Here is a 288,358-nt window from a genome sequence, read left to right as displayed (position 1 = left end):
AAATGCTAAGGGGGGTGAAAACTTTCGCAACCCACTGTATTTATTATGGATTCCCATTAGCTGCTGCTCTTCCGGGGGTCCAAACACCATTAAGGCAAAAATCAAACAAACAAAACAGTATATACAGTGGGGCAAAAAAGTATTTAGTCAGCCACCAATTGTTCAAGTTCTCCCACTTAAAAAGATGAGAGAGGCCTGTAATTTTGATCATAGGTACACTTCAACTATGACAGACAAAATGAGAAGAAAAAAATTCCAGAAAATCACATTGTAGGATTTTTTATGAATTTATTTGCAAATTATGGTGGAAAATAAGTATTTGATCAATAACAAAAGTTTATCTCAATATTTTGTTATATACCCTTTCTTGTCCCACTGTATAACATCATTACACCATTATATATCTACAACACAAAGTGTATAATACCAACATAAAACAATATTAAAATGTACGTGTTTGTAGAGTATGTGTGCTAGAGTTTGTGTGAGTATGTGTACCTGTGTGTGTGTGTTCCTGGTCTGGACTTTGGGGACTGTGAAGAGACCCCTGGTGGCAGGTCTTGTGGGGTATGCATTGGTGTCTGAGTTATGTGCTATTTGTTTGAACAGACAGATCGGTGCTTTTAACATGTCAATACCTCTCACAAAGTAGTGATGCACTAAATCTCTGCACTACTTTGAGCCAGGAGAGATTGATATGCATGTCATTCATGTTAGCTCTCTGTGTAGATTTAAGGGCCAGTCATGCTGCTCATTTCTGGGCCAACTGTCATTTGCCTGTGTCCCTCTTTGTGGTACTTGAACATGTGACTGGGCAGTAATTCAGACGCAACAACGATAGGGCCTGTAGGACTTGTTTTGTTGATAGCAATGTCAAGAAAGCAGAACAACGCTTTATTACAGACAGACCTCTGCCCATCTTAGCTACTGTTGCATCAATATGTTTTGACCATGACAGTTTACAATCCATGGTTATTCCAAGCAGTTTCAGTTTAACTTCTCTAGAGTAGCGGGCAGCATTTTGAATTTTGGATGAAAGCATGCCCAAATTAAACTGCCTTCTACTCAGGCCCAGAGGATAGGATATGCATATAATTAGTAGAGTTGGATAGAAACACTCTAAAGTTTACAAAACTCTTAATATTATGTCTGTGAGTATAACACGACTGATTTGGCAGGCGAAAACCTGTGAAAAATCCATTCAGGAAGTAAGATTTTTTGTTGTTGTAGTTTTCTATTCAATGCCATTACAGTATCCATTGACTTAGGACTCAAATTGCAGTTCCTATGCCTTCCACTAGATGTCGACAGTCTTTAGCAGACAAATCATTACAAACAGTAACCAGCCAAATAGAAGAGTAAGTCAAGTCAGAAACAGAGATAAAATGAATTACTTACCTTTGATGATCTTCATATGTTTGCACTCAGAAGACATTCATTTATTCAATAAATGTTCCTTTTGTTCGATAAAGTCTCTCTTTATATCCGAAAACCTCAGTTTTGTTTGCACGTTTTCTTCAGTAATCCACAGGCTCAAACGCAGTCAAAACAGGCAGACAAAAAAATCTAAATTGTATCCGTAACGTTCATAGACACATGTCAAACGATGTTTATATTCAATCCTCAGGTTATTTTTAGCCTAAATGATCTATAATATTTCAACTGGACATTAACGTGGTCAATATAAAAGGTAAACAAGAAATGCACTCTCTCGGGATTGCACATGAAAAAGCTCTGCGACACAGTAGGGTCCACTCATTCAAACCATCATTTATAAGATTACAAGCCTGAAACAATTTCTAAAGACTGTTGACATCTAGTGGAAGGCATAGGAACAGTACATTTAGTCCTAAATCAATGGATACTGTAATGGCATTGAATAGAAAACTGCAAAACCAAAAAAAAACGACTTCCTGAATGGATATGTCTCAGGTTTTCACCTGCCAAATCAGTTCTGTTATACTCACAGACACTATTTTAACAGTCTTGGAAACTTTATAGTGTTTTCTAACCAAATCTACCAGTTATATGCATATCATATCTTCTGGGCCCGAGTAGCAGGCCATTTCATTTGGGCATACTTTTCATCCAAAATTCCAAATGCTCGCCCCCTACCCTAGAGAAGTTAATTTGTTTACTGTGGAATAGCATTGTATCTGGTCAAACACAATTTTTTTCCCCAAAAAAGTTTACAAAGGTTTGGTAGCAGGCTGATTGTTCAGGTGTTTGAACGAGTAAAGGGTGCTTTGCTATTCTTGGGGAGCGGAATGACATTTGCTTCCCTCCAGGCCTGACGGCACACACTTTCCTGTAGGCATTGATTGAAGAGATAGCAAATATGAGGGGAAATAATCCACTACCATCCAAGTTGTTTCGACTCAGGTTTAATTTTTGATAGACAACAATAATGTTTCACCTCTTCCACACTCACTTCAAGGAATTCAAAATTACAATGCTTGTCTTTCATAATTTGTTTAGATGAATGCATCTGTAGGTTCAGAGTTTGTTGTTGGCATGTCAGGCCTAAATTTGCTAATCTTTTCCAATCTTTTCCTACAGGCTCAGCTCATTACCATAACGCAAAATGCAAAACAATATTCTTAGAAATATTTAACCTCCACACCTATACAAGTCCAATAGCTCAAATGAAAGATAAACCCCTTGTTCATCTACCCACCAAAATGACTTCTGGTCTCGCACTCTTGCGCATCAAAACTTCAAAATTACATATTATATGTCGACTAAACTGGTCAAACTAAGTGCATAATCGAGCTTTAGGATGTTTTAATCATGTAAAACAAAGATCAGCGCGAACAGACAAACCGACATCAATTGGTGTTTCATAGAAAAAGAGGGTGCGCCAATGCAGAGCGCGCAATAGAGTGCATGTATTATCGCGTGATCCGAACGTTTTAGCCCGCCAAAGGACGAGGGCGCTCGAGATTCTCACAATGAACGCATCATTTGTAAGCAGACATCGTGCTGAACACATAGAAACTGTTCCTGGATCCGTAGCTGGTTGGGAAGGGTGGGGGCGATGACGTCAAAGTTGTCCCAACTTTTCTGTTGCCAAGAGGGTGTTTGGGAGAAAGGCTGCCCTGAGAGTTCTGCTTTACATACAGACATAATCTAAACGGTTTTAGAAACTTTAGAGTGTTTTCTATTCAATAATTATTATTATATGCATATATTAGACATTTTTGACAAAAAATATTTCTGTTTACTATGGGCACGCACTTCCTCCAAAGGGGGCAGTATTCAGCCCGATCTCCAAGAGTAGTTGACAATATCAGTGGGTTTTGTGCTGAATGAGCCATCCGATTCTTTTAAGGATGGCACTGATTTCGCCTTTTGCTCAAAATGTATTTTAAGGTGCTCCAAAACTTAATAATTTATCAGTTTCTTGTTCTTTTTGTTTAGTTTAGTCACATGATATCTCAATTTACAGTACATGTGACGATCATCTGTGCAGCCAGAGTTCTTTGACATTCCTTTTGCTTCGTCCCTCTCAACCATACAATTTTTACATTTCTCATCAATCCACACAGATTTAACAGCTTTCACAGTAATTTTGGTAATCGGCGCATGCTTATTAGTAACTGAAATAAGCAATTTCGTGAATGTGTCAAGCGCAGCGTCTGGTTGCTTCTCATTACACACAACAGAGTAGCAAATATTATTTACATCTTCAAAATAGAGTGCATTCGAAAACATTCTGTTAAGTTACAGCCTTATTCTAAAATATGTTAAATTATATATATATATATATATATTTTTTTTTTTGCAAAAAACTCCAGAAATAACTTATTTACATTCAGACCCTTTACTATGAGATTCGGAATTGAGCTCAGATGCATCCGTTTTCCATTGATCATTCTTGAGATGTTTCTACAACTTGATTGGAGTCCACCTGTGGTAAGTTCAATAAAAGCGTACATGATTTGGAAAGGCACACATCTGTCTATATAAGGTCCCACAGTTGACAATGCATCTCAAAGCAAAAACCAAGCCATGTGGTCGAAGGAATTATCCCTAGAGCTCCAAGACAGGATTGTGTCGAGGCACTAATTCTGGGGAAGGGTACCAAAAAATGTCTGCAGCACTGAATGTCCCCAAGAACAAAGCGGTCTCCATCATTCTTAAATGGAAGAAGTTTGGAACCACCAAGACTCTTCCTAGAGCTGGCCGCCTGGTCAAACTGAGCAATCGTGGAAGAAGGGCCTTGACCAAGAACCTGATTGGAGCTCTGTCAGAGTGACAGAGTTCCTCTGTGGAGATGGGAGAACCTTCCAGAAGGACAACCATCTCAGCAACACTCCAGCAATTAGGCCATTAAGTCGGAGACATTGGTAGCGGAGGTCTCCAGTGCTGCATTCGTTGTAGTGTACTACTCTGTTGTTGTTTTGAGTGATGTGATTGCTGGCACAGTCTCGTTCCGCAGGATGGTTAGATCTGCTTTTAAAGTATCAGAAACCTCCTGTATTCAGGCTTCAATCGTAGCAACCACCTCCATTTTCATTTCAACTATCTCAGAGCTTAGTAGTTTGATGGCCTCGACAATGTTCATTTCAGGGCCGCGAGGCCAAGCCGCACCTCCGGTTAAAGTGTGAGTCCTCAGACTCAGGAGAGGGCGGTGATGAGAGTGGGTCTTGTTGGCCGGGTTTTCTCAAAGTCATGCTTTTGGCCTTCTGTTTGGTCGACATGCTGACATTCGAAAGCAAAGTAGTCTTGGTTTTTACGGAAAGGGATCACCAAACTAATATTTGAAAATAAATACAGTTCTGATGCAAAATTCACATGAACTTTAAGAATACCACGGAAAAGCAAACGGATAACACGTCAGTCGCACCTGGCGTCCCATACCCTCCTGTAATATTAGGGTGAAACTCCTGTAATACTAGACTCCAGCGAAGGAGTTGGTAGATCGTGGACCATGTATTTTCAGGCAAATTAGAGGATTATGATCGATATAGACCACCGGAGGGGTAGATAACGATACATAAACCTCAAAGTGCTGAAGAGCCAGTACAAAAGTGAGCATTTCCTTCATGTGGGGGTCAAGTAGTGTTTTTGATATGAAGCCAATTTCTTTGAAAAGTACCCCACAGGGTGCTCAACAGTGTTATCATCGTACTTAGTACTGCCGACACAGTCCACACTATCGTCGACCCTGGGAAAGGGGTATGAGTCAGGCTTAGTTTTTTATTTAACTAGGCAAGTCAGTTAAAAACAAATTCTTATTTACAATGACAGCCTACCGGGGAACAATGGGTTAACTGCCTTGTTCAAGGGCAGAACAACAGATGTATACCTTGTCAGCCCTGGGATTCAATCCAGCAACCTTTCAGTTACTGGCCCAACACTCTAACCACTAGGCTACCTGCCGCCACTTAGTAATGGCATTGAGATTGCAAAAATTTGAAGAAACTGCAGAGACCTATTCACCTTAGGTACATATATACAGGGCGAACTCTACAGACTGTTGCCATGTTGTGCAATGCTGTGCTGAATCATGAACTCCTCTCTGAGGAGCTTAATATTCTTTTTAGGGTCCACTCTATAGGCATGTTGTTTGATCAGGCCGACTGCCCAATGTCAAAATCATGCTCTAGTATATTTGTCTGGGTTGGCACATCTCACAATAAATCCTGATATTCTAAAAGCAGTGCAACTATGTCGCCTTTTTCCTCCAAGTGTGCCAGAAATACATCAAGGTTTTCTAGAATTTCCATCAAAGCGGCACAGGGTGTATTGGACTTTCCTCATACTCTTGAGGAAGACTATAGTCAACGGTGACAGCAGTGACCACTGGCAGAACACAACTACCGGTTTCCACATGTTGACAGGACACTGCCAGGTTTTCCTGCGCTTTGGTGTAGTGATTAGGTAATCCAGATTACCACATTTTTCATTATGGGGTAAGGGCCTGATAAGCAAACCTGCAACGGTGACCCCAGAATGGGCAACAAAACCAGGACTTGGTCACCCACAGCGAAAGCATGGTTTCGGGCCCGATCGTTTTAGTTTGCGCCATCTCCAGATTCTCACTGGCAAACTCATAGGTGCAGTGCAATATGTATTGAAAAACGCTAATGTGCTCCAGCAGATATGTTTCTAAGGTGTCGCCCTGCAACAACGTCTCTCTCAGCAAACTCAAAGGATCTCTGATATAATGTCCAAACACGAGTTAATTTGGACTAAAACTGAGAGATCCCTGAACAACCTCCAGCGCTGCAAACAGCACAAGAGGGACCCTGTCATCGCAGTCTTTCTCAAACTCAAAGTAGTAATCTCTCAAAATAGACTTCAAAGTCTGAAATCTCTCAAGAGCACATTGATAATCTGGGTGGTAGGTACAAGAGGGAAAATGGGTTACACCCAACTACCTGTGGAAGTCCAAACTTAGAAAATAATTGCACCAGGCCCATAATAATACTGGGAGACGTGCATTTCGTCAGTGGAAGGGCCTCAGGGAAACAAGTGGCAGCACACACTATTGTTGAGAGAAACTGGTTACCACGCCTGGCTTTGGGCACAATACCAGCACAGTCCACCAGAACCCTGCTGAAAGATGAATCAAAAACAGGAATAGGCTGCAAAGGTCTAACCGGTACAGCTGTGTTCTGTTTACCCATCTGCTGGCAAATGCAACAGGATTTATAGTAAACCACAACATCCTGTTTCAGACCAGATCAGAAGAAGTTACACAATATACAGTCATACATCTTTTTTAGAATCGATAGAATAGAATAAAACATTGTCCACATCACCTTCATTAGTATGGCCTGTGATACTACCATCGTGAGCCAATCTCAGTATCTCTTGTCAAAGCATAACTGGAATTTGAGATATACTTATTGCCCAGGAGTGACGCAAGAACGACAGTTCCTCATTAGATCACCATGTCTGTCAAATGTAAAAAATATCTGTCATGTCCCACTCAGCAAAAAGAGGGGGAGGGAGACATCTTTCTTCTGTTCAGCAATCAACTGCTTCCTAGATATCTAAGTGTCAACTGTAGGGACCCTCTCTTCCTTCAGCGGTCCAAAAACTTGCTCACCTTTAGGGTTTTCAAAGAAGGTTTTCAAACTCAAGAGGTTTAGCAAAATCAGGATCATCTATAAATGCCTCAGAGAGATCAAGCATTGTGGTATTGCTTATCTCAACACTAGACTTGCTCCCTGCGACCTTCTTAGACATAGCACATGTAATGGCACACGCTGGGAACACTCTAGGGAACTTTTATGATAACCCATCAGGTTACTCTACTCTGGGTTCCTTTCAAATGACAGGATTTGGCACAACCTTCCCTCCAGCCAAATAGTTTCATCAGACCAGAGATTCTTGTTTCTCATGGTCTGAGTCATTTTTGGTGCTTTTTGGTAAACTCCAAGCGGGCTATTATGTGCCTTTTTCTGAGGAGTGGCTTCTGTCTGGCCCCTCTACTTTAACTACATCCCTGGAGGCTGACGTGAAATGCCTAGCTGCGGATTTAAAAAAGGTGAAGGAGAGCTGTGTGAGTTTAGAGGGATTCTCTCGGCGCAATAACCTGAGGCTTGTATCAGTCCCAGAGTCAGCGGAAATGCCTCGCGCCACGGATTTCGTTTCTGTGCTGCTGAAAGATGTTTTTTGCCTTCGATGCAAAGCCCCTGATTGATTGGGCCCACCGGTTGCTGTGCCAAAAGCCCCGGGATGGGGAAAGGTCCCGTGACATAATTCTTCGAATGCACTTTTTCCATGAGAAGATGCAGATTCTCCGACGAGCCAGCAATACCACTCTGAGCTTTCAAGGACAGAGCTTCTCCATCTACCAGGACTACTCCCCCACTGTTTCCAGGCAGCGTGCAGCTTTCGGACAGGCCAAACGACTACTACAGGACCATCCAGGTGTGAAGCATGGACTGCAATTCCCAGCCCAATTATGGCTATCTCATGATGGTAAAGAATACACATATGAGTCTCCGGATGAGGCTATGGCTCACATTCAACGTCACATCAAGAAGTCTTGAACTTGCTCACAGTTCAGCATCTGTTGCTTGCGAACTGTGGATAGTAAGTAACCCACCTGTGGTACAATTATGTTTAGTTATAACATGCTAGTCTTGTATAGTTGGGGAGTTGGCGAACCCATTAAGGCTTATTTGATGTCATCTAATGTTTTGATCATCTAATGTGCTTGCCTTACAAGCATTCAGTCATTTTAATTTAATTTAATTTAATTAAGGTTTCACTAAACTCCTGTGTTTCTAGGCTGTCTCGTTCACCTATTCAGTTTGTTTGCATAGTGTCAGTGACTCAAAATATTTTTGGTTATTTGTTTACTGCATCCGTTTGCATTGACCCAGTAAACAGTAAATGTTTCCCGAGGTTACACGTTTTTCTGGGTCTTCACTTCAATTTTAAAAGTTTTGAGCGTAATTTATGCCCAGCAAATGTTCAACGTTGCACACATACAGTTTTTTGGTCTTGGTTGTAAGTTGTCTCAGCGTCAACTAGACAATTATTATATTTAGATTTTTTTATTGTCTCACGACGATTTCCTTACTTCACATTAGGAGAGCCTTTATACATTTGATTTATTTTCTCTCTCAATGCCTGTTATAAGACTGGAAATATAATTATATACATCTACAAGTGGTGCTTTTGTAATTTCGTTTGCACAAGGGATTCACTTTTATTTTATTTAAAAAAAAATCTCTCTTTTTGCTGTTTGATCCACTAACAAAACGCGACTTTAAAGAGCGGGACTGTGGGTTTAGGTTTAAGACCGCACTCTCACAGACATACTGTGCGAAGAGAACATGTTCTATTTAGGCTTGTACCTTGTTTGGGGTCAAATGTAAAATGTCCCCAGTTCTTGACAAGTCCTCACGAAGAACTACAGGCCCATCTAAATGTGCCCTACTTATTCAATCCTTTCTTCAGAAATATGCTATGTTTGAGGCCTGGCGTTTCCTACATCCTACAGATAGACAGTATTCCTTTTATTCTCATGTTCATCAAACATACTCCCGGATTGATTACTTATTTTTGGACAAAAAACTTCTGCCTAACCTTCAGCAGTGTACTTACAAGAGTATTGTTATTTCGGACCATTCACCATTAGTGCTTGATCTAGAGTTTCCCCAGCGACCTCCTATGTGTAAGCAATGGCGTCTTGACCCCATTTTCCTCTCAGATAAGGAGTTTGTCAATTTAATTTCTTCTGAAATCACCTTATTCCTACAAACTAATTCAACACCAGGTATGTCCTGCTCTACCATATGCAAGTCTCACAAAGCATACCTACGTGGCCAAATTATTTCTTATACAGCCAACCAAAACATAGTTCGCTCTCAGCGACTTCGGGACCTGAGCGAATCCATAGCCACATTGGATGAGAAGTATGCTACGGAGCCTTCCTCTAATCTGCATTAAGATTGCCAATCTGAATTTGATGAGCTTTCTACCATGCAAGCTGAACAGTTACTCTTGCGAGCTCGGTACAGAGTGTATGAAAAATGCGACAAGGCCAGTAAACTCCTTGCACATCAGATCCATAAATCTGAGGCCTCACGTTTAATCCCACAAATAATGACCCCATCTGGTGCCACCACAGTTATACATAAAAAGATCAATGATCAATTCAAACAATTTTACTCTGCGCTATACACCTCTGAATCCACTCCAGACCCTTTTCTGATTCATTCCTTCTTTAATGGCTTGAATATGCCTTCAATTGATACAGACTCCCATGACTGTCTAGAAGAAGAATTTACACCTGAGGAGATTGCAACAGCGGTGTCCGCAATGAAAAGTGGTAAATCACCGGGTCCGGACGGTTTTCCAACCAAATTTTACAGGACGTTTTCTGGTCTGCTTTGCCCATTCTTGTCTCGTCTATTTTCAGAGTGCCTTAATACCTCAAAGCTACCGCCTAGTCTTTATCAGGCTTCAATTTCATTACTATTAAAGAAAAACAAAGACCCCCTGGAATGTGGATCCTATCGCCCAATCTCGCTTTTAAACTGTCATTACAAAATCCTAGCCAAGCTTTTAGCCATCCGTATGGAAGGCTCGCTGCAGCAAGTAATACACTCTCACCAGACTGGCTTTGTGAGAAATAGGTATTTGTTTTTCAATATTAGGCACCTTATGAATATACTGTACTCCCCAGCGTCGGGGGACCCGGAGGTGGTGGTCTCACTTGATGCGGAAAAAGCTTTTGACCGCGTTGAGTGAGATTACCTAACAGCTGCCCTTTATAGATTTGGCTTTGGCTCCAAATTCATTGCGTGGATAAAGATTATTTATTTTTCCCCCATGGCTTTGGTACGGACTAACAACTTGTCCTCTGACTATTTTCCCTGGCACCGCGGATCCAGACTGGGTTGTCCACTCTCCCCCTTGTTGTTTGCATTGGCAATCGAGCATCTCGTCATTGCACTACGCTCTAATGATGCCATTCAAGGAATAATCAGGACGAGCTTAGAGCAGAAAGTCTCGCTATATGCTGACGACCTCCTTCTGTTTATCTCTAACCCTGATACCTCATTGCCATGTGCCTTATCTGTTCTTAAAAAGTTTGGCTCAATCTCAGGCTACAAGCTGAATCTAGGCAAGAGTGAGCTTTTTCCTGTAAATAAGGCTGCTTTAAAGTGCTATTTTACAAATTCTCAGTTTAGGATTGTCCGGGATCAATTCACCGACGTGGGAGTTAAAGTGACAAGGAAATATTCAAATTTGTTTTAGCAGAAAAACTGTGTTGCTCTAGCAGACAGTTTGAAACAATATTTTACTTTTTGGAATTTGCTACCTCTTTCTCCTATCGGAAAGATTAATGTCATGAAAATGAGTGTGTTTCCCAAATGTTTATATTTATTTCAATGTTTACTCATTTTTATTCCAAAATCTTTTTTTATTTCACTGGATCAAACATTCATGCATTTTATTTGGGATGGCAAGGTACCACGGATTGGTGATTTTCTGGATTTTTGTTTTCGATTCCGTCTCTCACAGTTTAAGTGTACCTATAATAAAAATGACAGACCTCTACATGCTTTGTGTATCAAATACTTGTTCTCCCCACTGTATATGCAATCATTCATGACTTACAGAACCCTTCTTTGGAGCCTTCAATTCAAGGTGGTTCACCGTATCCACTGGTCTGGGGCCAAACTTGGAAGAATATTCTCTGATTTTGATCCTACCCGTGTCAGATGTCAAATGGAACCAGCCACACTGTTGCATATGTTTTGGGGCTGTCATAAACTGTCAGATTTCTGGGAATTAATAGTAAAATGTTTCTCTGATAAATATGACACTGTTGTAGATCCGTCTCCCCTTACAGCCCTTTTTGGAGTACTGCCCATAGGCCCTGTCAAGAATCCAGTCGGACACTGTTGCTTATACAACTCTTTTAGCTAGACAGCTGATACTACAGAACTGGAAGATGGCAGCTCCCCCATCTTATAAATATTGGGTGAGAAATGTGTGGTGCTCTCTGAAACTAGAAAAAATTCAATTCATGTGGGAAACCCAAACTGTTTAATGAGGCTTGGGCTCCATTCCGGTCTTACTTTAAGCAGTCCATCCTCTGAAAGCATTCCTATTAAAACCACAATAAAACCAAAATAAGTATGTATTTGACCCCCCTGTGACTTAAGGGTTGGATGAGCATTTCTTTGTGTTTTTTTCTGGGGGAGGCAGGGGCATTAAGGTTGATGTGCTTATTGATTGTGACCTGCGGATGCCTTGTTCATCTTGACCGGTCAAAGACTAAAATGTGAGCTTGTTTTTCCCCGTTATTTTTTTCATATTTTTTTTTTTCATGCCTATATAAAATGATGATTATTCATTTTTTTTTATTTTAAACTTTTTATTTTTGGTCCAGCCATCCGCTGAATGTCTGTGAGTGGTTGCATTTCACCATCCCTTGACTGTTTACAGGAACAATGTTGAGGTGATTGCCCTTTAACCTTTGTAGCCTTCTGCCTGGTGTGTTTAACTTGTCTAAAGTATTGTATCTTTAAAACTATTTTTTTATTTGTATTATTTGAATTTTTTCTAGTTGAGTAAATTATTTATATTGCTTTGTGTTGTCGTGTGTGTGTGTGTGTGTGTGTGTGTGTGTGTGTGTGTGTGTGTGTGTGTGTGTGTGTGTGTGTGTAAAATTTAATAAACAAAATATTACAGGAGTTTCACCTTAAAATCAGACATGTCTGTGGTAAGGACAACTTGGTTGCTGATTTTTTTTTTAAGGGTGGGCAGTCAATACATTTTGTGTTTTGTTTTTAGCCAGTGTGTTGCCCTGGCTCACAATTTATTTTGACTGAACGTTTCTCTGAATTTGAGATTAGTTTGGTATTGTTTGGGCTCGTTCCATGTGGACGAGAGTTTTTAAAGGCGTTTTTCAAAACCTGTGAGTTTTAGGCAACTATAGAAAGACAAAAATGAGAAAAAAAAGTAAAAAATTAATATTTATATTTAATTGTTGACAGGCTCATGCAATGTTGCCTGATGAAAATTGTGCACAGATCCTTGCAACATAGGGCCATGCATTATGTTGAAACGTGATTGCAGCAGATTAATTGCACGACAATGGGCCTCAGGATCTCGTCATGGTATCTCAGTGAATTAAAATGGCCATCGATAAAATGCAATTGTGTTTGTTGTCCATAGCTTATGCCTGGCTATACCATAACCCCACCATGGGGCACTCTGATCACAATGTTGACATCAGCAAACCGCTCGTCCACACGATGCCATACACACTCTCTGCCATGTACAGTTGAAACTGCAATTCATCCACTTCTCCAGCATGCCAGTGGCCAAGGTGAGCATTTGCCAACTGAAGTTGGTTACAACACCGAACTCCAATCAGGTCAAGATGCTGGTGAGGACAACAAGCATGCAGGTGAGCTTCCCTTAGACGGTTTCTGACAGTTTTTGAAGAAATTCTTCGGTTGTGAAACCCACAGTTTCATCAGCTGTCCGGATGGCTGGGATCAGATGATCCTGCATGTGAAGAAGCCGGATGGGGAGGACCTGTGCTGGTGTGGTTACATATGAGGTTGTGAGGCCAGTTGGATGTATTACCAAATTCTCTAAAAGGATATTGGAGGCAACTATAGTTGAGAAATTAACATTATATTATCTGGCACCAGCTCTGGTGGACATTCCTGCTTGAGACATCTGTGGTGTTGTGTAACAAATTTGCACAATTTAGACAGGCCTTTTCATTGCCACAAGGTGCACCTGTGTAATGATCATTATGTTTAATCAGCTTCTTGATATCCCACACCTCTCAGTTGGATGGGTTATCTTGGAGAGGAGAAATTCTCACACACACAATTCTGAGGCAAAAGCTTTTTGTGTGTATGGAAAAGTTCAGCTCATTACATGTTGCATTTTCTATTTGTATTCACTGTAGTTATATAATAATACACGTTTTTACACCAAGACCATTTCAATACAAATCAAACGGTTAAATTATGAGCCTAGTTGTTTTAGCCATGGAGAAAGGTAGGAACATTCCCACAAATAAAAGACAGGGACCTTTTTGTACATAATGTTGCTGCTACCATCTATTATGACGGAAAGAGCTTCTGGACAGTAGGAAAAAGACAGGATATGGGCTGGATATGCCAGGAGACGAGTTTGGATTGTTCTGCCATGTAGCATGTTTTTGTCTGTAACGTGAGATGTTCAGTATGTGTAGATACGCCTTTCTACCGCACCGTTTTTGAAAGATATAACGTTAGCCATCGAGAACTACAAAGGTTTTGTAACTTTTCTCAACAACATTGATGTCCTGAATTTATCTATAGACAGATCAGTTGGAAAAGTGATGGGCTACTTTCTGCACATGCCACCGTCAGTGTGAACCGGAGTCACATGCCAAACAAGATGTAGCTACAAACAACAGAGTTAAATGGTTCCAGTCTGCCGTGAAATGTTCATCCATGTATATGGGTAGGAGTCGGGCTACATTTTCAGATATAAGTAAAAAATTATCCTATCAACAAAAGATGTCTAACCTGGCAGCCTGGAGGATAGCCATCCCTGCCCCACAGTTCTCCATGGCATGGAACATGTCTACCTGACTAACCTTAGCAGCCTGGCTGATAGCCATCCCTGCCCCACAGTTCTCCATGGCATGGAACATGTCCAACTGACTAACCTTGGCAGCCTGGCTGATAGCCATCCCTGCCCCACAGTCCTCCATGGCATGGAACATGTCCACCTGACTAACCTTAGCAGCCTGGCTGATAGCCATCCATGCCCCACAGTTCTCCATGGCATGGAACATGTCCACCTGACTAACCTTAGCAGCCAGGTCAGGGCTTTGTGATGGCCACTCCAATACCTTGACTTTGTTGTCTTTAAGCCATTTTGCCACAATTTTGGAGGTTTGCTTGGGGTCATTGTCCATTTGGAAGACCAATTTGCAACTCAGCTTTAATTTCCTGACTGATGTCTTGAGATGTTGCTTCAATATATCCACATAATTTTCCACCCTTATGATGCTATCTATTTTGTGAAGTGCACCAGTCCCTCCTGCAGCAAAGTACCCCCACATCATGATGCTGCCACCCCTGTGCATCACAGTTGGGATGGTGTTCTTCGGCTTGCAAGCCTCCCCCCTTTTTCCTCCAAACATAACGATGGTCATTATGGCCAAACAGTTCTAATTTTGTTTCGTCAGACCAGAGGACATTTCTCCAAAAAGTACGATCTTTGTCTCCATGTGCAGTTGCAAACCGTAGTCTGGCTTTTTTATGGCGGTTTTGGAGCAGTGGCTTCTTCCTCGCTGAGCGGCCTTTCAGGTTATGTCAATATAGGACTTGTTTTACTGTGGATATAGATCATTTTGTACCTGTTTCTTCCAGCATCTTCACAAGGTCCTTTGCTGTTGTTCTGGGATTTGCATATTTGCACTAAAGTAAGTTCATCTCTAGGAGACAGAATGTGTCTCCTTCCTGAGCGGTATGACGGCTGCATGGTCCCATGGTGTTCTGAGTTTGAAGGTAGGCCTTGAAATTCATCCACAGGTACACCTGTGTTGTTCCGTGTTGATGGCATATGGTCCCCAGTTATTGGCCACCTTACATTTTTTACAAGATGTATCCGTTTAATTTTGTTAAAAAATGAGACACCAACCTTGTATAGAAATATTTACTAGATAGTTGACCAGTTGGCTAGCCTTCCAGTAAAACATTTAAATTACTTGACTCTTAAAAAATGGTTCTTCACCAACATATTCAGTGTTGTAATCAAATAATATCTCATAATTAGTTTTTAAGATTAATCTTGTGTTTTGAGAAAGTAGATAAGTTTAAAACTAAAATATCAATGAGTGTCAATAATTTACATTATATAAAACATTAATTTCAGTCATGTGCATTGACATAAACAATTGAAACACACTTGGAGTTTTTGTTGCAGAGTTGCACTTGGAAAGTAAAGGAAGACATACACAAGATGGGTTGAATAGTATTATAATTTTAGACATGTACTTTTTTTACAAAAAAATAATTTCACAAACAAAACAAACAATTTAATCTCAACATCCATCCCTATATTGTCACAAAAATCACAATAAAAATCAGGCTCCACCGCCACCTCTGGATCCCACAACACACATTCAGAGGAACCAGTGTTGATAGAACTCACAGCACACACCTTCAGTGGAATCAGTGCTGGCAGAAGTCCCAGTACACACCTTCAGTGGAACCAGTGCTGGCAGAAGTCCCAGAACACACCTTCAGTGGAATCAGTGCTGGCAGAAGTCCCAGAACACACCTTCAGTGGAACCAGTACTGGCACAAGTGTTGTGGCCGTCGAGAAAACACTTGGAGTAGATGATAAATGGGGGGACGTCTTCCCCAGTTGCGTTGAAGCAGGCCAGAACTGTGATGTGCTCCTTGGTCCCTGGAGCCTGCTGGTACACGTGTTTTACACCCCAGGGAGCCAGCACTGTGTGCCTGCACTGGTCACTATGAAACCCAGACTCATCGCAGTTATAGATTTGTCTGTGTTTCTCCCTCAAAACACTCTCCTAAAAGTGTTTCTCATAAGAAGTGAAGAAGATGTCCATATTCAGACGTGTGGCACACTCAGCTCTCCCCCTGTCCAGGGTGTCCGGCCTCCTCATGCTCAGGTTCTTGTGTCTCCTCCTAAACATTTCCCACCACCTCTTCCCCAGTGGTGGGACTGTTTCCCCTGGGTGCCGAAACCTACAATAGAATTGAATATAAAATTGTCCATCCAGGATGAAAATCTTTGTTTTGGCATCACCATACACATCCACATTTACATCACACACATTGAGAACAGTTAGCATTCTACATACATAAACCCATGGAAATACCTGCATATTTTGTTGGTATATTTCATCAGCCTCTGTCTGGTGAAGGGGAACCCATGGCTGGCTCAGTAGATACAGTACTGCAAACATTGTGGGTGGTCTACAGCGACAACCATGAAACACTCGGCCGCTCAGCCTGTCTGCCAGGGTCTGCGGAGGTACACCATGAACCTTGGTAAATAAGATGATAAAACTGTTACTAGCAGATCAAATTCACATACACATGGCACAAGTGTTGTGGCCGTCGAGAAAACACTTGGAGTAGATGATAAATCAACAAAAGATGTCTAACCTTGGCAGCCTGGAGGATAGCCATCCATGCCCCACAGTTCTCCATGGCATGGAACATGTCCACCTGACTAACCTTAGCAGCCAGGTCAGGGCTTTGTGATGGCCACTCCAATACCTTGACTTTGTTGTCTTTAAGCCATTTTGCCACAATTTTGGAGGTTTGCTTGGGGTCATTGTCCATTTGGAAGACCAATTTGCAACTCAGCTTTAATTTCCTGACTGATGTCTTGAGATGTTGCTTCAATATATCCACATAATTTTCCACCCTTATGATGCTATCTATTTTGTGAAGTGCACCAGTCCCTCCTGCAGCAAAGTACCCCCACATCATGATGCTGCCACCCCTGTGCATCACAGTTGGGATGGTGTTCTTCGGCTTGCAAGCCTCCCCCCTTTTTCCTCCAAACATAACGATGGTCATTATGGCCAAACAGTTCTAATTTTGTTTCGTCAGACCAGAGGACATTTCTCCAAAAAGTACGATCTTTGTCTCCATGTGCAGTTGCAAACCGTAGTCTGGCTTTTTTATGGCGGTTTTGGAGCAGTGGCTTCTTCCTCGCTGAGCGGCCTTTCAGGTTATGTCAATATAGGACTTGTTTTACTGTGGATATAGATCATTTTGTACCTGTTTCTTCCAGCATCTTCACAAGGTCCTTTGCTGTTGTTCTGGGATTTGCATATTTGCACTAAAGTAAGTTCATCTCTAGGAGACAGAATGTGTCTCCTTCCTGAGCGGTATGACGGCTGCATGGTCCCATGGTGTTCTGAGTTTGAAGGTAGGCCTTGAAATTCATCCACAGGTACACCTGTGTTGTTCCGTGTTGATGGCATATGGTCCCCAGTTATTGGCCACCTTACATTTTTTACAAGATGTATCCGTTTAATTTTGTTAAAAAATGAGACACCAACCTTGTATAGAAATATTTACTAGATAGTTGACCAGTTGGCTAGCCTTCCAGTAAAACATTTAAATTACTTGACTCTTAAAAAATGGTTCTTCACCAACATATTCAGTGTTGTAATCAAATAATATCTCATAATTAGTTTTTAAGATTAATCTTGTGTTTTGAGAAAGTAGATAAGTTTAAAACTAAAATATCAATGAGTGTCAATAATTTACATTATATAAAACATTAATTTCAGTCATGTGCATTGACATAAACAATTGAAACACACTTGGAGTTTTTGTTGCAGAGTTGCACTTGGAAAGTAAAGGAAGACATACACAAGATGGGTTGAATAGTATTATAATTTTAGACATGTACTTTTTTTACAAAAAAATAATTTCACAAACAAAACAAACAATTTAATCTCAACATCCATCCCTATATTGTCACAAAAATCACAATAAAAATCAGGCTCCACCGCCACCTCTGGATCCCACAACACACATTCAGAGGAACCAGTGTTGATAGAACTCACAGCACACACCTTCAGTGGAATCAGTGCTGGCAGAAGTCCCAGTACACACCTTCAGTGGAACCAGTGCTGGCAGAAGTCCCAGAACACACCTTCAGTGGAATCAGTGCTGGCAGAAGTCCCAGAACACACCTTCAGTGGAACCAGTACTGGCACAAGTGTTGTGGCCGTCGAGAAAACACTTGGAGTAGATGATAAATGGGGGGACGTCTTCCCCAGTTGCGTTGAAGCAGGCCAGAACTGTGATGTGCTCCTTGGTCCCTGGAGCCTGCTGGTACACGTGTTTTACACCCCAGGGAGCCAGCACTGTGTGCCTGCACTGGTCACTATGAAACCCAGACTCATCGCAGTTATAGATTTGTCTGTGTTTCTCCCTCAAAACACTCTCCTAAAAGTGTTTCTCATAAGAAGTGAAGAAGATGTCCATATTCAGACGTGTGGCACACTCAGCTCTCCCCCTGTCCAGGGTGTCCGGCCTCCTCATGCTCAGGTTCTTGTGTCTCCTCCTAAACATTTCCCACCACCTCTTCCCCAGTGGTGGGACTGTTTCCCCTGGGTGCCGAAACCTACAATAGAATTGAATATAAAATTGTCCATCCAGGATGAAAATCTTTGTTTTGGCATCACCATACACATCCACATTTACATCACACACATTGAGAACAGTTAGCATTCTACATACATAAACCCATGGAAATACCTGCATATTTTGTTGGTATATTTCATCAGCCTCTGTCTGGTGAAGGGGAACCCATGGCTGGCTCAGTAGATACAGTACTGCAAACATTGTGGGTGGTCTACAGCGACAACCATGAAACACTCGGCCGCTCAGCCTGTCTGCCAGGGTCTGCGGAGGTACACCATGAACCTTGGTAAATAAGATGATAAAACTGTTACTAGCAGATCAAATTCACATACACATGGTATTCTCCTATCAACAAAAGATGTCTAACCTTGGCAGCCTGGAGGATAGCCATCCCTGCCCCACAGTTCTCCATGGCATGGAACATGTCCACCTGACTAACCTTAGCAGCCTGGCTGATAGCCATCCCTGCCCTACAGTCATCCTTGGCATTGAACATGTCCACCTGACTAACCGTGGGAGCCTGGCTGATAGCCATCCCTGCCCCACAGTTCTCCGTGGCATGGAACATGTCCACCTGACTAACCTTAGCAGCCTGGCTGATAGCCTAGACCTGGCGCTCCTGTACCGCTTGTCATGCGGTAGCAGAGAAAGCTTTGGTGATTGGAGTCTCTCTGACAATTTTATGGGCTTACCGCTGACACCACATATTATATAGGTCCTGGATGGCAGGAAACTTGGCCCCAGTAATGTACTGGACCGTACACATGACTCTCTGTAGCACCTTACGGTCAGATGCCGAACAGTTGCCATACATGGCAGTGATGCAACCCATCAGGATGCTCTCGATGGTGCAGCTGTAAAACCTTTTCAGGATCTGAGGGCCGATGCCAAATCTTTTCAGTCTCCTGAGGGAGAATAGGTTTTGTTGTGCTCTCTTCACGACTGTCTTGGTGTGCTTGATATTGCTATTATGCAAGTAACCATTTCATTGTACCGTTTACAACCTTCTGTGTCGTCTGCATGTGACAAATAAGCAATAAGCATAGATATTATTTGATATAGCATATGTTTACCACATGGCCTCATGTGTGAATCCTTTAACTTCTTAAGGTATAGGGGGCAGCATTTTTACTTTTGGATAAATAATATTAGTAGATTTGGATAGGAAACACTCTGAAGTTTCCAAAACTGTTTGAATCATGTCTGTGAGTATAACATAACTTATGTAGCAGGCAAAACCCAGAGGACTAACCGTTAACCGTTTTTGAGGTCTCTGTCTGTTCATTGGTTTCTCATTGGCAAACTATATGTCTTAGGAACTTGTTTTCAGTTCCTACCGCTTCCACTGGATGTCACGAGTCTTTGGAATTTGATTGAGGTTATTCATTTGTGCAATGAAGAAGTCCGGCCATCTAGGAACTGCGTAACACTGTTGCGAGTTGCGGAAGACTTGAAAAGTAGCATGGTTTGTTGTGTTCCTGTATTAAACACAGATAGACCCGTCTTCAATTTGATTGATTATTAACGTTTAAAAATACCTACAGTTGTATTACAAAAGTAGTTTGAAATATTTTGGCAAAGTTTATAGGCAACTTTTGAAATATTTTGTAGTGACGCTGCACATTTTGGAAGCTGTTTTTTTCTGGATCAAATGCGCCAAATAAATGGACATTTTGGATATATATGGATGGAATTAATCGAACAAAAGGACCAATTGTGATGTTTATGGGACATATTGGAGTGCCAACAAAAGAAGCTCATCAAAGGTAAGGCATGTTTTATATTGTATTTCTGTGTTTTGTGTAGCGCCTGCAGGGTTGAAATATGCTGCCCTCTTTGTTTACTGTTGTGCTATCATCAGATAATAGCTTCTTATGCTTTTGCCGAAAAGCCTTTTTTAAATCTGACATGTTGGCTGGATTCACAACGAGTGTAGCTTTAATTCAGTATCTTACATGTGTGATTTAATGAAAGTTAGATTTTTAAATCTTTTTTATTTTATTTGCCAATTGTGCCCCGCGCCATGTGTCTCCTGGTCACGGCCAGCTGCGACAGAGCCTGGACTCGAACCAGGATCTCTAGTGGCACAGCTAGCACTGTGATGCAGTACCTTAGACCAATGTGCCAATCGGGAGGCCCACACATGTATATTTTTAAGTGTACATCATAGTCGAAAGACAGACGTGGCAAAAATGGCAGCAGAGATTCTATTTCAGGGAAACACTTGATTATTATCAATCAGCTGGTTGAGTCTCACAGCCTCATCAGCAGTCCAAATCATGGAGATGTGACTGGGCTGCTCCCTATGCTAACCATATGAGTAGGGAAGAGAGGGAGAAAGAGGAAAAGTAGATGGATGGATGAAGAGAGGCAGAGATGGATGGAGAGGGAGTGAGAATAGTGGAGAAAGATGGAGAGTTAGAGCAGTAGAGTCTGAGAGAGAGTTAGCGAGATGGAGAGGGTGAGGTAATGGGGCCAGTGACTGGCTTTACACCTCGTCTCTGTGGAAACTAATTGGGAGAGAGCTGCAGGGCACTAATCCGAGCACTCTATCAGGTAAATGTAGTGCAATCAACTATGAAGGGTAAATCAATGTACTACCTCTCACTCTCTACACCACTTTGTCTTTCGCTCCCTCCCTCTCTCTCTCTACTCCCCTTTCTATCTCTCCTCTCTCTTTCGCTACACCTCTCACTCTACACCCTTTACTCTCTCCCTCTCTCTGCCTGCTCTCCTTCCCTCTCTTTCTACACCTCTCTCTATTACTCTCTTGTTACCTCTCTCCTTTACTCATTCTTATTTTATAATGAGAAGTCAATAGTCTATGCATGACCATTAATGCCTCATTAAAGCTACTTGATCTCCCCAAGTAGTTATTTCATAAACATTTGACCATATGGATTCATGAATTACTGAAAATGTATGATTTGAAGTGATTCCATCATGGAAGAAAATATAAAATAAGTGATAAAAAAAATATAGACAACATTTTTAGGATAGACACAGAGAGGAGTTGGGTGTGAGTGTGATACATAGAATAGAATAAAATGAGAAGTGGTGAATCTGAAGATCAAACCAGTGCCTCTGGGTGTGATCTCGGTTACCCAGAAGTAAAATTGTCCCGCAAAAGTTTATCATATCCTTTTTTACTTCTGCAGGGAATGCCATTAACAATTGTGTAACCAATTTTTGTTTCCATAAATTTGTACAATATAGCCAATTTTGACTTTGTGGCTGCGGAATCTAGTGGAAACTGTTTATCATCAGCACACAGGCTTGAAAAATACACATCTTCACCCAATCCTGATTCGTCCAAATAATCAATGATGAAACCCCAAACCAGGAACTACAGCTACTCGTAATCACATAATTTACATGAGCCTTGACAGATTCTCATTGTTTCATCTGTCCATGAAAATATGTCCACAATAGATTACTCTGGCATTGGAGGCTCCTCAGAGGAGGATTTCATCCTCCTCAGTGAATTTCATAAAAATTTAAATTGTAAAACATTTTAAAAGTTATACATTTTAGATAAAACTAAACTAAATATAATTACGTCACCAAATGATTGAAACACACTATTTTTCAAAGAAGGTCTACAGTAGCCTCAACAGCACTCTGTAGGGTAGCACCATTGTTTAGCCGGAGGACAGCTTGTTTCCGTTCTACTCTGGGTACACTGACTTCATTACAAAACCTAGGAGGCTTGTGGTTCTCACCCCGTTTCATAGACTTACACAGTAATTTTGACAACTTTCGTTCCGTTTAATATGGAGACAACGAAGTATGCTGTGTGTAGCTGTTTGGCATGGAAAGGATGTTTCGGCTGGTCACATACAGCTGATGCGTCCACATACAGCTGATGCGTCCACATACAGCTGATGCATCCACAAGCGAAGTGAAGAGGTGAGAGGAGCAGAGCGCATAGATGCGAGAAGGAATACAACGTGGCTGAAAGCTAACTATGTTTACGAAGGATCAGGGCTGTATTCATTCCTCCGACTCTGTTGAAATAGGTACCTTATAAACGGAAGCAAATGAGGATAAACATATCTAAACATACCAAGAGTGTCTCTACCTGTGTGCACCTACGTTGTAAACTTTGATTCATAGACTAGGTTGTAGTAACCTCATGAAGGATATAGGGAAAATTTGAGTATCATGTAATAGCCTAAACCTATCGCTGTTTCATTGAAATGGGTGAATGGAATATGAATGAGAGTCATCCAATATGCTGTAATAGAAATAAGGCCATGCTCATGAAAAAATTCCCTCCCTCATCTTAAACGGCACTGTACTCTGGTTATGTGGTTTCCAATGGTGATTTTAAATCAAAATCTGAGCAACCACTGTGATCATGGCCTATGTGTTGGAAGAAGTGTGATGGCATGACGTAATCAACACCGACAGACATCAATTTTCTTTCTTCACCAGAGCAACTGGGATGAAGGCTATCTTTACTGGAAGAATCTATCGTTCCAGCTTTTTATTCATCTACTATTTTCCTCTAAGAGTGGCTGAAATGCATCTACATATGGAATAAACATGTCTCTTGTCCAGCACTGTGGCCCAATTTTTTTGTCCTTCACTGTATGGAAATTATTTGACAGATACAGTGGCTAGCAAAAGTATTCACCCCCTTGGCCCTTTTCCTATTTTGTTTCATTACAACCTGTAATTTAAATGGATTTTTAATTCGGATTTCATGTAATGGACACGCAAAATAGTCCAAAATGGTGAAGTGAAATGAAAAAAAGTTACTTGTTTCAAAAATGTCAAACCTGAAAAGTGGTGCATGCATATGTATTCACCCCCTTTGCTATTAAAGCCCCTAAGATTGGAGACTGGGGTATCTGTCCATAGGACCACTTTAAGCCATACATTCCACAGAACTGGGCTTTACGGAAGAGTGGCCAGAAAAAAGCCATTGCTCAACGAAAAAAATAAGCAAACACATTTGGTGTTCACCAAAAGGAATGTGGGAGACTCCCCAAAAATAAGGAAGAAGGTACTCTGGTCAGATGAGACTAAAATTGAGCTTTTTGGCCATCAAGGAAAACGCTATGTCTAGCGCAAACCCAACCTCTCTCATCACCCGAGAACATCATCCCCACAGTGAAGCATGGTGGTGTCAGCATCTTGTTGTGGGGATGTTTTTCAGAGGCAGGGACTGGGAAACTGGTCAGAATTTAAGGAATGTTGGATGGCTCTAAATACAGGGAAATTCTTGAGGGAAGCCTGTTTCAGTTATCCAGAGATTTGAGACTGGGACGGAGGTTCACCTTCCAGTAGGACAATGACCCTAAGCATACTGCTGAAACACTTGAGTGGTTTAAGGGGACACATTTACATCTCTTGGAATAGCCTAGTCAAAGCCCAGACCTCAGTCTAATTGAGAATCTGTAGTATGACTTAAAGATTGCTGTACACCAGTGGAACCAATTCCAACTTGAATGAACTGGAGCAGTTTTGCCTTGAAGAATGGGCAAAAGTCCCAGGGGCTAGATGTGCCAAGTTTATAGAGAATTACCCCAAGAGACTTGCAGCTGTAATTGCTGCAAAAGGTGTCTCTACAAAGTATTGCCTTTGGGGGGTGAATAGTTGTGCACGCTCAAGGTCTGTTTTTTTTGTCGTATTTCTTGTTTGTTTCACAATAAAACATATTTTGCATCTTCAAAGTGTGTAAATCAAAAGATACAAACCCCCTAAAAATCCATTTTAATTCCAGGTTGTAAGGCAACAAAATAGGAAAAATGCCAAGGGGGTGAATACTTTCACAAGCCACAATATAATACTCGGCTAATAATATTTATTTATTTTTAAGACACATTGATGCCATAAGCCTATGGTTCTATCTGTCAATGTTTTTAGAGGGCGGGATAATGTTGATGATTTAAATGGTTTCACTGTCCAGTTCCCACCTGTACAATATCCAGACAAATTTTGTCAGAAGTTCAGATCACAATCAGATGAAAATTCAAATTTTAATCATCTACACCTGTCTAAAAATATGATCAGGATAAAGGCCCCATATTAGCACCAGGTATGAAAGGGCTTTTGTGTCCCTGTGTGCATGTGTCTGCTCCCGTGTGCATCTTTCTATCCTTGTATCCCTGTGTTTGTGTGTGTGAGAGAGCTCTCTAACAGGGTGGCATGCTCTCCGATGGAGGAAAAGGAAGCGGCATGTATGGTTGGTAGGGTAGGGTGGTTGAGCGGGGGAGCCAGAGGAAGGGGTCTTAGGGGGAATTATCCCTCTCCTGGGCACAGAGATAGAGCAAGCTTTTCAGCCTTGCATGCTCTGAACTGGAGGGGGAGAACTTCAACAGTGCTGAATAACTATGGCACGACAAGACCACACACACCCACATCCTGCCTCACTGCTTGCCCGGTCCCTTGGGTAAATAGCTGTGGATAAGTTATTCAATTAGGAAGGCATTATTGGTCTTTCCTTTAGAGGACAGAGCTGATGATGCTGTGATTACCCTGCTCTGCATTCCTCTATGGCCGTGTGTGTGTGTGTGTGTGTGTGTGTGTGTGTGTGTGTGTGTGTGTGTGTGTGTGTGTGTGTGTGTGTGTGTGTGTGTGTGTGTGTGTGTGTGTGCGTGGCTGCAAATTATGGAAGGAGAAGGGGATGAAAATGCATAGGGGGTGAAAAATGGGGGTCTATCAGAAATGCCTGAGTGGTTTTAAATGAACCTCCTAAGCACTGCATGCTGCCCCAACCATGGACTCTCTCTCACACACACACACTCAGAGTGAGAGGCTGACCACACCGAAGTCTCACTTACAGAGAGGTAGTCTGACTAATCAGAGAGTAGATGGAGAGCTCTGTGACTCCCACCTCCTTTTAACTCAGCTCTTCATCTATCTGTTCATCTTGCTACTGAAGAGAAAGATAAAGACACTGGTGGCTTGCAAAGGTATTGTACAGTACATAATCAGCGTCATTTGTTCAATGAAAGTGAAGAATTCATGAATAGGCACAACCCTACCCCCTTCACAGACTTGCTCTCTGTGAGCTGTTGAGGTGGTGTGTGGATGAGCTTCACTGGAGGGTCTGGCCCTATCTGCCAAGTGTAGCCCCACAGATGTACTCCCGTGTGGAGAGAGGGGAGCAGGGCACGTCATCTGCTCTCCCCAGAATGGAAAAAAATAATAGGTCAATGTGGGGAAAAGGAGCAGTGGCACATGCAGGAGGAGACCCTGCCAGCTGAATGCCTGTGTCGGCCATAATGGGAAGGGCCATCTGGTGTCAATGTTTATTTGTTCAGAAAAAACATATGTGACTGACCACCTTGATTCTGTCTTATGTAGCAAAATTAGAAATTGTGTTTTTTCACATTGGATAAAAGCAGAGACACAGAGTTACAAAATAGTATATCATACACTGCATTTGAGGAATAATGGGAAATTCTGCTTTGAACGTTGATAAACGTGTAACTAAAATGTTGAGAAAATTCTCTTTGAATATTTTGGTACACCTACTGGAGATCTCTCCTTTGTCTACACTCATACAGCATTTTTGCACACCTTCTTAAGCCAGCCCCACCCATCTCTTTAAGAATTCACATGAGGTCATGTGCTAAACAGTGACTAGTGAAGTAAAGATTGAGACTAAAAGTGGTAAAAGTAGTAGCCTACAATAAGGACAAATTCAGGTAAACAAAATGTTCAGATAAAAAATATTTGATAAATATTTGATGACGATTACTCAGACTTGTCTAAATTCTTGGGTCATGTGAGAAGAAATGCTTTAGCCCCCAGCCACATCTTGCTAAGTGTCTTTACAGAAGGTGTAGTAGCAATATCAGAAATAGTCAATAAAATTAAAATATACAGAATGTACAAGAACAATATTTTTATTTATTTAACCAGCTAGTCCAGTTGGGAACAAGTTCTCATTTACAATTGCGACCTGGCCAAGATAAGCAAAGCAGTTGTACACACACAACAACAAATGATGTCATGGCTTTAGAAGCTTCTGATAGGCTAATTTACATCATTTGAGTCAATTGGAGGTGTACCTGTGGATGTGTTTCAAGGCCTACCTTCAAACTCAGTGCCGCTTTGCTTGACATCACGGGAAAATCAAAAGAAATCAGACAAGACCTCAGAAAAACAATTGTAGACCTCCACAAGTCTGGTTCATCCTTGGGAGCAATTTCCAAACGCCTGAAGGTACCACGTGCATCTGTACAAACAATAGTACGCAAGTATTAACACCATGGGACCACGCAGCCGTCATACCGCTCAGGCAGGAGACACGTTCCGTCTCTTAGAGATTTAAAAAAATATTTCACCTTTATTTAACCAGGTAGGCTAGTTGAGAACAAGTTCTCATTTGCAACTACGACCTGGCCAAGATAAAGAAAAGCAGTTTGACACATACAACAACACAGAGTTACACATGGAGTAAACAAACATACAGTCAATAATAGAGTAGAAAAATCTATATGCAGCATGTGCAAATGAGGTAGGATAAGAGAGATAAGGCAATAAATAGGCCATGGTGGCGAAGTAATTACAATATAGCAATTAAACACTGGAATGGTAGAATGTGCAGAAGATGAATGTGCAAGTACAGATACTGGGGTGCAAAGGAGCAAGATAAATAAATAAATACAGTATGGGGATGAGGTAGATTGGATGCGCTATTTACAGATGAGCTATGTACAGGTGTAGTGATGTGAGCTGCTCTGACAGCTGGTGCTTAAAGCTAGTGAGGGAGGTAAGAATCTCCAGCTTTAGTGATTTTTGCAGTTCGTTCCAGTCATTGGCAGCAGAGAACTGGAAGGAGAGGCGGCCAGAGGAAGAATTGGCTTTGGGGGTGACCAGTGAGATATACCTGCCTAGCAGATACTTGGAGATGACCTGGAGCCAGTGGGTTTGGCGACGTGTATGAAGCAAGTGCCAGTCAACGATAGCGTACAGGTCGCAGTGGTGGGTATTATATGGGGCTTTGGTGACAAAACGGATGGCACTGTGATAGACTGCATCCAGTTTGTTGAGTAGAGTGTTGGAGGCTATTTTGTAAATGTCATCGCCGAAGTCGAGGATATGTTTGGCAGCATGAGTGAAGGATGCTTTATTGCGAAATAGGAAGCCGATGTTGATTGAATTATCAATATCAATGATAGATGAGGTAGTTCTATGCATAAAATGGGGTGGCAGGTAGCCTAGTGGTTAGAGTGTTAGACTAGTAACCGGAAGGTTGCAAGATCAAATCCCAGAGCTGACAAGGTAAAAAATCTCTTGTTCTGCCCATGAACAAGGCAGTTAAACCACAGTTCCTAGGCTGTCTTTGAAAATAAGAATGTGTTCTTAACTGACTTGCCTAGTTGAATGAAAGGTTTTAAAAAAGGGGTAAAGTGGCTGAGCAGCGGGAGACTCTCTCCTAACACACATGCAATATGTTGCTGCTACAATTTATTTTTTATTACTGAATAGAGGCATTGCATACATGTGCTGATGACTGCTCTGTCCAAACCATGCATGATCAAGGGGATCAATATTTGGAGAGCCTGTTTCTGTCCTGCCCTTGACTTTGGTGCAGGGCATGTGAGGTCCATAGCCTCTTCGTCGCAAAACTCCCTGATCTTCTCAAAAATGTTTGTGCAGCTGTGTTCCGTCCAGGTGGTACTTGTACAGGCAGACCATCTATGGGAGGAAGGATGTCAGCATTGCATAGTAGCTGAAACCTGGTCCGTTCGACTGAGTCCGAACGCTCCTTGGTGACAACACCAGGCGCTAGAGCGTCGAAGCTGTAAAACAGGAAATAACAAAAAAAAAGTGAGACATTACAACCTTGCACCTCATCAATTCCCAATTCTAGATAAGAAGAAAAACCTCATACAATGAAAATGTATTTCACTTGAAGTGCTGGTACTGCTTGATCTATGGCAGTGTCAGATGTTGCCAGCCATAGCTTTATACCAGCACCATACCATCCTCCAGTCCAACCAGCTGTGGGATGTGGTCCCGTCCCGTCACATTGCTGGTGTTGTGAAGGACAGCAATCTCAGACAGTGTTCACGCTGCTTGATGAGGACGAAGCACCAGTCGGTGGCAAACTTGATGTGGCCTGTGATCAGGAAGTGAAGGTCCAGACTGTGGTGGAGCTTGTGCATGGTCCGACAGGCACAATACCAGAAAATAAACTTGTTCTTGTTTTGGCCACTGCATTTGTCACAATTCAGGTCCACACGTGTTTCCTCAACTCCGTAGTTGGTGAAGAAATGGTACATATAGTTCATGACTGCGCTGCAGCGTTTTTTGGGGTGACGCCTTCATCAATCAAGTAGTTGACTTGTTGTGGTATTCCAGCCTGCCTCATATATATAGACACTTTTTTTTGGGGGGGGGGTGTATATCCATCTATGTCCTTAATCGGGATAAAAGAGGAAAATGTTGCTTACTTGTTGAGCAAAATCAAAGCTGTAATGCATCCTGATGTCTTTGCTTGCTGGTTCAGTAGGGCCCCCAGATACAACTGCAGGTCTTGACAGGCGGTCTTGCAGGCAGCAACCATCTTCTGGTAGACAGACCGCTCACTCTGAACCAGCAGGAGATGCTGCTCTTGCTTCTTCAGCTTGGCTGACTTAACAGCTTCTGGCAGATTGGCAGATCTGAAGACTTGATAGTTGTTCCTATTGCACTGCCTTGAGATGTGGGGCAGCAATTTTCTCAACAGATTCCTGAAGGTAGACAGCCCGACTACACGTACCTCAGGAAAAAACACAGAAATATTGTGAGATCAATAAAAGTATTGTCAATCATGTTGGAAGTCAATTAAATGATCAAAATGTGTTCTTTATGTTTTACATACCAATTCCTTGCCAAACTGCAATTCCTTGCCAAACAAATATATGCACATTATACAATAATCAGGAAATGGGACGGAGAATCATTTCCACCTTAGACTTGAACCAGAATGCAATCACCTTGATGGGTCGTAAGCTAGCTAACAGTAAGCTTTAACTTGGGGTCTTTTGTTGAGACATGTAGCTAGCTAGCTAAACAATTAACCATAATCACAATCCATAGAGTAACAGCAATACAATCCGATTGTCATAACTAGCTAAAGTTAACCAAACAGGTTCAATGTTAGCTCACTAACATTAGGATATAGCTAGCAATACAAAATGGCATTCAGAGAACATTACTACACACAGATCATAAACACAATGTTAGCTAGTGAAGCAGCCATCTAATGTCAGCTAGCTAACTTTAATTTGCAATGAAAACAACTTTCTGATGAAATTAGAAATGTATAATATCTGAAACTGTAGCTAGACTCCTACCCGTATACAGTGGCATGCAAAAGAATTCACCCCCCTTGGCATTTTTTCCCATTTTGTTGCCTTACAACATGGAATTAAAACAGATTTTTTTGGTGGGTTTGTATCATTTGATTTACACAACCTGACTACCACTTTGAAAATGCAACATATTTCTGAAACAAACAAGAAATAAGACAGGTAATACAGGTAATGAGTGGAGACCAGGAGGGCTACTTAAAGAAAAACTAACATGTCTGTGAGAGTCGGAATTCTTACTGGTTGGTAGGTGATCAAATACTTATGTCATGCAATAAAATGCAAAAATGAATGACTTAAAAATCATACAATGTGATTTTCTGGATTTTTGTTTTAGATTCCGTCTCTCACAGTTGAAGTGTACCTATGATAAAAATTACAGACCTCTACATGCTTTGTCAGTAGGAAAACCTGCAAAATCGGCAGTGTGTCAAATACTTGTTCTCCCCACTGTACATGAATGTATAGTTAAAGTAACTATGCATAAATGATCAATAGAGAGTAGCAGCAGCGTAAAGAAGAGGGTTTGCGGGGTGCGGCACACAATGCAAATAGTCCGGGTAGCCATTTGATTACCTGTTCAGTAGTCTTATGGCTTGGGGGTAAAAACTGTTGAGAAGGCTTTTTGTCCTAGACGTGGAACTCCGGTACCACTTGCCATGCGGTAATAGAGAGAACAGTATGACTGGGGTGGCAGGGGTCTCTGAAAATTTGTAGGGCCTTCTTCTGACACCGCCTGGTGTAGAGGTCCTGTACACACTACCCTCTGTAGTGCCTTGCGGTCGGAGGCCGAGCAATTGCCGTGCCAGGAAGTGATGCACCCAGTTAGGATGCTCATGATGTTGCAGCTGTAGAACCTTTTGAGGATCTCATGACCCATGCCAAACCTTTTTAGTTTCCTGAGGGGAAATGGGCTATGTCATGCCCTCTTCACGACTGTCTTGGTGTGTTCGGCCCATTCTAGTTTGTTTTTGATGGGGACACCAAGGAACTTGAAGCTCTCAACCTGCCCCACTACAGCCCCGTCGATGCGAATTGGGGCTTGCTCCGTCCTCATTTACCTGTAGTCCACAGTCATCTCCTTAGTCTTGGTTACGTTGAGGGATAGGTTGTTATTCTGGCACCACCCGACCAGGTTTCTGACTTCCTCCATATAGGCTGTCTCGTCATTGTCAGTGATCAGGCCTATCACTGTTGTGTCTTCAGCAAACTTAATGATGGTGTTAGAGTCATGCCTGGCCATGTGGTCATGGGTGACAGGGAGTACAGGAGAGGTCTGAGCACGCACCCCTGGGGAGCTCCAGTGTTGAGGATCAGCATCTTTTTAGTCCCAGGATCCTTAGCTTAGTGATGAGCTTTGTGGGCACTATGGTGTTGAACGCTGAGCTGTAGTCAATGAATAGCATTCTCACATAGGTGTTCCTTTTGTCCAGGTGGTAAAGGGCAGTGTGGAGTGCAATAGAGATTGCATCATCTGTGGATGTTTGTGTGGGCGGTATGCAAATTGGAGTGGGTCTATGGTTTCTGGGATAATGGTGTTGATGTGAGCCATTACCAACCTTTCAAAGCACTTCATGTCTACGGACATGAGTGCTACGGGTCTATAGTCATTTGTGCAGGTTGCCTTTGTGTTCTTGGGCACAGGAACTATGGTGGTCTGCTTGAAACATGTTGGTATGACAGACTCAATCAGGGACATGTTGAAAATGTTGAAAAGACACCTGCCAGTTGGTCAGCACATGCCCGGAGCACACATCCTGGTAATCGGTCTGGCCCCGCAGCCTTGTGTATGTTAAGCCTGTTTAAAGGTCTTACTCACGTCAGCTACGGAGAGCGTGATCACACAGTCGTCCTGAACAGCTGATGCTTTTTGGCCATCAAGGAAAACGCTATGCCAAAAAGCAACATTTTAGTCTCATCTGACCCGAGAGTACCTTCTTCCATATTTTTGGGGAGTCTCCCACATTCCTTTTGGTGAACACCAAACATGTTTGCTTATTTTGTTCTTTAATGAATTGCTTTTTTCTGACCAATCTTCCATAAAGCCCAGCTCTGTGGAGTGTAAGGCTTAAAGTGGTCCTATAGACAGATACTCCAATGTGGAGCTTTGCAGTTCCTTCAGTGTTATCTTTGGTCTCTTTGTTGCCTCTCTGATTAATGCCCTCCTTGGCAGGTTTGTTGTCGTGTTATATTCTTTCCATTATTTAATAATGGATTTAAATGGTGCTCTGTGAGATGTTTAAAGTTTCAGATATTATTTTATAAACCAACCCTAATCTGTACTTCTCCACAACTTTGTCCCTGACCTGTTTGGAGAGCTTCTTGGTCTTCATGGTGTCACTTGCTTGGTGGTGTTGCAGACTCTGGGGCCTTTCAGAACAGGTGTATATATACTGAGATCATGTGACACTTAGCTTGCACACAGGTGGACGTTTCTTAAGTAATTATTTGACTTCTGAAGGTAATTGGTTGCACCAGATCTTATTTAGGGGCTTCATAGTTTCATAGTTTTTTTTTTTTTACTTCACCAATTTTGACTATTTTGTTCATGTCCATTACGTGAAATCCAAATAAAAATCTATTTAAATGACAGGTTATAAGCAACAAAATAGGAAAATCGGCAAGGGGGGATGAATCCTTTAGCACTGTACATGGATGAACGCTTCACGGCAGACTGCATCCCCTTTCCTTAAATAAGACAACCTGTGTCCGTTTTCTTGGTACAGCTTGCTTGGCCCGTTGTGTCAAGTCACTCTGGTTTACGCTGACCATGTGCAATGCCATCAGAACCATCTGAAGCTTTATAGCCCCCACCCAAACTCTGACCATTTTACTCATCCTAACAGAACTGGTTAGGCTGTTTTCGTGTTATCCAGAGCATTGGTGACTGTAACTTTGCACCTGGCAACAAAAAAAAATCCTACATTTACTGACACCGGCAGTATTCAACGGTTCTGCGCTCTGGCACACTCCTACGAGAGTGCACGGAAACAGTTTTTGCAGTGACAGTGAATTGAAATAGATACTTGCATAGTGGAGTATTTTTCTACATTGTCTTAAAGTAATTATGGACAGTCATTTCTCTTTGCTTATTTGAGCTGTTCTTGCCATAATATGGACTTGGTATTTTACCAAATAGGGCTATCTTCTGTATAACTCCCATACCTTGTCACAACACAACGTATTGGCTCAAACTCATTAAAAAGGAAAGAAATTCCACATATTAACTTTTAACAAACGTTAGCAGAGGGAGGACCCCTATAACAATTATGAATTATACATTTTTCCCCAGACAAAGGCTTAATAACCTCTACAGGATCGGTATCCCCCCAGCGGGAAGGTTGAGCTAATGTGATTAGCATGATGTTGTAAATAACAAGAACATTTCCCAGGATATAGACATGTCTTATATGGGCAGAAAGCTTCAATTATTGTTAATCTATCTGCACTGTCCAATTTACAGTAGCTATGGCAATGAAAGAATACCATGCTATTGAGTAGAGTGAACAGTTATGTATTTGATAAATGTATCAATAAACCAATTCGGCACATTTGGGCAGACTTGATACAACATTTTGAACAGTAATGCAATGGTTCATTGGATGAGTCTAAAACTTTGAACATGCACTGCTGCCATCTAGTGGCCAAAATCTAAATGGTGCCTAGACTTCTAAGTCATAAATGGCCCTTTTCTGACATTTCAAAGATGATGGAACAAAAACAGTTTTGAAAACGCAGGTTTTTCCTTTGTATTATCTTTTACCAGATCTAATATATGTTATTTTCTCCTTCATTAAACTGTTGCGACGAGCAATCCCGTATCCGGGAGCGTAATTATAGCCTCAAGCTCATTACCATAACGCAACATTAACTATTCATGAAAATCGCAAATGAAATGAAATAAATATATTGGCTCACAAGCTTAGCCTTTTGTTAACAACACTGTCATCTCAGATTTTCAAAAAATGCTTTTCAACCATAGCTACACAAGCATTTGTGTAAGAGTATTGATAGCTAGCATAGCATTAAGCCTAGCATTCAGCAGGCAACATTTTCACAAAAACAAGAAAAGCATTCAAATAAAATAATTTACCTTTGAAGAACTTCGGATGTTTTCAATGAGGAGACTCTCAGTTAGATAGCAAATGTTCAGTTTTTCCAAAAAGATTATTTGTGTAGGAGAAATCGCTCCGTTTTGTACATCACGTTTGGCTAAGTAAAAAACCTGTATCCGGGAGTGTAATTATAGCCTCAAGCTCATTACCATAACGCAACATTAACTATTCATGAAAATCGCAAATTAAATGAAATAAATATATTGGCTCACAAGCTTAGCCTTTTGTTAACAACAATGTCATCTCAGATTTTCAAAAAATGCTTTTCAACCATAGCTACACAAGCATTTGTGTAAGAGTATTGATAGCTAGCATAGCATTAAGCCTAGCATTCAGCAGGCAACATTTTCACAAAAACAAGAAAAGCATTCAAATAAAATAATTTACCTTTGAAGAACTTCGGATGTTTTCAATGAGGAGACTCAGTTAGATAGCAAATGTTCAGTTTTTCCAAAAATATTATTTGTGTAAGGAGAAATCGCTCCGTTTTGTTCATCACGTTTGGCTAAGAAAAACCCCCGAAAATTCTGTCATTACAACGCAAACTTTTTTCCAAATTAACTCCATAATATCGACAGAAACATGGCAAACGTTGTTTAGAATCAATCCTCAAGGTGTTTTTCACATATCTATTCGATGATAAATCGCTCGTTGCAGTTTGGTTTCTCCTCTGTTCAATATGGAAAAATGCACGCACCTGGAGATTACGCAATAGTTTCGACGGAGGACACCGAGCGGACACCTGGTAAATGTAGTCTCTTATGGTAAATTTTCCAATGATATGCCTACAAATACGTCACAATGCTGCAGACACCTTGGGGAAACGACAGAAAGTGTAGGCTCATTCCTTGCGCAATCACAGCCATATAAGGAGACATTGGAACACAGTGCCTCCAAAATCTGGCTCACTTCCTGTATGAAATTTCATCTTGGTTTCGCCTGTAGCATTAGTTCTGTGGCACTCACAGACAATATCTTTGCAGTTTTGGAAACGTCAGCTTTCTTTCCAAAGCTGTCAATTATATGCATAGTCGAGCATCTTTTCGTGACAAAATATCTTGTTTAAAACGGGAACATTTTTCATCCAAAAATGAAATACTGCCCCCAGAGGTTCAAGAGGTTAAGTTCACATTTCCACAAACTTCAAAGTGTTTCCTTTCAAATTGTATCAAGAATATGCATAACCTTCCTTCAGGTCCTGAGCTACAGGCAGTTAGATTTGGGTTTGTCATTTTAGGCGAATTTTCTTTTTAAATGGTCCAATCCTTAAGAGGTAGATAGTAGCTCAAATTTTTGGGCAAGATAAATGGATTTCAGTGAAGAGACAGGTAAATTATTGAAATAAGAATGGCCACTACACCACCACTAACCTGTCTGTCAGCTCTGAACACATTATAAACCTCAATGTTAATATGAGGTTAATATAATGTTAATAAAGTCCAACATGTCCCCATAGATCCCAAGTTTCAGTCAATACCAGAATGTCCAGATTCATCTGCATGTAATCCAGTTTAAAAAAGAAGTAAGCTCCTCAAGTCTCATGGAGTTTCCAACTCAAACAAGTTACTTTCAACAGCCGGTTGCAGGCCCTGTTGGATGGTTTGATATTCATATACAGTAGTTGTTATGGCTATAATATTGCATTGAACTGCATCATTTGGTCTGCCCCTATTTGTAGTATAGGAGAGAGTAGAAATTGGAATTACTTTTCCAAGGTTGGCCCGAGGCTGCAGCCAATGTCAGAATAAGGAACTCTCACACGGAACCCAAAAAATCTGCGCTCGTGCACCATCGTGCATAAATGTATTTTGTCCCCCGACACCAAACGTGATCATGACATGCAGGTTAAAATATCAAAACAAACTCTGAACGAATTATACTAATTTGGGCAGGTCAAAAAGCATTCATAGCAATTTATCTAGCTAGCTTACATTTGCTAGCTAATTTGTTCTATTTAGCTAGCTTGCTGTTGCTAGCTAATTTGTCATGGGATATAAACATTGAGTTGTTATTTTACCTGAAATGCACAAGGTCCTCTACTCCAATTAATCCACACATAAAACGGTCAACCGTATCGTTTCTTGTCATCTCTCCTCCTTCCAGGCCTTTTCTTCACTTGACTTTATATTGCGATTGGCAACTTTAATAAATTAGATGCATTACCGGCACAGACCTCATTCGTCTTTCAGTCACCCACGTGGGTGTAACCAATGAGGAGATGGCACGTGGGTAGCTGCTTCTATAAACCAATGAGGAGATGGGAGAGGCAGGACTTGCAGCGCGATCTGTGTCAGAAATTGAACTGACTTCTATTTTAGCCCTTGGCAACGCAGACGCCCGTTGGCTCGCGCAAGCAAGTGTGGGTGCTTATATAATAACATGTATGTCTAAATTTATTTTGCAATGTGAGCATTGTAGTCATCCTGTCAGAGTAACCAATGATGGAATTTTATAAACTGACTTACATGGGCTTTGGTTGCTATTGTGCAACAGCCCAAGCCCTCTGTGATTTGAAAGCAGAGAGGGTATTCAAGTTTATGGAATTCACATTTGAACTAATAGTACTGGATGAGCAGACCACAAGTGGGTTTCCCTTTTGAGCTAACAAAAGACTGGAGTTCAAATGAATGGGTACAGGATTACAATCGACAATACCCCCCTTCTGACACTACTAGTCTGTTTCCCTATCAGACGACGAGCAGGAGAACTATACATTGCTGCTGCGTGCTTTGAACGGTGAGATTTCTCGTCGTTTTGAGGATTTCACAGTGTTGGAAAATTACATGCTGTTGGTTTCCTCTCCTTTCATTTCCAATGTGGATAACGCTCCCACTGACCTGCAACTTGAGGTTATCGATCTTCAGTCTGATGCAGTGATTGGAGAACTAATTCAAAACAATGTCACTGACTAGGTTCTACGCATCTCTCGATCAACAAAACTTTCTAAAGATTAGGAGTAATGCTCAGAAAATGTTTGCACTGTTTGGGTCAACCTATGTATGTGAACAGACATTTTCAGTGATGAAATATAACAAGTCAAGGCACAGCTAATCTCTCCCTGACTCTTACCTCTCAGCAATCCTGTGCATAGCGACATCAGAATCTGTAAGGGGTGCGTAACTGGTGGCAGGGAAGTCAGACACAGGAGAGCAGAACTAGGTAATAGCCGGAGTAGTTTAATTTCAAAACCAACGGCATAAAGAAATAACCAACATGGGTACAAAACCCGACACGCACCAGCAAATATGTGCACAAGCACTTACAACAAACAATTCCGCACAAAGACATGGGGGGAACAGACGGTTAAATACACAACAATTAATGAGGCAAATGAAAACCAGGTGTGTAGGAAAACAAGACAAAACAAATGGAAAATTAAAAGTGGATCGAAAAGTAAAATAAGTAGCATATCTGGATGTGATTTACAGTAGATATATCTGTCAACATAGTACAGGATTATACATGATGTGTATGACTATGATTCTGGCTCGCTATGGCAAAAATATATTCTAACGTGGCCCTCCATGGAAAATAATTGCCCAGGCCTGACATAGATGGACAAAAATACACAATATTGAACAGTTTATTTGTATTTATTATGGATCCCCATTAGCTGCTGAGAAGGCATCAGCTACTCTTCCTGGGGTGCAGCAAAATTAAGGCAGTTTTACAATTTAAAAAACATTACAATACATTCACAACACACTGTGTGCCCTCAGGCCTCTACTTCACCACTACCGCATATCTACAATACAAAATGCATGTGTACTGTATAGATCGTATGTTATCGTGTGTATGTGTGCATGTGCCTGTGCCTATGTTTGTTGCTTCACAGTCCCTGCTGTTCCATAAGGTGTATTTTATCTGTTTTTTACATCTGATTCTACTGCTTGTGTCAGTTACTTGATGTGGAATAGAGTTCCATGTAGTCATGGCTCTATGTAGCTCTGTGCGCCTCCCATAATCTGTTCTGTACTTGGGGACTGTGAAGAGACCTCTTGTGACATGTCTTATGGGGTATGCATGGGTATCCGAGCTGTGCGCCAGTAGTTCAAACGGACAGTTCGGTGTATTCAACAAGTCAATCTGTCCTCCACTTTGAGCCAGGAGAGATTTACATGATTATTATTAATGTTAGCTCTCTGTGTACACCAAAGGGTCAGCCGTGCTGCCCTGTTCTGTGCCAATTGCAAACTCCCTCTTCATAGCACCTGACCAAACGACTGAACAGGGCCTGTTGGACCTGCCTTGATGATAGTGTTATGGTTCCTCCTGGCACCAGAGGGCGGCATAGACCACCCTAGAGACTTTTACTAGACTCAGGTGTGTCTTATTATTTCATGATTGTGTCACTGTTAAAAGAGGTGTGTTTTCTGCTGTCCTTTTCAGAAACTTGAATTGTTTACCTTGTGCGTTAATTTCCTGAGTGAGTTTGAGACCTTGTGTTTTTTTTCCAAGTGTACTGTGATCCTGAGGCTACTGTTTCTCAGTAAAGTATTATGTTTACCCTTAACCACTGATTCCTTGTCTGGTCTCTTCTCTGCACCTGGGTCCAACCTTACCATGTCACAGCAAGCTTCTGCCACAACATGGACCCAGCAGAGATCACCCCGATACGTAATGTGGTAGCCCACCAAGGAGCACTGTTAGGACGCAGCAAAAGCAGCTCTCCCAAATCTCCGGGACCCTTCGGGCACTTGCCGAGTCCCTCCAACCATGGCACGCCCCCAACCCAGGAGGCTCCAATTCCCAGGTCTCATCACCCAGTCTTACAGAAAAAAATGTGTTCAGCAGGCAGGGCACTCTGGTGTCACCCCAGGTGAGCTGTCACCATTCTCATCAAGAGCCCTCTGTTGCAAACGTTTTTGTATGTCACTTTTCCTGAATATGCCGATTTGGCTCTCGCCGAACCTGCACTGGGAACCAAAGATCCCAGCCCCCAAGCGGTATGATGGCTACCTGGGAGGATGCAAGGGGTTCCTAACTCAGTATTCTCTGGTGTTTGAGCTACAGTCCTCCTTGTTCCACACCGATTGGGCCATGATCACCAACATCATCTCTCTACTCTCACGCAACGCCCTGACGAAGGGAAAGGCAGTGTGGGAACAGCAGCTACCATCTTGCAGATCCATAGTAGCCTTCACTGCCGAGCTGCGACGAGACTTCAACCACCCAGTTGGAGGATGAGAAGCGGCCAGCCGACTGTTCAACCTCCGCCAAGGGGCCAGACCAGTGGCTGACTTTGAAATTGAGTTCCGCAACCTCGCCGGTGAAAGTGGGTGGAATTTTTTGGGGTGCAAAGGAGCAAAATAAATAAATAAATACAGTGGGGGAAGAGGTAGTTGTTGGGCTCAATTATAGAGATGGGCAATGTACAGATGCAGTAATCTGTGAGCTGTTTTGACAGCTGGTGGTTAAAGCTAGTGAGGGAGGTAAGTGTTTCCAGTTTCAGAGATTTTTGTAGTTTGTTCCAGTCATTGGCAGCAGAGAACTGGAAGGAGAGGCGGCCGAAGGAAGAATTGGTTTTGGGGGTGACCAGAGAGATATATCTGCTGGAACGTGTGCTACAGCTGAGTGCTGCTATGGTGACCAGCGAGCTGAGATAAGGGGGCACTTTACCTAGCAGGGTCTTGTAGATGACCTGGAGCTAGTGGGTTTGGCGATGAGTATGAAACGAGGGCCAGCCAACGAGAGCGTACAGGTCGCAGTGGTGGATAGTATATGGTGACAAAACGGAGGGCACTGTGATAGACTGCATCCAATTTATTGAGTAGGGTATTGGAGGCTATTTTGTAAATGACATCGCGGAAGTAGAGGAACGGTAGGATGGTCAGTTTTACGAGGGTATGTTTGGCAGCATCAGTGATGCTTGTTGCAAAATAGGAACCCAATTCTAGATTTAACTTTGGATTGGAGATGTTTGATGTGAGTCTGGAAGGAGAGTTTACAGTCTAACCAGACACCTAGGTATTTGTAGTTGTCCACATATTCTAAGTCAGAACCGTCCAGAGTAGTGATGCTAGACGGGCGGGCAGGTCCAGGCACCGATCAGTAGAAGAGCATGCATTTAGTTTTACTTCTATTTAAGAGCAGTTGGAGGCCACGGAAGGAGAGTTGTATGGCATTGAAGCTCATCTGGAGGGTTGTTAATTAACACAGTGTCCAAAGAAGGGCCAGAAGTATACAGAATGGTGTCGTTTGCGTAGAGGTGGATCAGAGACTCACCAGCAGCAAGAGTGACATCATTGATGTATACAGAGAAGAGAGTCGGCCCAAGAATTGAACACTGTGGCACCCCCATAGAGACTGCCAGAGGCCCGGACAACAGGCCCTCCGATTTGACACACTGAACTCTATCAGAGAAGTAGTTGGTGAACCAGGCGAGGCAATCATTTGAGAAACCAAGAAATACGGAGACACTGGTTACCACTTTTCACCAGGGTCTGTCTAACTCCATCAAAGATGAACTGGCTGCTCGGGAGAGGACCTCGAGTGCCTGATAACGCTGGATATCAGGTTTGAACAACCGCATCCGGGAACGATGAGACAGCGCCCTTTTGACACCACTCCAGCATTCTGGTTTCCTGAGCACTCTAAGCCCACCGAACCCAGCATGGAGGATCCCATGCAGCAAGGTCGCACACGTCTGAGCCCACAGGCGTGACAGGCGAATGCACGAAGCTGTTGCCTCTACGGCGTTCTCGGCCATCTCTGTGCTACCTGCCCGGAGCTGACGGGAAACGCCAGGGCTCGTCAGGACAGAGGGAGACCCTGATGAGCTGTGCAGTTACCTCCCGGCTACTCAGTCACCGTCTGTTACTATCCGCAACCCTACACTGGGACAACCGTGAGCACCAGATTCAAGCCTTTGTGGACTCCGGGGCTGCGGATAATTTCATTGATCAAGACGTCACCAGAGTTACAGATCCCCTGCTTGAAATGTCCCATCCCTCTGCAGATTCAAGCCCCCATTGGCTACGGTCAGGTGGAATATCAGACCAAACCCATTTTACTACAGTTTGGGGTGAACTACTCTGAGACTCTTAGTATTCTGTTGATCAATGCTCCCTAGAACCCCCTTATTCTATGGTATCTCTGGGTAGCGCTACATAAGCCACAAGTCTCCTGGTCCATGGGACAACTACTAGACTGGGATAAGGACTGCCAGACTAAATGTCTAAGACCCCCACCAAGAGCCTCGCCGTGTCCTCCTGCATCCCTTGAAGACCAAGACTTTTACGCTCTCCCTCCCGAATACTACAACCTACGGGAGGCCTTCAGTAAGAGGCAAGCTGCCACACTCAACCTCATCGTCCTTACGACTGTGCCATAGAACTCCTACCCAGCACCTCACCTCCCCGAGGTTGTCTGTACTCCCTCTAGACCCCTGAAGCAGCAGCCATGGACAATTACATCCAGGAGTCACTGGAGGCAGGTTTCATTCACCCCTCTACATCCCTTGATGGTGCATGCTTCTTCTTTATGGGTAAGAAGGATGGAGAGGGCTGAACCAGATTACTATCAAGAATCGTTACCCTCTACACCTGATGTCTTCCGCATTGGAGTTGGTCCAAGGGACCCAAATCTTCACCAAACTGGACCTCTGCAATGCTTACAATCTGGTGAGAATCAGGGAGGGAGGTAAGTAGAAGACTTCTTGCGTCGAGCCATCCCGGATCCGGGATCGTGACTACAGCCTCAAGCCCATTACCATAACGCAACGTTAACTATTCATGAAAATTGCAAATGAAATTAAATAAATATGCTAGCTCTCAAGCTTAGCCTTTTGTTAACAACACTGTCATCTCAGATTTTCAAAATATGCTTCTCAACCATAGCAAAACAAGCATTTGTGTAACAGTATTGATAGCTAGCGTAGCATTTAGCGTTAGCATTCAGCAGGCAACATTTTCACAAAAAACAGAAAAGCATTCAAATAAAATAATTTACCTTTGAAGAACTTCGGATGTTTTCAATGAGGAGACTCTCAGTTAGATAGCAAATGTTCAATTTTTCCTGAAAGATTATTTGTTTAGGAGAAATCGCTCCATTTGGTGCGTCACGTTTGGCTACCAAAAACCCCCGAAAATTCAGTCATCAAAATGCCGAACTTTTTTCCAAATTAACTCCATAATATCGACTGAAACATGGCAAATGTTGTTTAGAATCAATCCTCAAGGTGTTTTTCACATATCTCTTCGATGATATATCGTTCGTGGACGTGTGCTTTCTCCTCTGAATCCCATGGGAAAATGCCTGCAGCTGAAGATTACGCACCAATTTAGACAAAGGACACCGGGCGGACACCAGGTAAATGTAGTCTCTTATGGCCAATCTTCCAATGATATGCCTACAAATACGTCACAATGCTGCAGACACCTTGGGAAAACGGCAGAAAGCTTAGGCTCGTTCATGGCACATTCACAGCCATATAAGGAGACAATGGAAAACAGAGCCTCAAAAATTCTGCTCATTTCCTGTTTGAAGTTTCATCTTGGTTTCGCCTGTAGCATGAGTTCTGTGGCACTCACAGATAATATCTTTGCAGTTTTGGAAACGTCAGAGTGTGTTCTTTCCAAAGCTGTCAATTATATGCATAGTTGAGCATCTTTTCGTGACAAAATATTGCGCTTAAAACAGGCACGTTTTTTAATCCATAAATTAAAAGAGCGCCTCCTATATCCAAGAAGTTAATGGGTTCCCGAGTGGCGCAGCGGTCTAAGGCACTGCATTTCAGTGCTAGAGGCATCACTTCCGACACCCTGGTTTGAATCCAGGATGTAGCACAACTGGCCCTGATTGTGAGTTCCATAGGGTTGGCGCACAATTAGCCCAGCGTTGTCCGGGTTTGGCCGGTGTAGGCCATCATTGTAAATAAGAATTTGTTCTTAACTGACTTTCTTGGTTAAATGGAGAGAAAAAACGCCCCCAGTGGCCACTGTGTATTTAGTCATGCCCTTCGGATTATCGAACTCACCGGCAGTCTTTCAAGCATTGGTTAATGACACCCTGAGAGTTATTTTGAATTGATTAATCTTTTTCTACCTCAACGACATCTTGATCTTCTCCGAGACTCTTCCGGAACACATACAGCACGTCCACCTAGTACTGAGACGCTTCCTGCAGAGTCAACTATATGTCAAGAGAGAGAAGTGTGAGTTGCACGTATCCCATGTTTCCTTCCTGAGTCACAGTATCTCTGTAAAGATTGAGGAGGTCGCAGACTGGCCCCGTCCCACCTCAATCAAGCAGGCCCAGCGGTTCCTCGGGTTTGCCAATTTTTACAGGCATTTTATACGCAACTTTGGTGCCGTTTTTGCTAGACCCCCGAGGAGCTCGAGGCGTTTCACCTCTGAACCAATCCTCGTTCATCCTGATCTGACTCGTCCCTTTGTGGTGGAGGTGGACGCCTCGGACAACGGAGCAGGGGCAGTCCTTTCACAGCGGCATGAGGAGGACAAGAAACTGTACCCATGCACCTTTTTCTCCAACGCAACTACAATATAGGCAACAGGGGACTCTTGGCAATTAAGTGGTCTCTTGAGGCGTGGAGACACTGGTTGGAGGGGGCACCTCATCCTTTCATGATCTGGACGAACCATTAGAACTTGGTCTCCATTCAAGCCAAGAGGTTGAACACTTGCCAGGCAAGGTGGGCTCTGTTTTTTTAACAGGTTTGATTTCACAATAGCCTTTCACCCTGGATCCAAGAATTAGAAGGCAGACGCCCAGTTGCACCACCATGATGTCTCTAACGAGGAGAGGGTCCCAGAGCCCATCATCCCCAGCTCACGCATTGTGACTTCAGTGATATGGAGTATTGAGACCACGGTCCGACAAGCCCAGACCTGAGAACCTGACCCCGGTGGGGGATCCACTAAGACTTTATGTTCCGCGATCAGCCCAGTCCTGAGTATTACAATGGAGACACTCCTCTAAATTAACTGGGCATCCAGGGGTTAATCGGACACTGGAGGTGTAAATTCTGGTGGTCCAACATGGAGGATGTGAGATACTTTGTTGCGGCCTGTTCCATTTGTGCCCAAAGCAAGTCTTCACGTCAGCGACTTGCCGGGTTGTCCCAACTTCTGCCCATCCCCAACCGGCCCTGGTCTTATCTGTCTGTTGACTTTATCACAGGGTTACCTACATCTCAAAGGAGCGCATGCTACGGGTGGGTGTTGAAAAGCATGCATTTAGTTTTACTAGCGTTTAAGAGCAGTTGGAGGCCATCGAAGGAGTGTTGTATGGCATTGAATCTCATTTGGAGGTTAGTTAACACAGTGTCCAAAGAAGGGCCAGAGGTATACAGAATGGTGTCATCTACATAGAGGTGGATCAGGGAATCACCCGATGAAGACTGCTGCACAGTACTGTCTTTAATCGATGGCGGTTATGATATCATTTAGTACCTTGAGTGTGGCTAAGGTGCGGAAACTGGCTTGCACAGCGGCGAAGTTGCGGAGGGATTCGAAATGGTCAGTGATCTGTTTATTAACTTGGCTTTCGAAGACTTTAGAGAGGCAGGGCTTGATGAATATAGGTCTATAACAGTTTTGGTCTAGAGTGTCACACCCTTTAAAAAGGGTGGGATGACCACCGCATCTTTCGAATCTTTAGGGATCTCGGAAATTACAAAAGAGAGGTTGAACAGACTGGTAATAGGGGTTGCAACAATGGCGGCGGATAGTTTTAGAAAGATAGGGTCCAGATTTTCGAGCTGATTTGTACGGGTCCAGGTTTTGAAGCCCTTTCAGAACATCTCTCTCAGTAGACAAAATATTACAAACAGCTAGCAGCCAAGTAGATTGGTCACGAAAGTCAGAAAAGCTATAAATTAAATCGCTTACCTTTGATGATCTTCGATTGTTTGCACTCACGAGACTCCCAGTTACACAATAAATGTTATTTTTGTTCCATAAAGTTTATTTTTATATCCAAAATACTTCCATTTGTTTGGCACGTTATGTCCAGAAATCCACAGGCTCAAGTGGTCACGACATCGCAGACCAAATTTCCAAATACTGTCCGTAAAGTGCGTAGAAAGATGTCAAATGTTTTTTATAATCCATCCTCAGGTTGTTTTTACAATATATAATCGATAATATGTCAACCGGAATGTAGCTTCTTCCATAGGCGAGAGAAAGAAAATGGCTGATGCGCATGACAAACTCTGCTGGCATCCAGCCATCCACTGACACGATGGGTTCTTTCTCGCTCATTTGTCAAAATAAAAGCCTGAAACTATGTCTAAAGACTGTTCACAGCTTGAGGAAGCAGTAGGAAAAGGAATCTGGTTGATATCCCTGTAAATGGAGCGAAGGCAGGCTATGGAACATGGAGCTTTCAAAATAGAAGCCACTTCCTGGTTTGATTTTCCTCAGGTTTTCACCTGCAATATCAGTTCCGTTATACTCACAGACAATATTTTGACAGTTTTGGAAACGTTAGAGTGTTTTTTATCCTAATCTGACAATTATATGCATATTCTAGATTCTGGGCATGAGAAATAGGCAGTTTCATTTTGGGTTCGTTTTTCATCCAAAAATCTAAATACTGTCCATTAGTCTCAAGAGTTAAGCATATCCCAGTTTAGGTCACCTAACAGAACGAACTCTGAAGATAGATGAGGGGCAATCAATTCACATATAGTGTCCAGGGCACAGCTGGGAGCATTGAGGGTGAATGGGCAAGACAAAACATTTAAGTGCCTTTGAACGGGTTATGGTAGTAGGTGCCAGGCGCACAGGCTTGAGTGTGTCAAGAACTGCAAAGCTGCTGTGTTATTCGTGCATATCAAGAATGGTCCGCCAACTTTCAGCATGCTTATAGGGAAAGACATTCTACAAGCACGGCACTTACCCAAATGACTGACTGGCTGATAGAAATTGATGAGAAAAAGATTGTGGTAGCTCTTTGGTTAGACTTCAGTACGGCTTTCGGCATTGTCGATCGTAGTCTGCTGCTGGATTAATGTATGTGTTATGGCTTTACACCCCCTGTCATATTGTGGATAAAGAGTTAATTGTCTAACAGAACACAGAGGGTGTTATTTTAATGGAACCCTCTCCAACATAATCCAGGTAGAATCAGGAATCCCCAGGGTCGCTGTCTAGGCCCCTTACTTTTTTCAATCTTTACTAATTACATGCCACTGGCTTTGAGTAAAGTCAGTGTGTCTATGTTTGTGGATGACTCAACACTATACACGTCACCTACTATAGTGAGTGAAATCACTGCAACACTTAACAAAGAGCTGCAGTTAGTTTTAGAATGGCTGTAATGAATAATGTGGAAATTGAGCAGGTTGGGGTGGCTAAAATGCTTGGAGTAACCCTGGAATGTAAACTGTCATGGTCAAAACATATTGATACAACAGTAGCTAAGATGGAGAGAAGTCTGTCGTTAACCTCTTGGTGTTAGGGGGCAGTATTTTCATTTTTGGAAAAAAAACGTTTGTTTTAAACAGGATATTTTGTCAGGAAAAGATGCTAGAATATGCATATAATTGACAGCTTTGGATAGAAAACATTAACATTTCCAAAACTGTAAAGATATTGTCTGTGAGTATAACAGAACTGATGTTGCAGGCGAAAGCCTGAGAAAAATCCAATCCGGAAGTGCCCCAGGTTTTGAAAGCGATGCGTTCCAATGACTCCCTATTCAGCTGTGAATGTACAATCAACGAGCTTACGCTTTCTACGTATTCCCCAAGGTGTCTACAGCATTGTGATGTAGTTTTACGCATTTATGTTGAAGAATACCCATAAGCGGCTACATTGTGTAAGTGGTCACCTGATGGCTCTCAGAGTGATTCTCGCGTATAATACAGAGGTAGCCATTACTCCAATCGGTCCTAGTGAAAAACAAATTGTCCCGACGGATATATTATCGAATAGATATTAGAAAAACACCTTGAGGATGGATTCTAAACAACGTTTGCCATGTTTCTGTCGATATTATGGAGCTAATTTGGAATATTTCTCTGCGTTGTGGTGACTGCAATTTCCGGGCGATTTCTCAGCCAAACGTGAAGAACAAACGGAGCTATTTCGCCTACAAAAATAATATTTTGGGGAAAATGAACTTTGGCTGTCTACCTGGGAGTCTCGTGAGTGAAAACATCCGAAGTTCATCAAAGGTAAACGATTTCATTTGATTGCTTTTCTGATTTCTGTGACAAGGTTGCCTGCTGCTACCAAGGCATAATGCTATGCTAGGCTATGATAAACTTACACAAATGCTTCTCTAGCGTTGGCTGTAAAGCATATTTTGAAAATCTGAGATGACAGGGTGATTAACAAAAGGCTAAGCTGTGTTCCAATATATTTCACTTGTGATTTTCATGAATAGGAAGATTTTCTAGGAAGATTTATGTCCGTTGCGTTATGCTAATTGGTGTCAGATGATGACAACGGTCCAGTTCATGGGATGGGGTGTTACTACAGGTTAATAAAGCTGCTCTAGCTTCTTAACAACACTATCAACAAGGCAGGTCCTATAGGCCCTACATTTGTCACACCTGGACTACTGTTCAATTGTGTGGTCAGGTGCCAACAAGAGGGACAGGGCAGCACATCTGGCCCTTAAATGAACACAGAGAGCTAACATTAATAATATGTAGGTAAATCTCTCATGGCTCAAGGTGGAGGAGATATTGACTTTATCACTACTTGTTTTTGTAAGAGGTGTTGACATGCTGAATTTACCAAGGTGTCTGTATAAAGGATTAGGCTACACTGCCTAGGATGGTTGTACTCATCCTATATGTCTGTTGGGGCAGTATGCAAATTGGAGTGGTTATGGGGTGTCTGGGATGATGGAGTTAATATGTGCCATGGCTACCTTTTGAAAGCACTTCATGATTACAGATGTGAGTGCTACAGGGCGCTAGTCATAGTGTCAGGTAGCCTTAGAGTTATTGGGAACAGGAATGATGGTGGTCAGCTTGAAACATGTTGGGATTACAGTTGCTCTTTACGGAGATCCCCCTGTAATTATTGGGGTCTGTTTTGCCTCCACTTTCATGGATGTTGGAGATAACTGGTTCCAGACACCAGGAAAGAAGTTAGTACCACGTTAAAGAATTTAAGCACAGTGTTTTGCAACTCAGGTGTGCTGTTTTTCAGCATCTGGTTTCGGATGTTGTCAAGACCACAAACCTCCTTTGGTTTTATAGATTTGAGCTTTTCATTTAGTTCTTGTTGGGTTTAATCTAATGGATTTTAGTTGTTTTTAATGACCGATTTGTGGATGTAGATTCGTAGATTTTTTTGTATGGCTAGTTTTTGTGGCTTTGTCTTGCATAAATTGTTCCACACATCCCAGAAATGATTTTGGTCAATTGTGTTGTCAATTTCATCAAGTGTTGTATTGGTATAGTTCAATTAATTGCTGTCACGATCGTCATCAGGGTGGAAATGACCAGACCAAGGTGCAGCGTGGTGAACGTACATTTGATTTTATTTATGAATGTCGCCATCAAAACAAAGAATAAGGAAACGACCGTGACGCTTACTTCGGGTATACAGGCCACTAACAAAGACAAATACCCACAACTAAGGTGGCAAAACAGGCTGCCTAAGTATTATTCCCAATCAGAGACAACGATTGACAGCTGCCTCTGATTGGGAACCACACTCAGCCAAACACACAGAAATATAAAACATAGAATGCCCACCCCACATCACACCCTGACCTAACCAAATAGAGAAATAAAACAGATCTCTAAGGTCAGGGCGTGACAGTTTCAGGATATGTTTATACTGTTTCAGAGTTTCAAAGTACTCATAGAGTAGTTCTGGGTTGCCTTGCTGCTTGTGTTTTTAATTTGTAACTGGTGTTTTCTAATTGTTTGACATTCGTGAATGAACCATTTTTCAAAAGCTTGTAGTTTTTTTACTTCTGTTACATTTCGTTGGTATTCTCAGCACTGCCTTTGATGATTTGTTTTGGAATATGCAATTGATGTCTAGTAGCCAAATCGACACCTTCATTATTGTTTTGGTACTGCACATTATTGAAGGCATCAATAGAGTTCTTAATTTCATTTTACTTTAACGTTACAATTAATTTCTCTGCACTTCTCTCTCTCCCTTATACACTCTCTCTTACAAATTCACAAACCAAAATCGAGTTTGGATCACCCAGCAGTAGGGCTGACAAACTTCTCTCTATCCTCACTTTCTCTCGCTCTGCTCGTCTACCTCATTTCCCTCTGCATCACTGTGTACCTCTCTTCCCTGTCTCGCTTTCCCTTTCTCTCATTCCTCTCCCGTTCTCTCTCTGGTTAATAATATAGTTTGGCACTCTGTCTAATGTTGTGTGGTTGCCGTGGTACCAGAGAGTGTCTGTGTACCTGTCTGTGAGACACGGCCACTTAGGTTGCCTAGGAGTGCATTTCAGAGAGGGAGAGGGCCGGGACTGAGCATATGGAGAGATAGGTGGAGGGATGAAAAAGAAAGAGAGAGGGACACACTTAAAGAGAGAGATGGAAACAGAAAGGGAGAGATATAAAGAGAGTGAAAGAGACAGAGGGGGAGTGTGTGATAGAGAAAGGGACAGAGAGAGTGTGTGGCAGAGAGAGAGAGTCGGGAGGACAACCCTAGCACAGCACAATGCCACTTGATCCGGATAATACTGTACACACACACACACACACACACCACACACACACACACACACACACCACTGTACTGTTCAACAGCTTGTTCACGATTACGACAAAGCCACTGGAATGTTCCTGGAAGGCAGGTTCTATATTACAGTATCAGTAATAGGCTACCACTCAGGAATGTTAATGTAATTTGTTTAATGTTATGCCTGTGCTGTAAAGCAATATGTAGTGCTGTGGGCTGAGGTGGATACAGGTCATTTTCTGATATTTAATCAAATTTATGTTCAGATAAAATATTATGTGTAACACAAAAACAAGATCAACAGTGTATAATTTGGGGGAAGGGGGAGATGTACAGTAGGGAGAACAAGTATTTGATACACTGCCGATTTTGCAGGTTTTCTTACTTACAAAGCATGTAGAGGTCTGTAATTTTTATCATAGGTACACTTCAACTGTGAGAGACAGAATCTAAAACAAAAATCCAGAAAATCACATTGTATGATTTTTAAGTAATTCATTTGCATTTTATTGCATGACATAAGTATTTGATACATCAGAAAAGCAGAACTTAATATTTGGTACAGAAACCTTTGTTTGCAATTACAGGGATCATACTTTTCCTGTAGTTCTTGACCAGGTTTGCACACACTGCAGCAGGGATTTTGGCCCACTCCTCCATACAGACCATCTCCAGATCCTTCAGGTTTCGGGCTGTTGCTGGGCAATACAGACTTTCAGCTCCCTCCAAAGATGTTCTATTGGGTTCAGGTCTGGAGACTGGCAAGGCCACTCCAGGACCTTGAGATACTTCTTATGGAGCTACTCCTTAGTTGCCCTGGCTGTGTGTTGCGGGTCGTTGTCATGCTGGAAGACCCAGCCACGACCCATCTTCAATGCTCTTACTAAGGGAAGGAGGTTGTTGGCCAAGATCTCACGATACATGGCCCCATCCATCCTCCCCTCAATACTGTCCCCTTTGCAGAAACGTATCCCCAAAGAACGATGTTTCCACCTCCATGCTTCATGGTTGGGATGGTGTTCTTGGGGTTGTACTCATCCTTCTTCTTCCTCCAAACACGGCGAGTTGAGTTTAGAACAAAAACATCTATTTTTGTCACATCAGACCACATGACCTTCTCCCATTCCTCCTCTGGATCATCCAGATGGTCATTGGCAAACTTCAGACGGGCCTGGACATGTGCTGGCTTGAGGGGGACCTTGCGTGCGCTGCAGGATTTTAATCCATGATGGCGTAGTGTGGTACTAATGGTTTTCTTTGAGACTGTGGTCCCAGCTCTCTTCAGGTCATTGACCAGGTCCTGCCGTGTAGTTCTGGGCTGATCCCTCACCTTCCTCAAGATCATTGATGCCCCACGAGGTGAGATCTTGCATGGAGCCCCAGACCAAGGGTGATTGACCGTCATCTTGAACTTCTTCCATTTTCTAATAATTGCGCCAAGAGTTGTTGCCTTCTCACCAAGCTGCTTGCCTATTGTCCTGTAGCCCACCCCAGCCTTGTGCAGGTCTACAATTTCTTCCCTGATGTCCTTACACACCTCTCTGGTCTTGGCCATTGTGGAGAGGTTGGAGTCTGTTGGATTGAGTGTGTGGACAGGTGTCTTTTATACAGGTAACGAGTTCAAACAGGTGCAGTTAATACAGGTAATGAGTGGAGAACAGGATGGCTTCTTAAAGAAAAACGAACAGGTCTGTGAGAGCCGGAATTCTTACTGGTTGGTAGGTGATCAAATAAATCAAATCAAATTTATTTATATAGCCCTTCGTACATCAGCTGATATCTCAAAGTGCTGTACAGAGACCCAGCCTAAAACCCAAAACAGCAAGCAATGCAGGTGTAGAAGCACGGTGGCTAGGAAAAACTCCCTAGAAAGGCCAAAACCTAGGAAGAAACCTAGAGAGGAACCAGGCTATGTGGGGTGGCCAGTCCTCTTCTGGCTGTGCCGGGGGGAGATTATAACAGAACATGGCCAAGATGTTCAAATGTTCATAAATGACCAGCATGGTCGTATAATAATAAGGCAGAACAGTTGAAACTGGAGCAGCAGCACGGTCAGATGGACTGGGGACAGCAAGGAGTCATCATGTCAGGTAGTCCTGGGGCATGGTCCTAGGGCTCAGGTCCTCCGAGAGAGAGAAAAAAGAGAGAATTAGAGAGAGCATATGTGGGGTGGCCAGTCCTCTTCTGGCTGTGCCGGGTGGAGATTATAACAGAACATGGCCAAGATGTTCAAATGTTCATAAATGACCAGCATGTTCGAATAATAAGAAGGCAGAACAGTTGAAACTGGAGCAGCAGCACGGCCAAGTGGACTGGGGACAGCAAGGAGTCATCATGTCAGGTAATCCTGGGGCATGGTCCTGGGGCATGGTCCTAGGACTCAGGTCCTCCGAGAGAGAGAAAGAAAGAGAGAAGGAGAGAATTAGAGAACGCACACTTAGATTCACACAGGACACCGAATAGGACAGGAGAAGTACTCCAGATATAACAAACTGACCCTAGCCCCCCGACACATAAACTACTGCAGCATAAATACTGGAGGCTGAGACAGGAGGGGTCAGGAGACACTGTGGACCCATCCGAGGACACCCCCGGACAGGGCCAAACAGGAAGGATATAACCCCACCCACTTTGCCAAAGCACAGCCCCCACACCACTAGTGTGATGCATACTTATGTCATGCAATAAAATGCTAATGAATGACTTAAAAATCATACAATGTGATTTTCTGGATTTTTGTATTCCATCTCTCACAGTTGAAGTGTACCTATGATAAAAATTACAGACCTCTACATGATTTGTAAGTAGGAAAACCTGCAAAATCGGCAGTGTATCAAATACTTGTTCTCCCCATTGTATATGAAGTTGAATGATAAAGGTACACATTCTATACACATTTTGGAACAAGCAATATATGTGGCTTCCAAAACCAAAAGGTGTCACTGACTTTTTTTCGGTTGAAGGTACTTGAACAACAGAGAACTGTTTTAAGTCAGACAACTATTATTTTGACATTAAAAAGTAAGTTGTGAAAATAAGGATGTTTGAGAATAAACACACACACACACAGAATACTAGAAGAACCACTAAGCCATGTTTAGGTGTGAACACAAACATGAATAACATAGCTATGTTCAACACTACAGTAGTCAAGCCAACTCACACCCAATGCTAAGACCAAGGCTAAGACAGTAAACACACAGGCATTGCCGGAGATGTCTCAATCCTCTCTACAGCTAGCTAGCTCCAACATCAATGAGATTTGCCTTTATCAGACTGGGTGCAGCTTGGGCTTGTTTTGTGCCCTCTGTGTACTTGCGCTATGGTGTGGGAGGAGAGTGGTGGGCGAAGGTGCGTGGCATCCGGCCTAATTCACACCGCCTGGAGAGAAAAAACCAACACTCATGTTCTCACACACACGCGCACAAACACAGAGAGAGAGACTCAAACACACACAGACCCACATAAACAATACCACCGACACCACATAGGTTGGGAAAGCTTTTGTGGAATGTTTCCACTCCTTTGGTTAATCATTTTCTCAAATATTTAGCCTTTTGAAGCACAGAAGCATGTCTTTAAAAAGCTTGTTGTAGAAAACTACAGAACTGTGCCTGGTAAATAAGAACCTTGATTTCCGGCTTTCTCCGAGTGAAAACAAGACTGCCTCCAATCTTTAATAAGCGATGATGATGATGTCTACAATTAGTGTACCAAGTTTCACGGTTGTACCATAAAGGGTTTGTACCATTTTGTGGCTCCTATCCGCTGGAGTCTTGGAAGTGTGGCAATACGGGTCTAGGTACCTTAAGACAAAGTACAGTTGACACTTGTGTTAGCCATCAGTTAAATTACACATCTGAAATACTTCGCTCCTAAAGCTTCCCTCTTCCCTCCCCAAACTGCCTTGTCTTTGACTCAGGACTCAGGATATTCCCTGCTGTACCACATTCCAGTGTTGTTCCGTTATTCTGGCCGGTGTGCCCGGCTCTTGCAGCCAAAACGCTCCAATAAACACACGTCCAGCCCTGAAGTCCCAGCAGGGGGCATTCCAGAGGTGTAAGCTTTCCGAAAGTACACACACTCACACACACTGAAAAGCACACCCACACAGAAGTACATACACACACAAACACACGCAAAAAAACATCACAACAATTCTCCCTCAGTATCCCTTGCCCTGACATGATTTTTTTTTTTACTCACTGTGTAGTGCACTTTTTAACTCACTAAATGTCACATTGTACATGAAAGTAATACCCTAGATTAAACTGCTATTGTCCCTCTCTCGTTCATGTCAGGCCTTTAGCATCCTGTAAATTCCAGGAGACATGCACACGCGTGTATGAGCACACACACAACACCATTCAAACTCTAATGGTCACACAACGTCAGTCTATATGTGTGAGACAAAAAAATATACTATTTTATTATCTTTTACTTAAATTCTCTCTTTTATTGTACAGATATTAAGATAATTTGATTTCAGTATGTGCAGTGTGATTGATGTGAACAGTAGATTATCCTTACACATTAGTGAGCTGACTGCACGTTGAGAATGTTGGGAAGTGGAGAGTCATAGTGTCTAACATTTCCAGGCCTGACTTTTACTGCCTCGTGTTTCTTCCCACTAGGCACACCACATAATTTCAAAGTGGACAGTTGGGTAATTTTTTGTTGAGACGTTGATCAGATTTGAGCCTTTATTCACCCACTCAAAAAGACAGCCAGAAGTTACCGACGTGTTATCAATATGCTTTCAACCAACTAAAAGCACAAACGAATTCCTATCGAAACTATATCTGATTTCTGGTTTTGCAATTTGAAAATGTTTATTTAACCTTTTATTTAACTGTGTGTTATCTAAATGTGTTACCACTAACTTTAAGTTTAACCAGCAGGTAGCCTAGTGGTTAGAGTGTATGGCTAGTAACCAGCAGGTAGCCTAGTGGTTAGAGTGTATGGCTAGTAACCAGCAGGTAGCCTAGGGGTTAGAGCGTATGGCTAGTAACCAGCAGGTAGCCTAGTGGTTAGAGTGTATGGCTAGTAACCAGCAGGTAGTTAACACACTGTTCCCCGGTAGGCCATCATTGTAAATAAGAATTTGTTCTTAACTGACTTGCCAAGTTAAATAAAAGGTTATATTTAAAATAAAACAACGTGTTATATTTATACAACAACTTAATGTCTTATCAAATAAAATGTTACTGGTCACGTACACATATTTAGCAAATGTGCACATATTTAGTGAAATGCTTGTTTTCCTAGCTCCAACAGTGCAGTACTATCTAACAATTCACAGCAATACACACATCTCAAACTAAAATAATGGATTTTGTTTTTTTAATTTCACCTTTATTTAACCCGGTAGGCCAGTTGAGAACAAGTTCTCATTTACAGCTGCGACCTGGCCAAGATAAAGCAAAGCCGTGTGGAATAAACAAACGTACAGTCAAAAACACAATAGAAAAAGTCTATATACTGTACAGTGTGTGCAAATGGCTTGAGGAGGTAAGGCAATAAATAGGCCGGCCATAGGAGCGAAGTAATTACAATTCAGCAAAATACCACTGGAGTGATAGATGTGCAGATGATGATGTGCAAGTAGAAATACTGGTGTGCAAAAGAGCAAAAAAAGTACATAAAACAATATGGGGATAAGGTAGGTAGATAGGATGGGTTATTTACAGATGGGCTGTGAACAGCTGCAACAATCGGTTAGCTGCTCAGATAGCTGATGCTTAAAGTTATTGAGGGAGATATAAGTCTCCAACTTCAGCAACTTTTTGCAATTTGTTCCAGTCATTGGCAGCAGAGAACTGGAAGGAAGGAGGTGTTGGCTTTGGGGATGATACGTGCGATATACCTGCTGGAGCGCGTGCTACGGGTGGGTGTTGTTATGGTGACCAGTGAACTGAGATAAGGCAGAGCTTTACCTAGCAAATACTTATAGATGACCTGGAGCCAGTGGGTCTGGCGACGAATATGTAGCAAGGGCCAGCTGACGAGAGCATACAGGTCACAGTGGTGGGTGGTATATGGGGTTTTGGTGACAAAACAGATGGCACTGTGATAGACTGCATCCAGTTTGCAGAGTAGAGTGTTGGAGGCTATTTTGTAAATTATATCGCCAAAGTCGAGGTTCGGTTGGATAGTTAATCTTTACGAGGGTATGTTTGGCAACGTGAGTGAAGGAGGCTTTGTTGCGAGGCTTTTGGTTTTACTAGCGTTTAAGAGCATTTGGAGGCCATCGAAGGAGTGTTGTATGGCATTGAAGCTCATTTGGAGGTTAGTTAACACAGTGTCCAAAGAAGGGCCAGAGGTATACAGAATGGTGTCATCTACATAGAGGTGGATAAGGGAATCACCCGCAACAAGAGCGACTTCATTGATAATACATAGAAAAGAGTCAGCCCAAGAATTGAACCCTGTGGTACCCCAAAGAGACTTCCAGAGCTCTGGACAACAGGCCCTCCAATTTGACACACTGAACTCCGTCTGTGAAGAAGTTGGTGAACCAGGCAAGGCAGTAATTTGAGAAACCAAGGCTGTTGAGTCTGCCGATAAGAATATGGTGATTGACAGAGTCGAAAGCCTTGGCCAGGTCGATGAAGACGGCTGCACAGTACTGTCTTTTATTGATGGCGGTTATGATATCGTTTAGTACCTTGAGCGTGGCTGAGGTGAACTTTCATTAAATCACACATGTAAAATAGCAAATTTAAGCTAGGCTTTTCCGCGAAAGCAAACAATGCTATTATCTGAGGATAGCACCTCTGTAAACAAATAGAGAAACCATATTTCAATCCTGCAGGTGCAACACAAAACTCAGAAATGAAAATATGAGTCATGCCTTACCTTTGACGAGCTTCTTTTGTTGGCACTGCAATATGTCCCATAAACATCACAAATGGTCCTTTTGTTCAATTAATTCTGTCGATATACATCCAAAATGTCCATTTATTTGGTGCGTTTGATCCAGAAAAACACTGGTTCCAAATTGCTCAACGTGACTACAAAATATCTCAAAAGTTACCTGTAAACTTTGCCAAAACATTTCAAACTACTTTTGTAATACAACTTTAAGTATTTTTTAACGTAAATAATCAATACAATTTAAGACGGAATGATCTGTGTTTAATACAGGAAGAAAACAAACTAATCTGACAGTACACTTCAAGTGACCCTCGTTCAAGATGGCCGTACTTCTTCATTACACAAAGGAATAACCTCAACCAATTTCTAAAGACTGTTGACATCCAGTGGAAGCGATAGGAACTGCAAGAAGGTCCCTTAGAAATCTGGATTGCCAATGAAAATTCATTGAAAAGAGAATGACCTCAAAAAAGATCTGAATGGTTTGTCCTCGGGGTTTCGCCTGCTACATACGTTTTATTATACTCACAGACATGATTCAAACAGTTTTAGAAACTTCAGAGTGTGTTCTATCCAAATATTCTAATAATATGTATATCTTATCTTCTGGGGATGAGTAGCAGGCAGTTGAATTTGGGCATGCATTTCATCTGGATGTGAAAATACTGCCCCCTGTCACCAAGAAGTTAACTTGGCTTTTGAAGACTAGAGATGCAGGGCAGGATGGATATAGGTCTGTAACAGTTTGGGTCTAGCGTGTCACCCCCTTTGAAGAGGGGGATGACAGCGGCAGCTTTCCAATCTTTAGGGATCTCGGAAAATACGAAAGAGAGGTTGAACAGACTGGTAATAGGGGTTGCAAAAATGGCGGCGGAAAATTTTAGAATTCTAGATTGTCTAGCCCAGCTGATTTGTATGGGTCCAGGTTTTGCAGATCTTTAAGAACATCTGCTATCTGGATTTGGGTGAAGGAGAAGCTGGGGAGGCTTGGGCAAGTAGCTGTGGGGGGTGTGGAGCTGTTGGCCGGGGTTGGGGTAGCCAGGAAGAATGCATGGCCAGCCGTAGAGAAATGCATGTGGAAATTCTCGATTATCATGGATTTATCGGTGGTTACAGTGTTTCCTAGCCTCAGTGCAGTTGGCAGCTGGGAGGAGGTGCTCTTATTCTCCATGGGCTTTATAGTGTCCCAAAACCTTTTGGAGTTAGAGCTACAGGTTGCGAATTTCTGTTTGAAATAGATACCCTTTGCTTTCCTAACCGACTGCGTGTATTGGTTCCTGACTTCCCTGAAAAGTTGCATATAACGGGGATTATTCGATGCTAGTGCTGTCCAAAACAGGATGTTTTTGTGCTGGTCAACGGCAGTCAGGTCTGGAGTGAACCAAGGGCTATATCTGTTCTTAGTTCTACATTTATAGAAATATGGCATGCTTATTTAAGATGGTGAGGAAATTACTTTTAAAGAACGACCAGGCATCCTCGGCTGACAGGATGATGTCAATATCCTTCCAGGATACCTGGGCCAGGTCAATTAGAAAGTCCTGCTCGCAGAAGTGTTTTAGGGAGCATTTGACCGCTGACCCATAGCGGATGCAGGCAATGAGGCAGTGATTGAAAACATCAGAGGTGTATTTGGAGGACAAGTTGGTCAGTTTAATATCTATGAGGGTGCCCATGTTTACGGATTTAGGATTGCATCTGGTGCTTTCCTTGATAATTTGTGTGAGATTGAGGGCATCTAGCTTAGATTGTAGGTCTGCCGGGGTGTTAAGCATATCCCAGTTTAGGTCACCTAGCAGAACAAACTCTGAAGATAGATGTGGGCAATTAATTAACATATGGTGTCCAGGGCACATCTAGGATCTGAGGGGTTCTGTAACATGCGGCAACAGTGAGAGACTTATTTCTGGAGAGATTCATTTTTAAAATTAGAAGCCCTAACTGTTTGGGCATAGACTTGGAAAGTATGACAGATCTCTGCAGTAGATTGCAACTCCTCCCCCTTTGGCAGTTCTATCTTGACGGAAAATGATTTAGTTGGGGATGGAAATCTCCGAATTTTTGGTGGCCTTCCTAAGCCAGGATTCAGACACGGCAAGGACATCAGGGTTGGTGGAGTGTGCTAAAGCAGTGAGTGAAACAAACTTCAGGAGGCTTCTGATGTTAACATGCATGAAACCAAGGCTTTTACGGTTACAAAAGTCAACAAATGAGAGTACCTGTGGACACACAGGGCCTGGGTTAACCTCTACATCGAACGAGAAACAGAGGAGGAGTAGGATGAGGGTACGGCTAAAGGCTATCAAAACTGGTCATCTAGTGCGTTGTGGACAGAGTGGACAATAAAAGGAGCAGATTTCTGGGCATGGTAGGGTATGGTAGGGTGCGGGTACAGTGGAGGTAAACCTAGGCATTGAGTAACGATAAGAGAGATTGCATCTCTGAATGCACTAGTTATGCTGGGCGAGGTCACCGCATGTGTGGGAGGTGGGACAAAATATGTATCTGATGCATGTTGAGTGGGACAAACAATGATAACTATCCTAAACAACAGTATACAAGGCATATTGACATTAGAGAGAGGCATAAAGCAATCACAGGTGTTGATTGGGGTAGCTAGCTCAGACAACAGCGGCTAAGACAACAACAGCAGGTAATCTGGCGATGAATGGGCAGAGAGGGTCAGTTAACTAGAAACAGGTTCTGAGTTCGAGGCTGGGGCTGGGGCCGACAGATAAACAAAATGGAGTACCGTGATTAATGAACAGTCCAGCAGGCATCAGTTATGTAGCCAAGTGATCATAGGGTCCGGTCCAGTGAACAACAATAGATGAAACAGGGAAGCAGCTAAGTAGTCGTTACTACGTTAGCAAGCGGGAGATACGGCGTTAAAAAAAGGGCTAGTAGAAGCGTCTGCTCTGACGTATGGCAAAGGCCGGTTGAGGGCACAACAGATGGATTACGTCTGCAGACCAGTCGTGATGGAATGGCTGGGCTCCGTGTCGACAAAGGGTCCAGGCCAGTTGGCAAAAGGTGCATTGTAGCTGGAGTAATTTTGTTTGCTAGACGGGAGATGTGCCTGGCTCGTGGCTAACTGGTGCTAGCTTCGGGACAAGGGCGTTAGCCACTATAGCCACTCGATAGCAGCTAGCTAGCAGCGATGATCCATTGCAAAGGTCCAGAGCTTACGGTAAGAATCCGGTGGTGTAGTGGATTCTAATCGTGTTAGTGAAGAGTCCGGGAGGCATCAGCTGTGTAACCGAGTGATCGTAGGGTCCACTGAGCAGGCCGGGAGAAAGGTCACTCGGAAGACTAGCTTCGGGGCTGGGCCACTCGGTGGCAACTAGCTAACTACGATGATAAGGAGTAATGGTCCAGGGCTTTTGACAGGAATCTGGTGTTGTAGTGGAGAAAAGCAGTTTGATATGCTCAGGGTTGATCTTGATCTTTTTGGTCTTCCTATGACATTGGGTGCTGTAGGTGTCCTGGAGGGCAGGCACTGTGCCCCTGGGGATCTGTTGGACACCACCATCTGGAGAGCTCTGCGGTTGCGGGCAGTGCAGTTTCCGTGCCAGGCGGTGATACAGTCCAACAGAATGCTCTCAATTGTAGATCTGTAAAAGTTTGTGAGAGTCTTACGGGCCAAACCAAATTTCTTTAGCCTTCTGAGGTTGAAGAGGCCTTCACCACACTGTCTGTTTGGTGCACCATTTCAGATTGACAGTGATGTGTACGCCAAGGAACTTGAAGCTATTCACCTTCCACACTGTGGTCCTGTCAACGTGAATAGAAGAGTGCTCTCTCTGTTGTGTCCACAGTCCACAATCAGCTCCTTCGTTTTGTTGACGTTGAGGGAGAGGTTATTTTCCTGGCACCAACCACAAGAATCCTCACCTTCTCCCTGTAGGCTCTCTCGTCATTGTTGGTAATCAGGCCTACTACTGTTGTTGTCTTCAAACTTGATAATTGAGTTGGAGGAGTGCGTGGCCACGCAGTCAAGGGTGAATATGGAGAACAGGATGGGTAGAGATGTTTATCTTTCATTTGGCTGTATTGGACTTGTTAATGTGTGAAAGTTACATATTTCTAAAATTTGGCGCGCTGCCTTTTCAGCTGAACCCCTGCCCTAGAAAGGTTAATAACACCCTTAAATGTCTTACTCGCGTTGGCCATGGAGAACAACAGCCCACAGTCATTGGCAGCAGACCACGTGTGTGGCAATATGGTATCCTCAAAGTGGGCGAAGAAGGTTCTGTGAAACAGAGTATGTTACAGTCCCTGACCTGTGTTTCTTCAGGTCAAGTATGCAGACATTTGCACATCTTCAGTCAGAAAAAGCCTGCCTGAACGTTTTACCCCTGGCAAATTTTTCTCCGATGTTGTTGTCCTTACTAATAATTACTGTGTTCGTTCGTATCAAAGCACGTTCCTTATTACCTTATAATAGTAAAGTTTGTGTATACTGTGTTGTCATTTCTACTGTATTTATATATGAAGCATAATGTATTATGTGTGTATTCCTTTATAAACCACAGAAAAGCAAGTTACTGATTTCATAACCTTTATGGCGTTATACTCAATTGTGCTTATGAGGTTAAATGTTTCTATTAGTTCTGTAAAACAACACTAATGCTAATGGCGTCAAAGAAGTATTAGCTTGTGTTGTATCCTGAAGCTTCTCAGGCTAGCCTTGTCATGACCACTGCATTGGCCTGTATTTGGCCTACATAGCTCTGCCCTGCCCCCTTGTGGAGCACTTCAGTTATGGGACTTTGTCGGTTGGCAAGGGGATTACTTTCAAGTTTTAGAAAGTGTTATACTCTATTTTTTAGAGCTCACCAGTGATGTGATGAATTGTAAATAGTAAATGCTATTAGCTAATCATAATATGACCGCCTGTTTTAGCTCACTCTATACTCAGTGATAGGACTCATGTAGCCTACACTTTCCAATTTGGATGAAAATAGTGTTATGCTGCTGTTGTACTCCTGTGAATGTCGGAACATTGCATCCAAAAATAAACTGTTCACATTGAGGATATAACATTGTAAAGACTGTGTTTGTGCAAAAAGTTCTGTAAAAAAAATGGCTAGCTCAAACGCTGACTGTTGCATCAATCGTAACTAGACGTTCTAATGAAGTGTTCTGATCACACGGTTTGAGCGCACCCTGCAGGGACCACTGTAGAATGATTACACCCTTGTGTTCGTACATGTCAAAGGGTCAACATATAAACACTTAGACAGAGGAAATTCGTTTTTAATAAATATGGTTGCTTCTAAAAGAACCTTTGCTTTTGCTGAGCTTGCCTGCAATGCCTGCCATCAAAGGGGTGGACCTGTGAATATTTAAAAGTTATTCATTCACAGCAGACCGTAAAGACAATGGAGAGGCAGCTTATTTGTTCTGCCTTGCAGTAATATATACCATGTAATAACTAATCATTTCCAAACCCAGCAAATACTGATAGGTTTGATAAAATATATATATACAGTATATATGAAAATAATATTTAGTACTATATTTGTATTTATATTTGTATTTACTAACATAATAATATTATAATTAATAAAACAGCCTAGTGTTGTAGGCTAGGTTTACTGTCTGCACAGGGTTAGGATTAAGGCTAAAATAGGTTATACCTAGGGTTTAGGGTTAGGTTTTCTTTTGGCAAAAAACTGTATGAGATTATAGCGCACATGCACCTCATTGTGGCCATCTACAGGTACTACATATCTCATTCGCAACACTCACTGGGCTCATAATCTTAGGTAGCAACAGCGTCTGATCTACAAATCCATTTGGTTTGCAACTCTGAGAACATGCACAGTATACGCTCAATTCAATGACTACGAACGAACAAATTGACACATGATCAAATTACGCAATAGCCATTTAGAAATAACTAAAATTTGGTTTTATTTCTTCATTAAAAATAATTGTCTGGTGGTTTAAATTGGCCACATCTTTAAAAAGTGGAACACAGATTGTGTTAAGGTTTTACATCTTTTTCTGATAAAAATATGCTTAACCATGACCAGAAAACCTTTCATTTTGATGGGTAGGCACCAGCCATCTTTGACATTGTGGGTCACCAACATGTGTACCCAGGTGTAACCTTGTTGACTTCAAGTTACCTGAGGTAAGCCTACTACAAACACCGGGGCTCGTCGTGGGAAAGACTCATTGTTAAAAACTTTTTGTAAACAACTGGTTGCAATAAAGAGCCAACCTGGATACTAAGGAGATCCTGAGGGAAATCGACAACATACTCAATTATGGAAAGATCCGGCAACCTCACAAAATAACCCCCCCCCCCAAAAAAAAGATTAATCTACAGACACGGATAATGTACTTACCGTTGAATAAGTGGCTGGTGCTCTGGATGGAATCCATGCAACACTGGAAAAGTTGTGTGAGGAGTTAGGAGGGCATAGGGGGAGTTTGGGTTTAGCCAGAGTGAAATTCTCACTCTCCAAGGAGAGAACAAGGCACTTGTTCTATGATTCCAACATGAATTGTTTACTCAGGGAAAGCAGGGTGATAAGGGAGTCGCAACTAGACATACAAAGTTGTAGCATGCATGAAAATCTAATATTTTCTGTGATTCCTGAGGACGCATCGAATAATACAGAGGGCGAGATCATCGAAATCATGCAATCTGCCTTGAAACTTCCTCAAGAGACTGTAAAGAAGGTGGCTTTCCACCGAGGACACAGACTTGGAGCTCGGAGCGACAAGACCAAGGATCCCCGACCAATAATCTCAAAATTGGAATACTACCAACAAATGGAGCTGATCAAAAGCAGGGCAAGGGAGCTTAATTAAAGGGACCAAATTCGGTCTCAATGAGTAATTTCCACGGGAAATAACCGAACATCGCAAGAGGCTGTATCCTGTACAGAGGCAACAGAGGGAGGAAGGATTCAAGGCTGACGTTTGACAACTCGAACATTCAGCTCCCTCCACAGATTTTCTATGGGATTAAGGTCTGGAGACTTGCTAGGCCACTCCAGGACCTTAATGTGCTTCTTCTTGAGCCACTCCTTTGTTGCCTTGGCCGTGTAATTTCATTGTCATGCTGGAATACCAGTCCATGACACATTTTCAATGCCCTGGCTAAGGGAAGGAGTTTCTCACCCAATATTTGATGGTACATGGCCCCGTCCATCGTCGCTTTGATGCAGTGCAGTTGCCCTGTCCCCTTAGCAGAAAAACACCCCCAAAGCATAATATTCCACCTCCATGTTTGACAGTGGGGATGGTGTTCTTGGGGTCATAGGCAGCATTCCTCCTCCTCCAAACATGGCGAGTTGTGTTGATGCCAAAGAGCTCCCTTTTGGTCTCATCTGACCACAACACTTTCACCCAGTTGTCCTCTGAATCATTCAGATGATTCAGAGGACATTCAAACTTCAGATTGGCATGTATATGTGCTTTCTTGAGCAGGGGGACCTTGCGGGCACTGCAGGATTTCAGTCCTTCACGGCATAGTGTGTTACCAATTGTTTTCTTGGTGACTATGGTCCCAGCTGCCTTGAGATCATTGACAAGATGCTCCCGTGTAGTTTTGGGCTGATTCCTCACCATTCTCATGATCATTGCAACTCCACGAGGTGAGATCTTGAATGGAGCCCCAGGCTGAAGGAGAGTTCTTTTATGTTTCTTGCAATTATAGACTGATCATTTCTTTGTCCGTGGGCAAACGTACAAAATCAGCAGGGGATCAAATACTTTTTTCCCTCACTGTACATGCTCGCTTACACCTACTGACTTATACACACACTTGACCTCGCTCTCTTCTCTCACTCTCTATTTCTCTCTTCTCTTCTCTTCTCTCCCCTCTCTCTCTATTGTCAATAACTGTTCTATAATTTTATAAATTTCTTGTTTGTCTATCTTTTATATGTCTTTGTCTACATGCGTTTGTCTATATGTTTACAACAAGCAAGTGTAAGATATCAGAATAGGGGCATTGGGGAATAATAACATATTGTACGGGATACATTTATACTGTAGTGAAGCGGTCTCTATAGTAATGCAAGGTCTCTTTCATGATCATGTGAAACTTCAATTGTTAAGGAAATGCTGGTAAGTGTTTTTCTATGATGTTAAAAGGACACATCATTCAAGTGATCAATGCTGTTCAAGATTCTGAGCATATTATTACAGCAATTGTAAAGATCTCCATAGACCTGGGACCTTTGCATGCTACACAGAGTGTACAAAACATTATGAACACCTGCTCTTTCCATGACATAGACTGACCAGGTGAATCGAGGTGAAAGCTATGATCCCTTATGGATGTCACTTGTTAAATCCACTTAAATCAGTGTAGATGAAAGGGAGGAGACATTAAGCCTTGAGACATGGATTGTGTATGTGCACCATTCAGAGGGTGAATGGGCAAGCCAAAATATGTAAGTCCCTTTGAACGGGGTATGTTAGTAGGTGCCCGGCGCACTGGTTTGAGTGCATCAAGAACTGGAACGCTGTTGGGTCGATTAGAAAAGTCTGCTCGCTTCCCGTGTGTACCAAAGGACATCCAGCCAACTTGCCATAACTGTGGAAGCATTGGAGTCAACATGCGCCAGGGGACTTTAATGCAGGCAAACTTAAATTTATACCAGCATGTGCAACCAGGGGGAAAAAACTATACCACCTTTACTCCACACACAAAGACGCGTACAAACCTCTCCCTCACCTTCCATTTAGCAAATCAAACCATAATCATATCCTCCTAATTCCTGCTTACAAGAAAAAACTGATGCAGGAAGTACCAGTGACTCGCTCAATACGGAAGTGGTCAAATGCTACGCTACAGGACTGTTTTGCTAGCACGGACTGGAATATGTTCCGGAATTCATCCAATGGCATTGAGGAGTATATAACCTCAGTCACCGGCTAAATCAATAAGAGCATCAATGACTTTGTCCCAAAACTGACTGTACGTACATATCCCAACTAGAAACCATGGATTACAGGCAACATCCACACCGAGCTAAAGGCTAAAACTGCCACTTTCAAGGAGTGGAACACTAATACGGACGCTTAAAAGAAATCCCGCTATGACCTCAGACGAACTATCAAACAGGCAAAGCATCAATACAGGACTAAGATTTAATCCTACTACACTGGCACTCGTGGGATTTGGCAGGGCTTGCAAACGATTACGGACTACAAAGGGAAACCCAGCTACGAGCTGCCCAGTGACGCGAGCGTACCAGGTGGGCTAAATTCCTTTTATCTTCGAGGCAAGCAACACTAAAGCATGCATAAGAGCACCAGCTGTTCCAAGCGACTGTGTGATCACGCTTTCCATCGCCGATGTGAATTAGACCTTTACACAGGTCAACATTCATATGGCCGTGTGGACCAACTGGCAAGTTTCTTCACTAACATTTTCAAACTCTCTCTGACCAAGTCTGTAATATCCACATGTTTCAAGCAGACTACCATAGTCCCTGTGCCTAAGAAAGCGAAGGTAACCTGCCTAAATGACTATCGCCCAGTAGAACTCACAGCAGTACCCATAAAGTGCTTTGAAAGGCTGGTCATGACTCATATCAACCCGAGACACACTCCAATTTGTGTACTGCTCCAACAGGTCCACAGATGACACAATCTTAATTGCACTCCACACTGCCCTTTCCCACCTGGAAAAAAAAGAACACCTACAGTATGTGAGAATGTTGTTCGTTGACTGCAGCTCAGCGTTCAACAGCATAGTACCCACAAAGCTCATCACTAAGATAAGGACCATGGGACTAAACACCTCCCTCCTCAACTGGATCTTGGGCTTCCTGACGGGCCGCTCCCAGGTGGTAAAGGTAGGCAACAATACATATGCCACGCTTGTACTCAACACGGGGCCCCTCAGGGATGTGTGCTTAGTCCTCTCCTGTACTCCCTGTTCACCCACGACTGCGTGGCAAAGCACGACCCAAACACCATCATTAAGTTTGCTGATGAGTGTGGTATCAGAACAGCAACCTCTCCCTCAATGTGAGAAAGACAAAGGAGATGGTCGTGGGCTAAAGGAAAAGGAGGGCCAAACACACCTCTATTCACATTGATGGGGCTGTAGTGGAGAGGGTAGGGAGTTAAGACCCAAACAGCGTTCCAAATGCTTACTTACAAGCCCTTCACCAACAATGCAGTTAAGAAAAGTAATATGAAATAATACAAATGTACAAAAAAAATTATAATAATGAGGCAATATATAGGGCGTACCATGTCAATATGCGGGGCAGTGGTGGAAAAAGTACTCAATTGTCATACCTGTCATACTTGAGTAAAAGTAATGATACCTTCATAAAAAATAACTAAAGTCAAACAGTAAAATACTACTTGAGTAACAGTCTAAAAGTATTTGGTTTTAAATGTACTTTAATATCAAAAGTAAAAGTATAAATAATTTAAATTTCCTTAGATGAACATCTGAGGGATCGGTGTCCCTTCCACAGGACGGTTAAGCTAACATAGGCTAATGCGATTAGCATGAGGATGTAAGTAAAAGGAACATTTCCAAGGACATAGACATACAGTTGAAGTCGGAAGTTTACATACACCTTAGCTAAATACATTTAAACTCAGTTTCACAATTCCTGACATTCAACCCTAGTAAAAATTCCCTGTCTTAGGTCAGTTAGGATCACCACTTTATTTTAAGAATGTGAAATGTCAGAATAATAGTAGAGAGAATGACTTTTCAGCTTTAATTCTTTTATCACATTCCCAGTTGATCCGAAGTTTATATACACTCAATTAGTATTTGGTAGCATTGCCTTTTACATTGTTTAACTTGGGTCAAACGTTTCAGGCAGCCTTCCACAAGCTTCCCACAATAAGTTGAGTGAATTTTGACCAATTCCTCCTGACAGAGCAGGTGTAACTCAGTCAGGTTTGTAGGCCCACACATTTTCTGTAGGATTGAGGTCAGGGCTTGTGATGGCCTCTCCAATACCTTGACTTTGTTGTCCTTAAGCCATTTTGCCACCACTTTGGAAGTATGCTTGGGGTCATTGTCCATTTGGAAGTCCCATTTGGGACCAAGCTTTAACTTCCTGACTGATGTCTTGAGATGTTGCTTCAATATATCCACATACTTTTCCTCCCTCATGATGCCATCTATTTTGTGAAGTTCACCAGTCCCTCCTGCAGCAAAGCACCCCAAAACATGATGTGCTTCACGGTTGGGATGATGTTTTTCGGCTTGCAAGCGTCCCCCTTTTCCTCCAAACATAAAGATGGTCCTTATTGTGAAACCATTACATTTTTGTTTCATTAGACCAGAAAACATTTCTCCAAAAAGTACGATCTTTTTCCTCCTGTGCAGTTGCAAACCATAGTTTCGCTTTGTATGGTGGTTTTGGAGCAGTGGCTTCTTCCTTGCTGAGCGGTCCTTCAGGTAATGTTGATATAGGACTCGTTTTACTTTGGATATAGATACTTTTGTACCCGTTTCCTCCAGAATATTCACAAGGTCTTTTGCTGTTGTTCTGGGATTGATTTGTACTTTTCGCACCAAAGTACTTTCATCTCTAGGAGACAGAACGCGTTTCCTTCCTGAGCGGTATGACGGCTGTGTGGTCCCATGGTGTTTGTACTTGCATACTACTGTTTGTACAGATGAACATGGTACCTTCAGGCATTTTGAAATTGCTCCCAAGGATGAACCAGACTTGTGGAGGTCTGCAATGTTTTTTCTGAGGTCTTGGCTGATTTTTTTTGATTGTCTCATGATGTCAAGCAAAGAGGCACTGAGTTTGAAGGTAGACCTTGAAATAGATCCACAGGTACACCTCCAATTGACTCAAATGATGTCAATTAGCCTATCAGAAACTTCTAAAGCCATTACATAATTTTCTGGAATTTTCCAAGCTGTTTAAGAGGCACAGTCAACTTAGTGTATGTAAACTTCTGACCCACTGGAATTGTGATAAAGTGAAATAATCTGTAAACAATTGTTGGAAAAATTACTTTTGTCATGCAATAAATAGATGTTCTAACCGACTTGCCAAAACTATAGTTTGCCAACAAGAAATGTGTGGAGTGGTTGAAAAACTAGTTTTAATGACCTAACTGTATGTAAACCTCCGACTGTATCTGATATGGGCAGAAAGCTTAAATTCTTGTTAATCTAACTGCACTTTCCAATTAACAGTAGCTATTACATTGAATAAAACCCATGCTATTTGAGGAGAGTGCACAATTTTGAACATAAAAAGTAATTTAATAAACAAATTAGGCATATTTAGGGAGCCTTGATACAACATTTTGAACAGAAAAGCAATGTTTCATTAGATCAGTCTAAAACTTTGCACATACACTCCCACCATCTAGTGGCCAGAATGTATATTGCACCTGGGCTGAAATAATACATTATGGCCTTTCTCTTGCATTTTAAAGATGATGTAACAAAAAACATTCAAAAGAACACTTTGCTTTTTCTTTGTATTATCTTTTACCAGATCTATTGTGTTATTTTATTTTTATTTTACTAGGCAAGTCAGTTAAGAAAAAAATATTATTTTCAATGACAGCCTAGGAACAGTGGGTTAACTGCCTGTTCAGGGGCAGAATGACAGATTTTGTACCTTGTCAGCTTGGGGGTTTGAACGTGCAACCTTCCGGTTGCTAGTCCAACGCTCTAAGCACTAGGCTACACTGCCGCCCCGGTGATGTCACTTATTCTCCTACATTAGTTTCACAGTCCCACAAACTTCAACGTGTTTCCTTTCAAATGGTACCAAGGATATGCATATCCTTGCTTCAGGACCTGAGCTACAGGCAGAATGTCATTTCAGTTGAAAAAAAAGGGTTGGATCCTTATTATTTTTATTTGATTTATTTCCCCATTTCATTTTTATTGTTGTATCATCATCTTTAAAATGAACAAGACAAAACAAACATTCAGATAGGATGATGGGGAAAAACATAAGAGGTTAACAGTATTTGTGCAAAGTTTCAGAATGATAATTTTCAAAATGAGTGTGCTATACATGACATTTTTCATGAAGTCACCCAGGTGTCCCACACAAGTAGCCCAAATGTACCCAAGTGGCCAAATTGGTGAAGTTATACATTTTGAATGGAATAACTATACACAAAGTACCAAAATGGTATTCTAACACCCCCACCAAAAATGGAGAAAAACATGAAAAATATATATATACATTTACAAAATAACACTTTAAATATTTGGAAGACCCTCAGTCCTCTACACAATATTGTGCTGCTGATGCCAGGTGCCATAGCAGTCTCTTTCTGCTGTAAAGCAGAAGGTCACCAAGCATGTGGTGCAGGTGATGGGGGACCTCATTTTGCAAAGAACACAGCGACGCCTCCATGCTGTGTCCTTTTGGCCCTGAGGCACATCCATGCCTGCAGAAATACATTTGGGCAGATGAACACCACTTGTGGCAGGAGCTGGATGAACCAGCTTCAGTGGGGGATGGACACCTTGGCACTGGGGGCTCCCATTCGGAGTCAGTGTCACTGTGAAAGAAAATATTCAGTTAGAATAGTTTCATATATGAGCCCTGTATCAACAGGTATAATAAACAGATATATATATATATATTTATATATAGAGTACAGGGAACATATGGTTGAATATATTATTATAGACCTGCTAGATCTACTGTCTCATTTATATTATGACAGACCAGCTAGATTACTGTCTATTTTATATTATGACATTTCAGCTAGATCTACTGTACAGACCAGCTGTATCTACGGTCTCCATTTCATTTTGGCCATTGTTGTGGGCCTGCCCTCCCCTCAACAGCCTCAAATAGGCTATTTCATTTCACAAATAATATGTTATATTATTAATTTCAGAAAACGGCATTGGCATGAGGAAAACTTACCAGTCCAAAACGATGTCCTCTCCGTTCAAAAAATATTCCTCCATTTGGGAATCGCTAAATGATTCGTCCTCCAACAATCTCTGTCTCATTTTCCCGATCAATTTCTTCTAAAATTGTGTGTACATCTGTATATCTAGACTTAGATTTAGCTTTCCCTGACTTAGTCGCCATACTGATTGATATATAAACAGCTGAAGATGCGCTTTACCAAAACAATGCTGTGCGTAACATGCGTTGCTCCTTCCGGTATGAAACTTCAATGGCGAATGACCCTCTTTACGCCGGAGTTTACTACATGGGTTGGTCTTCCAACACATAAGCATTACATATTACCGCAGCTCATTGGCTATCTACCCAGCTAGATTTCAAGACTATCAGTGGTCATTGGGTTAAAATACAGTCAATCAACGAAACAGCGGTCATATCATTGGTGCACAATGATGTCATTACTTGTTGTCTTCAAATCGCTTTCTTTCAGTCAATACGTGCCACGAAATGACCCATCAGGTTTGGTTGTGTTACAAACAAACCAGTTGATTGCATTGAAACCAAACATGACTGGAAATGTCACGTTTTGTGTGTGTATTTACAGCGAATGTGTCGTCGAAAATTGAATGAGACGGAATTCACGACACAAGCGGTTCACAAAATGTTTCGTGTTATGCTATAAAAATGGATTTTATCAAACAAAAGACCATTCATTGTGTAACAATGAGCACTGGGATTGCAAACAGAGGAAGATCGTAAAAGGTAAACAATTTATTTTCTTGCAGTTTGTGATTTTGTTACGCCAGTGCTGGTTGAAATAGTTGTTATTTATGGGGCTCTATCCACAGATAATCGCATCGTATTATTTTGCAGTAATCCTTTTTTGAATCTGACAACGCTGTTGGATTAGCAAGATTCTAGGCTTTCGAAACATGTGAGACACTTGTATTTTCATGAATGTTTAATATGACTATTTATTTTGCGATCACCGTATGTTGTCGAATTTCATCCCGCTAACGGGTTCTGTGCGCAGAGAGGTTAGTATACCAATTTTACTAGCCAATTTCCCTAGCTCCTTCTGTCAACCAGATTTCAGAGTTTGAAGGAACTTCCTTTAACACTGCAAGCAAAAGCCCAGCTGAAAAAACATGTAAACTATAACAGCCACGGAAACACATTAGACTGTGTTAATACTATCAAGGCAAATTAACTTACATACTAGCAAGATTGTTGCTTGAATGCAGGGCCAGGCGTACATAGATTAGACAATGGAGATGCTCAAAATCCTGATCGTTCTCGATTCTTGGACTAACATTATTGTCTTTATTTTGCTTTATCATTGACTTAAGGAAGACAAGCTACCTACATGTGACTTATCAGCTAGTACTGAAGCAGGACATGTTTTTGAGTTACGTTTTTAGCCCAAAGCCTTGTATTTAAGCAAAACAACTTGAGGTAGGCAACTTCTTAACCATGACTGGCTTTCATTTAAATGCTAGCGTTAGCAGCGTTTGCTAGCGATTAGCATGAAGACACAGAAAAGCACACATAAAGCAAATTTGGCTAGTGACAACCTTGTAAACCCTTTGCTAACGTCTAACGTTACATGTCAACTTTCGAGCAGAGTAGACTTTAATGTGCATGTTCACTTTTTGAATATATTCCATCGAAGCTTATTAGGGTAAAATAACTTCAGGGATATACTCAGTACTGCTTCAAAGGTTCAAGGGTTCCCATTCCTTCAGCTTTAGTTTCACACAAAGGAAATATGAAGAGAAGCTTGGAGTGGGCAAGGGGGAGGCTGATAAAACAGCAGAGAAGACCTGATTCATCAAGTATCAATTCATTCTGGTGAGTCTCACCTGGTCGGCATGCACAACATGACAAGGTATGCAACATTACGCCCAATCAAATAGCCAATGTTATTAAAACATGTATCCCAATTTACAGTCGAGCAACGTTTGTCAGTTGTGTTAATGTTATGAACTACAAACAATGGTTCTTGGAGTCAATGAATAAATTGAAAGTGACATTTTAAAACTGTGTCAGTAAATATGACAAAAAAGTTATCTGCACTTGTGGTTCTGTTTACATTTTTTTCCAGACACTTCAATCTGACACTCTTGTTAATTATGGCAAGGCGATCCCCGAGGGGAACTCCACCCCCCCCATTCAGCTGAAAAGGTGGCGCAGGGAATTCAAAAATATTATTTCGAAATATTTAACTTTCACACATTAACAAGTCCAATACAGCAAATGAAGGATAAACATCTTGTTCATCTACCCATCATGTCCGATTTTTAAAATGTTTTACAGCGAAAACACAACATATATTTATGTTAGACCACCACCAAATCAAAGGAAAAACACAGCCATTTTTTCCAGCCAAAGATAGTCACAAAAGCAGGATTAGAGATCAAATGAATCACTAACCTTTTGAAAATCTTCATCAGATGACACTCATATAACAGGTTACACAATACATTTATGTTTTGTTCGATAATATGCATATTTATATCCACAATCTCGGTTTACATTGACGCCATGTTCAGAAATGCCTCCAAAATATCCGGAGGAATTATAGAAAGCTACGCCAGATAACAGAAATACTCATCATAAACTTTGACTAAATATACATGTTCTACATATAATTAAAGATACACTGGTTCTTAATGCAATCGCTGTGTCAGATTTTTTTTAAACGTTACGAAAAAAGCCTACCATGCAATAATCTGAGACAGCGCTCAGACGTAAAAGTATTTCTCCGCCATGTTGGAGTCAACAGAAATACGAAATTACATAATAAATATTCCCTTACCTTTAATGATCTTTCATCAGAATGCAGTGCAAGGAGTCCTAGTTCCACAATAAATCGTTGTTTAGTTCCATAATGTCCAATACTAGTGTCCAATTAGCTGCATTTGATAGCACTTTCAGCTCACGTGCCCAAAAGCTGACACTGGTCCAGGACAACTCACACGAAAACTTCAAAAAGATATATTCCAGGTCGAATAAACTGGTCAAACTAAGTAGAGAATCAATCTTCAGGATGTTATTTTCATATATATCCAATAACGTTCCAACCGGATTGTTTTCATCTGCAGCCAAATGGAACGACGGTGGCACCCACAGAGAAATGCGCCACAGGGAAATTGAATTCTGCCAAGACCGTGACTATTTCCCATCCCATTCGCTCAAAGTTCACACCAGAAGCTCCATTCCACGTTCTACTGAATGAGGACATCTAGTGGAAGGCGTAGGAAGTGCTACCAGATCCATATCTTGTTTGGAAAGGAAGGGGCGATGACGTCAAATTTGACCCACATTCAGAATTTCACTTATTGTTTGGAAGATTGCCTGCCCTATGAGTTCTGTTATACTCACAGACATAATTCAAACAGTTTTAGAAACTTCAGAGTGTTTTCTATCCAATAGTAATAATAATATGCATATATTAGCAATCTAGGACAGAGTAGGATGCAGTTCACTATGGGCACGCAATTAATCCAAAGTGAAAATACTGCCCCCTATCCCCAAATGTTTGACGTCAGGCAAAACATCTTCAGCCACCGTAAGACAGAGAGCCGCTGGTTGGCATCTGACTGCAGTGTCTGTGTGGGTGTACAAGGAAAGGATGTTAGAAGTTAGGTCCCCATGATATCGAAGCTTCTTACCATCTCCGCTGCAGCCCAGTCGATATCGTTTTTTTAAAACTGGAACAACAGATAGTGTAGCACAATGTACAACTCCAGTTTGCCTATTGTCCCAACAAATGTCAATTGTACATACGTCAGAGTGCATTTTCTTTTATAGCTCTGCTTTCAAAGCCATCCTGACCCACAAACTGGTTAGTGAGCTCTGGGAGTAAATCCTGTAATAACAAATTAGATTGTTTACATTATTGCAAGAATGTGTATCCCCAGAATGGACCCAACACTACCATGGTACACATAAGTACATGAAGGAGCTGTGGGACCTGACATAATGGTGATAGGACAACAGTCTCCGCATAAACAAAACAAAGTAGATGTGATACTTGACCATTCTCCCATCTACTGTACATTGACATGGAGATGATCAGCAGCTTCAAGTTCCTGGGCACCCTGATATCCTTTTCTGCCCTCAGTTACTTCACTCAAAGTCCCACCAGTGCTCCTCCACTTTCCTCATCAACCTGCTGCACTACGACCTATGTACCAACTACAGTGTTGTTTATTGCCATAACACATGTAAATAAAATGTTGTCCATATTTACTGTAATATTTATTTTTTATAACATTGCACATATTGTAACATAGTCCCTTGACATACATGACTTACCCACTCTACTAATAATTCATACATTTATTCAAATATTAAAGCTGAATGATTTATTACTGTGTCCAATTGATTTTGGTTGGTTGTAATGTTTTTGAAAACTTTCACTACAACTTTTTTTGGATGATGGCCGAACTTGTCAAACTTTCAGAATATATAAATCCTTTTGGGACTCATCACCAATTAACATTGCAGTATTCTCAACTTTACTAGGTAGTCATGCAATAAACATTTAGGATAATTCCCCTTAAATTCATTCCCTTTAAATGACACCAAATGTTGGTGACTGTAGAATTCCACTCTCCATTTTCTACCTGAAGGCTGCATAAGTTGGGTGTATTGGCAGCCTTAAATCAATGCTGCATGTATTTGCTTCCAGGAAGATCCTGTTGTTTGGGTAATGACTGTAGCTGTGGCTCCACTGGGAATCCCAGCCTAGGAATGGTCGAAGTGAAAATGAGAACCTTCTCCAGGGTTAAATGGTATGCATTCCCCTCTGAAAAAAAGAAGGTGGGAACATTACAATCCATAAGTAACCGTTCTTGGAGAACACGATACTCTAAGTGAAAGTAGTTTGGGATTTAATTTATATTTTACGTTCTTAGGGGGCCCATGGAAGAATAAGGCCATAAAATGCTGTTCCACAGTTGTGAGAGTGATTAGGTGATATATTACCGATGTGGGCCGTGTAACTTCAATGATCATGGTTTTGCATCTAACTTTCCACCTCCAGCAGCCAGTCCCTCCAGAAACAAACGACTCGGCTCTCTATTGCTCTTTGATTGGTACCAGGTGGGGAGAGCTCTGCTTTGAAGAAAGAAGCTATGTCTTTGGCCAAAAGAGGCTTCTCAGCATAGATGAAAACCTCTCTGAATAGGCTTGAGTGTCTATTCATGTAAGGCAGGAGACCAAGACACTCCAGACCCTCTTTGAATCTATATAGTAAAGAATGTCACATAATGAATTTGCCCTGAAGAATTTAAATCAGCTTATGGGATTCCTTAGATATATGGAAACTCACTGCTCAAGAGCATCCTGTAGCCTGCTTTCTAAGTATAACTTTGTGGCTGACTCCACCAGGGCATCCCTCTCCTCCAATGTACGAATGTATCGCACTGACCCCAACATGAGCAGTTGTCCAGAGGCCTCCATAACCACTTCCTGTGCCTCGTCAATAGTTTGTGCAAACTGGATCTTAGATAGTTCAATAACTGTCACGGGCGTCCTCCTCTTCATCTGAAGAGGAGAGGCGAGAGGGATCGGAGGACTAAAATGCAGCGTGGTATGTGTTCATGATGAATATTTAATAAAAGAAAGCACTGAACACTGAACACTGAATACAAACTATACAAAAACAATAAACAACCGTGACGCTATAAATGAGACCTGTGCTGACACAAGCAACTAACATAGACAATCACCCACAAACAAACAGTGAAACACAGGCTACCTAAGTATGATTCTCAATCAGAGACAACTAATGACACCTGCCTCTGATTGAGAACCATACTAGGCTGAAACATACAAATCCCAAAATCATAGAAAAACAAACATAGACTGCCCACCCCAACTCACGCCCTGACCATACTAAATAATGACAAAACAACGGAAATAAAGGTCAGAACGTGACAATAACATTGTTTTGGGACAAATTAGCAAAACACTAAACTGATTATCACTACCCTTAAAAAGATTGACTGCCAACAAAAGGAAACCAGAACCATGTGGAATAGTATTCATGAACAACTACAACCCTAATAAACTTAGTGCAAATTAACAGTAGCATAACATCCATCACAGTATAAAGTTACTTACCTTCTCCAACTTCTCTCTGAAGTCATATTCCACAATTTCTTTCAGTTCTGGCACAGGAGGTTGCAGGCCACACACTTGCCTGTATAGCCTCTCTGAAAAGAATTGTGGCTCTACAACCCCATGTACCAGACAGACAGCAATCATGCGGCCCACCTGCTTGTATACGTTATCATAGAGCGCTCTCACACAGAAGACAAACTGTAAATAAAGGACACATTACATAACATACAAAAATCACGTCCTGCTCAAGTCATACATATTGCCATAAAAAAACGTGTCTTTGTTGGGGTAAAACTGTAACTCACCTTGAGAGTTGCAAGAAAGACATTTTTGCCAGTCAGGTCCCTCAAATCTTGCAGAGGAATGGATGGCGCTCATTAGCAGCCAGAGAAATTCTCTTGAGGGACCACCCTCATCAGCTGCTCCTTCGCCAATTCCATCAGCATCCCTAAAAACCATGTCTATTTTTGCTTCCAGATTAAAGCGGGCTCTCTTAAAACCTCTCATTGCACAATCATAAACGTTGTCCCTCATCACGTTCATTTGGTTGGCATCAGGGGCAAAAGCAGAGTCAACCTTGCTGCTCATTAACATCAGCAGTGTTTGGAGGTCAACACTAAAAAAGAGGCATTGATAATAACAAAGCTCAGATACAATTCATCTGTAATAACAAGACATGGAATTATTTACATGGACGACAGCCTATAGGGAGGAAGCCAGAAACCTGGCCGGGTGGTGCCAGAATAACAACCTATCCCTCAACGTAACCAAGACTAAGGAGATGATTGTGGACTACAGGAAAAGGAGGACCCTAGCACACCCCCATTCTCATCGGCGGGGCTGTAGTGGAGCAGGTTGAGAGCTTCAAGTTCCTTGGTGTCCACATCAACAACAAACTAGAATGGTCCAAACACACCAAGACAGTCGTGAAGAGGGCACGACAAAGCCTATTCCCCTCAAGAAACTAAAAAGATTTGGCATGGGTCCTGAGATCCTCAAAAGGTTCTACAGTTGCAACATTGAGAGCATCCTGACCGGTTGCATCACTGCCTGGTACGGAAATTGCTCGGCCTCTGACCACAAGGCACTACAGAGGGTAGTGCGTACGGCCCAGTACATCACTGGGGCTAAGCTGTCTGCCATCCAGGACCTCTACACCAGGCGGTGTCAGAGGAAGGCCCTAAAAATTGTCAGAGACCCCAGCCACCCCAGTCAAAGCAAGCGGTACCGGAGTGCATGGCAAGCGGTACCAGAGTGCCAAGTCTAGGACAAAAAGGCTTCTCAACAGTTTTTACCCCCAAGCCATAAGACTCCTGAACAAGTGATCAAATGGATACCCAGACTATTTGCATCGTGTGCCCCTCCCAACCCCTCTTTTTACACTGCTGCTACTCTCTGTTCATCATATATGCATAGTCACTTTAACCATATCTACATGTACATACTATCTCAATCAGCCTGACTAACCGATGTCTGTGTGTAGCCTCTTTACTTTTATAGCCTCTCTACTGTATATAGCCTGTCTTTTTACTGTCATTTTATTTCTTTACCTACCTATTGTTCACCTAATACCTTTTTTTCCACTATTGGTTAGATTGTACTAAGCATAGATTACAGTAAGCATTTCACTGTAATGTCTACACCTGTTGTATTCGGCGCACGTGACAAATAAAGTTATTTGATTTGATTGACTCATTGTCATAATCACCAAAATCAATAGACGAGAGTGGGCTCCATGGATGGGAGGCCACATATTGTAGTGAAGGTGGCCGATAAGCCTCAGGGAATGGTATAGGTGGAGGGGGGGGCCACAGGAAGTGGTATATGTGGAGAGGGGGCCACAGGAAGTGGTATAGGTGGAGAGGGGGCCTCAGGAAGAGGTATAGGTGGAGGGGGGCCACAGGAAGTTGTACTGGTGGAGGGGGAGCCACAAGAAGTGGTGCAGAAGATGGGGGAGCCACAGGAATAGGTGCTGGTGGAGGGGGAGCCACAAGGAGAGGTGCAGAAGATGGGGGGCCACAGGAATAGGTGCTGGTGGAGTGGGAGCCACAAGTAGTGGTGCAGAAGATGGGGGGCCACAGGAAGTTGTGCTGGTGGAGGGGGGCCACAGGAAGTTGTGCAGAAGATGGGGGGCACAGGAAGTTGTGCTGGTGGTGGAGGAGCCACAAGAAGTGGTGCAGAAGATGGGGAGGCACAGGAATAGGTGCAGGAATAGGTGCTTCCACAGGTGTAACCTTGTTTGTAAAAGGTTATTTAAAGGCTTATACATTTTGAAAACATGGAGAAAGCAATAAAGCTGTCAAACATGAGGTGATTGCATTCTGAAAATGATTTAAGAAAAATAATGTAGCCAATGTAGCCATGCATCACTCACTATAGAATGTAATCAATGTGACGGTCAAGAAGACATGTTAAGGATGGATGTAGCTCTATTTTTAAAATAATATTTGCAATAAGTATTACATTCAACATGTTGAAATACCGGAACTATACAGTTATACCATGATACATAAAAAATATCAAGGAAAACACAATAGTCAGTCTTGGTTGTGATATTACCTTTTCCCGAATGTATAGTGCAGACCTTCCCAATTGCCCACTGGAAATGACTGCAGCAGGTGTTACTGCATGTAACTGTAAGGGGGTAACACACCTGTGTGAGTCCATCCGGCATAGGTGAAACAGGTTCCTGAGAGCATCTTTGAAGTCCCTTTCAGATTGTGCTCTTGGGACCACCAGTCTCTGAGCGGTAGTGACATCTAAAAGGCAAATGTTCATTTAAAAAAATGGTTTTGAATAAGGGCATATTGCTACGAATGTAACAGCAACAACAACAAAGGTGGAAAATGAATCGATTTTTTTCTTACTGCCTGCAGTAGTGAAGCGTTGAACTCCTGCCCTAAGAAGCCTAACCCTAAACGTAGCAGTTACATTTAGTCTTCATGTTGTCCTGGAATGAACAGGTCTACTCTGCAATTGCTCATTTTTGAAAATGTCAAACCTATCAGGAAAGTTAATATTATATTATGTGCTACATCAAGCACAATTTATTTTACAGCTTTTCAGAGTGAAAATAATATTTTGGGGAAAATGTAACTCTTCGGAATAGGCCTTTTGAATTTGGCAAACTATCAAGTACAATGGTTTGTTTATTATCATAAGGCCTGCTCACAGGCCCGGGTCGGGTCTGGGACATCATAACATCATAACAGTGAATGTGTAACGGCTGTCGTCTGTGGAAGAAGGAGAGGACCAAAGCGCAGCGTCGTTAGTGTTCATCTTTCTAATAAGAAATTGAACACTTCAAAAATACAAAACAACAAAGTGACAACCGAAACAGTTCTATCTGGTGCAGACACACAAAGACTGAAAATAACCACCCACAAAACACAAAGGAAAACAGGCTACCTAAATATGATTCTCAATCAGAGACAACTAACGACACCTGCCTCTGATTGAGAACCATACTAGGCTGAACACAAAAACCAACATAGAAAAACAAACATAGACTGCCCAGCCAAACTCACACCCTGACCATACTAAATAAAGACAAAACAAAGGAAATAAAGGTCAGAACGTGACAGTACCCCCCCCCCCACCCCCAAAGGTGCGGACTATGGCCACAAAACCTGAACCTATAGGGGAGGGCCTGGGTGGGCGTCTGCCCGCGGTGGCGGCTCTGGCGTGGGACGTGGACTCCACTTCACCATAGTTTTTGTGCGCCTCTTAGCCCGCCTCCGTGGCCTCTTTAGAGCGGCGACCCTCGCCGCCGACCTTGGACTGGGGACCCACGCCACGGGTCCCGAATGGACGGGAGACTCCGGCAGCGCCGGAAAGGTGGGAGAGTCCGGCAAAGCCGGACAGGCGGGAGACTCCGGCAGCTCCGGAGTGAAGGGCGATTCAGACATCGCTGACGTGACAGGCGGCTTTGGCAACTCCAGGCTGATTGACGGCTCAGGACCGTCAGTCAGGACAGACGGGAGACTCTGGCAGCTCAAGACAGACGGGTGACTCTGGCAGCTCAAGACTCTGGCAGCTCAGGACAGACGGGAGACTCTGGCAGCTCAGGACAGACGGGAGACTCTGGCAGCTCAGGACAGACGGGAGACTCTGGCAGCTATGGACAGACGGGAGACTCTGGCAGCTATGGACAGACGGGAGACTCTGGCAGCTCAGGACAGACGGGAGACTCTGGCAGCGCTGGAGAGGCGGGAGCACCTGTAGGCAGAAGACAGAGAGACAGCCTGGTGCGGGGGGCTGCCACTGGAGGGCTGGTACATGGAGATGGCACCGGACCGTACAGGCGCACTGGAGCTCTTGAGCACCGAGCCTGCCCAACCTTACCTGGTTGAATGCTCCCCGTAGCCAGGCCAGTGCGGCGAACCGGGGACACCATGCGTAAGGCTGGTGCCATGTACACCGGCCCGAGGAGACGCACTGGAGACCAGATGAGCTGAGCCGGCTTCATGGCACCTGGCTCGATGCCCACTCTAGCCCGGCCGATACGAGGAGCTGGGATGTACCGCACCGGGCTATGCACACGCACCGGGGACACTGTGCGCCTCACGCCATAACACGGTGCCTGCTCGGTCCCTCTCTCTCTCCGGTAAGCACGGGAAGTTGGCACAGGTCTCCTACCTGCCTTCGCCACACTCCCCGTGTGCCCCCCATACATTTTTGGGGCTGCCTCTCGGGCTTCCTTGATCGTCGTGCCAACTCCATTCGCCGGTATCCCTCCTCACACTGCTCCAGAGAATCCCAGGCGGGCTCCGGCACTCTCTCTGGGTCGACCGACCACCTGTCTATCTCCTCCCAAGTTGTGACATAGTCCAGATCTCGCTCCCATGTCCAGGAGTCCCGTGATCGCTGCTCCTGCTGCTGCTGCCTGTTACCACGCTGCTTGGTCCTTTTTTGGTGGGTGGTTCTGTAACGGCAGATTTCCTCTTCGTCTGAAGAGGAGTAAGGATCCGACCAAGATGCAGCATGGTAAGTGTTCATGACGATTTATTAAAAACGACCTGAACACTGAAATACAAAACAATAAATGAAAACGAAAACCGAAACCGTACCGTGTGGCGACAAACACTCACACGGAAACAAACACCCACAAACCAACAGTGAAACCCAGGCTACCTAAGTATGATTCTAAATACTCAATACTCAATCTGTAGGCCAATATCCAACCATACAAAAGTCTGCAACTTAATGCCACTGACAAGTGGATGACAGACCAAATACCATATGCCCATTTGGCTAACCCTATGAATAAAAAAAAGGTGATATATTAGACAATTACATAATTCTCTGATTGACGCAAAATTCAACTAAAAAGTTCAACATTACTTGGATAGATGTAGTCTACTCAGATTTTGCGGTAATGGGTTCACAGTCGTAGGCATTTTTTATGGATTTTTCTACAGGACGTATTTGTAACGTCAGTACTTTTGGATTGTTTAGGCATTAAATCCAAAAAGTCACCTGGAGAAATTTGATTTAGTAGCTCTAAACGATTAGGGTTTGATAAAATCAAAGCTGATGCATGTAAAAAAACTAAAAACAATTTAGGCCTTAATCTGCATGTCATGGTACATCTAATTCAGAAGTTTATAACCTTGCCTGTAAACAAGGCTACCTTCTCCCTGCTCTTGTGGTGTCTCCTCAAGCAAGCGATCAGATTGCGTATTTATTCGAACTCTCATTTGGCTTACAGGTCTCCGGAATCGATCAGCCATCATTAGTTGTCAGTTGCAATGTGGATAATTGTGGGAAACTATGGACCACTCTTGAGAAAATTGTACTTCAGGTATTGATTAACTTCTTGGTGACTGGGGGGCAGTATTGAGTAGCTTGGAGGAATAAGGTGCCTAGAGTAAACTGCCTGCTACTCAGTCATAAAAGCTAGAATATGCATATAATTCGTATATTTGGATAGAAAACACTCTGAAGTTTCTAAAACTGTTTGAATGATGTCTCTGAGTTTAACATAACTCATATGGCAGGCTAAAACCTGAGAAAAATCCAACCAAGAAGTGGGAAATCTGAGATTTGTAGTTTTTCAACTCATTGCCATTCCAATATACTGTGTTTATGAGGTCATATTGCACTTCGCAAGGCTTCCACTAGATGTCAACCGTCTTTAGAACTTTGTTTGATGCTTCTACTGTGAAAGCTGAATGAGAAGGGATTGAAGCAGGTGTCTGGCAGATTGCCATGAGCTCGTGATGCGCGGTCATGTGCAAGTTAGCTTGCGTTCCATTGCTTTTCTACAGACAAAGGAATTATCCGGTTGGAACATTATTGAAGAATTATGATAAAAACATCCTAAAGATTGATTCTATACTTCATTTAAAGTATGACATGTTTCTACGACCTGTAATATAACTTTATGGACTTTTCGTCCGACCTTTCGGCTGGACTTGCACGCGCATTTGGATTTGTTTACCAAACGCCCTAACAAAAATGAACTTTACCAAACAAATCAAACATTTATTGTGGAACTGGGATTCCTGGGAGTGCATTCTGATGAAGATCATCAAAGGTAAATGAATATTTATAATACTATTTCTTTTTGGCTGTTTTGGTCTCTGAGCGCCATACTCAGATTATTGCATGGTATGCTTTTTCCGTAAAGTTTTTTTTAAATCTGACATAGTGGTTGCATTAACTTCTTGAAACTAGGGGGCACTATTTTCATTTTTGGAAAAATAACGTTCCCAAAGAAAACAGGCTATTTCTCAGGACCAGATGCTAGAATATGCATATAATTGACAGCTTAGGATAGAAAACACTCTAAAGTTTCCAAAACTGTAAAAATATTGTCTGTGAGTATAACAGAACTGATATTGCAGGCGAAACCCTAAGGAAAATTGAATCAGGAAGTGCCTCTTATTTTGAGAGTGTTTTCTATCCTAATCTGTCAATTATATGCATATTCTAGCATCTGGTCCTGAAAAATAGGCTGTTTATTTTGGTAACGTTATTTTTCCAAATGTAAAAATAGTGCCCCCTAGCTTCAAGAGGTTAAACCACTCGAGTGTTGCTTTAGCGGTATGCTTAGGGTCATTGTCCTGCTGGAAGGTGAACCTCTGTCCCAGTCAAAATTTCTGGATGACTGAAACAGGTTGCCCTCAAGAATTTCCCTTTATTTAGTCCATCCATCATTCCTTCAATTCTGACCAGTTTCCCAGTCCCTGCCGATGAAAAATATCCCCACAGCACGATTCGTCCACCACCATGGTGTTCTCGGGGTAATGAGAGGTGTTGAGTTTTCACCAAACATTTTCCTTGATGGCCAAAAAGCTCAATTTTAGTCTCATCTGACCAAAGTACCTTCTTCCATAAGTTTGGGGAGTCTACCACATGCCTTTTGGTGAACACCAAATGTGTTTTTATATTTTAAGCAATGGCTTTTTTTCTGGCCACTCTTCCGGAAAGCCCAGCTCTGTGGAGTGTGCGGCTTACAGTGGTCCCTGGTCCGTGAGTTTTGGTGGGCAGCTCTCTATTGGCAGGCTCTCTATTCTTTCAATTTTTAAATAACGTGAACATTACTGGGTGTTTTCATCAGTAAGCATATATTCACAGAAGCTCAACATCATTTTCATTGATTACTACTGCTAACTCTAACCATATCTATAATTAGTTTTTCAGATTTCAAGTTATCACCTTGGACCTCAGTGCGAGAGCTGACAATGTATCGCTGTGCGAATACTAATCAAGGCTTGCTATAGCTTGCTGTCGCATTGGATTGGGTGGTAATGTTAGCTTTACCTAGTATGCTCCGGGCTTGCTAAACAACCATATTGTGATCAGCTGTTAGCAATCAAGCTTTCATTGCCTCTATGGGAATGTTTTGTTGGAGAGATTGCAGACACTTCTATGCAGGCTTATTCTGGTAATCCTCTGGGTCTATTTCTCTTATTATATTCTCTCATTGCTTTCCAGAATATACCATAAAATATAAGCTCCAGCTCAGGAAGACTATATTGTAGGTCTAGGTTTTTGATGATCATGTCACTCTCACCGGCACGCTATAGATGTTAGCAGTATTAGTAGACAGTTTAGGCTTTGGGTAGCATAAGTGGTTTTATATAGCTACTGTTTTAGTTATGATTTTGGGGGTTGTTAGTATGCCCTATGTGTTTATGCTATGTGATGGTATAGCTGGACAGCGTGCTTCAGCAGTCATTGTCTGCTCTTCTCTTTATAATATGTCTTCTGTTTATAACCATGTTGCATTTTCTATTCCACATTTCAGTTAGCCAAAGGCAGCCTTTCTTATCATGGTTAGATAGCAGCGATTGATTCGGTTCATCTCGGAGTCAGGACTCTTCGGCATGTGGTCCGCTCAGGAATCCATTTGTTCGCCTACGGAAAAGCAACCAACATTCATATCAAGAGTATCTCTTCGTTCTCAGAAATGCAAGATTGAGTTCACTTAAGGCGCTGGTGTCGGGTTTATATTAGCCTTTGCTAGAGGCAGTCTGTTTCATGGCTTTTATGGGTTCTTGAGGCTGTAATGCACTAAATGTTCCATCCCTTTAATGTTACACGATATCGCAATTCTATTGTATTATTGACACTTACATGTTAACAGTGCTTATACACTCAATGATGAAGAATTAGCAATGGAAACACCATTGTCATAACAAGAACTAACACTGCCTTGTCCTCTCTTTCATGTTACGCTACCTGCATGCTGAGAACAGGCGGCACAAGGCTAACCCCTGTTCAACACTGATGCTGGCAACCAATGACAAGATCCTGGGTATCCTCACGGCTCTGGTTCGTTCGTCAGTTCTGCCGGCCAGCTCTGAGCTGCCCACTACTGCATCGGCACTGCTTCTCAATCAGTCACGGCTTGGCCCTCAACATTATGGGCCATAATCCTCTATTTTCTATGATGTTACACTCTCATAGTTCGGCAGTATTGCTAGTATTGATAATGATTGTGTCAGCCAAATGGTCCAGTAAATATACTGAACAAAAATATATAATGCAACATGCAACTATTTCAAAGATTTGTTACAGTTCATATAAGAAAATCAGTCAATTGAAATAAATCCATTAGGCCCTGGACAAGGTGCAGCCATAGGCCCACCGACTTTGCTGTCAGGCCCACCCACTGGGGAGCCAGGTCCAGCCAATCAGAATTAGTTTTTCCCCACAAAAGGGCTTTATTAAAGACAGAAATACTCCTCAGCAGTTCAGAAGAGAAACTACAACACAATGCATCAGCTGATATCGCACCAATTGGATTCATACTTATTACATGCAGTCTATTAAGTTGACCAGTTTTACACTTCCTCAGTGGCGTATGTCACGTGCTCGCATGCGCTGCTGTTTCAGTGCATTACTGTCATTCCTATTCCATTCACTCAGCTCAATGTAACATCGATAGGTTAAGGCTACTACATGAAACTTAAATTTTCCCTATACCCATTATGAGGTTGTTACAACCTAGCCTACAAATTAAAGTTTACAACGTAGGTGCACAGGTCGAGAGAGAATTTAGAGTAATCAAGGTGATGGACAGTGACACTTGCCTTCATCTAGCTGATCTAAGGTGTAATCATTAGTCCTACAGTTGCAAACAAGAGTTTCTATTGGATAAATTCAGGTATGTTTATATCCGTTTCGTTTGCTTCCGCTTAAAAAAGAATTCTAACAGAATCATCAGAATGAATACACCCCTCATCACCTGAAATCACAGGTCACTTTGTTTGTTGTATAATTTAGTCTTGCATCTATGCATTCTCCTCCTCTCACATTTTCCCTTTGTTTGTGTGCACAACACAACAGCTGTCTGTAACCAGGCAAAAAACCTTTCCAAGCCAAACCTTCATACCATAACCTCTACACGCAGAATACATCATTGTCACTATATTAGCTAACGTCATAGTCAACATAGCTACAAGAACTAACGCGTTAGTAAACCCCCTACAATCATGCAGTACAGTGTACAGCAAGCAGTTTGGCAGTTACACCGGTGGGCCCCAGTGGCATACATTTTAAAAACTAAAAGCTTACCTTGACTTGGAAGAGTTCCAGTGTTGGTTAGCAATAGCCAGCTAGCTAACATAGCATCCCTCTCTGTTTGAGCTTGGTGTTTGAGTAGGATAAACTAGTTGGCTGCATTCGCTAGCTAAGTAAGTGTTAGAGGGTGTGTTATTTTATATATTTATATTGCATCTATTCCTTTGAAGTTGTCATGATGATTGATGTGTAGGGACCTGGTTAAACTGGGGGGATGTGTTTGAACATTTCAAAGAGAATGGACTCACACCCCACCTATTTTATTGCCCTTAGGGTTGTTGTCTATGAAGCAGGAATGTCCAGGTGGGGGGGGGGGGTGTTGGCGGCAGACGCATTATAAGTAAGACCCAGAACAACACATGCAGCCCCAGAACACTGAACACGATTTTTAAAATAAACCCAGAACATTATGTCTCCTAGATTATGTCTCCTAGGCCAAATCTGGGGGTACTGTGCGCCTCTTATCACGAACCCAATGATAAAAGCATTTGAGGACATTTTATACGAGGCCCCTGAATGTTTTAAAGGAGTTTTGGATACGAGTGATGGACATATGGCTTACATATTCCAACCTGAGGATTCAACTGTGAAGATTGCGGTCCCAACCCCTTTATCATGCAAAACCCGGGAGTTTTTCTCCTGCGCTGCATATGAGAGAATGGCTTAAGATAAGGCTGGTGCTCTGTCAAATTGAACAGGCCCTGAGTGGTACAACCCTGCCAGGCTATGCATTGGAAGAGCTTGTGTGCGGGCGCAGTGATTTGAAAGCCATAAGGATCTCTTCAATGGCGTATAGCCCCGACTCCAAAGTGACAATTTTAGCATGTGAACAATTTAATAGTACAAATGCGACAAAGTCTGTCAGTTCATATGTATTTCCCAAAGCCTGCAAGGATGTAAACTATTTTATGCCAGTGTTTAGCTTTAAATGGATTGATTACCCTATATTCAACACCCTGATGAATAAGATGGACAGTCTTTTCCAAAATCGTGAACAATGACGTCGCTGGCCGCTTCTATCCTTAAGACATACCCAGGGTCTACATGCCAGACGTTTGATCTATCCCTGGAGTGAAAACTTACGGAGCCTTGACGGGGCATGTGGGATATCCTGCGAGCAAGAGAGTCTGTCTTGACGATGGTGAATTGGAAATTGACAGGTGTATAAACCTATAGACGGACCCTTTATCTGTAATAAAGGAATAGTAAAAATGTTTCAATAATTACGCTAGCGGAACCCCTTGACAACATTCCGCTGAAAAGGCGTGTGTATTTTTCACACATTAACAAGTCCAATACAGCAAATTTAAGATAAACATCTTATTAATCTACCTATCGTGTCCTATTTCAAAAATGCTTTACAACATATGATTATGTTAGATCACCGCCAAGTCAAAAAAACACAGCCATTTTTCCAGCCAAAGATAGGAGTCACAAAAAGCAGAAATGTAGATGAAATGAATCACTAACCTTTGATGATCTTCATCAGATGACACTCATAGGACATCATGCATGCGTCATGAGACCGAGGCACTATGCCAGACCACTCAAACAGGTCTTTTAAAAGACAGTTGACATCTAGTGGAAGCCCTAGGAAGTACAACCTCATCCATATCTCAATGTGTACTCGGTAGGCAAAGCTTTGAAAAACTATAAACCTCAGATGTCCCAGTTCCTGGTGGATTTTTCTCAGGTTTTCGCCTTCCATGTGAGTTTTGTTATACTCACAGACATCATTCAAACAGTTTTAGAAACTTCAGAGTGTTTTCTATCCAATAGTAATAATAATATGCATATATTAACATCTGGGACAGAGTAGGAGGCAGTTCAGCCTGGGCATGCTATTCATCCAGAAGTGAAAATGCTGCCCCCTATCCCAAAAAGGTTCACATTTTTGCAAGAGACATACCCCAAGCGACTTACAGCTGTAATCGCAGCAAAAGGTGGCGCTACAAAGTATTAACTTAAGGGGGCCGAATAATTTTGCACGCCCAATTTTTCAGTTTTTGATTTGTTAAAAAAGTTTGAAATATCCAATAAATGTCGTTCCACTTCATGATTGTGTCCCACTGGTTGTTGATTCTTCACAAAAAAATACAGTTTTATATCTTCATGTTTGAAGCCTGAAATGTGGCAAAAGGTCACAAAGTTCAAGGGGGCTGAATACTTTCGCAAGGCACTGTATATATATCGGATAAATATATGTTAATATTATCTAACTATCAGTCCTTTACCCTGTTGCTCCAGGGAATAAATTATCTGGAACAGCCTTCGTTAGAAGGGGATTCAGCGGAGCAAAACGCGTGCAGCCAGTCCCCATCACACTATTGTCCACGTAAGTCCAATAATAAAATACATACGAATATTTATACATTTAAAAACAAAAAGTGTGCACCCTATATTAAAAGCTATTTTTGTGTTTACAGCTGACAGACCGCCAAGAAGGAATTGTCACGACTCCTACCGAAGGTAGCTCCCCTTCCTGTTCGGGTGGCGCTCGGCGGTCGTCGTCACCGGCCTACTAGCTGCCACTGATCCCTTTTCCCCTTTTCTGTTTATTGGTTTCACCTGTGTTTGTTTTAGGCTGATTGGTTGGGCTTGTTTGGTGTACATGTATACACGCCTGTGTGTCACGGTTTTCCCATTTTCTTGGGTTTTGCTGGACTGGTTAAGTCCCCCGTTTTTGGGGCATTTGTTTTGGTGTGCGCCCTGTGTTTCGTGGGGTTGGCGTTGGCATTTTTGTGCATTAAAAAGTATAGCACTACCCTGAACTCTCTTTTTCACAAAACTGGACCTCAGGAGCACGTATAGTCTGGTGCGTATTCGGGATGGAGACGAGTGGAAAACCGTGTTTAGTACCACATCGGGCCACTATGAGTACCTCATCATGTTAAAAAGAAACCTGCACCTCTTGAGAAGCCTAGTTGGGCCTACAGCTAAAGAACGGAAGGCCATCTTGGGTCACTGTTCTTCAGATCTGATATTATCCCTATGTGAGATTGCTTTGAATCTTGTCAAAGGACGTATTCCACTCACCCTGACCCAATTTAAAAAATTTAAGAGACAAAAGACCGCGATCAAACTCTTTGCCAATAAAAGGGCCTTTTCAAAAGAAAAGACATAGCATACAACATTCTGGGGGTTTTCGTATGCCTTTGCTAACTATAGCTGTGCCCTTCATTACCAGCCGTATTGCTGCCAGACGTGAGGGTTGAACACAGAGTGTGATGGTAAATCAAATGTACTTGGTGCCTCAACAAGAGTTGGATAGACTTTAAAAAAACAAATGCAGGGTCCTGAAAATATCAGACAAACAGCGGGAAATGATTTGGATACAGCAATGAAGGATATTTTGAACCGAAAAGGATTGAACCCCTATGATAAGGTCCAAAAATACAGAAACCTCTTGCAAAGGCATTTGGCCTTGGTAAAACAAGGTGAGAGAGAGACCAACCATTTAACGCTTTCCCTACCGTACCCTTTAAAAGATGAAGCGCCTAGCGAGAGCCAAGCCCCTGTAATGCCTGTACCTGCGATCTTACCGGCTGAAGATCAAATGCCTGTTGAAGATAAAGTTATGCATGACATGTTAACCCATGTTCCGGAACGTAACAGGAAAAATGTTAGATACATTATGAACAAGATAAAAGACTCAAAGGGGACCACTACTTGGAATGACAAAGGAGAGTTTATCCTTCAGGGCGTTATTGTCAAGGGTGTATGCTTGACTTGCTTAAAAGTACCACAGTAGCCCACAAGGTTGAGGATGACAGAAGACCTCCTGGGTGGCGTCAGTTTCTTAAGGCCCTGGCAATCCCCAACATTCCCCTCTCGGGTCTACCCAACTATAAGCCAACTATAAGCTTCGTCAACAGATTCAAGCTTTAAAACAAAAACCTTCAACAAGCTACAGCACTCATAAAGATGTCCCAACAACCCCGCCACCCTATGAAAGGGATGATGATAACTAATTTACGTGTCTGGATCTTTTCCTAATCCCGATCTCTCAGGGTGGTTAGACTTTTGAATGACTATGATTAAAATTCAATACATTTTATTAGAAAAATAAAGCAATTTAACATTTGTGGCATTCCTGAAACATTTGACGTGAGCATACGCCTTGATTACACATTCTTAAAGGACACATATTTGAACACTTTTGATATTTTCTAACAAAACAAGCTACAACGTTATCATTACTTCTTAAATCATCATTATAAAGAGACATAACATCTTCAAAATAAACTCCCCGGGCTCTTTGGCATAGGTAGAATACACAGTGTTGACCACATGTAGTGGAAAGGTTATCTTGCACTTGTTTGATGCTGTAGTATATCTTTGATCCGTTTTTGGTCAAAAAAAATGTAATAGATTTGGGGAAATGTGAAAAACCGGTGGGAAAGCCGTAGGAATAAAAAAAAGTTCCGATTTTTGTGTTTAGGATGGGTACTGACAATAAACATGGCCGGCCGCTTCTGCCATTTCTCAATAGGTAATTCATCACAAGCCCACACTCCACAAAATTGTTTTCCAATCAAGCGGGTCATGAGCCCTTCCATCATTTGTGTATTCATGTCTTTGCTCAACGATCCTTAATAATAATCCACTAAAACCTGTCTTCGGGCATTCACTTCCAAGATTGAATCAGAGCATGCATAAACAATCATGCTAACTGTACAGGTAAAGGTGTACGGAAACGCATTTCAAGCCTGAGGTTACCTTGGGACACCACCGACAGATTTCCTGAGGTGTCATCATCAGGTGATAAATTGAAAGCATACAATGTGTAACCCTCTGCAAAATCATTACTGTCAATAGGTAAAGAGAGATATTTTAGATGCCTCCCGGTAGCCAGGAATAGATTGTATAATTCTCGCACAGATATGTTGTTATTAAATTGCAGTTGGAAAACCTTAGCAGGGACCTGATGTCCATCCTGACAGAGAGCTACATACTCTGCAATGAAGTGTTGAAAATTAAATGGGTTTTTATGTAAACTGCCCATATTAGAGGCATGATCAAACAAATCTATAATGTATCGGGGTAAAGGGCCTAGAAAAAGGTTTTCTTGACTGCAGATTCTACTGCCCACAGGTATGCTAAAAGGTTTTCATGGTAATTCTTTGAATAGGGCAATGGGCATTTCCTTTCATCAAAGCCTGTGAGTGACCCAGACGAACTTCCGGAGATACAGACCCTTGCAGTCCGGGGCCCGCAGTGAGGGTGCCCAGTCCGGGGGCACGCGGCGAGGGTCCCCTGTCCGTGGCCCATGACGAGGGATCGCCGCACCAGAGGTGCCACCAAAGTGGGGTGAGCCAGTGGTGGAGCGTGGTCTGCGTCCCGCACCTGAGCTGCCACCGTGGATAGATGCCCACCCAGACCCTCCCCTATAGGTTCAGGTTTTGCGGCCGGAGTCCACACTTTTGGGGGGGGAGTACTGTCACACCCTGACCTTAGAGAGCCTTTTTATGTCTCTATTTGGTTTGGTCAGGGTGTGATTTGGGGTGGGCACTCTATGATTTTGTGTTGCTATGTTTTGGCCGGGAATGGTTCTCAATCAGGGACAGCTGTCTATTGTTGTCTCTGATTTTGAACCATACTTAGGTAGCCCTTTTTCCCTCCTTTCAAACTTTGTTTGTGGCACTAAGCTTCACGGTTGTTTTTTCGTTTGTTGTTATGTTGGCGACATTTTGAAATAAAAAAGGAAATGTACGCTCACCGCGCTGCACCTTGGTCTTCTTCCAGCAACGGCCATGACATTTATTGAGCCAGAAAATCACCACATCAGCCACCACAGCTTCCTTGTATTTGTTGTTGTCCACCAGGGTGTCGGATTTCTTTGAATTTCTATTGGATGTAGATCGTCTCCTTCAGTTCATGTAGGAAAGCCTTGCTTACCCCGTAAACTCTGGTAATAGACGGCACAAGACCCATAGACTCCAGGGCTCTGACCAGTAAAGGTATAAACCTGTAGGACCACAGTCTTTTCACCAGCTCCTCAAAATGGTTGAAGTAGTAGTATCTTTGGGGATCGTATAGGCACAGATGACGGCGCTGGCTGGGGTGATCTCACAACCAATGCATTTTTCTCTTATATACTCTCCAATCACCACGTCTAAAAGTGTGGTTACAGAGGCCTTGATGGTGTCCACAAAAATAGTACAGACCATCCCATCAAACACATCCTCAGGTTGTTGTCAGGTGTTAGTTGTGCAGAGGTGAGAACGGAGTCAGGCGCAGGACACAGAAATTAGTAAAATAACTAACTTTACTCGGGAAATAATCAGGAAAAATAAATCCACGCAGGGATCACAAACCCTAACACAAAAGACTAACACAAACCAGGAACAATCACGCACAAAACATAATGGGAACCAAAGGGTTACATAGGGAAATAATAATAACTTAATGGGAACCAGGTGTGTACACTCAAGACATAATGGAAAACAGAAACATGGACCGGTGGAAGCTAGAAAGCCGGCGAAGACGAGCGCCGAACGCCGCCCGAACAAGGAGAGGCACCAACTTCAGTGGAAGTTGTGACAGCTGTGTACATGTAGGATGTGTCGGGGGTCTTGCCTAGGGGGAGTAGAATGGTGGGCTGCGTGGCATAGAGTCCTTAGGGTCTGGCCTCCATGACGTATCGGAGTCCTGCTATTTTGGATGAATATCCATGGTATATAATGAAATGAAGAACCGGAGGCTTTATGGGCACTCCTTTTATTGTTGAACCAGTCCTTTGGGTATCAGGGCGTGGTTAATGCAGCCGCGTATTAGTTTTCTTCGGGGGCTGACCCTTCTGAGGATGTATCTTCTTGGGGTTCCTTTGAATCATAATCCTCAGGATTTGTATATATTATGCACTTCCTTAGCCGAACAATGCTCTGCCGCTGTTGGCCCTGTACAAAAGGAGCGTCCAACAACAAACATTTTCAATTCCATTAGATCCCAACTTTTAAAAGGAATTAGAATGCACAACCTAAAATCCCCAGCCAGGCCACCATCACGAATGTTTTGCTTGTGGGTTTCTTCGTTGCTGATATAGAACTCCAAGCATCCACATGGAAGTCCATTCTTTCTTTGTATTTTCACCCTGTGAAATACTTTTCCCGTGGAGTCAGGGGTACCTTTCCAACGGGTCTCATAACCCGTGAACACGCAATACCCCTTTGTGATAACTCTCCGTTCGGGAAACACAACCTTGCGAAAAAACGACCAGTCTTCAAGCCAGTAGTCCACTCCTAAATTATGGTCTGTATATTCTTCTCCTTCAGCTACGGTATAGAGTTTCACTCTACAGGCCTGGTAATCAAACTGATACCCCCATTGCTGTCCATTAGACATCATCACTTGATCTTTCAGTGCAGTTGTGGGCATTATTTGGGTTCTCTATGTTTCAGCCACGGTCCTGCTTCCATTGTTACAGTCATCACTGCTTTGCCACAGATCACAAAATTCATGTTTAAATGTAAAATCTTGTTTAGTGTTCTGGGGCCACATGTGTTGTTCTGGGTCTTATTTATAATGCGTCTTCCGCCAACACAATAACCCCCGCTCCCGGCAATTCCTGCTTCATAGACAACAGCCCTAAGGGCAATAAAATAGGTGGGGTGTGGGTCCTCTTTGAAATGTTCAAACACATCACCCCCAGTTCAACCAGGTCCCTACACATCAATCATCCTGACAACTTCAAAAGGAATAGATGCAATAGAAATATAAAATAACATACCCTCTAACACGTAACAACAGGAACAGGATGTACTTATATGGCCATAACCACGTGACACCTTCCCGCCAGGATGACCTGGCCGGATGCCCATATTTGGGGTCATAAATCAGACGTTTGACGCGCGCTGTCTACTTTCTCTCTCCTGTCTAAATGACGACAGACACGTAGCACTCACATCCGTAGTCATGAAGTGCTTTGAAAGGCTGATAATGACTAACATAAACAGCCTTATCCCAGAAACTCTAGACCCAATCCAATTTGCTTACCGCTCAAACAGATTGACAGGCGATGCAATCTCTATTGCACACCACACTTTCCCACCTTGACAAAGATATTCATTGACCACAGCTCAAAGTTCAACACCATAGTGCCCTCGAAGCTCATCGCTAAGCTAAGGATTATGGGACTAAACACTTCCCGCTGCAACTGGATCCTGGACTTCCTGATGGGCCACCCACAGGTGTCGAGGGTAGGTAGCAACACATCTGCAACGCCGATCCTCAACACTGGAGCCCCTCACGGGTGAGCGCTCAGTCCCCTCCTGTACTCCCTGTTCACCCACGACTGCATGGCGAGGTATGACTCCAACACCATCATTAAGTTTGCAGACGACACAACAGTGGTAGGCCTGATCACCGACAATGACGAGACAGCTTATAGGGAGGAGGTCAGAGACCTGGCCGAGTGTGCCCGAATAACAACCTATCCCTCAATGTAATCAAGACAAAAGGAGATGATTGTGGACTACAGGAAAAAGAGGACCAAGCATTCTCACCGACATGGCTGTAGTGGGGCAGGTTGAGAGCTTCAAGTTCCTTGGTGTCCACATCACCAACAAATTAGAATGGTCCAAACACACCAAGACAGTTGTGAAGAGGGCACGACACAACATATTCCCCCTCAGGAGACGGAAAAGATTTGGCATGGGTCCTCAGATCCTCTCAAGGTTCTACAGCTGCAACATCGAGAGGTTGCGTCACTGCCTGGTTTGGTACCTGCGAGGCCTCCAACTGTAAGGCACACAGAGTGTAGTCCGTACGGTCCAGTACATCACTGGGGCAAAGATGCCTGCTTACACCAGGCGGTGTCAGAGGAAGGCGGTAAAAATTGTCAAAGACCCCAGCCACCCCAGTCATAAACTGTTCTCTCTGCTATTGCATGGCAAGCAGTAACCTGAGCGCAATGTCTAGGACCAAAAGGTTTCTCAACAACCTTTACCCCCAAGCCATAAGACTCCTAAACAGGTAATCAAATGGCTACCCTGACTATTTGCATTGTGTCCTGCCACCCCCCTCTGCCAAACCCCCATTTTACGCTACTGCTACTCTCTGTTTATCATCTATTTACATACAGTGGGGCAAAAAATATTTAGTCAGGCACCAATTGTGCCAGTTCTCCCACTTAAAAAGATGAGAGAGGCCTGTAATTTTCATCATAGGTACACTTCAACTATGACAGACATAATTAGGAAATAAAATCCATAAAATTACATTTTTAATTTATTTTTAATTTATTTATTTGCAAATTATGGTGGAAAATAAGTATTTGATCACCTACAAACAAGCAAGATTTCTGGCTCTCACAGACCTGTAACTTCTTATTTAAACAGAAGGCGCTGTGAATTTTGGGCCTGCTCTGAAACATGTGATGGTTGGCTTCTAAATGAGTTGGAAAAATTGGGTGTGGTGTCAGTTTGTATCCGTTTGGTGTCAGAATGATATCTAATTGACTGATGGACGGTGACTTGCTGGCGTACTTTTGTCCATTTGCAATATGTTTAAACAGTGATGAACCATCACCAAATTGACATTCTGAAATCAAGCGATGGAGAGGAACCAGATTCACTGCCCGGCCATCCCAAGTTCGTAAGGCCAGTCAATTTCGCATTCCTGCAGTGTTTTTGAGCATGTCAAATTCGTGATTGTAAACGCCCATTGAAACCTATTGCAAATGGACAGCCGTGCGCCTGGTGATTGGAATGTGTTACCAGGAGTACATTTTTCAAATGTTTTTTAATGCCTTTAGGGGGTGCAAGGGATCCACGGTTGGGTAGGGAGCACCCCCCACCCATGTTCATCCAATAGGGGGTGCACCTAGTTATTTTGGATGTTTTCAAAAAAATCGCTAAAAAATGACAGAGTCCCACTTCTCTCATGTCACCATCGAGCGATAGTAGGGAGCACTCCCAACCCATGCCCATCCAATGGTCATTTTGGACGTTTTTCAAAAAAGTCCCAATTCTCAATCATCATACATGAAAAATAGACCATCTAGGTTGATTCATGGCTTAACCTCTAGCGTCGAGCAATCCCGTATCCGGGAGCATAATCATAGCCTCAAGCTCATTACCATAACGCAACGTTTCCTATTCATGAAAATCGCAAATGAAATGAAATAAATATATTGAAACACAAGCTTAGCCTTTTGTTAACAACACTGTCATCTCAGATTTTCAAAATATGCTTTAACCAAAGCTACACAAGCATTTGTGTAAGAGTATTGATAGCCTAGCATAGCATTAAGCCTTTTATTTATTTATTTTTATTTCACCTTTATTTAACCAGGTAGGCTAGTTGAGAACAAGTTCTCATTTGCAACTGCGACCTGGCCAAGATAAAGCATAGCAGTGTGAGCATACAACAAAGAGTTACACATGGAGTAAACAATTAACAAGTCAATAACACAGTAGAAAACGAAGGGGGGGTCTATATACAATGTGTGCAAAAGGCATGAGGAGGTAGGCAAATAATTACAATTTTGCAGATTAACACTGGAGTGATAAAAGATCAGATGGTCATGTACAGGTAGAGATATTGGTGTGCAGAAGAGCAGAAAAGTAAATAAATAGAAACAGTACGGGGATGAGGTAGGTGAAAAGGGTGGGCTATTTACCAATAGACTATGTACAGCTGCAGCGATCGGTTAGCTGCTCAGATAGCTGATGTTTGAAGTTGGTGAGGGAGATAAAAGTCTCCAACTTCAGCGATTTTTGCAATTCGTTCCAGTCACAGGCAGCAGAGTACTGGAACGAAAGGCGGCCAAATGAGGTGTTGGCTTTAGGGATGATCAGTGAGATACACCTGCTGGAGCGCGTGCTACGGATGGGTGTTGCCATCGTGACCAGTGAGCTGAGATAAGGCGGAGCTTTACCTAGCATAGACTTGTAGATGACCTGGAGCCAGTGGGTCTGGCGACGAATATGTAGCGAGGGCCAGCCGACTAGAGCATACAAGTCGCAGTGGTGGGTAGTATAAGGTGCTTTAGTGACAAAACGGATGGCACTGTGATAGACTGCATCCAGTTTGCTGAGTAGAGTGTTGGAAGCCATTTTGTAGATGACATCGCCGAAGTCGAGGATCGGTAGGATAGTCAGTTTTACTAGGGTAAGCTTGGCGGCTTGAGTGAAGGAGGCTTTGTTGCGGAATAGAAAGCCGACTCTTGATTTGATTTTCGATTGGAGATGTTTGATATGAGTCTGGAAGGAGAGTTTGCAGTCTAGCCAGACACCTAGGTACTTATAGACGTCCACATATTCTAGGTCGGAACCATCCAGGGTGGTGATGCTAGTCGGGCATGCAGGTGCAGGCAGCGACCGGTTGAAAAGCATGCATTTGGTCTTACTAGCGTTTAAGAGCAGTTGGAGGCCACGGAAGGAGTGTTGTATGGCATTGAAGCTTGTTTGGAGGTTAGATAGCACAGTGTCCAAAGACGGGCCGAAAGTATATAGAATGGTGTCGTCTGCGTAGAGGTGGATCAGGGAATCGCCCGCAGCAAGAGCAACATCATTGATATACACAGAGAAAAGAGTCGGCCCGAGAATTGAACCCTGTGGCACCCCCATAGAGACTGCCAGAGGACCGGACAGCATGCCCTCCGATTTGACACACTGAACTCTGTCTGCAAAGTAATTGGTGAACCAGGCAAGGCAGTCATCCGAAAAACCGAGGCTACTGAGTCTGCCGATAAGAATATGGTGATTGACAGAGTCGAAAGCCTTGGCGAGGTCGATGAAGACGGCTGCACAGTACTGTCTTTTATCGATGGCGGTTATGATGTCGTTTAGTACCTTGAGTGTGGCTGAGGTGCACCCATGACCGGCTCGGAAACCAGATTGCACAGCGGAGAAGGTACGGTGGGATTCGAGATGGTCAGTGACCTGTTTGTTGACTTGGCTTTCGAAGACCTTAGATAGGCAGGGCAGGATGGATATAGGTCTGTAACAGTTTGGGTCCAGGGTGTCTCCCCCTTTGAAGAGGGGGATGACTGCGGCAGCTTTCCAATCCTTGGGGATCTCAGACGAGATGAAAGAGAGGTTGAACAGGCTGGTAATAGGGGTTGCGACAATGGTGGCAGATAGTTTCAGAAATAGAGGGTCCAGATTGTCAAGCCCAGCTGATTTGTACGGGTCCAGGTTTTGCAGCTCTTTCAGAACATCTGCTATCTGGATTTGGGTAAAGGAGAACCTGGAGAGGCTTGGGCGAGGAGCTGCGGGGGGGGCGGAGCTGTTGGCCGAGGTTGAAGTAGCCAGGCGGAAGGCATGGCCAGCCGTTGAGAAATGCTTATTGAAGTTTTCGATAATCATGGATTTATCAGTGGTGACCGTGTTACCTAGCCTCAGTGCAGTGGGCAGCTGGGAGGAGGTGCTCTTGTTCTCCATGGACTTCACAGTGTCCCAGAACTTTTTGGAGTTGGAGCTACAGGATGCAAACTTCTGCCTGAAGAAGCTGGCCTTAGCTTAACTGACTGCGTGTATTGGTTCCGGACTTCCCTGAACAGTTGCATATCACGGGGACTATTCGATGCTATTGCAGTCCGCCACAGGATGTTTTTGTGCTGGTCGAGGGCAGTCAGGTCTGGGGTGAACCAAGGGCTGTATCTGTTCTTAGTTCTGCATTTTTTGAACGGAGCATGCTTATCTAAAATGGTGAGGAAGTTACTTTTAAAGAATGACCAGGCATCCTCAACTGACGGGATGAGGTCAATGTCCTTCCAGGATACCCGGGCCAGGTCGATTAGAAAGGCCTGCTCACAGAAGTGTTTTAGGGAGCGCTTGACAGTGATGAGGGGTGGTCGTTTGACTGCGGCTCCGTAGCGGATACAGGCAATGAGGCAGTGATCGCTGAGATCCTGGTTGAAGACAGCGGAGGTGTATTTGGAGGGCCAGTTGGTCAGGATGACGTCTATGAGGGTGCCCTTGTTTACAGAGTTAGGGTTGTACCTGGTGGGTTCCTTGATGATTTGTGTGAGATTGAGGGCATCTAGCTTAGATTGTAGGACTGGCGGGGTGTTAAGCATATCCCAGTTTAGGTCACCTAACAGAACAAACTCTGAAGCTAGATGGGGGGCGATCAATTCACAAATGGTGTCCAGGGCACAGCTGGGAGCTGAGGGGGGTCGGTAGCAGGCGGCAACCGTGAGAGACTTATTTCTGGAGAGAGTAATTTTCAAAATTAGTAGTTCGAACTGTTTGGGTATGGACCTGGAAAGTATGACATTACTTTGCAGGCCATCTCTGCAGTAAACTGCAACTCCTCCCCCTTTGGCAGTTCTATCTTGACGGAAGATGTTATAGTTGGGTATGGAAATCTCTGAATTTTTGGTGGCCTTCCTGAGCCAGGATTCAGACACAGCAAGGACATCAGGGTTAGCAGAGTGTGCTAAAGCAGTGAGTAAGACAAACTTAGGGAGGAGGCTTCTGATGTTGACATGCATGAAACCAAGGCTTTTTCGAACACAGAAGTCAACAAATGAGGGTGCCTGGGGACATGCAGGGCCTGGGTTTACCTCCACATCACCCGCGGAACAGAGAAGGAGTAGTATGAGGGTGCGGCTAAAGGCTATCAAAACTGGTCGCCTAGAGCGTTGGGGACAGAGAATAAGAGGAGCAGGTTTCTGGGCATGGTAGAATATATTCAGGGCATAATGCGCAGACAGGGGTATGGTGGGGTGCAGGTACAGCGGAGGTAAGCCCAGGCACTGGGTGATGATGAGAGAGGTTGTATCTCTGGACATGCTGGTAGTAATGGGTGAGGTCACCGCATGTGTGGGAGGTGGGACAAAGGAGTTATCAGGGGTATGAAGAGTGGAACTAGGGGCTCCATTGTGAACTAAAACAATGATAACTAACCTGAACAACAGTATACAAGGCATATTGACATTTGAGAGAGACATACAGCGAGGCATACAGTAATCACAGGTGTTGAATTGGGAAAGCTAGCTAAAACAGTAGGTGAGACAACAGCTAATCAGCTAGCACAACAACAGCAGGTAAAATGGCGTAGACTAGGCAACGGGGCCAACAGATAAAACAAACAAGCAGAATGGAGTACCGTGATTTATGGACAGTCCAGCGTGCATCAGCTATGTAGCCAAGAGATCAGTGTCCAGGGGGCAGCGGTGGATGGGGAAGGGAAGCTGGACTGGCGAGTGTTATCCAGGTTAAAAAAACGAACAATGACTAAATAGCTTGTAGCTAGTTAGCTGGTTAGCTTCTGGAGGTTCTTGAGTGTGTTCTAAAAATCAATAAAAAATTATAGCGATTCCGTATCACATTGGGTGAGGCAGGTTTCCGGAAGGTATAAACAAATTAAAAGTCAAAAGAGATAGAAAGTAAATATGGGTCCGGTGGGCGTTTGGGACGCGGCGATTCAGGCGGTTAGCAGGCCTGTGCTAACAAGCTAACAGTTTGTAGGCCCGGGCTAGACAAGGTAGCAGTTAGCGGACCGGAGCTGGACAAGCTAGCAGTTAGCAGGCCGAATTAGCAAGCAGGGAGATAGCGAGGGCTAGAGAGTTAGCCTTTGGGGGACGTCGCGATGGGGTGAGTCTGTTTATTCCTCTTCATGCGGTGACATCGATAGACCGGTCGTGGGCCCGGGTATTGTAGCTCAGGAGTATGCTACGGTGGTAGCGCAGGCCGGGCTAGCTTCAAGCTAAGTGGGTGGAAACGCTAGCCAGGGGTAATCGTCCAGGGTTGCGGTTTAGCTAGATAGCTAGTTGTGAAGATCCAGCGTATTTGGAAGCTTAGGTTTAGCAAAATGTTTTTAAAGGGATAGCTATGTAAAAAACTAAAAATATGTTTAAAAAAATAATAATAAAATTAAAAAAAAAAAAAAAAAAAAAAAAAAAAAAAAAACGAAAGCATTCAGCAGGCAACATTTTCACAAAAACAAGAAAATCATTCAAATAAAATCATTTACCTTTGAAGAACTTCGGATGTTTTCAATGATGAGACTCTCAGTTAGATAGCAAATGTTCATTTTTTCCCAAAAGATTATTTGTGTAAGAGAAATAGCTCCATTTTGTTCATCACGTTTGGCTAAGAAAAAAAAACGAAAATGCTTACGAAAATGCTTACAACGCCAAACTTTTTTCCAAATTAGCTCCATAATATCGAAAGAAACATGGCAAACGTTGTTTAGAATCAATCCTCAAGGTGTTTTTCACATATCTATTCGATAATCTATCAGTGGTGGCAGCTGGCTTCTCATCAGAAGAAAACGGAAAAATACTGCACCTATAATTGCGACGGAGGACACGAAGCGACCACCTGGTAAATGTAGTCTCTTATGGTCAATCTTCCAATGATATGCCTACAAATATGTCACAATGCTGCAGACACCTTGGGGAAAACGTGGAAAAGGTAAGCTGACTCCTAACTCCTCCACAGCCATATAAGGAGTCATTGCCATGAGGCGGTTTCAAAAAATGCGGCACTTCCTGATTGTATTTTTATCTGTTTTTTTTTCTGTAACATCAGTTCTGTGGCACTCACAGACAATATCTTTGCAGTTTTGGAAACGTCAGAGTGTTTTCTTTCCAAAGCTGTCAATTACATGCATAGTCAAGCATCTTTTCGTGACAAAATATCTTGTTTAAAACGGGAACGTTTTTCATCCAGAAATTAAAAGAGCGCCCCCTATATCGAAGAAGTTAACATAGGGCTATATATCATTTAGGCAGTATAAATGCCATTTGGACATGGTTCACTGACTTTGGGTTTCAGAAACCAACTTCCTATGATCGTACATGGCAAATGGACATAACATCCAGATTTGGCAATTTAAATACTTTCATATTAAATTTGGACATTTCTTATGGCATTTGGCAATGGCTCACTGATTTTTGACTTCAACGTTTGACTTCCTATGATATCATATTGCCATGGGCAAAACATCCTGATTTGGCACATTCAATACTTTTGATAATGCATTTGGTCATTTCGTATGGCATTTGGCAATGGCTCACTGATTTTTGACGTTCAACATTTGACTTACTACTGAATCATATTGCAAATGGACAAAACATATGACTTATGGAGAAGTAAAAAAAATATGACAATAGTATGTTCATATAGTTCTTATACATGTATAATTGACAAAAAAAATCTAATTTGACCCTTGGGTCTTGACTGGATGTACATTTGCAAAATGAAAATTTAATGTGGAGCGCACTTGCCATCTATTGGATTTTTGCTGTGTGACACTTGGCATTTGCCATATGACATTGCCATAAGCTTTGAATGAAATGCCGTCAAATTTGAGTGGTATTGTACATCGTGTATATGTTTCGTACGGTGCCAATATGTTCCCATTCATTTTTGTCCTTTTCAGAGGGTATTCCCTTACACACACTTAGGTTGGAGTCATTAAAACTTGTTTTTCAACCACTCCACTCCAATTTCTTGTAAAACTAAAGTTTTGGCAAGTAGGAAAATTCACTATATCACAATTCCAGTGGGTCAGAAGTTTACACACACTAAGTTGACTGTGCCTTTAAACAGCTGGGAATTTCCAGAAAATTATGTAATGGCTTTAGAAGCTTCTGATATGCTAATTGACATCATTTGAGTCAATTGGAGGTGTACCTGTGGATGTATTTCAAGGTCTACCTTCAAACTCAGTGCCTCTTTGCTTGACACCATGGGAAAATCAAAAGAAATCAGTCAAGAACTCAATAAAAAAATGTAGACCTCCACACGTCTGGTTCATCCTTGGGAGCAATTTCCAAACACCTGAAGGTACCATGTTCATCTGTACAGACAATAGTAGGCAAGTATAAACACCATGGGACCACGCAGCCGTCATGCCGCTCAGGAATGAGACACGTTCTGTCTCCTAGAGATTAACATACTTTGGTGCGAAAAGTGTAAATCAATCCCAGAACACCAGCAAAAGACCTTGTGAAGATGCTGGAGGAAACAGGTACAAAAGCATCTATATCCACAGTAAAATGAGTCCTATATCGACCTAACCTGAAAGGCCACTCAGCAAGGAAGAAGCAACTGCCCCAAAACCTCCATAAAAAAGCCAGACTATGGTTTGCAACTGCACATGGGAGCAAAGAACATAATTTTTGGAGAAATGTCCTCTGGTCTGATTAAACAAAAATAGAACTGTTTGGCCATAATGACCATCGTTATGTTTGGTGCCCCGAATTCCTAGTTAATTAATGTTTACATAGTTTAATCACGTAATAATTACACATAGAGAATTGATTTGATAATATAACAGTCTTCACATGAATGATAGTCCAAGACACCACATGAGATATTATGAAGCATCTGATTTCCTTGGGTATACCCAATTTTTTAAGACGTTAACCAGGCATTTGTAGCATAACGTGTCAGTTAGACGTTCCACAAGTGTCATGCAAGACATGCGTGTTCGAGTAATACGTTCACACTTTCAGACGTGTGGGTGTTAATGTATATGTGTGCTTACAGTATGTGGATCTGCTTGTGTGTCTTCTTGGCAGTGTTAATTTCATCAACAATAACTATGATGAAAAATACTCATCAACAATGTTCCCTCATATTTTTTTCGGCACGGAGCAAATTTTTGTGTTCAACTTTCAGCGTGTATTTGTTGTGAACACTGAGGCTGTACACGCTTTAAGTTTTAACAGTGGCCAAGTAGGCTACTATGGCTATTTTATCACGATGTAGGCCTACCAGAGTTGCTTACCATCAAAATCAATGGAGAAAATACATCCCATAGCACTTTAACATGGAAATAGCTGTTCTATCATTCAGTCTACAGTAGCAGCCTACTGTGTTCAATGTAGGCCTACATTCCATGAGAAAAAAAACATGTAGGGCTTGACATTTACCTGTTTATCCACTGAATTTGTTCGTGTGTTTGACGCAAGAAACCACTTGACAAAATAAAATGCATTATTATTCCCATAACATTATAACAGAGAATAACTCCTCAAATGGAAGCATCAGGAAGTGTTTTTTGTTTGTTTGTTTGTTAGTGTAGGTGACGTAAGGTCCGGCTGTCGCTACCGGAGCAACCCTTGATGCCTCAGCTGGCTCGTCAGTTTCCATGCCTCAGCCAGCACGTCAGGTTTACAAGACCCGGTTGGCCCGTCAAGCGTCGAGTCTACCGAGGATGTCTCAGCCAGCTCGTCATGCTCCCGCGCCTCAGCCGGCTCATCAGGCTCCCGCGCCTCAGCAGAAGCGACAGGCTCCCGCGCCTCAGCAGAAGCGACAGGTTCCCGCGCCTCAGCCAGCTCATCAGGTTCCCGCGCCTCAGCAGAAGCGACAGGTTCCCGCGCCTAAGCAGAAGCGACAGGTTCCTGCGCCTCAGCAGAAGCAACAGGTTCCCGCGCCTCAGCAGAAGCGACAGGTTCCTGAGCCTCAGCAGAAGCATCAGGTTCCCGCGCCTCAGCAGAAGCAACAGGTTCCCGCGCCTCAGCAGAAGTGACAGGTTCCTGAGCCTCAGCAGAAGCATCAGGTTCCCGCGCCTCAGCAGATGTCTAGAAATGTACACGTTTAGTACTCTTGTATGACGCAATCACTCCCCTATTGCTGACTACTCTGATGTGTTCTGCCTACAACAACATTTCTTGCATAGTTAGTTTTGTTTCAGTATGTTGCATTGAAAGTGGCTAATATTGTGTTGATTCGATCACAATAAAGGGAAACGTTGAAAGTAGTAACTAACAGGGAAAACTCCAGAAAGTAGTACTGTGCACACGCACATGTACACAGCTGAGAAGGAACATTGCTCATCAACTACCTATTTTTCGTGGCTAAAACTATGAAGACAATGAGACAAGGTGCCATGTAAAAAATATATATATAATACAAATTGCTTTTCATTTTAGTTGACAAATGTGAGTACAGTAATACTTCTTGTGACATGGTGAGGTTGGACCCAGGTGCAGAGAAGAGACCAGGTGAGGAATCAGCGGTTAAGGATTAACATAATGCTTTACTGAGAAATGGTAACAGAAGGATCACAGTAACACTGAGAAAACAACAAACACTGAGTCTCACACTCACTCAGGAGACAAACACACATGGAACACAATTAAAGCTTCAGCAAAGAACAACAGAAAACACACCACTTTTAACAGGGAAATCATAACGAGTAAATAGGACACACCGGAGTGTTGTTAATGTCTCTAGGACGGTCTCTGCCGCCCTCTGGTGACAGGTGGAACTATGACACTTCTGGTATTTCTGGAAAGCTCAATGTCTCCCCTTTTCAAGGAAACCACTTATTTACCCCTGAAGGTTATGATGGGGAGAAAATCAGAGCTGTAAATGGTTTAACCTGTAGCCAAGGCTTTATAGTATATGGTTAATTATGGCTGGCATTGGTTACAATCTGCCACAATAATAATTTTACAAGCTAAGGTATACGAGGGGATAGTTGACCAAGTTGGACAGTGCTATCTGAATGTGCACATGATGGAAGTTAAAATGAGACTAATACTAAAAGGTATTCTTGTCATTAAGACTAAGACTAAACCTACATCTAAAATAGGTGATGAAATTACTACTGCTTGGCTAGATGTGTTGGGCTCTCGCCCCACACACAAGGTCTCTAAAAGACCCATGAGCGGAACTGTGCTGAGGTTGACGCTGCTTGGCTGGGGCTGAGCAGTGAGGTGAAATTGAAGCTGTTTCTATGTGGTTAGAGAAATAGTTGGACAGTGAGAACATTGGGTGGCCTGCAGTCAAGGCTAAGACTGCCTGGGCCAGTGAGTGGAAACTGGAAGACCGTGAGGAGGGGGTGGAGAGAGAGAGAGAGAGAGAGAGAGAGAGAGAAGACAGGGAGAAACAGAGTCAATGTAATATAGTGTAGACATTGTTAATGTTGTAAATTACTATTGTAGCTGGAAACAGCTGATTTCTTATGGAATATCAACATAGGCGTACAGAGGCCCATTATCAGCAACCATCACTCCTGTGCTCCAAAGGCACATTGTGTTAGCGAATCCAAGTTATCATTTTAAAAGGCTAAATAGAAAACGAATTAGTATTTTCTAGTCTATTAGTTTATTCAATTTTGTTAGCTGAAAACTTTTGTTCTGATTAAAGAAGAAATAATTCTGGCCTTCTTTAGACTAGTTGAGTATCTGGAGCTGAATCAGCATTTGTGGGTTTGATTACAGGCTCAAAATGGCCAGAAACAAAGACCTTTCTTCTGAAACGTATCAGTCTATTCTTGTTCTGAGAAAGAAAGGCTATTCCATGTGAGAAATTGCCAAGAAACTGAAGATCTCGTACAATGCTGTGTACTACTCCCTTCACAGAACAGAGCAAACTGCCTCTAACCAGAATAGAAAGAGGCCACGGTGTACAACTGAGCAAGAGCACAAATACATTAGTGTGTCTAGTTTGAGAGACGCCACAAAAGTCCTCAACTGGCAGCTTCATTAAAAAGCACCCTCAAAACACCGGTCTCAACGTCAACAGTGAAGAGGCGACTCCGTTGCAAAGAAGAAGCCATATCTCAGACTGGCCAATAAAAATAAAATATTAGGATGGGCAAGAGAACACAGACACTGGACAGAAGAACTCCCGGAGTCGCCTCTTCACTGTTGATGTTGAGACTGGTGTTTTGAGGGTACTACTTAATGAAGCTGCCACCTCATGTACTCTAAATAAACTTTAAATAATACATTAAATAACATGTAATACACTGATACACTTATCCAGACACTATATGCACACACACACAGAATACAAAATAATGTGCACAAGTCAGTGTGTGTGTGTGCTGTATGTGTGCATGCCAACACACGCCAACACAACACACACCCAATAATACCATAGATGGTCTTATTGTATCTCATTGTGTCTATTCAATGTTGTTACACCTATCCACTGCATAATCTCATTGTACCGATATATACAGTATCTTCTTAAACGGATTAGCGGAAGCTCACTGTGATCTGGATTGAGTTTAGGGGTCTTTGGTGGAGATTGTAGACTCTTGTTGCTAGGGTTTGATGTGTAGTGATGATACTCTAGTCATATTTGTGTCAGAAAGCCACTCAGCAGTAGTAGTTGAGAATTGGAACCTTTAAACATTACATAAGATTATTCAACATACACAGACACCCCATTTTGCTTTGACGTAAATTTTTAAAGTTTGGACCTGTTTCCCAAAGCATCTTGAAGCTTGAAGTTGATCGTTAGAACCTTCGTAGGAGCATCAGCATCGTTAAATCTTTGAGCTGTTTCCCAAAATCATTGTTAATTACATTGCACTTAAAATGCTCCTAATGCCTGTCTTAGCACAGCTAAGTGTGGAGTTAGATGATGTTTTGCCCTCCCAAGTCACTTTATACACATAACTACAGAACAAGTTGACTACAACAAGTACAACAAGTACAAAGTTTCCAATGTCTTTGCAATCGATACAAATCAAATCAAATGTATTTATATAGCCCTTCGTACATCAGCTGATATCTCAAAGTTCTGTACAGAAACCCAGCCTAAAACCACAAACAGCAAGCAATGCAGGTGTAGAAGCACGGTGGATAGGAAAAACTCCCTAGAAAGGCCAAAACCTAGGAAGAAACCTAGAGATGAACCAGGCTATGAGGGGTGGCCAGTCCTCTTCTGGCTGTGTCGGGTGGAGACAGCAAGGCAGAGACAGCAAGAGCGGTTCGTTGCTCCAGAGCCTTTCCATTCACATTCACACTCCTGGGCCAGACTACACTCAATCATATGACCCACTAAAGAGATGAGTCTTCAGTAAAGACTTAAAGGTTGAGACCAAGTTTGCGTCTCTCACATGGGTAGGCAGACCATTCCATAAAAATTGAGCTCTATAGGAGAAAGCCCTGCCTCCAGCTGTTTGCTTAGAAATTCTAGGGACAATTAGGAGGCCTGCATCTTGTGACCATAGCGTACGTGTAGGTATGTACGGCAGGACCAAATCAGAGAGATAGGTAGGAGCAACCCCATGTAATGCTTTGTAGGTTAGCAGTAAAACCTTGAAATCAGCCCTTGCCTTGACAGGAAGCCAGTGTAGGGAGGCTAGGACTGGAGTAATATGATCACATTTTTTGGTTCTAGTCAGGATTCTAGCAGCCGTATTTAGCACTAACTGAAGTTTATTTAGTGCTTTATCCGGGTAGCTGGTAAGTAGAGCATTGCAGTAGTCTAACCTAGAAGTAACAAAAACATGGATGAATATTTCTGCATCAGAACGTTTCTGATTTTTGCAATGTTACGTAGATGGAAAAAAGCTGTCCTTGAAACAGTCTTGATATGTTCGTCAAAAGAGAGATCAGGGTCCAGAGTAACGCCAAGATCCTTCACAGTTTTATTTGAGACGACTGTACAACCATTAAGATTAATTGTCAGATTCAACAGAAGATCTCTTTGTTTCTCGGGACCTAGAACAAGCATCTCTGTTTTGTCCGAGTTTAAAAGTAGAACATTTGCAGCCATCCACTTCCTTATGTCTGAAACACAGGCTTCTAGCGAGGGCAATTTGGTGCTTCACCCTGTTTCATTGAAATGTACAGCTGTGTGTCATCCGCATAGCAGTAAAAGTTAACATTATGTTTTCGAATGACATCCCCAAGAGGTGAAATATATAGTGAAAACAATAGTGGTCCTAAAACGGAACCTTGAGGAACACCGACATTTACAGTTGTTTTGTCAGAGGACAAACCATTCGCAGAGACAAACTGATATCTTTTCGACAGATAAGATCTAAACCAGGCCAGAACTTGTCCGTGTAGACCAATGTGGGTTTTCAATCTCTCCAAAAGAATGTGGTGATCGATGGTATCAAAAGCAGCACTAAGGTCTAGGAGCACGAGGACAGATGCAAAGCCTCGGTCTGATGCCATTAAAAGGGAATTTACCACCTTCAGTGCAGTCTCAGTGCTATGATGGGGTCTAAACCCAGACTGAAGCATTTCGTATACATTGTTTGTCTTCAGGAAGGCAGTGAGTTGCTGTGCAACAGCCTTTCTAACATTTTTGAGAGGAATGGAAGATTCGATATAGGCCGATAGTTTTTTATATTTTCTGGGTCAAGGTCTGGCTTTTTCAAGAGAGGCTTTATTACTGGCACTTTTAGTGAGTTTGGTACACATCCGGTGGATAGTGAGCCGTTTATTAGGTTCAACAAAGGAGGGCCAAGCACAGGAAGCAGCTCTTTCAGTAGTTACAAACAAGCCATGTGTAAAAATAGGCTTCAAATTTAAACAGTGATTACTGCATTCAAATATAAATACAGTAGGCAATAGGTCTATTTCAATCATATTGAAATGCATTTCTTGTTCAATAAATGTAGTTCTATTTTGCAACTTGTAGGATACTATGTAATTTGTCTCAATATATTTCATGATGTGTAGCCTAATGTGCGCAATGATGTGTCAAATCGGTGATTCAGTGCATTTTTATTGGATAAGCGTTAGCCCAGAATAAACCGCCTGAATATTTGTAGCCATAGGTGGTATTATCTCTTTATGAGCTGATTTCAGTATTGTGAAATAATTATAATGTTAAGGTAAGATTTGAATGCTTAGCGACTGCTCTCTCTGCTTTTGGGAAAAGCATGTTCGGCCGTTGTAGGAGATATGCATTGTTAAAACACTTGTAAACCTAAGTTCCATTGCAATCAGGAAACCGGGCCCTGGACTTTTGTGGGGAAGGATATTTACTGGGGGATCTGTGATTCAACTCTACACGATCATTTGATTGATTGTGTTAATTTGCCAATCCGGAAGGGTTAACAGAGTGTCTGGAAAGACCATTGTTTGGATCATATTTACATTGGGATGTCTGGTTCCAGATGTGAAACCTCCTTGTCAACTACTAGCCTAACAGCACATGGACACATACAGATATAGATGGATGAACACATCCAACCCAAATGAATTAAAAAAATACAACCAAATATTGAGTTTGCTTGAATTTCTCAATCTGTAATACACTTATAATTGTCTGGTAATGATCCATATGAAAGCGATGAGTATGGTACGTCCTGTAAAGCCGGACCTCAGTAACAAAGTTGGTAGTATTTATTGAATGATACTGTCAGGGATCTGGTTTAATTAAGGAGCAAGAGGTGGGGCTCTACCATGGCTCTACCCTCAGGGATTCGCTGACCCTCGCCACAAAGCCCACCCACATCCTAAAGCCTCTGCTCATCCTCTTTCTAAGGGGGCTTGTGTTTTTCAGGCCTAGGTCTAGGAAAAGTATGTGTGTGTGTGTGTGTGTGTGTGTGTGTGTGTGTGTGTGTGTGTGTGTGTGTGTGTGTGTGTGTGCGCTCGCACGTGTACATGCGTATGCTTAAGGTGTCTTGTTCCTCATTCCAACATGAATAACAACCACTACAACACATTTCACTGGTGAATTTCCCTCAAAAATGATTTAATCTTTTGCCATTAGACTAAACTTTATCATGTGTTTTCTCCATCAGGCCAGTTATTTATATATTCAGCATTTTTGTAGTTAATATATTCTCAATACTGCCTTTGGTTTTGGAGTGCACAGAATTTGGAAGCTCTACAAGAGAAACACTGTCCCTCATTTTTCTAAGCTACAGCTGTCTGTACGTACACGCTGGGAATTGAGATTGTAGATTTTCATAGCCAAGCTTCTTAAAGTCCATGGGGGGGGGGCAAGGCAACAGCGGTGATACGTATTCCAGGAAAAACACGAGCCAAGACATCTGCACGGTTAGCGGGGAGAGATCCTCAATATGAAATGGAAGCCTGGATAGGAAAACCTGGAAAACCAAAATGGGGACAATCGATCGATAGATTTACTCAAACTGCATTTTCTTAAAATATGATTGGGTAACACTTCCAACAAATACCCTATACAGAGTCTTGAAGTTTGAAGCTCTGAAGTTGCTTTCACTGCATGAAAAGCAGAGTTTCTGGGTAAAATTGGATCTTCTAAATTCTCTAGAAATTTTAGGTACACGGTCATAGGTGGGAATTTCCCATGCGACACGCCACGCATCCCCAAACTCTTGCGTGATACTATTAACAAGTTTACAGTTATTTGGTGCCCAATCGCAGTGTTCGCCTGGGTACACATTGTGGTAACCCACAGTTATTGACTTCCTTGGTGCCTACCCATCGAAAGTAAAACATTTTCTGGTCATGGTTAACAATATTTTTTTCAGAAAAAGTTGTAAAATCTGATTAAAACCTGTGTCCCTGTCTTCTTCTTCTTCAAGATATGGCCATTTTTTTTAGTTTAGAAATAACCTTTTTTATACAATGTTGTTGCTTCTAAATGGCTGCTGGGTAATTTGATATCCGTCATCTGTTCATTCATTGGCATCGAACCACAGAAATGGGTCTAGCTCATTGCTATCATGATTGTCCTGTGAGGATCCAAATAGGTCAGATCAGCTTTGCAATAAATAACTTCAACCAGACCCCCTCTCACCCACAGAGGGGGAGAAGGGGAGAACTGGTGGGGGTTAACAACTCACACCCTGTTGTAAATCAAGGACAGGCGATTCAGCGTCTCCTTCTCCAAATTCACCCAAGGAATGTGCCTTTGTCTTAAGATGATTTTTCCTGCCAAAACTCTAACAAGTTCTAAAGAGGAACAATATTTCTAACATATAACATGGGGAATGGTCAGAGGCGATCTAAAAGTACACTGATGTCGGTTGTTATTTTGTGATGTCAGTAAAAATGTGATAAAGAAAATACTGTAACTTGGGAAGTATACCCACTATACAGTATGTGCGTTCATCCGTTGCATTGTGAATGAGATATGAAACATTAGGAAATTATTTTTGTTAAGAGAGGGATGTGATTTTAGAAACTATAAGAGGAAATTGTTTCTATAACTTTGTACAAGTAAGTAGTGAGGTCAGAAAGTGTGTCAGCCTGATGGAACCAGCCCTCTAGAACAAACTGTATAAAATGAGGGGTTAAGAATTAACTTCTTATGGTATAGGGGATGCTTGCGTCCCACTTGGCCAAAAGCCAGGGAAAATGCAGCACGGCAAATTCAAAAAATATATATAAAATCAAACTTTCATTAAATCACACATGTAAGATACTCAATTAAAGCTACACTCGTTGTGAATCCAGCCAACATGTCAGATTTTAAAAAGGCTTTTCGGCGAAAGCATAAGAAGCTATTATCTGATGATAGCACAACAGTAAACAAAGAGGGTAGCATATTTCAACCCTGCAGGCGCTACACAATACACAGAAATAAAATATAAAACATGCCTTACCTTTGACAAGCTTCTTTTGTCATGTCCCATAAACATCACAATTGGTCCTTTTGTCCGATTAATTCCGTCCATATATATGCAAAATGTCCATTTATTTGGCGCGTTTGATCCAGAAAAAAACAGCTTCCAAAATGCACAACGTCACTACAAAATATTTCAAAAGTTGCCTATAAACTTTGCCAAAATATTTAAAATTACTTTTGTAATACAAATTTTTAAACGTCAATAATCGATCAAATTGAAGACGGGTCTATCTGTGTTCAATACAGGAACACAACAAACCAAGCTACTTTTCAAGTCTTGCACAACTCTCAGTGTTACGCAGTTCCTAGATGGCCGTACTACTTCATTGCACAAATGAATAACCTCAACCAAATTCCAAAGACTGGTGACATCCAGTGGAAGCGTTGGACAATATTTCTTAGGAACTTGTTTTCAGTTCCTAAGAAATATCGTTTGCCAATGAGAACTCACTGAACAGACAGATACCTAAAAAAAATCTGAATGGTTAGTCCTCTGGGTTTTGCCTGCTACATACGTTCTGTTATAATCACAGACATGATTCAAACAGTTTCAGAAACTTCAAGACCAGTATACGTGCAGCGCGAGCTGAATACGTTTTGAAATGGTTTAAAGACTACAATACCAGAAAATGGTAAGACCCTCTGAAACTTTCTCTCTCTCGAAGAAGAAGAAGAAGAAGAAGAAGAAGACTTCACAGGAGCATTCAGTCTGCAGCTGTTTATGCACTGTTAGCCTAGGAAACTCAACCAAAGATGAGAGATAAAGAACAATTTCCTCTCACCACTATAGGTATCTCTAGGGTATCTATTCTAACTCTAACCCTAATTCTAGGGTAGAGTAGCCTACAACACTTTTAGAAACTATTTTAGTAAAAATGTTATGTTACTATATACCATTTTCATTGTTATTTATCAAAACCTATGTAAATATTTACTGGTTGTTACATTCAGTTTATTTTAGGGTATTTATTCATGCAAGCAGAACACTACTAATAAATGAGCCATATTGCTTTATAGACTAATCTCTCAAATTAATAAGAAAACATTTATTTCTTAGATGCCTCTCCAATGTCTTTATATTCTACTGTGAATTAATAACTTAAATATTCACAGGTCCACTACGCTGTTGGCAGGCAGGCAGCAAACAGCTCAGCAGAAGTAGTGTCTGTATGTTTATATGTTAAAGGTAGAATACTTTGTTGCTACATTCATTTTTGGACTTAAAAGTGAATGCTGAATACTCATTGACCACATTGATTCTTGAAGAATATAACTTGTACCCCATGAGAACCCCAAATACAAGATTGTTTTACTCCAAAGTATGTGAACAATGTAAATGTAAACAAGCTATCAAGGCTCTAGACTAAGACTCAGATGCAGACACAGGAGGCAGATAGTACATGTCTCAGAGTTTATTATAGTACAAGGGGCAGGCAAAAGGTAAATCAAGGCAGGCAAAGAATCGTGATCCAAATCAGAGTCAGGCAAATACAGGATGGAAACAGGAGACAAAGGGCTGTGAGACAGAGGTTTAATCCTAGACACATGAAAAGTGGGATGTATACGGGGGGTGCGGGGCAACAGAAGACGAACAGCAGAGGTGCTAAGGATTTTAGAGATGGGGAAAGTTTGTTTTAGAGTTTTAGAGATGGGGCTGATGAAGCGGGAGGGAAAGTTTATGGGACTCTATCCGGAGGCCAGATCCCGAGTGGAAGCGCATACCCTCTGCAGGAGCCAATAGCAGGGAGCAGGGGTCTGGTGGCGATACGCTTCAGATAATACCTGAATGAGGTATTCAGCAGAGCGGCCCGGGCTCTCTTCTAGGTACGGCGAGAGCAGCGGACAAACATCTGGGCAGAGGGTATTCTGACTTCTTCCTCTTGCTCTGGGAAGGGCAGGGGCTGATATACCAAGGAACACTCGAGGGGCGAGAGATCAGTGGCCGAGCAGGGAGGGGTGGTAGGGGCGTATTCCACCACATGAGTAGCTGGCTCCAGGTGGTGAGGTTGGCGGAGATGAAGCAATGAAGAGCCATCTCCAGGTCCTGATTGGCTCGCTCTGACTGGTACTTAGATTGGGGGTGAGAACCAGAGGACCGGCTGGCCGACCACCCAATGAGGGTACAGAACACCTTCCAGAACCGGGATGAGAACTGAGGACCATGGTCGGAGACCATGTCGACCAGGAGTCCATGGATCCGGAAGACGTGCAGCACCATTAGCTGAGCCGTCTCCTTGGCTGAGGGTAACTTGGGAAGGGGAATAAAATGGGTGGCTTTAGAAAAACCTATCCACCACCGTCAGGATCGTGGCGTTGCCATCTGACGGAGGAAGACTAGTATCAATGTATAGGGATATATGGGACCAGGGGCAGTGAAGAACAGGGAGTTGTTGAAGAAGGCCAGCTTGCCACTGAGTTTTTTTTTGTGCAGGCGGTGACGAATGCGGAGACATCAGGAACCATGGAAGGCCACCAAAAGCGCCATTGGATGAAAGCCAGGGTCTGATGGGAGCCTGGATGGCATATCAGTCGTGAGGAATGTGCCCATTCCAGGACCGGGGAACAGGCAGAGTTCTGGACAAACATCTCTCAGGGTAAGAAGATGGAAGAGAGAAGCGCAGGGGTGCAGCTTTTGGTCCTGGTCAGAATGTTGGAACAGGACGTCTCCCACTCCGACATCCGAGGCTTCGACCTCCACCACAAACTGACATGATGGGTCCAGATGGATTAAGCTGGGGCCGTAGTGAATTGATGTTTGAGGTCCGAGAACGCCCGGTCAGCTCCTGGTGACCACGTGAATGGAACCTTGGGAGAGGTGAGTGCTGAGAGGGGGGAAGCCAGGGTACTGTAACCCTGGATGAAGCAGTAGAAGTTAGCAAATCCCAGGAAACGTGGCTGCTGCACTCTGGATATGGGTTGAGGCCAATCCACCACCACTCTCACCTTGTCTGGATCCATCTGTACAAGTCCTGCAGCGATGAACTTCTCTGCTTTAACGAAAAGCTGGTTTTCCCGGAGACCCTGAAGGACCTGTCGAACGTGCTTGAACTGAACGGGGAAAGACAAAGATGTCGTTGAGGTAGACAAACACGAACCGGTTCAGCATGTCCCGTAGCACATGGTTGACCAGGACCTGGAACACGTCGGGAGCGTCGGTCAGTCCGAATGGCACAACCAAGTACTCATAATGCCCGCTAGCCGTGTTAAAGACTGTCTTCCACTCGTCTCCTTCCCGTATCCAAACTAGATGGTAGGCGTCCCGAATGTCCAACTTTGAGGAGATGGTCGTCCCTGGAGAGGTTAAAAAACCAAGGAGTTGAGTGGTAGAGGGTAATGTTTTTTAACCGTGATGTCATTAAGGCCCCGGTAGTCGATACACGGGGTCAAGGTTTTGTCCTTCTACTCCACAAAGAAAAACCCTGCGCTGGTGGGGGACGCAGATGGACGAATACTCCCTCCAGTGAGAGAATTCAATGTACTCCGCACGCGACCGGGAGTAAAGCCGTCCCCAAGGTGGCATAGTGCCCGGGTGTAGGTCAATGGCGCAGTCGTAAGGTCGATGCGGAGGGAGAGATGTAGCGCAGGCCTTGTTGAAGACGTCCCGGAATTCCAGGTACTCCGCAGGAATGCCGGAGAGATCCGAGGCTTCTCCCAAGCCTGCAGGAAGACGTTCCGGGGCAGGCTGTGCCGACTTAAAGGCAATGCGTATGGCAGAACGGACTCCAACCCACGATAGAACCAGTAGCCCAGTCGACCAGGGGATTGTGCTTCTGGAGCAATGAATACCCCAAAACCACAGGTACATGGAGAGATTCTATGAGCAGGAACTGCATGATACTTGTAGGTTGATAGGGAACGTATTGCGGGTGACTCTGCCAATAGAGCTGCCAATAGAGCACCCCTCCAGCGCCTTCTGACATCCATTGGAATGGAGAGGGGTTGTGTGGAGATTCCAAAGTAGCGTCAAACTCTTCCAGACTGAGGCAAACGGTGGATTGTTGCTCCCACACCGCTGTCCCCCAGGCGAGAACCCCAGAAATGCATTCAAAGTGTGGTTGTGGCATTCTGCGAAGTTCTGGAGTCCATAAGGTTTTGAATTTACTCCTTGTATCTTCCAATGGTGGCTCCTTGGGAGGAGACAGCGTTGTGGAGCTTGTCCGAGTCCGCTGGGTCAGTCTTGGCCAGTTTGTACTATCAAGGCTCAGGCTAAGACCCAGATGCGGACACAAGAGGCAGATGGATTCTCACTGCTGGGCTAATATAACCAATTTGAGAGTGGTTAAATTTCCCCAGGCCCATCCCTCAGCTTCTTACCAAAACACAGGTGGTGTGCCTGCTTTGTTATCGTTTCAATAACAGAATCCAGCTTTAAGGGGTTGTATCTTGGAAGATAATGTTACCTATGTAAAGACATAGTGTTTTCGGTTTACCCAAATGGCCAGTGTGGTCAGCTTGATTGTTCATTGTTATGCTATAAATTGTTATTTTATGGTTTTAAGTGATACAATTAATTACTACTATACACATATTCAGTGACCTTAGGTATAGAAACAGTTTGATGGTCTGATCAACACATTGTTTAAAAAGGTACTGCAATTGCTAAATATTTTCTATAGATGGCAGCATAAGATCAAGAAGCATAATAACAAATTCACAAGACTAATCAAATCAAAGTTTATTTGTCATGTGCACCAAATACAACAGGTGTAGACCTTACATTGAAATGCTTACTTACAGGCTCTAACCAATAGTGAAAAAAAGGTATTAGGTGAACAATAGGTAAGTGAAAAAAACAACAGTAAATAGACAGGCTATATACAGTAGCGAGGCTATAAAAGTAACGAGGTCAAATACAGACACCGGTTAGTCAGGCTGATTGAGGTAGTATGTACATGTAGATAGGGTTAAAGTGACCATGCATATATGATAAACGGAGAGTAGCAGTAGCGTAAAAGAGGGGTTGGCGGGTGATGGGTGGCGGGTGGCGGGTGGCGGAACACAATGCAGATAGCCCGGTTAGCCAATGTGCGGGAGCACTGGTTGGTCGGCCCAATTGAGGTAGTATGTACATGAATGTATAGTTAAAGTGACTATGCATATATGATAAACAGAGAGTAGCAGCAGCGTAAAAAGAGGGGACTAGCTTCCAGTTATAGGTTACGAGCAGCAATATGATTGACATAAAATAGCATGCAACCAAAGACTATAAATTCCATGAATTTCTAAAATGGTCACTCATTACTTTTTATTTATTTATATGTATTTACATACTGTACCAGTCATACGTTTGGAGACATCTACTCATTCCAGGGGTTCTTTATTTTCTACATTATAGAATAACAGTGCAGATGTCAAAACTATGAAATAACACATATAGAATAATGTAGTAACCAAAAAAAGTGTTAAGCAAATAAATATACACTACCATTAAAAAGTTTGGGGTCACTTAGACATGTCCTTGTCTTTGAAAGAACCCCTTTTTTGTCCATTAAAATAACATCAAATTGATCAGAAATACAGTGTAGGCATTGTTAATGTTATAAATGACTATTGTAGCTGGAAACGGCTGATTTGTTATGTAATATCTACATAGGCGCACAGAGGCCCGTTATCAGTGTCACGTTCTGACCATCGTTTTTGTGTGTTTTCCTTATTTTAGTGTTGGTCAGGACGTGAGCTGGGTGGGCATTCTATGTTGTGTGTCTGGTTTGTCTATTTCTATGTTTGGCCTGATATGGTTCTCAATCAGAGGCAGGTGTTAGTCATTGTCTCTGATTGGGAACCATATTTAGGTAGCCTGTTTTGTGTTGGGTTTTCTGGGTGATTGTTCCTGTCTTTATGTTTGTGGCACCAGATAGGACTAGTTTGTTTGTTCATGTTTTGTAGATTGTTGTCTTTTCATATTTATTAAAGATGTACAAAACTAACCACGCTGCATTTTGGTCTGCCTCTCTTTCACCAGAAGAAAACCATTACAATCAGCAACCATCACTCCTGCGTTCCAATGGCATGTTTTGTTGGCTAATCCAAGTTCATCATTTTAATTGGCTAATTGATCATTAGAAAACTATTTTTCAATTATGTTAGCACAGTTGAAAACTTGTTCTGATTAAGGAAGCAATAAAACTGGCCTTCTTTAGACTAGTTGAGTATCTGGAGCATCAGCTTCTATGGGTTCAATTACAGGCTCAAAATGGCCAGAAACAAAGACCTTTCTTCTGAAACACATCAGTCTCTTCTTCTTCTGAGAAAGGAAGGCTATTCCATGTGAGAAATTGCCAAGAAACTGAATATCTCGTGCAACACTGTGTACTACCCCCTTCACAGAACAGCGCAAACTGTTGCTAACCAGAATAGAAAGAGGAGTGGGAGGCCCCGTTGCACAACTGAGCAAGAGGACAAGTACATTAGGGTGTCTAGTTTGAGAAATAGATGCCTCACAAGTCCTCAACTGGCAGCTTAATTAAATAGTACCCGCAAAACACCAGTCTCAACGTCAACAGTGAAGAGGGGACTCTGGGATGCTGGGCTTCTAGTCAGAGTTGCAAAGATAAGCCATATCTCAGATTGGCCAATAAAAAGAAAAGATTAAGATGGGCAGAATTTCCTCCTTCAACAGGACAATGACCCAAAGCACAGCTCCAAACTATGCAAGAACATTTAATCCACATTTAACACATTGTTTGGGGCACTAAACTACTTACATATACCTTATACTTGCATAAATGTATTTAACTGGTACCGGGCTACCTTCAGACAAGCCTTGTGAGGCTTGCGTCCTAGAGCAAAACCACTGATATACTGTATACTGAACAAAGATATAAATGTAACATACAAGAATTTCAAAGATTTTACTGAGTTACAGTTCATATGAGGAAATCAGTCAATTGAAATCAATTCATTAGGCCCTCATCTATAGGTTTCACATGACTGTAAACACAGATGGGCATTTGTTGGTCACAGATACCTTAAAAAAAATGGGCCTCAGGACCTTGTCATGGTATCTCTGTGCATTCAAATTGCCATCGAAAAAATGCAGTTGTGTTTGTTGTCTGTAGCCTGTGCCTACCCATACCATAAACCCACCTCCACTATGGAGCACTCTGTTCACAACGTTGACATCAGCAAACCGCTCACCCACGCCATGCCACACACACTCTCTGCGTATGTGAGGCCGGTTGGAGGTATAAAGTGATGTTGGAGAAATGTACATTTAATTCTCTGGCAGCTCCGGTGGACATTCTTGCAGTCAGCATACCAATTGCACGAACCCTCAAAACTTGAGACATCTGTGGCATTGATACAACATTATCCATGGGAATATCAATGACCACAAGGGGACGTTTCATGATGCTAGCAAGGAAATGTTCTCTGGGGGATCTGTTCTCTGTATACATCAATGATGTCGCTCTTGCTGCTGGTGAGTCTCTGATCCACCTCTACGAAGACGACACCATTCTGTATACTTCTGGCCCTTCTTTGGACACTGTGTTAACAACCCTCCATATGAGCTTCAATGCTACAACTCTCCTTCCGTGGCCTCCAACTGCTCTTAAATACAAGTAAAACTAAATGCATGCTCTTCATCCGATCGCTGCCTGCACCTGCCCGCCCGTAAACTCTCCTTCCAGATTCACATCAAACATCTCCAATCCAAAGTTAAATCTAGAATTGGCTTCTTATTTTGCAACAAAGCATCCTTCACTCATGCTGCCAAACATACCCTCTTAAAACTGACCATCCTACTGATCCTCGACGTCGGTGATGTAATTTACAAAATAGCCTCCAATACCCTACTCAATAAATTGGATGAAGTCTATCACAGTGCCATCCGTTTTGTCACCAAAGCCCCATATACTACCCACCACTGTGACCTGTACGCTCTCGTTGGCTGGCCCTCGCTTCATACTCGTCATCAAACCCACTGGCTCCAGGTCATCTACAAGACTCTGCTAGGTAAAGTCCCCCCTTATCTCAGCTCGCTGGTCACCATAGCAACACCCACCTGTAGCACGCGCTCCAGCAGATATATCTCTCTGGTCACCCCCAAAACCAATTCTTCCTTTGGCCGCCTCTCCTTCCAGTTCTCTGCTGCCAATGGCTGGAACGAACTACAAAAATCTCTGAAACTGGAAACACTTATCTCCCTCACTAGCTTTAAGCACCAGCTGTCTGTAACGGCTGTTGGAAGGAGAGGATCAAGATGCAGCGTGGTAAGTGTCCATGTTAGATTTATTCGATAACAGAACACTGAAACACAAAGTAAACAAAAGAACAACCGAAACAGTCCTGTCTGGTAAAGACACAGAGACAGAAAACAACTACCCACAACTCAAGTGGGAAAAACAGGCTGCCTAAGTATGGTTCTCAATCAGAGACAACGATTGCCAGCTACCTCTGATTGGGAACCATACCAGGCTAAACACATAGAAATGGAAAACATAGAACACAAAACATAGAATGCCCACCCCAACTCACACCCTGACCAAACTAAAACAGAGACACAAAAAAGGAACTAAGGTCAGGACGTGACACTGTCAGAGCAGCTCACAGATTACTGCACCTGTACATAGCCCATCTATAATTTAGCCTAAACAACCACCTATTTATTTAGCTCCGTTGCACCCCATTATTTTTGCTCCGATGCCCATGGAGCTGGGAGGTGCTGCTCTTAGGGCGACCGGAGGAGGGGCCATTCCCTGCACCATCTGTAGCCACTAAGGGCACACTGCTGGTCGGTGCTGGGGTGGTTTCCTCAGGGAGTCGAGGCAGCAGGCAGGGCACTATCATGTCACCCCAGGTGAGTCGGCACCAGGCTCACCCAGAACCCCTGTTGCTCACATGTACGTGTTTATTTCATTTCCTGAGTTTTCCCCGCTTTCCCAGTATAAGGCGCTCGTAGATTGAGGCGCATCTGGGAATTTTATTGACTGTTCTTTTGCCCATAGTTTAGGGATCCCCCTTTTTCCTGTGGATATGCCTTTCCCTGTGCACGCCCTAGATGGTCAACCATTAGAGTCAGGGCTGATTAGGGAGGCCACCGCTCCACTTGACAGGGACACAAGGAGAGAATCAGTCTCTTCCTTATTGATTCCCTGTGTTTCCCATGGTGCTGGGCCTACCCTGGTTGGCCTGTCATAACCACACTATTTTGTGGCAACAGAGGGCTCTCAAGGGGTGGTCACGAGAGTGCTCAGGGAGGTGTGTGGGTTTCCATCAGTGCGACTACTGTGGAAAGTCCAGATCAGGTCTCCACCGTGTGCATCCCCTGAGAATATGTCGATCTGGCTTTCGCCTTCTGTAAGAAGAGGGTGATTAAATTACCACCCCATCGAGGGAGATTGTGCGATAAATCTCCTGGTAGACGCAGCACTTCCCAGGAGTCACGTGTATCCTCTGTCACAGTAGGAGACGGCGGTTATGGAAACATATGTCTCAGAATCTCTGGATCAGGGATACATTCGGCCCTCCACTTCACCTGCCTCCTCGAGGTTCTTTTTTGTGAAGAAGAAGGATGGGGGTCTGCACCCGTGTATTGACTATCGAGGGAACAATCAGATCAAAGTGAGGTATAGCTACCCACTGCCTCTCATTGCCGGTGTGATCGAGTCAATGCACGGGCCCGCTTCTTCACAAAATTGGATCTCAGGAGCGCTTACTACCTGGTGCATATCCGGGAGGGGGACGAGTGTAAGACGGCATTTAGTACCACCTCAAGGCACTATGAGTACCTTGTCATGCCATATTGGTTGATGAATGCTCCATCAGTCTTCCAGGCCTTTGTTGACTAGATTTTCTCAGATCTGCACGGGCAGGGTGTAGTGGTGTATATCTACGACATTCTGATATACTCCGCTACACGCGCCGAGCATGTGTCCCTGGTGCGCAGGGTGCTTGGTCGACTGTTGCAGCATGACCTGTACGTCAAGGCTGAGAAATGTCTGTTTGTCCAACAGTCCGTCTCCTTCCTAGGGTACCGCATTTCCACTTCAGGGATGGAGATGGAGAGTGACCTCATTTCAGCCGTGCGTAATTGGTCGACTCCCACCACGGTAAAGGAAGTGCAGCGGTTTCTAGGGTTTGCCAACTACTACTGGAGGTTTATCCGGGTTTTTTGTCAGGTAGCAGCTCCCATTACCTCACTGCTGAAGGGGGGATCGGTGCGGCTGTAGTGGTAGGCTGAGGCGGACAGGACTTTTGGCTCTGTTTACCTCAGCTCCCTTGCTAGCTCATCCGGATCCCTCTTTGGCGTTCACAGTGGAAGTGGACGCATCCGAGGCTGGGATAGGAGCCGTGCTCTCTCAGCGCTCGGGCATACCACCAAAGCTCCGCCCCTGTGCTTTAATTTCGAAGAAGCTCAGCCGGGCGGAGCGAAACTATGATGTGGGGGACTGGGAGCTGTTGGCTGTTGTCAAGGCTCTGAAGGCGTGGAGACATTGGCTTGAGGGGGCTAAACACCCTTTTCTCACCTGGACTGACCACCGCAATCTGAGTATATCCGGGCGGCGAGGAGAATGAACCCCGTGTTTCTTTACATGTTTTGTTTTCATTCTATCCTACAGACCAGGTTCCCAGAACGCTAAGGCAGATGCACTGTCCCGGATGTATGACACAGAGGAGCGGTCCATGGATCACACTCCCATACTTCCGGCCTCTTGCCTGGTGGCATCGGTGGTGTGGGAGCTGGACGCAGACATCGAGCAGGCATTACGCACAGAGCCCACTCCCCCCCTGTGTCCAGCTGGGTGCCTGTACGTTCTGTCTGCTGTCCGTGACCGGTTGATCTATTGGGCCCACACGTCACCCTCCTCTGGTCACCCCGGCATCGGTCGGACGGTGCGCTGCCTTAGTGGGAAGTACTGGTGGTCCACCGTGGCCAAGGATGTGAGGGTTTATGTTTCCTCCTGCTCGGTGTGCGCCCAGTGCAAGGCTCCCTCTCTCTTTGTTGTATTCCTTACTTTGCTGTGGCCGGGGTCGTGGAAGCTGTAATATATGTATTTATTAGGGATCCCCATTAGCTGCTGATACTCTTCCTGGGGTCCAAACATGTTAAAGTACTTACATTAATTTAATACCATCATACAGTACAACAATATCACAATGTATGTGTATGTGTATGTATGTGTCTGTACCTTTGTGTGTGTCTCTTCACAGTCCCCGTTGTTCGATAAGGTGTATTTGTACCTGTTTTTTAAATCTGATTCTACTGCTTGCATCAGTTACCTGATGTGGAATAGAGTTCCATGTAGTTATGGCTCTATGTAGTACTGTGCGCCTCCCATACTCTTTTCTGGACTTGGGGACTGTGAAGAAGACTCTGGTGGCATGTTTTGTGGGATATGCATGGGTCCCAGTGATTTGAGCTATCAGATTGGCCAAAACAGTAGGCACACTCGATTTAGCCACAGAGCTCCCGGTTCGCAGAGTAGGCATAGTTTGTATTTTCCTTAAGATGAGGGATGACGATATTTATTTTTATGAGCAAGGCATTATTTCTATTACAGCATATTGTATGACTTTATTTCATATTCCATTCACCCAGCTCAATGTTACATCGATAGGTTTAGGCTATTACATGATACTAAAATGTTCCCTATACCTATCATGAGGTTGCTACAACCTACCCTAGGAATGAAAGTTTACATTGCAGCTAGGTGGACAAGTTGAGAGAAATTATTGTAATTAAGTTAACAGACATTGACCTTTTCAATACCGCCTTGTCCACTCTTGCCTCCATCTAGCTGATCTAGGCTATAATAATTTGTACAACAGTTGCAAACGGGAGTTTCTATTGGACAAACTCAGGTATGTTTATCCCCATTTAGTTCTGTTGATTAAACGTTTTTCAACGGAATCGGCGGAATGAATACACCCCTGATCACATGCAAACACAGTTCACTTTCATAGCAGCCAGATACAAGCAGCATGATCCCTTTGATCATTGTATCATTCCTTTTTGCATCTACACACTCTCCTCCTCTCACCTTTTCCCTTTGCCTGTGGACTTCAGTGCACACCACATCAGCTGTCTGTAACCAGAAAAAAACCTTTCCATATCATAACCAGTAATCGCTACACATAGCCAACATTGTTGTCATCATATTGGCTAACGTCATTGTCAATATAGCTACTAAAACTAACACGTGGCAATAAATTAATGAATAAAACCAAAAGCTTACCTTGACTTGGAATATTTCCAGTGTTGGATAGAAATAGCCAGATAACTAATATAGCATCCCTATCTGTTTGAGGTGGGTGTTTGAGTAGGCTAAACTATCTAGCTGTAAGTTAAAAAAAATGAAAATATAGCTCTCTCTCTATCACTTGCTTCTCCTTCATTTTTGAACAAATTCATTTGTTCAAAACTATTCAACTATTGTCTTTCTCTTTCTTTGAGTCAACTACTCACCACATGTTATGCAGTGCTAGCTATCTGTAGCTTATAATTTCAGTACTAGATTAATTACATGTTAGTTCATGCTGCAAAAAGCTCTGATAGGTTGGAGGACGTCCTGCGGAAGTTGTCATAATTACTGTGTAAGTCATGGAAGGGGGTGAGAACCATGAGCCTCCTAGTATTGAAGTCATTGTACTCAAAGGAGGACGGAAACTGTTGGGTAGCACATGGTGCTACCCTACAGAATGCTGTTGAGGCTACTGTAGACCTTCATTGCAAAACAATGTGTTTTAATAAATGATTTGGTGACGTGAATATATAGTATTTATTATAGTTTTATCTAAAAAGGATTACTTTGAATGTTCACTATTTTTATTTTTATTAAATTCACTGAGGAGGATGGCCCTCCCCTTCCTCCTCTGAGGAGCCTCCACTAGTGTATGTGAAAGTGTGTAGGTTTGTGTGAGAGTGTCAGTGTAGTGTGTGTGAGTTTGCATATACAGTATAGTGGGTATACACTGAATGCACAAAACAATGAGCAAGACAAAATATTGAAGTGCCTTTGAACAGGGTTTGGTAGTAGGTGACAGGCTCACCGGTTTGTGTCAAGAACTGCAACGCTGCTGGGGCTTTCACACTCAACAGTTTCCTGTGTGTATCAAGAATGGTTCACCATCCAAAGGACATCCGTCTTGACACAACTGTGGGAAGCATTGGAGTCAACATGGGCCAGCATCCCTGTGTAATGCTTTGAACACCTTGTATGTCTTAACAAATTGTGCCTCAACAAATTGAGACTGTTCTAAGCGCAAAGGGGGGGGGGGTGCAACTCAATGTTTTGTACACTGTGTATACAAGTAACTGCCAAAATAATGGACACACTTGAGTAAATAAGGGATGCAAAGTATCTTGAAAGCAGATGCATCCACACAGGTGTGGTTCCTTCATTAAGCAATTAACAGCCCATCATGTTTAAGGTCATGTATATAAATGCTGGGCAGGCCATTATTTTGGCTACCATGGCTATGCCTCCATACACACAGCATGTGTGGTCACGGAATGGTTTGATATTCATGAAAACAATGTCAAACATAATGCAATGACCGTCTTAGTCACCAGATCTAAATTCAGTTGAACACTAATGTAAGATTCTGGAGCGGTGTTTCCCAACACTATTAACAAATCACCAAATGATGGAATTTCACATGGAAGAATGGTATCACATCCCTCCAATAGCATTCCAGACACTTGTAGAATCTATGTTAAGGTGCATTGACACTGTTCTGGCTCATGGTGGTTCAACACCCTATGAAGACTCTTTAGGTGGATGTTTCCTTTATTTTGGCAGTTACCTGTAGTCTTGTGAGTGTTTATAGAGGCAGTGCAAGATATGATCAATGCAGATAGTCCGGGTAACAATTTAGTTAACTATTTAGCAGTCTTATGGCTATTGAGCTGTCTCTTAGCCTGTTGGTCTGATAACTGATGCACCGGTACCATTTGCCAGACGGTAGCAAAGTGAACAGTCTATGGCTTGGGTGGCTAAAGTCTTTGGAAATTTTCAGGCCTTCCTCTGACACCGCCTGATATTTGTATTTTTACCTTTATTTAACTAGGCAAGTCAGCTCAGAACAAATTAATATTTTCAATGACGGCCTAGGAACAGTGGGTTAACTGTTAAGTCCAAAGCTCTAACCACTAGGCTACCCTGCCGCCCCTGCTGGCAGGGAGCTCAGCCAAAGTGATGTACTGGGCCCTCCACACCACCTTCTGTAGCGCTTTGCCATAACAAGTGGTGATGCAGCCAGTCAAGATGCTCCCTGGTCTTACTGACATTGAGTGAGAGGCTGCCAAGTCTCTGACCTCCTCCCTATGGGAACGGTGATCAGACTTACCATCGTCGTGTTGTCAGCAAACTTGATGATGGTCAAGTTTGAATGGACTATTTGCATTGTGTGCCCCCCCACCCCTCTTTTTACCCTGCTGCCACTCTCTGTTTATCATATATGCATAGTCACTTTAACTATACATTCATGTACATACTACCTCAATTGGGGCGACCAACCAGTGCTCCCGCACATTGGCTAACCGGGCTATCTGCATTAGGTCCCACCCTACCACCCGCCTACCCTCTTTTACGCTACTGCTACTCTCTGTTCATCATATATGCATAGTCACTTTAACCATATCTACATGTACATACTACCTCAATCAGCCTGACTAACCGGTGTCTGTATGTAGCCTCGCAACTTTTATAGCCTCGCTACTGTATATAGCCTGTCTTTTAATTCTTGTTTTATTTCTTTACCTACCGATTGTTCACCTAATACCTTTTTTTGCACTATTGGTTAGAGCCTGTAAGTAAGCATTTCACTGTAAGGTCTAAACCTTTTGTATTCAGCGCACGTGACAAATAAACTTTTTTTTAAATTTGATTTGGTGTTGGAGTCGTGTGTGGCCACTGTCCTGTGGTCCCATGGTTTTTATACTTGCGTACTATTGAATTTATAGACCTCCACAAGTATGGTTCATCCTTGGGAGCAATTCACAAACGCCTGAAAGTACCACGTTCATCTGTACAAACAATAGTATGCAAGTATAAAAACCATGGGACCACACAGCCGTCATACCGCTTGGTGCGAAAAGTGCAAATCAATCCCAGAACAACAGCAAAGGACACTGTGAAGATGCTGGAGGAAACAAGTACAAAGGTATCTATATCCCACAGTAAAAATGAGTCCTATATTGACATAACCTGAAAGGCCACTCAGCAAGGAAGAAGCCACTGCTCCAAAAACTGCCATAAAAAGCCAGACTACGGTTCGCAACTGCACATGGGGACAAAGATCATAATTTTTGGAGAAATGTCCTCTGGTCTGATGAAACAAAAATAGAACTGTTTGGCCATAATGACCATTGTTATGTTTGGAGGAGAAAGGGGGATGCTTGCAACCCGAAGAACACCATCACAACTGTGAAGCACAGGGGTGGCAGCATCATGCTGTGTGGGTGCTTAGCTGCAGGAGGGACTGGTGCACTTCACAAAATAGATGGAATGATGATGGAAAATTATGTGGATATATTGAAGCAACATCTCAAGACATCAGTCAGGTTTTTCTATTTTTTTATTTTTTTATTTTACCTTTATTTAACTAGGCAAGTCAGTTAAGAACAAATTCTTATTTTCAATGACGGCCTAGGAACAGTGGGTTAACTGCCTGTTCAGGGGCAGAACCTTCCGGTTACTAGTCCAACGCTCTAACCACTAGGCTACCCTGCTTGGTCGCAAGTGGATCTTCCAAATGGACAATGACCCCAAGCTTACTTCCAAAGTTGTGGCAAAATGGCTTAAAGACAACAAAGTCAAGGTATTGGAGTGGCCATCACAAAGTCCTGTAGAACATCTGTGGGCAGAACTGAAAAAGTGTGTGCGAGCAAGGAGGCCTACAAACCTGACTCAGGTACGCTAGCTCTGCCAGGAGGAATGGGCCAAAATTCACCCAACTTATTTTCTGAAGCTTGCGGAAGGCTACCTGAAACGTTTGACCCAAGTTAAGCAATTTAAAGGCAATGCTACCAAATACTAACTGAGTGTATGTAAAACTTGTTCGGGGATACAATAAAATGCAAATGAATAACTTAATCATACAATGTGATTTTCTGGATTTTTGTTTTAGATTCCGTCTCTCACAGTTGAAGTGTACCTATGATAAAAAAATGACAGACCTCTACATGCTTTGTAAGTAGGAAAACCTGCCAAATCGGCATTGTATCAAATACTTGTTCTCCCCATTGTATATCCACATTCATACATACACATAGATACATATACATATATATACAGTTGAAGTCTGGAGTTTACATACACCTTAGCCAAATACATTGAAACTCAGTTTCACAATTCCTGACATTTAATCCAAGTAGAAATTCCCTCTCTTAGGTCAGTTAGGATCACCACTTTATTTTAAGAACGTGAAATGTCAGAATAATAGTAGAGAAAATGATTTATTTCAGCTTTTATTTCTTTCATTACATTCCCAGTGGGTCAGAAGTTTACATACAGTGTCGAACGCCTTTGACAGGTCAATAAACAAGGCAGCACAGCTCTTTTTAGCATCCAAGGCATTGACAAGATCGTGAACAACTAGCGTGGTTGCTGAGGTAGTACTATGCCCAGGCCTAAACCCTGATTGGTTTATACTATTAAAAATACAATTATCAAAACAAAAGGAATGAAGTCGTACATTAAATAAGGATTCAATAATCTTAGCTGAAGAAGGTAGTCTTGAAATGGGGCGATAGTAAACTAAAAACTACTCTTTTCAAGAGCTGCCTTTGAAACACATTCAAATATAAAGCCTGCAGAGATAAAACTGTGAATAAATGTATTAATGATACCAATTTTATCAGCAATAGAGACAGAATCTAAATTAATTTATTGGGGGAGAAAAGAGGAGACACTTCAGTGATACAAATACACACACACTTTCGCTCTCATCATGTGCTGCTACTCTGTTCTTATTGTAATACAATTATCTATCCTGATGCTTAGTCACTTTACCCTGCCTTTATGTACATACAGTATCTACCTCAAATATCTCGTACCCCTGCACAGTGATATGGTATTCCCTGTATATACCATACTGTATTCATTCAGCTTCGTTCTTGTGCATTTAATTCCTCTTATTTATCTTCTTGATTTTTTGCTCTGCTTCAATGGGAAGGGCTTGTAAGCAAGCATTTCACAGTAAAGTCTACACCCGTTGTATTCGGCACATGTGACTAACCCTAACCCTAACCCTAACACTAACCCTAACCCTAACCCTAACCCTAACCCATTTCACGGTAAAGTCTACACTCGTTGTATTTGGCACATGTGACTAACCCTAACCCTAACCCTAACCCTAACCCTAACCCTAACCCTAACCCTAACCCTAACCCTAACCCATTTCACGGTAAAGTCTACACCCGTTGTATTCGGCACATGTGACTAACCCTAACCCTAACCCATTTCACGGCAAAGTCTACACCCGTTGTATTCGGCACATGTGACTAACCCTAACCCTAACCCTAACCCTAACCCTAACCCTAACCCATTTCACGGCAAAGTCTACACCCGTTGTATTCGGCACATGTGACTAACCCTAACCCTAACCCTAACCCTAACCCATTTCACGGCAAAGTCTACACCCGTTGTATTCGGCACATGTGACTAACCCTAACCCTAACCCTAACACTAACCCTAACCCTAACCCTAACCCTAACACTAACCCTAACACTAACCCTAACCAATTTCACGGCAAAGTCTACACCCGTTGTATTTGGCACATGTGACTAACCCTAACCCTAACCCTAACCCATTTCACGGTAAAGTCTACACCCGTTGTATTCGGCACATGTGACAAATACAATTGTATTTGATTTTATTTGATTTAATAGATCATGGTGAACAGATATCAAAACCGTCACGCAAATTGATGTTCAATGATTAGACCAGCCATTTCCACCATCAAACAATTCCATATGTTATTCCAACTCTCCCACAAGGCTTTTAGGGGTTAATGGCAGAGGCTAATGCAGCATCCTGCAATGCTTGCAGTTCTACCTGCAGTTACTGCTGATGGACTGAGCAATGTGCTCAACAATGCTTACCAGTGGGTTAAAATGGAATATTATCGAATATATTAAACAATGTAATGTGTTTGTTAAACACTAATATTTGTGGTTTACATAGTATTTGTTACATCAACTCATATTTAATCATATTATGAGTAAATCCAACACATTTTTATGGCTAATATTAATTCTTACTTTATTGTGTAAACTCAATGTATTTATTTTTTTAATCTCAAAAACATAGGGCATTACATGTACTCAATAATACCGTATGCAATTTTGTTAGATAGATTTTTTAAAGTAGATTCAACACTTAATTTGTTACAACTCTTTCCCCGTATTTCACAGATTTTCTCTCTACAATAATGCTGTAAAATGTAACATTATGGTATCATTATACCCCATTAAAGTGTGTTATATCTGTACTACTCCATTGTTGCCTGAATGTCTATGTATTTTTTCAGTGTTATGCATGTCCTTGACTGTACATACATGCCCCTTTTTTGGCATATCCTAATGTGACCATGTTACACGTTAATGCTGTATTCGGTAACACATTGTAGGGTCATTTGGATTGACATCGAAGCTAAACTTGGTCAAACGTGTTACTGGTGTTTCTGCCATTGTTTGGAGAAACAAATGTTCTGTTTAGAACTATCTGGGGGTTAGTGTACAGGGGGTGGTGCACTGTTTCACTGTAGTTTAGTAGGCACAAAATGTTTTGTAGGCACACAATGTATGTACAGTATGTCGGGAAATGTATACACTAGGTGGGTCTGTATTGGAGTATATGGGTGTATGGCCTGTCTGGGGATAAAATACAGTGTATGTGTGTGTGTGTCACTGCATGCGTGAATGTGTGCACACCCTAACTGACGCGTGTGCTTTCACATATGTGACCTCCCATGTCCCAGAATGCCTCCTCCACTCCACCACACCAGCGGCGCACACATGCACACACACACAAACACATACAGTAAGTATTCCGCCCTAGACAAGCCAGGTTGCCAGAGCTACACAACTCCCACCCATTAGTGGCAGAAATCCAACATAACCATGGCAACCAGTCTTTTACCCCCAGGGAGACGAGCAGTAGAAGTGAAAGGCTCCATTCAATTTCCATAACCACCACACACACACACACACGCACACACACACGCACAAACTTACACACGAATGCAGAAACCTCACAACACACATACATGAGCTCAGTAAGTGTAAGTGTGAGCTTGTTAGGGAGAGCAAACACAGGCCTCATATTACATGGACACACACACTGTTACGCATTGCACACACAGGAACATTGTATTGTACACATCTTGTATTACACACACCTCACATTACATACACACACAAAAACAACCATGCATACCTTGCTGATTAGACGTTAGATTGTTTCACTCTATTTAGTCACCTCATATGCACAGATTATTATTAATGTGGATATAGTAACTAATGTGCATCTAGTAACTAATTTAGCAATGTCAGAGTTCAGAATATAAATATATACAGTTTGTACAGTGTATTCACACCCCTTGACCTTTTCAACATTTTGCCTGAATTTAAAACGGATTATATTGAGATTTTGTGTCACTGATATGCACACAATACCCCATAATGTTCAATTTGATTTATGTTTTTAGAAATGTTTACAAATTAATAAAAAATGAGAAGCTGAAATTTCTTAAGTCAATAAGTATTCAACCCTTTTGTTGTGGCAAGCCTAAAGAAGTTCAGGAGTAAAAATGTGCTTAACAAGTCACATAATAAGTTGCATGGACTCACTTTGTGGGCAATAGTAGTGTTTAACATTATTTTTACATCCCCATCTCTGTACCCCACACATACAGTTATACTGTATGTACAGTCCCTCAGTTGAGCAGTGAATTTCAAGCACAGATTCAACCACAAAGACCATGGAGGTTTCCATTTGAGCATGGCACAACTATTAATTGCACTTTGGATGGTGTATCAATACACCCAGTCGCTACAAAGATGCAGGCCTCCTTCCTAACTCAGTTGCCGGAGAAGAAGGAAACTGTTCAGGGATTTCGTAATGAGGCCAATGGGAATTTTTAAAAGTTGGTTTTAATGGCTGTGATACGAGACAACTGAGGATGAACCACTCAAGTGTTTCACCATGAGGCCATTGGTGACTGACAGTTAGAGTTTAATGGCTGTGATGGGAGACAACTGAGGATGGATCAACAACATTGTAGTTACTCCACAATACTAACATAAATGACAGAGTAAGAAGAAGGAAGTCTGTACAGAATAAAAAATATTCCCAAACATGCATCCTGTTTGCAACAAGGTACTAAAGTAATACTGCAAAAAATGTGGCCTAGTTATAGTTTTGACTATTTTCCATTTTTTTCTTGAGTATGTTGTGTAGATCCTTGACAAAAAATAACAGTTAAATCCATTTCAATTCCACTTTGTAACACAACAATATGTGGAAAAAGTCAAGGGATGTGAATACTTTCTGAAGGCACTGTAGATGATGGTTGTCACGTGTGCTCCATCTACGGCCTCTAGGTCACCAGGCTGCTCGTTATGGCGCACACCTGTCACCATCATTACGAGCACCTGTGTATCATCAGACTCACCTGGACTCCATCACCTCCTTGATTACCTTCCCTATATATGTCACTCCCTTTGGTTCCTTCCCCAGGTGTCATTGTTTCTGTTCCTATGTCAGTTCTGTGCGTTGTTTGTGTTTCTTATTTTTGTATTATGTTGTGTTTATTTATTAAAACACTCACTCCCTGAACTTGCTTCCCGACTCTCAGTGTACATCGTTACAGAATGACGGCTCACCTAAGGGAAGCATCAGGGAGTGTTTTTTTTTGTTTTGGTGGGAATGACGTCAGGTCTGGGAGCCGCTACAGGCTATCATGCCTCAGACAGATCACCAGGCTCCTCTGCTTCCACCGGCTTGTCAGGCTCTCATGCCTCAGCCGGTCTGTCAGGTTCCCGCGCTCCAGCAGGCGACAGGTTTCTGTGCATCAGCAGGGGTGACCGGTCTGCTCCTGATCCCCGGGATCATCCCTTTGGTTCGCGTCCTGTGGCTGGAGACAAACGTGCCGGGGAGGGGGTACCGTTACGTATGCTCTCTCTGGCACTCTAGGTCACCATGCTCCCGCGTCTCAACCAGACTGACAGGTTTCCCGCACCTCAGCAGAGGTGACCGGTCCGCTTCGGATCCCCGGGAATGTCTTTTTGGTCAGTGCCCTGCGGCTGGAGCCATTCATCGGAGAGGCTCACACCTGCTCGTTATGGCGCACACCTGTCACCATCGTTACGCGCACCTGCGGATCATCAGACTCCCCTGGACTCCATCACTCCCCTGCTTACCTTCCCTATATATGTCGCTCCCCTTGGTTCCTTCCCCAGGCATCATTGTTTCTGTTCCTATGTCAGTTCTATGCGTTGTTTGTGTTTCTTGTTTTTGTATTATGTTGTTTATTTATTAACACTCAATCCCTGAACTTGCTTCCGGACTCTCAGCGCACATCGTTATAATGTATAGACATTATGAAAAGTATATGAATAAAAAAGGTGTACAGCAGTGGTTATATAGAATGAGCTATAATACAGTACATACTGTACATATGAAGTGGGTAAAACAAGATGTGACCAGTGTTCAATGACTTTGTACAGCAGTGTCGAAGGTGCAGGGTTGAGGACTTGGTGGTAGCCGGGTATTAACAGTGATGGAAGTCCAGGGAAGTCTACTGGCCTGGAGAAAGAAGCTGTTTTTCACTCCCAGCGTTGATGCACCTGTACTGTCGCCTCCTTCTAGATGGTAGTGGGGTGAACAGAGCAGTAGAAGTTTGTGAGGGTCTTAGGGGCCAAGACAAATTTCTTCAGCCTCCTGAGGTCGTGCGTCTGTGTGAATGGACCATTTCTGGTTGTCAGTGATGTACACACCGATGTGTTGGTATTTATTTATTATGGATCCCTGTTAGCTGCTGCCAGTGCAGCAGCTACTCTTCCTGGAGTCCAACAAAATTAAGGCAGTTATACATTTTTTTATTTTATTTACAATACATTACAAACAGATTTCACAACATAAGTGTGTGCCTTCAGGCCCTTACTCTACTATCGACAACACAGAATCCATGTGTACGCGTGAGTATGTTATTGTGTGTTTGTATGCATGTGTCTGTGCCTATGTTTGTGATGTATTTGTATCTGTTTTTTTAATCAGATTTTACTGCTTGCATGAGTTACTTGATGTGGAATATCAGTGGGTTTTGTGATGAATGAGCTATCGGATTCAATGAATGATGGAACGTAATTTGCCTTTTTGCCCAAAATTTCATTTAAGGCGCTCCAAAGCGTTTTACTGTCATTCTTTATGTCATTTGTCTTTCTTTCATTATGTAGTTTCTTCTTTTTATTCAGATTAGTCACATGATTTCTCAATTTGCAGTACATTTGCCAATCGTTTGTACAGCCAGACCTATTTGCCATTTGTTTACATCCCTGTCAGTGAGCATTTCTCCTTTGCCAAGATAATCCTTCCACCTGACAAGTGTGGCATATCAAGAAGCTAATTAAACATAATAATTGATAATTACACAGGTGCACCTTGTGCTGGGGACAATAAAAAGCCACTTTAAAATGTGCAGTTGTCTCAAGTTGTCTCAAATTTTGAGGGAGCATGCAAATGCTGACTGCAGGATTGTTCACCAGAGCTGTTGCAAGATAATTCAATGTTTATCTCTCTACCATAAGCTGTCGTTTTAGAGACCATACAATTTTTTAATTCCTCATCAATCCAAGGGCATTTAACAAATGTTACAATCATTTCCTCAATGGGTGCATGCTTATTAGTAACTGGGATAAGCAATTTCATAAATGTGTCAAGTGCAGAATCTGGTTGCTCCTCAATACACACCACAGACCAACAAATATTCTTTATTTCAACAACATAGTTAGTGTACAAGTGCAGACCTGTTGAATGTTGTCCCATTCCTCTTCAATGGCTGTGCGAAGTTGCTGTATATTGGTGGGAACTGGAACACACTGTCAAATACATCGATACAGAGCATCCCAAACATGCTCAATGGGTGACATTCTGGTGAGTATGCAGGCCATTGAAGAACTGGGACATTTTCATCTTCCAGGAATTGTGTACAGATCCTTGAGACATGGGGCCATTCATTATCCTGCTGAAACATGAGGTGATGGAGGAGAATGAATGGCACGATAATTGGACTCATGATTTTGTCACGATATCACTGTACATTCAAAATGCCATCAATAAAAAGCAATTGTGTTCATTGTCCGTACGTATGCCTGTCCATGCACCACCTCTGTGGTGTGGGGGATGTGCTTTGGCAAAGTGGGTGGGGTTATATCCTTCCTGTTTGGCCCTGTCCGGGGGTATCATCAGATGGGGCCACAGTGTCTCCTGACCCCTCCTGTCTCAGCCTCCAATATTTATGCTGCAGTAGTTTATGTGTCGGTGGCTAGGGTCAGTTTGTTATATCTGGAAGTTATAACTTCTCCTCTCTTATCCGGTGTCCTGTGTGAATTTAAGTATGCTCTCTCTAATTCTCTCTTTCTCTCTTTCTTTCTTTCTCTCGGAGGACCTGAGCCCTAGGACCATGCCTCAGGACTACCTGGCATGATGACTCCTTGCTGTCCCCAGTCTACCTGGCCATGCTGCTGCTCCAGTTTCAACTGTTCTGCCTGTGGCTATGGAATCTTGACCTGTTCACCGGACGTGATACCTGTCCCAGACCTGCTGTTTTCAACTCTCTAGAGACAGCAGGAGTGGTAGAGATACTCTTAATGATCGGCTATGAAAAGCCAACTGACATTTACTCCTGAGGTGCTGACTTGCTGCACCCTCAACAACTACTGTGATTATTATTATTTGACCATGCTGGTAATTTATGAACATTTGAATATTTTGGCCATGTTCTGTTATAATCTCCACCCGGCACAGCCAGAAGAGGACTGGCCACCCCTCATAGCCTGGTTCCTCTCTAGGTTTCTTCATAGGTTTTGGCCTTTCATGGGAGTTTTTCCTAGCCACCGTGCTTCTAAACCTGCATTGCTTGCTGTTTGGGGTTTTAGGCTGGGTTTCTGTACAGCACTTTGAGACATCAGCTGATGTACGAAGGGCTATATAAATACATTTGATTTGATTTTGATTTGAATAAGCCCACCGACACCATGTGCACACACATGCTAGCACACGCACTCTACACGCATACGTTGTAATATTGTTGTATGGTGGTATTATACATTCTGTATTGTAGATACGTAGTGCTGTAATAATGTTATATGATGTACTGTTTATCTTTTGTTGTATGTGTAATGTAAGTGCCTTAATGTGTTTGGACCCCAGGAAGAGTAGCTGCTGCCTTGGCAGCAATACATTCAATACCATGTGGCACTGTTCACAACATTGAAATAAGCTGACCCACACGATGCCATACACCCTGCCTGGCATCTGTATAGTTGAAACCTGGGATTCATCTGTGAAGAGCACACTTCTCCAGCGTGCCAGTGGTCACTGAAGTCAGTTACGACGCCAAACTGCAGACAGGTCAAGACCATGATGAGGATGATGAGCATGCAGATGAGCTTCCCTTTGACAGTTTCTGACAGTTTGTGCAGAAATTCTTTGTTTGTGCAAATCCATAGTTTCAATTGCTGTCCGGGTGGCTGGTCTCAGCTGAATGTAGAGGTCCTGGGCTGGCGTGGTTGCACATTGGCTGCGGTTGTGAGGCCGGTTGGACGTACTGCCAAATTCTCTAAAACAACATTGGAGGGGGCTTATGGTAGACAAATAAACATTAAATTATCTTGCAACAGCTCTGGTGGACATGAGTGCAGATTTTAGAGTGGCCTTTTATTGTCCCCAGCACAAGGTGCACCTATGTAATGATCATGCTGTTTAATCAGCTTCTTGATATACCACACTTATCAGGTGGATGGATTATCTTGGCAAAGGAGAAATGCTCACTAACAGGGATGTAAACAAATTTGTCAACAAAATTTGAGTTAAATAAGCTTTTTGTGCATATGGAACATTTGTGGGATCTTTTATTTCAGCTTATTAAACATGGGACCAATACTCTACATGTTGGGTTCATATTTTTACCACACCAATTGGTTTGATTATTTATTTACTAGCTAATTCAAATGCGAAAACAGGATAACATACACACATAATACATGAGAAGAAAGGTCCCTAGTGGACTGACAAAATATGGCAGCTTATACACAACAAATGAAGTGGGGTGGGGAAGAGCGAGAGAGAGACAGAGGACAGAGGATACATTGTAGGACTGTCCTCACATTGATCAGATACCTTGCACATGAACCACCGCTGGTTTGGAATCAGAAATCATTAATGTATTTATGTTAATTCCTTTTGCCATTTCACTGTCGGAACAAGCCCTCCTTCGGAAGAATGTTTGAACTTTCAGTGGCACGGTTGTAAGGTGTTCCCCCTTTTCTGTCTTCTTGCGTCTTTTCACTCTGGACGATGATGAGGAACTAAAGGCACATTTAAAAGTGTCCCATACAATGAGGGGATCTGCTGCATATACAGTGCAAAGCATTGAGACCCCTTTACTTTTTCCACATGTTGTTACATTACAACCTTATTCTGAAATTGATTAAATAAATATTTTACTCCTCAATCTACAGTCATGGCCAAAAGTTTTGAGAATGACACAAATATTAATTTCCACAAAGTTTGCTGCTTCAGTGTCTTTAGATATTTTTTGTCAGATGTTACTATGGAATGCTGAAGTATAATTACAAGCATTTCATAAGTGTCAAAGGCTTTTATTGACAATTACATGAAGTTAATGCAGAGTCAATATTTGCAGTGTTGACCCTTCTCAAGACCTCTGCAATCCGCCCTGACATGCCGTCAATTAGCTTCTGGCCACATCATGACTGATGGCAGTCCATTCTTGCATATTCAATGCTTGGAGTTTGTCAGAATATGTGGGTTTTAGTTTGTCCACCCGCCTCTTGAGAATTGAACACAAGTTCTCAATGGGATTAAGGTCTGGGGAGTTTCCGGCCATGGACCCAAAATATCAATGTTTTGTTCCCTGAGCCACTTTGTTATCACTTTTTTGCCTTATGACAAGGTGCTCCATCATGCTGGAAAATACATTGTTCGTCACCAAACTGTTCCTGGATGGTTGGGAGAAGTTGCTCTCGGGGATGTGTTGGTACCATTCTTTATTCATCCCTTGGCTGAGAAGCAACCCCACACATGAATGGCCTCATATTGTTGGCATGACACAGGACTGATGGTAGCGCTCACCTTGTCTTCTCCAGACAAGCTTTTTTTCCGGATGCCCCAAACAATCAGAAAGGGGATTCATCAGAGAAAATGACTTTACACCAGTTCTCAGCAGTCCAATCCCTGTACCTTTTGCAGAATATCAGTCCATCCTCCAAAAGTCTTTGCCTCACTGTGCGTGCAGATGCACACACACCTGCCTGCTGCCATTCCTGACCAAGCTCTGTACTGGTGGTGCCCAGATCCCGCAGCTGAATCAACTTTAGGAGACGGTCCTGGCGCTTGCTGGACTTTCTTGGGCGTCCTGAAGCCTTCTTCTCAACAATTGAACCGCTTTCCTTGAAGTTCTTGATGATCCGATAAATGGTTGATTTAGGTGCAACCTTACTGGCAGCAATATCCTTGCCTGTGAAGCCCTTTTTGTGCAAAGCAATGATAATGGCATGTGTTTCCTTGCAGGTAACCATGGTTGACAGAGGAAGAACAATGATTCCAAGCACCACCCTCCTTTTGAAGCTTCCAGTCTGTTATTCGAACTCAATCAGCATGACAGAGTGATCTCCAGCCTTGTCCTCGTCAACACTCACACCTGTGTAAATGAGAGAATCACTGACATGATGCCAGCTGGTCCTGTTGTGGCAGGGCTGAAATGCAGTGGAATATTTTTGGTAGGGGGATTCAGTTCATTTGCATGGAAAATAGGGACTTTGCAATTGATTGCAATTCATCTGATCACTCTTCATAACATTCTGGAGTATATGCAAATTGCCATCATACAAACGGAGGCAGCAGACTTTGTGAAAATTAATATTTCTGTCATTCTCAAAACTTTTGGCCATGACTGTACACACCACACCCCATAATGACAAAGCGAAAACAGGTTTTTAGAAATGAATGCAAATGTATACAAAATTAAAAACAGAAATACCATATTTACATAAGTATTCAGACCCTTTGCTACGAGACTCAAAAATGAGCTCAGTTACATCCTGTTTCCATTGATCATGCTTGAGATATTTCTACAACTTGATTAGTCCACCTGTGGTAAATTCAATTGTTTGAACATGATTTGGAAAGGCACACACCTGTCTATATAAGGTCTCACAGTTGACAGTGCGTGTCAGAGCAAAGGTTGAAGAAATTGTCCTTAGAGCTCTGAGACAGGATTGTGTTATTTTCCTAAAATTTCTAAAAACCTGTTTTTGTTTTTTCATTATGGTGTATCGTGTGTAGATTTATGAGGGGAAAAACTATCTCAGAATAAGGCTGAAATGTAACAACATGTGGAACAAGTCAAGGGGTTTGAATAATTTCCGAATGCACTGTATATTATGTCGGCGAAAGTCAGTTATAAATTCTTCTGTCCTGGTTAAAAACAAGTTGTTATCCAATAGGCTTTGATTAAATTTCCAATATCCTCACCCATGTGGAAATTCTGTCAGAGAAATGTACTGTATATGCCAATTATTTGATGGTCCGAACACTTTCTATCCCCTATCAACACTTTTGTGCCAGCGAGAATGACATAAGAAAGTAGTCAAGACGACTAGCTTGATTGAGCCTCCGTCATGTACAGTATATCTCACTAGGTCAGGATATTTAAGCCTCCATATATCCACTTGTTCCATTATTTCCATGCTATTCATGATTTCCTTAATAGTAATAGTTTGTAGTGTGATTTCCTTTACAGTACATTGAGGTATTTTTTGTGTTGCTCATAGGCTTGATAAATTATTATATATATTTTCAAAAAAGCGTAGTCATCATTATTTGGACTGAGTAAATGTTTTATTAGGCCTACAGTTGTAAAGGCCTACACGATGCAAACATACATAAAGCAAGCTCAGCCCTGTGAGTTCCATAGTATTGTCCATCAGTTGTTGTCTCTGTGTAGAGGAACCCCCCTCTGTTAGTCTAGTCTAAATGTAATTAATATGAGCAGATACAAGGTTGCTACAATTTGACAGGGTTTCCTTCCTCCCCATGGCCAGGAGTTTTTCCCCAATTTCTTTTAAAACCATGTGACCTGATTAGAAAACTGGTCCCATCAGAGCCTATTTAAAAGCTTTTTACAACTGATTAATCACTGCCATACCCTATAAGGTCCAGGGTTTTACTTGGTTAGATTACCAGATAAGGAAAAACTCTGGGCCCCGGGGGGAGAATTGCCCCACCACTCTGGGACCTGTGGTGCCACTCTGCTCACAATTCTCAGTTATCTTCAGGTATGTGGATGATCAGGGTTTAATTCAGGAACGTTTCTTGGGCGTTTCTTGTGGGTGAGATACGCAGTCTGTGTTTGACTTTGTGAATTCTGAAATGTAGTTTAACTTCATAGAGAAACTTGTTGCCCAAACCTATGATGGCGCTGCTGTAATGGAATGTATCTGCTATTTGTATTGCTCCCTGATTAAGAGGTGATGACCACTCCACTCCACTACCAGTGTCAACTCTCTCCTGACATTTAAAAAAAAAAATGTAACCTTTATTTAACTAGGCAAGTCAGTTAGGAACACATTCTTAAGTACAATGACAGCCTACACCAGCCAAACCCAGACAATTCTGTGCTGCCCTGTGGGACTCCCATTCACAGCTGGTTGTGATACAGCCTGGAATCAAACCAGGGTGTCTGTAGTGACGCCTCAAGCACTGAGATGCAGTGCCTTAGACCGTTGCGCCACTCAGGTGCCCAAACTGAACTGAAGCCATGTTTCATGTACCCTCTCATCCACAGTCACATTGAATGTTTCCTCTCCAAGCACTGTGAGTAGCCCAGTCAATTGTGTGTAGAGTCAATCACAAACACAAACACATTATTACATATTAGTGATATTACTCCTTGCTTAGACTAACTTTGGTGGCAGGTGGCCTAGTGGTTAGAGTGTTGGACTAGTAAATGAAAAGTTGCAAGGTCAAATCCCAAAGCTGACAAGGTAAAAATATGTTGTTCTGCCCCTGAACAAGACAGTTAACCTGCTGTTCCCTGGTAGGCTGTCATTGAAAATAAGAATTTGTTCTTAACTGGGTGCACCTCAGCCACGCTCAAGGTCCTAAACGATATCTTAACCGCCATCGATAAGAAACATTACTGTGCAGCCGTATTCATTGATCTGGCCAAGGCTTTCGACACTGTCAATCACCACATCCTCATCGGCAGACTCGACAGCCTTGGTTTCTCAAATGATTGCCTCGCCTGGTTCACCAACTACTTCTCTGATAGAGTTCAGTGTGTCAAATCGGAGGGTCTGCTGTCCGGACCTCTGGCAGTCTCTATGGGGGTGCCACAGGGTTCAATTCTTGGACCGACTCTCTTCTCTGTATACATCAATGAGGTCGCTCTTGCTGCTGGTGAGTCTCTGATCCACCTCTACGCAGACGACACCATTCTGTATACTTCCGGCCCTTCTCTGGACACTGTGTTAACAACCCTCCAGGCAAGCTTCAATGCCATACAACTCTCCTTCCGTGGCCTCCAATTGCTCTTAAATACAAGTAAAACTAAATGCATGCTCTTCAACCGATCGCTACCTGCACCTACCCGCCTGTCCAACATCACTACTCTGGACGGCTCTGACTTAGAATACGTGGACAACTACAAATACTTAGGTGTCTGGTTAGACTGTAAACTCTCCTTCCAGACCCATATCAAACATCTCCAATCCAAAGTTAAATCTAGAATTGGCTTCCTATTTCGCAACAAAGCATCCTTCACTCATGCTGCCAAACATACCCTTGTAAAACTGACCATCCTACCAATCCTCGACTTTGGCGATGTCATTTACAAAATAGCCTCCAATACCCTACTCAACAAATTGGATGCAGTCTAACACAGTGCAATCCGTTTTGTCACCAAAGCCCCATATACTACCCACCATTGCGACCTGTACGCTCTCGTTGGCTGGCCCTCGCTTCATACTCGTCGCCAAACCCACTGGCTCCATGTCATCTACAAGACCCTGCTAGGTAAAGTCCCCCCTTATCTCAGCTCGCTGGTCACCATAGCATCTCCCACCTGTAGCACACGCTCCAGCAGGTATATCTCTCTAGTCACCCCCAAAACCAATTCTTTCTTTGGCCGCCTCTCCTTCCAGTTCTCTGCTGCCAATGACTGGAAGGAACTACAAAAATCTCTGAAACTGGAAACACTTATCTCCCTCACTAGCTTTAAGCACCAACTGTCAGAGCAGCTCACAGATTACTGCACCTGTACATAGCCCACCTATAATTTAGCCCAAACAACTACCTCTTTCCCAACTGTATTTAATTTTGATTTATTTATTTATTTTGCTCCTTTGCACCCCATTATTTTTATTTCTACTTTGCACATTCTTCCATTGCAAAACTACCATTCCAGTGTTTTACTTGCTATATTGTATTTACTTTGCCACCATGGCCTTTTTTGCCTTTACCTCCCTTCTCACCTCATTTGCTCACATTGTATATAGACTTGTTTATACTGTATTATTGACTGTATGTTTGTTTTACTCCATGTGTAACTCTGTGTCGTTGTATCTGTCGAACTGCTTTGCTTTATCTTGGCCAGGTCGCAATTGTAAATGAGAACTTGTTCTCAACTTGCCTACCTGGTTAAATAAAGGTAAAATAAATAAATAAATAACTAACTTGCCTATTTAAATAAAGGTAAAAACTGTGTTGTTTTATTGTTGTCTTCCCAGTCAAATCCTGTCCTTCCCTCATGGAAGAGTTGCGCTCTTCTCCAACACCATCCATCCATGAGCCTGTCCTGCACTGAAACCTCTGAACACCTCAACTGAGGTCAAGCCTCTGAGTACCTCCTCATGCCTCATACCCTCATTCAACCAGTGCTGTTATCCCTTCCCAACACTGTAAGTAGCCTTCTCATTCCCATTCCCCATAACTTTGTACTATAAATGTCATTATTAAACGCTTTAGGTTAAAATAATGTCTGACGATATTTTAAACATTTTTTTGTCTCCGTGCGGTTCATGCCTATATCGATTTTTCAAGTCAACTGATAAGGATTTCTCTTTGCAACTCTGCAACTTCTCAACTGGTCTGGAGAAGGCTAGTTTTATTGCTTCTTTAATCAGAACATTTTTCAGCTGTGCTAACATAATTGCAAAAGGGTATTCTAATGATCAATTAGCCTTTTAAAATTATAAACTTGGATTGGCTAACACAACATGCAATTGGAACACAGATCTTATGGTTGCTCATAATGGGCCGCTGTACGCCTATGTACAGTTGAAGTCGGAATTTTACATACACTTAGGTTGGAGTAATTAAAACTCGTTTTTCAACAACTCCACAAATTTCTTCTTTACAAATGATAGTTTTGGCATGTCAGTTAGGACATCTACTTTGTGCATGACACAAGTAATTTTTCCAACAATTGTTTACAGACAGATTATTTCACTTTTAATTCACTGTATCACAATTCCAGTGGGTCAGAAGTTTACATACAGTAAGTTGAATGTGCCTTTAAACAGCTTGGAAAACATAATTTGAATAAATTCGAGGTGTACCTGTGGATGTATTTCAAGGCCTACCTTCAAAATCAGTGCCGCTTTGCTTGACATCATGGGAAAATCAAAAGAAAAGACCTCAGAAAAAAACTGTAGACCTCCACAAGTCTAGTTCATCCTTGGAAACAATTTCTAAATGCCTGAAGGTATCATGTTCATCTGTACAAACAATAGTACGCAAGTACAAACACCATGGGACCACGCAGCCATCATACCTCTCAGGAAGGAGACGTGATCTGTCTCCTAGAGATGAGCATACTTTGCTGCGAAAAGTGCAAATCAATCCCAGAACAACAGCAAAGGACCTTGTGAAGATGCAGGAGGAAACAGGTACAAAAGTATCTATATCCACAGTAAAATGAGTCCTATATCAACATAACCTAAAAGGCCGCTCAGCAGGTTTGCAACTGCACATGGGTTCAAAATCATACTTTTTGGAGAAATGTCCTCTGGTCTGATAAAACAAAAATGGAATTGTTTGGACATAATGACCATTGTCATGTTTGGAGGAAAAGGGGGAGGCTTGCAAGCCGAAGAACACTATCCCAACCGTGAAGCACAGGGGGTGGCAGCATCATGAAGTGGGGGTGCTTTGCTGCAGGAGGAACAGGTGCACTTCACAAATATGGCTTCATGAGGATGGAAAATTATGTGGATATATTGAAGCAACATCTCAAGACTTGATCGCAAATGGGTCTTCCAAATGGACAATGATCCCAAGCATTCTTCCAAAGTTGTGGCAAAATGGCTTAAGGTCAACAAAGGCAAGGTATTGGAGTGGCCATCACAAAGCCCTGACCGCAATCCTATAGAACATTTGTGGGCAGAACTGAACAAGCATGTGCGAGCAAGGAGGCCTACAAACCTGACTCAGTTACACCATCTCTGTCAGGAGGAATGGGCCAAAATTCACCCAACTTGTTGTGGGAATGTTGTGGAAAGCTACCCGAAACGCTTGACCTAAGTTAAACAATTTAAAGGCAATGCTACCAAATACTAATTGAGTGTATGTAAACTTCTGACCCACTGGGAATGTGATGAAATAAATAAAAGCTGAAATAAATAATTCTCTCTACTATTATTCTGACATTTCACATTCTTAAAATAAAGTGGTGATCCTAACTGACCTAAGACAGGTAATTTTTACTCGGATTAAATGTCAGGAATTGTGAAACTGAGTTTAAATGTTTTTGGCTAAGGTGTATGTAAACTTCTGTCTTCAACTGTATTATGGTTATGTTATTATAGCCTGTTTCTCTGTACAGTGTATGTGCACTTTCCCTAGCTTATGTGGCATGAGTCATGGCCGAATGCTGGCAGGTCCATAGTCTAGGTTTACTATTTTTTTGCGAGTTGAAACATATTGCCTTCAATGTTATATTATGATGGCACTCATTGCTATTATATAATTCCTCCACGAAGACGTAAGATGTGCAAACTGTTTAGCCTCCCGGCCTTTGTGTCACTATAATTAGCTAGGCTACTTAGCTAGCCATGCTGGGTGTCGATTGTGTGTATCAGTGTGTGTGTTTTTGACCTGGTCCCTTGACTGGCGAATATGTCGCTTATTTAGCAGCATTTAGCTGCGTCTGTGGCAAGGGCCTTTCTCTTTTTATTCTCTCCCTCTCTGCTCCACCGTTCCTTTTCTGACCATCCATTTTGCAGTGCGACTTGTCTAAAATGTTATCGGTAGAGAAGCAGGTAGACGGTTGCTATGTGCGTCACGGAGAGACCTGATGTCATTTTTGGCGTGCGCACCCTCGCGTGGGGACACTGCATTGAGAGAGTGAGAGTCGAGCTTGATGCATGGATTCTCCTTCAACTCATTCCTGCTTGCTATATTTTCGCTGCTCAAGATGACTATTCACGGCAGGCCAAAACAACCCTCAGGCCACCGGGAAATGTCTCGGTGCTCCCAACGGCCTGTCCGCCACTGAGAATGAGTGTGAGTTTTTGTCACAACCCAACAAGGTAAAAATCTGTCATTCTTCCCCTGAACAAGGCAGTTAACCCACTGTTCCCCAGTAGACATTCAAAGTAAATAAGAATTTGTTCTTAACTGACTTGCCTAGTTCAATAAAGGTTACATTTAATTACACAAAGTTCGGACACTACATTTTCACTGTAGTGTCCAAAATGTCTTTCAAGTTGTCAGGTATTCCCTTGGCAGCAAGAGCCTCTTGGTGGATGCTGCAGTGTACTCAAGTGGTGTCCGGGGCAACTGCTTGCACGCGCGTTACCACTCCACTATGTCTCCCTCTTATGGCTTTTGAACCATCAGTACAGATACCAACACATCTTGACCACCAAAGTCCATTTGATGTCCTGGTTTCCATTGCTTTGCAGAAGAAGATGTCTTACTTCATTGACCCCCCCATAAACGTAGCGGACATATACCAGGAGCTGTGGCAGGCCTGTTGACTCATCCAGCTGTAACAGACATATACCAGGAGCTGTGGCAGGCCTGTTGACTCATCCAGCTGTAACAGACATATACCAGGAGCTGTGGCAGGCCTGTTGACTCATCCAGCTGTAACAGACATATACCAGGAGCTGTGGCAGGCCTGTTAACTCATCCAGCTGTAACAGACATATACCAGGAGCTGTGGCAGGCCTGTTGACTCATCCAGCTGTAACAGACATATACCAGGAGCTGTGGCAGGCCTGTTGACTCATCCAGCTGTAACAGACATATACCAGGAGCTGTGGCAGGCCTGTTGACTCATCCAGCTGTAACAGACATATACCAGGAGCTGTGGCAGGCCTGTTGACTCATCCAGCTGTAACAGACATATACCAGGAGCTGTGGCAGGCCCGACGCGTCTGTTGACTCATCCAGTTGTAAAGCATATCATTCACTGGCTTGTATGTGAAGCAATAATTGTTTCAAAACATCTCCTGCCATGTCGCTGATGCGTTGTGAAACAGTGTTATTTGATGAAGGCATTGTCTGTATTATTTTGTTGGCCTTTTCCCCCACCATTGTCCCACAATATCCGCGGCAGCAGGAAGTTCTCCACAATAGTGCTTGCCTGTCCTAGCCACTCGGTAACTCACCATATCAGATGCTTCTAGTCCCTCCTTGTTAATGTCTGATGCTTTTATACTCTAACGTCTTCTTTATTCTCGCTCCAAAAACTCCAATGGCTTATTTTTCAAATGGTCATGTTTCATTTCTAAATGTCTGCACAAGAGTGAATGTTTCCCGCGAGAGAGTAACGGTTAATGTGACTGGATGTTAATTATTTGACTAGGCTACCTTTATTTGACATTGTGTTGTTATTAAACTAGATAGTTTAATAAAAAAATGTTGGCAGTGAAATGAGGCTACCGTTGGAAAATATAAATGTACTGTTTGAAAATGTGATGTTTAAAAAAAATGAAATTGTGACACATTGCACGTACCCCTTTGGGAATACCTGCCTAGACTGATCTGCCACCCTGACTGACCTGCCACCCTGACTGACCCGCCACCCACATCCAACAAATTTTTTGGTGGCCCATCATGGTTCCTGACGTCTCCGCAGTTGTTGCCGCCTGTACTGTGTGCACACAGAATACGATTCCTCGGCAAGCTCTGGCCTCCTTCAACTACTGGCCTCCTTCAACTACTTCCTGTTCCTCACCGCCCCTGTTCCCATATATCCCTGGACTTCGTCACTGGTCTCCCTCCGTCAGATGGCAACACCGCGATCTTGACGGTGGTAGATAGGTTTTCTAAAGCCACCCATTTGATTCCCCTTCCCAAGTTACCCTCAGCCAAGGAGACGGCTCAGCTAATGGTGCTGCACGTCTTCCCGGATCCATGGACTCCTGGTCAACATGGTCTCCGACCATGGTCCTCAGTTCTCATTCCGCTTCTGGAAGGTGTTCTGTATCCTCATTGGGTGGTCGGCCAGCCTGTCCTCTGGTTTTCACCCCCAATCTAAGTACCAGTCAGAGCGAGCCAATCAGGACCTGGAGATGGCTCTTCTTGCTGCATCTCCGCCAACCTCACCACCTGGAGCCAGCTACTCGTGTGAGTAGGCCACTCTGGCCTAACCACTCCAATACCGTCTGTCAGCTCCCTCTTTCCCTCGCTACCCCTCTTTCCCTCGTGACCCCGATCCCAGCCTCTCTCTCTCTCTCACGCACACACACACACACACACACACACACACACACACACACACACACACAGAATATTCTGTATGACAAGAGCCTTTGGAATCATTACAGCTCTCAGAGTTCTGTGGCCTTACTGCTGGTTGGCACGGAATCAACCTGACTACAGCAATTACCTGACTACAGTACAGTGTTTCTGAGAAATGCTAGTTGGAAAAATCTGTGAACAACATTTTGCAACCTTGCACTCAGGCATCGATTTTTGTCAAGAATGTGTGAGTGAGTAAGGGATCGGATAACATGCTACAATTTCAATGTGTACTGATGGATCAGATCAAGAGAGGAACACAAGAGAGAGAAGGACTTGGAGGGGGATGGAGCAAGGGAGGAATAAATGGAGGAAGTAAGGGAGGCACAGAGGGAGGCAGACATATATGAGGGAAGAAGAAAGGGAGGGAATAGATGAAGGGAGGGATGGACAGAGAGGGAGAGATAGATGGAGGGAGGGAAGGACAGAGGGATGGATAGAGGGAGGAATAGACGGAGGGAGGGAGAACAGAGGGAGGGAGGAATAGCGAGAGGAAAGGATAGGAGGGAAAGAGGGATAGATAGAGGGAAGGACAGAACAGATGGAAGGATAGACGGAGGTAGGGGTAGATGGAGGGAGGGAGGTAGAACAGAGGGAGGGAGGAATAGAGGGAGTGAGAGAGTGAGTGAGTGAGTGAGTGAGGGAGGGAGGGAGGGAATGACAGAGATGGAGGGAGAGAGGAAGACCAGGGTAAAAACACAAAAAGTACTGATAAGGCAAAGGAAGCTGACCTGTATTGCCTGCTATCCCCAGAGGAGTCCCGGAGTCTCAGCTTTTCCCTGCTGCAGGAAGTGTCCGCGTGTGGGAATAAGTTAGGAATATCACACAAATGTGGCCCCCTTTTGTGTGTGTGTTATAGGCTCTGGCATGACAGCCGTCTGTGTGTGGATTAGGCTCTGCGACACTGCAGCCCCCAGCATGTGAGACCATCCTATGAAAACAAAGTGCTCCATAGAGATCCTTTAATCTTTATTTTTCTCTATAGAGTGGGCAACCGGCGGCCATCTTTGAAACTGGTTAGTTTATCTCACATTGGGTTCCTGTGATGACTCATGACCTGGGTCGAGTTCAGTAAGGCACATTGTAGCGAAATGTTTTCCAATGGAAATGCAAATCTGTGTTCTTATTGGAGACAGCAAGATAGTACCTCCCCGTTTCAGAAACTTTTCTCCCTACTGAACAAGACCCTGGGAAGACTTACTAAGAGTTAGGCCAGGCAAAATTGTCTGGAAAGTTTACTTTACAACACCTTTACTGCTTCATTGAAACTAGATGAAACGGATGTGCTAACAGTATAGCTTCCTCCACTGTCCATGTTGCCATACCAGGCTCAAACCAGTGATCCTCTGATTGGAAACACACATGACCGCCATTTGAGCTATCAACAACATTTTAAGCTAGCTGTGGAGTGAGCTTATGACACGTTCTTAACTCCATCACACTCACCCCTTCTAAACTCGCTACACAGCGAGTCACCCCGGCCCGTGAGCTGCCCAACTATGCATCTGAGTCACTAGGAACCAATGTTACGGATATCACGCTGCTTGCTTAGCAAGTACCGCTTCCTCCTGATTCGGCTAACACCGAGGCTAGAACCTTGCTAGAGCACGTGACTGACCTGTTTGAGCTATCAAAAAATATATCATTGTGAGCTTTATGGTACATTCTTAACTCTGTGACGTAGAAAGTTGTGCTGAAGGACGTGGTTTGATTTGAATGAATTGAATCTGTATTTTACATTTCAAATCATATGAGAAACGGTCTTGCTTTTCTTGTGAAGCCAAGCACCTACTGTTAATAAGAATTATTGATTGAGCAGGTTGGTCAGAAATCCATTCAAGCTAAGATACCAGCTAACCTAGCCCATTTCCTATAATATATAACATATACTGAGTGTTCCAAACATTCAGAACACTTTCCTAATATTAAGTTGCACCCAATTTTGTGTTCCAGATGATTTCCTGCCCCCCCAAAAATGTATGGTAAATAATGGATTTTTTTAGAATATGTTTCTAACACCTCTAAATTAATGTGGATGCTACCATGATTACGGAGAGTCCTGAATGAATCGTGAATAATGATGAGTGAGATAGTTACATAGGGTCAAAGATCATACCCCCAAGACATGCTAACCTCTCACCATTACAAGGAGATTAACATGGGGAGATTAACATGTTTTGGGGGTATGCTCTTTGACCCTCTGTAACATTCTCACTCATCATTACTCAGAATATATCATGGTCTAATCATGGTCCCGTGTGACTCAGTTGGTAGAGCATGGCACTTGCAATGCTAGGGTTGTGGGTTTGACTCCCAGAGGGGACCAGTATGAACATGTATCAATCTGCATGCACTCACAAGTCACTCTGGATCAGTCACTCTGGATAAGTCACTCTGGATAAGATCATACAAATGTTTTAAATGGTAGCATCCACAATTTTTTTGCATACAATGTAGCTCAGTATTTATTTTTTATTTGATATGCTCATTATTGCTCATCGTTATCAAGGGTGTCAATAATTTGGTTCCCCACTGTATGTATGCATGTCCAAAACATTAAGAATACCTGCTCTTTCCATGACAGACTGACCAGGTGAATCAAGATGGAAGTTATGATCCCTTATTGATGTCACTTCAGTCAGTGTACATGAGGGGAGGAGACCGGTTAAAGAAGGATTCTTTGAGACATGGATTGTGTATGTATGCCATTCAGAGGGTGAATGGGTAATACAAAATATTGAAGTCCATTTGAACACATCTTGTAGAGTCCATGCCCCAATGAATTGAGGCAAAAGGGGTTGCAACTCAATATTAAGAAAGTGGCCCTAATGTTTTAAATGCTAGGTTATCTGGTATCTTAAAAGCATGCTTGAATGGATTTCGGACCAAAAATCGGTGTCTGAGTGCAAGGTTGCAAAATGTTGTTCACAGATTTTTCCAAATAGCATTTCTCAGAAACCCTGTACTGTAGTCAGGTAATTGCTGTAGTCAGGTTGATTCCGTGCCAACCAGCAGTAAGGCCACAGAAGTCTGAGAGCTGTAATGATTACAAAGGCTCTTGTCATACAGAATATTCAGTGTGTGTGTGTGTGTGTATATATATATATATATATATATAAAAAACAGTTACCCACCTTAAGAGATATTTGCCGCCAACCCATCCCCTTTTGGCAGTGCAGCTGTGTGGACAGTGCTGATTAGAAAATCATTGTTTACTACCCCCCCCCCCCCCAAAAAAAATACATGGATTCCATGTTGTGGAATCGCTTGGCATGCACAACTGTCTGTTTCACACCTGTTTGTCCGAGCTAATCAGCTTTGCAAATAGGCTACTGTGTTTATCCAGACAGGAAGTAGGGGAAACATGTGTGCACACAGCGAGAACAAAACATTGGCATCCATATTAGATTTTGATTTGGGTGGGGTAGTCCAAACTGGATTTAATAGTTTTTGTTTACTGCTCGGTTTTCCAATCAGAACCGTCTCCCGCTTATGGATCCTGCTTCAGACGCGGACCACATGCTGCTAGCAGGTAGAGTATTTAGGCCGTTAATTCATTTTATGCCGTCCCTATGGAATGCCCTTAGACCCAGTCTTAATTAAATCATTAATACCAGACTACTGAAAAACCATGTAAACACGTGCACGAGCTCGGCAAGTATGCATGTGTATTTACATCGTGTGCACATGCTTCATGTGATAGAAATCAGACACACTACCAGGGCTTTGAAAAGTTGGTTAAATAAACTTTCCTGTGGATAAATTGTCTCTTGTCCCTCTCTGGTTGACATCACATACAGTGGTCCCTCCTTTAAAACAAGTCTTGTCCCTCTCTGGTTGACATCACATACAGTGGTTCCTCCTTTAAAACAAGTCTTGTCCCTCTCTGGTTGACATCACATACAGTGGTCCCTCGTTTAAAACAAGTCTAGTCCCTCTCTGGTTGACATCACATACAGTGGTTCCTCCTTTAAAACAAGTCTTGTCCCTCTCTGGTTGACATCACATACAGTGGTCCCTCGTTTAAAACAAGTCTAGTCCCTCTCTGGTTGACATCATATACCGTGGTTCCTCCTCCATTTCACCTTTCAGTGAAATGCTTACTTACAGGCTCTAACCAATGGTGCGGGAAAAAAAGTGTAGTTAAGTTAAAAATAAAACAACAGTAAAAAGACATTTGAAAAAAGAGTAGCAAGGCTATATACAGACACCTGTTAGTCAGGCGTATTGAGGTAGTATGTACATGTAGGTATCGTTAAAGTGACTATGTATATATGATGAACAGAGAGTAGCAGAAGCGTAAAGAGGGGTTGGCGGGTGTTGGGACACAATGCAGATAGCCCCGGTTAGCCAATATGCGGGAGCACTGATTGGTCGGGCCAATTTAGGTAGTGTGTACATGAATGTATAGTTAAAGTGACTATGCATATAAGATAAACAGAGAGTAGCAGCAGCGTAAAAGAATGCAAATAGTCCAGGTAACCATTTGGTTACCTGTTCAGGAACCTTTTGGCTTGGGGTAGAAACTGTTGAGAGGCCATTTTGTCCTAGACTTGGCACTCCGGTACCGCTTGCCACGCGGTAGTAGAGAGAACAGTCTATGGCTGGGGTCTTTGACAATTTTTAGGGCCTTCCTCTGACACCGCCTGTTGTAGAGGTCCTGGATGGCAGGCAGCTTTGCCCCAGTGATGTACTGGGCCTTACGCACTACCCTCTGAAGTGCCTTGCGGTCGGAGGCCGAGCAAATGCCGTGCCAGGCAGTGATGCAACCGGTCAGGATGCTCTCGATGTTGCAGCTGTATAACCTTTTGAGGATCTCAGGACCCATGCCAAATCTTTTTAGTTTCCTGAGGGGGAATAGGCTTTGTCGTGCCCTCTTCACAACTGTCTTGGTGTGTTTGGACCAATCTAATTTGTTGTTGATCTGGACACCAAGGAATTTGAAGCTCTCAACCTGCTCCACTACAGCCCCGTCGATGAGAATGGGGACGTGCTGGGTGTTATTCTGGCACCACCCGGCCAGGTTTCTGACCTCCTCCCTATAGGCTGTCTCGTCGTTGTCGGTGATCAGGCCTACCACTGTTGTGTCGTAAGCAAACTTAATGATGGTGTTGGAGTCGTGCCTGGCCATGCAGTCGTGGGTGAACAGGGAGTACAGGAGGGGACTGAGCACGCACCCCTTGGGGGCTCCAGTGTTGAGGATCAGCTTGGCAGATGTGTTGCTACCTACCCTCACCACCTGGGGGCGGCCTGTCAGGAAGTCCAGGATCCAGTTGCAAAGGGAGGTGTTTAGTCCCAGATCCTTAGCTTGATGGTCATGAGCTTCGTGGGCACTATAGTGTTGAACGCTGAGCTGTAGTCAATGAATAGCATTCTCACATAGGTGTTCCTTTTGTCCAGGTGGGAAAAGGCAGTGTTGAGTGCAATAGAGATTGCATCATCTGTGGATCTGTTTGGGCGGTATGCAAATTGGAGTGAGTCTAGGGTTTCTGGGATAATTGTGTTGATGTGAGCCATTACCAGCCTTTCAAAGCACTTCATGGCTACGGACATTGTTACACTAACTGTTGTTACACTCAGGTTTTTATTATTTTATTTTGCTCTTACTGTATGCCATTCCCAACCAATGGGAATGGGAATTGGTGCAATGGTCTAAGACACAGCATAGCAATGCAAGCTATGTTGTTACAGATTCTGGTTCAATACCCGTGCTGGCCTTGACTGGAAGACCCATGAGGTGACTGTAGGTTTTTGGTTTCTCTCCCTCTAAAAACAGAAATAAATAATTCTAAATAACAAACTGGCTTTATTTACAAAGTAGTAAGAATATCTCACCACATGCTCAAGAATGGCCTTTTTCTCACTCCAAAATAAGATTTTTTAAAAACAAAGAGATTATTATTATTAATTATTTTGAATTATATAAAAGCCAGTTGGATATTCTCAGATATATTATTAACCCTGTTATTAGCAGGACAATATATATTGGTCATATTGGTCATGGCTCCCGAGTGGCGCACAATGGGATTGCCTTGCAGTTCTCCAGTTGTATCCACTGAAAGCGTGCGAGGTTCAATGCACGAGGGCAAGGGGCCCAGAGGGTTTTTCGTTTTTCATGGAATAGAAACATCATCATATTAGTCTAATTAATTAAGCAAGTACAAGTTAAAAGTTTGGACACACCTACTCATTCCAGGGTTTTTCTTTATTTTTACTATTTTCTACATTGCAGGATAATAGTGAAGTCATCACAACTATGAAATAACACATGGAATCAGTTAAGAACAAATTCTTATTTACAAGGACAGCCTACTCCTTCCCCCCTGTCGGGGAATTGAACCCCGGTCTCCCGCGTGTCCGCATTCTCTAGTACAGACATTATTGAAGCCTATCAAATGCTTCTCAAAGATGCCCTTTGGTGGTCAAACTAGCACGAACTAGCATTAATGGTACCAGTGGTTCACACTTAAATAATGTGCCATAGAATTCTGCGGCACCATGCAAGCTGCACCGCAGTACGCTGCAACTTTTAAAGGTACAACGCATTTCTCATCCCTGGATTGAGGTACATTTTCTGAGACATATCTCGCGTCGGCTCCTCGTTATCTTAATCTACACAGGAAGAATATAACATAATTTCCCAATTTTTGGGCGCATGCACTATAATGCAGTATTTGAAGTCGTCGCTGAACGACGACACGGATAATATACATTTGGCTGGTTTTTCTGTGCATCGGCAGGACAGAACAGCTACGTCTGGTTAGACCAGGGGTGGAGGTGTGTGTCTATTTGTCAACAACATCTGGTGCGCGATGTCTAATATTAAGGAAGTCTCAAGGTATTGCTCGCCTGAGGTACCTCAATGTAAGCTGTAGACCACACTATCTACCAAGAGAGTTTTCATCTATATTTTACCACCACAAACTGATGCTGGCACTAAGACTACACTCAACATACTTTACAAGGCCATAAGCGAACAAGAAAATGCTCATCCAGAAGCAGTGTTCCTAGTGTCATGGGACTTTAATGCAGGCAAAACTTAAATCTGTTTTACCTGATTTCTACCAGCATGTCACATGTAAAAATAGAGGGGTGCGTGCTTAGACCCCTCCTGTACTCCCTGTTCACCCACGACTGCATGGCCAAGCACGAATCTATAGGGAGGAGGTCAGAGACCTGGCAGTGTGGTGCCAGGACAACAACCTCTCCCTCAATGTGAGCAAGACAAAGGAGCTGATAATGGACTACAGGAAAAGGAGGGCCGAACATGTCCCCATTCCAATCGACGAGGCTGTAGTGGAGCGGGTCAGTAGTTTCACATTTCTTGGTGTCCACATCACCAACAAACTAACATGGTCCAAACACACCAAGACAGTCGTGAAGAGGGCACAACAAAACCTTTCCCCCCTCAGGAGACTGAAGATTTGGCATGGGTTCCCAGATTCTCAAAAAGTTCTACAGGTGCACCATTGAGAGCCTCCTGACCGGTTACATCACATCCTGGTATGGCAACTGCTCGTCATCTGACCGTAAGGCGCTACAGAGGGTAGTGAGTACAGCACAGTACATCACTGGGGTCAAGCTTCCTGACATCCAGGACCTATACACTAGGAGGTGTCAGAGGAAGGCCCAAATTGTCAGACTCCAGTCACCCAAGTCATAGACTCTTCTCTCTGGTACCACACGGCAAGCGGTACCGGAGCACCAAGTCTAGGAACAAAAGGCTCCTTAACAGTATCTACCCCCAAGCCATAAAGACTGCTGAACAATTAATTAAATGGTCACCGGGACTATTTACATTGACCCCCCTCTTTTGTTTTTACACTGCTGCTACTTTCTGTTACAAATAATATTATATTTGATTAATGCAGATATGTGTATTATAGGCATTTTCTGTAATTACAATGCAGTTAAAAAAATTATTTACCATTATTTTAAGTGAAAGAAACCACTCGAGATACAAGTGAATAGAAAAAGGCAGTGAAGGTGTGATTTATTGAAGTACACGTGACATTTTTCTTTGTGAGGCCTCATTTCAACAAAAACAGGCAGTCGACATTAATTCAACACAATCGGCGTTATTCCATAGTAGTGATTGAACAATGCGATGATGTTGGCTACCTACACAGACGCAAAAGAAAGCAAACACTCAAGCCAGCCATTAGGGCTTCCCTTATATCACCCTCAATCATGGTCATAAGCTTATCTCCGATTCAGGGTAGATAAGGAAGACTGCATTCATGCTTTGATTTGGCACTTATGAGTTAACACAAGAACATGACTTTAATCTAGTTCATTCTCTGATGATCAATGATGATTGGCCAGCCTATATTTCCAATGGAGCATCTTTGTAAGACATGAATCTCTAGATAGCAAAAGGACGGTTGTCTTTGTATGACCCAGAACTAGATGTCTTTTTAGCGCTTGTTTAACATGAAAACACAAAGCATTGAAACACATGAAAACACAGAACATTTTGAAACAATTAAACCCGGACAGTGTTGAAAAACAGCGCTGAAATTCATCATTTGATGAAATAGAAGAAAAAAAACACTTGCATGAATTATAATACACTTCTGGTTGCTAACCATTTAGCAACGAAAGCATTAAAACCTCTTTGGGTCCAAAGGCAGTACAGGAGAGAGTACATTAAGGCAAATAACAATGCAAATAACAATGCAACCACAACCACAACCACCCTAAGATGATATGAAAAAGAAATGAGCGTTACACAAGCAATTTCCACAACGACGACTCCGTCGAATAAGTGAAGCCTGTGTCATACAGATGTAATACCTTCATTTGACCACCTCTGTTGTCGCAGGGATTTTCCTGCACATCAGGAAATGCGAATTGTAATTGTGTTTCTTAAATGGATTACTTGATTTATCTTAAATAAAAACTTATTAATTAATTTATATTTCTTGTGGGATATGCTGATTAATTTGAAGTAGCTATAGAAAAACATCACCTTTCAGTTCTGTGTGTGTTGACTGGTTGTGAAAGGGTGGTGGTAAACCATCACCTCGATGGTTACAGGCTAGTTGATGACGTCGGATAGGCTTCGTCATCCTTAAACGTGTGTGGATCGGCTGCAGTAGCCTAATTCAAAGTCATTTCACATGGAGTGCTGTTCGTATTCATGTCAACTCTGTGAAACATAACTGTTCCTACATTGTGCACACACGATTGACAGATTGACAATCAAAAATAAAACATTCTTTCAACATTTCAGAAAGCAAATAATAGAAATCATCCATATTACAAAGACCCAAATATGCTACATGTCCACTTGGTCAACTTTCAGTAATTGCTTTCGGTTCACAATACAAAAAAGTGAACAGTGTAACACCGTTTGCAACATTCAACATTCAACTTTTTAAGATAAACATATTTTTTTAGCTGCAGGCAGGTCAGCGCTTAACAGTCGATATCAGACTAGAGCTTATTTAATTATTCTTTAGACTTTTTCTCTTTTCAATCAGAATCATTGGAGAACATGACTCAGATGTGAATGTGGGATGAGACAGTGTGTGTGTGTGTACACTGTCCTGGAACATAATGAAAAAGTGTCTGTCCATGATGTCAGCTGTTTGTGGTGTGTAAGCAGTGACATTCAACTCAGTCTGTTCTCCAGCCTAACAGAGAGACTGTGAACCTTCTCTATACTCTTCTTATTTCCTGTGTGCGCGCACACAGACATACGCACACAGGCACACACAGCACATTCAAACCAGACCACATTGCCATACTGTCAGTGTCTGTCTGTCGAAATGGCGACACATCACATAGGAACTACACCACCTGTCTTAAAACAACAACACATATAGTATGGCTAAACAGTTTCACAAAATGTTAATAGTCCCAATAAAGTTTGGTTTTCAAATTCAGAAATTCTATCCATCCATCGTCAGAGTCCTCTCTCTATGTCAGTAATATCCATCTACCTGTCCATTCTCCAGTCTCTCCCTCACCTTTGCCTTCCACTCTTCCCCCATTAGGGCTTCTTGGCGGTGGGCTTGGCCTTGCCATTTGGCCCCTGAGCAGGCTTGACCATGTGGGTCATCTCCACGTCAGCCAGGGCGTCCGGGGGCAGGCAGGAGCGCATGCGCTCAATAGTCTTCTGGCAGGACTGGCGCTCCTGCTCCAGCGAGCGAATCATGTGCTTCATCTTGGACTCACGTGACAGGAAGTTCTCCACAGTGGCCTCCAGGCTTTGGATCTTCTGACGTGCCGCCTTGGCGAAAGAAGAGGAGAATGGATGATTTTAGACAATTAACACATGGGATAGGTGCATAGAGGGTAGTGATGGGGGAATAAATCAATAGTTATAGCGATATTACTTTGGATTACATTATATTGATACTTTGGGCTCTATTTTAACAAACCTAACGCAATGGTAAATCTTAGAGCTGGCGCTAGCTGGCGGTAGCACAGCAACTCACTGCCTTCCTGAAGACAAACAATGTATACGCTTCAGTCTGGTTTTAGACCCCATCATAGCAGACTGCACTCGTGAAGGTGGTAAATTACCTTTTAATGGTGTCAGACCAAGTCTCTGCATCTGTCCTCGTGCTCCTAGACCTTAGTGCTACATTCTTTTGGTGAAAAGAAACATGGTGAAGCCCCCAAATTGCCCTCCCTGGAAGCCTGTGTTTCAGACATAAGGAAGTGGATGGTGGCAAATGTTTTACTTTAAAACTCGGACATAACAGAGATGCTCGTTCTAGGTCCCAGGAAACAAAGGGATCTTCTGTTGGATCTGACAATTAATCTTGATGATTGTATAGTCGTCTCAAATAAAACTGAAGGACCTGGGCGTTACTCTGGACCCTGATCTCTCTTTTGACGAACATATCAAGACTGTTTCAAGGACCGCTTTTTTCCATCTGCGTAACATTGCAAAAATCAGAAACTTTCTGTACAAAAATGATGCCGAAAAATTCATACATGCTTTTGTCACTTCTAGATTGGACTACTGCAATGCTCTACTTTCTGGCTACCCGGATATAGCACTGAATAAACTTATGTTAGTGCTGAAAACAGCTGCTAGAATCTTGACTAGAACCAAAATATTTGATCATATTACTCCAGTGCTAGCCTCTCTTCACTGGCTTCCTGTTAAGGCGAGGGCTGATTTCAAGGTTTTACCGCTAACCTACAAAGCATTACACGTTCCTACCCATCTTTGCGATTTGGTTCTGCCGTACATACCTACATGTACGCTACGGTCACAAGACGCAGGCCTCCTTACTGTCCCTAGAATTTCTACGCAAACAGCTGGAGGCAGGGATTTCTCCTATAGAGCTCCATTTTTATGGAATGGTCTGCCAACCCATGTGAGAGACGCAGACTCAGTCTGGACCTTTAAGACTCATCTCTTCAGTAGGTCCTATGATTGAGTGTTTTTTTTTATTTCACCTTTATTTAACCAGGGAGGTTAGTGGAGAACAAGTTCTGATTTACAACTGCGACCTGGCCAAGATAAAGCAAAGCAGTTCAACATAAACAAATGCACAGAGTTGATAACACACAGTCAATAACACAATGGGAAAAAGTATATAACAGTGTGCAAATGAGGTCAGATAAGGGAGGTCAGGCAATACATAGGCCAGGGTGGCGACTCTTTTGGATGAATAGCGTGCCCAGAGTGAACTGCCTCCTACTCTGTCCCAGATGCTAATATATGCATATTATTATTAGTATTGGATAGAAAACACAAAACTGTTTGAATGATGTCTGTGAGTATAACAGAACTCATATGGCAGGCAAAAACCTGAGAAAAATACAACCAGGAAGTGGGACATCTGAGGTTTGTACTTTTTCAAAGCTTGGCCTACCGAATACACAGTGTCTATGGAGTCAAGTTGCACTTCCTACGGCTTCCACTAGACCTCAACCGTCTTATGAAACTTGAATGAGGATTATACTATAAAGGAGGGGTTCATGAGACCTTTTTGAGTCAGTGGTCTGGCAGAGAGCCTTGGTCTCATGACGGGCGCTCTCAACAGAGTTACCTCTCGTTCAAGTGCTTTTCTTCAGACATAGGAATTCTCCGGTTGGAACATTATTGATGTTTTACAGTGGGGCAAAAAAGTATTTAGTCAGCCACCAATTGTGCAAGTTCTCCCACTTAAAAAGATGAGAGGCCTGTAATTTTTATCATAGGTACACTTCATCTATGACAGACAAAATCAGAAAAAAAAATCCAGAATATCACATTGTAGGATTTGTAATGAATTTATTTGCAAATTATGGTGGAAAATAAGTATAAGTATTTGGTCAATAACAAAAGTTTATCTCAATACTTTGTTATATACCCTTTGTTGGCAATGACAAAGGTCAAACGTTTTCTGTAAGTCTTCACAAGGTTTTCACACACTGTTGCTGGTATTTTGGCCCATTCCTCCATGCAGATCTCCTCTAGAGCAGTGATGTTTTGGGGATGTTGCTGGGCAACACGGACTTTCAACTCCCTCCAAGGATTTTCTATGGGGTTGAGATCTGGAGACAGGCTAGGCCACTCCAGGACCTTGAAATGCTTCTTACAAAGCCACTCCTTCGTTGCCCGGGCGGTGTGTTTGGGATCATTGTCATGCTGAAAGACCCAGCCACGTTTCATCTTCAATGCCCTTGCTGATGGAAGGAGGTTTTCACTCAAAATCTCACGATACATGGCCCCATTCATTCTTTCCTTTACACGGATCAGTCGTCCTGGTCCCTTTGCAGAAAAACAGCCCCAAAGCATGATGTTTCCACCCCCATGCTTCACAGTAGGTATGGTGTTCTTTGGATGCAACTCAGCATTCTTTGTCCTCCAAACACGAGTTGAGTTTTACCAAAAAGTTATATTTTGGTTTCATCTGACCATATGACATTCTACCAATCTTCTTCTGGATCATCCAAATGCTCTCTAGCAAACTTCAGACGGGCCTGGACTTGTACTGGCTTAAGCAGGGGGACACGTCTGGCACTGCAGGATTTGAGTCCCTGGCGGCGTAGTGTGTTACTGATGGTAGGCTTTGTTACTTTGGTCCCAGCTCTCTGCAGGTCATTCACTAGGGCCCCCCGTGTGGTTCTGGGATTTTTGCTCACCGTTCTTGTGATCATTTTGACCCAACGGGTTGAGATCTTGCGTGGAGCCCCAGATCGAGGGAGATTATCAGTGGTCTTGTATGTCTTCCATTTCCTAATAATTGCTCCCACAGTTGATTTCTTCAAACCAAGCTGCTTACCTATTGCAGATTCAGTCTTCCCAGCCTGGTGCAGGTCTATAATTTTGTTTCTGGTGTCCTTTGACAGCTCTTTGGTCTTGGCCATAGTGGAGTTTGGAGTGTGACTGTTTGAGGTTGTGGACAGGTGTCTTTTATACTGATAACAAGTTCAAACAGGTGCCATTAATACAGGTAACGAGTGGAGGACAGAGGAGCCTCTTAACATGCATGAAACCAAGGCTGTTACGGTTACTGAAGTCTACAAATGAGAAGGCCTGGGGGATGGGAGTAGAGCTAGGCACTGCAGGGCCTGGATTAACCTCCACATCACCAGAGGAGCAGAGGAGGAGTAGGATAAGGGTAGGGCTAAAGGCTATAAGAACTGGTCGTCTAGTACATTTGGAACAGAGAGTAAAAGGAGCAGGTTTCTGGGCGCGGTAGAATAGATTCAATGCTTAATGTACAGACAAAGGTATGGTACGATGTGAATACAGTGGAGGTAAACCTAGGCATTGAGTGACGATGAGAGAGGTATTGTCTCTAGAGGCATCAATTAAGCCAGGTGAGGCTACCGCAAGTGTGGGGGGTGGGACAAGAGGGTTAGCTGAGGTATATTGAGCAGTGCTGGAGGCTCTACAGTGAAATAAGACAATAATCACTAACTAAAACAGCAATGGACAAGGCATATAGACATTAGGGAGAGGCATGCGTAGCCGAGTGATCATAGGGTCCAGTGAGTAGCTGGGTGGGCCACGGCGATTCAGACAGCTAGCGGGCAGAGGCTAGCAGAAGGGCCTTTGAGGGACGTCGCGATGGAAGAAGTCTGTTGTAGCCCCCTCGTGTGGTTACGTCGGTAGACCAGTCGTGATGGATCAGCAGAGGGCCGTGTAGTAAAAGGGTCCAGACCAATTGGCAAAATAGGTATAGTAGACCAAGAAATTGGCTGATGGACCTCTTCTGCTAACAGCCTGGTATGCTCTAGACAGCTAGCAGGCCGCGGCTAGCAGATGGACATTCAGGGGACGTCACGACAGAGGAGCATGTTGAAAAAAAAAAAACTCGGTTGGATTACGTCAGTAGTCCAGTCAAGATGGATCGGTGGAGATCCGTATTGGCAATAAAAGGGGTCCAGGACAATTGGCAAAATAGGTATTGTAGCCCAAGGAGTGACTGATGGACCTCTTCAGCTAGCCGGGAGATGGGCCTAGCATAGGCTAGCTCCAGGCTAATTAGTGCATGCTTCGGGACAGAGACGTTAGCCAGGAGAAGCCAATCGGATAGCAGCTAATTAGCTGCGATGATCCAGGTGAAGAGGTGCAGAGCCCTTGCTTCTCTACCTGGCCGGTTACCCTCTCTCCATTGGGATTCTCTGCATCTAACCCTATTACGGGGGCTGCTTCACCGGTGCTCTTCCATGCCGTACCTAAGAGGGGTGCGTCAATTTAGTGGGTTGAGTCACTGATATGATCTTCCTGTCCGGGTTGGCGCCCCCCTCGGGTTCGTGCCGTTGGAGAGATCTTCATGGGCTATACTCGGCCTTGTCTCAAGGTAGTAAGTTGGTGGTTGAAGATATCCCTCTAGTGGTGTGGGGGCTGTGCTTTGGCAAAGTGGGTGAGGTCATATCCTGCCTGTTTGGCCCTGTCCGGGGATATCGTTAGGACAGAGCCACAGTGTCTCCCGACCCCTCCTTTCTCAGCCCCCAGTATTTATGCTGCAATAGTCCACCTGGTAGCATTGCTGCTCCAGTTTCAACTGCTCTGCCTGCGGCTATGAAACCCTGACCTGTTCACCGGATGTGCTACCTTGTCCCAGACCTGCTGTTTTCGACTCTCTCTCTACTGCACCTGCTGTCTCTAACTCTGAATTATCGGCTATGAAAAGCCAACTGACATTACTCCTGAGGTGCTGAGCTGTTGCACCATCTACAACCACTATGATCATTATTATCTGACCCTGCCGGTCATCTGTGAACGTTTGAACATCTTGGCCATGTACAGTTGAAGTCGGAAGTTTACATACATCTTAGTCAAATACATTTAAACTCAGTTTATCACAATTCCTGACATTTAATCCTAGTAAATATTCCCTGTTTTAGGTCAGGTAGGATCACCACTTTATTTTAAGAATGTGAAATGTCAGAATAATAGTAGGGAGAATTATTTATTTCAGCTTTTATTTCTTTCATCACATTCCCAGTGGGTCAGAAGTTTACATACACTCAATTAGTATTTGGTAGCATTGCCTTTAAATGGTTTAACTTGGGTCAAACGTTTCGGGTAGCCTTCCACAATCTTCCCACAATAAGTTGAGTGAATTCTGGTCCATTCCTCCTGACAGAGCTGGTGTAACTGAGTTAGGTTTGTAGGCCTCCTTGCTCGCACACACTTTTTCAGTTCTGCCCACAAATGTTCTATAGGATTGAGGTCAGGGCTTTGTGATGGCCACTCCAATACATTGACATTGTTGTCCTTAAGCCATTTTGCCAGTATGTTTGGGGTCATTGTCCATTTGGAAGACCCATTTGCTTTAACTTCCTGACTGATGTCTTGAGATGTTGCTTCAATATATCCGCATAATTGTACCTCCTCATGATGCCATCTATTTTGTGAAGTGCACCATGACCTCCTGCAGCAAAGCACACCCACAACATGATGCTGCCACCCCCGTGCTTCACAGTTGGGATGGTGTTCTTCGGCTTGCAAGCCTCCCCCGTTTTCCACAAAATGTAACAATGGTCTTTATGGCCAAACAGTTCCATTTTTGTTTCATCAGACCAGAGGACATTTCTCCAAAAAGTACGATCTTTGTCCCCATGTGCAGTTGCAAACCGTAATCTGGCTTTTTTATGGCGGTTTTGGAGCAGTGGCTTCTTCCTTGCTGGGCGGCCTTTCAGGTTAGGTTGATATAGGACTCGTTTTACTGTGGATATAGATACTTTTGTACCTGTTTCCTCCAGCATCGTCACATGGTCCTTTTGCTGTTGTTCTGGGATTGATTTGCACTTTTCGCACCAAAGTAGGTTCATTTCTAGGAGACAGAATGCGTCTCCTTCCTGAGCGGGATATGATTGCTGCATGGTCCCATGGTGTTTGTAATTGCGTACTATTGTTTGTACAGATGAACATGGGACCTTCAGGCATTTGGAAATTGTACACAAGGATGAACCAGACTTGTGGAGGTCTACAGTTTTTTTCTGGGGTCTTGGCTGATTTCTTTTGATTTCCCCATGATGTCAAGCAAAGAGGGACTGAGTTTGAAGGTAGGCCTTGAAATACATCCACAGGTACACCTCCAATTGAGTAAAATTATGTCAATTAGCCTATCAGAAGCTTCTAAAGCCATGACATTTTCTTGAATTTTCCAAGCTGTTTAAAGGCACAGCCAACTTAGTGTATGTAAACTTCTGACACACTGGAATTGTGATACAGTGAATTATAAGTGAAATAATCTGTCTGTAAACAATTGTTGGATAAATTACTTGTGTCATGCACAAAGTACATGTCCTAATCAACTTGCCAAAACGATTGTTGGTTAACAAGAAATTTGTTGAGTGGTTGAAAAATGAGTTTTAATGACTCCAACCTAAGTGTATGTATATACATAATATATATAATCGTGAGAATCGCAATACATATCGTATTGGCACATAAGTTCCGTGATAACATTGTATTGTAAGGTCCCTGGCAATTCACAGCCCTGATACAGGGTGTGTCAAACTCGTGTCAAACTCAATGCACGGAGGGCCCTAGTGTCTGCGGGGTTTCTGCAGGGTTTGTACTTGATTGATGAATTAAGGTCACTAATTACTAAGGAACTCCCCTCACATGGTTGTCTAGGTCTTAATTGAAAGTAAAAAACTAAAAGCTGTAGACACTCGGCCCTCCGTGGAATGAGTTTGACAGCCCTGATCTAGACCATGTTTTTACAACAATATTGATATGGGACAATGTAGTAGGTAAATGATTGACTGAGTGGCTGTGTCGTGTGGGCGTGTGTGCATCTGGCATTTGTGTGCCTGTTTAAAAACACAGTAGAAACATTAAGACTTGCATGTTCTCTTGTTTCCTGTTAACATTTACTAAGGGGTTTCACTCTCCAAATGTGTCAATCCTTAATCCCTGCCATTCCTCAGCTGTGACCTCATCTGCAGACAGACAGACTATTTAATGGTCTACAGTATGGATTAAAAAGCGAGAATTCCTTGGATGGAGAATTGAGACTCATTCCTTTTTATTTCTTATACTGTGTTTGGGGTTGTGCTCTGGTGACATCTACTGGCAGGCTGAAGCAGTGCATATCAACTCCAAAATGTGTTTATTTGTTTGTTCTGTGTGTACTGTATATACTGTGAGCGTAGTACCAGACAGCTTGCATACAAAGGTCAACGGAGGGACATCTTAACCCATAACACTTGACAAGATGAGCATCTCTGAGGAAGGCCTCTGACACACCAAAATGTAAGCCTGTCTGTTTGCCCCCACATTGAACCTCAAAGATCATTGCTGACATTTGAGTGCTCCTCTTTCTTCTTCTGGGATATTCATAATGTAAAGAGTAGAATAGAGAGTAGAGAAGAACTATATTGTGTCTTATGTACTCCTTGACTGCAAAATGAATTGCCCTGAGGAAACTTGAATTGAGCCAGTTTCCCACCTGTAGTTTCTCTAGCAGATCCATGTTCTGTTTCTTCAGCTGGTTGTTGGTCTTCTCCAGTTTATCCAGACGGTCTGAGTCGTTTGACTGGAGCACAGCATCCACCGTCTCGTCCTGCAGCACGTGGTACTCCACCTCATACGCATGTAGCTGCTTCGAGATGTCCATGTCCAACACCTGGCAACCCACATAATTACAAAGTATATATACCTGGCAACCCAGAGTTGAAAAACATCAACTTCTGTGTCAAACACCTGGCAACCGCAAAGAGAAAGTCAAAATCGCCCACACCTGTAGAGTCAGGTAATAAGTAGAAAAAACAAGTGCTGGAGTTTACTCACGACCTTTCAATAAACATTTGAACCCAGATCTGCTACTCATAAGACATAAGCACAGCCTGTGTGTACTGTGTGTATCCCATTACAAGCAAATCAAGAGCCACAAAAAGGTCTTTACAGTCCCCCTTGGGCAGGGTGTGTGTCATGTGCTCTGTTATGGATTGTCGTCATAAAATAGCAGGCTTGCCTCTTCCACAACCGCTCTCTATATTTATGGCCAAAGTCACTCATGTCCACAAGCACTGCGCTCATCATGAGCACTCATGGGTTTGAGCTACAAAATCAAACAGAATAGTGCTTTATTGTTCATTGTTGAAACAAAAATTAGTCTCTTTGCGCTGCCCAACCCCGAGACAGCACGCGCACACACACACACACACACACACACACACACACACACACACACACACACACACGACATCTATGGAGTTCAGGGTTAAGTGCCTTACTCAGGGGCCCCATATAATGTAAATGTAGGGCCAGTTTCCCAGACCCAGATTAAACCTAGTCTTGGACTCCGAAGTGCTTTCAATGGAGAATCTCAATTTTGTGCATCCCAAGACTACACGTGTACATCCCAAATGGCACCCTATTTACTATATACCACCAACAGTGAATGCTCACTTTTAATGTCTCCCCCCCATCTGTACCTTTGAGATGGTTTCCTCCATCTGGGTGTGGGTGAGGTTGGGAATTGTAGTTTTCAGGTAGTCCACGATGGTCTCGAAGCTATCACACTCCACTATCTCCCCTTCGTGACTGCTCAGTAGACACAGAGCCACCTTAAAGATCACTTCACTCCCCTGGGCAAATAGGATATCTATGACATAGAACACAGAGACAAGGGCTGAATGGGTGTGTGTGTGAGAGAGAGAGAGAGAGAGAGAGAGAGAGAGAGAGAGAGAGAGAGAGAGAGAGAGAGAGAGAGAGAGAGAGAGAGAGAGAGAGAGAGAACAGAGAAGGTAGGAAAAACAAGAAAACAGTTTTTCTGATTCAATGTGAGTAAAATAGTGTGAAGATAATGGTGTGAAACTGACTGTAAGCCACAGGTTTGTGGAAGTACAGTGGCACACCTAGGACTGTGGCGGTCATTAAATTTTATCAGCCAGTGATTGTCAAACAAATAGCTGCCGGTCTCGCAGTAAATTACCGCTAATTAACATAAACACATTTAGCATCTCCTGGCTTCCACACACAGCCTACAAGCCACTGATGCAGAACTTTGGAACATCTACATTTTAAAAAGTCTAATAAATCCATGTAACATAGCCTACACCTGATCTGGCTATGTCATATCGCTTTGGGCTACACTAGTTAATTTAGCAGACAAGATTTGCTTAGAATTCCGTGGCATTATTTTATAGTATGAAGAATACAATTGAACAAAGCTGAATAAAATAGAAAGGATATTTTCTCCAAATGATTTGAGGGAGTGCACACATGGCTATTCTGTGTTGAGTGGTTAACAAAGAAACAGGTCCTCCTATATGCTTAATTTCGAGTTATTTATGCAACTTTAGTTGTGATACAAACATTGGGCTATATGTTTAGATTTTTTATACATTCTAAGGATGCATGATTTGAAAAAAGTTGCATGAAAGGCATAAACTCTGCATTGTTTTTTGTGCAGGCTACACACACTTCATCAGTCTCTCATTCACAATTTGACAAGCATTTGATAATGCCTCAAATTTCCCGGTGGCATCCCCTTTGTGGTCGTAATGCCCCTAAAAAAGGTATGCCTTTTGCAGCCAATGGTCTTGTGCCCAAGGGCTGATAATAGTTAGAATTCCCTTCTCCCGGCTGCGTGCTCTGAAGCACCTCTCACTCACATGGCTCGCTCAGATATCTCAATTCTTAGCCAATGTCCTTCACGTGATCGGGTCCTTCTCACAGGCTACAAGTGAAGACAGACACATCAGGATGCAACTGTTCGCGACCTTATCGAATTCCGAGGCGCATATTGAAGATGTTGGAAGAACTGTACACATTTACTATTCGTCAGCCCACAAGATGAGTAGGCCTAAAGAACAGCAGAGCTCCACCTGTTTAGCAAAAAAATATATATAGAGTACCAGACAAAAGTTTGGACACACTTACTCATGCCAAGGTTTTTGTTTATTTTTACTATTTTATACATTGTATAATAATTGTGAAGACATCAAAACTATGAAATAACACATATGGAATCATGTAGTAGCCAAAGAAGTGTTAGACAAATCATAATATATTTTATATTTGAGATTCTTCAAAGTATCCACCCTTTGCTTTGATGACAGCTTTGCATGATTCCATATGTGTTATTTCATAGTTTGTTCTGACTGTTCTGACTTGATGGTCCACATGAAGCCTATATCCTGTTTTAGAGAAATGTAATCATCAAATATTGTAAGAGCGTTCAATGTCTGCTTATGTGCCCCCTTTATTTATCCTACAGTTCTGACTTGGTGTACAGGGAGAATACTGTAAGAACAGCCCATGTTCTGAATTCTGTCTGAACAAATAGTTATATTGAGTGTGTCTGTCCTAGCTCACTCATTGTCTTAATCAAAATGACGGATTGCCTCTCATCCGCCCGTCGTTCTCTTATGCCATAGTTTGTACATCTCAATTGTCAGTAGAAACCACATTTGTTTAAGCAATTTGGCCATATCAGCTATGTTTTTTAAAATGGCAGTAAATGAGGCTGAATGAACAGTGTCGCTGTCAGACAAGGCTCCGCTGATAACCAGGTGTAGCAGTGGTAAAGATACACTCCATGGTGCTGAAAAGAAAGCTCTGCTGTTGAGACAGCTTCTGTAGGTCCTAACAGTTTGTGGGCACCATTTGTTACTGTTATAGCGCAATGAATGTATCGTTTAGTGTTGTGCTATGCAATGGCTTTGCTGGCATGCATCATAAATAGATTTTTTTGTTTGTCCCACCAAGATTTACATGATAAAATCACTCCAGTATCCCCATTAGTACAAAAGTTGACCTATTCTATTCTGTGTGAGATAGAAATATTCCAAAAATAGTCTGGGACGCGATAGATCCCAAATTAATACAACCACTACTTTTTTTTTTATAGCAATGTGACTGACACAACAGATCAGAACATTTAGCTTAAAATGTTAATAAACTATTAGGCAATTTTTTCACATTATAAGCCCAGTAAGCTATAAGTGCGAATGTTCCAAAATGCAACCAATTAATAAGGAGAACACCCTTCTCAAAAGGGACCACAAATGCGATAATGCATTTAATGCTTTTATTATAAAGGTGTATTTTTATGGTGAAAATAATCTTCCACAATCTTAAAACTCACACGCTGCATATGCCAATTATGCTCTATACCGGTTGTAAAGTGGATTAATGTGCTTAATTTTATGAAGTTATTTGGCCACTTTAGTGAGATTTTGAGATTCTTCAAAGTATCCATCCTTTGCATGATTCCATATGCATATGTGTCACAACTTGCAGACTTGTTTACGTTGCTGTGTGTTTTGTTGCCAACCTTACTTTGCTACCTGACAACTTGACGGTTTTTACTTTTTAATTACCGTTTATATTTTTGTTTTTTCATTCAACTTTTTCACTCCGGATGCTTTATCTGGGCGTTGTTCGTCAGGACCTCCAACAGCCGTAGCTAAGTAGTAATGCCTTCTAATTCGCTGTACTCATAATATAGTCGCTGTACTCATAATATACAGGAGAACGATCGCCTTACTGCGAGGAAAGCTGTGCTGCAAGCCCAGCTTCAGACGCAATCATTAGGCAAGGGTAATTTCAGTGTAGGAAAGGATGAAGCAGCGTCCGTGCCACAAGGAAGTACAGATAGTAACGTTAGTATAAATCCCCTCGCACGGTCCCCGCAGCCGGACAACTTTCTCATGGTTTCTGGAAGGAAATGCTGTAGGAATGCTCAACCGGTGTCGCTCATTCAGCCGACAGAAACTTTCAACCGGTTTTCCCCATTAAGCAGCAAGTTAGTCTGAGGCCGAGCCTTCTCGTCTCTACTCCTCCCGTTACGGGGTCTGAGATGCCGAAGCTTCCCACCATTAGCTCTGACAAATTGAAAACCCTAGTCATTGGTGACTCCATTACCCGCAGTATTAGACTTAAAACGAATCATCCAGAGATCATACACTGTTTACCAGGGGGCAGGGCTACCGACGTTAAGGCTAATCTGAAGATGGTGCTGGCTAAAGCTAAAATTGGTGAGTGTAGAGTATAGAAATATTGTTATCCACGTCGGCACCAACAATGTTAGGATGAAACAGTCAGATGTCACCACGCGCAACATAGCTTCAACGGGTAAATCAGCTAGAAAGATGTGTCGGCATCGAGTAATTGTCTCTGGCCCCCTCCCAGTTAGGGGGAGTGATGAGCTCTACAGCAGAGTCTCACAACTCAATCGCTGGTTGAAAACTGTTTTCTGCCCCTCCCAAAAGATGGAATTTGTAGATAATTGGGACTCACCCACAAACAGGACCAAGCCTGACCTGCTGAGGAGTGATGGACTCCATCCTAGCTGGAGGGGTGCTCTCATCTTATCTACCAACAAAGACAGGGTTCTAACTCCACAATGAAATAGGGTGCAGGCCAGGCAGCAGGCTGTTATCCAGCCTGCCAGCTTAGTGGAGTCTGCCACTAGCACAGTCAGTGTAGTCAGCTCAGCTATTCCCATTGAGACCGTGTCTGTGTCTCGACCTGGGTTGGGCAAAACTAAACATGGCGGTGTTTGCCTTAGCAATCTCACTAGGATTAAGACCTCCTCCATTCCTGTCATTATTGAAAGAGATTGTGATACCTCACATCTCAAAATAGGGCTACTTCATGTTAGATCCCTTACTTCAAAGGCAATTATAGTCAATGAACATTAGTTCATTGACTATAATCACTGATCATAATCTTGATGTGATTGGCCTGACTGAAACATGGCTTAAGCCTGATGAATTGACTTTGTTAAATGAGGCCTCACCCCCTGGTTACACTAGTGACCATATCCCCCATGCATCCCGCAAAGGCAGAGGTGTTTCTAACATTTACGATAGCAAATTTCAATTTACAAAAAAATAAAATGAAGTTTTCATCTTTTGAGCTTCTAGTCATGAAATCTATGCAGCCTACTCAATCACTTTTTATAGGTACTGTTTACAGGCCTCCAGAGTCATATACAGTGTTCCTCATTGAGTTCCCTGAATTCCTATCGAACCTTGTAGTCATAGTAGATAATATTCTAATTTTTGTTGACGTTAATATTCACATGGAAAAGTCCACAGACCCACTCCAAAAGGCTTTCGGAGCCATCATCGACTCAGTGGGTTTTGTCCAACATGTCTCTGGACCTACTCACTGTCACAGTCATACTCTGGACCTAGTTTTGTCCCATGGAATAAATGGTGTGGATCTTAATGTTTTTCCTCATAATCCTGGACTATAGGACCACTATTTTATTACGTTTGCAATTGCAACAAATATAATCTGCTCAGACCACAACCCAGGAGCATCAAAAGTCGTGCTATAAATTCACAGACAACACAAAGATTCCTTGATGCCCTTCCAGACTCCCTCTGTCTACCCAAGGACGTCAGAGGACACAACTCTGTTAACCACCTAACTGAGGAACTCAATTTAACCTTGCGCAATACCCTAGATGCAGTTGCACCCCTAAAAACTAAAAACATTTCTCATAAGAAACTAGCTCCCTGGTATACAGAAAATACCCGAGCTCTGAAGCAAGCTTCCAGAAAATTGGAACGGATATGGCGCCACAGCAAACTGGAAGTCTTCGACTAGCTTGGAAAGACAGTACCGTGCAGTATCGAAGAGCCCTTACTGCTGCTCGATCATCCTATTTTTCCAACTTAATTGAGGAAAATAAGAACAATCCGAAATTTATTTTTGATACTGTCGCAAAGCTAACTAAAAAGCAGCATTCCCCAAGAGAGGATGGCTTTCACTTCAGCAGTAATAAATTAATGAACTTCTTTGAGGAAAAGATCATGACTATTAGAAAGCAAATTACGGACTCCTCTTTAAATCTGCGTATTCCTTCAAAGCTCAGTTGTCCTGAGTCTGCACAACTCTGCCAGGACATAGGATCAAGAGAGATCCTCAAGTGTTTTAGTACTATATCTCTTGATACAATGATGAAAATAATCATGGCCTCTAAACCGGTTGTGTACCAAACTCACTAAAAGTGGCAGTAATAAAGCCTCTCTTGAAAAAGCCAAACCTTGACCCAGAAAATATAAAAAACTATCGACCTATATCGAATCTTCCATTCCTCTCAAAATGTTTAGAAAAGGCTGTTGCGCAGCAACTCACTGCCTTCCTGAAGACAAACAATGTATACGAAATGCTTCAGACTGGTTTTAGACCCCATCATAGCACTGAGACTGCACTTGTGAAGGTGGTAAATAACCTTTTAATGGCATCAGACCAAGGCTTTGCATGTGTCCTCGTGCTCCTAGACCTTAGTGATATCAGTTTGTCTCTGTGAATGGTTTGTCCTCTGACAAATCAACTGTAAATTTCGGTGTTCCTCAAGGTTCCGTTTTAGGACCACTATTGTTTTCACTATATATTTTACCTCTTGGGGATGTCATTCGAAAACATAATGTTAACTTTCACTGCTATGCGGATGACACACAGCTGTACATTTCAATTAAACATGGTGAAGCCCCAAAATTGCCCTCGCTAGAAGCCTGTGTTTCAGACATAAGGAAGTGGATGGCTGCAAACGTTCAACTTTTAAACTCGGACAAAACAGAGATGCTTGTTCTAGGTCCCGAGAAACAAAGAGATCTTCTGTTGAATCTGACTATTAATCTTAATGGTTGTACAGTCTGCTCAAATAAAACTGAAGGACCTCGGCGTTACTTTGGACCCTGATCTCTCTTTTGACGAACATATTGTCACGCCTTGGTCATAGTGTTTTGTGTTTTCGTTATATATTTTGGTCAGGCCAGGGTGTGACATGGGTTTATGTGTTTGGTTTCGTATTGGGGTTTTATAGGATTTGGGATTGCTATGTTTAGGGGTATGTCTAGTTAGGCTTGGCTGCCTGAGGCAGTTCTCAATCTGGAGTCAGGTGATTCTCGTTGCCTCTGATTGGGAACCGTATTTAGGTAGCCTGAGTTTCACTTTGTATTTCGTGGGTGATTGTTCCTGTCTCTGTGTAGTTTCACCAGATAGGCTGTAATTAGGTTTCACGTTCCGTTTGTTGTTTTCGTATTTAAGTTATTTCATGTATCGTCACTTTTTTCATTAAAGACATGAGTAACCACCACGCTGCATTTCGGTCCTCTCTTTCAACAAACGAAGAACGCCGTTACACATATCAAGACTGTTTCAAGGACAGCTTTTTTCCATCTACGTAACATTGCAAAAATCAGAAACTTTCTGTCCAAAAATGATGCAGAAAAATTAATCCATGCTTTTGTTACTTCTAGGTTAGACCACTGCAATGCTCTACTTTCCGGCTACCCGGATAAAGCACTAAATAAAATTCAGTTAGTGCTAAATACGGCTGCTAGAATCCTGACTAGAACCCCAAAATTTGATCATATTACTCCAGTGCTAGCCTCCTTATACTGGCTTCCTGTCAAGGCAAGGGCTGATTTCAAGGTTTTACTGCTAACCTACAAAGCATTACATGGGCTTGCTCCTACCTATCTCTCTGATTTGGTCCTGCCGTACATACCTACACGTACGCTACGGTCACAAGACGCAGGCCTCCTAATTGTCCCTAGAATTTATAAGCAAACAGCTGGAGGCAGGGCTTTCTCCTATAGAGCTCCATTTTTATGGAATGATCTGCCTACCCATGTGAGAGATGCAAACTCGGTCTCAACCTTTAAATCTGAACTGAATACTCATCTCTTCAGTGGGTCATATGATTGAGTGTAGTCTGGCCCAGGAGTGTGAAGGTGAACGGAAAGGCTCTGGAGCAAAGAACCGCCCTTGCTGTCTCTGCCTGGCCGGTTCCCCTCTTTCCACTGGGATTCTCTGCCTCTAACCCTAATACAGGGGCTGAGTCACTGGCTTACTGGTGCTCTTCCATGCAGTCCCTTGGAGGGGTGCGTCACTTGAGTGGGTTGAGTCACTGATGTGATCTTCCTGTCTGGGTTGGCGCCCCCCCTTGGGTTGTGCCGTGGCGGAGATCTTTTTGGGCAATACTCGGCCTGAGGATGGTAAGTTGGTGGTTGAACATATCCCTCTCGTGGTGTGGGGGCTGTGCTTTGGCAAAGTGGGTGGGGTTATATCCTTCCTGTTTGGCCCTGTCCGGGGGTATCATCGGATGGGGCCGCAGTGTCTCCTGACCACTCCCGTCTCAGCCTCCAGTATTTATGCTGCAGTAGTTTGTGTGTCGGGGGGCTAGGGTCAGTTTGTTACATCTGGAGTACTTCTCCTGTCATATCCGGTGTCTTGTGGGAATTTAAGTATGCTCTCTCTAATTCTCTCTTTCTCTCTTTCTTTCTTTCTCTCTCTCGGAGGACCTAAGCCCTAGGACCATGCCTCAGGACTACCTGGCATGATGACTCCTTGCTGTCCCCAGTCCACCTGGCCATGCTGCTGCTCCAGTTTCAAGTGTTCTGCCTGTGATTATTATTACCATGCTGGTCATTTATGAACATTTGAACACCATGTTCTGTTATAATCTCCACCCGGCACAGCCAGAAGAGGACTGGCCACCCCTCACAGTCTGGTTCCTATCTAGGTTTCTTCCTAGGTTTTGAACTTTCTAGGGAGTTTTTCCTAGCCACTATGCTTCTACACCTGCATTGCTTACTGTTTGGGGTTTTAGGCTGGGTTGTACAGCACTTTGAGATATCAGCTGATGTACGAAGGGCTATATAAATGAATTTGATTTTTAGTTGTGATACAAACCTTATCAAAACATTTAGGCTAGGCTACATGAGGTGTGCGACTGATATAAAGTCAACAAAAAAAAGGCATTCGCTGTTTCTTGCCTAGTTGTCCTTCATTCATTGATAATATATAATTCACAAGTGACAGGCTAATATGGTCACCCACTTGTCTTTACATGTACTAAATAATATGAGTGTGAAATTCATTTTGATTTAAAATGGACCATTATCATCCACCTGTATAGAAAGTGCATTCGGAAAGTATTCAGACCCCTTGACTTTTTCCACATTTTGTTACGTTACAGCCTTATCAATCTATACACAATACCCCTTAATGACAAAACGTTGCAAGTTTATTACAAATAAAAACAGAAATACCTTAGTTATTTGAGTATTCAGACCCTTTGCTATGAGACTTGAAATTGAGCTCAGGAGCATCCTGTTTCCATTGATCATCCTTGAAATGTTTATACAACTTGATTGGAATCCACCTCTGGTAAATTAAATTGATTGTTAAGGCATACACCTGTTGATATAAGGTCCCACAGTTGACAGAGAAACCAAGCCATGAGGTCGAAGGAATTGTACGTAGAGCTTTGAGACAGGATTGTGTCAAGGCACAGATCTGGGGAATGGTAACAACAAATTGCTGCAGCATTGAAGGTCCCCAAGAACACAGTGGCCTTCATCGTTCTTCAATGGAATAAATTTGGAACCGCCAAGACTCTTCCTAGAGCTGGCCGCCCGGCCGAACTGAGCAATCGGGGGAGAAGGGCTTAGGCGAGGAAGGTGTCCAAGAACCAGTCACTTTGACAGAGCTCCAGCGTTCCTCTGTGGAGAAAGACAACCATCTTTGCAGCACTCAACCAATCAGACCTTTATGGTATGGCCAGATGGAAACCACTCCTCAGTAAAGGTACAGCCCACTTGAATTTGCCAAAAGGCACCTAAAGGACTCTCAGACCGTGAGAAACAAGATTTTCTTTTTTGACGAACCCATGATTGAACTCCTTGGCCTGAATGCCAAGTGTCACGTCTGGAGGAAACCTCCAGAGTGCTCAGTACCTCATACTGGGGCGAAGTTTCACCTTCCAACAGGACAACTACCCTAAGCACACAGCCAAGACAACGCAGGAGTGACTGAATGTCCTTGAGTGGCCCAGCCAGAGCCCAGACTTGAACCTGATCCAACATATTTGGAGAGACCTGAAAATAGCTGTGCAGCGACATTCTCCATCCAACCTGACAGAGCTTGAGAGGATCTGCAGAGAAAAATAGGAGAAATTCCCCAAATACAGGTGTGCCAAGCTTGTAGCGTCATACCCAAGAAGACTCCAGGCTGTAATCGCTGCCAAAGATGCTTCAACAAAGTACTGAGCAAAGGCTCTGAATACTTATGTAAATGTGATATTTCATAAATTTGCACAAAAAAATCATTATGGTGTATTGTGTGTAGATTGATGAAAAAATAAGATTGAATACATTTTAGAATAAGGCTGTAACCTAACAAAATATGGAAGAAGTCATGGGGTGTGAATACTTTCAGAATGCAATGTAAATAGCGAATGGAGGATCCTTTTTCCGTGATTAATTTTTATGCCAGCCAGGTAGGCTATACTCCTGTTGTAAATATAAGTAACGTTCTTAATATTAGGAAAGTTGAGAAATAAATATACAGTGCCTTGCGAAAGTATTCAGCCCCCTTGAACTTTTGCGACCTTTTGCCACATTTCAGGCTTCAAACACAAAGATATAAAACTGTATTTTTTTGTGAAGAATCAACAACAAGTGGGACACAATCATGAAGTGGAACGACATTTATTGGATATTTAAAACTTTTTTACCAAATCAAAAACTGAAAAATTGGGCGTGCAAAATTATTCAGCCCCCAGTTTTATATCTTTATGTTTGAAGCCTGAAATGTGGCAAAAGGTCGCAAAGTTCAAGGGGGCCGAATACTTTCGCAAGGCACTGTAGAAGACCTAGCCTATAGAAAGCTGATGGGATCCTCCTCTTTTGAATAGAGGACAAAACTCTGTTTTCTCATGCAATTGCATAGCCTATAGAAATGTTGCGCAACATAAGCTCTCATGAAGTGTTTGATTCGATTTTCGATTACATTTGTATTGATGTCAGAGTGATTAGAGCGACAATAGAGTGCTGAGTACCAGGCAGTTAGCAAGTTTGGTAGGCCATCAGCAGCATCAGAGCTAATTACCGTGACTAAGCGGATACGTGGAATTTGACTGCCGTCATGACTCGTGACCGCCGGTGTGGCAGTAATAAGGTTACCGTAACAGCCCTTAGGCACACCTGGGACATTCAAAAATATCCACATACAAATGTTCAGTGGCTATGTGTGACAAAGTCTGTCGAGAAAAACATCAATGAATCCGCACATACTTCCCTACTGTATAATCAGTTGCTTACCAAATATCCGTGCGACGAATCCGAGTGGGAACTGGGAGGCAAAGAGTGTGAGGAACCATGGGGCTGCGTAGAGGCTGGGGCAGATCTCGTGTTCCTCCAGGTGGCTGTACAGCTCCCTGTGGTAGTCGTGCAGCAGCCTGGACAACTGGTACATCTGAATCTGAAATATACACGCACACAGACACACAAAGATCAGTACATATCTGTGGTAGACATGCAGCAGATACAGCTGGAAAACAGGTACATCTGGCTATGCAGGGGCCACAATCAGATCAGACTATCAATATTTTAATTTAACCTTGATTTAACATGTAACCACATGTGTCCAAAATCTGTCTTGTCTACTTACTAAAACGACATACTATTTGGAACACAGACTGTGTCCATAATCTGTCTTGTCTACTACTTACTAATGTGTACTAATCACACTACATACCTTTTGGTAAAAAAATGAATGCAGTAAGCAACAAACATCAACGTACCAGGCTCATCCATACTGAGAATGCACAATTATATTATTTCCTGCCATTTGTTCCACCCCCCACCCCCCTCCCCACAACATAAAAGCTGACAGTATTTCACTTTCAACCACATAGTACTTCAGTTCATCTTGGATGCATTTTCTATCAGGAACATGTTAGGTCATTTTCAGAGCTTTTCAAGAAAAATATGTACTGTAATTTTGAAATTTTGCACGGAAAATATTGCCGGTCCCTAAACGTCTTTCCTCCAGGAGAGAAGCAGAAATGCAAGAGAAAGCTTTACTGATGTCAAGTAGATTGTTGATGATGCAGTGATCCTATCGATTTATGACATTCTGGTGAGCAAGGCTTTATTTCGTATTATACAGCTTCAAGTAATGACAGAAGAGAAGCTGCATGTACTGTATCAAATTATATACAAGTTAAAGTTGCGATAAGTAACTTTTTGGGCGACCTGACCAAATTCACATAGAAATGTGAGTTATACAGTAGATCTGTCATTCTAATTCAAAGCAAGTCTAAGAAGCGCTAGATCTGTTCTATGTGCGCTAATTTTAGCTTCTTCCCGTTCTTAAGTTACATTTTTGCATCTTTTATGTTTGGTTTTGAACACCAGCTTCAAACAGCTGAAAGTACAATATTTTTGGTTCTGGAAAAGATATTTCACAGTGGTTTAATGGTACAATTATTCTCTACACTATACTTGCTTGTTTTGCCACCTAAACTGACTTTAGGCAAACTATTAGAATTTTAGCAACCAGATAGTACATCTATAACTAACAAATAGCCTACCCAATGCCTACCCAATTAGAAAAATATCTAAATTATGCTTAAAAATTATTTCTGCTGCCCATGGGCAAAAGAGGAATATTTGGTTTATAAAAATAAAAAAAACATACTAGGCTCATCCTTACTGAGAAGGCATCTTACAATGTGCAATAGTGCTTGTTCCCTGGCATTCGTTCATTTTGCGAATTGTTACGAGATGAAACCAAAATGAGTGTATATTTTCTCATTCCCAATCAGAGTACTATGAACACAAGTACAGTTATTTGGACATAGTCAGACATCATCCTTGAAACACACTTACAACACAGTACACACATATGATACACATATAGGATGCATACATGCAGGATCTGGCTAGATGGTTTTACATAGTTATTACTCCTGAACATCTGACTGCATAGGCCTATAGCTGACTTGATGTTAGCTTACTCCTACTCCACACAAAACAGTCAGAAAGGGTAGCTAACAAGATAAACAGCTACCAACCACGCCATCTCCTAAAAGTGGACAGACGGTCAGATACCTTACTTTCCTCACCCTGACACGGCTCATTAGAGAAGAGAATAACAGATGAAGACCAAAAATGACCCTAAAGTGACGCAAGCATGCTCCAGCCCTGACAGAATAGTCCGATAGTTGAACCTAGCGAGTGCTTAAAAAGAATCACAAATCAAAAGTTAACTCACCCAGTTACTAACAGTGGAAGGTTTGTCAACACTGATAAAGAAACAATGGAGAAAAACATTCCACCTGTGTGAACTTTGGGTTGGCCTTAGCAGAGCCCAATAAGAACACAGTTAAAGGCCTGAGAGGGCAGTGGTTGGCCATAAACCAGCCCTTAGTTGCCAGATAGATTAAACATTACCACGCCTGCTTGTGCATTTACCAGTCAGAACAGGCTACATGGCTAAGCTAGTAATGTATAGCCAAGACTAACAGAACGAACAGTACAGTTGGGAAGGTTTGGATATGGGGTTGGTTGTTGTTTGCTGTATGTGATAGTAGAGCGGTGGCCTGAGGGAACACACCTAATGTGTTGGGAGAAGTGTTATGAAATTAAATTTTACGTAATATTTGAAATTGTATTTAACGGCTTTAATGTTGCTGGACCCCAGAAAGAGTAGCTGGGGATCCTTAACAAAAACTAATAAATACATCATCGTTTTACTTCCCAGGTGAGACCCCCTTGTGAGATAGTTTTATTTTCAAGGGGAATGGAACCCACCTCCTACCCACTGTTGCCCTAGCTTCTGTCTTTAAAAAGGGGGGGGAAAAACTGAACAGAGCTCGCAAAAGTGGAACGAGCCCTGACATGAGTGGCCAATGATTCACTGACACAAGCGTCACTATGTACCATTTGTGCCAGGATGTTATTGTGTTGAATTATTTGTGGTAAAAGTGCTAGCAAGTTGTCATTGTTATCACATACAGATAACTGCCTACATAAAGGAAACCAATCACTCAATCAAATGTCTTTTATAAAGTCCTTTTTACATCAGCAGTTGTCACAAAGGGCTTATACAGAATCCCAGCCTAAAACCCCAAGAACAAGCAATGCAGATGTAGAAGCACAGTGGCTAGGAAAAACTCCCTAGAAAGACAGGAACCTAGGAAGACACCTAGAGAGGAGCCAGGCTCCGAGGGGTAGCCAGTCCTCTTCTGGCTGTGCCGGGTGGAGATTACATAGTTCTTGAAGATGTTCAAACGTTCATAGATGACCAGCAGGGTCAAATAATAATATCAGTTGTTGTAGAGGATGCAACAGGTCAGCACCTCAGTAGAACATTTCCGTTGGCTTTTCATAGCCGATCATTCAGAGGTCGAGACAGCAGGTGCGGAAGAGAGATATCATTTTATCCCTTATTTACTAGTCGTTTCTTAGGTAATACCATATAAACACCAGGTGAATACTAGATTAAAGTACCAGATTATATATATATTTTTAAACTGGGCTTTTAAATAAAGCATTACCAAAATGTCCAGCAAACACCTCCCTCCATCCATCCATCCATCCCCCTACCTGTAGAGAAGTCATGTCAGGCCTGTATTGTCTGCGGAAGCCCAGGTCGTACATCAGGAACTTGAGCATGTCAAAGGCCTGGTCCTCACTCATGTGCAACAGCAGGATACCTGCCACAAAGCTGATGCCCTGGCAGTAGCCCACCTCAGTGTCTAACAAAGAGTAGGCCTTGAGCAGATTGTAGAGGGACAGCTGCCCTGCACCCAGCTGGGCTGAGAAGTACTGGTGGGTGGGGAACGTCCGACCTATTGAATTCATTCAAATAAGAAATAAATACACCAATCAATCAATTGGTGTGTGTTTGCTTTTGTGTGGGTATGTACTAGAGGAGGCTGGTGGAAGAAGCTATAGGAGGACAGGCTCATTGTAATGGCTTGAATGGAATAAATGGAACGGATTCCATATGTTTGATACCCTTCCATTTATTCCATTCCAGCCATTACAATGAGCCTGTCCTCCTATAGCTCCTCCCACCAGCCTCCTCTAGTACATAAACAAGCATGTGCACACATGGAGTATTACTGGGCAGTGAGCTGCTTCAGCAAGTCCTGGTGGAGTGTGTGTGTATGCATGTGTGCCAGCGTGCATGTGTGTCTTTGTTTGTGTGTGTGTGAATGCATGCACGTGCACATACCCAGGTCAACTAGTATGGAGTGCTGCTGGGCCGTGAGCTGCTTCAGCAGGTCTTGGTAGGGGGTGTCTGGGGCGTGGCGGCCGGGGGGCAGACGGTGTCTCAGGCGGTGCTGCTGGGAGAAGAGGAGCCACACCTCCCCACGCCTGCCCTTAGGGACACCTAGGGACAGAGATGAAGATGTTTTGGAGTACAGAGCGTTGGATGTGTCAGGAGTATGGAGAAAGTGTAGGATGTGGTAGGAAGATAAACACATTACATTACACATGCAATACATAGATTAGCAAAGACAGGCAACCATACTAATACAGACATACAACGCGCACACACACACAAGTACAAACAACAGACGTGTGGGGCAGCTGCAGAAAGAGGGGGACTTCAGCACACACACGGATCACCCACCCACCCAACACACACACCTTAACCCTTATCGCTCTCTCTCTCGCTCACCCTTAGAGATTGCATTGTGGACCTCCTCTTTGTCCAACGGGATGACCTTGGCTCTGCCCGGAACGCTCAGCTTCCTGTCCCAGAAGGCTAGCACGTCTTTAATGCATGTTCCCACTTCCTGGTAGTCCAGCTTCATCTTCCGGATGTGCAGCTCGTCTCGACTTGCTAGCGGAGAGAGGTTACACAGAGTGGTCAAGAGGTCAGAGAGAGATCAAAGCAGTGTTAATTTCACCAACAAAAATAGTGACGAAAATGTTACATTTTACAGTGGCAAGTGACAAGATAACTGGCTATATAGACCCAGAAAAAACTATAACTAAACAAAAAAGATTTTTCATTTCAGTTGATGAAAACGAGACAAGTGGACTTGACGAGTTTTTGGAGACATTAAGAGCTTTTCAGTGTTATTTGTTTGGTCCAATGAAAAGCATGAATGACATTAGCAGAATTATAGCCTCTGCCGAGTCCCCAATAACCGGATGTTCCAGTTTTCAGGGGAAATGGAAAGGGAGCCTATGCACGACATCTGCTTTTGGATGTTAACAAGCTGACACTCCATCTTAACTCCTCCATGTTTACCAGATTGGTTGAACAGTGCAGAACAGAACCTCCCTAGACAGTTATTTTCTTCTTCTCGTCAAGACCAGTATGTAGGGGCAACATTTGGAGCCACACCGAGGAAACACTGTGCACCTGGCAACCTTGGTTAGCGCGCACTGCGCCCGGGCCGCCACAGGAGTCGCTGGTGCGCGATGAGACAAGGATATCCCTACCGGCCAAACTCTCCTTAACCCGGACGACGCTAGGCCAATTATGCGTCGCCCCACGGTCGGGGCTTTGTGATGGCCACTCCAATACCTTGACTTTGTTGTCCTTAAGTCATTTTGCCAGTATGTTTGTGGTAATTGTCAATTTGGAAGACCCATTTGCTTTAACTTCCTGACAGATGTCTTGAGATGTTGCTTCAATATATCCACATAGTTTCCCTTCCTCATAATGCCATCTATTTTGTGAAGTACACCAGTCCCTCCTGCAGCAAAGCACCCTCGCAACATGATGCTGCCACCCCCGTGCTTCAAGGTTGGGATTATGTCCTTCGGCTTGCAAGCCACCCCCTTTTTCCTCCAAACATAACGATGGTCATTATGGCCAAACAGTTCTTTTTTTGTTTCATCAGACCAGAGGACATTTCTCCAAAAAGTACCATCTTTGTTGCAAACCATAGTCTGGCTTTTTTATGGTGGTTTTGGAGCAGGGCTTCTGCCTTGCTGAGAGCCTTTCAGGTTATGTCGACATAGGACTTGTTTTACTGTGGATATAGATACTTTTGTACCTGTTTCCTCCAGCATCTTCACAAGGTCCTTTGCTTTTGTTCTGGGATTGATTTGCACTTTTCGCACTGAAGTTCATTCATCTCTAGGAGACAGAACACGTCTCCTTCCTGAGCGGTATGACGGCTTGCTGTCCCATGGTGTTTATACTTGCGTACTATTGTTTGTACAGATGAACGTGGTACCTTCAGGCGTTTGGAACTTGCTCCCAAGGATGAACCAGACTTGGAGGTCTACTATTGTTTGTGGAGGTCTTGGCTGATTTGATTTCCCATTGATGTCAAGCAAAGAGGCACTGAGTTTGAAGGTAGGCATTGAAATACATCCACAGGTACACCTCCAATTGACTCAAATGATATCAATTAGGCTATCAGAAGTGTCTAATTACGTAATTTTCTGGAGTTTTCCAAGCTGTTTAAAGGCACAGTCAATTTAGTGTATGTAAACTTCTGACCCACTGGAATTGTGATACAGTGAATTATAAGTGAAATAATCTGTCTGTAAACAATTGTTGGAAAAATTACTTTTGTCATGCACAAAGTAGATGTCCTAACCGACTTGACAAAACTATAGTTTGTTAACAAGAAATTTGTGGATTGGTTGAATGAGTTGTAATAACTCCAACCTAAGTGTATGTAAACTTCCGACTTCAACGGTATATCCTTTCATATATCTAATGTAACTCTAGCCATTATCCTCTCAGATATCATACTCTGACTTACGATAACTACGTTCTCTCATATCGAACTCTGGCTAATGCCAACTTTTTTCATGTCCTGAAATTGTTCAAATGCTATTTTAGGCATAAAGATTAGATTTAGGGTTTGGGTTAAGGGTTAGGGAAAATAGGATTTTGAATGGGAAAACGTGTGTGTGTGTGTGTGTGAGTGACAGGGGGTTGGGTACAGGTGTAAGCAAAGAGACAAGTTTCCTTTGTCTCTGCATAATAGATGACTAAAGCTCCATTCTATTCTCACTCACCCTCCAGTCTCTGGTTCTCCTTCTCCATGCGTAGCAGCAGTATCTGCTGGTGGATCGCCGTCTTCCATAGGGCCCGGTAGTGCACCGCCGTCCTCTTGGGCATCTTCCCAGTGAAGGTGTCACCCGAGGTGGGCAGTAGGCTGGCCAGGGGGTCCAGACTTGGGTCGAAGGAGCGGGGGGAGAGGGGCAGCAGGTCCATCACATCACAGTGGTCTGAGAGACAACATATCCAAATAACTGCAGTCATTTTTATTTGTCAAGCAAATAACTGTCGGTCTCACGGTAATTGACCGAAATTAACATAAACCAATTTAGCATCTCCTGGCTTCCATGCATTCCCTACAAGCATATCATACACTCCTTTGGAACATCTACATTTAAAAAATAATAAATCCATGTAATATAGCCTACACATTCCCAATAAATCCATTACGTATTTTAGACAGGTCTAAAGAAACATGATATGGAGAAAATGTAGTCTATTTCCGAAGAACAGAATATCATACCCTGAGTTGTCCTGATGTTGTCCTCATATCCGTGATGTGGCTATGTCATATGGCTGTGGGCTACACTAGTTCATTTAGTAGACAAGACTTGCTTAGAATACCGTGGCATTGTTTTATAGTATGAAGAATACAATTGAAGCTATTCAATTGAGGCTATTCTGTGTTGAGCTGTTAACAAAGAAATAGCTATTCCTATATGCTTAATTTAGAGTTATTCATGTAACTTTAGTTGTTCTACAAACATTGGGCTATATGTTTTGATTTTTAATACTTTGTAAAGCTGCATGATGCGACTAATGATGATTTGAAAAAAGTCGCATGAGCTCTGCTTTGTTTTTGCTCAGGCTGTACACACTACATCAGTCTCTCATTCACCATTTGAAAAGCACTTGATAATGCCTAGAATTACACAGTGGCATTCCCTTTGTGTGGCCGTAATGCACCCTAAAAAATCCAGGCCTTTTGCAGCAAGTGGCCGTTGTGCCCTTCTCCAAATCAAATCTCAATCACGTGATTGGGTCTTTCTCACAGGCTACAAGTGAAGACAGACACATCTGGGTTGCAATTGCGCGCGTCCTTATTTCCGAGGTGCATATTGAAGATATTGGAAGAACTGTCCACGTTTACTTTTCATCATCCAACAAGATGAGTAGGTCTCACAAACAGAAAACGCACTAGCCTATGTCAATCTACTATCCCCATTAGTACAAAAGTCAATCTATTCTATTCTCTGCGAGAAATAAATATTCCAAACATTGTCTGGGACAGTTTTGGGATGCGATAGATCCCAAATTTATACGACCACTAGCTTCAAAAACTCTGTTTTATGCAATGTGGCCGATGCAACAGATCAGAAGGTTTAGCTTAAAATGTTGATAAACTATTAGGCTATTTCTTCACATTATAAGCGCAGCAATGCACACATGGTAGTGGGCTATAAGCACGTATGTTCCATTAGCAGGAAAACATGTATCAAAAGTGACCACAAAAGTGATTATGCATGTAATGGTTTTATTATAAAATATGCATATTTATGTTGAAAATTATCTTACGAAATGGGAAACTCACACGCTGCTTATGTATGCCAGTTAGGTTCTACACTCCTTGTAAAGCAGGTTAATTTGCTTAATTTTAAGAAGTTATTTGGCCACTTTAGTTGTGATACAAACCCATTCAAAACATATAGGCCTATGGGTTAAGGCTACATGAGGCGTGCGACTATGACAAAAAAAAAGCTTGGTTTCTTTTGCTGGGCATCATTCATAAGTGATGATATATAATTCACATGTGATAGGCTAATATTGTCACCCATCAGACTATTCTTGATTTAATCTTGTCTTTACATATACTAACTAATATATGTGTGAAATTTGTTTTGATTTAGAATGGACCATTACCATGCACCTGTATTGAAACAGGGGCATGCGGGAAAAAATACCTGCCATCTGTGCACATAAATGGAGGATGCTTTTCCCGTGGTTCATTTTCATGCCAGCCAGGTAGGCTATACTCCTGTTGTAAATATAAGCAATGTGCTAAATATTAGGAAAGTTAGGAAATACATTTAGTAGGCCTAGCCTATAGAAAGCTGATGGGATCCTCCTATTTTTAGTAGAGGCCACCACTGTTTTCTCGCGCAATTTCAAAGCCTATAGAAATGTTACGCAACATGAGCTCATGGGCTCTCATGAAGTGTTTGATTAGATGTTCGATTACATTTGCATTGACGTCAGAGTGATTTGAGGGACAATCGAGTGCTGAGTACCAGGCAGTTAGCAAGTTTGGCAGGCTACTAATGACCACCAGCAACAGAGCTTGGAGAATCGCCTAATAACCGTGACTAAACGGTCACGTGGATTTTGACTGCCTTCATGACCACCGTAGTGGCGGTAATACGGTCACCGCAACAGCCCTAGTTGTAAGTCGGTCTCTTGCAGGCATGGTGTTTTACTGTTTGAGAGGACACAAGAGTTCAAGGATATATATGCTAATCATCACAATGTTTCATCACAAATTCATTATACATGTCAACTTTGCTGACTATATTGCGAGCCTGTTGTAATTCTGTACTAAAAGTACTGTGAGCGGGAATGCATTGTATTGGGTATTGTAATCTGATTATGCCGTTCTTAATTGCCCGAAAAATAAAGTTGGACTGAATTGAGTTTAATTGAATTGTACCAGTGTCTTATGGATGGTTTGTAATTACAAACCATCTGTGCTTGAGATGGGGAGCTACACTGGGGATTCGGGAAAACAGTCTATTTTTACCTGCTACACTTTTGCCAGCGTGAGCTACTTTATTAAGTGTTCTCGGGAGTGAAAATAGAATTTAACCTAATTTTACACTGAGCAGCGCGAGCCTCTCGCGGAGCCGTGCTGCTTGGGCCTAGGTTTCATTGAAATAATATAGCAGCGTCTCACACTGCAAAAATTACTTGTCCAGTGTAGCAAGCCTGTTACACACACCTGGGTGCTGCATGGATGTGGGCTTGTTCATGGGCGAGGCGACCCGCAGGAAGATCTTCTGTCTCCAGGACACTTTGCGGATGTTGAGGGGTGCACTCACACTGTCACTGCTGCATCCAGATAGCGTCCTCTTCCTGCCCTCCCCATTACTGATGGGCAAGGGGAAAGGATAAAGAGGGAGAAAGGGAGGGTTGAGAGAGCGAGAGGGGGGCGAGAGGGAGCAAGAGAGGGAAAAGGAGGGAGATAGTGAAAGAGAAGAGGAGTGGGCATGCCACAAATACAAAGGCACGTAAACAAACACCCACACACTGATTGTAGTATACACATGCAGTCTCTCTCTCACACACACACACACACACACACTTAATCTCAACATTGAGACAGACAGATGCTAATCAACAGAATCTCCCGGTCTGTACTGCAGAAGGGTGTGTGATTAAACCACCAAGACAAACCAAAAAGGAACACTTCTCACAACAAACAAAACCTTGATTGAAGACTGATTCACACATAAATATTGATTAATAAAGCAGAAATTAGTACAATAGATCCATAATTAGTACATAAAACAAAAGCAAACACCAAGACAGAGGCAGCCATTGTTACATGGATGTTTGGATCATTTCCTTTGGAAAGAAGAAGTTGAGTTTGATGGGAGAGAGGAGAATAGGGATAGGAAGCTGATTGATCTATTTCAAGACTAAGATTCCGTCTGAAATGGCAGCTTATTGTGCAAAAGTAGTGCAATATATAGAAAATAGGGTTCTATTTCGGACACACCCTATGTTTCTCAATTGTTTATCACACCAAAGGTTAAAGCCAAAGTCTGAAACATGTCCCTACCATCAAAGAGCGGGCAACCAACAAGATAAACTGTCTTTAAATGTCAAAGAAATGTAGACATGACCTGAAAATGTCTGCGGTTAACACTAGACAATACATTTCAAAACATGTAACCTTGCGTAACCCTGGATCAGATGACAATTGATACTCGGATTAACAAGATACTGTCTAGTCATGAGGCACTTACTTCACTGCTTAAGAGACCCGAGTAGAGAATAACAGGAAGCGACCTCATAGAGCGAGGTCAGGGCTACGGGGACACTTTTGCTGAGACGGTGGTGGTGCCCCCACATCCTATAACAGTGTTGCATAATTTTGGGAGGTGGTTCGACTTGAGATTGTAGTGAATCTCTGGTTTCCATGTGGTCAGGAAGTGAAAAAACTCCCCATTCCTTAATGATTACAATCATACCCATAACATGATGCAGCCAAAACTATGCTTGAAAATATGAGAGAATGAGAGTGGTACTCTCATAATATGTTGTATTGGATTTGACCCGAACATAACACTTTGTATTCAGGACACATAGTTCATTTCATTCCCACCTTTTTTGCAGTATTACATTAGTGACTTCAAATCAAATTGTATTTGTGCTTGCAAGCCCCTAACCAACAATGCAGTTTTGAGAAAAAAAAAAAGTTAAGATATATATATATTTTTTAAATTAAAGAGTGACAATAAAATAACAAGGCTATTTACAGGGGTTCCTGTAAAGTCACTATGCATAGATAATAAACAGCGAGTAGCAGCAATGTAAAAAGGGGGTAGGTCAATGCAAATATTCCCGAGGAGCCATTTAGCTGTTTAGACGTCTTATGCCTTGGGGGGTAAAAACTGTTGAGAAGCCTTTTGGACCTAGACTTGGCGCTCCAGTACCGCTTTCCATGCGGTAGCAGAGAGAACAGTCTATGATTAGGGTGGCTGGAATCTTTGGCAATTTTTAGAGCCTTCCTCTGACACCGCCTGGTAGAGGTCCTGGATAGTAAGAAGATTGGCCCCAGTCAGGTACTGGGTCGTGCGCACTACAGGAGGGGACTGAGCACGCACCCGAGGGGCCCCCGTGTTGAGGATCAGCGGTTACCTACCCTTACCACCTGGGGGCGGCACGTCAGGAAGTCAAGGATTCAGTTGCAGAGGGAGGGGTTTAGTCCCAGGGTCCTAAGCTTAGTGATGAACTATGGTGGTCTGCTTGAAACATGACAAGAGCAAACATCAAGACACAGATGCAGCCACTGTTACATGGATGTTTGGATCATTTCCTTGGGAAAGAAGAAGTTGAGTTTGATGGGAGAGAGGAGAATATGGATAGGAAGCTGATTGATCTATTCCAAGACTTTGGCTCTGTCCGAAATGGTAAAAGTAGGGCAATGTAAACCGAAAATGAGGGTTTCAGTCAGTATTCTTCCGTTTGGGTTCTAATGAATACATCCCAGGAGTAGGCCTCCTAGACACATTTTGCATTTTCCTCATTAAAGGTTAGGATTGGGGAGGAGACGCTGATCCTAGATCTGTACTTAAGGTAAACTTTATTCCGCAGCCACCTGGTAACCACCTGAGACTACTGAAGCTGTGAACTTATCTTTAACTGGGTGATGCTAGGTGTGCTAAGATTCAGTATTGCTACAATTAATTAACAGCTAATTAACTAGCCTTGGCTGTAACATTAAGAACTCGAGGGCCTGAGGGATTTGACTGTTGAGAGAGAGCAAAAGAGAGTTCAGTGGAGTAACTGATCATCAGAAGACGAGTCCATGAGGCACGATTCACATTTCAGAATGGAAATGGAAACCTTTTTGAAAATGTCTAGATGTGTCACCTCCTGTGGGGAATGTAGATGTTAAATGGAGCTGGGAGAATTTAAATGTTCAGAAACAGAAAGTCTGAACTTGTCCAATAAGGAATGCCTGTTTTCGTTTTCTTTTCTGTTGTACAACATGTAGATGCGGTGTGACCTAATGAACTGCACCCAGGAGAGCAAAATGAAGGAGGCAGATCTATTCACAATCAAACCCTTTTAGTGCGCTATAGACATAATACAGGTGGTGCAGGGTAAAAGGCCTCCATATTTGGACTTTGGACCCTCCAGATGAGCTTCAATGCCATACAACTCTCCTACCGTGGCCTCCAATTGCACTTAAATACAAGTAAAACTAAATGCATGCGCTTCAACCATTCGCTACCTGCCCGCCCGTCCAACATCACTACTCTGGACGGTTCTGACTTAGAATATGTGGACAACAACAAATACCTAGGTGTCTGGTTAGACTGTAAACTCTCCTTCCAGACTCACATCAAACATATCCAATCATGCTGCCGAACATACCCTTGTAAAACCAACAAAAATCTCTGAAACTGGAAACACTTATCCCCCTCACTAGCTTTAAACACCAGCTGTCAGAGAAGCTCACAGATTACTGCACCTGTACATGGCCCATCTATAATTTAGCCCAAACAACTACCTCTCCCCCTACTGTATTTATTTTTGCTCCTTTGCACCCGTTTCCACTGCAAATCAACCATTCCAGTGTTTTACTTGCTATATTGTATTTACTGAGCCACCATGGCATTTTTTGCCTTTACCTCCCTTATCGCACCTCATTTGCTCACATTGTATATAGACTTGTTTTTCTACTGTATGTTTGTTTTACTCCATGTGTAACTCTGTGTTGTTGTACATGTCAAACTGCTTTGCTTTATCTTGGCCATCTTGTAAATGAGAACTTGTTCTCAACTTGCCTACCTGGTTAAATAAAGGTGAAATAAAAATAAAAATAAATAAATATTGCATCACCCAGGTGGGTACTAGATAGTGATGTTGGATAGGGTGAGTTAACCCAAAAACCAACTTAAGAGACAGTAAAAGGATCCATAGACAACATAGAAACCACCTTTAAATATCTAAACCCTAAACAAGTGAAATATATCATTTAAATTGATTAGACATGCACAGTCATAGCTAGTGTTTCAAGCATGTAATAAAACATATGAATAGTTAATGGTTTAAGCAAGAGGCTTCAAGAGATAGGCTACAACTCATATCACTGCATAATGAGAAACAGAAATGTCCAGAATAGTGTTACATGGGATGGACTCTAGACTCTGCAGAATGCGTTGATGAAACACAGGGTTGACAATAGGGGAGTTAAGCTGGGAATATATACAGTTTTGGTTAAATATAGGAGTGTGAAGATTAGCATCGACATGCATACAAAACAAGACAAGGAGCATATCAGCACCCACCCCTACTTCAGAAAAAAATGGTAGAATCCAACAATAGAAACAACATAAACAATAAGATTTTGCCATTACAAAAAAAGGGTGAAAGATGAAAGTACAATGCTTTCAGAAGGTATTCATACCCCTTATTCCACATTTTGTTGTGTTATAGCCTGAATTCAAAATGTATCAAATATATTATTTTCTCACCCATCTACACACAATACCCTATTATGAGAAAGTGAAAACTTTTTTTGAAATCTTTGCAAATGTATTCGAATGAAATAAATGAAATACAGACATCTCATTTACATAAGTATTCACACCACTGAGTCAATACATGTTAGAATCACCTGGAATGTACAATATTTGCCCGTTATTCTTTAAAAAAAATCCAAGCTCTGTGAATTTTCTAGCAATAGATTCTCTAGCAGATAACATTCATTGTCTTCTTCGTAAGCAACTCCAGCGTATATTTGGCCTTGTGTTCTAGGTTATTGTCCTACTGGAAGGTGAATTCATCTCCCAGTGTCTGGTGGAAAGCAGACAACCAGGTTATCCCCTAGGATTTTGCCTGTGCTGAGCACCATTTCGTTTCATTTTAACCTAAAAAGCTCCCTTGCCAATGACAAGCTTACATTACCCATAACATGATGCAGCCACCACCATGCTTGAAAATATGAGGAGTGGTACTTAGTAATGTGTTGGATTTGCCCAAAACATAACATTCAGGATATAAAGTTAATTTCTTTGATACATATTTTGCAGTTTTACTTTAGTGCATTGCAAACAGGATGCATGTTCTGGAATATTGTTTATTCTGTACAGGCTTTCTTTTGTTCACTCTGTAACTTAGGTTGGTATTGTGGAGAAACGACAGTGTTGTTGATCCATCCTCAGTGTTCTCCTATCACAGCCATTAAACTCAGTAATTGTTTTAAAGTCACCATTGGCCTCATGGTCATGGCCATGGCCTTCCTCTCCAGCAACTGAGTTAAGGGCACCTGTATCATTGGGTATATTGATAGACCATCCAAAATGTAAAGTTAACACATCTACCAATGACTACCTCTCTGGTCTTTGTGGTTGAATCAGTGTTAGAAAATCAATGCTCCACTGAGGGACAGATAGGGGTACAAAGATGAGGTAGTCATTAAAAAATCATGTTAAATACTATTATTGCACACAGAGTGAATCCATGTAATTTATTATGTGACTTGTTAAACACATTTTTACCCCTGAAATTATTTAGGCTCGTCATAACAAAGGAGTTGAATACAGTGGCTTACGAAAGTATTCAACCCCTCTGCATTTTTCCTATTTTGTTGTCTTACAACCTGGAATTAAAATGGATTTGGGGGGGGGGGTTTACACAACATGCCTACCACTTTGAAGATGCAAAATATGTTTTATTGAGAAACAAACAAGAAATAAGACAAAAAAAACGGAAAACTTGAGCGTGCACAACTATTGACCGCCCCAAATTCAATACTTTGTAGAGCCACCTTTTGCAGCAATTACAGCTGCAAGTCTCTTGGGGTATGTCTCTGTGAGCTTGGCACATCTAGCTACTGGGATTTTTTAAATTTTTCAAAGCAAAACTGCTCCAGCTCCTTCAAGTTGGATGGGTTCTGCTGGTGTACAGCAATCTTTAAGTCATACCACAGATGCTCAATTGGATTGAGGTCTGGGCATTGAAAAGGTAATTCCAAGACATTCAAATGTTTCCCCTTAAATCCCTTGATTGTTGATTTAGCAGTATGCTTAGGGCCATTGTCCTGCTGGAAGGTGAACCTCCATCCCAGTCTCAAATCTCTAGAAGACAAACAGGTTTCCCTCAAAAATATCCCTGTATTTATAGCCATCCATCATTCCTTCAATTCTGACCAGTTTCCCAGTCCCTGCCGATGAAGAACATCCCCACAGCATAATGCTGGTGTTCTTAGGGTGATGAGAGGTGTTGGATTTGCGCCAAACAGAGCATTTTCCTTGATGGGCAAAACCCCCAATTTTAGTCTCATCTGGCCAGAGTACCTTCTTCCATATGTTTGGGGAGTCTCCCACATGCCTTTTGGCGAACACCAAACATGTTTGCTTATTTTTTTCTTTAAGCAATGTTTTTTTTTCTGGCCACTACCATAAAGCGCAGCTCTGTGGAGTGCACGGCTTGAAGTGGTCCTATGGACAGATCTTTGGTCTCTTTGTTGCCGCTCTGATTAATGCTCTCCATGCCTGGTCTGTGAGTTGTGATGAGCAGCCCTCTCTTGGCAGGTTTGTTGTGGTGCCATATTCTTTCAATTTTTTAAATAATGGATTTAATGGTGCTCTGTGGGATGTTAAGAACAGGTGTATATATACTGAGATCATGTGACACTTAAATAAAGTCCACCTGTGGGCAATCTAACTAATTATGTGACTTCTGTAGGTAATTGTTTGCACAAGATCTTATTTAAGACCTTCATAGCAAAGGGGGTGAATACATATGCACGCACCACTATTTTTTTTTCAACAAGTTCTTTTTTTCAACAATCTCAATTAGAATCCATTTTAAATTCAGGCAACAACAACAACAATAACAACAATATTTTGCTGCAAAGAGACAGAATCCCCAGATCCTTTATTCTGGTATTGCCCCTATGTAGCTTGTTTCTGGTCACAGGTTCAGGAATGGTTTAAAATCACCACATTCACTTAAAATGAACCTTATAAATAGCAGTGTAAGGTGATTTGGAAAGCCATAGTCAATCAATCAATAGTACAATAATACGCAAAGGAAAGTTTTTCATCTTTAGCTCACAATCTGCGTATACTACAGTGGTTCCTCCTATAAAAGTTGCGTCATACTGTGGCACACCTTGCGGCATTCTGTGGCACGTCATTTAATTCTCAGCCATTTTTTATGTTACTGCAAGTTATTGCTAGTTTGACCACCAGAGGGCATCTTTGAGAAGCATTTGATAGTCTTCCATATTGCAGGCACGTGGGAGACTGGGGTTCAATTCCCCAACAGGGAGGAAGGAGTAGACTGTCCTTGTAAATAAGAATTTGTTCTTAAATTATTCCATGTGTTATTTCATAGTTGTGATGTCTTCATTATTATTCTACAATGTAGAAAATAGTAAAAATATAGATAAATCCTGGAATGAGTAGGTGTGTCCAAACTTTTGACTCGTACTTGCTTAATTAATTAAATTAATATTATGGTGTTTCTATTCCATTAAAAATGAATAACCCTCTGGGTAAATTCAGTCCGTTTCGCTCTCGGAGCATATACTGGATATTTGGACCAAGGAGTACTGTTGATTTGAGCATTCTGGCCTTACAACAGTAGTCAAGCACCCAAGCTAACCTTGGCTAGCTTCCTAGCTACTTCCAGACACAAATGAGACCACTCTGACCATTTTACTCGCCCTAGCACAGCTGGTTAGGCAGTTTTCATGTTATCCAGAGGGTTGGTGACTAACTGTGCTGGTGACTAACTGTGCTACTAACGTTTACTGACACCGTCCATATTCAACAGGTGTTGAGCGAACATAAATTCATTATTCTGCACTCTAGCACACTCAGACGAGAGGGCTCTGAAATCGGTGTAGATAGCCAGAGCGAATTTACGAATGTACCCGAATGTCCATTGAGTACACACAACGACTATACTATTTAGCTAATCTAAGAATGACGGGAATTATCAAGTTAATTAAGGTTGGGTAGTTAATTAGCCTTTAGTTAATATACTGGAAAGTTTGATGTATAACTACTAATGTTAGGTAGCTAGCTAACATGCCGGTACCTACTGCTGTAATGATATGCTATGTGGTTCGTAAGGACTGCGTAGCTAACAAATTGTCAGCTAACATAACGTGTACGGTAACTTATTTGAAAAGTCATTACTTTATTACATTGAGTACCAGGCTACCCCAAGGTTGCACTCTATCGACTCTACGGCTTCAGCATGCTTTTGATTCATAGTCGATAGTGCACTGGACATCGGGGAAGAAGGTTGAGGGTTCGAAACCTGCTCCCTGATTTGTTTCATTTGAAGTCATGCACAATGTGATGATGGCATCTCAGGTAAGCAGCACTGGGCATTCTTCCATCCAACTTCTACATAGCTAGTAGTTAGCTCCTACGATTCAGTATCGGTTCATAACATCCTACTATATTACATAGCTACATACATAGCGTATATAACATTCTACTATATTACGTACAGTTGAAGTCCGAAGTTTACATACACCTTAGCCAAATACATTTAAACTCAGTTTTTCACAATTCCTGACCTTTAATCCTAGTAAGAATTCACTGTCTTAGGTCAGTTAGGATCACCACTTCATTTTAAGGAAGTGAAATGTCATAATAATAGTAGAGAGAATGATTTATTTCAGCTTTTATTTCTTTCATCACATTCCCAGTGGGTCAGAAGTTTACATACACTCAATTAGTATTTGGTAGCATTGCCTTTAAATTGTTTAACTTGGGTCAACTGTTTCGGTTAGTTTTCCACAAGCGTCCCACAATAAATTGGGTGAATGTTGGCCCAATCCTCCTGACAGAGCTGGTGTAACTGAGTCAGGTTTGTAGGCCTCCTTGCTCGCACACGCTTGTTCAGTTCTGCCCACAAATTTTCTATAGGATTGCGGTCAGGGCTTTGTGATGGCCACTCCAGTACCTTGACTTTGTAATCCTTAAGCCATTTTTCCACAACTTTGGAAGTATGCTTGGGGTCATTGTCCATTTGGAAGACCCATTTGTGACCAAGCTTTAACTTCCTCACTGATGTCTTGAGATATATCCACATAATTTTCCATCCTCATGATGCCATCTATTTTGTGAAGTTCACCAGTCCCTCCTGCAGCAAAGCACACCCACAAAATGATGCTGCCACCCCCGTGCTTCTCGGTTGGGAAGGTGTTCTTCGGCCCGCAAGCCTCCCCCTTTTTCCTCCAAACATAACGATGGTCATTATGGCCATCGTTATGGCATCATGACATAATTTTATGGAATTTTCCAAGCTGTTTAAAGGCACAGTCAACTTAGTGTATGTAAACTTCTGACCCACTGGAATTGTGATACAGTGAACTATAAATTAAATAATCTGTCTGTAAACAGTTGTTGGAAAAATGACTTGTATCATGCACAAAGTAGATGTCCTAACCGACTTGCCAAAACTATAGTTTGTTAACAAGAAATTTGTGGAGTGGTTGAAAAACGAGTTTTAATGACCCCAATTTAAGTGTAAACCTCCGACATCAACTGTACCAATAATAGATTACTGAACATAAACTCTTTAATCCCAACCCTCAGCCACTCTCAGCACATCCCACCTACTGTATCACCATAGACCACCCTCGTTTGGTTTCCATGTGCCATATATTCTTAAATTGTGCTGTGATGTTTTACATACATTTTGAACGTTGAATATATTTTAGATTTGAGATTCTTCAAATAGCCTCCCTTTGCCTTGATGACAGCTTTGCACACTCTTGTCAATCTCTCAACCAGCTTCAAGCAGTAGTCTTTGAACAATCTAAATAGAATGAGATAAATATATTTGGATTTGTTTAACACTTTTTTGGTTACTACATGATTACATATGTGTTATTTCATAGTTTTGATGTCTTCACTATTATTCTACAATGTAGAAAATAGTAAAAAATAAAGAAAAACCCTTGAATGAGTAGGTGTGTCCAAACTATTCACAGGTATTGTATATGTATCAGAAAATCTGTAAAAACAAAAAAAAGATGTGTCCTCTGAAGGGAGGGGGAGTGTTGGATGGGTTAATAAAAATACAAAATAATACAAAAACAAACAACAAAATGTGGAAAAGTTCAAGGTGTGTGAATACTTTCTGAAGGCATTGTAGATATAGGGCAGGGACGAAAAGCCACGTGATAAAATATTTAGGTGGACGCAACGAATAACTGCTGCTGCCATCCCACCGACAAAACATGCCCCCCAACCAACCCCTCCTCCCATTTTCTCTGCCATCCCTGGCCGGTAATTCAGGTGTGGTCAAAGCAGGGGGGCGAGCATGCACCCCCTCTCACCTCCAGAGGGTCCTGGTGTCGGCCAAAGGCCCCATGGACCCGAAGGAGCCCTGGTAAAAGCTTTTCAGGAAAGTGGGAGCGGAGAAGGAGGAGGAGAGACTGAAGTTGGACTCGCTCTCCGACACGCTGCGCGTTCTCGAGGTGGGCACGGGGCTGGGATGGTGTTCAAAATAAAGAAACCAAGGTTATTGTGGAATAAATGTGGTCTGGATGCAAAATGAATGTTCATTAAAATAAAGAAGAGTCATGCCATGGGCTGGTGACATTATGATGTTGACTGTGTTTGTAGGGTCTGTTCTGTTGGTTGTGTTCTTTTTGTGTTGTGAAAAGAATGTTCATCAGCAGAAACTAGACCGGATTGACTCGTTTTAAAGGGAATCAAATCTGTTATGGTGGGAAAGCCATTCACATAATATGAAATTGAAGAATGTAAAATAGATGACATTGTTGATGTAGAACAGATGATGGGTGCATAAATGATTTGTCAGTTAGTGACATACTCATTAGTGTGGACTTTCCATGACAGTTAGTTTTAGCGTCTTAAAGCTGAAATCCACATAAGGAGAACAGTGCCACTGTTCACCCCAGCACATTCGTTATTGTTTTATAGATACAATGTAGGAGAGAAGCATCCAGCATCCTGTAAACATAGATCTTTTTTACAGTAAATACTCTGCTGTTCTATCACGTGTGCAATGAAATCCGAGGGAAAAAACTGTGTTAGTTGTTTAAAGTAACTTCCTTGCTGTTGTAAAATGGATGTGACAGTTTCACCATTACGAATTACAGCTTAAAAACAAAACTTTCCATCAATATTTCAATAACAGTAGCTGTCAATGTGTCATTGCTAGCATTAGCCCCTAAAGAACATATTTCACATTCAAGTACAATATGAGGTGCTATTGTATAAAAGGCCCTATGCCAATCTTATTTACATCACAAATAAAGCATGTTTCCTCATCACAAGATGCTGTCTATACACAAAAGTTGACTAGGGCAAATCACCAGGCTAGAATGAGAGAAGCTTCAGAAGAAGATCTGCATCAACACACATAGAAATAGAACAAACAGAATAGTCATTCAATTTCTATGTCTGTGCACGGTGCTAAATTGCCTTCAAAAAGTATTCATGCCCCTGAAATTTTCCACATTTTGTTGTGTTATTGCCGGAATTCAAAATTGATGGCATTTTTTTCCCTTACCCATCTACACGGAATACCCCATAATGACAAAGTGAAAACATATATATATTTTCCTTACCCATCTACACGGAATAGCCCATAATGACAAAGTGAAAACATATATATATTTTCCTTACCCATCTACACGGAATACCCCATAATGCCAAAGTGAAAACACATATATACAGTGGGGCAAAAAAGTATTTAGTCAGCCACCAATTGTGCAAGTTCTCCCACTTAAAAAGATGAGAGAGGCCTGTAATTTTCATCATAGGTACACTTCAACTATGACAGACAAAATGAGGGAAAAAAATCCAGAAAATCACATTGTAGGATTTTTAATGAATTTATTTGCAAATTATTATTTTTTATCCGTTTGGAATTCAGGCTGTAACACATGTGGAATAAGGGGTGTGAACACTTTCTGAAGGCAGTGTAAATGGATAGAACCAAACTATTGGGGCCAGGGTCCATTTGGTAAATTTTTATCTCATTCTAGTCACGTGGGAAGGAAGTGACATAAGGATAACAGGAAGTGAAGTGTGTGGCTTGGTGTCATGGCCTTTGTTTGTTTGTTTGTTTACCTGCTCTGCAGTAGTTCGGGGTTGACAGACTGCTGCCTACGGAGCAGAGCCTTGCTGTGGGTACCAGTGCCCCCCTGTTGGACTCCCTGGGTGGACGCGTCGTTGAACGAGATGCGCTTCTTCACGGGCAGGTGGCTGAAGGTGTGGGCACGTCGCCGGAACTGGAGGGCATCTGGGTCGTCGTCAGGGAAACCAGGGGGCGTGCCTGGTGGGGAGTCGCCGGGAGAGTCGTCCGCCTGGAGGGGACAGTGATGAAGATGAGGATGATGAAGAGAATGATGACTTGCAATGCACATCGGAGACCATTAATATACTTCCTGACCCCATAATGTCTTTGGCATGCAGCAGTTGGCTATACAGCACAAACAGATCTGAGACCAGAATAGTGTTGCATGAGGTGGACTCTAGACTCTGGAGAATGCAGAGGTGCATGCATTGAGGTACACAAAAGTTAGACCAAATGACACTCTAGGATAGAAATCAAACACAGCTAGAATTCAAAACTTTCTGCTATGATACATAACAAATCCTGCAAAAAATCCAATCTGATTCCGAAAACTAAAATACTTGTAATACAACTTCCACACTCCATTCCAAAGCCAACAGATCTGCACTTACCGACTACTAGCAAGTGTCCTCACTCACTCAATACGGTACAACTCCACACACTCCAACTCTCTTAGTCCTATTCCCTGATGCCTCTGTGCCTCCCCATGCTGCTCCACTCATCTATTGTATTCTAATAAGCTGCACCCTGTGACTCACTGCATCACACTACAGGAGGGAAGGCCCTACAGAGCTCCATTCCAAACCAAACCCTCCATCCCTACCCTTACGCCGTCGCCGACTCCCTCTCACACATCTGACATGTAAGAAAAATGCAGGGCTACCTTGAAAAAGATACCTGGCCTCAATTGGTCTCCCCTGCTTAAATAAAGGTTAAATCAATGCTGGTACTCCACATAGCTTGCGTAGAGGTTGGGGTTGGAATTATTCCTATGTTCCTCAAACCTAGTCAGTCCATTCAGCGCTGCCACAGACCAAAAAGGGCATTGGGATATGACTCAGAGGTACGTTTGTTTGGTTTGGGACTAGGCCCGTTTCACATTGTGAAGAGGCTAGTATAGGCCCCTCCAGTTCCAGTGTTGGAGGGCCTGTTTACAAGGAAGTGTAGAGGAAGTATTGAGGCATTGCTCAGCAGACACAGAGCAGGACACATCCCGTCTCTGTTTCCTACCCTGGCCTCTGTGTCCGGAGACCGCCCTCAGATCATAGTAGAGGCCTCACTCAGCTCAAAACACAGGTCCCGAGGCCAGGGGGTAACACACCACACAGAAACATACACAGACACAAAGACAGGCAAAAACATGGACCCACACAAACATGCATGCACACACATGTACACACAGACTCCCAGAGACAAACACGCATGAACACACATGTACATACAGACTCCCAGAGACAAACACGCACGAACACACATGTATACACAGACTCCCAGAGACAAACACGCACGAACACACATGCGCACAGTCAGTCAGCTGTGGGAAAAGGCAACTAAGGTGAATAGAACACATCTGACACCGTCCTTGATTTTGGAGAGGTGTTGCACCGTGTGCTGAGTAACAATATTTTATAACATTTTTTATATGACCGGATAATGAATTAAAGACTGGTAGATCGGGGAGGTATTGTTGGAAATTCTATATTTCTATGTTCTAGGTTGTTCTGAACTGTGAGCGAAGGTGGTAACTTTGCATACTAGTTGTAGGTGCGTGTGATGTACATCTCGTGATGTTTTTACAGGAGAAAGCAAACTCACTCACACTTCTGGGGCATGTGAGGACTCATATGTTTGTGTGTGTGGTCCTACTATGATTTAAAGCAGGGATCACCAACTAGATTCAGTAGCGGGCCAATCTTTTCTTGAGTGGATGGTCAGAGGGCCAGAACATAATTACAAATCATTTGTAGATTGCAAATTGACCGCAAGTAACCCAAACAGATATAACATTTGACTAAAACATTATAATTTCAAACCTAGTTTAGATTTGTATATGTCACGACTTCTACCGAAGTCGAAGCCTCTCCTTGTTCGGGCGGTGCTCGGAGGTCGACGTCACCGGTCTTCTAGCCATCATTGATCCATTTTCCATTGGTTTTGTCTTGTCTTCCTACACATCTGGTTTCAATCCCATTCATTACCTGTTGTGTATTTAACCCTCTGTTTCCCCTCATGTCTTTGTCAGAGATAGTTTGTTATTCAGTGTTGTGTTGGTGTTTGTATTGGTGCACGACGGGTCCTCGTACCCACTTTGTTTACTGTTACATTTAATGTTTGGAGTTATGTTTCGTTTATCGTTATTAAAAAACTCCATTCAGTTTGATTCTCCTGCGCCTGACTTCCCTGCCACCTATACACACACAACTCTGACAGTATACGATCACATATATCTCTTAATTATGCGTGGGAATAGTTTGTAACATATTTACAAAATTTAAATCAGCCTTTTAAGTCCAACAAATATTTTTTTTAGGGCAAAATAAAATCAGTTGGGGTCAGTTGGGGAACTTGATTTATGGTATACATGTACCCTCCCTGTCTCTCCCCGCCCATGCCCATTGCCAAAATGTCTGACGGGGGAGGGGGGGGGGGGATTGGCCAGAGGGTCGACATCACACCCCCGTCCCACATTTTGCATCCTTGTGACACTAGAGTGAACAACTCCGCCATTAAACAACCGTCCAGGCTACGTTGGAAAATACATTCAGGAAAAAAACCTGGGAATATTCATGTCATGTTTGTTTTTTAAACAATCTTTGAGAACTAACAATCACCAAAATAAAAGCTAGACAGTAAGGAAAAAAAAAACAGTAACAGTATCGACATTGTTAGTTCTCAAAGATTGTATTATAAAAAATATATAGGTCCATTATCTTTTCTGCCATGAATATTACCAGGTTTTCCAGCATTATATTATCCATGGCAAAATTTATAGAATTGCAGGAAACAAGCTTTAAAAGTGGAACCTTTTCCCTCAGCTGCTTGGCAAAATATGTAGAATTACAGGAAATGAGCTTTAAAAGTGGAACATTTTCTCTCAGCTGCTTGGCAGAATATGTAGAATTAAAGGAAATTAGCTTTAAAATACACTGCTCAAAAAAATAAAGGGAAAACTAAAATAACACATCCTAGATCTGAAATGAATGAAATATTCTTATTAAATACTGTTTTCTTTACATAGTTGAATGTGCTGACAACAAAATCACACAAAAATGATCAATGGAAATCAAATTTATCAAGCCATGGAGGTCTGGATTTGGAGACTCTCAAAATTAAAGTGGAAAACCACACTACAGGCTGATCCAACTTTGATGTAATGTCCTTAAAACAAGTCAAAATGAGGCTCAGTAGTGTGTATGACCTCCCTACAACGCCTGGGCATGCTCCTGATGAGGTGGCGGATGGTCTCCTGAGGGATCTCCTCCCAGACCTGGACTAAAACATCCAAAAACTCCTGGACAGTCTGTGGTGCAACAGACTGTCAGGTTCAGACTTCAGGTTGGTGGATGGAGCGAGACATGATGTCCCAGATGTGCTCAATTGGATTCAGGTCTGGGGAATGGGTGGGCCAGTCCAGAGCATCAATGCCATCCTGGATGAGCTGCACTACCTGAGCCACTTGTGTGGGTTGTAGACTCCGTCTCATGCTACCACTAGAGTCAAAGCACCGCCAGCATTCAAAAGTGACCAAAACATCAGCCAGGAAGCATAGGAACTGAGAAGTGGTCTGTGGTCACCACCTGCAGAAGCACTCCTTTATTGGGGTTGTTTGCTAATTGCCTAGAATTTCCACCTGTTGTCTATTCCATTTGCACAACAGCATGTGCAATTATTTGTCAATCAGTGTTGCTTCCTAAGTGGACAGTTTGATTTCAGTGTGATTGACTTGGAGTTACATTGTGTTGTTTAAGTGAATGATTACCAGTTTGTGCATTCATCTTAAAATAGCAGGTATGGTAAGTACACTTTTCCTCAATAAAGTAACTATTACCAGTTTGTGCATTCATCTTAAAATAGCAGGTATAGTAAGTGCACTTTTCCTCAATAAAGTAACTATTACCAGTTTGTGCATTCATCTTAAAATAGCGGGTATAGTAAGTGCACTTTTCCTCAATAAAGTAACTATTACCAGTTTGTGTATTCATCTTAAAATAGCGGGTATAGTAAGTGCACTTTTCCTCAAATAAGTAACTATTAGCAAAGTCAGCACTAGAAAACAAACAAACAAATAAAGCTCAGCTCCATGGAAAAATGTGTAGATTTGCAGGAAATTGGTTTAAAATGCTCACATTTCTGTACAGCGCCAACATGGGGGCCTCTAAAATGTAGCCACATGGACAGCCGACTACCAAGCCCCCACCTCAGCCCCTTCTTGCTCTCCCACCTAACTGGCTTTTTCTTTTTCCACAGAAAGATGTGTAGCTATGAAAAGACAACTGACATTTACTCCTGAGGTGCTGATTAATCCAAGATGGCGTAGCAGTCAGATGTCTTTGTCCTGTCGTGTCCCTTGTATATATCGTTTTACATATTTTTTTGTCGCATATCCTTTAAAATATTTTGCTAAACCTCATCATCTAAATACTCTCCTGCAACCCGCCTCACCCAATGTGGCGTGGATCTCCTTTTTTTTCCTAAAGTATTTATATTTACTTCGGATCTGGAATCCCTCAACTGAAGCTAGCCAGCTAACTACCAGATATCAGTCAGCAAACCATTGCCAGCGGTCATCAGCTAACCTTCAGCTCGGAAAGCTCTCGCCAGTTTCGAACAACGTGTCTCTAAGCAGAGCATAACGGACCTGTTATTTTTATCCCCGGATTCCTACCGCAAACTGAACATTTTCATCTGGATCTTCACAACTAGCAACCGCAATCTCCAGATGCTACCACCGAAGCATACTCCAGGGCTACAATATCAGCCTGCTAGCTACCTAGAGCAACTTGGAACCCTACTAATTACACGACTGGTCTATCGACGTCACCGCATGACGAGTCAAAAACAGACTTACCCCCCCCCCCAAAGGCTAACTTTCTAGCCCCTGCTATCTGCTTGCTTGCTAACCCGGTCTGCTAACTGCTAAACTGCCGGGCCCTGATCTGCTAACTGCTAGCTTGCCTGCCCGGTCTGCTAACAGCGAGCCCTGGCTAACTGCTTGCTTGCTAACCCGGTCTGCTAACTGCTAGCTTGCACTGGTCTACTAACTGCTAGCCCATGCTAACTGCTTGCTTGCTAACCCGGCCTGCTAACTGCTAGCTTGCCCTGGTCTACTAGGTGCTAGCTTGTTTAGCTCCGGCCTACTAACTGTTAGCTTGTTAGCCAGCTAACTGTCTGAATCGCCGTGTCCCCAGCCAGCCCAACCACTCACTGGACCCATATGTTTACTTGGCTACGCATGCCTCTCTCTAATATCAATATGCCTTGTCCATTACTGTCCTGGTTCATGATTACTGTCTTATTTCACTGTAGAGCCTCTAGCCCTGCTCAATATGCATTAACCAACCATGTTGTTCCACCTCCTACATATGTGATGACATCACCTGGTCTCTCTCTTCATTACTCAATGCCTAGGTTTACCTCCAATGTACTCACATCCTACCTTACCTTTGTCTGTACACTATGCCTTGAATCTATGCTATCGTGCCCAGAAACCTCCTCCTTTTATTCTCTGTTCTGAACGTGCTAGTCGGCCAGTTTGTATAGTCTTTAGCCGTACCCTTATCCTACTTCTCCTACTAATACAGGTCCTGCAGTTCCTAGCTCCACTCCCACCCCCTAGGTGCTCTCATTTGTTGACTTCTGTAAACGTAAAAGCCTTGGTTTCATGCATGTTAACATTAGAAGCCTAATCCCTACGTTTGTTTTATTCACTGCTTTAGCACACTCTGCCAACCCAGATGTCTCAGCCGTGTCTGAATCCTGGCTTAGGAAAACCACCAAAAACCCTGAAATCTCCATTGCTAACTATTACATTTTCCACCAAGATAGAACTGCCAAAGGGGGCGGTGTTGCAATCTACTGCAAAGATAGAAAGTAATACCGAACTCTGCAGGCTAAGTCTGTACCCAAACAATTTGAGCTTCTACTTCTAAAAATTCACCTTTCCAGAAACAAGTCTCTCACTGTTGCCGCTTGCTATAGACCTCCCTCTGCCCCCAGCTGTGCCCTCGATACTATATGTGAAATGATTTCCCCCATCTAGCTTCTGAGCTCCTGCTACTAGGGGACCTAAACTGGGACATGCTTAACACCCCGGCCATCCTACAAACTAAGCTTGATGCCCTCAATCTCACAGAAATGATCAATGAACCTACCAGGTACAACCCCAAATCAGTGAACACGGGAACCCTCATAGATGTCACCCTAACTAATTCGCCCTCCAAATACACCTCTGCTGTTTTCAATCAAGATCTCAGCGATCACTGCCTCATTGCCTGCATCCGTAATGGGTCTGCGACAAAACAACCACCCCTCATCACTGTCAAACGTTCCCTGAAACACTTCTGCGAGCAGGCCTTTCTAATCGACCTGGCCGGGGTATCCTGGAATGACATTGACCTCATCCTGTCAGTAGATGATGCCTGGCTATTCTTTAAAAGTGCCTTCCTCACCATCTTAAATAAGCATGCCCCTCTCAAAAAATGTAGATCTTGGAATAGATATAGTCCTTGGTTCACGCCAGACCTGTCTGCCCTTGACCAGCATAAAAACATCCTGTGGCGTTCTGCATTAGCATCGGATAGCCCCCGTGATATGCAACTTTTCAGGGAAGTTAGGAACAAATATACACAGGCAGTTAGAAAAGCTAAGGCAAGCTTTTTCAAACTGAAAGTTGCATCCTGTAGTACTAACTCAAAAAAGTTCTGGGACACTGTAAAGTCCATGGAGATTAAGAGCACCTCCTCCCAGCTGCCCACTGCTCTGAGGCTAGGAAACACTGTCACCACCGATAAATCCACTATAATTGAGAATTTCAAAAATAATTTCTCTACGGCTGGCCATGCTTTCCACATGGCTACCCCTACCCAGGTCAACTGCCCGGCACCCTCCACAGCAACCCGCCAAAGCCCCCACCCTTTCTCCTTTACCCAAATCCAGATAGCCGATGTTCTGAAAGAGCTGCAAAATCTGGACCCCTACAAAATCAACCGGGCTAGACAATCTGGACCCTCTCTTTCTAAAATGATTTGCCGAAATTGTTGCAACCCCTATTACTAGCCTGTTCAACTTCTCTTTCGTATCGTCTGAGATTCCCAAAGATTGGAAAGCTGCCGCGGTCATCCCCCTCTTCAAAGGGGGTGACAATCTAGACACAAACTGCTACAGACCTATATCTATCCTACCCTGTCTTTCTAAGGACTTCAAAAGCCAAGTTAACAGATTACTGACCATTTCGAATCCCACCATACCTTCTCAGCTATGTAATCTGGTTTCAGAGCTGGTCATAGGTGCACCTCAGCCACGCTCAAGGTTCTAAACGAAATCATAACCGCCATCGATAAGAGACATTACTGTGCAGCCGTATTCATCGACCTGGCCAAGGCTTTCGACTGTCAATCACAACATTCTTATTGGCAGACTCGACAGCCTTGGTTTCTCAAATGATTGCCTCGCCTGGTTTACCAACTACTTCTCTGATAGAGTTCAGTGTGTCAAATCGGAGGGCCTGTTGTCTGGACCTCTGATAGTCTCTATGGGTGTGCCACAGGGTTCAATTCTCAGGCCGACTCTCTTTTCTGTATACATCAATGATGTTGCTCTTGCTGCTGGTGATTCTCTGATCCACCTCTATGCAGACGACACCATTCTGTATACTTCTGGCCCCTCCTTGGACATTGTTAACTAACCTCCAGACAAGCTTCAATGCCATACAACTCTCCTTCCGTGGCCTCCAACTGCTCTTAAACGCAAGTAAAACTAAATGCATGCTTTTCAATCGATCGCTGCCCGCACCTGCTCGCCCATCCAGCATCACTACTCTGGACGGCAATGACTTAGAATACGTGGACAACTACAAATACCTGGGTGTCTGGTTAGACTGGAAACTCTCCTTCCAGACACATTAAGCATCTCAAATCCCAAAATTAAATCTAGAATCGGCTTCCTATATCGCAACAAAGCATCCTTCACTCATGCTGCCAAACATGCCCTCGTAAAACTGACCATCCTACTAATCCTCGACTTCGGTGATGTCATCTATAAAATAGCCTCCAACACTCTACTCAACAAACTGGATGCAGTCTATCACAGTGCCAGCCAATTCCTCCTTTGGTCGTCTTTCCTTCTAGTTCTCTGCTGCCCATGACTGGAACGAATTGCAAAATTCTCTGAAGCTGGAGACTCACATCTCCCTCACTAGCTTTAAGCACCAGCTGTCAGAACAGTTTACAGATCACTGCACCTGTACTTAGCCTATCTGTAAACAGCTAATCTATCTACCTACCTCATCCCCGTACTGGTATTTATTTATTTTGCTCCTTTGCACCCCAGTATCTCTACCTGCACATTAATCTTCTGTCGATCTACCATTCCAGTGTTTAATTGCATGTTGGACCCTCGACAACCACTGTGTTTATTATTATTAGACCCTGCTGGTCATTTATGAACATTTGAACATCTTGGCCATGTTCTGTTATAATCTCCACCCGGCACAGCCAGAAGAGGACTGGCCACCCCTCACAGCCTGGTTCCCATCTAGGTTTCTTCCTAGGTTTTGGCCTTTCTAGGGTGTTTTTCCGAGCCACCGTGCTTCTACACCTGCATTGCTTGCTGTTTGGGGTTTTAGGCTGGGTTTCTGTACAGCACTTTGAGATATCAGCTGATGTAAGAAGGGCTATATAAATACATTTGATTTGATTGTGATTTAGCAACACGGCACATTCAGTACAGTAGTTCCTATGTGATCATTTCAATAGCACAAATTGAACAGAGGGAGAGGGGGGAGAGAAAGGGGCAGAGAAAGAGGGAAAGAGGGAGAGAAAGAGGGGGAAAGAGAGTGAGAAAGAGGGGACGAGAGACAGAGAGGGAAGAGAGGGAGTGAGAGAGGGGGGAGAAGAGAGCGAGGGTGAGAGATGGGGAAGAGAGAGAGAGAGAGAGAGAGAGAAAGACAGAGGGAGAGAGACTGCTACCATCGAGTGAGATGCTCTGGGAATTTTGGAATACTCACTCTCTCAAAGCTCCCCCCCATGCTTCCCAGGCGACCTCTCATCTGGTTGGCGCCCTGAGGAGAGAAGAGATAAATATTATTGATGTAAATGTGTGAACTTTTTTGTGAGCCGCACGTTACATAACTGAACCGGATTTCAAACAGGTTCAATATTTTGCTGACGTGGAATATCAAAAACATGTCCCTAAGCCTGATAGCAATTGACACGTGAGTTCTCACATCAATTGGATAATTACAATATTCCACCCGAGGCCTCAAATGTGCCCTCACAAACATTTATACAACACAAAATCCATGTGTGTATAGTGCGTATGTTATCGTGTGTGTGTCTGAGCCTGTGTGTGTGTCGGGTCACAGTCCTTGCTGTTCTATAAGGTGCATTTTATTTTTATTTGACCTAATTTCACTGCTGCATGAGTTACTTGATGTGGAATAGAGTACCATATAGTCATGGCTCTATGTAGTACTGTGCGCCTCCCCTAGTCCGTTCTGGACTTGGACTGTGAAGAGACCTCTGGTGGCATGTCTTGTGGGGTATGCACGGGTGTCCGGGTGTAAGCACGGGTGTCAATACCTCTCATAGTGAATGATTTGTCCCAAATACAATGCTTTTAGTTTTTGAAATATTTAGGACTAACTTATTTCTTGGGCTCTGAATACTTTCTGAATGCACTGTATTCTACGGATATGCATTTACAATAGTAACAGATGGCAGCAAAGGTTTCAGATTCAAGGACACCCATTACAAAGAAAAAGACCAAGACAAGAAACAGGGTGAGACAAGACAGATATTTGGAACCCTTGAGAAGATATTCTCTAGGGATTTGATCAGATACAGAAAAAGACAGAAAGAGAAGGGCAGGGCAGGGAAGGAGGGGAAAGAGAGAAAGAGACTGGCTGATAGACAGAGAGCGAGAAAGACAGAGACAGTGAGGGAGACAGGACAGACTTAAAAGAGAGAGAGAGAAAGAGAACAATAAATAGAGACCTATAGATTAAAAGACAGAGATAGCCATAGTGGGAGTACCCGTGAGAAAATGTTCTCCAGTGAGCTGGTCAGCGAGCTCTTGGCCTTGTTCTTCAGGATGTCCAGTTTGAAGCGGCCGCCCGTCGCTGCTGTGCTGTCCGCTGGTGCGGTTGTGGTGTTGGGGGTTTTCTGGTACACACAGATAAAGGTCAAAGGTCAGAGGTTACGCCACTGTCGAAAACACTACAACAACCTGGTTCTATTTGGGGCAACAGTGCTGTTTAAATGCAGAGAAAAGAAAGTGTAAAAAATGTTTAAAAAAAAATTCGATCATAGCCCAAACCTGTACGATTCTGTGTATAACACAGAACTTGTGAACATAGTTACAAAGAACTTTCAGTAACACTTCATAATACCGTTCAGTAGAAACCATTTCTAAGGCATTCATAATGTTTCACATTAATCCTTATAAACCATTTACTCATCACCAGTCAGGTCTTTTTGCAGTCCCTAATCTAAAGTAATACTACCGGTCAAAACATTGACAACACCAAGGGTTTTTCTTTTTACTATTTTCTAAACTGTAGAATAATAGTGAAGACATCAATACTATGAACTAACACATTATGGAATGATGTGGTAACCCAAAAAGTGTTAAATTATACTTTTAGAGATTCTTCAAATAGCCACCCTAAGCCTTGATGACAGCTTTGTACACTCTTGGCATTCTCTCAACCAGATTCACCTGGAATGCTTTTCCAACAGTCTTGAAGGTGTTCCCACATATGTGACCAGATTCAGGAAACTACAGTGGTTCCTCCTTTAAAAGTTGCGAGCTTGCACCGCGGGACTTAGAGGTACCCAGCGTCACGGCTTCATTGCTCCAGACCACCACAAGGGGGAGTTAGAGCACTCATTATCCATTTGGGTCCCAAGGTTTTTATATGACCAATCATATTGAGTGGTTCCAATGATGAATTTGACGCAAGCCACCTGGTGACTTTCTTCAGCAAAGATGTCTGACAAAACATTACGGTGGAAGCAGATGTAAGTAGTTATAACGGCATAACGAGTCAAGTAAAAACTCTACAATTGAGAGAAATATGTTAGTTAATGTAGAGACAGACATATGTGCATATTTCTTTGTCATGAAGTTAATTTACGAAAATCACTATTTGGCAAGTTAGCTGACTAGCTAACATTAGCATAGCTAGTTAGCTAGTGTTATGACATGAGTATGAATGTGTAATGCATGTTGTTTAATGTTTTAGGGACTGCAAACCAGACTGTCGTCTTGTGAAACAATGGATGTAAAGAATCTAGCTAGCTAAAGCATTTACTGCAAATTGCAAACTGCTTGCCTTCTTATATTTGCCATGCAATTGCGCTGAAGTAACAAAGTCTAACTATTTATTTGCTTATTGTGTTGTGGAGGATTTAAAAAAAACTATGCCTATGGATGTATAGCTGGCTACAGTATGTTGCCGATCTGTGTATGGACCCTAAAACGTTTGGTATGAATATTAGTTCAGAACCTATCTATGAACCTCAGCTATCATAGTTGTTGTATCAACTTCAAGTCTGAATGGCATTAATGAAGCCTATGGATAGAGTTGAATATAATAATTTTATTGTGCCAAGGATGCAAGTCTTATATACATGTACCGGTACTGTAGTTATTACCACGCATGAGAACCCCCACATTGTGGCCTGTACATTGAATGTATTCACTGATCATGTACTCTTCCTTGGAAAATAACGGTGCGGTTCAGGTATGAATCTCAGACATTTTTCAATCATATCCAGGTGTATCAAACTCCATTCTTTGAATGATGCTGTGTTTACATGTATGTATTACAATTATACACTTAAACAGTGTTTACCACTCCTGCTCCTGGGACATCAATGATTACACATTGTAACTATGCAATAGACTGGAAAAATTATTTAAGTCAAGGCTGATTTGTAATTCATATATACAGAAATACACCCATGCCTATCTAACTCCCTTCATCTGCATTAATCTGAGGACACATGATAGTATTTCAATGAGATACTTAATTTCAACCAGTGGAGAATGTGAAACGCTTTATTGAAAGAAGTTCATTATCCAGGTGTTATAAATACATAATGCATTATAATTATGATAATTGTAATATTATATTATAAATACAAGTTCAATCTGTACTTCAATGCACATATGGTGTGCATTATAACATGAGAGGAAGAAAGAGGTGGTGGTGAGAAGGGGATGTAGAAGACAGAAAAGGAAAGGGGTAAAAGAGGAGCAGGGAAGACAGCATATGATTAATGAACCACAGTGCTATCCTAATATTCTCTCAGTTCATCAAAATTACATAAGAGTGCCTTGCGGTGTCTCCTAACAAGCCTTGGGCTCCCAGTCGGCCCAAAGGTTATCTTAAGAGCGGGTGAGGTGGAGATGACAGGACTGGCTTCCTCTCTTACATCAAAACATACCTGCAGACGAGAGACAAATGGATAGAGAGATACAGTTGAAGTCGGAAGTTTACATACACTGGTGGGAGTCATAAAAACTTGTTTTTCAACCACTACACAAATTACTTGTTAACAAACTATAGTTTTGGCAAGTTGGTTAGGACATTTACTTTGTGCATGACAAGTAATTTTTCCAACAATTGTTTACAGACCGATTATTTCACTTATAATTCACTGTATCACAATTCCAGTGGGTCAAAAGTTTACAGTCGTGGCCTAAAGTTTTGAGAATGACACAAATATTAATTTCCACAAAGTTTGCTGCTTCAGTGTCTAATTACTTGTGTCTGATGTTACTATGGAATGCTGAAGTATAATTATAAGCATTTCATAAGTGTCAAAGGCTTTTATTGACAATTACATGAAGTTGATGCAAAGTCAATATTTGCAGTGTTGACACTTCTTTTTCAAGACCTCTGCAATCCGCCCTGGCATGCTGTCAATTAACTTCTGGGCCACATCCTGACTGATGTCAGCCCATTCTTGCATAATCAATGCTTGGAGTTTGTCAGCATTTGTGGGTTTTTGTTTGTCCACCCGCCTCTTGAGGATTGACCACAAGTTCTCAATGAGATTAAAGTCTGGGGAGTTTCCTGGCCATGGACCCAAAATATCGATGTTTTGTTCCCTGAGCCACTTTGTTATCACTTTTTTGCCTTATGGCAAGGTGCTCCATCATGCTGGAAAATACATTGTTCGTCACCAAACTGTTCCTGGATGGTTGGGAGAAGTTGCTCTCGGAGAATGTGTTGGTACCATTCTTTATTCATGGCTGTGTTCTTAGGCAAAATTGTGAGTGAGCCCACTCCCTTGGCTGAGAAGCAAACCCACACATGAATGGTCTCAGGATGCTTTAACAATCAGAAAGGGGATTCATCAGAGAGAATGACTTTACCCCAGTCCTCAGCAGTCCAATCCCTGTACCTTTTGCAGAATATCAGTCTGTCCCTGATGTTTTTCCTGGAGAGAAGTGGCTTCTTTGCTGCCCTTCTTGACACCAGGCCATCCTCCAAAAGTCTTCGCCTCACTGTGCGTGCAGATGAACACACACCTGCCTGCTGCCATTCCTGACCAAGCTCTGTACTGGTGGTGCCCCGATCCCGCAACTGAACCGATCCCGCTTGCTGGACTTTCTTGGGCGCCCTGAAGCCTTCTTCACAACAATTGAAGGTCTTGATGATCCGATAAATGGTTGACTTAGGTGCAATCTTACTGGAAGCAATATCCTTGCCTGTGAAGCACTTTTTGTTCAAAGCAATGATGTTTCCTTGCAGGTAACCATAGTTGACAGAGGAAGAACAATGATTCCAAGCACCGCCCTCCTTTTGAAGCAGTCTGTTATTCAAACTCAATCAGCATGACAGAGTGATCTCCAGCCTTGTCCTCGTCAACACTCACACCTGTGTTAACGAGAGAATCACTGACATGATGTCAGCTGGTCCTTTTGTGGCAGGGCTGAAATGCAGAATAAATATTTTTGGGGAATTCAGTTAATTTGCATGGCGAAGAGGGACTTTGCAATTAATTGCAATTCATCTGATCACTCTTCATAACATTCTGGAGTATATACAAACTGCCATCATACAAAATGAGGCAGAAGACTTTGTGAAAATTAATATTTGTGTCATTCTCAAAACGACAATCACGACTGTACATACTCCAAGTTGATTGTGCCATTTAACAGCTTGGAAAATTCCAGAAAATTATGTCATGCCTTTAGAAAAATCTGATAGGCAAATTTACATAATTTGAGTCAATTGGAGGTGTACCTGTGGATGTATTTCAAGGCCTACCTTCACACTCAGTGCCTCTTGGCTTGACATCATGGGAAAATCAAAGGCAATCAGCCAAGAAAAAAATGTAGACCCCCACAAGTCTGGTTCATCCTTGGGAGCAATTTCCAAAAGCTTGAAGGTACCACGTTTGTCTGTACAAAAAATAATACACAAGTAGAGTGGGGCAAAAAAGTATTTAGTCAGCCACCAATTGTGCAAGTTCTCCCACTTAAAAAGTTGAGGCCTGTCATTTTCATCATAGGTACACTTCAACTATGACAGACAAAATGAGAAGAAAAAAAATCCAGAAAATCATTTTTAATGAATTTATTTGCAAATTATGGTGGAAAATAAGTATTTGGTCACCTACAAACAAGCTAGATTTCTGGCTCTCACAGACCTGTAACTTCTTCTTTAAGAGGCTCCTCTGTCCTCCACTCCTTACCTGTATTAATGGCACCTGTTTGAACTTGTTATCAGTATAAAAGACACCTGTCCACAACCTCAAACAGTTACACTCCAAACTCTACTATGGCCAAGACCAAAGAGCTGTCAAAGGACACCAGAAACAAAATTGTGGACCTGCACCAGGCTGGGAAGACTACATCTGCAATAGGTAAGCAGCTTGGTTTGAAGAAATCAACTGTGGGAGCAATTATTAGGAAATGGAAGACATACAAGACCACTGATAATCTCCCTCGATCTGGGGCTCCACGCAAGATCTCACCCTGTGGGGTCAAAATGATCACGAGAACGGTGAGCAAAAATCCCAGAACCACACGGGGGGACCTAGTGAATGACCTGCAGAGAGCTGGGACCAAAGTAACACACTACGCCGCCAGGGACTCAAATCCTGCAGTGCCAGACGTGTCCCCCTGCTTAAGCCAGTACATGTCCAGGCCCATCTGAAGTTTGCTAGAGAGCATTTGAATGATCCAGAAGAAGATTGGGAGAATGTCATATGGTCAGATGAAACCAAAATATAACTTTTTGGTAAAAACTCAACTCGTCGTGTCTGGACAAAGAATGCTGAGTTGCATCCAAAGAACACCATACCTACTGTGAAACATGGGGGTGGAAACATCATGCTTTGGGGCTGTTTTTCTGCAAAGGGACCAGGACGACTGATCCGTGTAAAGGAAAGAATGAATGGGGCCATGTATCGTGAGATTTGAGTGAAAACCTCCTTCCATCAGCAAGGGCATTGAAGATGAAACGTGGCTGGGTCTTTCAGCATGACAATGATCCCAAACACATCGCCGGGCAACGAAGGAGTGGCTTCATAAGAAGCATTTCAAGGTCCTGGAGTGGCCTAGCAAGTCTCAACCCCATAGAAAATCTTGGAGGGAGTTGAAAGTCCATGTTGCCCAGCAACAGCCCCAAAACATCACTGCTCTAGAGGAGATCTGCATGGAGGAATGGGCCAAAAGACCAGCAAGTGTGTGAAAACCTTGTGAAGACTTACAGAAAACATTTGACCTTTGTCATTGCCAACAAAGGGTAAAAACTAAGTATTGAGATAAACTTTTGTTATTGACCAAATACTTATTTTCCACCGTAATTTGAAAAATCCTACAATGTGATTTTCTGGAGAGAAAAAAATCTAATTCTGTCTGTCATAGTTGAAGTGTACCTATGATGAAAATTACAGGCCTCTCTCATCTTTTTAAGTGGGAGAACTTGCACAATTGGTGGATGACTAAATACCTTTTGCCCCACTGTATAAACACCATGAGACCACGTAGCCATCATACCGCTCAGAAAGGAGACACGTTCTGTCTCCTAGAGATGAACGTACTTTGCTGCGAAAAGTGCCAATAAATCCCAGAACAACAGCAAAGGACCTTGTGACGATGCTGGAGGAAACAGGTACAAAAGTATCTATCTCCACAGTAAAACGAGTCTTATATCGACATAACCTTAAAGGCCGCTCAGCAAGGAAGAAGCCATTGCTCCAAAACCGCCATAAAAAAGGCCAGATTACAGTATGCAACTGCACATGGGGAAAAATATTGTACTTTTTGGAGAAATATCCTCTGGTCTGATGAAACAAAGATAGAACTGCTTGGCCATAATGACCATCCTTATGTTTGGAGGAAAAAGGGGGATGCTTGCAAGCCGAAGAACACCATCTCAACTGTGAAGCACGGGTTGGCAGCATCATGTTGTGGGGGTGCTTTGCTGCAGGAAGGACTGGTGCACTTCACAAAATAGATGGCGTCATGAGGAAGAAGAATTATGTGGATATATTGAAGCAACGTCTCAAGACATCAGTCGGGAAGTTAAAGCTTGGTCGCAAATGGGTCTTCCAAATGGACAATGACCCCAAGCATACTTTCAAAGTTGTGGCAAAATGGCTTAAGGACAACAAAGTCAAGGTATTGGAGTGAACATCACAAAGCCCTGACCTCAATCCTATAGACAATTTGAGGGCAGAACTGAAAAAGCATGTGCGAGCAAGGAGGCTTTCCAACCTGACTCAGTTCCACCAGCTCTGTCAGGAGGGCCGCCTAATTTGCTAGAATTTTACGTAATTATGTCATAACATTGAAGGTTGTGCAATGTAACAGGAATATTTAGACTTATGGATGCCACCCGTTAGACAAAATACGGAACGGTTCCGTATTTCACTGAAAGAATAAACGTCTTGTTTTCGAGATGATAGATTCCAGATTCGACCATATTAATGACCGAAGGCTCGTATTCCTCTGTGTTATTATGTTATAACTAAGTCTATGATTTGATAGAGCAGTCTGACTGAGCGGTGGTAGGCAGCAGCAGGCTCGTAAGCATTCATTCAAACAGTACTTTTGTGCGTTTTGCCAGCAGCTCTTCGCAATGTTTTAAGTATTGCGCTGTTTATGACTTCAAGCCTATCAACTCCCGAGATTAGGCTGGTGTAACCGATGTGAAATGGCTAGCTAGTTAGTGGGGTGCGTGCTAATAGCGTTTCAAACGTCACTCGCTCTGAGACTTGGAGTGGTTGTTCTCCTTGCTCTGCATGGGTAACGCTGCTTCGAGGGTGGCTGTTGTCGATGTGTTCCTGGTTCGAGCCCAGGTAGGAGCGAGGAGAGGGACGGAAGCTATGCTGTTACACTGGCAATACTAAAGTGCCTATAAGAACATCCAATAGTCAAAGGTTAATGAAATACAAATGGTATAGATAGAAATAGTCCTATAATTCCTGTAATAACTACAACCTACAACTTCTTACCTGGGAATATTGAAGACTCATGTTAAAAGGAACCACCAGCTTTCATATGTTCTCATGTTCTGAGCAAGGAACGTAAATATTAGCTCTATTACATAGCACATATTGCACTTTTACTTTCTTCTCCAACATTTAGTTTTTGCATTATTTAAACCAAATTTAACATGTTTCATTATTTATTTGAGGCTACATTTATTTTATTGATGTATTATATTAAGTTAAAATAAGTGTTCATTCAGCATTGTTGTAATTGTCATTATTACAAATAAATAAATACAATTTTTTTTTTTTTTTAATCATCTGATTAATCGGTATCGACTTTTTTGGTCCTCCAATAATCGGTATCGTCGTTGAAAAATCAATCGGTCGACCTCTACTCGGGATATAGAATAAATTGGAACAAGAGCGAATTAATACCCATAAGATTGCAAACTCCTCTTGGTTAGACCTTCTTCCATTTAAGTTAACTTCAGACAAATTTACTTATCTAGATATTGTAGGCACCAAATATTTAAAAGAGAATTTTCCCTCTCTGATGCAAAAACTCAAGGCAAACATAGTATTTTGGAGAATTCTCCCAATTTCCCTGCTTGGAAGAATTAATTCCATTAAAATTGTCTTCCTCCCATAACCACTTGACCTATTCCAGAACATCCTGGTATTCATACCTAAATCTTTTCATAAACAACTGGACTCAATTACCAATCCATTCATCTGGGATAATAAAACACACAGGATAGGTAAAAAACACCTCGGTATGTACAAGATGGAAGGATTGTCTCTCCCAAATGTAATATTTTACTGTTAAGCTGCTAACCTCCATGCTGTTATGTTTGGCTGGATGACACACCTCTGTCATCCAGCTGGTTAAGTATGGAGCGTAAGGAATGCCACCCCTTCTCTATTGGCGCTGTGATTTTGTCCTGTGGCAATTAGGAGATGTCACTTTATCCTAACAATCCTGTAGGGGCCTTCCAAGTGGCACAGTGGTCTAAGGCACTGCATCGCAGTTGCTAGCTGTGCAACTAGAGACCCCGGTTCGAGACCAGGAGACCCATGGGGTGGCGCACAATTGGCAAAATTCGGGTCATTCGGGTTAGGGGAGGGTTTGGCTGGCAGGGATGTCCTTGTCCCATCGCGCTCTAGTGACTCCTGTGGCGGGCCAGGCACATGCACGCTGATACGGTCGCCAGGTGTACGGTGTTTCCTCCTACACATTGGTGTGGCTTGCTTCCAGGTTACGCGGGCATTGTGTCAAAAAGCAGTGCGGCTTGGTTGTGTTTCGGGGGACGCATGGCTCTCGACCTTCGCCACACCTGAGGATGTTGTAATCAGCAATATCAATCCGGGATCTCTGTGAGAACCAAAATATCCGGGCTCGTGTCATGCACCCAGATATCAAGAAGGTCCATCTTTGACATCAAACGCCGAACATTGATATGTAATAGCATATACATGATTTGAAAGCAGCAGAGTATCCATATTTATTATATTTTAAATAATACCTTCTCAATTGGGCAGTAACAGAGCTAACAGTGCAATTAAACTTCATGGTCACAAGACTATTACTGACAATACCCCTGGGAACATGTAATAATATCTATAGCAGTACGATGATGTTGTGAAACAGAGGAAATTGGAAGAATAACCTGAGCAGGGGTTGGGCTGTTTTTGAGTCAATGCTTTAAAAGATCCTCCTTAATGTTGGCCAAGATAACTTTTGCCCCTTTCATATAGAACTCACCACCTGGATTCAGTCTTATGTAGCAAAATTTGAAATTGTGCTTTTTACATTGGATAAAAGTAGAGACTCAGAGCTACAAAATGGTAGATCATACATTGCAGTTGAGGAACAATGGGAAAGTAATTCTGCTTTGAAAGTTGATCAACTTGTAAACTCACTTCTGAGAAAATGGCCTTTGAATGTTTTTCTATCTAGTGAACAGCTCTTTGTCTACATCCATTCAGCATCGTTCACACACTCTTAAGCTTTAGCCCCACCCATCTCGTTTCGCTCTCGGAGCGCACAATTGACGCTCTGACCGATGATTTGTTTACCTCTGGATAACATGACAAACAGCCGAACCAGCTCTGCTGACAACAATTTCATTACGCTTTTGGCAGACGTTTACTGACACTGGCCAAATTCAACAGGTGTTGTACACACGTTATGTAACTTTTTACAGACAGATATACTCCTCAGATATGGAGGTCCTGGGATGGCGTGGTTAGGTTGTGAGGCCGGTTGGACGTACTGCCAAATTCTCTAAAACAACAGTTTATGGTAGAGAAATTAAATTAAATTATCTTGGCAACAGCTCTGGTGGACATTCCTGCAGTCAGCATGCCAATTGCACGCTCACTCAAAACTTGAGACATCTGTGGCATTATGTTGTGTGACAAAATGCACATTTATTGTTCCCAGCACAAGGTGCCCTGTGTAATGATCATGCTGTTTAATCAGCTTCTTGATATTCCACACTTGTCAGGTGGATGGATTATCTTGGCAAAGGAGAAATGCTCACTAACAGGGATGTAAACCCATTTGTGCAAAATATTTGAGAGGAGTAAGCTTTTTGTGCTTATAGAACATGTTTGGGATTCTTTATTTCAGCTCCTGAAACATGGGACCAACCCCTTTACATGTTGCGTTTATATTTTTGTTCAGTGTAGTAAGCAAGCAGGAATGTAGTAGTAAAATAAAGATGGTTGACCACTGAACGGCGGTCAAATAACTTGACCGCTAGTAAACCACCGCATAAAAAAAATTGACACTCGACTGGGGAATTTGATACTACCATCGGAGTTTACATGCATTTATGCTCCTCTATTATCCCTGTATCAGCACAGAGGCAGTAAAAGCTCTGCAAGACTAGAGGTCTGTAGCGGTTCAACTTGCTCTCCTAGAGCCCTGAGAGTGAGCTCCCTAGAAGAGGGTTTGAGGTTTCTAGTTTTGTCTCAATATACTGCCTGAACATTGAGGACTCCATTCAACTGACTGTGTTCTCCACTGCTGTTAACAAACCGGGAAAAGGCCACGGAGAGCTGGTCATAAACTTTCATGGGCCACTGTGAGTCAGAGAATGGGTGACTGAGTGAGTGACAGGAAAGTAAGAGAGGCAGGGAGAGAAGAGAGATCGAGCAAGACAGAATGAGAGAAGAGAGAGATGGGGTTACTCTGCATGTGACATTACAGGATGTGCTGTTGGTCTCCCACACTATAGTTTAAACTATGGAGGTCAAATGGGCCTGCTGATTGACAGACAGGTTGAACCTATAGGCAGGTCTATAGTACAAGTGAGGGAATAGTACCAGTTGGGCTTCTCCGATGTGGAGGTGGGATTTCTGCTTGGTTCCACATAGCTGGCGGAGGTGGAGAATCACCAGCTCATTCTCTTCCTGGTCCGACACAGGCTTCATTCTCTATAGGGACGAATACATATTTTAGTAAATCCATCCATCAGCCAAATGTATTTATAAGTCCCTTTTTTACATCAGCAGTTTTTACAAAGTGATTTTACATTAACTCTGCATAGATTCCAAAGGGCAAAGCAAAAGCGAGAGAAAAAACTAAATCCAAGAAAGAAAAAAAACAAGGGAGTAGCCTGGCTCAGAGGGGTGACAGAATCTGTTCTAGCTGGGCCACGACTCATTGCTTGATTGATAAGATTTCTATTATCGCTGCTCTCATTCTTTCCATGGAGGATCTGATTAAGAAACATAGTACTATTAATTGTCAAAATAGATTCTAAGAACAATCATTATCTTCAGTCTCACAGTCCTTATCAGACCTAGGTTCAAATACTTATTGAAGTCTTTCAGATTTAGCCTGCCTGGAGTTCCAGAGGAGCACGGTTTGTAACTATTCTAATGGTTAATTGTGCCAGACAAGCTCAATGAAGCACCTATAAAGGATTTGAAATTATTTTAAATGGTATTTGAATCTAAGCCTGGTCCTTACCTGAACTCGCTCAAAGATGTCGACCTGTTCGTTATCAGTCAGTTGAGAGAGGTACTTCTGGATGGCCAGCTTGGCCCTGGGAGGATACAGACCTGGATTCACACACACAGGAACCAAATTAATTGCCATTTAAGCCCCCCCCAAAAAATAGAATAGACTGGGAAGAGGAGAATTGAATGGAGCACACAACCAACTGGGTCGACTGATGGTGAGATATGCAAAGACAGTGTTTTCAAACTCAAAATGTGGAGCTACTTTTTCTAAGAAACTGAGGTAGAAAAATGATCTGACTCAAAAGTGATTCAAACTGCAAGCCCTATTGATTTGACAGAGAAGCTGAAATGTAGTGTGCTTGGGAGTCTTTTCTCATTTGATAACATGAAGGTTGAATAAATGGTAATGCACTGCTTATGAATGGATTATGACTGCGGCATTAAGTCCTCCTGTAGGTATAGCCTTCAAATAAAAAGGAACTTTCTAATCTGTATTTGGAAAGATAATTGATTTAGCTTTTATTGTCTCCTTCCCCTGTGCTGTCATATTTTTGGTTATTTTGAAAGCAAAAAAAAAGCTGTCTTCAAAAAAAGTGTTCACACCCCTTGACTTATTCCACATGTTGTTGTGTTACAGCCTGAGATTGTGTGTCACAAGCCTACACACAATATCCCATAATGTTAAAGTGGAATTATGGTTTTAGATTATGTTAAAAAATTAAAAAAACTGAAATGTCAATAAGTATTCAACTCCTTTGTTATTTATGGCAAGCATGAATCGCATTATAAGTTGAGAGTTTAACATGATTTTTGAATGACTACCTCATCTCTGTACCAACCACACACATACGATTATATGTAAGGTCCCTCAGTCGAGCAGTGCCTTGCAAAGAAGGGCACCTATTGGTAGATGGGTAAAACAATTATTTTAAAAAGCAGACTGTGGCAGACGGCAGGGAGAAGTGAGGGGAGTAGTTATTGAAGGGAGATATCTTGCAGCCCGCTGGCTCCACCCGAGGCTTATATGGACTTCCTGCCCCAATGAGGCGAGCCTTGTGGATCATTAAGCCAGCTTGTGCGGCCTGCACAAAGGGGCAGAGAACGGAGAGGGAAGCGTGTGTTATGAAGAGAGATAAATATCTGTGTGATTATCCGTTGTGACCTGGACTGTCCGATTACCCCCACTGTGTACCAAACCGGTTTGGCTGAAGACCAGAGTTTAAGGATTACCCCTGGAGAACGGAACGGACAAAGAGAACGGATTGTGGACTGTGAAATGGCTGGTGATTTCCCCCTTTTCCCCAGTGTGCAAAACTCCCCATTTGCATTCCAGTTGTGCTCCTTGTGTGTGTTTGGTTATTGAACTTGGTGACGTGGAAACCCCACACCCTTGAACCTGCTACAAGACAATGAATATCCCTTTGAGCATGGTGTAGTTATTAATTACACTTTGGATGGTGTATCAATATACCCAGTAACTACAAAGATACAGGCATCCTTCCTAACTGATGCCGGAGAGGAAACCACTCAGGGGTTTCACCACGAGGCCAATGGTGACTTTAAAACAGTTAGAGTTGAATTGCTGATAGGAGAACTACAAAATTGTAGTTACTCCATACTACTAACCTAAATGACAGAGTGAAAAAAGGAAGCCTACATATTCCAAGACATGCATCCTGTTAGTAAGGCACTAAAGCAAAACTGCAACAAATTAGAAATTAATGTTAAGTCCTGAATACAATCCGGTATGTTTGGGGCAAATCAAAAAACACATCACTGAGTACTACTCTTCGTATTTTCAAGCATGGTGGTGGCTGCATTATGTTATGGGTATGCTCAACATCGGCAAGGACTAGGGAGCTTTTTGGGATAAAAATAAATGGAAAGAGCTAAGAACAGGCAAAATCCTAGAGGAAAACATGGTTCAATCTGCTTTCCAACAGCCACTGGGAGACAAATTCACTTTTCAGCAGGACAATAACCTAAAACACAAGGCCAAATATACACTGGAGTTGCTTACCAAAATGACATTGAATGTTCCTGACTGGCCTAGTTACAGTTTTGACTTAAATCGTCTTGAAAATGTCTTAAATGTCTTTCATGCAATGATCAACAACCAACTTCACAGAGCTTGAAGAAATTTTTAAAGAATAATGTGCAAATATTGTACAATCCAGGTGTGCAAAGCTCTTAGAGATTTATCCAGAAAGACTCACAGCTGTAATCACTGCCGAAGGTGATTCAAACATGGGGTTGAATACTTATCTAATCAAGATACAGTATATTAGTGTGTTAGAATTTTTCTTCCACTTTGACAGAGTATTTTGTGTAGATCACTGACAAAAAATACAATTAAATCCATTTTAATCCCACCTTGTAACACAACAAAATGTGGGGAAAAGGTCAAGGGGTGTGAATACTTTCTGAAGGCACTGTAATAGATCCAGTAGACAGTGGCGTACCCTCAATCCTCTCGCAGAGTTTGTGCAGGTCGTGCATAGGGCAGGCCTCGCACAGCTTGACCTGTGTCTTGGCGCTCTGCAGAGCTGCTGCCGTACTGAAGGCCTGCTTCAGCGTAAGCATCACCTCATCCACCTATAGGCACACACACATACACACACACACACAGCAGTCTAACTCCACTTACAGCAATCAACAATTTGGATTCCTAGCATTCCACAGAACCATTCCTCCAGGCTATTTCAGAACCCAATACATTATGACCAATGTTTTGTGATACTGGTAGGCCTACAGTAGATTTAGTTGCGCATTACAGCTTTAGTTAAACATATAGTAACAACAAGGTATATAATAGCAACAATTCAAACACATTATGTGGCCCAAGCAGGAAGCAAACTCACAACCATGCTAAAATGGTTCTCCATCTCCAGATAGTGAATGTGCAAGCTCAGCCCTTCAGTAAGACCCATGATTGAAATATTCAACTAATCAACACCTTCTCTCTGGACCCTAATTAGCTAATTTGATTGTGTTGCTGCAGGGTTGGATCAAAACTCTGCATATGGGGAACCCTGCTCTAATGAACTGAGCCATTGGAACCACAAGGAGTCAGTCAGGGACCAATTTGAATTTGTATTTATTATGGATCCCAATTAGCTGTTGCAAAGCCAGCAGCTACTCTTCCTGGAGTCCGGCAAAATGAAGGCAGTTAAACAACTTACAATACATTCATCACAGATTTCACAACACACTAAGCGTGTGCCCTCAGGCTCCAACTTCACTTCAACATAAAATCCATGTGTACGTGTGTATAGTGAGTATGATATCGTGTGTGTACGCATGTGTCTATGCCTATTTTCCTAAGTCCCTCTTTGTGGCACCTGACCACACTATTGAACAGTAGTCCAAGTGCGACAAAACTAGAGCCTGTAGGACCTGCCTTGTTGACAGGTCTGTTAATTAAGTTGAGTTGCGCATATTATGGACAATGACAGTTGCTCAATTTCCACATTATTTAATACAGTATGTAGTTGAGGTTTCGCTTTTAGTGAATGATTTGTCCCAAATACATATTTAGCGGTAACTTATTCCTTGCCACCCATTCTAAAACTAATTGCAGCTCTTTGTTAATTGTTGCTGTCATTTCAGTTGTTGTAGTAGCTGACATGTATAGTGTTGAGTCATCTGCATACAGACACTCTGGCTTTACTCAAAACCAGTGGCATGTCGTTAAAAAAGATTGAAAAAAGTAAGGGGCATAGACAGCTGCCCTGGGGAATTGATGATTCTACCTGGATTATTTTGAAGAGGCTTCCATTAAAGAACACCCTCTGTGTTCTTTTAGACAGGTAACTCTTTATCCACAATATAGCAGGGGATGTAAAGCCATAACACATACGTTTTTCCAGCAGCAGACTATGATTGATAATGTCAAATGAGATGTACACAGGGAGTGTGCAGTGGGAGGAGCTAGCCAATACTCACCAGGGATTCGCTGGCACACTGGAAGACGTAGCACACATACTGGCCCGGACCAGTCTCCCCCGGGTCGCGAAAGATAAACCCAAAGTGGTCCGTCTTGTTTATACCCTGAGCAAACCGCACAATACAAATCAAATATCATGATACGCTACAATACAGACGATACACTACATTGGTACAGTTTAAGTATAGAATTCATTGGTAGTTTATACAGCACAGTATATGTTTGAGAGACTGGTTGGAGAGAGGTTTCTCAACCTTCTATAAATCACTTTACATTTTCTATAAATCAATTTAATCCCCTAATACAACATTGTTTACAAGTGGAGAAAGATGTCAGCAATGCTATGTAATGTAGCCTTTATGGACTGAGTGGCTGTCCCTGGTTTAAACAATACTTAGCTGAAATGTATTAGGCTATAAACATCAAGTACAAACAATAACACAAGAGCATTATCTTTCCCCCAAATATGGCAGATGGCATATACTGTTATTTTATTGTTTAATTGGACTCCCTTCAAGTAATTGTTTTACTAACCTTTGATAGGAATGCATTTCTGAACTTTAAATGTTATTAATCATTAATAGAGACCTGAGGAGTGCCATAGCCGAGGGGCTACACCAGAGGTTAATGGTTATCTGTAGGAGGAAGGCATGTGGTGGGGGCAATTACGCTTGGAATGTACTGAGTGTAGGGAAAACGATCACGTGGCAGGCATTGATAAGGGGAGAGAGCCATGGATTATTGATGAAGGGGGTCGAGGTCAGGTCACATTAACTTCTTATGGCTGGGGGGGGGCAGTATTGAGTAGCTTGGATGAATAAGGTGCCCAGAGTAAACTACCTGCTACTCAGGCCCAGAAGCTACGATATGCATATAATTGGTAGATTTGGATAGAAAACACTCTAAAACTGTTTGAATGATGTCTGTGAGTATAACAGAACTCATATTGCAGGCAAAAACCTGAGAAGAAATCCAACCAGGAAGTGGAACATCTGAAGTTTGTAGGTTTTCAAGTCTTTGCCTATCCAATATACAGTGTCAAATTTGATCCGATTGCACTTCCTAAGGATTCCACTAGATGTCAACAGTCTTTAGAACCTTGTTTCAGGCTTCTATTGTGAAGGGGGAGCGAATAAGAGCTGTTTGAGTCAGGTGTCTGGCAGGGTGCCATGAGCTAAGTCTCGCGCGTGGCCGTGAGCACGAGCTCTGTTCCTTTTCCTTTCTAAAGACAAAGGAATTGTCCGGTTGGAATATTATTGAAGATTTATGATAAAAACATCCTAAAGATTGATTCTATACATCGTTTGGCATGTTTCTACGAACTGTAATGGAACTGTCATCTGAACTAAGTGCCTGCGCCTTGTGAATTTGGATTTGTGAACTAAACGCGCAAACTAAAAGGAGGTATTTGGACATAAATGATGGACTTTTTCGAACAAAGAAACATTTGTGGAACTGGGATTCCTGGGAGTGCATTCCGATGAAGATCATCAAAGGTAAGTGAATATTTATAATGCTATTTCTGACTTCTGTTGACTCCACAACATGGTGGGTATCTGTGATTGTAAATGTAAACTGAGATTTTTGGATATAAATATGAACTTTATCGAACATACATGTGTAACATGAAGTCCTATGAGTGTCATCTGATGAAGATCAAAGGTTAGTGATTCATGTTCTCTATTTCTGATTTTTGTGACCCCCCCTCTTTGGCTGGAAAAATGGCTGTGTTTTTCTGTGACTAGGTGCTGACCTAACATAATCGCATATTATGCTTTCGTCGTAAAGCCTTTTTGAAATCGGACACTGTGGTGGGATTAACAACAAGTTTATCTTTGAAATGGTGTATAATACTTATATGTTTGAGAAATTTCTGTTTGAATTTGGCGCCCTGCACTTTCACTGGCTGTTGTCAAATCGAATTAATGGGATTTCAGCCGTAAGAAGTTAAAGGAGAAAGAAAAGTTTATCACTTAGTTTCCTGCCTAGCAATAAAGATAGTGCTTGTACAGATGTGTAGGAGGAGACTCAGCCTAGGATAAAGGGTTAAAGATCAGCGCTTGTGTGAACAGTGTCTTTGTCTATTGCAGCTGTACTGACCCTAGTGGAAGAATAAACTTGGTTTGAGCTTTCATGGAGTCCGCTGAGAATTAGAACCTAACACCTTTTTCCGTGATGTGTCAAAATACAATTTTCTGTCATATTAGTAGGACTACTAGTCAAGTAAATCCTTGACAATGAAAAGATGAAAGACTGAGCCGAAGTAATGTGCATTTGTAATAAAATACTAAGTAATGATCCTCTGACAATGCAAGCCCCCAAACTAAAGCATTTATTTATTCATGAAGTAGACATGTTCAAGAATGAGTTAAGTTTGGGGAATTTGCACCTGTGAAAAGCTCTGTAGCATTGGGATGAGATGAGCTGTATGAATGTGAATGTAAACACGGAACACAAACCCAGGTTTACCAACCTGAGAGCAGGACGAGATGTCTTTGAATCTCTTTTCCAGCACCACAGTCTTACTGTCTGGACTGATCAGGTTCACCTCGAAGCGTCCGACCTGAAAAACAAGCACACACATTAATGAGGAATCTGACCTTGATACATTGATCAAGTCGGCTTCTTTAGAAGAGTAGAAAGTAGGCTTGGGGGAAATACTGTATACCAGGGTATTCGGGAAAAAGTCAATGGTTTTTCAATACAGTCAAAACTATATTTGAAGTTTCTCAAAAATGAGATTTAGTCCGTCAAGTTCTTGCTAGCTAACAAAATGACACGTGCATCTCTAGCTGTGTATAGCCACTGAAAAACAATGAGGGGAAAAAGTCAGTCACTCATCCACTCCTCCAACGGCATGACATCTCTATGCAGCTCTACGCAGACGACACCATTCTGTATACTTCTGGCCCTTCCTTGGACACCGTACTAATAAACCTCCAAACGAGCTTCAATGCCATACAACACTCCTTCTGTGGCCTCCAACTGCTCTTAAACACTAGTAAAGCCAAATGCATGCTTTTCAACCGTTCGCTGCCCGCACCCACCCGCCCGACTAGCATCACCACCCTGGACGGTTCTGACCTAGAATATGTGGCCAACTATAAATACCTAGGTGTCTGGTTAGGCTGTAAACTTTCCTTCCAGACTCATAGTTTTATTTTTTTATTTTATTTTTATTTTACCTTTATTTAACCAGGTAGGCAAGTTGAGAACAAGTTCTCATTTACAATTGCGACCTGGCCAAGATAAAGCAAAGCAGTTCGACAGATACAACGACACAGAGTTACACATGGAGTAAAACAAACATACAGTCAATTATACAGTATAAACAAGTCTATATACAATGTGAGCAAATGAGGTGAGAAGGGAGGTAAAGTCAAAAAAGGCCATGGTGGCAAAGTAAATACAATATAGCAAGTAAAACACTGGAATGGTAGTTTTGCAATGGAAGAATGTGCAAACTAGAAATAAAAATAATGGGGTGCAAAGGAGCAAAATAAATAAATAAAAATTAAATACAGTTGGGAAAGAGGTAGTTGTTTGGGCTAAATTATAGGTGGGCTATGCACAGGTGCAGTAATCTGTGAGCTGCTCTGACAGTTGGTGCTTAAAGCTATATTAAACATCTCCAATCCAAAATCAAATCGGCTTTCTATTTCACAACAAAGCTTCCTTCACTCACGCCGCCAAACATACCCTCGTAAAACTGACTATCCTACTGATCATCGACTTCGGCGATGTCATCTACAAAATAGCTTCCAATACTCTACTCAGCAAACTGGATGCAGTGCCATCCATTTTGTTACCAAAGCCCCTTATACCACCCACCACTGCGACCTGTATGCTCTAGTCGGCTGGTCCTCACTACATATTCATCGCAAGACCCACTGGCTCCAGGTCATCGATAAGTCTATGCTAGGTAAAGCTCCGCCTCAGCTCACTGGTCACGATAACAACACTCACCCGTAGCACACGTTCGGGCAGGTATATCTCACTGATCATCCCCAAAGCCAACACCTCTTTGGCCACCTTTCCTTCCAGTTCTCTGCTGCCAGTGACTGGAATGAATTTCAAAAATCGCTGAAGCTGGAGACTTAAACAAATATAAACATCAGCTATCTGAGCAGCTAACCGATCGCTGCAGCTGTACATAGTCCATCTGTAAATAGCCCACCCAATCTACCTACCTCATCCCCATAATGATTTTATATACTTTTCTGCTCTTTTGCACACCAGTATCTCTACTTGCACATCATCATCTGCTAATTTATCACTCCAGTGTTAATCTGCTAAATTGTCATTCTTCGCTACTATGGCCAATTTATTGCCTTACCTCCTCATGCCTTTTGCAAACACTGTATATAGAATTTCTTTTTTTTCCTACAGTGTCATTGACTTGTTTATTGTGTTATTGGCTTGTTTATTGTTTCTTCCATGTTACTCCATGTGTAACTCTGTGTTGTCTGTGTCACATTGCCTTAATTTATCTTGGCCAGGTTGCAGTTGTAAATGAGAATTGTTCTCAACTAGCCTACCTGGTTAAATAAAGGTGAGAAAAAAGAAGAAGAAAAAAACATCTTCCTAGCAGCTAGCTAGCTAACATTAGACTCGTGTTTTTAGCTTGCTATATAAATTGATACGCCAACCTATTAGCCATGTTATGACTGACTTGTGATCGTTGCCCTTGCTAGTTTGATTGTATTGACATTCCCAGCCTTAGTTATATGTCAGTTTTTGTCCAGAATATTAAGTAATTGAAACAAACAGTGTATCCCAAATTGAGGCAGCAAACAATGTACGAGTCCGGCTGTGATTTACAACTTGATAGCAATATTTTCTGGACTACCAAGAAATGTATTGGTGAATTATATTAATCATGCATTGATCTGAAGCCATCTATTCTGCCAACAATGCCTTTGTCTAAGTCATGGAATGGTAAGTCAAATATAACCCATTTTTAAAACCTCTTATAAAGTTGGTTTTGTTACATAAACCGTGAATTTGACATTTTTGACTGTTATTATGAATGTCTGTTTCATATCTGCAAAGTAGTTAAAACGCTGTTAGATCCACTTTGAACTTTAGGTCAATGGTTACTTTGTGTGCTAAAAGTGAAATGATTTTTGCAATGGGAAGTAATAGTTTCAATTGGGATATGGTTAATGGTTGTGTTTTTGTATTCTTATGATTGGGACCTACTTACTGGCTTATTATGTCAGAGTTTATGAACTGCTTATCCTTTAACATTATGCTGTGTGCTCCCAAACGGCCTGCCCAGCGAAGGAAATAGACAGAATATCCTGTTTTTTTTAAATGAGTTTTCCTATAGATTTTCAGATAAAACTGAAAATCACACTTTTTTATAGACAAAATACAAAAATGTAATGGTCTTAGTCCACAACAATGCTTAAACCACATCAATCTGATTGGGTGGGCCTTTCAGGGCCTGGCTCCCTATTGGGTGGGCTTTTCAGGGCCTGGCTCCCTATTGGGTGGGCTTTTCAGGGCCTGGCTCCCCATTGGGTGTGCATGTCAGGGCTCCCCAGTGGGTGGGCATGTCAGGGCCTGGCTCCCCAGTGGGTGGGCCTTTCAGGGCCTGGCTACCGATGTCATTCTTCTGTGAGCTGCTCCATGCCAAAACCAGTTGAGAGCTGCACACTCTTGCTGCCTGCAGATGATATTTCGTTGAAACTAGGCCATGTGTGAATATATTTCACATGCTTTGCAATTGCGTAAGCTACTATGTGCATGATTTCTCTATTGTACTACATAATTGGTAAGTCATATACCTCCACCACACTATTTTGATACACATCAGAAGGGATTAAGAAGTGAGTATAAGCAATGCCCACTGAAAAAAAGTGGGTATACGGTTTATACCTGCGTATACCCTCCACTACACCACTGGCTCTTTGTGTTTTACAAAAAGTGCACTCTACAAAATGAGTGTGCTGGCATTACGGCTGCTGTCCTTTCAGAATCACCAACCTGTCGCACACTGAAGGCCTAGAGGTTCACCACTGCGCAAACAGTGTATAGTAGATATATAGGCTGTTAAGGTATTAATGTTTCAAGAAAGGAATGCATATATTTGGCCAGGCCAAGCCATTTTATGCGCTGAGTGAATGGAAGCAATAGTAACCAGTACTATGGGTGGAGCCCAATAGGGGAGCTCTGCTCCTAGTGGTTAACCTGTTGAGTGTAGGAGGCAGTACTTTGATGATCTTTGGATGAAAAACATACCCAAATGAAACGGCCTTTTTCTCAGGCCCAGAATCTATAATATGCATATAATTGTCAGACTAGGATAGAAAACACTCTAAAGTTTCCAAAACTGTCAAAATATTGTCTGTGAGAATAACAGAACTGATATTGCAGGCAAAAACCTGATGAACATCCAACGAGGAAGTGCCTAAGAGAAACAAATCTCCCTGTTCCATTGCATGCCTTCCCTCCATTTAAAGGGATATCAACCATATTTCCCTATGGCTTCCACATGGTGTGAACAGTCGTTAGACATAGTTTCAGGCTTTTATTCTGAAACGATCACATCGTGTCATTGGATGGCTGGGTGCCAGCAGAGTTTTGCATGCGCAACAGCTTGGAGCGGACATTTTCTCTCTCTCTCCAATTGAAAAAGCTACGGTCCGGTTGAAATATTATTGATTATTTATTGTAAAAACAACCTGAGGATTGATTATAAAAAAAGTATGACATGTTTCTACGAACTTTACGGATACTATTTGGAATTTTCGTCTGCCCGTCATGAGCCTGTGGATTTCTGAACAAAACGCGCCACACAAATGGAGGTATTTGGATATAAAATCATCGAACAAAAGTTACATTTATTGTGTAACTGGGAGTCTCGTGAGTGCAAACATCCGAAGATTAAATTAATTGCTTTTCTGACTTTAGTGACCAATCTACTTTGCTGCTAGCTGTTTGTAATGTTTTGTCTGCTAGGGAGATGTCCTAATAAGCGCTTGGATAGCTTTTGCTGTAAAGCTTTTTTGAAATCTATTACACCAGATGGATTAACAACAAGCTAAACTGTGTTTTTCTATATTGCACTTGCGATTTCATGAAAATTAAATATTTTTAGTAATTTAATTTGAATTTGGCAATTCAGCGGATGTTGACAAAAATGATCCCGTTAACGGGGTGGGTGCGCCAAGAAGTTAACCCCACTGCCTAGGCAGCGAATAGCCTGAGAGAAAATGATGCATGCACCTGCAGGCAATAAGAGTACAGCTGTTCCTATATAATGGGACGTGTATTCCTCTATGGCCCAAGCCGCCACTGTCCCTCGACACTGAAGAAGTGGGACAGCCCAGGGTTGAAAGGGGGAGGAAATATTGGTGTGTTCTGTGAGAAACGGGGGCGTTGACACTTTGGTTACACATGTAACCTTGTGGTTGCAGCCCTCCGTGAACACAGCACGGGTCTGAGCTGCACTAACTGAGGCACCTGCCTGAGTTAGTAATTTTTTACCTTTATTTAACTAGGCATCCTCGTCTTCTCCGGAGGCTCCGTCATCATATGACGTCTCAGAACCTGAGGCTAACACAGACATGGCGTCCTCTAGAGGAAGATCTACCCCAAAAAAAGCCCACCGCTGCAAGTGAAGTCACCGATTGAAATGCTATTAGCGCGCACCACTGCTAACTAGCTAGCCATTTTGCATCCGTTACACAGTCGTCCTGTCCCCTTTGCAGAAAAGCATCCCCAAAGAATGATGTTTCCACCTCCATGCATCATGGTTGGGATGGTGTTCTTGGGGTTGTACTCATCCTTCTTCCTTCAAACAAGGCGAGTGGAGTTTAGACCAAAAGGCTCTATTTTTGTCTCATCAGACAACATGACCTTCTCGCATTCCTCCTCTGGATCATCCAGATGGCCATTGGCAAACTTCAGACGGGCCTGATCATGTACTGGCTTGAGCAGGGGGACCTTGCGTGCGCTGCAGTATTTTAATCCATGACGGCGTAGTGTGTTACTAATGGTTTTCTTTGAGACTGTGGTCCCAGCTCTCTTCAGGTCATTGACCAGGTCCTGCCGTGTAGTTCTGAGCTGATCCCTCAAGTTGTTGCCTTCTCACCAAGCTGCTTGCCTCTTGTCCTGTAGCCCATCCCAGCCTTGTGCAGGTCTACAATTTTATCCCTGATGTCCTTACACAGCTCTCTGGTCTTGGCCATTGTGGAGAGGTTGGAATCTGTTTGAGTGTGTGGACAGGTGTATTTTATACAGGTAACAAGTTCAAACAGGTGCAGTTAATACAGGTAATGAGTGGAGAACAGGAGGGCTTCTTAAAGAAAAACTAAGAGGTCTGTGAGAGCCAGAATTCTTACTGGATGGTAGGTGATCAAATACTTATGCCATGCAATAAAATGCAAATGAGTTACTTAAAAATCATACAATGTGATTTTCTGGATTTTTGTTTTAGATTCCGTCTCTCACAGTTGAAGTGTACCTATGATAAAAAATTACAGACCTCTACATGCTTTGTAAGTAGGAAAACCTGCAATATCGGCAGTGTATCAAATACTTGTTCTCCCCACTGTATGTATGTATGTATGTATGTATGTATGTATGTATGTATGTATGTATGTATGTATGTATGTATGTATGTATGTATGTATGTATGTATGTATGTATGTATGTATGTATGTATGTATGTATGTATGTATGTATGTATGTATGTATGTATGTATGTATGTATGTATGTATGTATGTATGTATGTATGTATGTATGTATGTATGTATGTATGTATGTATGTATGTATGTATGTATGTATGTATGTATGTATGTATGTATGTATGTATGTATGTATGTATGTATGTATGTATGTATGTATGTATGTATGTATGTATGTATGTATGTATGTATGTATGTATGTATGTATGTATGTATGTATGTATGTATGTATGTATGTATGTATGTATGTATGTATGTATGTATGTATGTATGTATGTATGTATGTATGTATGTATGTATGTATGTATGTATGTATGTATGTATGTATGTATGTATGTATGTATGTATGTATGTATGTATGTATGTATGTATGTATGTATGTATGTATGTATGTATGTATGTATGTATGTATGTATGTATGTATGTATGTATGTATGTATGTATGTATGTATGTATGTATGTATGTATGTATGTATGTATGTATGTATGTATGTATGTAGTATGTATGTATGTATGTATGTATGTATGTATGTATGTATGTATGTATGTATGTATGTATGTATGTATGTATGTATGTATGTATGTATGTATGTATGTATGTATGTATGTATGTATGTATGTATGTATGTATGTATGTATGTATGTATGTATGTATGTATGTATGTATGTATGTATGTATGTATGTATGTATGTATGTATGTATGTATGTATGTATGTATGTATGTATGTATGTATGTATGTATGTATGTACTTGACAAATATCACAGTCCAGTCAGTCATTCCAGAGGATATCAACTAATGTGTAGTCTTCTAGGACCTAGAAGACTACACATTAGTTGATATCCTCTGGAATGACTGACTGGACTGTGATATTTGTCAAGTACATTGATGCGACAGAGAAATTCCGTTACTTAAAATATTTGCACTCAAAACTTGAAAATAAAACGATAACCCAAAACTTTTACGTAGCTGAAGTTTGAAGAGGGCAAACTACTAGATTTCATGCTCAAGAAATGTGACCACATGATGTGAGGAAGTATTCTTCCAAAGAAACTGCCATTAAGGGAATAAGAAAATAACCTAACTGAAATGTTCAGAAGCATAGAGTGACCAATAAGATGATTTTGCACACTACATTTTTTCCTTTTGTTAGGGAAGCCGTCACAGCCTGGTTAAAGTATTTGAGGATCCATAGCAAAACAGTTGAGACCCAAAATAGCCTATTTCAATTTTGCAATTGATTTGGCGCATTTGGATAACTAAATTTGATTGAAATGTCATGTTGGGGAATAATCAGAATTAGTTGGTAACATAGATAAGATGTTTTATATTCATTATATGCTTGTGAGTTATTTCTCTTCAGAATGTCTATTTTTGGATAATACTGTTGGCCGGTTGCAGTTATCTGTTCTCTGTCCTGGGGTCAGTTACTTGGGCCGCAGAGTGTGGAGGGGTCAAGCTTGTCTTCATATGTAGACATATCTTTTGAATCAATTATCTCTTGGCTCCACAATGTCTGTGTGCCAGTCACTGTGTCTCTGTGATCTTGTCCAGGAGGGGGTATTTGATATATGCCTGTTGATAGGTTTTGTTATGGTCCTGAGAGCGAGAAAATAACATAGTTTAGGAGACAAAGCTGAACGATAATTTATGGCCAATGCTGTCTGGATATGTGTGTCTTTGCTATAAAGGATCTCAGTTGCAATGTGTAAGGACTCAGAGAATTCATTTATAAACACTGAATTGATCTGAGCGTCACAAGGTTGTGATGGAGCTCATATAATTAAAGATGGACTTTATGATTACTCTGACTTGTGTGTGTGGTTTGCTCTCATGATTTGGTAAATACAGGAAATTTCCACGACAGTCATGCTCTGTAACTAGGGTTGTGAGCGTTAAAATTTAAAACCAAATTGGGATCCTTGACAATAAGAGAAATCCCTATACAAAAAACATTCTTCTTTCTTTGTTATTTCCCACCATTTTTTTTTTATAACAGTGCAGTTATCAAAAAAACATTTTATTTCCGATATATTGCCTAAATATATCCGATAGGCTACAAAAGGCCTGGGGAAAGTTGTGTAATTTAAATAAACCAGAGAGGAAGAGGCGAACTTGAGTCTACTTTGGTAAATTTGTGAGGCATGCAAGAAAAGACATTGCGAGATACAGATTACCAAGACATCTGCGCACCACTGTTCTTTCTGCCTGCCCCCCTCTCTCCCTCTCGCTGGCTCGCCTGGGTTGTCGTCATTACGCCAATTCTATTACGAAACATTTCAAAACGAAAGCAAACGGCACCAAACGGAGGGACCTGTCTGAATTTGTCCAATAGAAACTTTTGTTTTAGTTCGGATGAATGACTGTCCTTTCACCAATGACACAAGTGTGTGTTCAGTCTTCGGTCTGTTGTGTGTAGAATATCCTAGCCTATTCATTGATGATACGCCCTGCTTTACTGAAGTTGGGAGACATTGAAAGCCAAGAAATTGCGAGATCCAGCTTTTGATTGCCGATAGATAAGCCTGCCTGGTGGCTGACCTGCCTATACTGTCCCCTCAATGTCCATCCCTGGCAAGCTAGTTATGAAAGACGCAAGGGGTTGTGTTCTCAGAAGTACGGCAACTATGAAGTCTCCTCCTTTCCAAAAAATACTTAATCTTAGGAGTTGATTCCTAGCAGAATCAAATCTTGACCCTCAGAAATGGGAGTCGACACCCTGGAATCGACGTGCAAGGACTCGAGGAATCAATTATTTTAGAGGTGATTCTCCAACACTACGTCATCATCGTTAACAGTTGGAAAAATGGTAGAGAAAGGCAAGCAGGAATGTCATGTACTGTATGGCAATACTTTGAGAAGGTAAACGAGAAGCAAATGCAAACTTTGCGAGGTGGAATTGAGGTACAGTATTGGTATTTAATGTGCAATATGAAAGGGATGCACCATGAGACCTGGCAGCAGCACAGCTATGCATTTTCCTTATCGTTTTAATGGAAAATAAATATGGCAGTTTAACTGTTAAGAAAAAAATATATATTTGTCACAACCCTAACTGTAACACAGTTCCCTCCCTGATAACTTGTGGGCAAATGTTGCAGCACATGTTCCAGTTTGAGTTGTGTTGTTGAGAAAGCTGCCAGACCCAAGGAGACCTCTCTCACTCCCTCCCCCTCTCTCCCTACATGCCATGTCCCATCTTCCTGTGAATCACTGAATGTAGCCAGTTGGTAGTAGAGCTGTATGGTGAGAGCATCAACACCTGAAGTACCTAGCTACCTAAAAGCACAGGCCAACTCAAAGAACACAACAACTTCTCCTGGCCATAGTACTAGGGCTATATACTATCACAACTGTTTGATATTCCTGTACTACAATACTGTATGTTACTACTATATATTACATGGTCCTCCTCCTGAGTGCATATTATTTTACTGGTTTATCCTCAGTGGTTTGGGATGGAAAGGGTGAGAGTTACACTACATGGACAAAAGTATGTAGACACCTTCTCGTCGAACTGACTTTCTGCACTGCTAGTGCTGTTATTGTGAAGTGGAAACGTCTAGGAGCAACAACGGCTCAGCAAGTATCCGCAGCAATGTTCCAACATCTAGTGGAAAGCCTTCCCAGAAGAGTGGAGGCTGTTATAGCAGCAAAGGGGGGAACAACTCCATATTAATGCCAATGATATTGGAATGAGCTGTTCGACGAGCAGGTGTCTACATACTGTTTGCCATGTAGTGTACCTACCCCATACATTTAAAATCATTCTAAGACCTAGTCAAGAGCCCTACTACTGTATCCAAATATAAACCCAGCCTGCACCTGGAAGAGCATGGTGCGGTTTTTGTCGGCGTCTGAGGGCTGGACGTTGTTGGGGGCACTGGCGTGGCGGCGGCGTGCCGGGGCGGCTTTGAGCGCACCCTCTAGGGGCCTCCGCTGCAGACTGCCCGCCAGGCTGCTACAACGCGTCCGGAACTCCTGCTGCTCCTCGAAACCAGAGTCCTCCAGGATGCACTCGGGGAAAGACCCCCGTAGGCTGCCCAGGCTGGGGCTGTTGGACATGATCTTCCCTGGGAGACATAAGAACGAGTCAATACCCTCTAGGCCTTCAAACGCACTCCCCCAAACACACAAACACAGGCTCCCCAGAAATGCCCTTCACTACAGAGAAGACACAAGGACGAGTCATACACTACACATACACTACACTGTTGGTCCAATGCCACATTTCTAATCACAGGTCTCTTGTGAAAAATAATGAGTTGGACTTCAAATCAACACCTGTCCATCACATGTTCCAATTTGCTGCAAAATCTGTGAGACAACATCCTCAACCCCAACTTCATACCATATGCGGAAAATGGGACACGCAATTATGTGTTTTACTACAACTTAGCCTAGAACATCAGTTTTCAACTACAAAAGTGGATTTTAAGGAAAGTTATGCTTTAAGGTCACATTCGTATTTATGTTCATCAATCTAGCATGTTCTGTGTGGTACATTTCAGCAACAAGCTGCCCTCATCAAGAATTGTTTGGACACTTTACTGGGAGAGGTCCTTACCTCCAGAACCTCCTCTGTTAGTGACCTCATCCACCTCTAGCCCCTCAGGGTCCCCGACCCCCTCACTGTGGGTGGTTGAGGAGAGGGGGTCTCCGTCATCCCCCATGATGAACTCTATGGGGGCGCTTTCTGTGGATCCCCGCTGGTCATTCAGGAGGCGCAGGTGCTTGCGCTCCAATTCATGCTGGCGGAACTTGTTGATGCAGTCATCAATGAGGGTGGAGGGAGCCTTCTTGTGCCCGATAGTTACCTTTGATTAATTTATGAATGGATACAATTGATTGATTGATACAATGACTGGTTGATATCATCTAATTGATCTATTACACAAACAATGTCAATTACGCATACAAATACAGTCATAACTGTTTTAGGGAGCTTAGCTCTCACATATGATTAGGACAATTCAGTCATCCCAAACACATACCGACAAAGATACTGTATATGGCTTTGATTCATGTCAAATTATTGATGATAAACACACAGTAAGGTTGAAAATGGATCTGATAGTGGTCCTGTACCTTGCCACAGTAGAGCACTTCAAACTTCTGAGAGTTATAGAAGGCCTCTTCCGTATCCCGCTTGGGCTTGGAGTCTTCCTTTAGGGCCGACTTTGACACCGCACGGATACTACTGATCACTTCTGGTACCTGGAGAGGAGGAGGAGAAAGAAATATGAAGGATATGGAGGGAGAAATGAGAAGAGGGGAGAAAGGGAACAAAGTGTAAATGGTGAAATTACTGAGATATAGATGTAATTATTGCAATAGTTTGTGAGTGGGAAACACACTATCATTCAAAATTGACATGTTGAAATATAATCATTTTAAAAAGCGCTAATTTCCCTAAATCAAATCAAATTGAATTTGTCACATGCGCTGAATACAACAGTGAAGTGCTTACTTACATGCACTAAACCAGCAATGCAGTTCAAGAAATGAATGAAAATATTTACTAAATAAACTAAAGGTAAAAAAATAATAAAAAGTAACAATGAAATAACAATAACGAGGCTATATGCAGTGGGTACCGGTACAGAGTCAATGTGCGGGGGTACATGTTAGTCAAGGTAATTTGTACATGTAGGTAGGGGTAAAGTGACTATGCATAGATAATAAACAGCAAGTAGCAGCAATGTAGTCCACGATCTTGCAAACGTTGTTGTTCTGGCACCACACGGCCACGTCTCTGACCTCCTCCCTATAGGCTGTCTCATTGTCGGTGATCAGGCCTACCACTGTTGTTTCGTCAGTATACTTAATAATGGTGTTGGGAGTCGTGCTTGGCCACGCAGTCGTGGTTGAACAGGGAGTACAGAAGGGGACTGAGCACGCACCCGAGGTACCTCCGTGTTGAGGATCAGCGTGGCATATGTGTTGTTGCCTACCCTTACCGCCTTGGGGCGGCCCATCAGGAAGTCCAGGATCCAGTTGCAGAGGGAGGTGTTTAGTCCCATGGTCCTTAGCATAGTGATGAGCTTTGTGCACACTATGGTGTTGAACACTGAGCTGTGGTCAAGGAGCAGCTCTCTCACACAGGTGTTCCTTTTGTCCAGCTGCGAAGGGGCAGTGTGGAGTGTGATTGAGATTGCGTCATCTGTGGATCTGTTGGGGCGGTATGTAAATTGGAGTGGGTCTAGGGTTTCCGGGATGATGGGGTTGTTGTGAGCCATGACTAGCCTTCCAAAGCACTTCATGGCTACCGACGTAAGTGCTACGGGTCTGTAGTCATTTAGGCAGGTTGCCTTCGTGTTCTTGGGAACAGGGACTATGGTGGTCTGCTTGAAACAGTAAGTATTAAAGACTCAGTCAGGGAGAGGTTGGCAATGTCAGTGAAGATACTTGCCAGTTGGTCCGTGCATGCTCTGAGTACACAACCTAGTAATCCGTCTGGCCCTGCGGCCCTGTGAATGTTGACCTGCTTAAAAGGTCTTGCTCACATCGGCTACGGGGAGCGTGATCACACAGTCATCCGGAACAACTAGTGCTCTCGTGCATGCTTCAGTATTGCTGGCCTTGAAGGTCACTGGGCAACTCGCGGCTGGGTTTCCCTTTGTAGTCCGTAATAGTTTTCAAGCCATGCCACATCCAACCAGCGTCAGAGCCGGTGTTGTAGGATTCAATATTTTTTTGACAGCTTGATGGTTCTTCTGCGGGCATAGTGGGATTTCTTATAAAGAGTCCGGATTATAATTAACAGTTTGTGTTACTACCTTACACAAGCTTGCATTTTCATCTCATACAATTGATTGAAATTACACAATTTTTACCTCAGATTGGCGATGTTAATATAAAAATCTATAGTCATCTAGATGACACTAAATCGATTACTTTAAAACAGATTAATATCTTTGGTTTGGTACCGTTGATTTGATCATACATGCTTGTCCGTTGCAGGACAGTCACTATTTAGACCTAACTGTGGGAGAGATGATTTGTTGAAATTATCCAGTCAAAAAGGTCCCATTTTCTTTTTCGTATTGGCCATAAACACTGTCCCACAAAGAGATGAGTTGATGGCTACTACATGTTCAAATCTATTGAAAGGTATACCCAAGTTCGTTGTGGTTTGAAGGGCAGAAATGGCACATACAATTGAAGTCGGAAGTTTATATACACTTAGGTTGGAGTCAATAAAACTCATTCTTCAACTACTCCACAAATTTCTTGTTAACAAACTTCCTATTTCTCAACAAAGCATCCTTCACTCATGCTGCCAAACATACCCTAGTAAAACTGACCATCCTACCGATCCTTGACTTCAGTGATGTCATTTCTAAAATAGCCTCCAACACTCTTAACAAATTGGATGCAGTCTATCACAGTGCCATCTGTTTTGTCACCAAAGCCCCATATACTACCCACCACTGCGACCTGTATGCTCTGTTGGCTGGCCCTCGCTTCATATCTGTCGCCAAACCCACTGGCTCCAGGTCATCTATAAGTCGTTGCTAGGTAAAGCACCGCCTTATCTCAGCTCACTGGTCACCATAGCAGGCCCACCCGCTGAGCACGAGCTCCAGCAGGTATATTTCACTGGTCACACCCAAAGCCAATTCCTCCTTCGGCAGTCTTTCCTTCCAGTTCTCTGCTGCCAATGACTGGAACGAACTGCAAAAATCACTTAAGCTGGAGACAAATATCTCCCTTCCTAGCTTTAAGCACCAGCTGTCAGAGCAGCTCACAGATCACTGCAGCTGTACATAGCCAATCTGTAAATAGCCAAACCAACTAACTACCTACCTCATCACCATATTGTTATTTTATTATTTTGCGCCCCAGTACTGATAGTTGCACACTCATCTCCTGCACATCTACCAACCCAGTGTTTAATTTGCCATACTATTATAATTTCACCACTATGACCTATTTATTGCCTCACCCACCTTATCCGAAGTCATTTGCACACACTATATATAGACTTTCTCTGTTGTATTATTGACTGTGTTTGTTTATTCCATGTGTAACTCTGTGTTGTTGTTTGTGTCGCACTGCTTTGCTTTATCTTGGCCAGGTCGCAGTTGTAAATGAGAACTTGTTCTCAACTAGCCTACCTGGTTAAATCAATTTTAAAAAATTAATAAATAAAACTATAGTTTTGGCATGTCGGTTAGGACATCTACTTTGTGCATTTTTTTAACCTTTATTCTGCTAGGCAAGTCAGTTAAGAACAAATTCTTATTTTCAATGACGGCCTAGGAACAGTGGGTTAACTGCCTGTTCAGGGGCAGAACGACAGATTTGTACCTTGTCAGCTCGGGGGTTTGAACTTGAAACCTTCCGGTTACTAGTCCAACACTCTAACCACTAGGCTACCCTGCCGCCCCGCGCATGACAAGTAATTTTTCCAACAATTGTTTACAGACAGATTATTTCACTTATAATTATCACAATTCCAGTGGATCAGAAGTTTACATACGCTAAGTTGACTGTGCCTTTAAACAGCTTGGAAAATTCCAGAAAATCATGTCATGGTATTAAAAACTTCTGATAGGCTAATTGACATAATTTTTGTCAATTGGACATGTACCTGTTGATGTATTTCAAGGCCAACCTTCAAACTCAGTGCCTCTTTGCTTGACATCATGGGGAAATCTAAAAAAATCTGCCAAAACCACCACAAGTCTGATTCATCCTTGGGAGCAATTTCCAAACGCCTAAAGGTACCACGTTCATATGTACAAACAATAGTACGCAAGTATAAACACCATGGGAACACACATCCGTCACACCGCTCAGGAAGGAGACGTGTTCTGTCTCCTAGAGATGAACATACTTTGGTGCGAAAAGTGCGCATCAATCCCAGAACAGCAGCAAAGGACCCTGTGAAGATGGAGGAAACAGGTACAAAAGTATCTATATCAACAGTATATATCAAGAGTCCTGTATCGACATAACCTTAAAGGCCGCTCAGCAAGGAAGAAGCCACTGCGCCAAATCCGCCATAAAAAAAAGGCAGACTACGGTTTGCAGCTGCAGATGGGGGCAAAGAATGTACTTTTTTGAGAAATATCCTCTGGTCTGATGAAACAAAAATAGAACTGTTTGGCCATAATGACCATAGTTCTGTTTGGAGGAAAAAGGGGTAGGCTTGCAAGCCGAAGAACACCATCCCAACCATGAAGCACGGGGGTGGCTGCATCATGTTGTGGGGTGCTTTGCTGCAGGAGGGACTGGAGCACTTCACAAAATAGATGGCTTCATGAGGAAGGGGAAAATTATGTGGATATATTGAAGCAACATCTCAAGACATCTGTCAGGAAGTTAAAGCTTGGTCCCAAATGAGTCTTCCAAATGGACAATGACCACAAGCATACTTCCAAGTTGTGGCAAAATGGCTTAAGGACAACAAAGTCAAGGTATTGGAGTGGCCATCATAAAGCCCTGACATCAATCCTATAGAACATTTGTGGGCAGAACTGAAAAAGGGTGTGCAAGCAAAGTGGACTACAAACCTGACTCAGTTACACCAGCTTTATCAGGAGGAATGGGACAAAATTCACCCAACTTATTGTGGGAAGCTTGGAGGCCTACCCAAAACATTTGACCCAAGTTAAACGATTTAAAGGCAATGCTACCAAATACTAATTGAGTGTATGTAAACTTCTGACCCACTGGGAATGTGATGAAAGAAATAAAAGCTGAAATAAATCATTATTTCTACTATTATTCTGACATTTCACATTCTTAAAATAAAGTGGTGATTCTAACTGACCTAAGACAGGGAATTTTTACTCTGATTAAATGCCAGGAATTGTGAAAAACTGAGTAAATGCATTTGGCTACGGTGTTTGTACATTTCTGACTTCAACTGTAACTACAAACCACAACAACAGACCACAACTATTTAACATAACTCCTGACGACCACACAACTACTAATCACAAGTACTGACCACAAACACACACAACTGACCACAACCACAAAACTACAGACCAATAATGCCCGACCACAACTACTGACCACAATCACTAAACTACCGACCACACAACTACTGACCACAAGCAATGACCAATCACACAACTACTGACCACCACTATCAACCAAAACTACTCTCCACAATTGGACCTACTGACCTCAACCACACAACTTCTGACCACAACCACTGAACCAAACTACTGACCACTATCATTGATATGAAAGGAAAGTTTCAAACAACGTGTGAGCAGCATTAGGTGAAAATGGATGAGAAATACTCCTACGAGAGATGGAAAGATACACTAATACATTTATAGATATTCATACCCCTTTACTTACTGCACATTTTGTTGTGTTACAGCCTGAATTCCAAATTAATTCAATTGATATTTTTTCTCACCCATCAACACACAAAACCCCATAATGACAAAGTGTAAACAGTTTGTGTTTTTTTGCAAACGTATAGAAAATTAAATATTGAAATATCTCATTTGCATAAGTATTCACACTACATGTTAGAATCCCGTTTGACAGTGATTACAGCGGTGAGTCTTTCTGGGTAAGTCTCTAAGAGCTTTGCACCCCTGGACTGTACACTATTTATTAAAATTATTCATGTTGTTTGTTGATCGTTGCTAAACAGACTTTTAAGTCTTGCCATATATTTGGAAGCCGATTTAAATCAAAACTATAACTAGGCCACTCAGGAACATCCAATGTGGTCTTGAAGAGTTGTACGCAGTGATGTGCTGTGTTGCCCCAAACATAAGTCTTTGTATTCAGGACATAAAGTACATTTCTTTGCCAAATGTTTAGCAATTTACTATTTGTATTCTGTACAGGTTTCCTACTTTGCACTCTGTCATTTAGTTTCATATTGTGGAGTAACTATAATGTTGTTGATCCATTCTCAGTTTTCTCCTATCACAGCCATAAAACTATTTAACTTCCTCTTTGGCAATGGAGTTAGGAAGGACGCCTGTATCTTTGTAGTGACTGGGTGTATTGATACACCACCCAAAGTGTAATTACTAACTTCACCATGCTCAAAGGGATTTTCCAAGATAATTGTATGTGTGGGGTACATTTAAAAGTACATTTTGTATTTTTATTGAATTTTAAAACATACAACATACTTGCAGTAAAGCCTCTCAACATATACATTACATTCAATCATCTAGCAGACATCCATCCAGAGCGACCCACAGGAGCGACCACGGTCAAGCACCCCGCCCAAGGGCACATCGACAGATCTCTCACCAAGTCAAATTGGAGACCGAACCAGCGATCTCTTGGCCAACAGCCCAAGCTCCCAACCAACCACCAACCATTCAAGATCCCCCCACAGTTCTCCCGAGAGTAGCCCCTCAACCATCCGAGACAAAAACTCCCCCTCCACCCATCTCACCTATAGTGTATTCGGAAACTATTCAGAACCCTTGACTTTTTCAACATTTTGTTACGTTACAGCCTTCTTCTAAAATTATTAAATATATTTTCTCCCTTATCAATCTACACACAATACCCCATAATGACAAAGCAAAAACAGGTTTTTAGAAATGTGTGAATTTACATTTATTTTTAAATGGAAATATAACATTTACATAAGTTCTCAGTCCTTTGTTGAAGCATCTTTGGCAGCAATTACAGCCGAGTCTTCTTACTGTAGGTATGACGCTACAAGCTTGGCATACCTGTATTTGTGGAGTTTCTCCCATTCTTCTCTGCAGATCCTCTCAAGCTCTGTCAGGTTGGATGGGGAGTGTCGCTGCACCGCGATTTTCAGGTATCTCCAGAGATATTCAAATCGGGTTCCGGGCTCTGGTTGGGACACTCAAGGACATTGAGACGTGTCCCAAAGCCACTCCTGCGTTATCTTGGCTATGTCCTTAGGGTCGTTGTCCTGTTTTAAGGTGAACCTCAACCTGCTCAGGACCTCAGACTGGGGTGTTCATCAAGAATCTCTCTGTACTTTACGCCGATTAATTAGGTGATTAATTAGGGCCGATTCAAGTTTTCATAACAATCGGAGATTGGCATTTTTGGAAACCGATTTGGCCGATTTTTTTTACACCTTTATTCAATCTTTATTTAACTAGGCAAGTCAGTTAAGAACACATTCTCGGGGCGCCCAGGCTCTGTCGTAACCGGCCGCGACCGGGAGGTCCATGGAGCGACGCACAATTGGCCTAGCGTCGTCCGGGTTAGGGAGGATTTGGCCGGTAGGGAAATCCTTGTCTCATTGCGCACCAGCGACTCCTGTGGCGGGCCGGGCGCAGTGCGCGCTAACCAAGGTTGCCAGGTGCACGGTGTTTCCTCCGACACATTGGTGGGGCTGGCTTCCAGGTTAGATGGCGCTGTGTTAAGAAGCAGTGCGGCTTGGTTGAGTTGTGTATCGGAGGACGCATGATTTTCAACCTTAGTCTCTCCCGAGCCGCACTTTTAAAATTAAAATAAAAACACCCCCCAATTTTTTTTTTAAAGAACACATTCTTATTTTCTGCCTCGTTCAAGGGCAGAACGACAGATTTTCACCTTGTCAACTCGGGGGATTCAATCTTGCAACCTTACAGTTAACTAGGCCAACGCTCTAACCACCTGCCTCTCATTGCACTCCACGAGGAGCCTGCCTGTTACGCGAATGCAGTAAGCCAAGGTAAGTTGCTAGCTAGCATTAAACTTATCTTTATAAAAAAAACAATCAATCATAATCACTAGGTTGATGATATTACTAGTTTATCTAGTGTGTCCTGCGTTGCATATAATTGATGGGGTGCGTATCGTTGCTCCAATGAGTACCTAACCATGAACATCAATGCCTTTCTTAAAATCAATACACAGAAGTATATATTTTAAAACCTGCATATTTTGCAAAAATAAATCCAGGTTAGCAGGCAATATTAAACTAGGTGAAATTGTGTAACTTCTCTTGCGTTCATTGCACGCAGAGTCAGTGTATATGAAACAGTTTGGGCAGCCTAATTTGCCAGAATTTTACATAATTATGACATAACATTGAAGGTTGTGCAATGAAACAGGAATGGATGCCACCCCTTAGATAAAATACAGAACGGTTCCATATTTCACTGAAAGAATAAACATTTTGTTTGAGATGATAGGTCATTAATATGGTCGAATCCGGAAACTAAGGCTCTATTTCTGTGATTTATTATGTTATAACTAAGACTATGATTTGATAGAGCAGTCTGAGCGGTGGTAAGCAGCAGCAGGCTTGTAAGCATTCATTCAAACAGCCCTTTCATGCATTTTGCGAGTAGGTCTTCGCTGTGCGTCAAGCATTGCGCGGTTTTTGACTTCAAGCCTATCAACTCCCGAGATTAGGCTGGTGTAACCGATGTGAAATGGCTAGCTAGTTAGCCGGGTGCGCGTTAATAGCGTTTCAAACGTCACTCGCTCTGAGACTTGGAGTGGTTGTTCCCCTTGCTCTGCATGGGTAGCGCTGCTTCGAGGGTGGCTGTTGTCGTTGTGTTCCTGTTTCGAGCCCAGGGAGGTGCGAGGAGAGGGACGGAAGCTATACTGTTACACTGGCAATACTAAAGTGCCTAGAAGAACATCCAATAGTCAAAGGTTAATGAAATACATATGGTAGAGAGAGAAATAGTCCTATAATAACTACAACCTAAAACTTCTTACCTGGGAATATTGAAGACTCATGTTAAAAGGAACCACCAGCTTTCATATGTTCTGAGCAAGGAACGTAAACGTAAACTTTCTTACATGGCACATATTGCACTTTTACTTCTCCAACACTTTGTTTTTGCATTATTTAAACCAAATTGCACGTTTCATTATTTATTTGAGGCTAAATTGATTGATGTATTATATTAAGTTAAAAAGTGTTCATTCAGTATTGTTGTAATTGACATTATTAAAAAATTATTATAATAATAATTGATTCAAAGATTAAATAGGTATTGACTTGTTTTGGTCCTCCCATAATCGGTATCGGTATTGAAAAATCATAAATCGGTCGACCTCTACTGGCCACTATACCATCTAGGCCTGATTGTTGGAGTGCTACAGACATGGTTGTCCTTCTGGAAGGTTCTCCCATCTTCACAGAGGACCTCTGGAGCTCTGTCCGAGTGACCATCGGGTTCTTGATCACCTCCCTGACCAAGGCCCTTTTCCCTCGATTGCTCAGTTTGCCCGGGCGGCCAGCACTAAGAGTCTTGGTGGTTCCAAACTTCTTCCATTTAAGAATGGAGGTCTTGGGGATCTTCAATGCTGAAGAAATGTTTGGTAACCTTCCCCAGATCTGTGCCTCGACACAATCCTGTCTCGGAGCTCTATGGACAGTTCCTTCGACCTCATGGCTTGGTTTTTGCTCTGACATGCACTGTCAACTGTGTGACCTTATATAGACAGGTGTGTGCCTTTCCAAATCATGTCCAATCAAAGGAATTTACCACAGGTGCACTTCAATCAAGTTGTAGAAACAAAGATGATCAATGGAAACAGGATGCACCTAAGCTCAATTTCATGTCTCATAGCAAAGGGTCTGAATACTTATGTAATAAGATAGTTTATTTTATTTTTAATACATTTGCATAAATTCTACAAACCCGTTTTTGCTTTGTCATAGGGTAGTGTGTGTAGATTGATGAGGAAAAATGTGTATTTAATACATTTTAGAGTAAGGCTGTAACATAACAAAATTTGGAAAAGTAAAGGGATCTGAAATCTTTCCGAATGCACTGTATGTTTTCAAAACCCATACTGCCTCCAGCTCACATTGTGAATTAATGGGTGACACGCAGATAGATAGCCTGTTGCCAGCACTTGAAATGGTAGGTGAGTTTCAATTACCAGTTGATAAAAAAATTATTAAAAGAGACACACAGGCCAATTGAATTCCACTTAATTATGCAACTTAAGCTATAGCCCAATAAGCATGATGGTCAATTTTATTTACATCGACTGGTATTTCCGTCAATGACTACAAAGCATTATTTTGCAATGGGATTTCTTTTCTCCCGGCCGCCTGGCTCTGGACCGATGCATCAGCTATCTTTCTTCTGGTCTGCCTCCAATAACTCAATCTCCGTCTTCAAAGTTTGAATCTGATCCATGTGCACCTTCATCAGATTAGCAGAATGGTACCGCCCTGAGCCCCCATTGATTAGTGGCCTCTATTAGAACCAATAGATAAATTAACTCATTTAAACTTTAGAACTGCAAGTGACACTCACACAAATGCTGCATACAGAAACACATTTTAAGAATATAGCAAAACTCACACTCCCTATGTGTCCGACTGATGCCCACCGCCATGCCATTGCTATAGAACAAAAACTGAATTTTTGGAAACAGGGCCTTTCTGGTAGTCCCGGGTTGCAAATATTGGAAAGCTGGACTCGAGGACGCATAGCAATGCTATCAGTAATTGCAATCTTGGATAGATAGCTACAATTTTCTCACTGCATTTAAACTTATCCAGTCTTCACACACCGCCACTGTGCAGCATGCATGCAGACGTACTGTAGCTAGCTAGCTAACGTTAACTAGCCCATCTGTAGCACCCAACAGAAACCATCGGCAAAGTTACTATTGAAGCTATTTCATTTATTTGCTGAGACTTGGCCTATTTAGAAGGCTATTTTTGTCAGCATAAAACTGAGTGACGCACTGATTCGTGTCTTTCGTTCAAAATAAGTTATACTATAATGCAAGGTTAAAGACACCTTCTTCCTGATCATCTTTTGCATATGCAGTCTCTCTCTCGTTAGGGCAAATTAGGTCTGTGATATTGAGTACAAAATGTTAAACTTTAGAGAACTTAAGCCTCGAATACATTGCAAGTTCTCCCATTTTGGCCATTAGGCTACCATTTACAATAGGACTCAACTCTATCGGTAGCCAAAACTGTGGCACCAAGATAATTTTTCACACCTAGCCGAGCTATTAAGACGATTCTTTTGTAAATTAATGGACGTGTGAAAGCGTCGGTCTAAGTCGCTCTCATCTCGAACTAGAGTTCTGTGTCTGCAAAAATATCAGCTGGTAGGTGGTCCCGAGGTTGAGAGAGAACTTGGGTAATTAAAATAGTGCAATTACACTTAAGATGTGGACTGACCAATTAAAAAAAAAAAAAATGGGATACTTGTGCCTTACAGACCATTACTCGAGGAGAGGGTGTTATCCACCATGGAATGGGACAGCTCCCAGGTCCAAACTGCAGAAAACACAAGGTGAAAGAATACCGGTGGATCTGGTTGATTTCCACTATCACTTCAAAAGAAGCCTTGGAGGCAAACAGCTCTTCACCTGGAAATGTAATAAAGAGTCACCGTTTTAGTTGCTTTTTTTGTTGGCCAATTCAGGCTTTCATTCATAGACCATACGCAGGCCAAATGGTAAAAGTCTGAGTAGGCATACACTAAATACACCTATATTTGTTTATTTACGTTTCAGTTCAACTACAGTGACAAGAAAAAGTATGTGAACCCTTTGGAATTACCTGGACTTCTGCATAAAGTGGTTATACATTTTGACCACAGTCACAACAGACAAAAACAGTCTGCTTAAACTAATTACACACACAAACAATTATACATTTTCATGTCTTTATTGAACACACCGTGTAAACATTCACAGTGCAGGGAGGGAAAAGTATGTCAACCCTTGGATTTAATAACTGTTTGACCCTACTTTGGCAGCAATAACCTCAACCAAATGTTTTCTGTAGTTGCGTATCAGACCTGCACAACAGTCAGGAGGAATTTTGGACTATTCCTCTTTACAGAACTGTTTCAGTTCAGCAATATTCTTGGGATGTCTGGTGTGAATACATCTCTAATCGGGTTGAGGTCTGGACTCTGACTGGGCCACTCCAGAAAGGCGGATTTTCTTCTGTTGAAGCCATTCTATTGTTGATTTACTGTGTTTTGGGTCGTTGTCCTGTTGCATCACCCAACTTCTGTTGAGCTTCAATTGGAGGACAGCTAGCCTAACATTCTGCTGCAAAAATGTATTGGGAATTCATTTTTCAGTCGATGATAGCAAGTCCAGGCCCTGAGGCAGCAAAGCAGCTCCAAACCATGATGCTCCCTTCACTATACTTTACAGTTTGGATGTTGGTGTGCTGTGCCTTTTTTTCTTCACACAGTGTTGTGTGTTCCTTCCAAACAACACAACTTTAGTTGAATCTGTCCACAGAATATTTTGCCAGTAGCGCTGTGGAACATCCAGGTGCTCTTTTGCAAACTTCAGACGTGCAGCAATGGTTTTTTTTTGGACAGCAGTGGCTTCTTCCGTGGTGTCCTGTCATGAACACAATTCTTGTTTAGTGTTTTACATATCGTAGACTCGTCAGAGATGTTCGCATGTTCCAGAGATTTCTGTAAGTCTTTAGCTGACTCTAGGATTCTTCTTAACCTCATTGAGCATTCTGCTTTGTGCTCTTGCAGTCATCTTGGCAGGACCACCACTCCTAGGGAGAGTACAGTGTTGAACTTTCTCCATTTATAGACAATTTGTCTTACCGTGGACTGATGAACATCAAGGCTTTTAGAGATAATTTTGTAACCCTTTCCAGCTTAATGCAAGTCGACAATTCTTCATCTTGGGTCTTCTGAGATCTATTTTGTTTGAGGCATGGTTCACATCAGGCAATGCTTCTTGTGAAAAGCAAACCCACATTTTTGTGAGTTTTTTTTAATAGGGCAGGGCAACTCTAACCAAAATCTCCAATCTCATCTTATTGATGGGACTCCAGGTTAGCTGACTCCCGACTACAATTAGCTTTTGGAGAGGTCATCAGCCTAGGGGTTCACATACTTTATCAAACCTACACTGTGAATGTATAAATTATGTATTCAATATAGAGTTGAAAAATACAATAATTTGTGTTATTAGTTTAAGCAGACTGTTTCTGTTGTAGTGATGAAGAAGATCAGATCTAATTACCAATTTATGCAGAAATCCAGATAATTCCAAAGGATTCACATACTTTTTCCTGACACTATTTTATTAGCTAAATATTAGAAGGCTCTTTCAAAGCAATTTGAGTTGTCAATGTGTCGCATTTGCAAAAATAAAATGTTATCGTTCTTAATTCATGGCATGGTTTATTTTCATCCAAATGTTGACTATGATACAAATTATTTCATACAGGAGATAGAAATAATAGCCTACTGTCTGGAGACAAAAACAATGAGGCTAAATTAATGGATGTTATTGTAAGAGGTATCTTATTAATTCAATATAAAACTTCATTAAGAAGGTTAAAACCAAATTAAATACATCGAAATACGAAAGCTATAGACTAATAGGTGTGTTAGAAAATGACAAGCTCGCAGCACACATCTGACTATTCATTATGAATAGGATTTACATTACTCATTTAGTTCACATTCTTCATTCTAACCACAATGTGACAAAACATAGAACACACCATAAGCAGATTAACTTGACTTAAAACATACAAATTAAATCGCTAGTAAATGTAATAAATAAAACACATTAAATAGCTCAGGTCTTAAAAATATGGGCTTCCTGTTTTACCTCCGTATCCTCGCTGGAATCTCATTCACTTTCTTTTGCACATCAGCAAAGGACTCAGTGTTTCAGAAACTATCATCCATTCACGTCATTCATCAAATCAAATGGTATTGGTCACATACACGTGATTAGCAGATGTTATTACGGGTGTAGTGAAATGTTTGTGCTTCATGCTACGACAATGCAGTAATATCTAAGTAGTAATCTAACAAATGACACAACATATACCCAATACATTTAGGACTGAATTAAGAGACTATATATATATATATATCTATATATGGACGAGCGACGTCAGAGCAGAACGGACTAAGATACAGTAGAATAGTATAGAAAACAGTATATATATAAATACATACATTGCCTTGCGAAAGTATTCGGCCCCCTTGAACTTTGCGACCTTTTGCCACATTTCAGGCTTCAAACATAAAGATATACAACTGTATTTTTTGTGAAGAATCAACAACAAGTGGGACACAATCATGAAGTGGAACGACATTTATTGGATATTTCAAACTTTTTTAACAAATCAAAAACTGAAAAATTGGGCGTGCAAAATTATTCAGCCCCTTTACTTTCAGTGCAGCAAACTCTCTCCAGAAGTTCAGTGAGGATCTCTGAATGATCCAATGTTGACCTAAATGACTAATGATGATAAATACAATCCACCTGTGTGTAATCAAGTCTCCGTATAAATGCACCTGCACTGTGATAGTCTCAGAGGTCCGTTAAAAGCGCAGAGAGCATCATGAAGAACAAGGAACACACCAGGCAGGTCCGAGATACTGTTGTGAAGAAGTTTAAAGCCGGATTTGGATACAAAAAGATTTCCCAAGCTTTAAACATCCCAAGGAGCACTGTGCAAGCGACAATATTGAAATGGAAGGAGTATCAGACCACTGCAAATCTACCAAGACCTGGCCGTCCCTCTAAACTTTCAGCTCATACAAGGAGAAAACTGATCAGAGATGCAGCCAAGAGGCCCATGATCACTCTGGATGAACTGCAGAGATCTACAGCTGAGGTGGGAGACTCTATCCATAGGACAACAATCAGTCGTATATTGCACAAATCTGGCCTTTATGGAAGAGTGGCAAGAAGAAAGCCATTTCTTAAAGCTATCCATAAAAAGTGTCATTTAAAGTTTGCAACAAGCCACCTGGGAGACACACCAAACATGTGGAAGAAGGTGCTCTGGTCAGATGAAACCAAAATTGAACTTTCTGGCAACAATGCAAAACGTTATGTTTGGCGTAAAAGCAACACAGCTCATCACCTAGAACACACCATCCCCACTGTCAAACATGGTGGTGGCAGCATCATGGTTTGGGCCTGCTTTTCTTCAGCAGGGACAGGGAAGATGGTTAAAATTGATGGGAAGATGGATGGAGCCAAATACAGGACCATTCTGGAAGAAAACCTGATGGAGTCTGCAAAAAACCTGAGACTGGGACGGAGATTTGTCTTCCAACAAGACAATGATCCAAAACATAAAGCAAAATCTACAATGGAATGGTTCAAAAATAAACATATCCAGGTGTTAGAATGGCCAAGTCAAAGTCCAGACCTGAATCCAATCGAGAATCTGTGGAAAGAACTGAAAACTGCTGTTCACAAATGCTCTCCATCCAACCTCACTGAGCTCGAGCTGTTTTGCAAGGAGGAATGGGAAAAAATGTCAGTCTCTCGATGTGCAAAACTGATAGAGACATACCCCAAGCGACTTACAGCTGTAATCGCAGCAAAAGGTGGCGCTACAAAGTATTAACTTTTAAGGGGGCTGAATAATTTTGCACACCCAATGTTTCAGTTTTTGATTTGTTAAAAAAGTTTGAAATATCCAATAAATGTCGTTCCACTTCATGATTGTGTCCCACTTGTTGTTGATTCTTCACAAAAAAAATACCGTTTTATATCTTTATGTTTGAAGCCTGAAATGTGGCAAAAGGACGCAAAGTTCAAGGGGGCCGAATACTTTCGCAAGGCACTGTATATGGACGAGCGATGTCAGAGCAGAACGGACTAAGATACATTAGAATAGTATAGAAAACAGTATATATATATATATATATATATATAGACACTGCTCAAGTGTCTTTTTATATTCTGTTTGTACAGCCTCATGCTTTATCAAGGAAAAGGGCTTTTTTTACATTTCCAAACCTTCTCTGGAAGACTTACACATACTTGCAAACAGGCCCCATCATTCATTTTCTTGTCATGTTGTTCCAAGAGTTTGAAGACTTCAGAAAAAGTATGGTTAAAAACACTAGGCAATTGAAAAGATCCTGTACTGTGGCCAAATGTAGGCCTAGTGCTTCTCAAGTGAACCATACTTTATCTGCACACCGAAAAAGCATGAGGTTGAACAAACAGAATATAAAAATATGAACAATAACAAGATGTATCATTCTGGGACAAACCAGAATTAGGCCGTGAGCCAGGGAACAGCTTTCACATAGACGCAACCTGAACAGGACAACTATACAAGGCTATATACACAAGGCTCGAGACCTGGAAAAATACAACAGACTTTGGAACAAATGAGAGACTGAAGTCAACGGTCTTCTTCCTCTATTGTGTCACACAAAGCTGGAGGCAAAAATAAGCAGAGGAATCATGCCAAAAAACATTGGAAAATGGGCTCAGGGAAATCGATTTAAAAAAAATTAAGCACATGCTTGATAAACAACAGGTGTAGACGAACAGTGACCTGCTTACTCGGGCCCTTACAAACAATGCAGAGAAAAAGATCATATTAAAAGTAATAACACGTAATAATAAATACACAATGAGTAACAATAACTTGGTTATATACACTGGGTACCTGTACCGAGTCGCTGTGCAGGGGTACGAGGTAATGGAGATAGATACTGTACATACATATAACTAAGAATAAAGTTACTAGGCAACAGGAAAGATAATAAACAAACAGTAGAAGCAGCATATGTGATGAGTCAAAAAAGTTAGAAAAAAAGGGCCATACAGATAATCAACTATGTAGCCCTCTTATGGCTTGGGGGTCAAAACTATTCGGGGTCCTGTTGGTTCCAGACTTGGTGCATCGGTACCTCTTGCAGTGTAATAGCAGAGAGAACAGTCTATGACTTGGGTGGCTGGAGTCTGACAACTTTAGTGCCCATTTCTGACACCACCTGGTAGAGAGGTCCTGGATAGCAGGGAGCTCGGCCCAGTGCGCACTGCCCTCTGTTGGTCAGATGCCAAGCAGTTGCCATATCAAGCGGTGATGCAGCCAGTCCAGATATGGATTGGAGTGGGAAGAGAGAGTGGGGGGGGACAGAGGGAGAGAGAGACTAAACCAAACTACACCATGCAGAGGCATACAAGTCAACGCTGTCTGTCCTTTTGGAAATTCTAGGAAAATGTGAATGCATTCCATCTGGCAGCCTGCGTAGAAGAAATGGAGTGGTGTGAACAAAATGACTCACGATCAATAACAGCATTCCGCCTTAAATCTGCCAGACACAACAGCACAGGAGTAATGGCGACTGAATGGCCAGCTCTTAAAAAAAGCTTCTGCTTTTCAGAAACACAACCCAAGGTCAAATAAATTGGCCTACTTGTTTAAGGTGGCAATGAATGAACGCTAAACCAAACAAAACCTCCCTGTATCTGCAGTGCTGCACACACCCTATCGCTCTAACTCCGATAAGAGGGGCAGTTGGTCTGTTGGACATACCGATGGTATGATTTTCAATTCCTCTTTGCAGGGGTGCGTACTACACCACTGCTTATAAGTTAAAAGGATACTTCGGGATTTTGTCCTGATGTTAGGCCGCGATGTGACTATGCCATTTGGCTGTGGGCTACACTTGTTCATTTAGTAGACAAGACTTGCTTAGAATACGGTGGCATTATTTTATAGCATGAAGAATACAATTGAATAAAGCTGAATAAAATAAAGGATATTTGAGGGAGTGCGCACATGCGGTTATTCTGTGTTGAGCGGTTAACAAAGAAATAGCTATTCCTATATGCTTCATTTAGAGTTATTCATGTAACTTTAGTTCTACAAACATTGAGCTACAGTGGGGCAAAAAAGCATTTAGTCAGCCACCAATTGTGCAAGTTCTCCCACTTAAAAAGATGAGGCCTGTAGTTTATCAAAATCACATTGTAGGATTTTTTATGAATTTATTTGCAAATTATGGTGGAAAATAAGTATTTGGTCGATAACAAAAGTTTCTAAAATACTTTGTTATATACCCTTTGTTGGCAATGACAAAGGTCAACCGTTTTCTGTACGTCTTCACAAGGTTTTCACACACTGTTGCTGGTATTTTGGCCCATTCCTCCATGCAGATCTCCTCTAGAGCAGTGATGTTTTGGGGCTTTTGCTGGGCAACACGGACTTTCAACTCCCTCCAAAGATTTTCCATGGGGTTGAGATCTGGAGACTGGCTAGACCACTCCAGGACCTTGAAATGCTTCTTACGAAGCCACTCCTTCGTTGCCCGGGCGGTGTGTTTGGGATCATTGTCATGCTGAAAGACCCAGCCACGTTTCATCTTCAATGCCCTTGCTGATGGAAGGAGGTTTTCACTCAAAATCTCACGATACATGGCCCCATTCATTCTTTCCTTTACACGGATCAGTCGTCCTGGTCCCTTTGCAGAAAAACAGCCCCAAAGCATGATGTTTCCACCCCCATGCTTCACAGTAGGTATGGTGTTCTTTGGATGCAACTCAGCATTCTTTGTCCTCCAAACATGACGAGTTGGGTTTTTACCAAAAAGTTCTATTTTGGTTTCATCTGACCATATGACATTCTCCCAATCTTCTTCTGGATCATTCAAATGCTCTCTAGCAAACTTCAGACGGGCCTGGAAATCTACTGGCTTAAGCAGGGGGACACGTCTGGCACTGCAGGATTTGAGTCCCTGGCGGCGTAGTGTGTTACTGATGGTAGGCTTTGTTACTTTGGTCCCAGCTCTCTGCGGGTCATTCACTAGGTCCCCCCGTGTGGTTCTGGGATTTTTGCTCACCGTTCTTGTGATCATTTTGACCCCACGGGGTGAGATCTTGCGTGGAACCCGAAATCGAGGGAGATTATCAGTGGTCTTGTATGTCTTCCATTTCCTAATAATTACTCCCACAGTTGATTTCTTCAAACCAAGCTGCTTACCTATTGCAGATTCAGTCTTCCCAGCCTGGTGCAGGTCTACAATTTTGTTTCTGGTGTCCTTTGACAGCTCTTTGGTCTTGGCCATAGTAGAGTTTGGAGTGTGACTGTATGAGGTTGTGGACAGGTGTCTTTTATACTGATAACAAGTTCAAACAGGTGCCATTAATACAGGTAACAAGTGGAGGACAGAGGAGCCTCTTAAAGAAGAAGTTACAGGTCTGTGAGAGCCAGAAATCTAGCTGACCAAATACTTATTTTCCACCATAATTTGCAAATAAATTCATAAAAAATCCTACAATGTGATTTTCTGGATTTTTTCCTTCTCATTTTGTCTGTCATAGTTGAAGTGTACCTATGATGAAAATTACAGGCCTCATCTTTTTAAGTGGGAGAACGTGCACAATTGGTGGCTGACTAAATACTTTTTTGCCCCACTGTATATGTTTTGATTTTTAATACATTGTAAGGCTGCATGACAACTATAATGATGATTTGAAAAAAGTCACACGAAAGGCATGAGCTCTGCTTTGTTTTTGCGCAGGCTGTAAACACTTAGTCTCTCATTCACAATTTGCCAGTGTCATCCCCGTAATGCCGACAATTTTTTTTTTTTTAAACATGCCCTTTAAGGCCTTGATCTAAATATAATCATTATAGTTCACTTGTCCCAGAGTGCTGCATGCTCCGAAGCACCTCTCACTCACATCCTCTCATCACGTGATCAGGTGTTTCTCATCACGTGATCAGGTGTTTCTCACAGGCTACAAGTGAAGACAGACACATCGGGGATGCAACTGAGCACGTTGTTTTCCAATTGCAAGGTGCATATTGAAGACACTGGAAGAACTGTCCACATTTACTTTTCATCAGCCAACAAGAAGAATAGGCCTAACAAATAGCAAAAGCACTAGCGTATATCAATCTAGAGTATAAAAGTTGACCTATTCTATGCGGAAAAAAAATATTCCAAACAGTCTGGGACAGTTGTGGGATGCAATTGATCCCAAATTAATACAACCACTAGCATACATTTTTTTTTTTAAACGCAATGTTGATAAACTATTAGGATATTTCTTCACAGTATAAAGCACAGCAATGCGCCCACGGCATTAGGCTATAAGCGTGAATGTTCCATTCGCGGGGAAACACCATTATCACATTGGTCACTTTTGATTAGGCATGTAATGCTTTAATTATAAAAAGGTGTGTTTTTTACATGTGAACTCACATGAAGTGTTTGATTAGATTTGAGGGATAATAGTGCTGAGTACCAGGCAGTTAGCAAGTTTGGTAGGCTACTAATGACCAACAGCAGCATCAGTGCTTGGGGAAGCCGAATTACCGTGACTAAGCAGTTGTGGAATTTGACTGCCTTAATGGCTCGTGTGGCGGTAATACGGTCGCCATAACAGCCCAAGTCATTAGTCAAAAAGAGGGTGTGTTGTCCTGCTCCTGAAATCTGCCACAGCATTCATCCCAGTATCAGCAACAGAGAATTGGGGTAGGTACATGTCTGACATCAATGTCTGCACAATTACTATGATAATTCAATAATGTAATTTATATGGAAATGCCTGCTTCTTCCTACCACCGCTCAGTCAGATCATGTGCAACACAGGACACGCTAGATAATATCTAGTAATATCATCAACCATGTGTAGTTAACTAGTGATTATGATTGATTGTTTTTTAAAAGATAAGTTTAATGCTAGTTAGCAATTTACCTTGGCTTACTGCATTTGCGTAACAGGCAGTCTCCTTGTGGAGTGCAACGAGAGAGAGGCAGGTCGTTATTGTGTTGGACTAGTTAACTGTAAGGTTGTAAGATTGGATCCCCCGAGCTGACAAGGTGAAAATCTGTCTTTCTGCACCTGAACGAGGCAGTTAACCCACCGTTCCTAGGCCGTCATTGAAAATAAGATTGTGTTCTTAACGGACTTGCCTAGTTAAATAAAGATGTAAAAATATTTTTTTATAATAAAATACATTTATTAAAATTGGCAAATCGACACCCAAAAATACAGATTTCCGATTGTTATGAAAACTTGAAATCGGCCCCAATTAATCGGCCATTCCGAGCAATCGGTCGACCTCTAGCTTTGACACTTATGTAGGTGTCATAACCAGCCATAAAAATAAGGCCTGTCACAACAGGTCTAAATAACTTGTCATAATATGATCATGATATTTATATATGTCAGCTGTTATGACATGGTTATGAACACATGTGTTATGACACTAGGTGTCAAGTAAAGTGTTAACAAAAATAAAATGTGAAGCTTGCATTCAATTGCCCCTCCATGTTGCATACAAGAAGCTTCCATTCCCCCTGGGGAGTTATGGCTGATTTACAATAAAATCATCAACCCTCTTACGGTCAAACCTCTTACTTTATTTGGCAATTAAAAAAGGCACTTAGTCATTTTCTTTTTAACCTATTGAGATGGGAAAACATGTTTTTTATTAAGTTGAACAGAAGCCACATTCCTTTGCAGACAAGTAAAATGCCCGTTCATATCTCCAGAGAAGATTTTGTATTGGCATTTAAACATCTATAGTGTAGCCTAACAACTAACAGACGGACAAACATAGCCGAGGCACTTTCAAGGGGCCACATTACATTATGTCTGAGAAGTAGAATCAATAAAAGGCTGTAGTCTAGTGTAATTTCATATTAGGAGACAAAAATGAGTAGAGTACACCGTGCTCGCAAAATTAGCCCAAAGATACTGGACCTCTGTATCCCAGCGACATCAATGCCATCAATATAAAATTTGATGAACAGGCTAGGTTATTCTACATGCAACAGACCAGAGACTGAACACACCCTTACAGTATGTTACAATCCACTCAAGAATAAAAATCATCCTGCAGCTTAATCTATGATCACTGGTCTAGGAAATCCCAGACCTAGGGCAACAGCACTAGGTCTGGGAATCATGTTGGATTGTGTCTTGGCCAATTTGATCAGGGTGCTCTTCAGACAGACAACTCTTCCAACAAATCACAAGTTTGGGTAGGCAGGGTTTAAAAATTAGAAACAGGCAGACAATGCCCACACAGATGGCTCTGCAAATGTTTTGCCACAGGCAGTAACCTTGTAATGCCACATGCCTACTATTCACTTGTTAAACACAGTTAAAATATCCTCCACGAGCTCCATTTAGCTAGCTACCAGGAATGTTTACAAATAACATGAACAGATGGGCTCTGGACGGATTTCCGGCACACGTCCTAGCTCTGCCCTTTGCTCTCTGCCACGTTGGTCTAAGTACAGACATGTACGCTGGAACATTGGTACATTGTGGGAGGAAAACCAGTCTGTCTAGAGACTACGGAATACTCTCTATGTTGCCTGGTGTCTAGTTTCACAACCCTTCATCTAATAAAGATGTTCAAAGACCTTCAAATCAAAGAGCTTCAAAATTATCCAGTCAAAGATGCAGAGATTGCTTTTTTGACATGAACTTAGCTGACAGCCTTGTCTTGCTGAAAAGCCAAGGCAATTCTGAGCCCAAAATAGCTTTGTGGGAGGGGGTTGGAATCACTGCTAGCCTATATGGCCTTGGTAAGCCATGATTTGTCTAGCACCTCTAGGCCAATAAAAGAAAACATGATACAGGACGTCTGTTTAACAATTTAACAGTCCGTTTGTTATTCATAGGTAAAGTAACGCTGTGCCACCATTTAATTTAATTAATTATTTGCAGTGAACCCAATCCCCAGGCAGTGAAGTGGAGACACTTGTTCCCTAGGTTTAGTCTAGTCTACAGCAGTAGGCTGTAGCTCCAAGGAAAGAGAGAAGGGATTGGATACAACCTTTAATCCATTAAGAGACTATTGATTCCACCTGTGCGTAAATCTAAGTAACATAATAAAAAAATCCCTATCAAAATCCATCAGTTTAAGCTTGAGATGTGTGTTTTTTTTTTCGTGTTTATTTTCTTTTTACAAGGGCTGCGTGTCAATCCAGCACATCTGCCTATATCGGCCTCCTGCATCTGCGGTGGAAGGTGGTGTTTGTCAGACCATGAGAGGTTACAAAAATCTTTCTAACGAAAACGTCTGTCGCGTCTGAAAGATGAGCCTACGGAAAGATGACTCACTGGACTCATCTGACGGTAACCTATACAAATTAATGGAAGTACGGAGGTAGTTTTGTGGAAACAAAAATAAGGGGTTAAATATGTGTCCAAAAGGGGGGGGGTGCTAGAGAGCACCTGAAGTGCCTGAACCCCCAGAGCCTTCAACAACTATCAGATTAGCAGCTAAAAGAAATTGGAAGAGGACATGAACGCTCGATTTAATCTGGAATTATCCTTACAATCAGTGCAAACTCAACTCGCATTATTGATCTGGAAGGAAAAGTTAGGAGAGACACACATCACCACCCTCGAGGGGCAGTACTGTAGCACTACTGCTACAGATTTAATGTATTATATGTATTTCTATGTATTATGTATTTGAGGACCAAATAATAATAATAATACTACTTCCTAAATGTAATCTGTTACAGTTACCTGTCCAAAATTGTAATCTGTAACGTAACTTTCGGATTACCCAAACTCAGTAACAATCTGATTACAATACATTATTTTTAGATTACTTTCCCCTTAAGAGGCATTAGAAGACAACAAAAAAGTATGTTACCAATTGAACAACATCTATTGCAGGATAAATCAATGTTTAAGTTTACATAGCTGGCCATATATGGATGTTCAAATGTTTACTTTATGGGTTGGTTATGTAGGCTTCTTCTCACCCATCGCTTTCTACTACATACAGTTGAAGTCGGAAGATCACATGCACCTGAGCCAAATACATTTAAACTCAGTTTCACAATTCCTGACATTTAATCAGAGTAAAAATTCCCTGTCTTAGGTTAGTTAGGATCACCACTTATTTTAAGAATGTGAAATGTCAGAATAAATGCAGAGAGAAAGATATATTTCAGCTTTTATTTCTTATATCACATTCCCAGTGGGTCAGAAGTTTACATATACTCAATTAGATTGTTAGAATTGCCTTTAAATTGTTTAACTTTGGTCAAATGTTTCGGGAAGCCTTCCACAAGCATCCCACAATAAATTGGGTGAATTTTGGCCCATTCCTCCTGACAGAGCTGGTGTAACGAAGTAAGGATTGTAGGCCTCCTTGCTCGCACACGCTTGTTCAGTTCTGCCCACAAATGTTCTATAGTATTGAGGTCAGGGCTTTGTGATGGCCACTCCAATACCTTGACTTTGTTGTCCTTGAGCAGTTTTGCCACAACTTGGAAGTATGCTTGGGGTCATTATCCATTTGGAAGACCCATTTGTGACCAAGCTTTAACATTCTGACTGATGTCTTGAGATGTTGCTTCAATATATGCACATAATTTCCCACCTCATGATGCCATCTATTTTGTGAAGTGCACCAGTCCCTCCTGCAGCAAAGCACCCCCACAAAGTGATGCTGCCACACCCGTGCTTCATGGTTGGGATTGTGTTCTTCAGCTTGCAAGCCTCCCCCATTGCTGAGCAGCCAATCAGGTTATGTCGATATAGGACTCGTTTTACTGTGGATATAGATACTTTTGTACCCGTTTCCTCCAGCATCTTCACAGGGTCCTTGGCTGTTCTGGGATTGTTTTGCCCTTTTCACACCAAAGAATGTTCATCTCTAGGAGACAGAACGCGTCTCCTTCCTGAGCGGTATGACAGCTGCGTGGTCCCATGGTGTTTATACTTGTGTAATATTGTTTGTACAGATGAACATGATACCTTCAGGCATTTGGAAATTGTTCCCAAGGATGAACCAGACTTGTTGAGGTCTACAATTATTTTCCTGAGGTCTTGGCTGATTTATTTTGATTTTCCCATTATGTCATGTAAGAGGCACCGAGTTTGGAAGTAAGCATTAAAATACATCCACAGGTACATGTCCAATTGACAAAAATTATTTCAATTAGCATATAAGAAGCTTCTAAAGCCATGACATAATTGTATATATTTTTCCAAGCTGTTTAAAGGCACAGTCAATTTAGTGTATGTAAACTTCTGACCCACTGGAATTGTGATACAGAGAATTACAAGAAATATAATCTGTCTGCAAACAATTGTTGGGAAAATTACTTGTGTCATGCACGAAAGTAGATGTCCTAAAAGACTTGCCAAAACTATAGTTTGTTCACAAGAAATGTGTGGAGTGGTTGAAAAACTAGTTTTAATGACTCCAACCTAAGTGTATGTAAACTTCTGACTTAAACTGTATATATATATATATACACACACAGTTTATGTATAACTTTAGAAGCGGGGCTGCCTGTCTTTGCAATTTGTTTATTTTCAAATTGCGCTCGTTAACATATTCAGCAAGCAGCCTCCATTAGAAATTCACTATTATTTGTGCTAATTTTAGTAGCATTCTGGTAATAGATACCCAATGGGGTTTGCGTTTTTTGTTCCAACCCTTGTGTACTAAGCCGGTAATGACATAAAACCCAGTGTGAGAGAAGGACAATAGGACGCTATGAATATCTAGATATCGCCCAACCCTAGTTACAACAGTAGAATTATTGACAGCGAGAATTAATGGTTCTTTTTCCTGGAAAACCTCCCAGTCCATAACGTTTACAAGCATACCCATAACATGATGCAGCCAACACTATGCTCGAGAATATGAAGAATGGAGTTAGGAAGGACACCTGAATCTGTGTAGTCACTGGGTGCACTGATGCACCATCCAAAGTATAACTCATACCTTCACCAACGGATATTCAACATCTGCTTTTTTCTTTACCCTTCTATGCGGGGCATTGGAAAAGCTTCCTGGTCTTTGTGGTTGAATCTGTGTTTGAAATTCACTGCTCAACTGAGGGACCTTACTGATAATTGTTTTTGTGGGGTACAGAGATGAGGTAGTCATTCAAAATCATGTTAAACACTATTATTGCACACATAATGAGTCCATGCAATTTATTGTGACTTGTTATAGCAACTCCTGAACTTATTTAAGCTTGCCATAACAAAGGAGTTGAATACTTATTGACTCAAGACATTTCAGCATTCCATTTTTAATTCGTTTGTAAACATTTCTAATATCATAATTCCTCTTTGACATTATGGAGTATTACATTAAGGCCAGTGAATCAAAAATAATTATATTCCGAAGGCACTATATACGACCTACACATTTTTTTTAAAGTTTGTTTAATATTTTTTTAAATCTGTATTGATTATGTTGGTCTTCACATATAAAGCTTTGGAAAAAATGAAGAGACCAGTGCAAAATTATCAGTTTCTCTGGTTTTAGTATGTATAGGTATGCGTTTGAGTAAAATTAACATTTTTGGTTTATTCTATAAACTACTGACAACATTTCTGCCAAATGAAAATGTTCTAATTTAGAGCGCTGGTTCTCAATTCTGGTCCCGGGGAACCAAAGGGGTGCACATTTCTGTTTTTGCCCTAGCACTACACAGCCGATTCAAATCAAAAACTCATCAAAAGGCATTGATGACTAGGGCAAAAACAGAAATGTGCACCCATTTGGGTCCCCGGGACCAGGATTGAGAACCAGTGATTTAGAGCATTTATTTGCAGAAAATGACAACTGGTCAAAATAACAAAAAAGATGCAGTATTGTCAGACCTCAAATAATGCAAAGAAAAAAAGTTAATATTCATTTATAAATAGCACAATACTAATGTTTTAACTTAGGAAGAGTACAGAAATCAATATTTGGTGGAAAAAAACTGATTTTCAAATCACAGCTTTCATGCGTCTTGGCATGCCCTCCACCAGTCTTTCACATTGATGTTGGGTGACTTATGCCATCCTGGCGCAAAAATTCAAGCAGCTCGGCTTTGATTGATGGGCTTGTGAACATCCAGCTTCCTCTTGATCACATTCCAGAGGTTTTCAATGGGGTTCAAGGCCTGGAGATTTTTTTTTTACACCTTTATTTAACTTGGCAAGTCAGTTAAGAACAAATTCTTATTTTCAATGATGGCCTAGGAACAGTGGGTTAACTGCCTGTTCAGGGGCACAACGACAGATTTGTACCTTGTCAGCTCGGGGATTTGAATTTGCAACCTTCCGGTTACTAGTCCAACGCTCTAACCACTAGGCTGCCCTAGTGGTTAGAGCGTTGGACTGGGCTGGCCATGACTGGGTCTTGATATGGTGGTCCTCCATCCACACCTTGATTGACCTGCTGGAAAAACCAATCCTCAGAGTTGGGGAACATTGGCAGAAGGAAGCGTTATCTTCCAGGACAACCTTGTACGTGGTTCGATTAATGCGATTCAAAGACAAATCTGCCCCATTCCAGCCTTGCTGAAACACCCGCAGATCATCACTGATCCTACACCAAATGTCAGTGGGTGCGAGACAATGGCTTGTAGGCCTCTCCAGGTCTCGCACCCACTGTGAAATTTGGTGGGGGATCTCAACGTCAACAGTGAAGAGGCGACTCCGGGACACTGGCCTTCTAGGCAGAGTTGCAAAGAAAAAGCCATATCTCAGACTGGCCAATAAAAATAAAAGATTAAGATGGGGTGGGGGAAAAAAGACACTGGACAGAGGAACAGCATCCCGGAGATGCCTCTTCACTGTTGACGTTGAGACTAGAGGTCGACCGATTCATCGGAATGGCCGATTAATTCGGGCCGATTTCAAGTTTTCATAACAAATCGGAAATCGGTATTTTGGACACCGAATCTTTTTTATTTTTACACCCTTAACTAGGCAAGTCAGTTAAGAACACATTCATAATTTCATTGACGGCCTAGGAACGTTTGGTTAACTGCCTGTTGAGGGGCAGAACGACAGATTTGTACCTTGTCAGCTCAGGGATTCAATCTTGCAACCTTACGGTTAACTAGTCCAACGCTCTAACCACCTGCCTCAAGAGGAAGGAGCCGGCCTGTTACGCGAATGCAGTAAGAAGCCAGGGTAAGTTGCTAGCTAGCATGAAACTTATCTTATAAAAAACAATCAATCATAATCACTAGTTCACTACCACATGGTTGATGATATTAATAGTTTATCTAGCGTGTCCTGCATTGCATATAATCGATGCAGTGCGCATTCGCAAAAAAGGGCTGTCGTTGCTCCAACTTGTACCTAACCATGAACATCAATGCCTTTCTTAAAATCAATACACAGAAGTATATATTTTTAAACCTGCATATTTAGCAAAAAGAAATCCAGGTTAGCAGGCAATATTAACTTGATACTACCCATCCCAGGTCCGGGAGCGGAATCATCAACTGACAGTAATTAGCATAACGCAACGGACATAAATATTACTAGAAAATATTCCTATTCATAAAATCAAGTGTGAAATATATTTAAACACAGCTTAGCCTTTTGTTAATCGCCCTGTCATCTCAGATTTTGAAAATATGCTTTACAGCCAAAGCAAGATAGGCATTTGTGTAAGTTTATCGATAGCCTAGCATAGCATTATGACTAGCTAGCAGCAGGCAACCTGGTCAAGAAAATCAGAAAAGCAATCAAATTAAATTGTTTACCTTTGATGAGCTTTGGATGTTTTCACCCACGAGACTCCCAGTTAGACAGCAAATGTTCCTTTTTTCCCCAAAAAATATTTTTGTAGACGAAATAGCTCTGTTCTTCACATTTGGCTGAGAAATCGACCGGAAATTGCGGTCACTACAACGCCAAAAAGTAATCCAAATTGGCTCCATAATGTCATAATATACAATAACGCACAAAACACTGAGAGACTTCAGCTGACCACTGACGCAATGTTGAGGTTCAGGCTCATTTTTCAAAATAAAAGCCTGAAACTATGTATTGTGACACTAGACACATTATGGAAGCCATAGAAAAAGGAATCTGGTTGATATCTCATTCACTGCTCAATAGGGACACATAGGAACGCAGAGCTTTCTAAATAAGAGTCCCTTCCTGATTGGATTTTTCTCAGGCTTTCGCCTGCAATATCAGTTCTGTTATACTCACAGACAATATTTTTACAGTTTTGGAAACTTTAGAGTGTTTTCTACCCTAAACTGTCAATTATATGCATATTCTAGCATCTTGTCCTGACAAAATAGCCCGTTTACTTAGGGAACGTTATTTTTCAAAAAATGAAAATAGTGCCCCCTAGATTCAAGAGGTTAACCAGGTGAAATTGTGTCACTTCTCTTGCGTTCATTGCACGCAGAGTCAGGGTATATGCAACAGTTTGGGCCACCTGGCTCGTTGCAAACTAATTTGCCAGAATTTTACGTAATTACGACATAACATTGAAGGTTGTGCAATGTAACAGGAGTATTTAGACTAATGGATGCCACCCCTTAGATGAAATACGGAAAGGTTCCGTATTTCACTGAAAGAATAAACATTTGGTTTTTGAGATGATAGTTTCCGGATTCGACCATATTAATGACCTAAGGCTCGTATTTCTGTGTGTTATGTTATAACCAAGTCTATGATTTGATAGAGCAGTCTGACTGAGCGATGGTAGGCACCAGCAGGCTCGTAAGCATTCATTCAAACAGCACTTTAGTGCGTTTTGCCAGCAGTTCTTCGCAATGCTTCAAGCATTGCACTGTTTATGACTTCAAGCCTACTGAGATTAGGCTGGTGTAACCGATGTGAAATGGCTAGCTAGTTAGCGGGGTGCGCGCTAACAGCGTTTCAAACGTCACTCGCTCTGAGACTTGGAGTAGCTGTTCCCCTTGCTCTGCATGGGTAACGCTGCTTCGAAGTTGGCCATTGTCGATGTGTTCATGGTTCGAGCCCAGGTAGCGGCAAGGAGAGGGACGTAAGCTATACTGTTACACTGGCAATACTAAAGTGCCTATAAGAACATCCAATAGTCAAAGGTATATGAAATACAAATGGTATAGAGAGAAATAGTACTATAATTCCTACAACCTAAAACTTCTTACCTGGGAATATTGAAGTCTCATGTTAAAAGGAACCACCAGCTTTCATATGTTCTCATATTCTGAGCAAGGAATGTAAACGTTAGCATTCTTACATGGCACATTGCACTTTTACTTTCTTCTCCAACACTTTGTTTTTGCATTATTTAAATCAAATTGAACATGGTTTCATTATTTATTTGAGGCTAAATTGATTATATTGATGTATTATATTAAGTTCAAATAAGTGTTCATTCAGTATTCTTGTAATTATTACAAAAGTAAATTAAAAAAAATAAATAAATAAAAAATAAATAAATAAAATCGGCCGATTAATCGGTATCGGCTTTTTTTGGTCCTCCAATAATCGGTATCGGAGTTGAAAAATCAATCGGTCGACCTCTAATTGAGACTGGTGTTTTGCTGGTACTATTTAATGAAGCTGTCAGTTGAGGACTTGTGAGGTGTCTGTTTATCTAATGTACTTGTCCTCTTGCTCAGTTGTGCACCGGGGCCTCCCACTCCTATTCTGGTTAGAGACCATTTATGCTGTTCTGTGACAGGAGTAGTACACCGCGTTGTACAAGATCTTCAGTTTCTTGGCAATTTCTCGCATGGAATAGCCTTCATTTCTCAGAACAAGAATAGACTGACGAGTTTCAGAAGAAAGTGCTTTGTTTCTGGACATTTTGAGCCTGTAACCCAACTCACAAATGGTGATGCTCCGGATACTCAAATTCCAAATTTGACATTTTTGGTTCAAACCGCTGTGTCTTTGTGAGACAGAGTAGGTGAACGGATGATCTCCGCATGTGTAGTTCCCACCGTGAAGCATGGAGGAGGTGGTGTGATGGTGCTTTGCTGGTGACACTGTAGTGATCTATTTAGAATTCAGGGTACACTTAACAAGCATTGCTACCACAGCATTCTGCAGGGATTCGCCATCCCATTTGGTTTGCGCTTAATGAGACCATCACTTGTTTTCAACAGGCAATGACCCAACACACCTCCAGGCTGTGTAAGGACTATTTGACCAAGAAGGAGAGTGATGGAATGCTGCATCAGATGACTTGGCCTCCACAAATCACCAGACTTCAACCCAATAGATGGTTTGGGATGAGTTGGACTGCAGAGGCAGAAGCTGTCATCAGGGCAAAGAGTGGCTACTTTGAAGAATCTCAAATAGATTTAGACTTTTTTGGTTAGAACATGAGTACATGTGTTATTTCATAGTTTTGATGTCTTCACTATTATTCTACAATGTAGAAAATAGTTTATTTTTTTATATTTTTTTTTACTTGAATGAGTAGGTGTGTTCAAATTTGACTGGTACTGTATGCATACATACATACGTGTTTTCAGAAGGTATTCAGACCCATGGACTTTGTCCACTTTGTTACATTACAGCCTTATTATAAAATTGATTAAATAAAAATCCTCAGCAATCTTCTTTGACTAGCAAAGAGATAAATCTTACTTGACTAGCAATCTACACACAATAGCCTACATTGTTAGTCACAATTTAGTCACATTATGATGACCTCAGCCATTCTGGGTCAGTGGTTTTAGCACCAACCTCCTGACTTGGGGGACTAAACTAGGCAGCCCAGGTGTCACCGGGACCTTGAGTTGACTGGGTCAGAAAAAGAATAGAACAGGACAGACCCAGGGACACAGCAGAAGGTGGATTCCATGCTAAGGGTCACCCAGTGGTCCAAGAATGATCAGGAGATGTGTGCACATCCCTGATTAATACACTGTTGCTGCCGGGCCAATAATAGATCTATGTTGAGTAAAGAAACAGAGAGCCTGTTATTTAGTACATGCCGCTCCAGCATGCTTTAATTAGCTTTAAAGGGATACTTCGGGATGTTGGCAATGAAGCCTTTTATCTACTTCCCCAGAGTCAGATTAACTCGTTGATACCATTTTTAGGTTGCCTCTGCATCCAGTATTAAGTCGTTTTGCGAGCCAATGCTAACTAGCATCGGCACAATGCCTGTAAGTATATGGTATCCACTAGCATGCTAGCAGTTACCATAGCCTTCCGATAATTGCCCTAACGCTAGTTAGCAATTGAGCTAACACTAGTTAACAACTTCCTTCAAACTGCATGCAGTGATATAAAAATTAAAAAAAACTGTATCCACGAGTTCATCTGACTCTCATTGCCAAAATACTGGAGTATTCCTTTAATGAGCCTACACGTACTTTGACTACGCTTGGGGGAATATACCGTATAGGGGTAAATGGTGGCTTTCCTGTCCCCCTACTTAAACACCAAAATGTGTTTTAATTTGTGTTTTATTGTTAATAAAACATATGTAGGACAGTTATATTGTAAAAAATATATTTAAAAAAAAAAACATGAAAATGGCTTGTCCATCGGGTTATGACTAGTGACATTGAGTTAAATAAAAATAATAATCTCCCACTTTAAAATGTCAGAATACAAAAGGAAAGTTTTAGTTATTTAGTGGATTACTTAAACAAAATATTATAAATCATTTGCAGGGAATTTCAAGTCACTAGTGTTCCACTATTGTAAAAACCACCGTAAAAAAAAAAAAAAAATGCAACATCCTTGCCAACTTCTTACTGTGTCAAAGGTTCATGGAGGCGGGGCTGTTTTGAAAAGCACATAGTGAGTCTGCACGCTTTCTTCCTGTGTTTCTTTTCTTCATTTAAAAAAACTAAGTAAAATAACAATACATACACAGACAATATAAATGGCTGCGCGCACCGCTACCCGCCCTGACACACCGGCAAAGCACCACCCCCGGCCCAAAGGTATCTTCCAAGGGCGGCCAATGCCCGCCCGATACCCGGGCAGGCATGGAAGCGAGCACACCCACAGCATGAAACCAAACCACAAGACATAAAAAGAGAAACGCAAAATATATAATATTCCCACTCCTGATTGGAGGACCTCAAACATTTATACTGTACATTTCTGTATATAATTATTCCAACACTCATCAATTCCACCCTTCAGACAGCCACACATCTTTCCCCAGAAAATATAATTCTGCCATTTCCTCTAGTAAAACATCCCTCCATTCTCCCATGGTGTCTCACTGGGGACTTGAACCTCCCCATCTGCAACATTTCTTCTGAAATTGCCCCCCCCCCCCCAAAATGTACATTTTTCCCAAAAGCACAATGATAATTCTTATTGACTGTGGTCCTTCACATCCCCCAGTAATACGGTATGCAGGTCCAACTGCAAACTGATATTATGGCATAAAAACCATTCCTGGACCAGACTCCAAAAACAAGCCACCTATGGACAGTACCAAAAGAGATGCTCTATTGATTCTGTTTCCACATGACAGAGTCTGCACCGGTCTGACTATTCAATACCCTATACACTGAGCATAATTTTTGTAGCATCAATTGTTGTTTTGTATATCAGTTCATAAACCATGGTATTGGGACATCGGAAATCTGTTCCCAACTATCTTGAATTTTATGTGGCATAGTTGCAAACCCTCTTGACCGTAAGTGAAACAGTTATAAATCATAAAATGTATTAGTAATTTTAAGCCATTTATGATTTTTAATTGGTGGCAGAAAAACAAATTCATTCCTAATTGCCATTTCTGTGGCAGAGCTGCAATGAGTTGGTTATAATTTCCTATTGTGCAAACACATGGATTAATTGGTGACATAATTCTCCCGGCGTCGGAAAAAAAAGAACGAAAAAAAAAGAAATTGGTTTAATCCTCCATCAGTACATTGGCGTTTAGCCATATTATTTGCTGTAATACAGATTATGCCTCTACTGGAGGATATAATTGGAATTGTAACCAACTCTGTATAGCTTCATTTAAAAATAAGGCCACTTTAAACAGGGTTCCATTGTCACCGGAAATGCATAGTTTTCAATCTGTATAAGAGCAAAGGCCCCCCATTTTAAAACAGTGGATGTGCCCCTCTTATTAGCCTACTAGAAACCAGTTTGGATTTAGATATCGTTTTGGTATAATATAAGTTTTAACAGAGGTTTAATGCCTTGATATTTAAGTTTTATCCCTCCAAACTAATTTATTAATGAAATATACCCGGTTAACTTTTATTTTTTTATTATTATTTTTATTTTTTATTGGGTTTTCCCATTCCAAATAAAACATAGTATTTTTTGTTCCTATAACTTGAAAGAAAAAAAACATTATCCTGGAGTCGGTAGAGCCACGAATAGATATGTAAACTGTGGTATCACTAGAGAATTCATCAGTGTAATTCCCCCATAGATGGACATCCTATCTATTTTACAAAGTTTTCTATCAAAATCAATAGTTGCAAGAGCATTCAACTTTTCAGGAATGTGCACACCAAGCACATCACTGCACCATCTTTAAACTGGGAGACCATATAGCAATTAAAGTGTGTCCTTTAGATGCCGAATCCTTACCAATGCAAATGTTAAGTAGGTTTTTTTGTTTGATCTTACGTACTGTAATTTTTTGCTGCAACTTCTGGGTTTTAAATCAAGATAAACTTGAGAAATGATCCAGGTCCTAAATAAGACCGTTCAGAGTTGAATATTGTGAGAGAGAACTTGAATAATCAGCATACACTGATACCTTTGTTTCTAATCCATTCATCTCTAATCCCTTAAATATTCAATTCTGAGCAATACATGTTAACAATATTTTTGCATTAAAGGGTGAGAGGCCTCCAATCTTTTAGAGACACTGGGTCGTTATACTGTCCCCCCGGCTCCTGCTTCAGTAGGAGAGTAGTCAACCCTTCTTTTTGTGTGTCAGGCAGTTTACAATTTGTGAATAATTCAAACATGCTAGTAGTGGATCTTTCAATACTTTATAAAATGTTTGATATATTTCTATTGCAATGCCATCAAGGGGTTTTCCCAGTCGAAAAGGAGTAAATTGCCAACCGTAGTTTGTCCTTTGTAATTGTAAGTTTGTGTTGCTGCTAGTTTAACCCGATGTTTAAGGAAAATTATATCACAGCACCCTTCAAGTGAAGTTGGGGGAACTTCAAAGGATTTATTTTTTTTATTTTTATTGTCCCCTGCTGTACTCCCGGTTTACCCACAACTGTGGGGCCACGCACAACTCCAACACCATAATCAAGTTTGCGGACGACACAATGGGGGTAGGCATGATCACCGGCAACGAGGAGTCAGCCTACAGGGAGGTGGTCAGTAACCTGGCAGTGTGGTGCCAGAGCAACAAGCTCTCCCTCAACATCAGCAAGACCAAGGAGCTGATCGTGGACTATAGGAAACAGGGTGGCGAGCCCACACCCATCCACATCAAAGGGGTGACGGTGGAGCAGGTAGACAGCTTCCTTGGTGCCCAAATCACTATAGACTTAAAATGGTCCAAACACACACAATCGTGAAGAAAGGGCAACAGTGCCTCTTCCTACTCAGGAGGTTGAAAAAGTTTGAGAAGGTTCGACAGCTGTACCATTTAGAGCATATTGACTGGCTGCATCACTGCTTGGTATTGAAATAGCACCGCCCTCAAACTAGTTGCACTACAGAGGGTTGTGCAGACAGCCCAGTACATCACTGGGGCCCAGCTCCCTGACATCCAGGACCTCTATATCAGGTGGAGTTTACCTTGTATGTCAATATTTGCACTCTCTATGTACACTGACAGGGCCCCACAAACTCACACATACTGTTTTTCCAACACCCACACATATGTACATACATGTATACTGACTCAACACACCTACTGACATTCAAGCTGCTGCTACTCTGTTTATTTTATACCCTGTTGCCTAGTCCCTTTAAACCTATACATATCTACCTCCATCACTCCAGTATCCCTGCACATATACAGTGCATTCAGAAAGTATTCAGAGCACTTGACTTTTTCCATATTTTGTTACCGCCTTATTCTAAAATTGAATAAATATTTTTATCTACATATAATACCCCATGACAAAGCAACATTTCTTGCAAATATATATATTTTTTATGTCAAAAAGACCCTTCACTCAGTACTTTGTTGAAGCACTTTTGGCAGTGATTATAGCCTCGAGTCTTCTTGGGTATGACGCTACAACGCTTGGCACACCTGTATTTGGAGAGTTTCTCCCATCCTTCTCTGCAAATTCTCTCAAGCCCTGTCAGGTTGGATGGGGAGCATCGCTGCACAGCTATTTCCAGAGATGTTAGTTCGGGTTCAAGTCCGGGCCACTCAAGGACATTCAGAGACTTGTCCCAAAGCCACTCCTGTGTTGTCTTGGCTGTGTGCTTAGAGTAATTGTCCTGTTGGAAGGTGAACCATTGCCCCAGTCTGAGGTCATGAGCGCTCTGGAACAGGTTTTCATTTAGGATCTCTGAAATTTGCTCTGTTCATCTTTCCCTCAATCCTAGTCGATGAAAAACATCCCTACAGCATGATGCTACCGTAGGGATGGTGTTAGGTTTCTTCCAGATCTGGCGCTTGGCATTCAGGCCAAAGAGTTCAATCTTCGTTTTATCAATCTGGTTTCTCATGGTTTGAGAATATTTAGGTGCCTTTTAGCAAACTCCAAGCTGGCTGTCATGTGCATTTTACTGAGGAGTGGCTTCCATCTGGCCCCTTTACCATATAAGGACAGATTGGTGGAGTGCTGCAGAGATGGAAGAACCTTCCAGAAGGACAACCATCTCCAAAGAGGAACCAACAGGTTCTTGGTCACCTCCCTGACCAAAGGGCCTTCTCCCCTGATTGCTCAGTTTTGTCCGGGAAACTTCTTCCATTCTTCCACTGTGTTCTTGGGGACCTTCAATGCTGCAAAAATATGTTGGTACCCTTCCCTAGATCTGTGCCTCAACGCAATCCTGACTTGGAGCTCTACGAACAATTCCTTCGACATCATGGTTGGTTTTTGTTCTGAGATGCACTGTCAACTGTGGGACCTTATATAGACAGGTGTGTGCCTTTTCAAATCATGTCCAATCAATGGAATTTACCACAGGTGCACTCCAATCAAGTTGTAGAAACATCAAGGATGAGTAATGGAAACAGGATGCACCTGAACTCAATTGAGTGTCATAGCAAAGGACCTGATGTATGTTTTTTTTAAATTGTAATACATTTGCTAAAATTTCTAGAAACCTGTTTCACTTTGTCATTATTGGGTATTGTGTGTAGTGTGATTGATTAAATTCTATATTTTCCTTAATTTTAGAATACGGCTGTAACGTAACAAAATGTGGAATATTTTCCGAATGCACTGTAAATATGGTACTGGAACTGACTTAAATATTTCCTGAATTATAGTATTCCAGCATAAACAAATCTGTTTTTGGGATGAACAATTAATTGAATGTAGGAGGTCGACCGATTATGATTTTTCAACGTCGATAGCGATTATTGGAGGACCAAAAAAAGCTGATAGCGATTAATCTGACATTTTGTATAATAATGACAATTACAACAATACTGAATGAACACTTATTTTAACTTAATATAATACATCAATATAATCAATTTAGCCTCAAACAATGAAACATGTTCAATTTGGTTTAAGAAAGTAAAAGTGCAATATGTGCCATGTAAAAAAGCGAACGTTTAAGTTCCTTGCTCAGAACAAGAGAACATATTGAAAGCTGGTAGTTCCTTTTAACAGGAGTCTTCAATATTCCCAGGTAAGATGTTTTAGGTTGTAGTTATTATAGAACTATTTCTCGCTATACCATTTGTATTTCATATACCTTTGACTATTGGATGTTCTTATAGGCACTTTAGTATTGCCAGTGTAACAGTATAGTTTCCGTCCCTCTCCTCGACCCTACTTGGGCTCGAACCAGGAACACATCGCCAACAGCCACCCTCGAAACAGCGTTACCCATGCAGAGCAAGGAGAACAACCACTCCAAGTCTCCGAGCGAGTGACGTTTGAAACGCTATTATCCGTGCACTCCGCTAACTAGCTAGCCATTTCACATCGGTTACACCAGCCTAATCTCGGGAGTTGATAGGCTTGAAGTCATAAACAGCGCAATGCTCGAAGCACAGCGAAGAGCTGCTGGCAAAACGCACGAAAGTGCTGTTTGAATGAATGCTTACGAGCCTGCTGCTGCCTACCGTCGCTCAGTCAGACTGCTCTATCAAATCATAGACTTAATTATAACATAACACACAGAAATATGAGCCTTTGGTCATTAATACGGTCGAATCCAGAAACGATCATTTCGAAAAAAACGTTTACTACTTCAGTGAAATACGGAACATTTACGGATGGCATCCCTAAGTCTAAATATTGCTGTTACATTGTACAACCTTCAATGTTATGTCATAATTAAGTACAATTCTGGCAAATTAGTTTGCAACGAGCCAGGCGGCCCAAACTGTTTCATATACCCTGACTCTGCATGCAATGAACGCAAGAGAAGTGACAATTTCATCTGGTTAATATTGCCTGCTAACCTGGATTTCTTTTAGCTAAATATGCAGGTTTAAAAATGTATACTTCTGTGTATTGATTTTAAGAAAGGCATTGGTGTTTATGGTTAGGTACAGTCATGCAACGATTGTGCTTTAATCGTAAATGCGCTTTTGTTATATCATCCCCCTGCGTTGCATCGATTATATGCAACGCAGGACACGCTAGATAAACTAGTAATATCAACCATGTGTAGTTAACTAGTGATTATGATTGATTGTTTTTTATAAAGATAAGTTTAATGCTAGCTAGCAATTTACCATGGCTTACTGCATTCGCGTAACAGGCAGCCTCCTTGTGGAGTGCAATGAGAGGCAGGTGGTTAGCGCGTTGGACTAGTTAACTGTAAGGTTGCAAGATTGAATCCCTGAGCTGACAAGGGAAAGAAATCTGTCGTTCTGCCCCTGAACAAGGCAGTTAACCCACCGTTCCTAGGCCGTCATTGAAAATAAGAATGTGTTCTTAAATGACTTGCCTAGTTAAATAAATGTCCCCCAAAAAAAATATATATACAGATTTCCGATTGTTATGAAAACTTGAAATCGGCCATTCCGATTCAAAATTGGTCGACCTCTAATTGAATGGCCTATAAAAACACACTTAAAAAGGCCTCCTATTCTGTAAGTGGATACACTGAACCTGTATTACACAAGAAAAAAAACGTAACTCCTTAGCTTTCATTAATTTACTGTCCGTTAATAAACTCATCACATTTCCAAATTCCCCGCTCTCGTGGAAAGTCTGTCGTAGTTACATGGAGGGCTATAAGCTGATCGCATTCAATACGTACTTTTTTCACTTTTGGCACCATAGAAAAAGGATACCAGAAAGTAATCAATCTGACTAGCTTGATTTAGCCTCTTTCAAATATATCTTATAAAAGGTCAGTGTTTTTAAGCCTCCATTTATCGACCAGTTCCAAAGTGTCCATAATATTTGTAATCTATTTGAGCGCCAAATGGTGATAATTGGTAGTACGATTGTCTTTACGGTAATTTCATGCGAAGCCTTATGATGTATCACCGGCGGTGTTACAGTTTTTAGTAAGGGGGAAAGGAAACTTGACTAAAATAACTGATCAAATGATTTATTCACAATTTAAGAGGTGTGGTTTGAGCTACTGTGGCGCCATCTTAAATAATCTATATTTCTGCAGATGTCACCGGTGTTAATGTTCCTTATAGTTTTAATAGAATAGGTCTCAAGATTTGATGTGTTACTGGTCACTGTTGTAATTATAGATTTTTTTTTTAAATATTTATATTATATTTATATATTCAAGCAAAATGACTAATCCAAAAACATGTAATATTATTGTCAACCTTTTGTTGGATTATATATGCAAATTAAAAGTCAAATTACATTGTGGAAAGCCCAAATTGTCATTAACATACACTACCGTTCAAAAGTTTGGGGTCACTTAGAAATGTCCTCGTTTTCCATGAAAATATACATGAAATTAGTTGCAAAATAAATAGGAAATAGTCAATATGTTGACAAGGTTCTAAATAATGATTTTCAAATGAAATAATTGTGTCCTTCAAACTTTGCTTTCGTCAAAGAATCCTCCATTTGCAGCAATTACAGCCTTGCAGACCTTTGGCATTCTAGTTGCCAATTTGTTGAGGTAATCTGAAGAGATGTCACCCCATGCTTCCTGAAGCACCTCCCACAAGTTGGATTGGCTTAATGGGCACTTACGTAGCATACGGTCAAGCTGCTCCCCCAACAGCTCAATAGGGTTAAGATCCAGTGACTGTGCTGGCCACTCGATTATAGAGAGAAAACCAGCTGACTGCTTCCTCCCTAAATAGTTATTGCATAGTTTGGAGCTATGCTTTGAGTCATTGTCCTGTTGTTGGAGGAAATTGGCTCCAATTAAGCGTTGTCCACAGGGTATGGGCATGGTGTTGAAAAATGTAGAGAGCCATCCTTCTTCAAGATCCCTTTTATCCAAAATCAAAAGTAACAGTCAGTATCCGGTGCGGCCACCAGTGCATTCAGTACTGCAGTGCATCTCCTTCTCATGGACTGCACCAGATTTGCCAGTTCTTGCTGTGAGATGTTACCCCACTCTTCCACCAAGGCACCTGCAAGTTCCCGGACATTTCTTGGGGGAATGGCCCTAGTCCTCACCCTCCGATCCAACAGGTCCCAGACGTGCTAAATGGGATTGAGATCCGGGCTCTTCGCTGGCCATGGCAGAACACTGACATTCCTGTCTTGCAGGAAATCACACACAGAACGAGCAGTATGGCTGGTGCCATTGTCATGCTGGAGGGTCATGTCAGGATGAGCCTGCAGGAAGGGTACCACATGAGGGAGGAGGATGTCTTCCCTGTAATGCACAGCGTTGAGAGTGCTTGCAATGACAACAAGCTCAGTCCGATGATGCTGTGACACACCGTCCCAGACCATGACGGAACGTCCACCTCGATCCCGGTCCAGAGTACAGGTCTCAGTGTTCCTTTGACGATAAATGCAAATCCGACCATCCACCCTGGGTGAGACAAAACCGCGACTCGTCAGTGAAGAGCACATTTTGCCAGTCCTGTCTGGTCCAGCGACGGTGGGTTTGTGCCCATAGGCAACGTTGTTGCCGGTGATATCTGGTGAGGACCTGCCTTACAACAGGCCTACAAGCCCTCAGTCCAGCCTCTCTCAGCCTATTGCGGACAGTCTGAGCACTGATGGAGGGATTGTGCATTCCTGGTGTAACTCGGGCAGTTGTTACCATCCTGTACCTGTCCCGCAGGTGTGATGTTCGGATGGACCGATCCATGTTACACGTAGTCTGCCACTGCGAGGACGATCAGCTGTCCTGTTTCCCTGTAGCGCTGTCTTAGGCGTCTCACAGTACGGACATTGCAATTTATTGCCCTGGCCACATCTGCAGTCCTCATGCCTCCTTGCAGCATGTCTAAAACATGTTCACGCAGATGAGCAGGGACCCTGGGCATCTTTCTTTTGGTGTTTTTCAGTGTTAGTACACTAAAGAGGCCTTTCTACTAAGTTTTCCTAACTATGACCTTTATTGCCTACCGTCTGTAAGCTGTTCATGTCTTAAAGACAGTTCCATTGTTTATGGTTCACAAGCAGTGGAAACAGTGTTTAAACCTTTTACAATGAAGATCTGTGAAGTTATTTGGATTTTTACGAATTACCTTTGAAAGACAGGGTCCTGAAAAAAAGCATGTTTCTTTTTTTGGTGAGTTTATTTAATGAAGCTGCCAGTTGAGGACTTGTGAGGCATCTGTTTCTCAAACTTACACTAATTTACTTGTCATTTTGCTCAGTTGTGCACCGGGGCGTCCCACTCCTCTTTCTATTCTGGTTAGAGCCCGTTTGTGCAGTTCTGTGAAGGGAGTAGTACAGAGCGTTGTACGAGATCTTCCGTTTCTTGGCAATTTCTCGCATGGAATAGCCTTCATTTCTCAGAACAAGAATAGACTGACGAGTTTCATTAGACATTTCTTTGTTTCTGACCATTTTGAGCCTGGAATCGAACCCACAAATGCTGATGCTCCAACTAGTATAAAGAAGGCCAGTTGTATTGCTTCTTTAAATCAGGACAAAAGTTTTCAGCTGTGCTAACATAATTGCAAAAGGGTTTTCTAATGATCAATTAGCCTTTTAAAATGATAAACTTGGATTAGCTAACACAACGTGCCATTGGAACACAGGAGTGATGGTTGCTGATAATTTTTAAAAAGTATCTATGGACTGTTTCCAGCAACAATAGTAATTTACAACATTAACAATGTCTACATTGTATTTCTAATCAATGATGTTATTGTTCTTTAAATGGACAACATTTTTTGCTTTTCTTTCATAAACAAAAAAATGAATGTTCTAAGTGACCCCAAACTTTGAACGGTAGTGTAGTGAAAAAGGAACAAGTTTGTTTTTTTAATGTAGTAATGCTATGCATTTGGTTTGCTAACCTGCTAGCTAAATGGCAAGATCAAGATTATTGGTCACAGCAAAGATAATCAAGTCCCTCCTGGATCAAGATTCATGTTGCCTAAATAGTTTTGTGGATACCAAAAAAAGAAATGGCGCCCATTGTGTGCACTTCCAGTAATACTGTATACCCTGGTATGAAACAAAAACGGTATGCAAATCTGGATACTGCCCAACTAACTTTGAACCTGTTTGAATAGCATAAAATGCATCCTTGCTTCTTCCCACCCTTGAAGAAATCCCTGATACAACATGATTTGATAGTTGTGAGAATGGTGACAGCAACACAGTGGAAGCCTATCATGTCATGTCTGATCAGTGATTAAGCTACCTCAAAGTACGACGGAAGGATGCATTTTCAAATATATTCAAATGAGGCCACTGTTTTGGCTGAAATAGTCATTGCTCCACCTACAGGTGGTGGTGCAGAAGGTTAATTATAGCACATGGGGCCACCACGCGCTGAATGAAGGCATTCTTTATTTATTCACCCAGTGACCAATACAACATTTCTCAGAACAGGTTGGCATGAGAGAGGGGTGTGTCAGTGCCAATCTGCCAGCTGCGAGAACTCGACTGGACTCCTAGCCAAGTTAAGGGTCATAGCAACTATAAGCCATGCATATTGTATTGTTGTGCTATTTGTGATGCTGTGGCATTCAGTGTTGTCTATAAGTAACTAAGTTATTACTTTTTCTGACTGATCTAAGACACTGAATGCACATATGCACTAACTGAATTGAATCTGTGCTGTCAGATGAAAATGAGCGTTTAGACTAAAAAGACACTAATCTAGCTAACATTCAATTAGGCTAGCAAATAAAAACCGCTCTAAAGCCATCTAACGTGATCAAGCTAACACATTACACAATTAGAGAATAGATGCACCATATTAGAGAACGCAACAACCAGAGAAAATGCACCATAGGCCTGCACACATTCATGCATATCCACTCTGTGCTATTGTTCATAATGAATCATACTTTTGTCAGGGAACTCTTTCTTCTGAAACGTACCACGACATCCCCTTAACGTGTCTAAGTCTGATAGATCCAGAAGAACGTTAACCCAAGTCCTCAAGCTTGACAAAATCTGTCTACAAGCAATTTCTATAACAAGCATATTCTCAGAATCAATTGGAGCTTGTGTGTGTCTTCTAATCCTTCTTTGTCCTGCAAAACAGCACTTAAATTCTAAGTGTCCTAAAATAACTCCACTTTTTTTTTCCTAAGGTAACTGTGGCCTGGGCATGTCTTCTCCTATGCAGTGAGCAACACGCCATGCATAGGCCTAGCTGTTCCAGGTGTAGAGTACGTGTCAAAACAAAGCACTTCAGAAACAGTGATCAATCATTCCTACAAAGAAAAGTTGTGTGTGTGGTAATGGCAATCCGATAAGTGCAGAGAGGTAGCTAGCCAGAGGAACACAGCCTAGTCGTTGTGGGGGAAGGTGCGTTCCTCATGGTCCATCTGGCACGTTTCTACCCAGCCTGTTTAACCTGCATAACATCAACCCTAGCAAGCTAAACTGGGGAATGCTGCTCATGTTGCCTTGCCTAGTGCTGCAAGTTGTTTTCTTTGGGTGCTGCAATCCTGAGTTCGTAAAAATAACAGTTTATGCGACCTCCGCCAAGGGAGATGTCAGCAACCCCATCATTGTATGCACAATTTGACAGAGGTCACATAGAATGAAGTTACTAAAAAAAAATATGGATTGCTAGCCTCGCAAAGCCGCCTGATCCCACAAGCTAACATTAAACGCTGCACTGTTTTCAGAAGCTAGCGGGTTGCAGCACACAAAGAAAATAATGCAACTACACAGGACAAACATTGATACAAGTTACGCATGAAAGAATGGACATTTTTACAAGTATCGATGAAGTCGGAGGTAGGCTACACTTTGCCAAAACCCATTGCCTCGCACCATCGAGTATCTTGGAGTTCAGAATTCTTGGCCGGCTACCCCATACCACGTGACTCAAGTGTAAACATGAAGCACAAGCCAGGGCATGGGAGGCACGCACGTCAATACAGAATATTGGGCCTATGAATCCCTTGTCAAACACAGTCTGACAAACGTTTGATCCCCTGAATCATACGGATACAGCCCGGATCTGGATTATTTTAGCCTATATTTAAATACAGGTTTCCTATTCTATTCTATCCTAGCCCTTGATCATAACTCTCAGTTCCATTACACATAAGAGTCATTGAAGGAAGGCGTCTTCTGTACTGGGGAGTGCTGTTAAAAACACTGACGCTCGGTCTGAACATTAACACTCATTGCTTGCAGTACGGTTTTGGAAGCATAAGGACATTATTTTTCATATCAGCAAGAAATACATTTTCAAAAAATAAAACAAATTTAAATTGATGCACACCTTTAACAGCTACAGTTCCCACACACCCATATTTCCATGTTACACTGCTTGTTTACAGAAAACAGACAGAGTGGACTACCTGTGCTAACTAGCTATCGGTGTCTCCGAAACCCTGTGTGTAAACGGAAGACTGCAACCATGTTAAAACAATGCACAATACATGTGTATTTTGCATTTGTGAAATTATTTTTTATGATATGAAAGTAGAGGGGCTGTTTCTAGAAGCATATAGGAATTGAGAATCGATTCACATTTAAATAGATTATTTGTCTCTTTTGGCTTTGAGACACTTTGCCTTTAAACAGAGGATGTAAGGTCCTTAGACTATAAGGAGTTAGGCTCCTTTAGTCCATTACCGGGCAAATTTTATCCCAACACCACAATGGACTAAATACTTAATACCAACTGCAAAATCATGTTTTTATTTACCAATCAATATAGGCCTGTCTTTATTGGGCGATCCGGTGATTCTAAAGAGTGTGTTTGAGGAATCTTTCCAAATACCCTTAGCACAGCATTTTATCAAAATCAAATCAAATGTATTTATATAGCCCTTCTTACATCAGCTGATATCTCAAAGTGCTGTACAGAAACCCAGCCTAAAACCCCAAACAGCAAGCAATGCAGGTGTAGAAGCACGGTGGCTAGGAAAAACTCCCTAGAAAGGCCAAAACCTAGGAAGAAACCTAGAGAGGAACCAGGCTATGTGGGGTGGCCAGTCCTCTTCTGGCTGTGCCGGGTGGAGATCACTAGACCTACCACACAGAGGACCATGTGGTAAAGTTCTGAGTTCTCCAAAGGTTGACCATTGTTTTATGGCTTAAGCTTACCAGTAGCTGGTGCAACAATGTGGCAGTTGTACTTGACCCATTTATAAAGGTTGCTGAATATGGGACCATACCTCCACATTCTTGCAAATTAAAGAATAGGTATTCATTGATGCACAATTGGCATTGATCAAAACTTGAGTGTACCTGTAAAGCCAGCATGATGGCAACATGTTTGGATGTACTGTAGTTCTGACAGTGACATATGTGCCTAAATGATATAAGAACATAGCCCCGGGAATACATTCAGGGGTGATTTATCAGGGGGTTGTGCAGCACCCCTACTTCCCGCCGCTATGTATAACAGCCTACCTGGTTGGGGTCGTATGCCCTGAAGACATGGCATGCCATCTCAGACTCCGGGTTGTCGGGCTGGCTCCGGATAAGGTAGGCGAAATAAGTGAGGTCATTACTGTTGTGGATAAAACGTGAGATGAACTGCGCTTTATGCTCGAAGATGAAGACGGACGAGTTGGCGACATTGTTGGCGGGCACACATCGAATAAACGGCGGGGTGAGCACCAGTTGAACTTCTCTGGCCTGGACGGAACAAGTCTCGCGTCCCGATTCGTTCTTCTCACTTTTCTTCCGGATCTCCGCCACCAACCACGGCAGCATGGGCAGGGTAGTACGCTTGTCCAAGGAGGACCAGCCGATGTACCAGAGAGCAAACTTTTGAATATCTGGCTTCGAGAGATTACTCTCTTTATTCCCTTTGTCATCCCGACCCTCCATCTCCGTTTAATTATAGGACAATGGAGAGACTAAACTATTCAAACGCCTAATTGCTGATTTCAATTCTAGCAATTGATGCAGCCCTTAATCGATGAATAACATCGATAATCGATCAAATTTTTTTTGCCCAATTCAGCTGATTGGCTAGATACACGCTTGAATATATGTAAACAGTTAATAATCCATCGTTCACGATGAAGTCCTGTTGAGAGGTAAGAAAGTTAGCGCAGAAAAGTAACATAAGCACGCGTTCCTCGTGTTGCTCGAAACTGCAGCACTCGCTACCCAGATCAGATCCTCACAAGGTGGTTACTGTCGTAACCTAGAAGTGACAGCTCAGTTCGTGGTTTACCGGTGTTGCCAGGTCACATTTGTACGAGGACGACCGAGCAGTTCCCAAACCGTGTTGAAGTTTGTGAAGTGTGCTAGAACGTTGCGTCTGGAGCACGGTAAACTGTGAAAGGCCAGAAGAAAACACCTTTTAAAATGCTGGGTAATTCTCCAAAATCGCAGTTCCAACGAGAGCAGATAGTTCCCTTTGCAAAGACAAGTGTGTCATTTATCACTGGGAAAAAACTATATTCGGCTGTTTATTTATCGTTCTCTCCGGTGCCATGAGTTTGAGATACGGCTGCTGTAATGCAGGCAAGAATAACTAAGTACTTCCGGGTCACGGATTTTTTTGAATCTTTCACAATAAGATTCCCGTCATGTATACTTTGTAAATTAATAAATACGGCGAAAAATAAATATACGTTGTATACTTGATATCATACAAATAATAATTTAAAGTATTTCTATGAGATATGTGATTTTTTTTGTTAATGTTCCCAAGCCTAAATGTGGAGTCTGCTGAGGGGCAGACGGCTCATAATAATGGCTGGAACAGAGCAACTGGAATGGCATCAAACACATGGAAACCATGTGTTTGGTGAAGGGTTTGATACCATACCATTCCACTCGAGTCATTCCCACGAGCCCGTCCTCCCCAATTAAGGTGCCACCAACCTCCTGTGGTTCAAATTATTTTTTGTTGTTGTTGATTGGCCCCTCTTTAAGGGCAGCAAAATGAACAGTGAGGCTCCTCTGGGCTAAACTGTAGATTTGGAAAGTAGAAGTGCTCCTGCGCAACAGCGCCTCTTCAACCTCTGGAGGTTGAAAAATTGTGGCTTGTCCCTGAAAACCCTCAACTTTTACAGGTGCACAATTGAGAGCATCCGCAAGGCTCTCTGGAGGGTGGTGTGGTCTGCACAAAGCATCACCAGTGGAAAACTACCTGCCCTCCAGGACACCTACAGCACCCGATGCCACAGGAAGGCAAAAAATACCATCAAGGACAATAACCACCTGAGCCACTGCCTGTTCACCCCGCTTCCATCCAGAAGGCGAGGTCAATACAGGTGCATCAAAGCTGGGACAGAGAGATTCAAAAACAGCTTCTATCTCAAGGCCATCAGATTGTTCAACAGTCATCACTAGCACAGAGAGGCGGCTGCCTACATAGACTTGATATCATTGGCCACTTTAATAAATGGAACACTAGTCACTTTAATAATGCCACTTTAAGAATGTTTACATATCTCGCATTACTCATCTCATATGTATATAATGTATACTGTATCCTTCACTATTTATTGTGTATTATCTATTGCATCTTAGCCGCTCTGTCACTGCTCATCCATATATTTTATACTTATATATTCTTATCCCATTCTTTTACTAGATTGTGTGTATTAGGTTTTGTGAAATTTGTTAGATATTAGGCTTTGTTTTGAAATTGTTAGATACTGCTGCACTGTCAGTTTTAGAAGCTTAAGCATTTTGCTACATACGCAATAACATCTGCTAACCATGTGGATGTGACCAATAACATTTGATTGAATTTAAATTGATTTGACTGGAGTTTCTGTCAAGATGACATTGAATGCTCCTGACTGGCTTAGTTACAGTTTTGACCTTCTTCAGGATCGTATGATCTCATTTTAGAAGTGATGTGCTCTACCCTGACAGTTGTTTGAACCTCTACAGGATCTGTGCTCCCCCACCCCACATGATGGTTGAGCTAACATAGGCTAATGTGATTAGAATGAGGTTGTAAGTAACAAGAAAAATTCCCAGGACATAGACATGTCTGATATGGGCAGAAAGCTTAAAACTGCACTATTCCATTTACAGTAGCTATTACAGTGAAAGAATGATCCAGTGATCATTGTTTGAGGAGCGTGCACAGTTTTGAACATGAAAAGTTCTTAATAAACCAATTCGGCACATTTGGGCAGTCTTGATACAAAATTCTGAACAGAAATGCAATGGTTCACTGGATCAGTCTAAAACTTTGCACACACTGCTGCCATCTAGTGGCAAAAATCGAACTTGCGCCTGGGCTGGAATAATACATGCTCTTGCATTTCAAAGATGGAACAAAAAAGTTGTTTTTTTCTTTGTATTATCTTTTACCAGATCTAATGTGTAATATTCTTCTACATTAATTTCACATTTCCACAAACTTCAAAATGTTTCCTTTCAAATGGTATCAAGAATATGCATATCCTTGCTTCAATGCCTGAGCTACAGGCAGTTAGATTTGGGTATGTCATTTTAGGTGATAATTGAAGAAAAAAAAGGGTGGATCCAAAAGGGGTGTCACGTTCTGACCTTTATTTCCTTTGTTTTGTCATTATTTAGTATGGTCAGGGCGTGAGTTGGGTGGGCAGTCTATGTTTGTTTTTCTATGATTTGGGTATTTCTATGTTTCAGCCTAGTATGGTTCTCAATCAGAGGCAGGTGTCATTAATTGTCTCTGATTGAGAATCATACTTAGGTAGCATTGGTGTCACTGTGTGTTTGTGGGTGATTGTTCCTGTCTCTGTGTTTTGCACCAGATAGGGCTGTTTAGGGTTTCACACGTTTCTTGTTTTTGTAATCAGTTGTTCGTGTGTACGTTTACGTATTAAAAGAACCATGGACACTTACCACGCCGCATATTGGTCCTCTGATCCTTTTCGCCTCTCCTCTTCGGAAGAAGAGGAGGAAATCCTTGACAAGGGGTTTAAAATCGGCTTGACAACCTATGGCAAGACATGAAAATGGCTGTCTAGCAATGATCGACAACCAACTTGACCATAGCTTGACATTTATTTACAAATAATAACATGCTAATATTGTACAATCCAGGTGTGCAAAGCTTTTAGAGACTTACCCAGAAAGACTCACTGCTGTAATCTCAGCCAAAGGTGACTCTAATGTATTGACTCAGGGGGTTGAATACTTATCTAATCAAGATATATTAGTATATATTTGTTTTTCTATTTTATTTTATTTTTATTTTACA

At 42.2% G+C, this 288,358-nt stretch overlaps 1 protein-coding gene and 1 long non-coding RNA gene across 4 annotated transcripts; both read right to left on the bottom strand.

Annotated features, from left to right (window-relative positions):
• Nucleotides 1-74,784: 74,784 nt before the first annotated feature.
• LOC116357688 (uncharacterized) lies at nucleotides 74,785-76,196 on the bottom strand. Its single transcript, XR_004205612.1, has 3 exons — nucleotides 75,792-76,196; nucleotides 75,446-75,705; nucleotides 74,785-75,266 (listed from the first exon to the last, which is right to left on the bottom strand). It is a non-coding gene; the product is annotated as an uncharacterized LOC116357688 (long non-coding RNA).
• An 80,615-nt stretch (nucleotides 76,197-156,811) lies between these two features.
• Nucleotides 156,812-285,685, bottom strand: tbc1d4 (TBC1 domain family, member 4). 3 transcript variants are annotated; one of them, XM_020462295.2, is made up of 22 exons: nucleotides 284,605-285,685; nucleotides 239,261-239,389; nucleotides 238,740-238,989; nucleotides 237,998-238,245; nucleotides 227,948-228,037; nucleotides 225,474-225,578; nucleotides 223,991-224,123; nucleotides 221,536-221,627; nucleotides 220,887-220,997; nucleotides 210,132-210,260; nucleotides 209,105-209,158; nucleotides 199,875-200,110; nucleotides 198,110-198,262; nucleotides 188,003-188,151; nucleotides 185,028-185,240; nucleotides 182,716-182,880; nucleotides 182,266-182,424; nucleotides 181,632-181,876; nucleotides 178,341-178,500; nucleotides 167,703-167,872; nucleotides 166,715-166,891; nucleotides 156,812-159,084 (listed from the first exon to the last, which is right to left on the bottom strand). In XM_020462295.2, the coding sequence occupies exons 1-22, from the start codon at nucleotides 285,025-285,027 to the stop codon at nucleotides 158,845-158,847; spliced, it is 3,831 nt and encodes a 1,276-aa protein (XP_020317884.1). In that variant the 5' UTR covers nucleotides 285,028-285,685; the 3' UTR covers nucleotides 156,812-158,844. The 3 variants fall into 3 exon arrangements, with proteins under 3 accessions (XP_020317884.1, XP_020317885.1, XP_031661449.1); XM_020462296.2 differs by lacking the exon at nucleotides 198,110-198,262; XM_031805589.1 differs by lacking the exons at nucleotides 198,110-198,262; nucleotides 209,105-209,158; nucleotides 210,132-210,260; ... (7 more) ...; nucleotides 239,261-239,389; nucleotides 284,605-285,685 and adding an exon at nucleotides 200,493-200,604.
• Between the last annotated feature and the right edge of the window lie 2,673 nt (nucleotides 285,686-288,358).

Source organism: Oncorhynchus kisutch, linkage group LG26 (genome assembly GCF_002021735.2).
Source record: "Oncorhynchus kisutch isolate 150728-3 linkage group LG26, Okis_V2, whole genome shotgun sequence".
Classification (NCBI taxonomy): Eukaryota; Metazoa; Chordata; class Actinopteri; order Salmoniformes; family Salmonidae; genus Oncorhynchus; species Oncorhynchus kisutch.
Note: the sequence above shows the minus strand (reverse complement) of the source record. Positions and strands in the feature narration are given on the sequence as shown.

Coding starts and splice junctions, on each gene's coding strand:
- tbc1d4 (XM_020462295.2), bottom strand. CDS start 285,027: ATGGAGGGTCGGGATGACAAAGGGAATAAAGAGAGTAATCTCTCGAAG. Junction 239,390..284,604: donor GGGCATACGACCCCAACCAG/GTAGGCTGTTAT, acceptor CCTCCTCTCCAG/GTACCAGAAGTGATCAGTAG. Junction 228,038..237,997: donor ACCGCACCATGCTCTTCCAG/GTGCAGGCTGGG, acceptor CTTGTTTTTCAG/GTCGGACGCTTCGAGGTGAA.